We start from the raw sequence: 288,358 nt of genomic DNA, 5'->3' as shown, positions 1-288,358 counted from the left end.
TGCCTGACAAGGAATGCACTTCTCGATTGTTGCTTGTACCATTTTATCAATATTCGGAAACCAAATCTTTTCTCGGATTAATGATTTCGTTTTGGTAATGCCAAGATGAGTTTCGTGCGCAATGTCAATCGCACGTTGCTGTAGCGATTCTGGTATCACTATACGAGAACCACGAAGAACCACGCCCTTTGTTGTCACAGTAAGTTCGTCTTTTACTTGTGTATAAGGCTTGACTACCTCGTAGTGCCACTTGTTGAGCTTTATAGCTGCCCGAACTCCTCGTAAGGTTTTGTCCTTGTTCGTTGCTTCTTCGATTTCTTCTATCGTCAGTGCTTTCGGAACACTGGAGCGAGCAATAAAGTTTATGTGCTCCTCTGTCATTTTCTGCTGTTTGTAGCTTTTTCCTGTTGGGTGGCGCGATAGATAATCAGCCGGATTGTTAGCTCCTGGCTTGTATCTTACTTGAAAAGCATAAGGTTGTAAGCGTAACACCCAACGTTCTATTCTTGCTGATGTTTTGGAGTTTCTGTTGCCATAGATTACTTCAAGTGGTTTATGGTCTGTGATTAGAACGAATTCGTTTCCGTACAGGTATAGATGAAAATGTTCCACTCCCCAAATAATAGCCAGCGCCTCTCTCTCGGTTTGGGAGTATCTTTGTTCGACTTCTGTTAATGCTCTGCTCGCATATGCCACTACTTTCTCGTCGTCTTTTCCTTTGTTTCTCTGCGAAAGGATTGCTGATATGCCGACTGGACTCGCATCAACCGTTACCAGTGTCTCTTTATTTTTGTCAAAATATGCCATGCACGATGCTGACGCTAAAGTGGAAGTTAACGTGTTGTACGCGTTCTGATGAATGTCGGTCCACACGAAAGGTGTATTTTTCTTCGTTAATTGGCGCAATGGAGCTGTAATGGTTGCAAATTTCGGAATATACTTGGCACTGTAGTTTGCCATGCCGAGGAGACTTCTTACTTCAGAAATGGTTTTGGGTACCGGCGCGTTCTTTAAAGCTTTTACACGTTTGGGGTCAGGTTTGCTGCCGTCTTTGGAAAATACTTGTCCGAAAAATTCCAGTTTGTCATTCAAGAAGCTACACTTAGCTTGATTCAAGCGTAGTCCTTTGTCGGAGATTCGTTTTAGACATTTATTCAAGTTTGTGTTATGTTCTTTCTGTGTTTTGCCAAATACTAAAATGTCATCAGCTATATTCTTTACTCCGACTAATCCTTGCAATTGGGTTTGTAAAGTGTACTGGAAAATCTCAGCAGCTGCATTGGTGCCATAGTTCAGCCTTTTGTATCTGAAAAGACCAATGTGTGTACTGAATGTAGTAATGTAACGACTGTCCTCGTGTAGTTCTAGCTGATGATAGGCCTGTGTAAGGTCTAATTTGGAAAAACACGTTGCTCCATTTAACTCAAAGCTGATGTCCTCAACTGGTGGAATAGGGTGTCGTACCCGTTTTATAGCTTCGTTGGCAGCGCGCATATCGACGCATATACGAACGTCCCCGTTCTTTTTCGGTACTGCTACAATTGGCGATACCCAAGGTGTAGGTTGGTTTTCTGGTACCCGTTCAATAATATCGTCTTTCTCTAGTTGTTCTATCGCGTTCTGGACTTTCTGACGTATGTGATAGGGAATTCGGCGTTGTGGCTGTGCTCGGGGTGTTGTTGTTTTATCAACGTTTAATTCAGGCTCGGTGATTACAAGTCTATATTCACTTCGCCTTCTGCCTCTTATGCACTTCTGCCTCAGGCTCGGTGATTACAAGTCTATATTCACTTCGCCTTCGGCTCAGTGAATATAGGCTTGTAATCACCTCGCCTTCGGCGACTAATTGTTAAATAGTCAACGAAGGCGAAGCCTGAGTTGACTATTCGCTCATAGACAACTCGGACTCGTTGCCTAGTTGTTAAATAGAAACACGCTTCTCGACCAATCAGCACGCGCGTATTAAAGATGTTGTATTATAAATGCTAGCGTAAACGTTAATTTGTGGCAGTGAATGATTTGTATTAATATTGATTAATATTCAATCTTCATGCATTGGCCTAAATCTACTCACGCGATTGGTCAAAATCAATCACGTGGGTTCTTATTGGAATCATAATTTATCGCAATAACCCAAGAAAATCATGGTTTATTCAAAAAAATTATTGAAGACTGACTTGCGTATGTGTGGTACTGTCTCTCGTACAATGACTCGTAGAATACAATCAAACTTCGACAGGTAACTCTCGTTTAATTTCCAATTTTTCTAGAGAGTTGCAGTGTTTCGTTTCATAGCGAAATCATACGACTTTTGAACGATTCACGAAAGTTTCCCAGCCTCGTACCCAGGCGCTTTAATAGTAAAAAATAATGTTGTATTCAGTTATTGTAATGTAACGTTATATATTTTACTACTAGAAATACATGCATGCAGCAACCCCTCGCCTCGGTTGAACGAAATCACTTAAGCATAGGGATGGTAACATGATTGTTAGAAAATTTATGTGGTTGGGGGTTTTGGAGGGTACATCGTATAGAGAGAAAAAGAAATTGAGAAAAGTATGGAAATATTTTTCTGCACGTGGAAACACTGTAGTCATAGCAACTCGCGACGGCCGTATATTTTTAAAGAATCAAAGTTTACCCTCATATTTTTGTGAAAAAATGGCAAAAATACGACAAGATTCCTACCTTTTTGCGGAAGTTAAGTCACTCATCTATAGTCAGTGTTATAGTAAATTGTTTTAATTATTAATTACCATGAAATATAACATCAGACGTCTCATACAACTTCCGAAGTTTTATGTTACGCTTCGACCGGTTTTTGCACGGTTTATTTCATTATGAAAACGAAGTTTATAAATGAAATTACAATGTTGTATATCATATAAAACATTCAGATTTATAGTAAAATACATTTGAAAATATTAAAGTTGTGTTTACCACAAAAGAATTACTTTTTAAAGCTGTGCCGGATGAAATATTATCAAGTGCAAAATCTTCCGACTTCATTATACACTGTGAATTCGGTCAAAACTCGAAAATTTGGTCTTGTTATTTGTTAAACCGTGAAAAGTCCTTACCACATTCAAGTTTCCTTTCAATTTAATTAAAAATACGTATATTCCATGTACATGAAAACATAAATTTAAAAATTTCATCAAAATTTTGCGAAATGACAGTTATTCACTGACGTTTGAAAATACAAATTTTTGTCTCGACCAATCAAGAGCTTAGTAGTTCACACTGGTGCATGCGCATAACGTAGAAGACCGTCCATGGCGTGAGGTCCATTGCATAATGGCGGACGACTTTGATTTCGCATTTGCACATCCTGGGTGTAAATATCCGAGCGGAATTAGTACCCTCGCACGGTGCTCCGCACCGGCTCGGGGATTAAAGCGCCTGGGTACGAGGCTGAAAGTTTTCGGTAGTACCTGTGAGTGATGGATTTTTTAGTTTTTGGGGCCATATTTTTTAATATCAGCTATGATAGGCTATGGTTTTATTTAAGTCATTTCATAATATAAGCATAGAGGGTTAGGGTTAGACGTTACTAGCGGCTTAATGAACAATACTTTACAATAGTTTAATGTTGAACATTCAGTTATATTCAGGTTACATGAAGTTTACGGCGCGCTTACGCGGAATGGCCAACTGCATGGTTTGGAATGTGAAACACTGTTCTGTGTTAAAATAAAATATCAGTCTTAAATATGGCGCTGCGACTACGAAGCGAACCTGAATGGACACGTTTTCTCACTGATGCTAGTATACCGGAAGAGATTGCGGCTGATTACGCAGAAATACTGGTACAAAATCGATTAACCGAAGCAACATTGTCCCAGCTATACGGCTGACAATCTAACCGCAATAAACGCTACTGTCCTTGGCGACATTCTATCAATTCTTGGCCATATCAAAACTATACTCTCGTCTCCAGCGACACAGGAACCGCAAGTTGAGAGTACAACATCTACATCTGCACCATTCAAACCACCACCGGCTGCCATCAAGCTTCCCTCCTTCATCCGAATATGACACATCCCCAGTTCCAGAAATTCCGTATGGACTGGACTGTATACAAAAAAATCACTCGCCTTCCTGCATCAGAATTTGCCTCACATTTGTACAGCACTTGTGACAAATCTGTCCAGAATACACTTATCAATTCCTTCCCTCAGTTTCTACAATTACCTGAGGAGGAAATGCTTGAAACCATTGAAAGTGTTGTGACAAAACGTGCAAATCCCGCTGTACATCGCATGAACTTTGGCAATTTGACCCAGCATGAATCCGAGTCAATACAAGATTTCTCAGTTCGCCTGCGAACACTCGCTGTTGACTGTGACTTTTGCTGCCCTTCATGTGCCACCAACATTTCCACAATGCACATTAAGGATCAGTGATTCAGTTTATCCGTGGACTACATAAGTTATAACATTCAGCTTCAGACCGACATTCTAACCAAATCTAGCAACCTCAATACCATTGAGAATATCGCCAAGCATGCTGAGGCATCCGAAACAGCCCTCCGTGACCAATCCTAGTTTCAACAATCTACTGAAGTTCTTGCAGCTAGAATTTCACCGTATCGTAAGCAAAAGAAACCCCACACCTATACCAACAAAACGTGCAACGGTTGTGGCAGCAAAGAACATGGCATACCGGTATGCCTCCCCGTCATTCACATTGCCCTGCACAGGGGAAAATCTGCAACCTCTGCAAGCGTCCAAACCATATGTCCGCAGTATGTAGACAGCCTAGCACTGCCAGTGGACTCATTGCACATGTACACTACCAATCTGATGACTCCGAAATTCTTCTAAGAACTACGCTGCTTTGGTGTGCCGGTAGAATAACACGTGCGCGAATAATGGTTATAAAATGTATCTTTAATGATAAGGTTTATAATACTGTGCGGTTGAAGGTATGGTGACTGATCGATCCGGTAACGGAATATTGAATAGAGTTAACCGCACTATTAAGTCATGCAATCTAGACAAATTAAATACTATAACAGGCATGCACTAAATACGGAATAAATCAACTAACGTAGCTATGTTTACAAACTATAATAACACAAAGAAAGAGTCTTACTTTAGTTGGCGCACACACCAAACTGCTGCTGAATACCGTCGATAAAGTTCAAACATAAACCTAAATAACCAATTGTAGAATAGAGTGACCTTACTCTAGTTGACAGTGATATACAATGAAACACTAAACTGGGTGCAGCTGCGCGTGTAGTCGGAGGAAGTAACGAAACGGAAATTAACGACATGCAATAACAATAACAAAGTTAGGGTTTCAAACCTACAACCTTTACATCTTCAAATGCAATTCAGGAGATCCAAGCACACCTTACCCCTGATATCAAACTGCTGCTGAATACCGTCGATAAAGTTCAAACATAAACCTAAATAACCAATTGTAGAATAGAGTGACCTTACTCTAGTTGACAGTGATATACAATGAAACACTAAACTGGGTGCAGCTGCGCGTGTAGTCGGAGGAACTAACGAAACGGAAATTAACGACATGCAATAACAATAACAAAGTTAGGGTTTCAAACCTACAACCTTTACATCTGCAAATGCAATTCAGGAGATCCAAGCACACCTTACCCCTGATATCAAAGATGCCACAAATGTTCCCCTCCTTATATTCCCAGATAATATCGCTAATATCTGCTTAGCCGGACCTAAGCAGCTTACCCAATTACGCCTAACCTACCACCACCTTCGTCCTTGTAATAAACGTGTCCAAACTGTTGGCAGCTCTATTCATGCATGCACTGGTTGGATCCCTGTGAAGTTTGCAGTTGATGGACATGTTACTACTCCGCCTTTGTTCATCTGCAACAAAGTTGACCGCCTCTATTTTAGTAAGTTGACCTCCTCTTTGTCGAAATGCTCTCCGCCGCACTCACTCAGACCAGCGCTGGCATCAGGATACGATACAGGACAGACGGACGCTTTTTCGACTTGAGGCGTTTGAGGGCCAGTACGGAAGTGCGCGAAGCCCTGGTTCCCGACTTCCTCTTCGCCGACGACTGTGCACTTGCTTCCCACTCTGAAGAAGACCTGCAATGCCTGGCCAACTGCTTCTCCGCTGCTGCAAAAGCCTTCGGGCTCACCATCAGCATCAAGAAGACGGAGGTGTTGTACCAGGCGGCACCTGGTACCCGCAATCCAGAGCCAACAATCACAGTCGACGGCGCCACACTGAAGAACGTTGAGGATTTAACGTACCTCGGCAGCTGCCTGTCCTCATCCGGCACCCTGGACAAGAAAATCTCCTGTCGACTCGCCAAAGCAAGCAGTGCTTTTGGACGCCTGTGGACAAGAGTGTGGCACGAGCGTGGCATCACGCAGGCAACAAGAGTCGCCGTATACAGGGCTGTCGTACTGTCTTCCCTGTTGTATGGCTGTGAGACATGGACCTGCTATCGCCGCCACATCAAGAAGCTGGATCAGTTCCATCTCCGCTGTCTCCGCAGACTCCTGGGCATTCAGTGGGAAGACTGCTGCAACATCCCTGTCACTGGCTGGGAAGGCCTTGCTGCCAATCGCACTGCCTGGCGGCAGTCAACAACCACAGGAGTGAAGGCCTTCGAGGAACGACGCCTGGATCATCTCGACGCCAAACACCAGGCCAGGAAGGACAGAATCGTCAACCCTGCAGCTGCCGTAGCCTGCCCTGTGTGTGGAAGACTCTGTGCATCGGAGCTCGGGCTGCGGTCCCACCAAAGGCGACACTGACGTCATCGTCGCTTCGCGACGGATATCCATGATGAAGCAGGGATGTATTGACACAAAAATCCTACCCCCACAGTACCCCCTACCGATGGCTAATTCTATATCATCAGGCTCCATCTCCTGTACTTTGGAAGGTCCACGCCCTCTACCCCCTAAACCACCCTCCCAACTCCCATACCCAGCTGTAGTATTGAGCTAATTAATAAGTAATACTAATATAATGATTGACACGTAGTTGAATATATAGGAAGACAATAATTGCAATATGGGAGTTAGTTAGTGAGTGATTCGGTAGCAGCACAATAAAGAATATATGTATTAAAATAAGGGCAGAAAGAGAATACTAAATTGGCGACGAGGCTAAAACAAAGATAAACGAGACGCAACCTGTAATGTCCGACGCAGAAGAACATGAGCAACCACAACAGACGGTGCAAGTCATGCAGTCGATTGCAATCACACCAATGCCAGAATTTTGTCCAGATGCTAAACTCGGTACAAGCATTGCGACTAAATGGAATAACTGGCAATCCGATTTTGACATGTATCTAACCGCAAGTGGAATTACAGACTCAACGAGAAAACGTGCGTTGCTACTATATCAGGCTGGCTCGCGAGTGCGCGAAATCTTTAAACAAATTCCAGATACAGGAACCGGCGCAGATTACGAACTCGCCAAGGCAAAACTAAAAGCCCATTTTGACCCGCAGAAAAACAAGCGATATGAAGTATACCGTTTTCGGCAAGCTAAACAAGAAAGCGGCGAGACTTTGGACCAATTTCATACGAGATTGCGCACAATGGCAGAGACGTGTGAGTTTACAGACATCGCGTTTGAAATCGAAGAACAAATCCTTATTGGCGGCAAATCGTCGAAAATACGTAAACGAGCTCTACGTGATCCAACGTTTGATTTAAAAGCTATGCTTATCGAAGGACGTCGAGACGAACAAAGTACCTTTCAGACGAAGGAAATCGAATCAAAAGAAACAAAGGACGGAGAAATGAATCGAATAGAACAACAATGTCGGAACAATACTAATAACACTTCCAAATCCAAATGTAGAAATTGCGTCGTGATTTTCCCCATACAAGCGTGTGTCCAGCGCGCGGAAATCGTGTAACAGTTGGGAAACCAAACCATTTCGCACGATGTGATCATCACACAGAAACCCGAACGACCACGAAGGGAACACAAAAGTAAACAGAAATACGGACAGAGGCATGTTAAAACGCTAGACACTGAACAACAATCTAGCTCTGACGAAGAGTACATATACGCAGTTAGTGATACGAAAGTGACAACCAAGTTAGTGTCACCATAGGTGGTAGTAAACTAAAAACAGCTGTAGACACCGGGGCGACGATAAACGTCATCGATTATAACACGTTCGAGAAGATGAAAGACATTAAACTGAAACGTACGAATGGAAAGCCTTTGCATACAATAGTACAAATCCGGTAGAATTTGTCGGCAAATTTGACGCAGTCATCGAAACAAAGAAGCGTATGACAACTGCTACGATTTATGTTGTTAAAGCACAACAGTGTGGCAATTTGTTATCACTAAACACTGCACAAGAACTTGGACTTGTTAGTCTACATTTAGACAAACTTTCAACAAAAGACAACGCGATAAATCACATCCTTCAAAAGCACTCGACGGTATTTACGGGACTCGGTAAATTCAGGGACGCCCAAATCAAGCTAGACATTGATGAAACGAAAATACCCAAAGCACAACCACAACGACGCATACCCTACCACATCCGAGAAAGGGTAAAAACAGCACTACACGAGCTCGAAGAACAAGATATAATAGAACGGGTACCCGACGATGAAGCGACTCCCTGGGTTTCACCTATAGTTACGGTCCCAAAGAAAGATGGCCAAGTTCGTATTTGTGTCGACATGAGATTACCGAACGAAGCGATTCGAAGAGTACGACACCCAATACCGACTGTGGACGATATAAGCCTCTCATTGAATGGTGCACAGTATTTTTCTAAATTAGACCTAAGTCAAGCGTATCATCAGCTTGAATTAGATGAACAATCGAGGTACATTACAACCTTTAGCACGCACCTAGGCTTATACAGATATAAGCGACTAAATTACGGAACTAATACCGCGGCAGAGATGTTCCAACATACGCTCCAAACAGCACTCCAAGGACTTCCAGGAGTTAAGAATATCGCAGACGATATTGTTATTTTTGGTTCAACAAGACGAGAACATGACGAAAACCTAGACAAATGCCTTCAACGCCTTACCGCGAAAGGATTACGATTGAACCAAAGCAAATGTGTTTTTCTAAAAGACGAACTCTCATTCTTTGGACAGATATTTACGAAAGAGGGGACGAGACCTGATCCCAAGAAAGTCAACGACTTATTGAAAGCACCAAAACCGATGAACACGCACGAAGTTCGTAGCTTCCTCGGAATGGCGAACTATAGCAGCAAATATATACAAAACTTTGCTACTATCACAGCTTCCCTAAGAGAGTTAACGAAGAAAAACATTCGTTTTGAGTGGTCGGAAGTACATCAAGCAGCCTTTGACGAGCTCAAGCAGAAACTTACCTCCGCACCTTGCATGTCGTATTTTGACAAACGAAAAGACACCTACGTCACCGTAGATGCTAGTCCTGTAGGCATCTCCGCCATTCTATCACAGAAACCGCAACACAAAGACGCCGATCATCAACAAGTTATCGCATATGCAAGTCGTGCATTGACAGATACTGAAAAACGCTATTCGCAGACAGAAAAAGAGGCGCTTGCCATTGTCTGGGCAGTTGAACACTTTCATTTGTTTCTTTTTGGAAGTGAGTTTACACTGGTGACTGACCATAAGCCTCTAGAGATAATCTACGGCAAACGAACAGCCAAAACCTCAGCACGTATTGAAAGATGGGTTCTCCGTTTGCAACCCTACGCATTTAAGATTGTGTACAAAGCCGGTAGTAGCAATCCTGCAGACTACATGTCACGACACCCCACAGCGGAAAGTTGTCGAAAACAAGAACGAATGACAGAACAATACATTAATTTCATTGCACATCACAGTGTGCCAAAAACAATGACTTTGACAGAAATCCTCGAAGCCACCAACGCTGATGCCACGTTGACACAAGTTCGGGACGCTATACGCACAAACAAATGGGACGCACCTGCCGTAAAACCTTATAAGCCCGTGAAAGACGAACTGACCACGACCCAACACGGTATGATACTGCGAGGAACGAGGATCGTGATCCCTTTGGGTTTACAACAGCGAGCAATAGACTTAGCACATCAGACACACCTGGGCATAGACAAGACCAAAAGCCTTATACGCGAAAAGGTATGGTTTCCTCAAATTGACAATCTGGTAAAGACCACAATTGAACGTTGTATCCCATGTCAGGCAGTGGGACGACCAAACCCACCTGAACCCATTACGACTACATCTATGCCAACACACCCATGGACAACCTTACATGTTGACTTCTATGGACTTTGCCTACGACAGAATATCTACTCGTAGTCATTGATCGATACTCTCGATTTCCGAAGTAGAAGTGGTACACTCCACGAGAGCATCAGCAGTGATACCAAAACTGGATAAAATCTTTGCGACCCACGGTATTCCAGACGAAATCATCTCAGATAATGGACCACCATTCAACGGTTCTGACTACAAACGATACTTAGAGACCTTAGGAATAACACCCAAGTTCTCCACCCCGTTATGGCCCCAAGGTAATGCACAAGCAGAACGCTTCATGCAATGTCTCAGAAAAGTATTGCAAACAGCAAAACTTCAAAGTCGACCGTGGAGACAAGAATTGAGTCGGTTTTTATTACAATATCGTACAACACCTCACAGTTCGACTGGTGTTCCACCTTCCGAGTTATTGTTCAACCGAAAAGTTCGAGGAACATTACCCGTACTGAACAAGAAAATTGTTGTGAACAGACACAACGAAGCGCGTGAAAGAGAAAGAAAACGCCAAGAATATAATGAAGCGTACATAAACAACCGACGAAACACCAAGAAAAGCAACATCACCGTTGGAGATCATGTATTGGTTAAACAGCCAAAACAAAACAAGTTAACAGCCCAGTTTAATACAACACCATATCAGGTTGTATACAGAAAGAAGACTGTGATAAAAGCACGGAGTAAAGATGGCCATGTAATAGAACGGAACATTTCCCATTTCAAGAAAATTCCGAAACGTAATGGAAGTGAATCGGACAGTGATGATACGAGCGAGAACAACGATGCCGAAACTGAAGAGAACGTGAGAGATACACACTACAATGAAGAAAGAAGAGAGGGTACAGTCAGAAGATCTACCAGAGCGAGGAGAATACCAGAAAGATATGGACAAACATTACCATCAGACATTATTAATAGAGTGGATAATTAAGGACACAAAGGCACATAGTGATTACATTTGATTGAACTGATTTAGAAGTAACGTTTAATTTAAATAAGGGGAATGGTGTAGTATTGAGCTAATTAATAAGTAATACTAATATAATGATTGACACGTAGTTGAATATATAGGAAGACAATAATTGCAATATGGGAGTTAGTTAGTGAGTGATTCGGTAGCAGCACAATAAAGAATATATGTATTAAAATAAGGGCAGAAAGAGAATACTAAACCAGCTACACCCGAAAATGTTCCTAAGCTTGAAGCATACATCAGGAAGCAGTTTGCGGATAGTGCCTTCAACAATTCACCACCGTTCCCGTCGTTATCTAGCCCACCCGCACATATCCACCTGATGCCATCCACTACGCCCGACACACACCAATCCCAATTCCCCACCACTGGAAGGCTATGGTCAAAGAGAGCCTATATCGAGATGTGCAGCGAGGCATCATTGCTACTGTCTCATTGGCACTCCAGTTACGTGGTGCAGTCCAATGGTTGTGGTCTCTAAAGAAGATTCCACGACGCACAATCGACTTCCAACGGTTGAATGGTCAGTGCCAACGAGAGACTCACCACACGTCTACCCCATTTCAACTTGCATCCCAAATACCAGCCAATACCAAGAAGTCTGTCATTGATGCTGTTGATGGCTTTCATTCTGTGGCTTTAGATAGTGAAAGTCAACCGTTGACGACATTTATCACCGAATAGGGTAGGTTTATGTACCTGCGGTTGCCCTAAGGATTTGTGGCTGCTGGCGATGCGTACACCCGTAGCTATGATGAAATCATAGAAGGTGTCAAGCGGAAAGTCAAAATTGTCGATGATACTCTGGTCGATGATACTCTTTTGTATGACGATTCGATGAGCAAGCTTTCTACCATATGTGAGACTACCTGACACTTTGTGCAAACAATGGTGTTGTGGTAGATGCTAAGAAGTTCATGTTCGGCCAAGACACAGTCAAGGGCTAACAATCACATCCACTGGAGTGACCCTATCTGCTAAAACATTATCCTCAATCTGTGATTTTCCCAGACCCACCGACTTCACCAGTGCCAGATCTTGGTTTGGGCTCGTGAATCAAGTCGCTTGGGCTCATGCTCTCAGCCCCTTTCTGCGACCTGATTAAACCCAACCAAAAGTTCTACTGGGATGATACCTTGGACACCCTGTTCGAGTCATCCAAGTCTGTTCTTATTAACCTGGTGAAGAATGGGGTACAATCGTACGACATCTCAAAAACCACGTGTATCCAACCTGATTGGAGCAAAGATGGGGTTGGTTACCTGCTACTACAAAAGCATTGCCAGTGCGCAGTGGTTTCTCCTGTTTGTTGTGCGAAAGGCTGGAAACTTATCTATGCTGGTTCTCGTTTCACGAATAATGCTAAAAGCAACTATACACCTACAGAGGGTGAAGCATTAGCTGTCGCCTGGTCTCTAGAACACCCCAGACTCTTCACTCTGGGGTGTCCTAACCTCATAGTAGCAACTGACCATAAGCCACGTACCCTTAAGGCTAATTTCCACTCCGGAAAACGAGCAGCGGAACGGATCGGAACGAAAGATAATCCGCGTGTGCGCCGTCTGTTGAAATTTTTGGCTTATATTGATCCGAAAGCGTCCGAGACTGGATAAAAAAATGTTCAAATAGTTTTAACTTTTTTTGATCCGATCCGAAATCACTTCATGGATCGGACCAGCTCGAAAAAAAATCCGATCCGATCCGCTGCTCTTTTTCCGGAATGGAAATTAGCCTTTAGGGATCCTGAACGACCGTACTCTGGACCGGATAAGCAATCCTCGAGAACAAAGCCTCAAGGAGAAAACTCTCCCCTGGCGGTTCTCTATCATTCAAGTGGACCAAGGGTCCTTGATGCACTATCCAGGTATCCAACAACAATTGCTGCTGCCCTTCAAGCCATCCGGGAACCAATCACAGATTATGATGTGATGCAGAGCTGCCGAGTTGAAGATGCTCCACACACGGCCAGTACTTGTGCTCTCCAGCCATTAGACCGCTCAATAAGATGATGAATACCAAGCCCTGCTGAAACTCATCTCACATGGATTCCCAGAAAAGCGCAACTTAGTGGAACCAGCATGCTTGCGGAAATATTGGAAAGTTCGCCACCGCCTATCAATCTTCCAAGGTGTTGCCTTGTTAGATCAACGCCTGGTCATTCCGATAGCGCTCAGGAACGTTGTTTTGAGCAATCAACACCCAGCAAACCAAGGTACAACTGGCATGAAGTTCCGTGCATACCAGTGTGTCTATTGGCCAGGTATGGACAGAAGTATCTAAATCCACCGTGAAAACTGCCAGGATTGTATTCGGCACGCCCCTTCCCATCATGAAGAACCCTTGATTTTAACCCCAAGTCCATCATACCCTTTTCAACAAGTGTGTGCGGACTACTTTCAAATTGACCGCCACTCATATCTATCTGTCGTTGATCGATTCAGTGGTTGGCTTTGCATTTATGCCTTCAAAGCACACGAAGTCAATCAGCCTTCAACATGTATTCCGGGACATTTTTATTGCCTATGGTGTGTCTGAAGGACTGAGCACCGATGGCCGTTACCTGCCCAAATCCTGCTACACCGTCAATTACGGGACAGTATCCCGGCCCATCTATCTCACTATCAGCCTCATAAGGAGTGGATCCTCACAGCCGAGGAACGCGAACTTGCTCTCAGTAAGCGTAATCACCTCTTGGTGAAAAACCATGATACAACCGCACGTAAGCTCCCTCCATTCGCTCTTGGCACTAATGTCGTTGTGCAAGGGGAAAACAAGCAATAGGAACGTGCCGGTAGAATTATAGAAGTATTACCCCATCGGCAGTATAGAATTAGAATGTTTCATTCCGGACGAGTGACCCTCCGAAACAGGTGATTCCTTCGCGAATACACCACAACCAACCCGGAAAACTGTATAAGGCCACTATCTATAGAGACACAAGCATCAGCTCCAGCACCCTCTATTCCTGCTCCCGAACCAGTACCTACAACTCTAGCTCCCAAGTCTACACACACAGCTCCCGAGTCTGCACCCCCTTCCTCTGCAGACTCCTCTTCGGCACCGTCTCCAGATATCCCCAATGGCGCTACCCTCCCTATACAATCTCAACAAGTAGTACCAGATGAAAGTCAGCGAACAATCATCAAACAAAAAATCCCGAGAGCTTTAAAGAACTTAGAAAGCTTTAACAAGCCAGGACTAAAGGACTAGGTCCCGTCAGGACTCAGGAGGAAGGAGATGAACAATACTTTACAATAGTTTAATGTTGAACATTTATATTCAGGTTACATGATGTGTAGGGCGCGCTTACGCGGAATGGCCGACTGCATGGTTTGGAATGTGAAACACTGTTCTTTGTTAAAACTAGAAGTTACTATCGCAAGTGAAGTGCTGCCTTGCAGAATGCGGTGACTGCTCTCTCGGGATCTAACATGAGGTCACCAAGTTCTGGTTGTTCAAAGCTGGTTAAGCCACAGTTAAGCCTACACGCCTAAAAACGCTCAGGTTGATGCAAGTTGATACAAACAGGATGGAGCAATGTTGTGCTGCCCACATTGTTCAGAGTTGTTATCAACATTGAACAATATTGTTGAAACTGAATCGGGTGTAACAATATTGTTCAATATTGATAACAGCCCTGAACAATGTGGGCAGCACAACATTGCTGCACCCTGTTTATATCAACTTGCATCAACCTGAGCGTTTTTACGCGTGTAGGATATAACCTAAAATACAAAGCAAACTTCCTGACAGTGTGTCTATAAATTTGGAAATATTTCTTCAGAGATCTTGTCTGGATCGATAGAAATTTACTTCTCTAAATTTTTGAAATAAGCCAACGTGCAGAAATACACAAACTAAAATAGCAGGTTAAATTTTAATCCAGGGTTAGCGCTAACTCACCTTTAAACAACGTTACCAGTCGCAATGTAATAAAAGTAAGTTTATCTTTTGGGACGTTAAAGTCTGCATACATGAAGTAAAAGAAAAACCGGGGGTTCGATTTAACCAGAGTTGGTGTCAGATTACGTTTATTATTATCATTTATAGACCTGGAGCGAGGGGAATTCGGCGAAATATTACCCCCAAGGAAAGATATATCCCGAGGGCTTCGCCCGAGGAATATATCTTCCCGAGGGGGTAATATTTCGTCGAATTCCCCGAGCGGAAGGTCTGTAAATTATATATTATATCGAAACAACGTGTAGGCAGCGCAAAAGCTGGGTGAAATGTGGTGAAATGGCTTCTTTTGCCTCCATTTTGAAATTGTTGACAACCTCAAGTCGTGTGCGAGGCATCCACGCGTGGTACACGCAAACTGGAATACCCCGCTGCAGCGGGGTATTCGACTTTTATAGCATAATGTGAAAAAATTCGATGGAACTCCATGATTAATTTACTGATCACGTACAAATCGAGCTTTCTGATTGGTTGATTTACAGTTGAGATATAATATTATAAGTAATACAATAAGATATAAAATCTAATCGAATCATTCATCAAGGGATACCAGGCCTCCCAATATGAATGGTCAGCGAGAGTGGACGACGTCTTAAAATTAAAAAGATCGAAAGAATACAAAAGGAACTGAAAAAGCTAGATCAATAACGACTGTGGCACTACACAAAATTTTTTAAAATTTATAAGCATGTATATACAATTATACACTGATTAACTTGTTGTAATTTTGATAGTTTCCAGTTGTCAAAATTCTATCTTCTCACATTTTAAAGTTTGCTGATCTATGATTCGAAACCAAAGTTCGAGTTAACCGGATATATTTGACCAAGGGGAAACAAAATTTGTTCGAATTAGCGAGGAGTTCGATTTAGCGAGTTCGAGTTAAGCGGAGTAAATTACTATAAAAACACTGTCAAACTCAAGGGGAATTGGATTTATTTCGAGTTAGCGAGGAGTTCGAGTTAAGTGAGTTCGAGTTAGCGGGGGACTACTGTACTTCAAAATATTGACAAAGAATCAAAGATCGGAATACTTTTATAATAAAATATTAAATAACAAACATGCTTGTACATGTAATGTTTACTACAAGGTAAATAACAATGTTAATATAAATAGGTTGAAGTCCATATTTGCTTCATAAACAGAATTATTGAACATAACAGTATTGAATATATATTAAACCAAGTATTAAAATATATCTATGAATTGAGATGACATGTACTAACAATTTTGTGCATTAATTAAAGACAATTGTATTATTACTGTGGGTTCTTTAATATTGTCCAATACTCCCAGTGACATCCCACTGAAATTCCTGCAGGTGCATAGACCTTTTTAAAAGGAAAATGTGCTTGCTTATGTAATTAATTATTATTATTTTCCCTTGTTTAATTGTAGCACTTGTATTATTTTGTACTAAAACTAGACAACAACTTGACTGTAACTATTTCAAAAAAGATCTACTATGGTGGGATTTCTTAAACAGAATTGCCAAAGTATGGAGCAGGACAAATAATTCATTATGAATATAATCAACATATAAAATATTTATTACACCATTAACAGTGAAATATTTACCTCTTTATCTGAACATTATTTGAATTATGTGAGGTAAAAAGTCATATAAATTAAGATTAATAAATAATATATTAATTACATAATTATATTCAAAGTCATTGTTGCTCCAAGTTTCAGTGTATTCTTGGAAGCAAACCCATTAACTTGTCAAGAATGCATTCACCACATTTCCACCACAACCATAATTCCTGCTTAAACAAAACTGTCCAGAGGTCTTGTTCACATAGCCTGAAATAAAAAACAAACAAGTGACACTGTGTCAGTATCTTTATTTACCTTTTAATCACACACATTGAGCTTTATAAGGCATATTAAGAACTAAAAAGATTTCTGCAAAAAATACTATTACAGTATTATACTAATTGCCTTCAGATTTTGGAGGATTTACATTGAACCACCTACCCAAATTCTATCTATATAATGTACATCAATGTACATCACAATGACAATGCAAACATCGCATTTATACTATGAGCTTGTAATCGCTTTGTCTTTTACCTCAAGGAATTCAAACTGTGAGTAGCTGTCTCATGATTCGTGACATGGAAGCGTTTACAGGTTTTAATCACGCCAAATGGGCCAAACAAACTCGCACTGACGCACAAGCTGCACATTCCCCGAAGCCATTCCATCCATTCCCCGGCTCATTCCCCGAAGCCATTCCATTCCCCGGCTCATTCCCCGAAGCCATTCCATTCCCCGGCTCATTCCCCGAAGCCATTCCATTCCCCGGCTCATTCCCCGAAGCCATTCCATTCCCTTCCATTCCCCGTTCCATTCCCCCATTCCCCGTTCCCTGTTTTAAAGATAGCCTTCCCTGAAGCCATTCCATTCCCCGGCTCATTCCCCGAAGCCATTCCATTCCCTTCCATTCCCCGTTCCATTCCCCCATTCCCCGTTCCCTGTTTTAAAGATAGCCTTCCCCGAAGCCATTCCATTCCCCGGCTCATTCCCCAAAGCCATTCCATTCCCTTCCATTCCCCGTTCCCTGTTTTAAAGATAGCCAAGTGGAAGGACTAATTAATAAAAGGACGCAGAGTCATTAGACTGGCATGTTAATTTATAGTTTTATTAATTACGCACGATTAGAATACATTTTAATTTTTGTTTTACATCATTTGTTTTACACCTTATTTCTGTAGTTTCATCCGGCCCACATTTCAAAATTCGGCGTGAAATATTAATATATTTCTTACAGAATGATTGAAAATTCTTACAGTGTCAAAACATTTCCGGCTGGTTTAAAACAATTCAAACAGTCTTGTCTAGAGGTTTGAACCGTTGTCTAGATGTTGTGTCCACATGCCCGCAGCCGGAAAGTGTTTTCTACGGTGGCTCAGAAGGGACATGGTGTTTACACTCAATTACATTGCACATTTTTATTTACATTGCGACAAAGGTTGCGAGTTTCCACTTACGTCGCGCGTTACATTGCGACTTATACGTTGCGAGTTTCTATTTACGTTGCGAGTTGCCTGGCGAGATTCTATTTACGTTGCGCGAGTTACGTTGTCACCTACGTTGCGAGCTACGTTGCGACTTACGTTGCGAGTTACGTTGCGACTTACGTTGCGAGTTACGTTGCCACTTACGTTGCCACTTACGTTGTCACCTACGTTGCGAGTTACGGTGCGAGTTACGTTGTCACTAACTACTTCCGGACTACTTTTGGACTACTTCCGGCACTAAAGTGTTAATCTTATATTGCTATTATAAAAATATTCTCTCTTTCTAATTTCATTTTATTCTTTGGTTTACCATGTTAACATACAATAGAGGTATTTTCGCCATGAACCTTTATTTATGGTTATGCCCAACCCTGGCCGTTCTACCGCAGTACACTCCAGCAATTCAAGCAGATGGTTTGACCCGAGATGAAATCGTCGAAAAGTATTTTAACCTTGGACTTAATTATCTAGAAATCGTGGAATTTCTTCTTCATGTGCATGGAATTCGTCTTAGTTTAAGGCAAACAAAAAGGATCCTTCGCAAAAGAGGTTGTGCAAGACGGAACGCGGGAAGCGATTTCAATGATGTAGTGAAAGTAATTGAAAACGAACTGAAAGGAAGTGGATCGATTATTTGATATAGGGCAATTCATCATTGAACACAGACTTAATGTGACAAGAAATGTCGTACGCCAAGTTTTAAAAATTTTGGATCCGGAAGGTGTACGTGCACGGTCTAGACATAGACAAAGGAGAAGGATCTATACTGCCAAAGGCCCGAACTATTTATGGCATATAGACGGTTATGATAAACTCTAGCCATTTGGTTTCTGTGTCCATGGTGCCATAGCCTGCGGGCAGTCCCAAGCCACGTAAACAAGGAACCCTAACCCTAACCCTAACCCCTAACCCTTTCCTCGTTTTGGGACTGCCCGCAGGCTATGGTGCCATTGACGGCTACAGCCGTCGAATCTTGTGGTTGGAGGTTGCATTTTCCAATAACGACCCTGAAATTGCAGGTTCTTATTTTATGGACTACGTGAATGAGATACGAGGGACAGCATGCATCATTCGGGCTGATATGGGAACAGAGAACGTGAACGTGGAATGCATGCAAAGATTCTTCCGTAGATCATCACAGGATGACTTTGCAGGCGATAGGAGCTTTATTTATGGAAGATCGACATCAAACCAACGAATTGAAGCTTGGTGGGGACTTTTGCGTAAGGGATGTACGGATTGGTGGATGAGATATTTTAAAGATTTAAGAGACCAAGGTTTATATAATGACGATGACATTACTCAACGTGAACGCCCTAAATTTTGCTTTATGGACATCATTCAGAGCGAACTTCATAGAGTAGTGAGAAATTGGAACTTACATAGGATACGGCCAACGAGAAATGCGGAATATCCGTCTGGTCGACCAGATGTTCTCTATTTTAATCCGCATGTAATGACGACACAAGATTACCTAGTTCCTGTCGAAATGGAAGAGAGAAATATTGCCACAGAAACGTGCTGTCGAAGACCTTTGGAGCAAGGCTGTTCCGTGCATTTTAATGAACTTGCAGCGATGATAATGGAAGATGAGGTATTATCAATGCCGATTAATGCGACCGAAGCTAAGGAACTATATGTAGCTCTTCTTGGCCTAATCGAGGAACTTAATGTAGACGATTGAATTTAGGAGTCAAGGCTAGAGAATGACTTTTAAAAGCCAAATTCCTGCACATAATGCTTCAACGTGTCATTATACAGAAGGCTAGTATTTAGAAGCATTGATATCATACATATAACAAAGTAAAAACAGTTATTTTAGTCCAAGGTAAATATATTAATGATAGATACAACTCAACATATGTCATGCACGTATCTAACTTAAGACTAGTTTCTAGTGATACCGCGATGAAACGTTTGGGTATGAATCAACATATTCAAATTTATTTGCCTCATCCGCATGAAATTTGTGTACTTGCCAAACGAGTACAAACAAGTAGTTTAGTCTTAGGTGTTTCATGTCAGAAATGCTTCCGGATAAATTACTGAGTGCATTTTGGAATTCATTGTGATTATGGGTTGTCGGAAAAAACGTTTGATCGCGATATTTTTAAAGGTAACGAAAACCTAATCGTAATTGTAACCATAACAGTTGTATGTCCCGAAACGAACGTTCCACTAACATTTGTGCACACAGGTGCATATATTCGTAATGTTTATCTTATATGTTGTCCAATATGAAAAGTAATGTGAACAGAAACTAAGTAATGTGAACAGAAACTTAACAAAGTGATTACCCATATTTGAGTGTTAAATCTAAAAAGTTGGTTACTAAAAGTTGCGAACTGTTGTTGTGAACAATAGTTACTATACGCAGAACTGCTCTCGACTTAGCAAATGTCTATGTCCCAAAATTCACTAGACAGGATATTGTTTAATTCCTCTCGTAATTGTGGAAACGAATTATAGGTTGTTGGCAACTCTAGAAAAGCACCGCAAATGTGAGCAACAGGACGCCTTTCTAACCCATTGAGGTTGGTAAAATCAACTGTAATCTTCTCAATGCAGATGATGGTTGCACCCGTACAGAAGCGTAAAAATTTGACCAGCTTTTCATCGTCCAGCCCCTTTGAGCGTTGCTCGATGGTGTTGCCTCTATTAATCCTAATACCTTTTTCACGGTCGGTTTTGACTTCTCGTATAATTGCTTTAAATCTTCTACCGTGGATAACATTCCTGACGCTTGAATTTTCTTAAAAGGCTCTTTCCAACTATCTATGATGTATTGGGCTACCTGGATCATTTCTTTGTGAGATAGCTCCAGAAGTACCTCCATTCTTTCCTCTACTTTGGGTATTTTTCGACATTTAAATCTTTCGAGGAAATCTTCCCATTCTTCATTTTGTTCATCACTTAGTTTCTTATTTGCTAGAACTTCGCTAACAAGGTCCCTCTCATCACTCGAGATGTAACACAAGAACGATTCAATCAAGAAATCTTTCGTTATTTCTTTCTCGTTGAACAAGATCGCAGATATGAAAATTTTGCTTAGTTTAATCGGGAAAAATTTCACCTCCTTGTAGCCCTTGACTAATATTCTAGCTATCGCAGTCCACTCTGGAACTTGGTAGTCGTGTCGTACGACGGGTACACGTTCTTGCTCTCCGACAGTGCACGAGTCATAAAACTGTGACCAAAATGCTGAAAGTGCATCGCGGAAGACACCTTGATTATCCTCTCCTAATTCCCTTTCCCCAGAACCATTAATCATCGCAACTTTAATTTCACTTCCCATTAATGTCTCGTCCTAGAAGATTTCCACCATATCTCGAACTATGTTCACTCGCCTCAGTTTAATGACTCTGAAAAATACCAACATTGCATTGCTGTGACTCCATGCACATAGGAAAAGCCGAATTATAAAGAATATGTTATACGTTTTGTATTAAGAGAAAATCTTTTAACAAAAATATAAAATAGCAATGAGTTCAGACTGGCGACAACACAAATTGACATTATATGATATATATGTATTTGATATATATGATTCAAGACCTATATGATAGCCGTACATCGTCGCATATTGATGTCGTACACGTACATGCTCATGCTCATTATCTTTAATAAATGAGCTTGCTCCATCATAATGTAGGTTCGATATAAAGACCCTGGGGCCGGTTGTTCGAAAGGCGTTTAGCTTAAACGGTGGATAAGTTCAAAATGGAAAACCAAATTATCTATTTATTGAACAACTGAGCTGAAATTTTTCGATGTAAATTGTTTAATTGTCGATGGAAGTATATGGTGGCCGATAGCTATCATAGAAAATTTTGATTAAATCAATATGAAATTTTCAAAAATATATAAATAAAACGAAATAAAATAAAAAACAAATGATAAAGCAAATTAAATTTCAAATAAAATGAAAATAAAGTGCTTTTAAAATCAAAGGCAAAGCCAAATTAAATTGAAATTAAAAATACTACCGGCCGAGCGCTATCAAAGCAAAATCAAATTGAAATAAAATGAAATTTCTTACCGGCCGAGCGCTATCATAGTACACCGTGAAGCTTTGCGCCGCTAGTACAAGTACCCAGACCCTTGCAGCTAATTTACACTTTTTCCGATCGAAGTCGAAGCTAATATAAGCATGGGTGACCGGGCGGCTTGGAAAAACTTTCAAAAACAAATGACAGCAAAGAGAGGGAACAAAAGGCCCAATGCGAAGATTTTGGAAGAAGAGTCTATGACAGTTCAACGATTGAGTGCCGACGTTGCCGGGAAAGCGCAAAAATATCAACGAGTCGGTGCGAGGGAATTTGTGCCATTCGAGTACGAGGAGTTGACTATTGAAAACATAAAAAGTGCGTGTTTACATCATTTTGATGTGAGTGAAAGTGCTGTTTGTGATGTCCTAGCAGGCGAACAGGGCCCCTCATGTTCGTCTGTTAAACAAATCCCGAATCTCAGCGTCATTCACGTGCGTTTTATTGAGGGCGAAAGCAAAGTCGCCGATGTTACAGTGATCAATGTCCCCAAAAAGAAACGAAAGACTGCCGTCTCGTCGCCAGTAAAGTCGACCAAAGTAAAAGAAATTCAACCAACTACAAGTAAATTCATACCGCGCAGCATATCGGCTGTGGAAATGTTAAAGCTGGGAAGAGAGATAAGGTCAAGCCAGACTAACGAAGTAATTATTCATAGTTTTGATATGGCAGAATTAGCATGGAACCCGACACCTGTGAAAGCAGCATTCGTTATTGAAGCGGATCCGTTCGACAAAGGGGGATTCCGGCAAGCCTTTAAAGCGACAAGTGTCACCAAAGGGTTTGATGGTATCACATGGGTCGTGAAAAAATATCTCGACCAGACCAAGTCAGATATTGAAGTTCTGGGTCAAACAGTCGAGCAACATACTAAAAAGGTTGTGCAAATGCACAATCTAGCCAGAAATTTCACCGTGAGACTGGAAAAAGAAATCACTACAAAAGGCATAGTGGATAAATTTGGTCCGACCTTCAAGTATAATAAGATATACTATGGTATCTCTGCAGGCGAATGTGTAACGGTTGAAGAATTTGTGCCTGGTACATTCGACAAATATGTAAACAATAATGGAGATATCTGCAGCCAAGAGTTGAATGGGGAAATTAGTCAGAAAGCACAGTGTTTTGTACACTACACTTTTGCAAGGTCCGAGCAACAATTGATGGTCTTGGACATTCAGGGATGTGGTTACACTCTCTTTGATCCAGAAGTTGCCACCAAAGAATCTTCATCAGAAGGAGAATTTCTATTTTGCACTGGAAATCTATCGGCAAATGCCATACATAGCTTTTGTCTCTCCCATGTTTGCAATCAGTTCTGCAAACTACTTGGATTAAACAAGCTTGCAGAGCTGGATTAACTGTGCAACATATCGATGTATCTTATATCGAAGTGTCGAAGTCTCCTATCGAGCGTCGGAATACTCCAAGCATACTCAGGAAAATCACGCTTCAAAAAATCCAGCATTTCCTTTCGTGTGATGCCCTGTCTTACATAGTTTTCCATATTTTCTTTAAGCGCACAGTCGTCTTCCCAAGCAGTGTTTCTAACCCTTTCGTTTGATGAAGAAGCCATCTTGAAAATGGCTTCTCTCGCAAGGGCCTGGGTACTTGTAGTAGTTGTAGTAGCGAAGCGGCGCAAAGCTTCACGGTGTACTATGATAGCGCTCGGCCGGTAAGAAATTTCATTTTATTTCAATTTGATTTTGCTTTGATAGCGCTCGGCCGGTAGTATCTTTAATTTCAATTTAATTTGGCTTTGCCTTTGATTTTAAAAGCACTTTATTTTCATTTTATTTGAAATTTAATTTGCTTTATCATTTGTTTTTTATTTTATTTCGTTTTATTTATATATTTTTGAAAATTTCATATTGATTTAATCAAAATTTTCTATGATAGCTATCGGCCACCATACAAGTATATATTAAATGCATTAGATGTAGGTTCAGTCATTCACAAGATGTATGAGAGTATTTTTAAACTTTGGCTTGTCCACCGTTTAAGCTAAACGCCTTTCGAACAACCGGCCCCTGATGAAGATGAGAATCGTTCTTTAAATGGAGGTCCCTGGGCGATTATATTTACTCTATGAATTCCCTTAAGAGATTGAAGGGAAAACATTTTGCCATTTTTTTAAGGCAAATTCCTTCGCCTTGATTTTAAAATAACTTGATAAATAGAAAACGTCATTATATGGAAAGCATATAAAGATAATTGAACAATTATGTATCCTATCATGTATTTTTACCTGAATCGACGCGACACATCGTGTAAGTCGTCTTCATTGTTGTGAACCAGAAATTCGTTACTGAAAAACAATATTGAAAGTATTCCAAGTATATATATATATATATATATATATATATATATATATATATATATATATACCGGGTGTCCCAAAAAAAGTACTCCGGTTTGATTCATAATAGCTTCTAAACTAGCTAAGCTATTAAACTGAAATAACTTTCACTAGATAGAGGGAAGACTAACTTAGATTTTAATATTTTACAGTTGTATTTTACTTAAAAACGTACGGAGATATCAATGTTCAAAATTGGTAGCATATTTCTGGATGTGTCTAAATTATGCAAAAAACGCTGTATCAGATATTAATCAAGCTTTTCTCAACTGAAACATGCACTATTAGCAGTAAATAAATGACACTTGACAAATTGTTTATTATGAAACGAAGTATTATTAGTTACAGAAAACAAGGAAGATTTATTCGTTCGGAATCGCGTGTCCCCCAACACGAATGCACTGCCTAGCCCGTGAGACCATTGCGTCGAAGGAGTCATGGATCCATCGTTGTTCTAGATTACGGCATGCTGTTACGATTGAGTTGCGAAGCTCTTCTAAATTCTGCGGTTGCTGATCGTGTGGTACATTCCAAATTTGCTGCTTAAGGTATCCCCAAAGAAAAAAGTCGCATATTGCCAGGTCTGGAGAGCGAGGGGGCCATGGCCAATCCCCACGTTTGCTCATCAGTCGAAGAGGAAACTGTCCGCGAAGGTATTGCATTGTTGCATTACTGGTATGGGCTGGAGCCCCATCTTGTTGCCACCACATGTTATTCTTATCAATGTTATGAACGTGTAAGTCCCTCTGTATAACATGGTAACGCATAATACGTAAATATTCTCTTGTATCGAGGTTTCTCTCTGCAAAATGTGGACCAAGAACAACGCCTGCTCGAGTAAGACCAACCCATACCATCACTTGATCGGTACCTTGAGCAAATTCAACGTAATGGTCTTCAGGATGTCCGTTTCCATAGGGTGCATACTTTATAACATTTCTCGTATTTACTTCTGACTTTAAACTAAAGACTGCTTCGTCAGATACAATCAACTGATCAAGAAATTGCGGGTTCTGTTCAAATGTATCGACGAGTCGGTTACAAAATGCCATTCGTTGTACAGGATCACCTTCCCTTAACTTCTGCCGTTTAATCATAACGTATGGGTGGAATTTAATGTCTAATTTAACAATTCGGTGAAATGAACTTCGACTTAACCCAAGCCCGTTTCGTCGGGAAGATCTTTTGCCATGTTGCGATAAAGACTCGCGTACAAGTTCGATATTCTCTGGCGTCCTTGCGGTTCTTTGTCGACCACTTCGACCTTTATTTAAATCGTGGCATGTCGCTTCTCGCAGAAACTTCCGATATGTTGTGCTGATTGTTCGTTTCGTTGCAGCAGGAATATTACCCCAACGACTCGGCCATCGTCTTCTAACTTCTGCCGCGTTCTGAAATCTTGCATGCTCTAAACACACCCATACTCTTTGATCTTTACTTAATCTTCGCATGTTCAGGATAAACTCAAAATAAAACACATTCAAACCATAATTCCATAAGGCACAACATGCAACTCCCCAGGTACATCCAACATTTTTCGAACAAAACGTAATGAAAACAATAGCGCTGATACTGTTATATGTGTAATTGCAAAAAGGCTGTATTATTTTCTCCATTAAATAATAATACTTCGTTCCATAATAAACAATTTGTCAAGTATCATTTATTTGCTGCTAATAGCGCATGTTAAGAAAAGCTTGATTAATATTTGATTCGGCGTTTTTTGCATAATTTAGACACATCCAGAAATATGCTACCAATTTTGAACATTGATATCTCCGTAAGTTTTTAAGTAAAATACAACTGTAATATATCAAAATCTAAGTTAGTCTTCCCTCTATCTAGTGAAAGTTATTTCAGTTTAATAGCTTAGCTAGTTTAGAAGCTATTATGAATAAAACCGGAGTACTTTTTTTTGGGACACCCGGTATATATATATATATATATATATATATATATATATATATATATATATATTAATATATATATATATACACCCATTTGCAAAAACGTTGGCCGCAGATAGATAGATAGATAGATATTCGAAGTCTAATTATAATTGCATATGATTACATTTGCATGAGATTTCAATCATTTTACACAGCATATGCATTTCTAATTAGATTTTGAGTATCTATCTATATATCTATCTGCGGCCAACGTTTTTGCAAATGGGTGTATATATATATATTAATATATATATATATATATATATATATATATATATATATATATATATATGTCATGGTTGACTGCATTTCGTTCATATATTGATGATCATTCCACAGCGACCATGCCTCACAACGAAATGCAGTCAACCATGACAACGCACCCTCAACTACCGCTCATATCAGATCAACATCAAAACAACCAATTAGACGCTCTCAGACTCTCTTAGACGTATACAAAGTCTTAAAAAAAAGCGTGAAACTTAAATATATAAAAGCTAGGCACATGTAAATAATTTCGATATTCTGAAGAAGACTCGAAGCACCGAGTAGAAAGCTCAATAAATCCGGAGAACATTCATTGACAAACAAATATATATGCTTTGTGTGTTGTACGGCAGTGGCTTCATGAATTTCGCTGTTGCTAACTTGATTTTGGGTAAAATCAGTCTGGACTTCGCCCCTAAAAAGAAACAAACTAAGTTAATCTGGCCCAGAACAGCACTTAGGGAAATTACAAATAGCTTAAGAAGGAACTAACGATTCATCATCTTCTAATAACACGTCCGGAATGTTTTCCGTTATACAGGGGATGGTAATTTTACTTGAACATTTGTGTGGAGGCAGATTTTCATCAAAATCCATAACAGGAAGCGTTGTTTCTTCATCACATGCTGCCATGCTAACAAGTGCTCGGTCAACTGATAAAATAGGTGAAGCAGGATCCAGCTTAGGTATTCCACATGAGGACAAAGTAAAATGAGCAGGGTAGTAACTAAGTGATCCAACCCAGTCATACAGAGAGGAAACTTTACACGAAGGTGGAAATCTACAGGAACTCTTTCACATCGAGATTTGTACAGACTTTCTTCCTTATCCATTTCTTCTCTCATTCGCTCCATGTCACGTAGTTTTTCAAATTCCAATTGCTGATCATTGAATAAGGATTTTCGGAATTCTTCATCTTGCTTTTCTCTTAGATTACTTCTTTCTACTGATGTTCCAATTAGGATACTACTGGAGTGGGGTGCACCAGAAACAGGTGTCCCAATTAAAATATTACTGGGCTGGGACTCATCAGGAAGAGGTGTTTCAATTAGAATGCTACTGGATTGAGATTCACCAAAAGCAGATGGTAATTCATCTTCACTGTCGCTTAATTGCACGCTTTCCACGGTGTCTTTAGATCTGGACAATAAATACAGCCGTATTCTGGACAACTTGTGATGTGAAATTTACTTTGCAAGAGTAAAATCACCATCGTCAATTTCATCGCATTTGAAATTGCCCAACACGAATTTCATAGTGGAAGCATTGCCAAAAACACTTTTTCCATTTGGGAAAAATATATCCAACATTTCTTTCAGTATTTCCTCTTTTGTACTACAAAGTGGTAAAACTAAATCCCGGGTTCCTCCACCTCTTCCCATACGAACCGGAACATATCGGTTTTGCTTGTCATCAAAATGCTGCCATCCCATCGATATCTTGCGTTGTGACATTTTAACAGGTAATGATTCAGGTTTGTTTTCCGCTTTTCTTTTGGAATTCTTACTCCTTGGAAGCTTAGACTTCAAGGTTTCAAGAAGTTTTCTCTTTTTCTCGTTTCTCTCATCCTTCCTTGGTTCACTATTTTCTCTACAGAAGGCTCTTAATGCTAATATGTCTCCCCTTTGTGTTAACCCTAAACCGTGAATTTCTTCATCTTTGGCCATTGTTATAGCTGCAACATCCATCTAAAATCCACACAAAATGATAGAAAAGCAGTAGGAACTTGAATATAGCTAGGGACAGTAGGATTGATCAGTAGCGTAGCCAGCCTGTTGATTTGTCCCGGTATGCTAATATTTTGGTGTTCACTGACTGTGAAAACAATAGATTTCTAAAGACATGAGTAATTATACTAACTCGAAATTTACATAGCGGGACAAAATCGCCAGGCTGGCTACGCCACTGGGAATGATGTAATTATCAAATTTTATAATCCCTCAGTTTGGGTTCCATTTAGCGTACAGGCATGCAGGCACATATAATAGGCCATTCATTACAAAAAATTGCTTGTGTTAACTGCCCTTATAGTTATAGATGGGTTAAGAATAGCCTGCTAGCAGGCTCTTTCGTTGGAAGCGAATTAAAGTACTTGCGCCAGAAAGGGTCTGCAGTAATGACCCTTCTATCATCCTAAACGCCCCTAATAAGAACTATTTTAACCGACCAATCAGAATTAGGCGCATGTGTTGGGGAAAGTCCAAAAAATCGTTTCTTTGTAAACATTGTAAACATATATGTCAATCAAACTTAAATTAAGCGATATTTAAAACAGATTTCGTTTCGCTGGCTAACCACGTCCTTGCCTTAATTCAAATAAATTTCTAAAAGCTAGCTTGTGTTCACTTTTTATTGGAAAACAAAACGCTTGACGGCCCCAAATCATTCCCCCACTCAAATTCTATGGGGGTTTTTTATCCAAGAACCTTAGATTTCATTCAAGATGAAATAAATTTCTAGTGTATATATATGTATATATATATATATATAATATATATATAATATATATATATATTATAATATATAATATATATATGGACACTAACGGCGTGCTGGCTCACGTTTACTTAAGGAGGCCATTATTTAAAGATGTGGAGCCCATATATCCTACATCTAGTTCTTCTCCCTCCCTCCCTGCCCCCCTTGACAAAAGTTCAAGGTTCATGTATATTTCGGGGCACTGAACTACTTACGTTTACTAACTCTGTGCCTTTTATCACGCCGGCACTCCCCAAAAAATCTCCAGCAGAGGAGGGTAACCTCCCCCCTCCCTCCACCCAGCACGCCAGCTACCCGAATTTGCTCCCTGCATGGCAATGAAAATTATACCCAACAAACAATAGATACATATTGCCCGTCTCACTTCGTTTCACACCGAAATTGTGTACAAGACAGAGAATGTATATAGTTCGGACAAGAGAGAATTATTTTTTATAGCAGATGCACCTCATCTCCTCAAAACTGTGAGAAACAATTGGGAGAATAGTGGATGGAATAAAAAGACACGTCTACTATGGGTAAGTACAATGATGCGGAGTATACTATCAGGAGAACCTGATATGTTCCTGGATTTCCCAAGAATAACACATAATAAATATCACGAAATGGTTTTATATTCCCATCATATTTAGAACAGTGGATATGACATCTCTTGGATACACATTTGAATCTTTACAAGGATGATTTAAATCGTGATGGATTGAAAATAGTACCAAAGCTTAAGTACGAACACATCTATCTGACACCTTATTCACGGATAAAAGTGTATCTTGCTAGTCAGGTTTGTGTACGCCATTGTTTCAAGTGTGCGTGCGTGTGTCAAAACCAATAAAAATGTTCCTTTTCTTTTCTTAGGTATTGAGCTCCTCTGTTGCGAACGCACTGGACTTGTTTTATGGTGAAAATGTTAAGGGAACAGTTACATTTGTACGAATGTTCGACAAATTCTTCGACTGCTTAACACAAGATCGTTGACAGAGGCAAGGAGAAGAAAAAAGTCTGATCTCGCTCCATATAGATCACCAGAAGATCCTCGTTTGAAGGTACATGCAATCTGTATAATATGCGGATATTATAAGAACATGCGGAATAAAAAATGAATATATAATTATCTTATTAGTGGTTGAAGGAAGACTTTCTTAATTATATTGATGGCTGGTCAAAATCAGTAGATGCGTTGTCGGAAATCCCTGAAAAGCAAAAGATGAAAATGAAATTAAGTCACCAAACAACGGAGGGATTAAAGATGACAGGTAAAAAATTTCGTAAATTTAATCATACAGTCTTACACCATACATAAATAATGCTTAACTAAAACTTGATACAAAAATTGTGTTTGTAGTTAATTCATTCGTGGAAATAACGAAGTACCTACTTAGCTATCCTGGATTGAGGTTTAATCTAAGCGAGTGATTTAACCAAGACCCGATTGAATCACATTTTGGAAAACACAGGCAGATGAAGGGAGGCAATGACAACCCGACAGTGCTACAGTTCAATTAACCAGAACGAAAGTACACTACGACTTCTCGGATCACAGGCACTTGCTCCTGTTACAGGTAACACAAAGCATGGTGTGTGCATCCCAGAAACCATTGAGGACGAACCACTGCCCAAAAGGAAAAGGAAATGATAATTTCCTATAGCGCAGGTAAATGTCAGGGAAACTCCATTGCTTATAAATATGTAATGTTTACAATACAAGCGGCCGTGTTGTATTGACCGGCCGCTCGTGTTGTAAACAACTTGTGAAATAAATTTGTAATCAATAAGATTTGAATAGATATGCAAATCAGTTACAAATACTAGTGGTTGTATTTTTCCGATTATTCAAACGAATTTGTATGGGGTAGACAGGGTGTGCATGTGACCTAATTCACGAAATTTGGTTGGGTTCAAACGTTAACATTAATTATTAATGAATTTCACAATATTTTGTATGTAACCTTTCCTGGTAATGCTGCAGTCTGGTGCTTATTAACATGGACTTATATTTTCATGTTCTTCAGATCTTTGCGAAGGGCCTTCTTTCCTGCTGCTCGTTTGGATTGCAGGTGTTTGAACTCCTCTATCCAGTTTGCCGCAAACGCATGTCCTCTTATATTCACCCATAGTTTTATGCACATCTGCATAACTAGAGGTGACACTGCTGAGTTCTGCTTTGCAGTTGCATGCTCCCAATGCTCCATTGCGACCTAGTCATTAACCACCGCGTTTATTACTGGCGATTTGATATCTGATGAATCAGATATGCTTTTAATGCATTGTTTCCGGAAATATTTTCTGCAGTGACGTTCTACTGCTCGAAAAAATAAATACCCGTCATTATTAAGCAGAAACAAACCTCCTCTGTTTTGCTTTTCTACCCACGATTTCGTGTATTCCAGGAATGTCTGCGGGTTACTTATTTCATTGCTGACTGAAATAGCATTTAAACATTCGATTTTCTCATCGAATTGTGCGTCGCTGGACTGCCTCCTCATATACTGTCTCTTCAACGAGAATGGCACAAAACCGGCAGCGTATCTTAAAATATTTTCTTCTACAGGTGTTATCCTTTTTTCCTCAGATAGATCTTCATTATCCGAGTGTGATGTCGAGGTCGCCCTTAAATGTACAATTTTTTCAAACAACTTTTCCAATAAAGTTTGTATGAAAAGTGTAGAACACGGTTGTTTAGGTAAAGCTGTATTCAGAAAGCAATGTAATTCGCGGATAAATTCGTTCCTACAACGAAGGGTATGAAATTCATGCCAGATTTTCTCGCGCTGGTTTGCAGGATGTTTCCGCGTATCACCGGATGAGGCAGCATTCCAGATTTTACCAAGAATTGGCCGAAACATTTTCGCATCAAGCAAAACTCGATTTTTTAAAAGTGCCTCAGAGATGGAAATTAATTGCGGTCCATGTTGGGATCCTTTAATCTTGTTAAATGGATCGGTTTGGATTTTGGTTAGTGTTTCCTCCATTATCTTTTCACCATCTTTATATAAGTCGGCAAGAGAGTAGCTACTAGGCGAACCTTTTTTTTTAGAAATTCCCAAATCTATATATAAACACAAACCATCAGGAGAAAGACAGACAATAGCATAATACATGCCATAAATATTGTATGTTCAGATAATGTATCTCTTATATAATTGATCTACTTTTTTACAAGATTTTCAAAATAATTAGTGATGTGTACAGGGTCAATTACTTTATTTACAGACAAAACTAATAATTTGTACAGGGTATTATATTATTGTTTAATAGACCTCAGAGGTGCTTACATCACAGGATTGTCAAACAATAAATGCAATGCAGTGTGGGAAAAATGTAGGAAATATTAATCTCTTTTTACATATATTGAAAACAGTGCGACAAGCGCCTGTCAGGTCTATCGTATATCACAATACTTATTCTTCATATATACTGTGTATGTTTCAAAACTGACACTCCCATTGCCAAAACAATGTTGGTCTGGATTGTCTATGGTTTTAAACCACATATCAGTTTGATATGCTATGGTATTCATGATTAGACTTTTAGAAGGGTGGTGACTGGTAAGAGCAATGGACCATAATATTACATAACAGACAATCCACAAAGACATTATTTTTCACTTGGCTATATGGTTTTATCCAGTGATTCACAGTAAACTAATTAAATCTCAATGAGTGTTAACTCACGAGGATTTGTTTCCTTCACACTTCTTATCCCTGTTGAAGTTGATGTTTCACCTGCAAATAAAGGTGACATATATTTTAATAAATTTTATATATATTGAAAGCATTATAATTTCGTCTAAACTATTTGTATAAGCGATATAAATTACTCATTTGTTGATGCGCTTCTGATATATGTGAACATTTACTAAGCTACATGTTCCAAGGAATACAAACATTACAGATATAATATAAACATAAAATTATATATCAAGCTCGTAAGGTGTAAAAACCACAGATCAGTGGTAAAAACACATATTTACAAAGTGTACAATCACAAGGTGACATGAGCATAAAAAAATCTTGCCTTGAACATTCATCGGTTCGCCATCTTCACTACTAAACTCGTATTCGCTTTCGTTTTCTTGTTCAACATCAAATATTGCATCCCAATTTATGTTTGTTTCTTCGTCTTCGTTCTTTAAGAACGAATAAATAAGAATAGCCTCCGCCATTTTGATCTTGGACTACATGAGCCCGCAAAATATGCCGGCCATATCACGGAGAGCGCACGCGAAAACAATAGCGTTCCCAGTCCCTGTCTTCTGGATTGTCTATGGTTTTAGGCAGTTAAATAACATATTGTGCTCCATATAATTTTAACCTTTATTTTATTATTTAGGCCTGAGAATTTTGAATAAAGGGTTCATAAAGACCATATCAAGCCAAATTGGCGACTCCACATGTAAAAATGACATGAATATTTAATAACTTAATGCCACTGTAACTTATCAAGCTATTGAAGCGAATGAAGAGGCTTGATTGGTGCAAGTTACTTCCTGTTATTAAATATTCATGCAATGTTTACCTGTGAGTCCCCGGCGATTGAAATTTGACACATGAATGCTCAAATCAGACTTGACATGTGAGGTTTAATCTTAACCAAAATATGCGGGCTTTGTACCAACATTATTACTCCTCACTAAGCAATGTTTTAATAATTAATACGACCTTTTTTATAGTTTCAATTAATATACCTTCTCAGCTTTAAACTTTTGGCATGTAGCCTCACTAACGTTCCTTTTCTTCAAAAAATTATAGACCTGTAAAATTTAGTAATTTACCGTCAGTAAAATTTAGCGTAAGTGATAACTCTCAAACTGATATATACATGCCTGATCTATCTTTGACATTGTGCTCGAAACAGCCTTTGCAGCTGCAGCCATCTTTAATTAAGCGAATAAATATTAAATATATCAAAATTTAAAATTCAACCCGGAAATCTTAAGCGAACAAACCGGAAATAGAAAGTCGCAACCTAACTCGTAACTTGCAACGTAGGTGACAACGTAAATGGCAACGTAAGTGGCAACGTAACTCGCAACGTAAGTCGCAACGTAACTCGCAACGTAGGTGACAACGTAACTCGCGCAACGTAAATAGAATCTCGCCAGGCAACTCGCAACGTAAATAGAAACTCGCAACGTATAAGTCGCAATGTAACGCGCGACGTAAGTGGAAACTCGCAACCTTAGTCGCAATGTAAATAAAAATGTGCAACGTAATTGAGTGTAAACACCATGTCCCTTCTGAACCACCGTAGTTTTCAAAATGCTAGATGCCAGGCTGTCTGGCATTTATAGTTAAAAAAACACATATGCATTAAAACAATAAACAGATTCCATTCATAACCTCACCTCTAACCTCTAAGGCCCGTTTCATACGCCGTATTTCACTAATTTACTTGTGCAGAATAAATTTGAAACAATAGTTGTGAGGCATTTTACCTCATTATCTATTGTCATTAATCAGTGTATTGGGCACATGTGAAGTACGGCGTATGAAACGGAACGAGGTTCGTTTAACCCTTTCCTGCACAGTGTTGCTCCTGAGCAACAATCTTTCATAATTTAATTAAAATTCGGCAATTAGCTGTTATCATCGTGGGTCCCCTGTAGGTTCAAGAGAAGCATCTAACAATTTATTATGCATGCAGGGATAGCTATATTTTGCTTATACAAAGTATTCTGAATAAATTTTCTTCGACCACGCTGTAAAATGGCGGACTGTCACGACGCTCAAACTTCAATGTAATTAAACACTAAGGTAAGCTGTGTTTTACTTGAGTTTTATATTGAAATATTATATTTAATAGTATATTGATGTATCTTGAATACTCTTTGGACAGATTTTGCGATTTATTTTGACGAAAATAATGCATTATTAATCGTTGCTGTGAAGCAACATCATGCAGTACGGCTGTACGGGATACAAATATGTATACAAATTAGTAAAGAACCACATGGTTTTCGACGGCTTTTACTACAAAATATGACCTTATATACACTTAAAAAAGCGTGTAAAGCGTTTATGTATTGAATTCAATGAAATATAGGCAAAAATATGGTGCTATTCAAACGAAATGATTATATTTTTCATATTTTGAATGCTAGAATACAGATACAGTGGGGTATCAACAATACTTGCTGGCTTCACATGATATAATTTGAATTTTTGTGTTTTTTAGGCAAATGGCAAATAGTATTTCAACAGCAAGTTTTTATGGGAAGAGTCGTAATCAAAGAATTCGGTTGACAGATAGCGGCATACACACTGAAACAAGGATCACAAATGTAATTGTCCCTGGTGATGATAGCAGTTCAGAGGAGGACAATTCAGAACAGGCCTTAGAAAATCTGGGTTTGTCAAATGATGAAACTTTTATTCCGACAATGATGTTGATGAATCAAGTGATTATGATTCAGAGGATGAAGAGCAAAATAATGATGCACCACAACCATCAGGTGAAAAGAGCTCAAAGAATAAAAGTAAAGAAACATCTTACCGATGGCAGAGAAAATTGCCAGCTGATGTTGATACTATGTTTACTGGAGCCCCCTTTCCTGATCCACCTGAAAATGAACTGACACCCATTGAATATTTCAAACAATTTTTTGGCAATGAACTTCTTGATCATATTGTTGATCAAAGTAACCTGTATTCGGTGCAAAAAAGTGGAAAATCAGTTCAGATGACCAAACATGAACTAGAGCAGTATTTTGGAATACTGTTGATGATGGGTGTAATCAAGCAACCTCAGTATAGAATGTATTGGAGCAATGGCACTCGTATTCCATCGATTGCTGACACAATGAGTGTGGGCCGGTTCGACAAGCTGAAGCAGTACCTGCATTGCAATGACAATACAGAAATGCTCCCAAGAGATAATCCCAACCACGACAAATTATTCAAAGTGAGACCAGTGATTGATTCCGTCTTGGAGAAATGCAAGCTACTCCCCCAGGAAGAAAAGCACTCGATTGATGAACAAATCATTCCTACAAAGTGTAGAACTGGTCTACGACAATATCTCCCAAAGAAGCCACACAAATGGGGTATAAAGGTGTGGGCAAGATGTGGAGTTAGTGGCATGGTGTATGATTTTCAAATATACACTGGAAGTGGCTCTGGATCAGAGGACGATGATCCCCTCCTAGGAGTAGGTGGCAATGTTGTCAGGCATTTGTGTAGTTCCCTTCCAAAGAATGTTGGGCACAAAGTGTATTTTGACAATTATTTTTCCTCAGTCCATCTACTACGGCATCTAGAACAAGCAAGAATCTGGGCTGTTGGTACGATTAGAGCTGATCGATTGAAAGGGGCGGAAAAATTGCTAAACAACAAAAAAGAGTTGAGCAAGAAAGGACGGGGTTCTTCTGACTGGTGTGTTGATGCTGATACAAATATTACTATAGTGAGATGGATGGATAATGGCTTGGTTCAGTTGATCTCCAACCATGTAGGAAATTCCATGGGAACACCAGCTAAGCGATGGTCAACGAAAGAGAAAAAGCATGTTGAAATACCAAGACCCCAGATAGTTGAGGAATATAATGAGCACATGGGTGGTGTCGACTTATGTGATATGCTGATGGCCTTGTATCGAATCAAGTTACGCTCCACAAAATTCTACATGCACATCCTATACTATTGCCTCAACCTTTCAATTGTCAATGGTTGGCTGCTCTATCGAAGACATGCATCCCAGAAAAATGTACCAGGAAAAGCCCAAATGGATCTCCTAAAATTTCAGACACAAGTTGCAACTGCCCTACTTATGGTGGACAAGGTCAGAAAACCACAGCGCGGCCGACCGTCCTTGACACCCCCTCCAAAGAAGAAAACCAAGTGTCATGTAATCCCTACTCCCATAGCTGATGTGAGATATGATGGGGTTGGACATATGCCTGATTTTAGTGAGAAAAAACAGCGCTGTCGCCATTGTCCAAAAGGATATTCATTTATTCAATGTACAAAGTGCCAAGTCCACCTATGTTTGGTGAGAGGGAAGAACTGTTTTAAAGACTTTCATTGTAAGTAATTGTAAATAGTATTGTAAATAATTGTAAATCATAGTCCATAGCATAATTACTCCAGGAAAATAAGAGACTTCAGAACAATATAGCACTATCTCAAAGTGCTAAGTCCACCTATGCTTGGTGATAGGGAAGAACTGTTTTAGAAGTCTTTGAAGACTTCCATTGTAAATAATTGTATATAATTGTCATTAGCATGATTACTCTAGGTAAATAAGATACTTCAGAACATATAGCTCTGTCTCTAGTTTCTTTTACACTACCATATTATTTTACCATTTCTGCACAATGTTGCTCCAGAGCAACAATTCCAAAATACCCTCGAAAACCCCCCAATTTTTTTTTTTATTATTCAGATGACAAAGAGCCTGCCCAAATATGTATAATTTGCCATCAGATATTTTTTTCCTTAAAAAATCAAAATTTATGCAGGAAAGGGTTAATCCCTGAAACTTTAGGAAAGTTACAATTGGTCAGGAAAAAAAACTTTAAAAGATCTAAAGAAAAATTCTAAGAACGACGTCAAAGTTTTAGAACGCTTCAGCGGAATGTCTAGCCCGCTGAGCTAAAAATTCATCGCAAAATAACCTTTTAATATTGGTAAAATTTTTATTATGACACTATGTAGGTTTAAAATTTTAACAGTTGTTTTTCAAGGCAATTTATAGGCCTACGGGCACACCTTTTTTGTTTAGATTTAGTCCCACCCCATATGTCAGCCTAAAACGCTTAATTAAAGTGAAATACATTATCAAAACAACACCGTTATTTTGATAATGTATTTCACTTTAATTAAGTGCTTTTAGGCTGACATATATGGTGGAACCAACTAAATCTAAAGATAAAGGTGTGGCGGTATGACCTAAATTGCCTTGAAAAAGCCGAGACTGAAACGTTTTGCCTTTGCAGATAATTTTCCACGCAAATATTCTTAATATAATCTGCACAAAGTTCGGCTCTGCATAGAAAATCCACGGTATGTCGTAAAAACTTGTGTATTTCGTGACTTTTTCCTTTCCCTGCTGGCAGAGGCAGAGGTCTCAACTTTTCCCCAAAAAATCCACGCATTTTTATCAAGAAAGAATACCTTTCTCGCACAAAATAAATTCTTTTCGGAGTCTGGGACAAAACTAGTATTGTCATTCTAAATTCAACTGGAAAGCGTAGTAACCTTTTCGTTTTTTTAAAGTATGTTCTTGTAAGCTTTCCGTGTCTATCAAACATGTTGTTTGGCAAGTGTTTATCCGCATCAAACAAGTTCGCTATCGTCGTTCGCTATCGCGGTACAGAAAAGCTATTTATGATCAGGCCTCTTCTCAGAGTATTAAAAATCCCAAAAGTAAACGTACCTGCTGAAGCTTGGTTCTGTTGATTTTTCTCATCCATCTAGTAAAATGTAAACTATAATTTAATATTTAATCCAATAAAAATACATAAAACTTGTAAAAGCCTAAAGCAAAGGCAATGACAATAGGGCCATTTATACGAGCGAAAGCCGCGGCTTAAATAAGTCGCGAAGAACTCGTATAAACAGTCAATTTACAACAAGCCGCGGCTTATTTAAGTCTAGGCTTCAACTCTGGGCTTATTTTAGCCGCGGCTTGTGAACAAATTGACCGTCCATACGAGTTCCTCGCGACTTATTTAAGCCGCGGCTTATTTTCGCTGGTATAAATGGCCCTAATCAAATGTGTTTATAAAATACAATTTAACACACGCCAGTGCGGTCGCACTGTGACTCTAGCAAAAGACTAATTCGACTATCCAATATACGTGGAATCGGGCAGTAACATGGTTAAAGTCACAAAAAATTACAATATAAACAATGCAACATACCGTTATTTTTTTCTGCTTGAAACGAATACACACTGAACTGTTCACTGTGATCTGAGAATGAGATACCGAATGATTCGAACCCAGTGAACTGAAATAAAACTGGAACGCTCACTCTGCCGGAAGTTTGAAGCCAAGATGGCGGATCATGAAGCCTTTCTTGTAGGTATGATTCAGGCCTCCACGCGGAAATTTTGTCGGGAATTCTGATTTTTCCTTTGAAGTTTCCGCGCCAGAGGCCTGGATCATACCTACAAGAAAGGCATCATGATCCGCCATCTTGGCTTCACTCATCAATGAGGGAAAGTCATAGAGTGAGCGTTCCAGTTTTATTTGAGTTCACTGTTCGAACCCTGCTGATTTGAACAGCAGACTTGCCCGGATGTCACGTGATATATTTCGACCAATACTGTCACAGTACCGAGCATGACATCATGCACGTCTATTTACTGTTTTTTACTATCGCAAGGGAAGTGCTGCCTTCATTTAATTTTAATTTAATTTAATTTAAAAAGTGTTTATATTGCGCTAAAACTATAAATATTCTAAAGCGCAGTTTACAATTTACAACCATTGTTATCTAACTTATATAAAATATATATGTATAAAAATATATCTTTACAGAAATCCAAAATAGTAAATCATAAAGCTAAAAACTACAAGTCTTTCTATTACCCGAAGGCCTTTGTAAACAAAAAGGTCTTTAAATGTTTCTTAAATGTTAAAACATTAGAGATTTCTCTTATATTAAGAGGCAAGCTATTCCACACAACAGGACCAGCTTTAAAAAAAGCACCGTCTCCAAATGTTTTACAAGTTGTTCTAGGAACAACGAGTAGTTTCTGCCCGCTAGATCTTAGACGATAGGTTCCTACGTCCTTTAATTGAAGCAAGTTCACAAGGTATGCAGGTGCCTCCCCATGTAACACTTTGAAAACAAGGAGAGCAATTTTGAACTCCACGCGATATCGAACAGGTAACCAATGCAGCTCCTTTAGGCTTTAAGATTGGTGAGATATGCCCAAACTTAGGAACAACACAGACAACTCGAGCAGCAGCGTTCAAAACTCGCTGCAGTCGATTAAATTGGTACTGAGGTATACCATATAACAAAGAGTTGCAATAGTCAAGATGTGAAGTGACTAAGGCGTGAATTAGTGTTTTCGTCGAGTCAGGAGTTAAAAACTTTCGAATTTGACGGATGTTATACAAACTATGGAATGCCTTGCTACAAACTTTCCCAACGTGGACACTCATTGACATTTGATTATCGAACCAAGTACCGAGGTTACGCACAGATGATATCGGCATAATCATGGATTCTCCGACCTTGATGGAGTTAGCGGTCACCTTAGACAGCTGCTGTCTCAAACCAATAATCAGAAACTCAGTCTTTGTGTCATGCAAAAACGTCATGCAAAACTGCAAGCTAATCTGAGTTCTCAAAGATTATTACGTTTGGAAATCTAGACTGTGGGTACAGTCGCGGCACAGAAATATTGGATATTTGACATATTAGATTACCTAACATTTGAAAGAGTCATGGCATGACGCCAGCGTATGCCTATATAGATCAGTGGTCTATAAAACACAATAATACGCGTGGTCTTTTTCACCAAAATTTCTTATATTATAAAATTCTTTATAACAATATCATAAACATAAAATCAACAATGAGACATTTTAAAATTAGAAGTTCGCCTTTCGATACCTTCCGTTTTTCAAAGTATCATTGTACATGAATAGATAAAGAAAGTTAACATTACACATACAGTACATTACATCACATCACATTACTCATTAGTAACATTATACACATCACATTACATTACATTAGTTAACATTACACATCACAACACAACAACAGATCACAATGGAGAATTCCGACAAATAACACTGTATCTGTGTATTTTGTCCAAAGTCAAACTACGAATGCTTGAAAAATAGTTCTCTTTAAGTTGAAGTTCATCTCATCACATTTAATATATTACTGCAATACTGGCATGGCAACTGCTTATACCATTAGTTCATTTGGATTACTTGATAAATTGTTCGTTAATGCTTTTGTAGAAAAACACTTCAATAACAAATTAAATTACGTTTTTTTGGAACTACCAGGCCCGTGACCGCCAAATAAATTTGGTTCAGTTGCCCAGGGATGCCGTACGACCGACAAGTAACAGTATACCGTCTAATTTCAAACTCCATGGTTTGTCAATTATAATGCACTGCTATTGGTAGTCAGTGCTAAACGATCTAGGCGGTTTAATTTCCTCCTCAAGCCTGTATTGTAAATTAGCCGATGATTTCAAACTTGTTAATCGTTCATATGTCATGGGTTCAATGACGCAAGATGAAAGCGACTTCACTCTGCTTATGGCAACGTATGAAACTCCAGCAGTTCTTTCTGATTTCCCAATATCTATCCAAGCTTTTGTAAGTCCTTGGCTCTTGTGTATCGTTAGAGCCCAGGCAAGTCTCAGAGGCAGCTGTTGCCGCTCATGAAAACCAGTTTCCGACTGTGAGAAGACTGTGATTGGACATATTGGAACGCAAGATGGTTTGTTCATATTAAAAACAGGACCTCTATAGTTCTCAAACTCAATAATGACCGCGATAGGCAAGTCAGGTGGTTGATGGTTGTTCTGATAGACAATATCAACAACTGTTCCAGTAGCTCCATTACAGAGGCCAACACTTGACCACAAATTCATGGTTAGCATAACTCTATCACCTTTTGCTAGAAACACAACAGGTTCCAACCCAGACATATCATCTGAGGACATCTTTTTGGCCAATGCAGAGGAATGGCGAGCATTAATATAGGCAATTGGATGCTCAAGTTTTGTTAGCTGTTCATTATTGTAATTTGCAACTTGTTCATTACTATAGAAGAGTCTAGTAGCATCTTCAAAGTCCCATAAATTGGTGATATTTGATGGTTGACGTGTCAGAAGTAATTTCCAGTCATCGACTGTCGACTCACCTTTGCGAAGTCGTAACAACAAATCTCTGAACTGTATTTGTTCAGATGTCATACCTTGCACGTTGATTTATTGTGAGCTTAACAACTTTGTCAAACATATGATATGCTTGATAACCTTGTTCGCCAACAGCATTTGATGGTTTAGCATGATAAAGAGGCTTATCTGCCACTGGTGGCAATTGACCTGGATCACCAGTTAAAATTAGTGATTTTCCACCAAATACTTTGTCATTATAACCAGTTGCTTGTTTGCAACGCTTGTCTATCCAACCAAAAGTAACTTGGCCAAGCATGGAGTATTCATCAATAATGATGTACCCAATGTTATTAACACTCTCCTGTAATCTACACAAGCTTTGTCCTGTTAAGTCTTTATGCCTCTTGACCCTATAGGTAACTTTAACAGCGAGTGCACAGTTACACCTTTAATGTTATAAGCTGCTTCACCTGTGGTAGCAGCAATCGCACATTTACTTTGCAAAACATTTCTAAGAGCATTAATAAGGTAACTTTTATCTGTCCCTGCAACACCATTTATAATTAGACATAATGGATCTTTTTCAGGTGATGTATCATCAAAATGAGACTTAACAATGTCAAAGGCAAGTTTTTGCATTTCACTAAAACTGTTTAGGTCAACAACATCATATTGCTCATCAATAGTGTAGTCCTCTTTGTTTGTTTTTATCCACGTTGGCATTTCATGGATTTGTTGTTCGGAATAATTGCCTCTATCAACATGCCAATCATATGTTGACTCTGGTGTTTGTTCAGAGTTCTCAAAAGGAGTGTGAAGGTCTGATAATATCATCCACTCTTCTCGTGTTACCTCCCTTTCTTCAGAAGGTTCATCTTCTGGTTCTTGACTTTGGATGACAGCTTGTAATTTGTCAAACCAGTCTGGGACATTAGATTGTCCATAAGGTGTTTGCATGAATTGTTGCCAAGAATTGATTAGAACGTCGTCAGTTGGTTCTTGGTCACCCCACCCATTGTTTTGGGTTGTTTGCCAAAGTTTATACCTTAAGAGTTGATATTTACAATATAGTCCAAAATTTGGACCTTTGGGATTAGGAGAATAAGTTGGGAATATTCTCGGTATAACATTATCTGGCAATCTTATCAGTTCATTGTTAACAACTTTATATGTTGTGGCAAATTGAACAAAATTCATATTCATGATATTTTGTGAACTGTCATATTGCTCACGATTAGCGTACACATCGAGAAGTGAGTAATCGGTGCATGACTCACCTTCTTCAATACTTGCAGTGTCACGTACTCTACGTGAACCATTTAAACTAACAGGTATCACATTAAATGATGAGCTATGAAGTTTTAAAGACAACAAATTATGCATTGTCTCCTGAGCAGCATAATCTCGTTCACCAAGAGATCTCATAACTACCTTCTTAATAGCTCTGCGAGGATCAGTATTACTGTTAACATTTTGCATAATAGAGTTAAATGCCTGTTTCAATAAAGGTGACCTTGGTTCACCTTTAGCAGCATTTTTTGTGAGATATTCAACACAAGCATAGTGATCGATAACAACTTGAATATCACAATTTGCTCTCCATCCTTAGAGTTGAAGTCGTTGGTGGTTATTTAACCTAGCATCATTTCGTTTAGTCACAATTTTTGCTCTATAATGTTCATTATCACCTGAAGTGTGGATTTTTTTAAATTCTAACTTTGTCTGTGGACAATTATCAAATGGGAAATGAAATCTACATTTTAATTCAGTCTCATTTGACTTTTTTCTTAGACAATAGCTAGTACTACAACGAGTGTGTCGTTGAACCATATTTAACAGATCTACATAAGCTGATTGTTTTTCATGTTCAGGAATCAGGTTTTGACATGGATGAATCTCAGGTCTTATCCACATATCCTTATCTGGTGGATTAAGATTGACGGTTGATAGTAACCAATCAACATACTGACATACTGTGTCAGCTGCTTCCTGACCAGCTTCAATATCCTGATCTAGTTCAGTTGTGTCAGAACAATCATTCTCATCTTTAAATTTTTGAGCTAAGAAACCTTTCAAAGCAGTTTGAGTAAGTTGACACAACCCTGGGTCATTATTTAGTTTAGCAGTACCATGACAATGAATACTACCTCTACCTTGGTATTCATATCTAAACCAGTGCCATTTTGCACCAAGTGTTTCATAAAGCCAGTGTTTTACAAAGCTTTCCAATCTCTGGGTAAAAAACCAGTCTACAAGATGTGGGTTATTAATGACATTTTGTCGTCTGACTTGACTGGTAGTATTACCAGTTCCACAATCAGCACCAGCATTAAACAAAGCATGTAACTCAGGCCAATGCATGTCTGCAGAGGAAAAAGTAAAAAATAATGTTGGTGCTCCAACAGTAGTTATTATAGCTTTGAGTTCGTCTTTTACTTTATTCCAGTAAGCATTAGTGCCAGCAATGTTGCCGACATATCTGGACACTTTAGACATAAATGCATTAGCAGTGTTACTGGCAGCCATTTCTCGCAGTTCATCAATGGTGAGATGTGCTTCACCAGGGTTTTGTTTTAGGAATATCCCACTTTGTTGTAAGATTCGTTTTCTCTGAATCATGTTAAAGCCCCAGTAAGAAAATCTGGGATGGTTGGCAAAACGGTAGACCCATTTAGCATCAATAATTTCAGCAAATTTTAAAAGATGCTTTATCCGTTCCTGAAGAGATACATCTCTCAAAAGTCCTTGATTAGTAGGATCACCTTTCCCATCTGTAAATAATGTTGGGCAAGCCATTGTAGCTAGATGTGATATCTGATACTCGTTTAAAGGTTCATTTTCAACTGACGGCCATTGCATTGGGTCATTTTCAGTAAGCTGACTTCTAACAGCTTGTATCTCCTGTTGCTGTTGTTCACCAACAGGTAGAAAACTACTCATTTCTGTAGAATCATTATACACAATATCCTCTGTTGGGTTATCAGTGGGAGGTCCTGCATCAGGAGAACAGTTACCTGAGAGTATATCGTCATCAGTCTCAACAGTCATAAGATCTGGTGGTACACCATTCTCTGGCAATAAATTTGATGCATCTTCATTAACTTGTAAGTTAGCATAATATGGATTATTTTGCATTAGCCACAATAACGCTTCATGTACTTTCTGTTTCCTCACAGTAACATCTTTAAATGCGTCATTTTTACCTTTAGCCCTGACAATAATCACAGACAATTCTTTTGGATATCTTGGCAATGTTGTTGCACGTTCTTTTACATCTTGTGGCAGGTTGATGCAATGCCCGAGTAGCCTCGTTGTCCACCAGGTTTGATATAAACTCTCATGATTGGAAGAGCTCGTGCAATCAACATTTGAGTCAAACTATGTAACTGTTGTGGTATGGGAGAAGGAATCATTGAATTTTCAACTGAAAACTTTTTGGGAGATTTTTTATCTCTGAAGCATCGTGAGCAAACATAATCATTAGATGACATACAATCATTTTCAAAAGAGTTGGGACAGGTAGCCAAATTACCGATTTATAAGACAAACCCAGATCCCCCGCGCCCCCTTTTCAATGTTGTGTCCCAAATAGACGGACATTTTGTTCCGAAACGTGTTTCGATTTGAAAACCAACATTGATTGGGGGGAGGGGGGAGGAATGTATGGAAATCATCCTATATAGTAGATTTTAGCTAAAAATAGTAGGTGTCCAAACTACTTTTGAAAATGATTGTCTGAAAGCTTAGTTAACTATATTGATTAAATTAAGGTATTTATATACTCAAATTAAACCAACCTAAAAGAGCTATCATCACCCTATGCTTTGTAAATTGTACATAGTTTTCAATAATATTTATGTATTCTCAATTTGCGGTTTATTTCTCGGCAAATCAGAGCTATAATTGTGCTATAAAAGTAAAATTTACTAAATGAAATGTATCACCACAATGTATATATTAGGGAAAGTGTTTGCGTTGAGACATTATTGCTGCATTTGCAAGAGATAAATGCGCATTTATCTGCTAAACTAGCAACTTGTATTCTAAGTGAGTAGGATGCAAAGGTGAGCTGATAAACAGCACCTACAAACTGTGCATATTTGACGCAAATAGTCGACTGTGACGTGCGTATGTGGTTTAATATGTCATGCTATACAATAGTGGGTCAGCCATACATGTCACTATATTATATAGGATAAACCGTTTCCTCGATATCCTTTATATATAATTGCCAAAATGGTCTTCGTAGCTACAAAAGATTTCTGATGAAACGCGGGCGCTTGTTCGATTCTTAAGTATGGAAAATAAGTATTCGATTCGTGAAATTGCTAAAAAAGCTAAAATCTCTAAGTCAACTGTCGCGCGATATTTGAAAACACCGAGGCTAAAGCAGAAGAAAAGGTCATCTGCAAGTACGGGGCGACCTAAAAAACTATCTGTTTGTGATCCCAGGCATTTAGAGCGTAGTATAAGAAAGTTGCGTGATGTTAATCCGAATTTCACATTGAAAGAGCTTATTCGCTTCAGCGGACTTGAATCTTCGGGAGCATCTTATTCAACGTTTTACAGAGAGATTAAGGGCGCAGGATTCAAGTTTTTGAACGCTAGAAAAAAGGGAGTTCTGAATCGTCGTGATTATGCCAAACGGTACAAATTTGCAAAGAAATGTGAAAAATTTTGAAAATGAAACCAAGTTTATTCCACTCTAACATTTCGTTTTACTTGGATGCATGGAGTTTCGTTTGTATTTAAGCGCCAACCAATACATGATGCTACTGCCCCAAAGGGTAAGATATGGAGAAAAAAGTCCGAAGGGCTACGAGTAACAAGCAAGGGCTCGAAAAATTTAGCAGGAGGGAAACGATTACATCTCCTTGTGGCTATTGCCTATAACAGAGGCGTAGTTCTGGCCAAGGAGTATGAGCATATGAGTGGGGAATACTTCAGAGATTTCGTTGAGACGAATTTGTCAAAGCTTTTCACTGGAGAAACAGAAGAAAAGTGGTTCGTTATGGATAACGATCCTTCCCAGAGAAGCAAGGCTGCCAGAAAAGCAATAATGAAAGCACGTGCTACTTTATTTGGGGGCCTATTTGCTATTCCACCACGTTCACCAGATCGTAATCCAATCGAGAACTTATTTCATGTAGTGAAACGAGAGCTCGAGAGGCAAGTCATCGCCAGGAGCATACAGCAAGAAACGTGGCAGGAATTTAAAACAAGAGTTCAGAAAACTATATTCGAAACACCAGTTAGTTATATTAACAATCTATTATTAAGCATGCCTAAGCGCATTGAAGCTGTTATCGAATGTAAAGGATTTAGAACGAAGTATTAAGCAAGTGAAACATGAGATCTCAAAACGATGCACGCGCGTATTGGTGGTTCACACTTTGATTCACACAAACGTTTATTGATTTTCTGCTTGAATTTTACGCGGTATTTACATTTGTCTTTACGTTGAGCAAGCAGTGGCATCAGACCTATTTCTATTGGCATATTTTGCTTTTAATTTAACGCCAAAATGAACCAAATTTTATAAAATGAAATGATTCACACCCAAATCTATATTAATACTTGAAAGGTCTTATCTGATTTATACAAACCAAAGTGTGAATCGTGCTAACTCTCAGTTTAGTCATTTATTATTGTCTGAACTGAGTTAGGGAAAATAATATTGGACACTTATTCCAAGATTCTATTCCAGGCCTCAACTTGATTTTAAACCGTTTTATTTTTTTGTTATTTAAGATTTTGTGTGTGTGAATCAGTGTGTGAACCAAGGTGTGAACCACTCTCATTTAATTTTAATTCGTCTGTCCCGGAAGCTTTAATGCGTTTGACTATATTATGTAATTATATACTGCTAATAATAAGTTTTGCAAAACATGAAATGCAAGTTTTCATCTCTAACACTTGCAGGAACTCACACCAGGGTATAAGCGAAAGCTTCCAGCGAAAATCGTTTAGCCAAACCACCTCAGCATCTTCAATTCCAAGCCAAGCGAAGCTTCCAGACGCTGGGTTCATGAAACATCGGAAAATCTTTGTCAGGGGGCGAAGAATGAACGATTTGCCACAATTTGCCGGCCCATGGATATATATGTTGCGATATTTCCCTTGACCACGTTTCAATGCGTCATAGATAGCAGACGCAAAACACTCTTTGGCGATTCCGTTTGTATCTAAAATTTCATTCGCAGCTGAAATCCACGCACCCTGGCAACCATCGACACATGAACTAGCCGCACTTTCTTCCAGCAGTTGAAGACGTGATTTATTAGCGCGTTCCAGCTTTGCTTGCGCCTCGCTCAGCTCTTTAGCAGTATCGATGGCCGCGTTCACTATCTTAGGCCCCCGGTTCGAAACGAACTCTGCAAGGTCTGTCTTACCCTCTTCTTGCCATTTATCCGCCAATGCTATCAGTTCCAGACGTGTCTTAATTTTTTTGTTTTGTATTATCCGTACAACGTCAAACACGACCAGTCGCTTTCGTTTTTTCCCCTTGCAAATCTTTCCTGCCTTCTTTCGTTGCCGTGACCCATTTGTAGATGGCGGTGGTCCTGAATTTGCGAGGTCTGGATGGCCTTGAGACAGCACAAATTCTGTATCTTCCTTGACAACGTATTCATATGCTGTATAGTAATTTGCGTGGTTGTCGGAAAAGTTCAGTTTTATGCCGTATCTATTATCGATGAAATTTCTTACAGCTCGCCATCTAGCCGTGTTGCTCAATTTTATAGCCATATGGAAGTGACTACCACCGTTTTGATGCGCCTCCAAACTGACTACCCACTGGATTATCCTCGACCGGGAACAGGAATGCCATGAATTAACAATTAGGTTCGCAAATTCTACTCTGGACAGTTGTGAACTGTCGCATTGACTAAACGTGATCAAATAAACGCTCCTTTGCTTTGGAATACTCGAGTTAGCAGTTGTCTCAGCCATTGCCTTCGACTAAATGAGGTGGCTAGAATAACTGGAAGTTACTTAACCTAAGGGAAAATAACTCCTGGTGCGCCCGTATAAGCCAATGTAAGCCAAGTCTTGCTACATAATATTAAACAACCCAGACTAAGATAGATAAACGTTCATAACAGAAGTCAAAACGCGAAGTTGAACTTGATATTCAGAAAAGATTGACTCGGAGAGGCCCAATACTCTGTTAATTATTAACTTTTTCAATTTTCGCTCGAACTTGCTTTTTGAATGTGTGGAAAATTGAACTTAATAAGCCCGACCTAAATGTATCATTACCATCTGAAAATATTCCTAATACATTCACATTAACAAAATTCATTTTAGGCTGTAGGGTTCAGACTGTAGCTTTAGACTTCAATGGCCATGCCTCATAACAAATTTTGCATTGACTTATGTGCAAGTCATTAGATTTATGAAATTTAGCTATGTTAGCTTGAGCCCAATTTTGTTCTTGAATGCCACCATTCTTATAAATGTCAAATTCTTTCAAGTAGTTTTCCTGAGACATAATTGTAACTTTGCTTTTCCTGCTCTGTTTAGAATTTTCAGATTGAGATTGTTTTTCAGCAATGGTTTCTGCTCGTTTTCTTTTTCTATACTCTCGATCTTTCTCGAGTCTAGTTTGCCTTTCAATTTCAGTCTCTACTGCTTGTTTCAAGTTGTGATATTTTCTAGCATTTTCAAGTCTAACCTGTGTCTCACTTTCTGTTTCACAAGCTCGTTTAGCTCTTCTGTAGTTTCCGTCTTTTTTTAGTTACTTAAGCTTATCTATTGCAATTCGCTGTGCACTTGTATCCACACTATTCTGCATTGATGACATAGCAGTCTCTTTCTCGGTTTTACTCACAATAACCCCTTTGACTTCAAATGGAATCATATGCATGCCAGGATTTCGAGATACAGTATTTTGAAAATACACAACAAGACTTTTTATATCTTCAATAGACACTACTACACATTTTCCCAATGGGTGTGGCATACCATATAAATCTCTTGAATGGGAATCAAAAATTTTGAAATTCTCTTCAGAAGTTTTAAAAATTGCAACAGTGTTAGCATTTATAGTCAACAGGCATTCCCTACAATTCAGTTGTAAATTGGAAAATAGACTACCAAGAGCATCTTCTAAAGTGTAGTAAGGAAAATTATAATATAGCATTTATAGTACGCGCGTGCTGATTGGTCGAGAAGCGTGTTTCTATAACTGTATAGAAACACGGGAATTTTCCCGCCGAACTTGACAAGCGAAGCGATGTAATGAGAATTTGTAATTGAATCGAATCATAATATTTGTACAAAATCTTTTTATTGAGTTATATTATAAAAGAAATAGAAAACATTTTTTCCTGTGTTTCTATACAGTTATAGAAACACTTGTGGGAGTTTGGGAGAACTCGAAATAACGTGGAAAAACTCGCCCTACGGGCTCGTTTTCCCACTGATTATTTCTCGTTCTCCCAAACTCCCACGTGTGTTTCTATATATCATTTCTTAATTGGTAGTTCCCATAAATAAATCACCAGCTAATGGGTCACTGTATTCTAAATGATACATGCTATCAAAAATTGAAACTTTTTCAGGCACATCAGTTAAGAGCAAAAAGCTTTTATTAATAGACCTACTTATAAATGCATAAAGATTATCTCCAACACAAAGTATGCTATTCAAAAGTGAAGAATCCCAGCAAGTAACATTTGTTATATAATTATGAATTATAGCAGTTAAAGACATTGCTACACATTGTTTACTAGAATTTTCTCCAAATTTCATTGTATCACCTTGACTAAAACTGGCACATATGGTTTTTGTGGGATCAACCACATTAAATATTGTTGGTCCTGGATTTTCCTCAACATCATTGGCCAATCTCAATAACAGTGGGACATACACATTGTTGCATGACATTTCATTAAATGATATAATCATTTCACTTCCTGTTTCAATGCATCTTGCATTTGCTGCCAAATAACTCATGTACAGAAAAAGTACTTGACAAAATAACAATATCATTAATGTAAAAAGCAAGGAAAAAAGTATGAACACTATGATATCACTAACATATTTACCTCCAAGCAAAGGTAAAGAAGCTTTCATTCTTATGTTGTTGTGCACTCCAATTCGAACACGATATTGCTCAATTGACTCTCCCATTTTCGTTATTTGGTATTTCAGCACCAGATATTAAGTTCTTCTCACAAGCACAATGGCTTTGTCTTGTTAGTTTAATAGCAAACACAATGGCTTGGTTAGTTTGTTTAACGAGGACCACACACTCGTTTAGTTGTTTAACGAGGACCACACACTCGTTTAGTTGTTTAACGAGGATCACACACTCGTTTGGTTTGATTTTGTAACTGATGTATCCAATCACTGGATATAGATGTCTGGTCAAATCAGTAATTGATTTATATTGACCAGCGCCAACACAATGGTTGCTTATCGAATCAGAAATAATTCTGATAAATATTGACCAGTGCAAACACAGTGGTTTCTGACTGACTGTCTCTTCGCTCACTGTCTAAAAGTGAAAGAAAGAAAGAACCTTTACCGTATAACTTTTGCATTTATTAAAAATTTATAATTATGTATTCACACTTTGATATTAAAATACAAATGTATGCAATATAAAATCCAATTCATATTTTCAACATCAATACTTTTGTGCAGGTTTTGTCTTTCGTTTTGGTATTTTTTGTAACTAAAATGGTTATTTATAAACTACAACAAAATGTTTAATAATACAAAATATCGCCTTGAACATGTAAATTTTATATACAGCACTTGTTTACACTAACATTACAGTATACAGTAAATAGCATGCTCAATTTTAATAACAATTTCATATTAAATCTATTGGCATGAGTGACTGTAGAACACCACAAAGTAAGTGAAATTGTTGAAATTTCTGTTGTTAAAAATGGTTTAAAAATAATGAATAAAAGCCGAACGTGTTTTCAAACCTCCGGACGCATTAAATCTACGACTTTCAGACCTTTCATTCCCATGGTGTAATAATTTGACTTTTTCTACAGCGTAAATTATAACCAAACCATAAATAAAAGAAAAATTAATAAACTATAGTCAACATACCTTCTCCAAACCGCTTATTTCTTCAAAAAAACTCCGAAATATAACCATATGAGAAGCGCTCCCTAACTTTATATAAATCGCAAACACCGAAGCACAGCTCAAAGCAACATGCATACCTATTAAAGCTCGAGTAGCCAGACTTCAGCGAGCAAATTTTCTCTTCGCGTGTTCATATTTCGTCACATTCCAAGCGCATTTTCGTTGTCAACAATACACTAATCCGCGTTAAATTTCCTTTACCAGTACAAAATAATCTAATCTCTCAAGCGATGTCAAAAAAAGTTTCGATCAATGTCGAGAATAGAAGCAAAGCGAGAATATCTTTTATAAAATAACATGTATATAACGCGTGTTCTGATTGGTTGAAGCCCGTGTTTGGATCAGGCCATCCAAACACGGAAATTTCGCGGGAATTTAAAAACAAATTTATTATGGTTTGTTATTTTATAAAACAATTACTTAATGGTTTCCGTGTTTGGATGATCTGATCCAAACACTTGGGAATGTTGCTCGCCTTTGGCTCGTGTTTCGCGCGCTTTTCCGCTTCTCTCGCAACATTCCCGCTTCTCTCGCAACATTCCCGCGTGTTTGGATCAGGCCATCCAAACACGGAAACCATTAATAAGTAATTGTATATTCCAAAACAGAACAGTTGCCACACACGGCATCCACTTCGTTCGAAAGCAACTTACAGCCTCCTACCGTCATGCATCACGGGCACTCATGCGTGTGACGTCATAATGCAAGTGGTCTATTGCATCAAACGTCTATGCAGAGGTATTTAAGAAAATCAGAGTTAGAAATGGAAAATAAAAAGAAACTTCAAGCCAAACTAGAAGCTATCGAAAGTAGACTCGCTCGAGTTAGGTCAAATGCGGATGACGGTAATATGTGTCGCACATGTCATCTACGTCTTGGTCACACGTCTCTCAATTGTAAATATGGAAAATGTTTATCTGTGTACAATTGCAGGGAAGAAAAAGTGCATCCAGGCGAGGCAAACACGAAGCACTTCAGATCAACCATACAAAAACTAAAAAATTAAATAGTTAACATGGAACGTAATGTTGCCCAAAAACAAGAGGCATCAGATCGTATAAACCAAATTTTATCTAACCGGATCAAACAGACTCTGGTTTTCGAAAATGAATCTGAATACATTGCGAATGGTCACAAGAATTGGCTGCTTATTCGTAGACATGTGTATTTGATTGAAAATTATTGCAAGAAACATTTTTCAGGCAGAATACCTCCGAAGCATAATATGCAAGATATATTAACTAGGTCTATAGAGGAGAGAGATCTATCCACGCGATGAGCCTCAAACAAGCCAGGTCGAAAGGAAACCCTACAAAAAATGTCCTTGAAGGCTATGGAGTAAATCTCCCGGTTGTAGACGGCCTCGAAAATGAAACCTCCGTGATGGATACCACGAAAAAGAAAATTAATCTTTTATTTATCGGTGTGCACCAAGTGACAAAAAAAGGAAAAAGAACAACTGCAAATGGTTCTCAAACAAAGCCTTTTCGATTCGACAGATGAAGTTATACAACCCCAGGTCCAGCCTACAGTGATATACCAGTGGATTTTTCCCACACATCCTTTTCAATTCCAAAATTATACCCTACCCGCTTCTGATAATCCGGCAATGCAGGTTGTTCTTGGAAATGAAAGTGGTAACTTTAGGTAAAGTCCTGCAAATTTTACGCAAATTTTGGCTTCACTCGCCGCTGACTCGCAAGATCACTGCAGATGCAGAGCGATTTGAAAGAAATTTGATTTTTTGTTTGTTTCATGGCTTTAAATTTTTTTATGGAATTATACCATTATTAATCTTATTAAATTCAACCAGGTGAACTGTTTTACGAATTACGACTAGAGTTGCTGATAGGATTGGAAACAAATTCTCTTAAACGGAACAAGTTAATGATCCATGTGCAATTTTGACAACAATATTTGTACGAAACGGATAGCCTAAAAGCCAAAATTTCATGATAAACATAGTTTAGTATTATAAGTTTATGTTTATTTAATTCCAAGTGACTAGATGGCAAAAAATTGTATTAACGAGACGCCTGTTCTGGCTTTAACTCCGGCGTGCCGCGCGCGTGCCAGTCTTCAATATAAAGCTTCTGAACATAAACAATTCAGTTCATACTCATTGCCTGGGGAAACTAAATGTTTTTCGATCGCGAAATTCAGAAGCACATCGTACTTTAAAAAGTATAGATGTTCAATTGTTGAAAAATGAAAATAAACCTCATGATACGTTCGCTTTGTCTTACACTTTGCCTTTGGAATTCGCGTTTATATAGTTATAATAAATCTTCAATCCTGCGAGTGCGATATTATTTAAATAGGACCAGAATCTACACGTATTAAATATATTCTTACCCCAATGAAATCTAAATTTAATCGAACAGCATCAAAAGAACGGTTTATTTGTTCCTCTTGGAGGAACTGCCGTATCATACGAGCGAAATGGCTATCTTTAAAATAGGGAATGCGGGAATCCGGGAATGGGAGAATAAGGGGATGGGGGAATAAGGGAACGGGGGAATAAGGGAATGGGGAATAAGGGAATGGGGGAATTAGGGAATAAGGGAATGGGGGAATAAGGGAATGGGGGAATAAGGGAATGGGGGAATAAGGGAATAAGGGAATGGGGGAATAAGGGAATTGGGGAATAAGTGAATGCAGGAATTAATGGGGGAATAAGGGAATGGGGGAATAAGGGAATGGGGGAATAAGAGAATGGGGGAATAATGGAATGGGGGGATAAAGGAATGGGGTATAAGGGAATGGGGGAATAAGGGAATGGGGGAATAGGGGAATGGGGGAATAAGGGAATAAGGGAATGGGGGAATAAGGGAATGGGGGAATAAAGGAATGGGGGAATAAGGAAATGGGGGAATAAGGGAATGGGGTAACCGGTGAACGATGAAACCGGTGAACGAGTGAGCGGAAAAGGGGGGTCGGGGGAACCAGGGAACAGGGTAATGGTAGAACTATGGACTCATTGAGCAGCTAAACTAATAGTAACAGTCTTGAGCCTGAAAGGAACAATTGTTAGTATATATTAGGCGTGTATACAGTATCATGGCTCTCTGCATCTAGGATGCTACTTACAAATATATATAAAAAACTTAAAAATATATATATTCCATATTTATGAAGTATAAATAATATGAAAATATATTTATAAGTTTCTTCAAAATTTTGCGAAATGACAGTTATGCAGGTTTAAAAAAATTAATACAAATATTTGTCTCGACCAATCAAGAGCTTAGTAGTTTACACTGGCGCATGCGCATAACGTAGAAGACCGTCCATGGCGTGAGGTCCTTTGCATCATTATGCAACAACTTTGATTTCGCCTTTGCACATCGTGGGTGTAAATATCCGAGCGGAATTAGTACCCTCGCACGGTGCTCCGCACCGGCTCGGGGATAACCAACACCGCGGAAAAACGTCTGCGCACGCGTCAACTCTGCCTGTAAGTGAGATTAAAAATAATTAAAAAGCGGTTCCGAACGTTTCCGAAGGCTAAAAATGGCGGTAAAAAGGAGTGATTTCATTCGTGTCTTCAAATCCATATTTCGATGGCATAAATAAACACTGCATTATAGAAACTAAGAGAAAAAACGTCCAGCGAGTCCTAGAAGTGGCATCCTACAAAAACACCTGTAAAAGGTGACTGTTGACAAATTTTTCGTCTCAAACATTTTGTTTATCAAATAAGCAACGACAGTTTCCGAACTTTTGATTGAGACACGTTTTATTAAAAAAAAATATGTCGCCAGATACGAGACGTTTGCGTGTTCTCAATGATTGAAAATTAAGATGTATTTTACAATTTAAATATATTAGAAAGCTTAACTTTCCGCGGGTTTTCTTAACTTTTAGGTTTAAACTTTTGTTTTCGAAAAATATTCTAAAGCCACCCCGTAAAAAAAGGAAAATTTACCGTGAATTCCAGTTCGTTCGATACTCTAAATGCTAGAAGGCTTTTAATTTATGTTCTGTCTGGCCGTCTTGTATATTTTTGCCTTTTCTTAACTTATATTTTATCAAATAATGGGCATGTTTTGTTCCAAAAGTTGATATTTAGATTTACCATAATATTTTGATATTTCGGCGCGTGCGCAGACATTTTTCCGCGGTGTTGGGATAACCAACGTAAACAAACATTGTTATGCGCAGAATATATGCTCAGAACAGACTTTACATCATCTTTAAGGGTCAGTGGGTTCATTTATAGATTTTGTTGAAAGCAAATGCAAACATGCATGAAAATTATATACACAGAACAGTTTCTTGAAGCGATGTTATTCGTATAACATATGTGTTGCATTTGTCATTATATTTTGAATAGATATCACCATTGAAATGAAATTTTGCATGGCAACTATAAATTAACACACTAGCACACAGCAATACCATTATCTTATTTATAGTTTTAATTTTTACTGAAAGGCAAGTATATTTTGATTTTTCACTTTGGTAAAATCTAATACAAGAGAGCTGAGTCTCACAAATCACAATAACAATTGCCAGGTTGGCATTAATAACAATAAATATATATTTGTAAGTAGCATCCTAGATGCAGAGAGCCATAATACTGTATACACGCCTAATATATACTAACAGTTGTTCCTTTCAGGCTCAAGACTGTTTCTATTAGTTTAGCTGCTCAATGAGTCCATAGTTCTATACCTTTACCCTGTTCCCTGGTTCCCCCCATCCCCCTGTTCCCCCATTCCCCGGTTCCCCCGCTCACTTGTTCACCGGTTTCACCGTTCACTGGTTACTCTATTTCCTTATTCCCCCATTCCTGCGTCCCCTTATTCTCCCATTCCCTTATCCCCCCATTCCTGCATTCCCCCATTCCTGCGTTCCCTTATTCCCGCATTCCCTTATTTCCCCATTCCTGCATTCCCTTATTCCCCCATTCCCTTATTCCCCCATTCCCTTACTCCCCCGTATGCCTTATTCCCCCATTCCCTTACTCCCCATTCCCTTATTCCCCCCTTCCTGCGTTCCCTTATTCCCTTATTTCCCCATTCCTTTATTCCGTTGTTCCCTTATTCCCCCATATCCCTTATTCCCCATTCCCTTATTCCCTTATTCTCTTGTACTGGCCATTCCCTTATCCCCCCATTCCATTATTCTCCCATTCCCTTATTCCCCCATTCCCTTATTCCCCCATTCCCATATTCCCCCATTCCCTTATTCCCCCATTCCCGCATCCCCCTATTCCCCCATTCCCTTATTCCCCCATTCCCTAATTCCTGCATTCCCCCATTTCCGCATTCCCGCATTCTCCATTCCCTATTTTAAAGATAGCCCCTCGGAAAATTATCCGGAGCTGTGTGTTCGGGAGACTTTCGTTAACCGAATGAACTTCGTAGGAACTTCGGAACTTACCGGAAGAACACATGTTTTTGAGTTTTTTTGTGGTTTTTCGTTTAATCTTTTGATAATCTTTTGTCAAAGCTTTTGTACAACATTTTTTATTCAAATATATTATTTATTGTTTTGTACAAATCGTATGGGATAATTTGCGAGAAGGGGTTCGAATTAAGATAGAGGCTGCTGAGATGGTGCATGGGATTGAGGATGGCGGTGACAGAAGCGGAAGAAAGATTGAGGGTGGTCGAGGTAGATGTGGTTTTAGGACGGGGGGCGGAATTAGTAGTCGTTCGTTTTTCAGTGATGGCGTTGTGTATGGGAAACCATGGAGTGTGGGCATGTAAGAAGTTTCAGGGAATGGCGGTTGATTCTCGATGGACGGTTGCGAAAGAAAAACATCTGTGTTTTCGGTGTTGAACGGAGACATTAGGGAGATTTAGCATGAGGACGTGAACGTCAAAGACGACGTGAAAATGGCGAGTAAATGGTGTGGCATGTCCATATATAGACGCCTCACGCCATTTATTCGCCATCTTCACGTCCTCTTTTGACGTCCACGTCCTCGTGTTTGGTTAAAGGCTGATAAGCGGAAGATAAAGATTAACGCGATTTTGGATGATGCTTCAAGTCTTTTTAAATAAGGAAGTTACGGGAGCACTCGGGTTATCTGAACCATTTAAGACTGTGAAGGTACATGTTCTGAACAACGAAGTGGGGACTTTTCAGTCAATGCCTGTAAAACTAACAATTGAGAGTGGCAAAAAGAGGCTTTTGTAGAGGAATATGCAATGCTACAGAAGAAGAAACCTGTCTCACAAAGAAGCATTCTGTCCAAGGTTAACCCCGTACTCGATTTCCTATAATATTACCTAGAGGTCACTGGACGACGAAACTGATTGTCGAATATCATCACGAGATGGCGAATATGACGCAGGCACCAATTTCGTGTTATCCCAGATTAATCAGAAATATTGGATTATCGCTGTTTGAGTGACTATATATCCTTGACCAAATTCCACAAATGATTTAGAATTCCCTGGTAATTCTTCCCTTTTTGAACGACTTATTTCCGACAAATAAAATTACAAAACCAAACACGTTTACGATTTCATTCCGAATGCATTTTCGCGGGAAAACGCGCGAGATTAACACACGCGCGTCAAACATACTTAAAAGTACATAAATGTCCTTTTGAGTTCCTACGTATCCAAATGTCTCTAACACACTCCCCCAGTTGATTGATAATATCAATTAAACTAAATTAGGCTACTATCTTAATTAAGACTGTCAACTGTTCGAAATAACTATTTACACAACTTTCTCCTTCCATGGATAACTTCCACTTGTTCACCCAGCACGATTTTTACATCAATAATCTCAGGATTTCTTTCATGATTCACCTCAAGATCCTCTGGAACTTCTATTGGATATAATCTTTCCACTGGTCGACTTAACTCCAGGCACTTATCGTCCTCGGCCAAACGCACTACTGCAGCTCTTACACGACCATCTCTCCCTTTTGTACGACGGCGACTTTCCAATTTTGGCGTGGCACCGAATTTTCATGCATGAACACATACTACGTCTCCTAGTTTAATCTTCCGCTTGTCTGATTCTTTTCTTCCGCGATGTTGTTCCCGTAGCTCCGTTAAATACTCTCTATGCCATCGATTGCAGAAATGATCTAATACTAAGTTCAGGTGTTTCTGCCTTCTCGTCAGGTCCGAAGAAAGACCACTTGTAACTGGAGACTCATGATTCGCTGCGGGATCGAGCAATCTCCGAACTATACACAACGATGATGGAGTTAATGGTTGCGTGAATTCTTCCGATACGTACGTCAAAGGACGGGAACTTAGAATCCTTTCAATCTTAACATGAATTGTCTGGAATTCTTCATAGGTTATCTTCGAATTTCCATGAGTTTTCTTTCAAATTTCAAGAAATATTGTATCGGGAAAGAAACGCCTTCAAGTTTGAACTCTTGAACGTTTTTGCATTATCAGAAACAACAAGCTTTGGTACTCCTCTTCTACCAATAAATCTTTTAAAACAATTCAGGAATACGGCCGTTGATAACTCAGGAACCAGTTCTAAATGGAGTGCGCGAGTAGAAGCGCACGTATACAGCGCTATATATGCTTTATTCAAACTCTTCGAGTAGATATCTCGAACATATTCTGGGCCTGCGAAATCCACTCCAACTCGACTGTACGCCCTCTCATCCGAGACTCGGAACTCAAGTAAATCCGGTGGCACAGCACTGTTGTAACGTTGACCTTCGATTCGTTTACACGTAACACACTTGGAGATTACTTTATTGACGACTTGACGGCCTTGTGTAATCCAGAACCGTGCACGAATTTCTGTCAGGGTGTCCCTTGCTCCATTGTGAATAACCTTTAATGACTATCCCAAATAACCAATTTGGTGAATGGATCTAACTTCGCGAGAAGAGCTGGGAAGTTCGTTTCGTATGGACAGGGAGCGTTACCCATTCTTCAGTGACACCTCAGTATTCCACTTTCATCTTCGACTAGACCCAACGAGTTTCGTAACTGTCCGTATCTCTTGTCTTCGCGAACGAAATTTTGTGAGTTCTTGATCCACAACGCTTCTGAACGATTTATTTCTTCAATGCTATGCTTCGTATGGGATAATTTGCGAGTTCTAAGGAACACTGTGCACCACAACTCTTGGGAGACAAAACTGTGACGTAGATAAATACGATTACATACACATTTCAAATACTAGTATATTTCGCGTCAAAACACACTTGCGACGACGAAAAGTAAAAAACAAAACAAAACAAACCCAAGGCGAATTTTAACTCCGTCGCTCACGCCGGAGCAGAGACGCCGGGAGTAATAAACTCGTTTTTATCACCACTGTGTTTATACTCACTGGTTTGTATCTAATATCAAGTATTTCGCGGTTACTCTCGAGTGAACCGCTCGTAGATGATCGCGTGCTCATATCGGGTGTCAACAACTAATAATATTTAAAAATATAAACAAAATTAATGGCGTAACCAAGGGAATGTCTTAAACATATTTCTTTTGAGGCGAAGAACATAAAATAATCGTAAAGATTTAATTTTATTTACGTGTAATTTCGGCTATAATGGATGAATCGCGGCGAGGAGGGGATGTTGCGGTGGACGGATATTCAGCTTATATGTCAACTGTTGCCGTTATGGAGGAAATGCTGGACAAATTGAAGTTGATAAATTATGAGACTGATTTTTGCAGGAAAATGGGATTCAGATATCTTTCACGGTATTGAGTACATATTCAGTTAAAAAATTTATATTACTGTAAAGATTGATGATGATATTTAATCAGGGTGCCCATATCTCAGACGTTTTTCAATGAGGCCCTGCATAAAATACACTTACAATACAATAAAATATTTGAATAGATATCTTACAATATAAAATAGCAAAAAATTACCTATAAAATATGCTTAAAAATTATTGTTCTATATTGCCAAAGTAGCTACATAAGGTAGCTACTTAAAATGCGATTTAAAAGTATTTAAAGAGTTTATAGTATCCTTATAACAGCAGATGGTAGAGTGTTAAAGTCATTGAGGGATAAATAATTTAATGTTTGTTTAGCCCAATTAGTTTTTACTCTCTTAAGGCGATAATAATTTTTTCTTCTTGTGTTGTGCTGATGGATGTCACTGTTTAGTACAAAATCAAATTGATAATCGATTTGATCATTCTTTATCTTGTGTACTAATTAATAGACAACGATGGTAGAATCTTCTTTCTCTAAGCGGCTTTAATTCCAAAGTACTTAGGGCCTCGGTCGACAATGCATACGGTGGCAGGTCAAGTAAAGTCTTGGCTGCTTTATTCTTAACTATTTGTAGCATGTTCATTAACGTGATGTTATCTCTATCACCCCAGACAATATCCGAGTAGTCCAAAATAGGTAATATAAGGGCGTTGTATAGGGTGATACTTGCATGGTGTGGTAATAAATGCTTGACATGTCGCAAAAAGCCAATACGCTGGCTTGCCCTTGACACCAGAGATTCGACATGATCACTCCAAGTCATATTTTAGTTGATTGTAATTCCAAGATATCTGAATGTATCTCGATCCCGTTCCAACACTGTTCCATTAATACCGATGGAGACACTAGAGCAGGATTTAAGTCGTTGATGACCACCAATTAGCATGAATTTCGATTTCTTCTCATTCAAAGTTAATAGATTGTCTGTGAACCACTTTTGAACATTTACTAAATCATTTACTAAAAAATATTTTCGACTCGAACCAGCGATTTCCCCACGACTTGAGAATTATTTAAGATCGGACTTTAAACCCAGCATAACCGATAAGGAACTACTATCTTTATAAAGACAATTGAAATCTAGAATAAGGCAAATGGTTAGAAATATAACTAGACCAGATGCACACAAGAAAACATGCCACCTGCCATGTCGGCGCAAGCATAGCTATATAAGTGTAGATTCTATAGATTAAAATCCTGTTTACACTACACTCAATTTATTGATCTGCTGACACGATCTGCTCTAAGATCTGCTGACACGATCCAATTTTGTTGGATCTAATTCACTTCTGATGATCGAATGTTTTTATTTATTAGTTTTAAATATGATCAGCAAATTTTAATGCAGTACTGCAGAAGTGAATTGGATCCAACAAAATCGGATTGTGTGAACAGTCATTAATACAATTTACCTCAATATTGATCTATATAATGGTTGTGCCATAAATTATTGTACCCTTCCTGTTTACTTTTACATCCAGAAACACCAATTAAATAAAGTGTTGATGAACACAAAAAACTCCAGCTATAATACATAGAAACATGTTGTTTGATGCAATTAATGGAAGAGCCTTAAATAGCCAGTTTATGTTTGATGATCTACTTACTTATTCCATTTTTGACCCCTTCACAAAAATCTGCTCAAAAAGTATTACAAAAAATCTGCTCGAGAAAAACTCAAAACGACCGACAACCACTTCCCTCACAGGAAAACTAAAATTGCTGACATTAGCATGCAGTTACTTGTGCCATCTGACATTATTTTTGATATCTACCATGTATTTCCTCAATTTGTATGATCACCTGGTAAAATATCACATCATATTTAAAAATTTAAAAATTTGTGGTATGAAAAATAATTTACCATTCTGAAAATCAATAAACTGTCAGCACTGCTTTTCTATGAATTTCAAACAGAAGAAGACATTAGTTAATTCAAATTTCAGAAACAATGAATGTATTTAATCACATATTAATCAAATTTTAGTCTGAGATTAAGAGTTAATCAAATTTGAAATTGAAATGCATGATCAAAAGCCTTCTCCTGTTTGAAATTCATAGCGGGAGTGTTGATAGTATAGTGATTTTTGTAATAAATAAAAGTGCATTTTTGGATTTTCAAAAAATCACACAAAAAAATTTGAAGTTGCAATACAAGCCAATAGATGATTTTGAGGTGAATTTGGTATGTGTATGTTAACCATATATGGTCAGACTGTTGGTTAATTATTTAAAGTAGAGTTACAAATTAAGTAGAGTAACAAATTAAAAAAAATAGATAGTTTGAACAATTTAAAGTTTTGAGCACCTGAAATTATGAAAATTGTATCACGGCACCTTAATTAACACAAGGTGGAAAAAGTATTGGAACCCAGAAAATTTTCCGGAAAATTATTTCAGGTGATCAAAAGTGATCAATTTACCTAGCTTGATTAATCTTTAATATCTATACTTACATATTTGACAGAAATTAATTTTGTTTCCAATGACTACTTATAAGGTCATGGAATCATAGTATTAATGCCCCCATGATCAAAAATAATTTTTAAATTTTGTATCAAAGAGAATTTGACCCAGCAATTGACCCAGGTCCCCTGAAAGAAAAAAAACTTTTGTTATCCCTTTAGACATTTTTTTGCATTGGCAACAAACTCTGGAGAACAGTTTTTTGCCTTTACTTCATTGTCTGCTTGGCTTTTGAATCTTTGTGGCAGGAGTATGGACTATCCTCAGGAGGTAAGTTTTATTGATCCCAATAAATTCTAACAAATTAATCCAATTTATGTTTGCATCTTAACTAACGCTTGAAGAAACTTGCTGTAACAAAATGTGTCATGAAAGGATATTAAAAAATCAAACCACAACAGTTTAAAAAGTTAGCAAACTTGCATGGACAAGCAAGATTTTTTCTCTTGCTTGTTTTAATTTAGGGGTAATTCTATCTCAAATCATCAGATTTTTTTGGCGAAATGTAACCCTAAACTTCCAATTTTGCTCATATTTACACGATTGGTAGAAATAGGTACAAAATGAATCCATACAAAGTTTTGAGATCAGTATCTTAAAAGATTGTTACGTTATGGCTGTTTTATGTTCAAAAATTCTCATATTTAAATATTTTACAGTTGTTTCATTGTCCCAAAAAGTTGTGGCATTAAAGTTTATGTGTTAGACAATAAATATGTTAAAGCACACGCTTAGACTTCCGACAGTAAGTTTTGACTTCAGGTTAGCAAGAAGGCTGTTGTTACTTAAATAAGTAGCGACCTTGAAAAGATCATTATTTACTGTTGTTACTACATTTTCTAAGTTTCCAATGCAGAATGATAAAAACAGCTTGGTGTAATCTACATAACTTTCCAGTTTACTATTTAGCGGGATACAAGGAAGATCATTAATGAACAGATTGAACAGTAAGGGACCCAATATACTACCTTGCGGAACTCCATTCGTTATGGGAAGTAAGTCCGATATTTCAGCGCCAATTTGAACTGCTTGCATTCGTCCAGTAAGATAGCTCCGAAACCATTCTAGTGTATTTGACAAGACTCCACAGTTCTGCAACTTGTAGAGGAGGCAATTGTGATGGATGCTGTCAAATGCTTTGCTCAGATCAAGCAAAACAAGAACAGTGACTTTCTTTTCGTCGATCGCTTTGAGGATGTAGTCAGTTACCAACAAGTGAACATACGTAGGCACATACTCCACCACCACGTTTGTAACGACGATCTCCTCTAAATAGTTTGTAACCTACTATGTTTACTTCCGTATTACTCACCGTTGAGTTTAGCCAAGTTTCACTCGCTGTGAATATGTCCCAATCATTGTCGGATACTAATTCATTGACCTGAATGAAGTTCGTGCATTTCCTACCATCAGGTCTGGTCGTACATAAATTAGATTCATCGGACATGCTTGTCGTCGGAAATTTGTAGAAATCCTTGTTCTTCGGGTCGAAATTATTGTTGATGTACTGCTTTCCTTAGGAGAGTTATACTTCGGATTGGCTGGTTTCGGGATCACTTTACTAACTGGACCAGGGTTAGGATGAACATCGCCAGAGAGTTGTAATACCTCATTATTGTAAGTCGCTTGTCCATTTGCATAGTAAAGAGATCGTCTTTTACTAAATTTCTTTCTTACACTTGGATAATTCTTGGTACAGGTTATACATTTCCCAAATTCTTTAGTTATTCTACATGTAGAAAAGGCAAGACAATGTCCTTCCATCCTGAGATGTTGTAATCAGATATTTTCACCATTTTAACATTACTTTCATCCGATCCCAGGGTAAAGGTAAAACGCGGGAGCGAAATGGCGGAAGCGGGAAAAGGGGTAAAACGCGAAAAAAGAGTAAACGCGGAGAAAAGGTTAAAAGGCGAAAAGAAATAGTAAAACGCGGAGAACGATGTTAAACGCGGAAAAAGAGAGTGAAAAGCGGAAAAAATGGTAAAACACGGGCAGACACAATATTTTCCGGGCAACATGCCAGGCAACAAGGGATTTGCGCCGCTTGACTTTAGGTAATGGTTAATGGTTACGTCTTACTGATCCGTGCGTCTTGGAACATGAGCTTATTTCATTGTACTCTCATTGCTTTTAATTTCTGATTTTTTGAGTTATTTTTCACAAGTCCTGAAAATTTTTAAGAAACTTCTGAAATGTTCTTGCAAGCAGCGTTGTGATATTAATGAAGACAAAATACATTAGAAAAGATCGTCAAAGTTATATGAACACAAGCGTTATATGAACTTATATAACATCATCTACTTGTAATAAAACACTACATCAACACGTATAAGGTATAACGGCAAAGCAGGCTGTTGCAGTGTTGATGTCAACATGTTGACAACAGTCAACAACTTGGGCAACAAAATATTGTACGCTGTGTTTGTTAGTACAAGGTATTTATTTATATTTTTTAAATGGCTAACGAATTCGAACATCTTAATATATGAATGTATTAATAATAATATGAATAATAATAATATTATACCCTTGTGATCACAGATTCTTTGGACGTCTATGCTGTGATAACCTTTCCTGTTGATATAGTTTGTTCGTTTTCCGGCGGTGAGATAATGCGAATGTGTGAGCCGTCTACACAACCCAGAAAACATGGGAAACCAGCTAGTTCGTAAAATCCTCGCTTGATTTCATCCTTTTCTTCTCTCGTTTTCGGAAACTTTACGAATTGATCCAGCTTTCGAGCCAAAGCTATACAGACCCTACGTATGACTCGACTAATTGTGGACTTATGTAAGGCTACAACGGTGTCGCCGATGACTTGAAGAAAACTTCCAATCACTAAAAATCTAAGTGTAATCAAGACTTGTTTCCTTGCAGAAAAGGCATAGCTATGATTCATCGGAGGATGAATTTTGTTGTGAACAAGATTTACAATATATGTAATGGCATCTTTTCCAAACCGGTATCGTGTTCTACACTCATCATCGTTGTAGTATTCGAAATATCGTTAATTTCCCGTTTTCAACAATTTCCTGTTTTTGTCGTTGTTTGTGCATCAGCCATGAGGCAACAGAATAGATGTGTCTTGTATATATGTCGTCAGAGAATTTGTACATCATATATTATTTATATATTTATAAATACCCAGTATGTAATTGTGTCAGTAATTCTATTGCCCCAGAGAATTTCTTTCTTCGACATGCGCGTTGAAATACGATCCAAAAGTGCAGCGGATGCGTAGGAACTACCGCCTGTGTGAAGTAAGGCACTACACTTAACACCTTCAACTTCGACTGTCACGACCGGGTGCGTCACTCGTGTGTTCGCGTCATTGCCTGCAACTAACAATTGTTTTTCCGATTGTTCATGAGGTATGATGTTTCTTGTTACAATTCTGGCATCCGAGCTTGCTTTTACAATTGGTAAGACGATGTTGACTTCCTGTACAATTGAAGCATAGTCTCTTTTCCGCTAGTATCTTTTTCCTTTATTCTCTCTTCACAACTTTAGAGCAATTCGTGGCTTTATGCGTGGTATCATCGCAATACACACGCCCTCGTTCTCGCGTGTCGCATGGAGAATCTTTTGTATGGAAGAACGTCGATCTTGGGATCGATTTTCACATCCTTTAGTTGTTCTCTTGGCTCCGATTTTTCCTCGATTGGGTTGATATCCTTCCAATTTTTTATCTCGTTTAGAAGATCATGAAAGTCCCACTCTTGCCAGCTGCCGTTTCCGCGAACTAGGTCTGCTTTCATTCCCTTTAATTTGTCCAAAGTTGCTCGCACATTTCCTCTCACATCGTCTAGTTTGCCAAGAGTGTCAAGATTTCGAACGTTATATATTATACGTTATAGCTTATAGAAATCGTGTATTTTAGCTGGTTTTCTCCCCGAAATCACTGGTAGTTTGGTGATATTAACTATATAAGCATTCACAACTTCGGCTGACTCGAGAATGTTTTTGGCTTTCGAATCACCTCCTACGGTAAATCGCAGGCCATCGATATCAGAACGTAGCCTACAGACTCTTCAAATAATTCTTTCAAATAGGAAAACTTTCTCAATGTTGGTATTTTCGTTGAGTCGATCTCCGATATAAATTTTCCCCAAAACGTTAGCCATGATTCGAACTTTCCGTTAAATTTTGTCATAGGCAATTTCGGCAATTTAGCGGCGGACGTTAATTTACACTGTTCCTTGGTTTCTGCTTCGTGTGCTTTTCCCTTCTCGCGTTCTTTCTCAAATTCCGCCTTCTGCTCGAGTAATTCTCGATTAAATTCCAGGTTTATCTTGTGATCTTGCACTGCTTTCTCGTTTTGTTCGCGGCGATCAATTTCATTGATTGGGGAGCCAATTTTCGTACATTTTCGTCCGCTTTAGCAAGCTCGTCTTCGTATTCTTAAGCCCGTTTAGCGACTTCTTCTTCGCTCTCACTAGTAGATAACCCCCCTGTATAGACATGAAAGTGCCGACATAATAGGTTCACGTTAACAAAAATCACGAATCACGTGGACAAAGCCCATAAGGTTGCACATGGGCATGGGTCATTTATGTTAGCATATTAGTCATGACGATGGATAAACTATATAAGTCGGATTGATATCCCAAACATTTATTATAACATCTTTTGCGTTGGAACGAGAACAACAACATGTGGGAGATGATCACATGACACTTACGTGACACCGCGGAAATTGGTATAGGCTTAGCCGCAATTCTCGATACTTAGACTTCAAACTTGGTGAGGAAAAAGATTTATAAATATTCAAGAAAATATGTCTTGCACAAAAGATTTGAAGCTTGCTCACTGTAAAAACGAATCGTCTGAATTAATAACCTTGTGTATACTTTAAGCCTCAAAATGGCCATTTCACAGCGGTCAGATGTGTATGATGAGCTGTCAAAAGATTGCAGAATGCGTATTCAGAAGAAAAATTGAACTTTTTTAAGATATTCAAAAGGTTTCTCTTTGATAGGGCGATACAGAAATGCACAATTGTGAACCAGCGATTAGATATTCGGGTTGAAACGTCTTTTATTAAACACCAATTTCTGCGGTGTCCACTTACGTCATGTTCTATTACGCAATATGTTTATGACTTAACACTCCCACTTAAACATAGAAAGTGATGTTAACTAAATACAACTATTCTTTTGTTTTCTACTATACGGTTATTACAAAACTATAATAACTAAGTACAACTATTTTTTTTGTGTTTTCTACTATACTGTTATTACAAAACTATAATAACTAAGAACAACTTTTTTTTTCTTTTCTACTTTTCAAACACAAGTTGGTCAAATGTTTTCATTCTAGAGCCGTTAACCGGCTTGGTAAATATGTCTGCTACATTTTCATTTGATGTTACATAAAATATATGCAGGAATTTGCTCTGCACTTCAGATCTTACAAAGTAGTACTTGATATCTATATGTTTACACCTTTGGTGCTGTACAGAATTTTTAGCTAGAGCTATTGCTCCTTTGTTATCACAATACAAAGTGACAGAAGTAAACGCATTTCTGGAGGCTTCTAATATGTTTTCAACAACAGAGAAGGAAATTTAGCCTCTTGGACAGCGGTTGCGAGAGACATATACTCTGCTTCGCACGTCGATAAGGCAACAGTAGGTTGTTTCGTACTTTTCCACGAAATTAGAGGACCATCTTTAGAGAGTCTGAAGCCGTACCCGGTAATACTGCGTGTATCGTCGGAAGCACCCCAATCTGCATCGCAGAAACCAGAAAGACTTAAGGGCTCTTAGACTTCCTGAAGACCAAGTTCTTATCGATCGTTCCTTTTAAGTATCTTAATACATGCTTGGCTGCGTTTAGGTGCATAATGGTTGGTTTGGCTAAATGTTGTGAGAGTTTTGTGACACTATAACATAAATCTGATCTGGTGGATGTCATGATGTAGACTAAACTCCCTACAATCTCGCTATACAGTCTAACATCAGCTGGCTCTGATTCATCTTCACTAACCTTGTTGGAACTCAATTCACATGGCGTAGCCCTAGGTTTACAGTTTCCATGTTAAATCTCTTTAACACCCTCTTAATACATTCTGACTGGTTAACCACGATCACACCTTCCTGACAACTGAACTCTAAACCCCAAAACCATGCCAACACTCCCAAATCTTTCATCTTGAATCTCGCAGCGAGATTCATCTTTACACTCAACGGTGTATCCATACAACTTGACGCTATAATCAAGTCATCAACCCAAATAACAATAACTGTCATGGAATTATCTGTGACGCTTGTATACACACAATAGTCTGCCTGCGATTGCTTATATCCTTCACTTACTAGATAGGTGTGAAGTACACAGTTCCAGTTGCGACCGCTCTTTTTTAAGCCATATAATGATTTCTTAAGCTTGTATACTAAATGTTTACCATCTTTATCTGTTATGTTAAAACCTTCAGGTTGCTCTACGAATAATTCGCAATCTATCGGCGCGTTCAAATATGCAGATTTTACATCCATTTGATGAACTGTGAGATTATATTGGGCAGCTAATTGCATTAAGATTCTGATTGATGTTAACTGCGCTGTGGGGGAGATGATAGTCTATATGGGGTACCTGGGAATAGCATTTAGCTACAAAACGAGCTTTATATTTCTCTTCGGCATTTGGTCCCCTTTTAAGGGCATAAACCCATCGTCCTTCCACTGCTTTTCTGCCTTCGGGCAGAGAAGTAAGTTCAAAAGTGTCATTTTCTTTAAGTGCCTGCATTTCTTCTTCCATGGCCTGCTGCCATTTAGATGATTCAGGTGAAGAAATTGCTTGTTGGTATGTATTTGGGACATTTGATAAATTATAACAAAAGTCGGCTGTGAAGCTTACATTATCATTTCCTTGGGCGCGCGCTATTCTTATCTTCATAACCTAGATAATTTGGTTTTTCCCTTGCTCGAGTGGGGTATCTGAATTGAACATCATCGTTTTGTTTTAAGATGGTGCTAGGGTTGGGAACACTAACTGGTACCTCCTGCATTCCCCCATCTGGTTCATTAATTGAGCCACTAGTTATCTCTTGTTTCTCTCCCCCCACTGTTTGGGGTTCAGTTTGGCAGGGAACATCCTGAGATTGAATTGGAATGTGTTCTACTTCAATTTGGTCTTTCTCAAACTTGTGTGTAAAACGTACACAGCGAGACCTCTTAACTATGCCTAAGTTGGGGTAATAGATAAGGTAGGCAGGGCTCCCTTTATCGTATGCTAGAAAGATTCCTTTTTGTGCTCTATAGACCAATTGCGAAACTTAGTAACCGCGCCTTCGTGCAACATGGAAACGAGGCTTATTATGCAAAAAACAATATTTGTATTTTTTGCAGTACAAAGCTATTCGCCGAGTTATATGCCGTTTTTCGCCTTTGTTTTACATATTTTTCGATTCCTTTCAGCTTGGTTTCATCGTTGTTATCATAGTTTACAGGTTAGGAAGTTTTGCCTTTCAATTAAGGCGTTTTTGTGGTGTTTTCATTAATCTTTTCGGCTGCTTTCGTCGGGGAAGTATGGAAAAGGCCGACATAAACTCAGGTAAAAATTTAGTTTTTCCAAACTATTTCGTCTCAAGTTTTGAAAATGTATTTCATTTTTCTCCCTCTTTTTTGTGCAAAATTTGGCGATATATATTTGGTGCAAAATCTATGTTTTTTTTATGTCAAAAATTATTGAAAAGTGACAGTCAGATTATATCATTTTCAAACCTGATGACTGAAATGGCTTCATTTATTCAAATTTATTCACAAATATCACTGTATTTTTTTTTCTTTATACCACAGTAATACTGTTAAAATGGTCAAAAGTAACTCACTGAAATGTTTTTGTTTATTTTCGTTTTAATAAAGTACAGACGATGCATAGCTTGCATGCCGGCCTGAAGGCCGAATTTTATAAAAGTCGAATTCGAATGCATCTGAGTTTGCTTCTGAATTCTGCATTTGTGTTAGTACAAAACACTATTCTTTCTATCTACTACCATGCAATAGATGTTTAATAAGGGTGAACCAGGAATACTTGAAAAGGAAAGGATTCCGTTCACCATTGTAAACGGAAAAACACTTGCGAACTCCAGTTTAAATATTTTTCGCTTTCAGCTTTGCCATCATGTAAAGGTGTATCTTAAAAAACGCTGCAGCTCGCATTGTGGCTACCTTTATAGTATGTTATTGCGGGAAAATGAATATTCAAATGGCAATTCAAAATAGACAATGATATTATGTCTTGGTTATAAGTATTTTACTATCCATGTCATGCATGTGTGTCAAGTTGAAGAGTTGTTTTGCTTTTCAGTCGGCATCACATCACATGTACTGTAGTCTATATACACAGGGAAAATAAACATAAAACTCCGTTGCTTATTTTATCTCTTATAGTTTCTGTCAACAGATTTCTACTATTTTTTTTGCTGAGCTGTAAAATTGCTGTCAAATTACATCTTATCGATCGATAAAATTGGTATAAAAAAATTTTAGATGAGAAATGTGAACATGGTGGTTTGTTCGATCGTGACCTTTCAATAATTTTTGACATAAGAAACATAGATTTTGCACCAAATATATATCGCCAAATTTTGCACAAATAAGAGGGAGAAAAATGAAATACATTTTCAAAACTTGAGACGAAATAGTTTGGAAAAACTAAATTTTTACCTGAGTTTGTGTCGGCCTTTTCCATACTTCCCCGACGAAAGCAGCCGAAAAGATTAATGAAAACACCACAAAACGCCTTAATTGAAAGGCAAAACTTCCTAACCTGTAAACTATGATAACAACGATGAAACCAAGCTGAAAGGAATCGAAAAATATGTAAAACAAAGGCGAAAAACGGCATATAACTCGGCGAATAGCTTTGTACTACAAAAAATACAAATATTGTTTTTTGCATAATAAGCCTCGTTTCCATGTTGCACGAAGGCGCGGTCAGCCGGTCACTAAGTTTCGCAATTGGTCTGATAACTTTTTCTTCTCTTGTACATAAGCAAAACATACGGTGCCAAAAACATGCATATGTTTTAAGTTGGGTTTATGTCCAGTGAATGCTTCATAGGGGGTCTTCCTAAGTCGATAGTTATAGCGCCTATTCCTTATGTATACTGAACACATGCACGCATATGACCAAAGGCTCTTGGGCAAAGCAGCTTGAATAAGTAAACACCTAGCCATTTCAAAGATCGATTTATTTTATGCTTCAAAAGTAGATTTTGAAAAGGTTGTACTTGCCATCACTTGGGTTACTTTACAATTGTATTTCACAACAAAAAATCGAATCTTATACGGGCTTATATAGCCTACACTCTTAATTAACATATTTACATACTGATCAGTTATATTACGTAACTACATACTCCCCCCCCGATGGGGAGTTCTCCAACAACACATCCAAAATTTATAATAAACATTAGATGTTCAAGCATCTAAAACATAGTACGTTAATCTTCACACTGTTCTAGTAAACTAACTTTAACGATTGGTCTTACTAGAACACCGTCTTTTGTCTTAATTTCAACAGTCCTTATTTTAATGTCTCTTCCTGGGAAGACCTTTGTTACCACGGCAATAGGCCATGATCCTCGAGGTATTCTTTTATCATGTAATAATACCATATCACCAACACGAATATCACGTCTAGTTCGTATCCATTTTTGACGGTGATCGTAACCATTTTTGAAGGTGTAGAGTAGTTAAATATTCCTTAATCCATTAATTCCAGAAATGACTAGGAAGAATTTGTGTCTGTTTCCATCGTTTTCTCGTCAGATTTGCAGTTTCATTCAGGTCGCCACTCGGAATTATAATCGCCGGCTTTTGCAATAGAAAGTGAGCAGGTGTAATTGCTATTGGATCGGTTGCATCTTCACTTGATTTTGTTAAGGGTCGAGAGTTGAGAATCGACTCGACTTCACAAAATAGCGTACGCAATACATGTTCGGTGACTAAAGCTCCATTCAAAACCGCTTTCAATGCTCGCTTTGTCTCCCGCACGAGTCTTTCTCAAACACCAGAAAAGTGTGGTGCACTCGGTGGGTGAAAAATCCAGTTCAGTTCGAATCGCGCCAGCTTCCTGTCAAGACTTCCTTTGCTCCAACTCTCCAACGATGCTCGTAGTTCATTGTCTTGCGCCTCGAAAGTTAGTTCCACAATCGGTACGAATTTGCTTAGGTTTTCCACGGCGAGCCATAAATTGACGCAGTACGTTAATAAAATCATCTGCATTCAGCGACGGTACATTAGGGAGCTTTAGCAGTGACTACGAGTATGACTACGAGTACGAGATTTGTCATTCTCGTGCGTTGTTTGCTTACGCCATCAGTCAAAACTTGCAGTCGCTGAGCTTTTGAGTACGAAATTTATCAAAAAACTCGTACTCAAAAGCTCAACGACTACGAGTTTTGCCTGATGGCGTAAACAAACAACGCACGAGAGTGACGAATCTCGTACTCGTAGTCGTACTCGTAGTCACTGCTAAAGCTCCCTACTTTCAGATGTACTGCACGAGTCGTTAAACATGTGAATATGCAGCCCCATCGTTTCGGTGTCTAGACCTTACTTGTCTAATCAGAAGTGGACCAAACATATCAATTCCACAAAAGGTGAAAGGTGGTTCGTAAGGTGTTACTCTACAAGGTGGTAACGGTTTTGGTAATATTTCTGGAAATTTAGCATCATAAGATATTCGACTCGTACGAGACCGTTCTCTCCAATAAACGGGTTGAATTTTGCAATGCTGCTCGATACTTTGACATTTCTGTTTTCCTTCAGATAATTCATTTCTTCTGGATACGCTTGGGATTGGACTATTCTTAGTATGTCCGTTTCAGCAATCTTCAATTCACCAGGGGTGAATACACTTGCAGGTTTAAAGCTTCTGTCCTTTAGATAATTCTTAAATCTTGTCAACCACACGATTTTTGATTTAAGAGCGTTCCAGGTAGAATATCTTTCCAATAATTCGTAGAGTCGTCTTTCGTCAGTCACTAAAACGTTTGATTGAAGATCTTCTAAGACTTCAGGATCTTCTTCTACGTTCTCCTTTAATTCCGTTAAAGGCCATTGTGACTTCGGTTGTCTTAAGAATGGTGGACCAACCAACCATCGACAATTTGAGGTAAGATCGGCTGGATGTAAACCTCGTGATGCATCGTCACTTGGATTATCCTCGCTTGGACAGTAATGCCATTGATCAGGGTTAGATATTTCTCGAAATTCTGCTACTCGATTCCCGACATACACTGTAAATCGTTTGTAGTCATTGTAGATGTACTTTAGAACCACCTCAGAATCAGTCCAATAGTGAACTTCACTAAATTCGATTCCAATTTCACGTTGAATTCTTTCACTTAGACGGATCGATAACACTGCTGCTTGTAACTCTAATCTGGGAATCGTTATCTTGCGAAGAGGTGCAGTACGGGATTTTCCCAAAACAAACGCACACGTAATTGTTCCATCTCTATACGTTGCACGTATGTATGACACAGCTCCATAGCCAATTGCACTTGCATCAGCGAAGCAATGAAGTTGCATTTCCTCGATAAATCTTTTATTTGCAGGCAACATAACAGACTTAATGCGGCATGTATAACAACGAGGTATCGTGACTTGTGCAAGCGCAGATAAGCCTTCTTTCCACTCTTTCTACTTCCGTAACTCATTGGGCGAAAGTTGTTCGTCCCAACCCAGTTTCGCTTGCCATAATCTCTGCAATAGGGCTTTGACTACCAACGTTATTGGTATAGCGAAGCCAAGTGGATCATACAGGCTCGCAATGGTGGCCAATACTCCTCGTTTTGTTTCAGGATTATCTAGCTTAACAACGCTAAATTTGAATGTATCATCTTCCACCGTCCAATGAAGTCCAATGCTCTCTTCACTGGCAGCTGGTCTAGATCAAGATGAATTTGTCCCCCATTAACGCGCTCCCTTTTTCGACTGATGTACTCGATACCAATGCCTCTTCTAGTGTTATTTATCATCCCTATGTGTTAACGGACTGTCAGTACCGATAGCTGATTGTACAAAAGATATAAAATAGGGCTAGCATCTACTGGGAAAAGAGTTTTTCAACTTATAACGTAAATTAAGACTTCCATCATATGCTGAATAGTATTTTGATGTTCTAAATTACGCAAGTCGCTTTTGGGCGGGAAAATTTCACTGTAAAATATTTAAAACAAATATTAATTAAATTAACTACCGAAGCAATTTAATGAAACACTTTCTCACTTTTTGAGAGCAATTTCGGTACGACGAACTAAAAAAAAACATTTTAAAAACTTGCGCCAGACTTCAGCGAAATCAGTTTACCAACCTGTGAAACGAAATTAGCTAGCGAGAATTTCTAGCTCCGTACTGTTCGCTTTTACACGAAGAAACGACGCAATATATCGGAATTTTTAGGGTAACTTTCCCAATGAAAACGTTTTCCTCACGCTTCTTTTTCAATTCAATCTCAAATTCTCTGAATGCAATAGATTTTAGATACGTGTTTCAGTGGCTTGCTTCGAAATGTATTGATTGCATTGAGTCTGATTGAGTTTGATATCTTTTCCGTGATTGGATTCAAATTTATACTGGTCGTGTAACAGTTCCATTCAGGGACTGAGACGTACAAACCTCATGATTTTTATGTTTGGGGGTCTGAAACTGACGTACAAACCGCGTGGGAAGACTGGGGGCTAGGCTTCATTCAGTTCACTAGTAATGGCTACAAGGATACTTGTAGCTGGCCTTTGAACTTTACCAGGTCCCCCTAAAGCATTAATATAAACTCTAAAGAGATTTTTCGTAACGTCTTGCTATCAAACGTAACCGTAAAACTAACTCGATCTAGGTTTACAAATGTTTTTTTTCAAAAGTGCTACAGAATATATTTTTATTAAAGTGAATCAATACGATATTGACTCAAGATTACATTAAAGTCGTGCAATATTTATAATTTCAAAGATGGGTAAGAGCCATGTGCAACCACGGGCTCCAATTGATAACTCTTTCGCAATTAAAAAAAGTATCTCCTCTCCTTAGGCATTACCTGCAAGAGATTTCCGAGTCTCACTGCATGAGCACTCGCGGCTCTCTAGCTGGCAATAATATTACTAGTTTGTTACCTAAAAGAAATTATTGCTGTTTTGATTGAAATTGTTAAATGCATTCAGTTTTCTCTAAATCTCGTTTTTTACAGTATGATGATCCTAATGCCACAGTCTCGAGTATATTGGATGAATGTAAGCAATTGGTATGTCTGCCCCGTCGATTTACCGTTTGTAACTGGCCACCGGCCTAGCTTTCTTTGCCGTATAACTATATATAATTATACCTGCATGGAAGAAGTGCTCCTCAAATTTCATTATACTTTGTCTACTGTATTCTTGTCCCCTGACGCCAGGTCGACGCCATATGGTGCTTCTTGTTCCTTGTATTTGCCACTGTCCAACATTTCTGAGTTGTAAATTGATACAAATTCACCTCAAAATCACATATTGCCTTGTTTCTTAAGGGAATAGCAGCTGATTTTCCACCGTCAAAGTTGAAAACTGGGTCTGGTGAACAGGTATACGTGTACGCTAGCGTGCATATATATTGCTGATATTTCAATTTTTAAAAAAGTGAAAGGCTATAAAAGCGAATCTCAGCGAGTCATCATCATCATCAACCGTATCCGTAAATATTGTTCCTTTCAAAGCACCATTATTGTGTATTTTTGGCATGCTTTCATAATACTCTAAGGAATGCCTATGATTTGGGAAAAGCACCATTAATGTGGGCATGCAATTTCAAGCGAGAAAAGTATTCAAAGAGGCGTAGACAATGCAAACAAACGCTCATTGTAGGATTAAAGTTTCTGCATATGTTTATTTGCCAAGATAGGAACACATGTAAATTTGGGTTAGTATTCCTTTTCCAAAGAGAATCTACTTTGGAAGAGGAATAATTTGTTTTTGACCATTTTTGAGTTTTTCCGTCTGCTTTATGTCCGCAAAGCGGAACACTTTAACAACGACTCGCATAGCTAACACCAAATCTATTCCTCTTTCCCGCTTATTTGCTTTGGGGACCAGAGTGTTCCGTTTGAAGGGATTCTATAGTAGCTATTTTCCTTGGCAGCATTTCGTTCCGGCGGACGATTTAAAATAAGGAACTATTTGTTCCCGTTCCTTAATCCCTTTGATGTTCCTAATATATATATATATATATATATATATATTTATTTATTTATTTATTTAATCTTAAAACAGTATTAGCTGCTACTTAAAGTTTCATGCTTCTTGCAATCATCAGGCATCTGTTCATAGTTCAGTTCAGTGTGGTGACGCTACTCACTAACGGTTTTTTAACGCACGCGCGTGTCCGTTGGTTTCGTACGCGATCGTGAATTTTCCCGCGTGGAATTTTTCTGCATGGCGGCATTTCGCGAAAAGTTCTGATCTTCGATTAAGGCTTTTCTTTGCCTTTAAAAGGCACAACTTTTCCTCCGTACATAGCCTGCAGTGTTTTCCGCCTGCCGAATAAGCTGGGGCACGCTTTAATATAGACCATTTTATTGTATAGTCCTTCCCAGCGTTCTTTAATTTCCAAACATATTTGGAAAGTTCCGTCTCGTTCTCGTATTGTGGGTTGTTAAACGACTTCTTATGGTTCCCATACCTCTCTTTGAATCTGTTTGCCGTCATGCCGATGTACTCTTTCATGTCTTGACTGTCATTTGTTGTTATCACCGCCTTGTAAACAATGCTTTTCGTTTCGCACTTTCCTTGGAGTGGACATTCGGTGGGCACTCTACATTTACACAATTTCTCGGAATTTTCCGCTGAATTTTCGGTTCTCGCAAGAACGCGTTTATTGTGTTTCGAGATAGAACTCTTGACGTTTTCCATGCAGCTGTAGCTGACCTTGATGGAGTTACGGTTGAAAATCTTGTGTAAAGGGTTGGATTTAGGGAAGTGCTTATCAATGAGGCGAAGAAAGTCCCGAGCAATATTTGAGCGTACGGTTTTACTGAAGGGTGGATTGAACCAGATTATGTTTCTATGCCGTTTCCGTTTCTGCGTAGCAGGTGTTGGAAGATTATCTGGGGAATATTTAAGCTTGTCGTTGTAGTTACTTTGATGTAAAGCTGTTTCGTACACGCTGGCAACCGAGTCAAAGGCTTCTTTACTTGATGACAGGGACGATATTCGTCTGTTGATTGCTGCTGGAAGGTGCTTAGTAATGCAGGGTGGGTGGTTGGAGCGTTTGTCCACGTACAATGGATCATTGTCAGGTTTCCTATATGGCAAGTAGCTCTGGTCTTTAAGGTTAAGGGTCAGGTCGAGGAAGTTCACAAGTTGATGATTCACTTCTACCGTTATTCTCAAGCCGAATTGCTGAAACTGGGCAAATAACTCCTTCCTTGCTCTGCCAACCTACCACTGGTGCTTCTTATCAGGGCCAAACCATCATCACGGTACAGTCCGATGTTAAAATTGTGTTGAGCACTCTTCAATCTACAACTGATAAAAAGCATTTGTTATATATATATATATATATATATATATATATATATATATATATATATATATATATATATATATATATATATATATATATATATATACACCCATTCGCAAAAACGTTGGCCGCAGATAGATAGATAGATAGATACTCGAAGTCTAATTAGAATTGCATATGAATACATTTGCATGGGATTTCAATCATATTACACAACATATGCAATTCTAATTAGATTTCGGGTATCTATCTATATATCTATCTGCGGCCAACGTTTTTGCAAACGGGTGTATATATACATATATATATAGATAGATACTTGAAGTCTAATTAGAATTGCATATGATTACATTTGCATGGAATTTCTATAATATTACACAACATATGCAATTCTAATTAGATCTCGAGTATCTATCTATATATCTGTCTGAGCCAACGTTTTTGCAAATGGGTGTATATATATATATATATATATATATATATATATATATATATATATATATATATATATATATATATATATATACAGCTCTAAACTGTATAGACTCTCGTCAGGTCTAAAATGTGCCAGCTAACTTCGGTCTTATATACTCGTTCGCTACACGTTCTTTAATAAAAGCTTTCCTCCGTGACGGCATTTGTTAGCAAGTTCATTTCTACTGTTTAATGTACCCATATGGGGTTTGCAAATGATAAAAAATTTCTCAGTGATGCATAAATTACATCGCTTGCTTACATTTGTATGCGGTTGTGTTCTGGCGATAATTTTCCATGACAACTTATAGCTGACGCCTTTGTCCTTTTGTTCCCAAATGTGTTTGCTCAGTTACGTCGCATTCATTTTGTTTTTGTCCCTAAACGATGCTAAGTGGTTGGTGTATCTGGTTTTAAACTTGTTCTGCGTTAATCCAATGTATGTTTCTTTTCCGTGTCCGTCTCCACTGTTGCTTGGTAAATTACATTTGTTGTTAAGCATTCTCCGTCCGAAATTTTATATATATATATATATATATATATATATATATATATATATAGGCAAAAATGTTCTTCGTGTTTACTATACTCACCCTTGACGGGCATATTCAAACCTAAGGGGCTGTTTACATGAGCCCGGTTACCCGAGATTCAACGAAGCGTGAGAGGACTTTGAGGTATTGAAATAAGTCTTTATGACACCAAACAAGCACATGCTATTGTTATGGTGATTATACGACTGCCAGGGTCATGTCATCTGCTCATTTCAATACCTCAAAATCATCTCACGCTTCATTGAATCTCGGGTAACCGGGCTCATGTAAACAGCCCCTAAGAATGTAAATTTGTCCCTTTCCCTCACCAGCTCACTCGTTAAGAGTGCCTAGGCCTTGGGACACTCTTAACGAGTGAGCTGGTGAGGGAAAGGGACAAATTTACATTCTTAGGTTTGAATATGCCCGTCAAGAGTATAGTAAACACGGAGAACATTTTTGCCTATGTTATTACCTGTGTTGCAACTCCAAATTTATTTTGGAGCAAATCATGTTCAACAATATAGATTTCAAAACATTTCTAACGGCGAGCAACATTACAAACAAGACACGCCAACGAGCATTACTTTTATACCAAGCAGGACCGCGAGTACGGGAAATCTTTCGACACTTTCCAGACCCTGGTAACGACGACGACATCGATAAAGCGACGGAACTTCTCACCGAATACTTCGAGCCTCAAAAAAATCGATTATTCGAAGTCTACAAATTTCGACAAGCAAACCAGAGCGACACGGAAACGATAGATCAATACCACACGCGTCTACGAACACTGTCAAAAAACTGTGAGTTTTCAGATGTAGAGTACGAAATTATGGTACAAATTATTATTGGAGGAAAGTCAAGTCGCGTGCGTAAACAAGCATTGCGAGACCCCAAGTATGTTTTAAAAGATCTTCTGCTCGCAGCCAGGCGCGAAGAAGTAAGCAAGACGCAAGCAGCTGACATTGAAGAACATTTAGACAGCTGCAATATTCAAGCAGTTAAAATGCCGACCGCGAAAGAAACAAAACACAAGACATCCAATAAGACATGTTTTTACTGTGGTGGCAGCTACCCTCACACCAACAAACCGTGCCCTGCCAAAAACAAGACATGTGCCAATTGTGGTAAATTAAACCATTTTGCTAGCCAGTGCCGCAGTAGCAACACGCGAGAAAATAGACAAACTGGTAAACCACGCGAAGACCTACGACCAGTTAACACAGACCTCCAGGACAGCACTAGCAGCGACAATAGTGGTCCAGAATATTGTTACGCGTCAACAACAAACAAAAACACCCGCAAGCGTCAATTTCTCTCAATGGACAAAGAGTAAAAATGACCATTGATACGGGGTCAAGCATAAATGTAATCGATAAACACACGTTCCAACAACTGCGAGATATCCGACTTCAGCCAACATCCGTGAAAGCATATCCAATTCCACAACACCTGTAAAGATGGAAGGAAAATTCCGCGTTTTAGCAGAGTCGAAACACAAATTCACGGTAGCTACCATATATGTTACTTCTGACGACGGCGGTTGTTTACTTAGTTCTGAAACTGCACAAGAACTTGGACTCGTAAGTCTTCATTTAAATCAGATAAACAAGGAAACAGAACGTTCAAAAATCACACCAACAACGAGCGATAAAAACCTCGCACGCATCCTAGATAAACATGGCCCTGTGTTCCGTGACTTGGGAAACTAAAGAACAAACAAATCGAATTAGTTATCGATGAAACCGTTTCACCAGTTGCACAACCGCAGCGCCGAGCACCGTTCCATTTATACGCGGAAAAATTGAAGATGAAATACGCAGATTAGAACAGGATGACATCATTGAGAGAATACCCGAAGGAATTTCAACGGAGTGGGTTTCCCCCGTCGTCGTCGTCCCAAAGCGTGACGATAAGATTCGATTGTGCGTAGATATGCGAGTAGCAAATACAGCTATTCAGAGAACTAGACATCCCATACCCACTCTAGAAGCTGTCTCTATTGAGCTTAACGGAGCTCGGTTTTTCTCAAAACTTGACCTAACTCAAGCCTACCATCAACTGGAGCTGAACCCAGCATCTCGGGGAATAACAACTTTCTCCACTCATCTCGGCTTATACCGCTATAAAAGATTAAACTACGGCACAAATGCTGCAGCGGAACTCTTCCAACACACCCTACAGGAGACATTACAAGGAATTCAAGGAGCTAAAAACATCGCAGATGACATCATCGTGTTTGGAAATACTCGAAAGGAACATGACCAAGCATTAGAAGAAGTACTTACACGTCTGCAAGAGAGTAACCTGACTCTCAATCTACAAAAGTGCAAATTCCTCAAAAAGAATCTTGAATTCTTTGGGCTGCTATTCACAGAACAAGGTGTTAGCCCAGACCCAAAGAAAGTGGACGCTTTCGCCAATACAAAACCACCAACAACAGTCGGTGAAGTGAGAAGTCTATTAGGAATGGCTAACTACAGCGCTAAGTTCATCAAAAACTACGCGACCATTACAGAGCCACTCAGAAAGTTGACCCCAAAAAACGCTCGTTTTACATGGACGACAACACACCAGAAAGCATATGAAGACCTAAAGAGTGCTCTGACTAACAGTCCAGTTATGAGCCATTTCGATACATCCAAAGAAACCTCAGTCCTGGTGGATGCAAGTCCCGTTGGTTTATCTGCCATATTGACGCAAAAAGATCCAAAAACAAACGAAGACAACACCATCGCTTATGCCAGCCGAGGATTATCCCCAGTAGAACAAAGGTACTCACAAACCGAGAGGGAAGCCCTCGCGATCGTGTGGGGCATTAAACATTTTCACCTTTACCTGTTCGGTGCACCTTTCAACCTAATTACTGATCACAAGCTATTACAGTTGATCTACAACAATCCTCGGTCCAAACCTCCAGCTAGAATAGAACGTTGGTTTAAGACTTCAGCAATACCATTTCAATGTTATCTACAAACCAGGCAGTGTTAACCCAGCAGATTTCCTGTCACGACATCCGCAATCGAAGATACCAAAACACAATCTTGCTGAAGAATACATAAACTTCATCTCGACTAATGCCGCGCAAACCACAATTCCAATACAAGTTATCAAGGAACATACGGAAAAGGATCCGAGTCTGAATGCAGTAAGAGAAGCAGTCGAGTCTGGTAACTGGGGCAGTAGTCATGTAAAGCCATTCATAAACGTCAAAGATGAAATAACAGTGGACCATACAAATGGTGTAATCCTCCGAGGAACACGTGTTATAATACCATCAACTCTACAAGCGAAGATAGTAAAACTTGCTCACAGCGATCATCAAGGACTTGTCAAAACAAAAGCTTTGTTACGTCAGTATGCCTGGTTCCCTAACATTGATAAAGCTGTAAAATAAGAGATCGATACCTTTCCGTGCCAAATTAATGGTCCAACCGATCCACCCCAGCCTTTACTAACTCCAGAAACGCCGGACGGTCCTTGGCAAACTGTACATGCAGATTTCTACGGCCCGCTTCCCACCGGACAGTATATCATAGTATTAATTGATAAGTATTCAAGATACCCGGAGGCTGAAATCATCACAAGTACATCTGCTAAAGCACTTATACCAAAAACCGATGCTATCTTCGCACGACATGGAATTCCACTAAAAATAAAGACGGATAACGGTCCTGCTTTCAATAGTAAAGAATTCAAAGATTATTTAACAAAGATTGGCGTAGAACATGAGACATCAACACCTGAATGGCCACAAGGTAACTCAGAAGCAGAAGCTTTTATGAAACCTTTAGCAAAAGCAATCAAGACAGCTCGTTCAGAACATCGTAACTGGGTCCAAGAACTTTCGAGATTCCTATTAAGCTATCGCACCACACCCCATTATTCTACCAACATACCGCCCGCTCAGCTTCTTTTTAATCGGCCTGTCAGAGGAGTCTTACCCATGTTGAACCCAAAAGCTAAAGTACTAAACAGACATAAAGAAGCCAAATCGAATGACTCCAATGCCAAAGACAAAGGGAGAGAATACGCAAACAAACGAAGGAGAGTGGCGCCGTCAGAGATACAAGTGGGAGACACAGTCATTCTTAGACAGAGGAAAAAAAACAAATTTACAACCAAGTTTGAACCAACTCCTTACACGGTGCTTGAACGTAAAGGAGTTACAATAGTAGCTGAAAACCAAAGACATAAGGTGACAAGAAATGTATCGTTCTTTAAGAAGATACCAGACGCCGCAAAGGAATCCGAAGGTGAAGGTGATTGGAACGCACCGAGAGGAGATGCACTCATCGAACGAGCAGCGGACGAACCAACGCCAGAACCAGTGGTGAGAAGGTCAACAAGGCAGCGTAGACAGAGAGAACTTTTTGGAAATGCAATAAACCCAAACTTGATAATTCATTAAACAAAGGGAGGGATGTAATGTATATATATATATATAGACACGGACAGTAATAGCTAAATATAGACTTGATATTGATTAGGGGATTGATTGACATTAATTGGGGGAGATCTAGTTATGTAAGGGATATAGAAAGAGACATAGAAAACGGTCGTTTTAATTGGGATTTGTATTGGTAGCCCGTAGCCGGTCATATCTTGGTCAAACTAAATGTACTGGACAATTCGAAAAAAAATTGAGCGATTTTAAATTTATATAAATTTTTTTCCTATGTAGCAGCTATATATAGGTGAAATATTTACATATATATTTCATGCCTTCGGCTTCATAGGACTCACAGGGAACATACAACATAGTTTAGTTTTGAAATAGCACCCTAGTTAGCCCACAGTTTTAGTTCACACACAATTTCTAATTTACCAATTAGTAATGTCTTTACCAGGTCACCCAACTTCTTACCGTGGTCCAGTAACTTTGCGAAGGAACTTCTATTTCTTCCTGTTGCCTCGCCTCAGTTTCGTTCTTCCTTCTCTGCTTTTTTGTTTCCCGTGCGATTGGACAGCGACTTGACAATACCAGCACGTTTGCCTTGTTACGAAGAGCCTCCAGATCGGGCAGAATGTCAGGACACTCCTTTACGAAACCGGCTATATCAAAAGCATCTCGATTTTTTCCTGTTGTAATCATCCAAGCGTCGATCCATGGATCGGCTGTTGCCAGAAACTTTTTTCAACGTTTGTTCTTCTTAGCTCCGCCTTTCGTAGTCGTTCCAAAAATGAGAGAACGTGAGCTTTTGTAATGGTATTGATAAGTCCCGATTTTATTAGATATTTCACTCTCGCTAGGTACAGTTTGTCGTTTAGAGTCCATCCACTTGGCGGTGTTTGAACATTTTGTGACTGTTGTTCCGAGGTTGTAGCTGCCACCTCTGTGTCGTTGGCTAAAAAACATGCTTCTTCTTCATTGTGCTGTATAAATTCACTGGGCTCGTCTACTGTGGATTTGTCGTATATGGTAGATGCAGTTGCTGGTGTACGAGAATTTCTTGGCAAGGTTGCGGCTTGTCTTGGCGAGGTATGGAACTGCCCAGCGCAGGTATGTGATTGTTCGTCTGAAGTGACTGGGCTCGTCTACTGTGCATTGGTCGTTGATGGTAGATGCAGTTGCTGGTGTACGAAAATTGCTTGGCAAGGTTTGTGTTGGTTTTCGCGAGATTTTGGAATGCGCATTGCACATTTGTGATTTTTCGTCCGAGTTGTCTGATATTTCTTGTTCTTCGTTGTCACCGTTGTTAGGTAAAGAGGCGAGTGCGTTGTTGGGTTCGTTCGCTTCATCGTGTGACTGAATAGGACTCGTGGATGATTATTCCGTCGGTTTTTCAGGATCGTTGTTGGAATCACTGCGCCCGTCATCATCCGTAGAATCGTCTCCAATGTATGTTTGACTTCGCCCAACTCGTTTCTTTCGTTTCAACCGTCTTAACCTAGCCTCCGTTGTGAATCGCTTCGTTCATACCACAGGTCGTGTTCGGGGATGAGGTGTCAATTTGCGTTGATTTCCTCAGCGATCCATGCCACACAATCCATCGCATGATCGTATATCCAACGGTCTACTCCTGGTTGTGTGCGAGGAAGAGATTCTATATTGAAAATTTCGATTCTTTCAACGTTTGGTACTGTCTGGTACGTGATTAGTAGTTATGTAATATGAACTGTTGTTTAGCACTGTTCGAGGGGCAGCGTGTTTCACAGCAGTTACTATCCAACCACCTTGAAAAATGCACTTAGCAAGGTCTGATTCCATGGTGCTGGTGGACCATTCGTCGACGAGGACAAGTTGGGTTTCATTGGTTATCATAGACGCTGAAAACTGCTTTTCCTTTGTGAGGGAGGCGATGTAGGGAGCTGGAATAATGCGATGGAACATGTTGGACCAGCACGTCTTGCCAGAATCCTTGGGACCAGCGAGCACCAACTTCTTCACTTTGTGCGGCATGTTAAATGCAAGCAAGCACTGATAAAATTTGTTGAGAAACTTTATACGCACGTCGTTGTTGGGGAAAGAGTTCAGGATTCCTTCTTCAAAGTACTGTGGTTGCGGTGGAGTGGTATGGTCATAGGGCACGAAGGATCTCGGTGAAGTTTTGCGAAGCATTGAACTGGGGATCGGGCATAGAATAAAGGTGCGCGAATTGATTGAGAAGCAATAGCCATTTGATACCTCGATGAGATTGTGATCAAACTTGGTTTGCGGGATTATTTCACACGCGGGATGGCAGAGAAACTTGAGGATAGGCGCGAGATTTTCAACAATTTTGTCACGGAGTATTTCGTTTGCCAAAAGTCGATGCACATAGCTTGTAACGTCCATCATTTTTACGAACGTCATGGCAGCTCCGTTGGGCTTTGCGTAAACATCAGATCGATACAAAGCGTGATCACACATCTCAATAACCTTCTCGATTTGACGAATGGTTTTGGTGATGTCTTTGGTTGCGGTAAAACAGGAGCGATCGAGCTGAACAGCTGCGGTGTTTGCCATTTCAACCACGAGCCCATCCGATTGTAGCCTGCTCCCTGCTTTAGTTATTCTGTCGCCAAAATCTTTGTCGTTCACCACCGCAAAGCAGCAGGGAAGGCTGGGGAAGTGCGTCGACAAGACTTCGAGGTCGCTGTCGTCTTCTTCATCGGACGATGTGCCGTGCGCATTTCTGCAGCAATATAAACGTTGGAAACATCAAGCATTTCTTGCCTTGTTGTGATCTTTAACACCAAAAAAATTGTCGAGCAGCCGATTCCATATGATATAGCACACAGAAAATGGATAGTTGCATGCCAACGTCCTCAACTGCTGTGAATCTATTTACAGGAATGTGTGTGTTTTATACATGAAACTCTTTTCGATTCTATTTCTTCGCGGTTTTGGTAGACCACAGGAATTAAAAACACTATATACCTTGCACTGGACATTTGGCTTGTAATACAAGAGAAATAAAATTGAACGCCAGTAATGCGTGCGAGAATTTCGTCGAGGCGCAATCGCTTGGACGCAATTTGATGCCTTGCCAGGTCGACATCTGCTGCACGAACTCTCCACACCGCCCGACATGATACAGCTTTAAAATTTTCGCTGATCTACAGAGTTCAAGCAAGACCAATGTAAATTGCGGTCGATTAAGACTAACATTTCTAATATTAGTTTTAACAAACTTACCATTGGCAATATGTTCGCCCGAAGTGAATTTTGTATTCTTTTGGAATCGAGCTCTTTACGAGGTTTTGGTGGCATTTTGCATGCGTGGTTATGTATCTCGTTCGAAGCGAAAAGCGTGTGAAAATCCTATTTCAGTATTCGCACATTAAATTATTTCACATTACCATTTTATATAAAAAGGAACAAAACATTTTACTTTGGTCATCATCATCATCATCATCATCATCATCATCGTCATCATCATCATCATCGTCATCATCATCATCATCATCATCATCATCATCATCATCATCATCATCATCATCATCATCATCATCATCATCATCATCATCATCATCATCATCGTTCAAGTTATTCCAAATTCCAACAGCTCCATACCGAATGCTGTTTTGTGTAAGGGAATATGTAGTAGCTCTTTATTTCTGGTATCACAATCATGGGGATCACCACGTCAGTTACTGGACAACTTGCACAAATATGGTGGCGCAAGACCGTTCGTACACTTATAAATCATATTGGTGTCTCTATTTAACAAGTGTTCGCGTAGGGCAGAAGTGATGTGATCAAATTTTCTTGTTTTTGTAATAATTCGGGCAGCGAAATTTTTAAGCTGCTTGCACTTTTGTGATATTAGCAGTGGAAGTATTAGCCCAAACAAACGAGCAATAATGTAATTTATTCAATACTATTGCGATGATGGTATTAGTTAGCGTGTAAGGATCAAATTAGTTAGCGTGTAAAGATTACATTATTTTGTAATCAAGTTTACGAAGGTTCCTTCAGTACAACTCTACTTTGCTAAAGCGTTGAACTCGACCATATGCAGATGTGTGAAAATTGCTGCGTGATTTTACAATACTAAAGTCGAACATCGAGTTATAATACTTCGAATTACTTATTGGGTATACTGGAATTAATCCGAAAGGCTTAGGAACTTGCCCAATGTATGGCGACACCTTTGGGTAAAAATCTGAGCCTTGCTTGGAAGGGAGATTTCGATTTGCTAAAATAATTTGTTAGCGAAAACCTAGACCTTCAAGGGTCTTGGTCTCAGCCGGGTTGCGACAAGAAGGTGTTCACTTCTACAAATCTAAAGATCACATGACGAAAGAACAGGAGCTTGCTGTTTTTAGACGGAGAGAAAGCGGCTGATATTACGACCTCACTTTGCAAATTTATTTGTTGTAATACTGGCGGAGTCCCCGATGCAAATCAGTTTACCAATATGCTCGTCATATGTCAAGTGCCCATAGCAAATTGGACTGGTATGATTGTCTTATTCAAAAATGATAGAGTCAACTGTTCCGGAAGGGTTTCCAATAACTGACGTGTTCCCACCAAAAGGAATATGGTTTTCTCATGCAGGATTAATTAATAGTAATTAATAGTTTAAGAATAATTTGGAGTCATCAACAAATGAATATAGATCGCATGTTTGGGTTGTCGATGGAAAATCATTGCGCTGTATGTAATAGGGAGGGCTTCAGATAGAGATGAGCCTATATATGCGTACCCTTTGTGTTCGTCCGGATAAATAGCTTTGAAACCATTTCACTGTTTCGGAGGATGCGCCGATATTGCTCAACTTACGCAGTAAAATAGAATGGTTTATGCTGCCAAACGCTTCCATTGCAGCTAATATAGGGTCGCTCACCTTAAAATGTTCAATGTTTCCGTAGAATGTCGCTTTTTGTTTCCACTTTGATAGGGACTAAGGCGGTTGTTTTCACAAAGGTATGAACTGATTGATTGAGGACAACTCTCTCACAAGTCTTCGAGGCGACCATAAGGAGAGGAAGAGAACGATTATTTGAAGGTTTTTCATGATCTCCATCTTTAAATAGTGGAAGAACTTTAGTCTGTTTCCAATATTTAGGAAATTTAGAGGTCGCGAGAGAAGAATTTATTATGTTAGTAAGTGGATCTAAGATAACTGGAAGACTTTGTTTGATGACCTTTATGTTAACTTTATCTAAATTAAAGAACTTGTTAAAATCATTGGCAATCTGATCCACTGGTCTGCTGTAGGCATAAGTTGACCTGTCTTTAGTGGGAATGCTGCGATTGATTATTTTCCACAACGATCCAACGTTGTTTTTGTGCGTATCCACTTCGTTTCGTACATAATCTTTCTCAGCGTTTTTTAGCATATTTTTTGTAAGTTTATAAGAATTCTTATAAGCATGCCAATCATTGATGTCCCGGAGATAGTCCCTATATGTGCCATTACATCTTGGATCTCAGGTGTAATATGAGGACAAGGACGATTTCGAACTTTCATTGTCTTGATTGGAGCATGATTTTCCAAGGTGGACATATAAAAACGTTATTGAACTAGCTTAGTTTTTGATTGACATCGTTCTCTGAGAAAATCGGTATGATGTTTGTCGGATTTCGACGCAAGATCGGCTGTGAACATCTCAGGATTATATTTTTTGTAAGATCTTAATGTGATGCATGAAGGTGCAGTTTTGGAGCCTTTATAGCTTTAGGACAACGTAGAAAGGAAAATGATCACTAATGGCAGTATTTATGATATCGTTCTTATAAACAAGGTCAAGATTCGAAACCATTATTACGTCGATCAATGACCTGCTGTTTGGCGTGATTCTGGTGGGTGATTTGATCAGTTGTTTGAAATTTAACTCCGATGCAAAGCTCTCCGATGATTTAAAGTGCGATGTGCTTCCGAATTTCGCGATCGAACAACATTTAGGTTCGCAAGGCATCTAAATGAGTATGAACTGTATTGTTTATGTTCAGAAGCTTTATATTGGACTGGCACGTTCGCAGCACGCCGGAGTTAACGCCGGAACAGGCGTCTTGTTATATGAGAAACAGCCATGCAGTGTAATAAACACAAAAGTTACTGAAAGTCTACTGTGTATATTTACCCGATATAGTTTTCAAGATTGCACTTGAAGAGCGTAAACTTACATCTAAATTGTGTGCAAAATTCAATGCCGCGACAGAAAATGCTTGTTTTGTTGCAAAATAAAAGAGTATTTATAGTTGTATAGATACAAATGAATGGGAATTGACTACATCCTAAGAGTCCATTAGGCCCTGGGTCACAAACAATTTGTATACCAGGTACGAAAACGTGTTTTCATCAAATGTTTCTAAGCAGGCACAGTTTTTTCGTTAAATGTTTCCAGGCAGGCACAGTATCATCGGTCAGACAATTCATTTATTTGTTTGGCATAAAAAAACATTATGTATAAAAAGAAACACAGGAAAAATAAATTGCTGATAGACTATGATCATGTTTTTTTATACTTGTAACCATTGACTTTCACCCAATTCAACCTAGAATGTTAATATAGTTTTCAGTCCAGTTTTGAATAATGTTTACCATAAATAAGGACAAACTTACAGTGTCACAGTTGAATTCTGATCCAAATTGTTGCCCAGCTGGCACAGTGAGGTGCATTCTTTCTCTTCCAGATCTTTCACATAAAAAAACTTTACCTAGGCAGAATATTAATAAATACATGAAGAGAAAATAAAAGATACTTATAAAAACATTTAGCGTCCTTAAAACCAATACAAAATTCCAGCTAATATCCAGTATGCACTTTTGTTGTTCACTAACCTGGTCCAACCTCAGTATCACTCCTTAAATAGCCATCACAATCACTAAGCCAGTAACACTGAAGCCGTTGGTGCCTGGTAGCTAATGTCTTTGCTATATTCTTGAAGCAACCTACAGTCTGCGCGAAAAGCTTAAAATAATGATGCTTATAGCCTCAAAGCGCATGCACCAGTTGCGCACAAGGGGTCCATATCTGAAATAATATAAAATAAATAATTAAAATTATCAAATGTACTGGGGTATTAAGCATTGAAGCCACCACCTGTCAGAACAACATCAATAAGAATCAACATCACCTTAGAATTTGGTTTGGGTAATGAACCATGAAATGCGTTATAAGTGTTATAATGCGGAATAAGTTTCAATTCAGGATAGAGCCTTTTAAACTGTTGATCCAAGCCTATAGTTGATAATAGCACACCAAAATGCACCGAAAGGGCGACAAAGTTTGTGTATATAATAAAACAGCTATTCTGCTCACTTTCGTCGTATATGACCGATAGCCAACTCGGCGCTACGCGCCTCGTCGGCTATCAGCTCATATACGACTCGAGTTCGCAGAATAACTGTTAAATATAATCTGTTCAGGGACACACTTATATGTCGACGACGCTAGTCGTAAGAAAGACTGGGAAATTTTCAAACAAATTGGGAAAACTAGGAGATTCTCGCAATTAAAAGACCATCCAAGCCAAAAAAGAAGAACAGCTACGTTACTAACATGTTTTTCGTCGTCAGCGTTACAAGTATACAACAGTCTAAATTTTGCGAACGAAAATGAACGATGTGACATTGATATCGTCTTAACTAAAATGACCGAATTTTGTAAAGGAGTTTTCAACGAAACCTACGAACGTTACTTATTTAACACTCGCTCTCAAGGTGAAAACGAAAGCATTGACGAGTTTTACATTGTGCATTGTTAGCATTGTCGAAAAATTGTTCGTTTGGCGATCTTACATCATCATTAATCAAAGACAGAGTTATCGTTAGAATGCGAGATAAATCAACAAGACAGAAATTGTTGAGTGAAAAAGGATTGACCCTCGAGAAGTGTCTGGAAATAGCCCGTTCATACGAAGCGACAAGAATTTGCATGAAAACTATGCAAGAGAATAGTGATAAAGATGCAATAAATCGAGTACAAAAATACAAGAAAAGCGGTAACAAAACCAGGAAAATTCAGGGTCAGTCATCTTTTGAAAAAAAAATCAGAAAAAAAGGTTTTCTAGAAAGTGTTATTTCTGTGCTAGAGATTATCATAAGCGTCAATTGTGCCCTGCCAAAAACAGTACATGTAATAACTGTGCCAAGAAGGGACATTTTCAAGCAGTATGTAAGTCCTCGAAAGCGGTACGAGGAGTACATTATGGGGAACAATCTAGTAGTTCGTCAGATCAAGAAACTGCTTTTCTTGGGGCAGTTAACAGTCTGAAAGATAAACAATGGTCTGTCGATGTTTCCATAGACAATATTAATGTTAACTTCAAAATAGATACTGGAGCTGATGTAGACATAATATCGGATAAAATCTATAGAAAGTACTTCAAACACAAGCCATTATTTCCATCAACCAAACATCTCAAGGGTCCAGATCGTAAGCCCCTCCCCATATTAGGATACATTAAAAGTTTGATAAGAAAGGGAGACAAAACTACTCATTCGGATGTATATGTTATGAAGGGTTGAACGCCTCTCCTTGGAAGAGAAACTAGCGTTGCTCTTGGTGTAGTAGCGTTAATTAATCATGTTCAGAGTCATCCCCAGTTTTCAAGGGTCTTGGAGAAATGGAAACCCCATACAAGATTGAGTTAGAACCTAAGGCTGAATCATATGCAGTTCAGTATCCTCGACGGGTAGCGGTGCCATTATTACCTAAGGTAAAGAAAGAACTTGACCGATTAGAAGCACTTAAAGTTATTGAAAGGGTTACTAATGCTACTGAGTGGTGTGCCCCTATAGTAGTAGTGCCCAAATCAAATGATAAAGTTAGAACTTGTATGGACTACACACATCTAAATCAAGCAGTGAAACGGGAAAGACACATCCTTCCTACTGTTGAACATGTACTTGCTCAAATGCCATAATCTTCTCTAAACTCGATGCTAACTGTGGTTTCCTTCAAATAAAGTTAACAGAAGATTCAAAGGCATTTACAACCTTTATAACCCCATTTGGTCGGTATTGTTATAATCGCCTACCATTTGGAATTAATTCTGGTCCTGAGCATTTTCAGATGCAAATTCACAGAGTTTTGGAGAAACAGTCCGGCGTTGCTTGCATAATGGATGACATGGTTGTCTAAGGTAAAGACCTTCAAGAACATGAAGAAAGGCTGAATGAAGTTCTCGAAAGGCTGTCAAAGGCAAACATAACGTTGAACGAAGAAAAGTGCGAATTCAGAAAGTCTGAAATCTCTTGTCTTGGACAATTGGTTGGAAAGAATGGGGTTAAGCCAGATCCAGCCAAACGCAGTTTTCTTGGAATGGTAAATCAACTTGGGAAGTTCTTACCCAAACTAGCAACCGTGACAGAACCTCTACGTGGTCTTCTGTCGACAAGGAGTAGCTGGTATTGGGGTCAACCACAAATACGTGCATTTAGTGAGATAAAGAAACTGCTAAGCTCAAGTCCCGTGTTATCACTCTATAACCCAAGCTTGCCAACTAAGGTCACAGCTGATAGTTCATCCTATGGTCTTGGTGCAGTCCTTACACAGCAACAGCCAGATGGAAGATGGAGTCCAGTGGCATACGCCTCTCGTTCCTTGACGCCGACAGAGCGCCGTTATGCACAGATAGAAAAGGAAGCATTAGCAGTCACTTGGCCCAGCAACAGATTTCAAGACTACCTTATTGGAATAACCTTCAAACTGGAAACAGACCAAAAGCCTTTAATTCTTTTGCTAGGAACAGCGAAGTCCCTGGATCAATTACCACCCCGCATACAAAGAATGAAGATGAGGTTGATGCGATTCTCATATACAATCGGTTATGTCCCTGGTAAAGAATTATACACAGCGGACACTCTTTCGCGCGCCCCGGGAATTGACACGAATGATGCTAAAGATTTTACGGATGAAATTGATGCATTTGTCAACTCGGTTGTCGAAAGTCTACCCGCAACTGATTCCCGACTAGAAGAGATTAAACGATATCAACAAGAAGACGACACCTTCCAAGAAATATCTAGATATGTCATTAAGAAGGATGGCCAGAGAAGGCGAAACTTAAAGGAATGGTACGTCATTATTGGCCACATAGAACTCAACTCTCTATAGTGAGTGGTCTACTCTTGTATAAATCCAGAATAGTAATTCCTTGTGCTCTAGATAAGCTCCATGAGGGACACCAAGGAATTTTAAAGTGCAGGCGACGAGCAATTCAATCAGTGTGGTGGCCCGGAGTCAGTAAAAACACTAAAGAGTTGATTGACAACTGCAGAATCTGATGCCAGACTACAAGGAATCACCCCGAACCACTCGTTCCTACACCAATGCCGTCCCGTCCATGGCAAAGATTGCAGTCGATCTTATGGAATTCAAGAAAACTCAATATTTGGTTGTAGTTGATTATTACTCGAGATACATCGAACTGTCTAAATTGGAAAGTACCTCAAGTGCCTCCATTATTAATTACCTCAAATCCATCATGGCAAGACATGGAATTCCTGAGACCTTGGTGTCTGATAATGGTCCGCAATTTTCATCGAAAGATTTCCTTGCTTTTGCCAAAGATTATGGGTTTGCTCACATTACCAGCAGTCCTGGTCATGCGTCTGGAAATGGAAAAGTCGAGCGCGCTGTGCGAACGATTAAAGATCTTTTGTACGCTGCTCAAGATCCATATGCTGCTCTTCTCAATTATCGTAGTACACCGTTAGCTAATGGATACAGTCCAGCCGAATTATTGATGTCTAGGATTATTGATGTCCAGCCGAATTATTGATGTCTAGGATTAGAACGAAGGTGCCAGAACACCCGAGAAATTTGAAACCTGTTCTGCCCAATCATATACAGCTTCAAAAAAAGGAGGGAAAATCTCGTGTGAATATGAAGTTTAACTTTGACAGACACAAAGCAGCAAAGTTACTTCCGGTGTTTTGCAAAGGGAACGAAGTATGGTTACGAGATAGAGAAGAAAGCGGGACAGTCGAAGGACAAGCGGACAGTAATTCTAACAGATCTTATGTTGTTACAACACCATCAACAACACTAAGAAGAGTTCAGCTTAATAAGCTACCCAGCAAAGATTCAAGTTTGTCTAATCCTAATTCAAAGTATCCAAAAACCATCAACAAGCAGTTACCCAACAAGCAGTTACCCAACAAACAGTTACCCCAACCGGTAGTTAAGCAACCAGAGCGTCCATTGTTCAAACGAGATCAGGAAGAGTCGTAAAGAAGCCTGTACGATTTACTCCATAAACATTTATATATATAGACATTAAGCTTATTGGAATAGTTACGAACAGTTTGATAATTATTACTTATTAGTGAATATGAACTTAATTAATTTTGGTATGAACAATTAGATATTATTAGTGACAATAATTATATATAATATTATATATATTATTAATATATATATATATATATATATATAATATTATATATATTAGTGATAGGATATTACAGAAACAATATTATATTTTCAATGTTATATTTATTATTATGAACATTTATGTTATAGTAGAACTTAAAAGGGAGATGTAGTGTTATTGGTATAACATATAGTATTTAGTTAGTTAACTGAGCGCGGGCGCATTTCTTGTACAGTATATATAGTCTGATATAGTCTGTTCAGGGACACACTTATATTAATAAAGTTCTAATCCTTTGCAATCCTGGATCTGTGCCTTCAGTCGTAACACAACAGAGTGTAGTACCTTTCTCAATCACTGGGGAAACAATATATCAACAATATGCATTAAATCAGTGAACAATTCCCAGTCATCATTTCCTTCTGGTATCCATTTGTGAACCAAAAATGGCAGGATTCTAGAAAGACACCACATTTGTGATGCTGAAATACAATTCAATTAGTGCCAGCATAATGTTAAAGCTCAGACTAAACACTGACTTTATAAAAACTTTTAGAAGAACTATGGGAACTATGGAAGTTGGTGTCCATATTGCTGCAAGCGTTTTTACGCGAAATAGGTGTAGGAAAACCTAGAGGTGTTAGTTTACACTAATGGTGTATATTTACACCGCGATAGTGTACACATAGCTGCATAAATTTTACCCATAAATAATGTAACTTAACCTAAAATATAGCTACAAGATTATACACCGGTTTCGATGTTGTGCCAACACTCCGAGATTTACAGTGTTGCCACTTCAAACCTCCTCTGACTGCGATTCTGATGCTATTTTCATACGGCAGACGATCACTTTCTTCGACAGCATTCGACTAGGTCTTCGATCGCATTCTCATCATTGTCGCATTCAGCAAGCTGTTGGTTATCATCACGAATTCCGTCTCGAATTTCATCTGTTTTTGAATCACTTGGATTAAGTGTTGTTGATTTCGACATATTACCGTTATATTACCGCAATGTTAAGTTATTCGGTCTCCCCGGGGTTCGACCTCGGTCTGACCGATGTTTTACCTAGGTTAACCGCGGTTTTTGTTATATACCTTGTAGTTTTTCAGTACTGCTGGGAGTCTGAGTATAGTAACTATTGCCCGTGCCGTAGTTACTTGTTAGGAAGCCAATCAGAATACTGGAATAATTTCTATTTGCTCCGAATTGAGTAACATTGCCACCTCGAATTAGTCGTCATTCCTGTTCCAGAATAAAAGTTCCGTACAACTGTTTTGTGGTTATATCATCAAAACAGCAATTGTTACCGCAATTATTGGTAGGCAAGAAGTGTGCAATTTAGCAAATTAATATCCTGTATTGTAATTTTATCATGTAGGTATGTTATCTCCTTGATTGTCTCGTGGACGAAACGCTGAAGATGAAAAGGTTTACTTGGAACAGGTATTTGTTATTGATAATTGTCTACAAACTTTTCACTGAAAAATTATTCAAAAAATTCGCTTATAAGCCTCCTTGCAGTGCTGCATGTGGACGTTTGCACAGAAATGTATCTGGCTGCACAGGCTGTTTTATGGAAAGTTTTAAATGCGGTTGTGCTAACTTTTCCCGCGCGAAGCTATGTTATATCAGCGCGTCTATAAGATAGGGCGGCGAAACGCACGGATGGCGTGTTGAAACATGTGTGATGCGATTTTAGGACTGGGACGGGGCGGTCGGCGAAAAATTCTCGAACGAAACAATATTTACTTGGTTTTTAACAAGCTCGATTAAAACCACTCAATCTCTGAAACTATTAACGCGATATCTAAAATAAGATTTCTCCTGTGTAATTTATAACTCTTTCTATAAATATTGTGTCTAAAAATGGTTTCTTCAAAAGTTAACTGACCGAATTTGTCAAATTAAAACTACGGATACGCACGGCTACTTGGTCTGTTTTTAGATGTATCATGCATATTTTGATTTTTCTCAGTGAGGAAAATCCCCAAAAGCATTATACTTCAAGATTTGGTGTACAGAATATTCACAAACATTTGTAGCAAATTTCACTACACAACGTTTTGAACCTTTTTTGCAATCATTTGTAGAAGTGAACGTATTCAAACTTTCTACAACAAAATTGTTTTCACGGCTGCGAGGTCGGAAAATATCAACACAAAATCCCGTTAAATTATATTATATACTTAGATAACGTTCCGAATTGAAAATATGATATGTTTTTCTTTCGTCATGGCAATGTCGACCTGGCCAAGCTAGAAACAAAACAAGAAAATGCTAACTTACTTGCAAGAGCATTTGACCGCGTCGCAACAACGTTTTCGAATTTTCAATATACAAAATTTCCATTAAAAAATTGAAAACCTTGCCATTGCTCCTAAAGCTGGAAAATTTAGAAAATAACTCCCTTGTTCATTAACATCGATTCCACGTGCAAATGGTTGCATAATGTTTTGAACCTTTTTCACAATTTTCTCTGGAAAACGACAACCATAAAACGGAACCATGTTTACAAACTTGTCTAGGTAACCAGCGGACTGGGACGGGTATAAAAAACACGAAGAAACCCTTTCAAGAACAGCAATTAACTCCTTTACGTTAAAATTAACAGTATTTCCAACTGGAAATGACGAATTTGTGTCATCTGTTGCCAGATCAGTGTCATCCAAACTAATAAACATCTCAAGTTCTTCGTCATCTAAGTAACCCGCGCGCCGCCATTTTGAAAACAGTTTTTTCAATCTTCATGGGGGGTCCGCACATCGCACATGTTTCAACACGCCATCCGTGCGTTTCGCCGCCCTATCTTATAGGCGCCCTGGTTATATATAGGAAGCATATTCGATTTACATATTTTAAACAAGTCTTTAACAAAATATCTTTTTACGAGAAATAATCCTACGCCATAAATATAGCCGGATTTCTTGTACATATCATTTATGGTAATCTTGACGCGTTTAGAGAACTTATCCAATGGATAAATCCTATCCATCGGATAAATCTGCTACCCATTGGATAAAAACGCGTTGCACGAAGCATGGATAGTGCAGTAGATATCTATCCATTACATAAGTTAAAATTTACCCGGAGAAAACAGGATTTTCCTGAAAATTCGTTATAACATTGTCATTAAATTCATAATCATTATGAATTCTCGATTAGTTAGCTACTGGAGTGAAAAAGACTTGAACAAGTGATTTGCTTGAACTTTGCACGTCATATAATAGCGATTTTATTCAGTATCTAAATGTTTCCTGTTTCGATTTTGAACACATTGCAATTTATTCCTTGACCTTGCAACTCTTCGCCTCCCGGTTCCATAGGAACACTATTTTAAAGTTTTGAATGGCTAATCAAGGGCAGGGCGTGTATAAGATAGGGCGTTGAAACGGCGATACATTGGTATGAAACATGTGTGATGCACTTTAGGACTGGGCCTAGCGAGGAAGGGCGCCAAATGTTTTCAAATCAAAATTTTAATTCGAAACTCAAAGAGACAAACTAAATGTGTTAATTTGTCAAACCTATGAAGTCAATCGTTTGCATATATTTTTATATTATTGTTTACTCTTTTCGTCGTTTTTGTGGGTAGCCGCTGCGCATGCGCGGCTAACCACTATGTTGTTGAAAAAGCGTCTGTGGGTATACGTACGTCGGTCGTTACTTCGGCGATCGTCGGATAAACAAAAGGTGACGAACATACTGTTCGTTTGTTCGTCAATACTTCCGGAAAATTTCGTCTATTCTTTCGGGCTATCTTTAAAAGGGGGAACAGGGAATCGGGGAATGGGGGAAACTGAAAATGAGATAAAGGAAAAATGCGATTCATTGAGATAAAAAACGCGATAAAGGATAAGAATAGCCTAAAAAGCGGCTCTCAGAGGGGATAAAAAGCCGTTTGAATAAAACTCAATCTGCTTGTAAACTAGAACTGAACTAGCGAACTTTGATTTGAGTAGACATTGATGGCGTTTACACACTGCAAGATAGTTCTTTGCACAGTTAAATTGTACCATGTGGCCTTTTGCAACACCATCAATAGGGTGGTTCCAAGCCTAGGCTACATAGCCTTTAATACGACTTGTTTGCTTTCCCGTACCATGGCTTATTCCTAATTAATGCATGCTAGAACTGAAGGTCTTCCAAATATTTAGAACAAATTTGAAAGCTTCCGATTGGCGAGGTGTTTGCATGCATGATTGACATAAAATAGAGCACATGTTTTCCTAGCGAAAATGGCAGGTTAGGGCGATTTCCCGATTCCCCGATTCCCCCATTCCCCGATTCCCCGTTCCCCCTTTTAAAGATAGCCATTCTTTTGTGAATGTTTAGTCGGAATTTCATTCGAAGGGCTGCTTTGAGTTTTTTTTCCTAAACAAATAATATGAGATCCAATAATTGTTCCTATAACAAGAATGTTCAACAAAGCCTAAAATTACTAAATTCAGATAAATGTGTTTTTCTTTCCTAAGAATTAAACGTTATCGTACATAATCTTTAAGTTTTACTGGCGATTTACGAATTCTTGTCGAACGCCTCAGAGGTCCTGGCTGTGTTTCTTCCGGTGGAGGTGGCTGTGCCGTTATTTGTTCCTCGGTTGTTTCTGTTGTTAATGGAGTCAGTGAAGTCAGTGATGGTAAGGTTTCGTCTGGGAGGGATACTATTTCTACATCTTCCTGGTTCTTTTTATTGAAAGACTGGGGTGTAACTTCAGCTTTCCGGATTTGTTTATGGTTTCGTTGAATTAGTCCAAGAGACGTATCCACTACACACGATCGGTGGCCACGATCTTTTACGACTTCTCCATATATCCATGGCTTGTGCTTATTCTTCGGGTTTGGTTTCACGAAGACACGATCGTTTCGCGAGAACGTGTTCAAAGGGTGCGGTGATGCTCTTTTATCATACTGTTGTTTGGACCGGACTCCACGTGACATTATATCATTTACGACTTCAGTGCTGGGAACAGGATGTGGGATAAGTTGTTGAGGTACTGACACAGCGATATCTCGTAATTTCCGATTCATAAGTCTTTGAGCAGGTGAGAACTTGTGACCCTGTTGTGGAGTGTTCCTCTACGCCAACAATGCCAAATAGGGGTCTTCATGCCGTGCTTTCTTTAGAATGTTTTTCGCTACTTTTACTGCAGATTCTGCCTTTCCATTGCCTTTACTATGATAAGGCGAGGACTTAACTGGGTTGAATCCATATTCACTGGCAAATTGGCTGTACTCGTGGCTACTGAATTGTGGACCATTGTCACTGATGCATACGCGAGGAATCCCTGCTCTGGCGAAGTTCTTCTTCATGGCGTTGATGACTGCCGTTGCTGACGTATTCTTTAGCCAATCAATTTCTATGAAATCACTGTAATGATCAACAGTTACTAAGTACGTTTTACCATCCAATTGAAATAAATCAACACTTACTCGTTCCCAGTAGCGTAGCCAGCCTGTCGATTTGTCCCGCTATGCTAATATCTTCGTGTTCACTGACTGTGAAAACAATAGATTTCTAAAGAAATGAATAATTATAATAACTCGAAATTTACATAGCGGGACAAAATCGTCAGGCTGGCTACGCCACTGCTCGTTCCCATGGAAGTGTGGGAATTTCTTGAGATTTCATCGGTTCGGTTGGTCGTTCTGATTTATACTGTGCACATAGTCCACATGACGAGCAGGTTTGGCGTATTGCCGCTGACATTCCTGGCCAGAATAATGTTTCTCGGGCTCTTCTTATACTGCTGTCTGCACCTTGATGAGCTTTGTGTATCTTGTTCAACATCTCTTGTCTCATTGATGACGGGATAATTACTTGATGAGACTTCAATAGTATCCCCTTATCAACCGTAATCTCGTCTCTAAAAGACCAGTATGGCCGAAGATCGACAGGTAGCAAAGCTCTATCTAACGGCCATCCTTTTAGTACTGTTTCATAAAGTGATTTCATTGTTAAGTCACTCGATACTTCTTCTTTTAGTCGCTCGAATGTGACATTAGACAAGTTGGGTGGTCTAAGGTCCATTGATGATAATTCCATGCGAAACACTTCTTCATCACTTGTTCCCATTTTCGTGGGATTGGTTAAAGCTGCTCGAGACAAATTATCAGCAATGTACATCTCTTTCCCTTTTTTGTAGTTCACCGAAAAATGGTACTGTTGCAACTTGAGCATCATGCGCTAAAGCCGTCTAGGTGCTTTGCTTAACGGTTTTCTAAAAATTGTCTCCAGTGGCTGATGATCTGTGTGAACGAGGATGTTTTTCTTCCCATACAGGTATTGGTGCCATTTGTTCATACAAGTAACGATAGCCAGGCACTCCTTCTCAATCTGTGCGTAGTTTCTTTTCCTTCTCAATCTGTGCGTAGTTTCTTTCAGTTGAATCAAGAGTATGCGACGTAAAACACACTGGTTTCCCATTCTGAAGTAAAGCCCCACCAATTGCTTCATCTGATGCATCCACTTGCAGAGTTACAGGTAACGTGACATCGTAGTACTGCAGCATTGTGCTGGATGCAATGAGATATTTAGCCGAGTTAAAAGCGCTTTCATGAACATCTGTCCATATGAACTCTACGTTGATTCTAGTTAGATCTCGCAATGGTAAGACCATGTTACTTAGCTTTGGGCAAAACTTTGACAGGTATTGACACATTCCCAAGAAACGTTGAACTCCATTTCTGTCGACAGGCTTTGGCATCTCTTGTATGGCAATCACTTTGGATGGATCAGGGGCAACGCCTTTGTCAGTGAGGGTGTGTCCCATGAAGAAACTGAAGTTGCTTTGAATTGAATTTTCTTGGCTGATAATCGTAGGTCATGCTCGCTACATCGGTCCAATAACGCAATTAAGTTCTTATCGTGATCTTTACTTGCTTGTTCCTCTGTATCTCCACACCCAAAAACGCAAATGTCATCAGCGATGTTTATGACACCCTCCAGACCTTCAAGAAACTCACGTTGTCTTCGCTGATATTCTTCTGGACCAGATGAGATTCCAAACGGCATACGCAGATATTTGTAACGTCCACTTGGGCCTTGGAATGTTGTAAGTAAGGAGGACGGTTCGTCTAACACTACGTTATGAAACGCCTCAGAAACGTCATCAGTTGTAAACACTTTTGCTTTAGTAAGAAAAGGAAGTTTTCTTCGATTGTTGGGATCGTGTAGATTGGACGTTTTATTGCTTTATTTATTGTTTGACTTGGATCAATGCATATTCGGAGTTTGCCTTTAGGCTTTTCTTTTATCAACATATTCGATAACCAGTCCGTTGGTTGTGTAACTGGAGCTATGACCCGTTCTTCGCAGAGCTTCTCCAATGCTTCGTTAACTCTCTGCACCTTTGCTACAGGAATACGTCGGCGAGGAGCATGCACTGGCCGAATGTCAGGATCCATCTCGATATGCATGGGTGCACCCAGCGGATTTCCTCTTCCAGGTTGGAATACTTTATTATAATGGTCTAGAACGAATTGTTTTGTTAACTTCCCCAATTGTGGAATTTTACTAGACGTGCTAAAAGGTTGGGTTCTTTGACACACTCTTTCTTGACTCAGGATGTTGCCTGCTGACTTTTTAGCAGTGCACTCTGAATTCTGATGATTGAACTGTTCACTCTGGATTTGCTGGTTATGCACATTTGAATTCTTGTCCGTTTTTACTTCATTCACGGAATGAATTTCATCAGCATGGATATTCAAATATCCCAGGATCTCTGCGTCTCAACCACTCAACAATGGCGGCTTTCCACGAGGTACGTCGACTACCAAGAAGTCCAATAGATGCAATTTTCCTTTCCTTTCACAACAAAAAGTCACTTTGCCTTTTGGTTTTATTCTTTGATCCCCATACGTCTGTATCGCAGCTTTAGTTTTTTCAATTTTAATGTTTGGGAAACGCTGATGTAAGATATCCTCAGGAATAGTGTTGCACGTTGACGCTGACTCGATTTGTGCTTTGATAACCTTTGATCGATTGGTTTCGACGACGGTCAGATGTGCAAAGAATTTCCGTCCATTTGAATTTTGTTGTTTGTTCAAATCGTGATCTGTCATAAACAATTCTTCATTTGCATAATTATCTTTGAACTCAACTTGATTTGCATACTGTTGTTGTTGTTGTTGTTGCTGCGGTTGTGCATGTGATTTGCGACTCTCCACGCTTCTACAAACTCTGGCAAAATGTCCCAGTATGCCACATTTATTACATCTTTTCGAATACGCTGGACAGAATCTCTGTCGGGGTTGCTTATGTTGGCCACTACACCAAAAACACGGGTCACGGTTCGATTGCTTTTGTTTCATATTGTTGTTATAATTGACTTGTTCTAATACTTGTGTTTCTCTGGCCGTTTTCATGAGTTGATTTGTCGCTGTCGTTGCTTCAAATGTTTTGGCAACCTCAACAACTTCCCGGAAGGTAACCTTTGCTCGTTCGCCGGTCTTATGTCTATGGCCTTTCCCGATGAGTTTAACGCGGAGCTGTTCTGATGTTAAGCCTGATATGAACTGGTCTCGCATAAGTTCGTCTTCAAAACTTTCGTATTCGCACTGAGCACTCTGATTTCGTACACGAGACTCCCACGAACTTATCGATTCTGCATCTTGTTGTAGTAAGCGAAGAAACTTTTGCCGTTCCCCTGAGACTCCAATACTTGCGCCATAGTATTCTCGTAACGCTTGAAGTACTAAATGAGGCTTCTTTTGTTCTTCTACGCTAAGACCTAAACTGTATTTGTAGACAGTTCTTACTGATGGTGTAAGACACGCTCGAAGGCAAGCTATTGCTTTGTCAGTCTTAATCCATCTTTCTTCTTCGGTTGACTTTGACGGGTTATACCAATTATTGAGCGTGCAGTAGTCTTTTAAGTCTTCTTCAAAGACCTCCATGTCGCGCTTGTCGTCTCCTGTACTTTTAAATATTGGAAATGGCAAGTTCATAGCCATTATTTAATATTAAATTGCTCACTGTACCGAGATGTAAAACGTGTATATTTGACTAATATCCCACCGCTGCCACCATGTTAATGTTACTTTATTCTCATATACAGGGTGAGTCAGAAAAAAGTCCCCTCTATTGAAATCAAGCCTTTGTTAGAATCTGATTGCCTTAATATTATGATAAACCCAATTGAAAGCAAGACGCTTTATTTGAATGCCTCAACCTAATAACTATGCTATTTACACACTACTGCGTTGATCATGCATTCAAATCAACAAAGGCTTCATTTCAATAGGGGGGACTTTTTTTTGACTCACCCTGTAGAACTTACTGCTACTACAGAATATAACCCTATTTATACTGTTTCCCTGGATTAGCATAAATGTTAATTTAACCTATCAACAGCATTATTTGTGACAATATTTGTCATTTCAATCATTCATTTGTCCACTTTGGTCGAGCAATTTTGATGACAATCGGATTATAAGAGCGTACAAATCTTTAATACTGTGTGGCTTGTTTGCAAGTTTCATTGACAATATGAATATATTATCACTGTGGTATATATAAACAGTCCGACAATCAGTCAACATTGAATGCCATCATTCATCATTGATATAAACGTGTATTGGTGAGTTGTAGTTACCAGGAAGGCATGTCTTAGGACCTAGATTTTCCTCCACATCATTTGAAAGTAATAAAGGCACATAAACATTGTGATAGTATATAATGTGAACATACCATCAGCACAATTCACTGTTCTTTTGACCCTTAATCAATTGGTTCTTGAGATATGGCAAACAAAAACCTTGCCATTGCACAGGTATTGAAATCAGACTTTGCCATTGTGCAGGTATTGAAGTCAGACCTTGCCATTGTGCAGGTATTGAAATTGAAACCAGCCATTGTGCAGATATAAATAAAACAACAGCCATTTGTGCTGCTTTATTTAAACAAAATATTAAGTTTAAGGCTACAAATATGGGCGTCATTATTGAAGTTCATCACCCCAGGATTGGATCAAACCACAATTTTCTAGACCATCGAAACAGTCTCTGCTGTCTGAAAGGCAAGCTTTGGAATCAAATACTGTTAATGTTTTATATTAATGTATTTTGCTTGCCATATCTCAAGAACCAATTTATAAAAGTCAAAAGAACAGTGAATTGTGCGTATGGTATGTTCAAATTATATACTATCACAATGTTTATGTGCCATTATTACTGAGACTTTCAAATGATGTGGAGGACAATCCAGGTCCTAGGACATACCTTCCTGGTAACTACTACTCAGCAATACATGTTTATATCAATGATGAATGATGGCATTCAATGTTGACTGATTGTCGGACTGATTACTACAGTGATAAGATATTGTCAATGAAACTTGCAAACAAGCCACACAGTCTTATTGGACCTACGAACTGGTGCCATTATCTCCATGCTGATAAGTTATCTGTAATCAACATCGCAAACCACCTGTGCTTTTCTACTGGATCTATGAAATCACACTATCATCTTCAGTTATAATGGTGATAACCTATTGCCAATAAACTTTGGCAAACAAGCCGTATAATCTTACTGGAACAATAGCCATTCTAACATCTATTAACTATATAACATTAATGGACCAATTGCATAATAGACCAACTTTTGATTTAGGTGACAAAAAAGGAATTTCCGAAAAGTGCATACAAAACTTAGTAAGATTGCCAAGTTTGGGCCATGCAAAGTTGGTGAATTTTGTATACTTTTGTATTACGACCGAACGTGTGTAACTAAATTAGTTACACGTTTCCAGCCGTAGTAGAAAAGTATACAAAATTGGCAACTTCGGATGGCTATATATTTGAGATTTTGCAACCAAACTTGGCAATTTAACTAATTTTGGTATGCTCTTTTTAGCTGTGGTTATTTATTTCCTGCTTGTCACCTAGATCTGAAGTTGGTCTATTTTGCAATCGGATCAACAAAATTACCAATGTTGTATATAACAAAGACATGCTAATAATCAAGGGACATCAAAACAAAATAATTTGAAAACGTGTGAGATGATCTCCTTCTAAACTCAGCTTTATGTTATCAGAGGACGTGTGCCACCATTCTGGAACCTTACTCTCTTTTTTGTTCTCCAACTATTTTGCTTAAAAAATATGCATTTCCTATCTCTTGTAAATATGCTTTAATATATGTTTTGATCTGTCGTAAAATGTATTAAATATTATAATATATAGATTGTGTAATAAAATCGACTTCGTTATAACTGTATTCAACTAGCTAGCTAATTATAGGGCATTTTTGCTGTTGTATATGGAACGTAAGACGAAGTATGTGTTGATATTTACTCGCCACTATAGCACTCACAACATAGCTTTATCGCAGTTAATGTTTTACAGGCTACCCACATGTACGTATTGCGTACCTATTTTTATAACATAATTTAACGCATTATTTGTAAATAACAACGAAAATTTCCACATTGTTTGGCCACGATGCATGATAAAATTACATATTTTATAACTTAGATGCAGTGGCGGATCAAGGGTTAGGCAGAATAAATTAAAAGGCTTAATTTTAAATTCAAAATACCTCAATACCAACGCTATTGGTCACGGACACTGAGCTATAATATAATTCCTGGAGGACCGGCTCGTCATCATCAAGTGAAGCCAAAAAGATGGCGGATTTTAGGCTATGCTGACGCCACATGGTCCTAAATAGCCTGGGTAGTTACCGCTGACAAACCGCGATCCAAAGACAAAAAATGAGTCATCTCCCTCCTGGTTTTTGATAAAAAATACTTTTGGTTTTCGGTGAATAATTTTTTCCTAACTTTTTGTTTTTAAAATAATAAATTAAAATTGTTTCTTCGTTTCCGGGCTTTCCCAGTTTACAAATTATCGAAGCTGTGGTTTCTTGATCTACTTGTGATGTAGTAAATGTTTTATCGGAAGAGAATCAGGTAATCTTTTTGAAATATTTTCGTTTCTTCCGTCTGGACTTTAGTATATAACTAATATACGACTCAAAATTAAAGCTCAAAGCCAGTAAGTCTATCAAAACTTCTGTTATGAAAAGCAAAAATGTTTGCCAACAGCATATTTTGATTTCATTATAATTATTAATTCAATAAAAGTTTTATTGCTATGTTACAGTGTACTAGTTTTTTATGTCAGCCTTTTTGGTAAATTTTCATAATGCAATTCTTTCAAATAGCCAAACTTTTAGTAGAATGTATACAAGTTATAAGTTTGGGTATGTGGCAGACTGTATATTTTTAGCTGAACAAGACATACTAGTCATTTTATATTGATTTATTTGCCTGACTTGGCATGGGTTCAGGCAAGTTTATATTTAACAACCACTGGAGTCAGTGGAGTGGCAGTTAAAGCCTAATATTTTCTTTGACAGGATTTATCATGGTTTAATAGTTATAATTTCTGTACCTTGTACTCACTTTGTAACTATTAATAAAGGGTGGACTAAATTGAGTACAGTGAGACTTATCAGATTTCTCTTATTTTGCAGGAATATGATGCCAATTAGAAAAAAGCAAGAGATGGCTTGCATCCTTTAGCTTTCATTTCTTTGTTCTGATATATTGAATTAGAGCAAAATGCAATGTATCATACACATGAGCTGCTCATTGATTACAATTTAATAGTCATTCAAATAAATGAATACAAACATTGACTCACTGTGTGGATTGTGTCTCAAATCAATAACAAGTAACCTTTCTTAATTAATTTCCTAAATCATTCCCCCCAAGAGGGATAATTATGAGGATAATTCAGCATAATTGAGAGTGAATAAGCCCCATTTCATTATGAAAGTTCCTTTGAAACATGAAATCACTGTAACTGCAGTAAAACAAAACCTACACCAGTTGGTAACATATCAGCTATAATTTCTGCAATGCAATTCTCAATATGTACTAAACATTGTCATAATGGACAATATCACAGGTATTACACTGAATCAAGGTGCACCATGGTCAGGAATGCTAAATGAGCAATGCTATAAATCAAATATGACTTAACTGAAATTGTATTTTCTGCACATAAAATGTTGATAAATGCATTAGAGTTTAGAAAACTTCAATTTATCTCCATAAAAGATCCAAACAATTTCTGGCATACAAAAAGTTAAGCAATTGTTAGACGTTTCCTCTAGAAGTTCAAAAATCAATTGGATTTCATGCGGATTGTAAAATATTAAACATGAATGAATCAATGAAACTCGGAAAAATGAAAATTACCGGTGAGGTAGTTGACTTTTTTTCCATATTTTTTGAAGTTATAATATTTATTTGACCTGGTATTGGTAAAAACAACGTGTGCGACTAGTATACATCTTGAGATAATGTTTTTTCGTATTATAGTTAATAAAATATATCGAAAACAACGAGGTTTCGCACAAAATAAAAAATTTTTAAAAAATCCAGGAGGGGAATACTTTCGAAGAGGGCTCAGATTTGAGCCTGGTCAGTGGTAACTACCATGGCCATTTAGGACCATGTGGCGTCAGCAGAGCTTCTACGCATGCGCAGAAGGGCGAAGTCCGCCATGTTTTCGGCTTCAAAAAGATGGCGGCAAAGTTACCGAAAAATGACGAGCCGGTCCCACTGAGCTATATAATAATTCCTGGAGGACCGGCTCCCGGCCAGAACGTGAAGCAAAAAACATGGCGGATTTTGAGTTTTGCTGACGCCACATGGTCCCCTTTGCCCATGGTAATTACCACTGACATACCGCGATACAAAGTCAAAAACGTGTCCGTCACCCTCCCGATTTTTATGAAAATATTTCGGTTTTCGGTATTGTTTTCGGCATATATTTTCTCCGCATTTCATCTAAAGTCTCTTTTTCACTGTTCAACAAGTTATATGGAGAAGTGGTTTCTTGCTCTACTTATGATGCTGTGAATGGCCTAATTCATCTATCGGGATATTAATTTTTACCTCAGGTAAGCCGGTTTTCACAACATTTTCGTTTTTCGCCTTTGGTATAGACAACTACCAAAGCGTCTGTTGCAGTAATTCCTTTGAAATTAATGTTAAAAACGGCAAATATGCTTCAGCCTTTTTGATCAATCAATGGTACATGACTTAGTTACGCTATGAAAAACTATATTTTATGAAAAAGGATCAATAACTGATCTTTAAAGTTTTGGCTATGTTGTTTTTTTGATTAGAACTCTTATGGGATTTGAAAATGTCAGGCAGTGGAGCTTTCACTCATATTTAATGCCAATTCATGAGTATTTTCATTCAAACAATTAAGATAAATCAATATTCAATCCTCCCAGTAAATCTACTAGTCTCTCTATTGATCCTTAGTCTATTTTAGATGAATTTAAAACATTAAACATGATGACTGTGTGAGTGCTGATACAAAATATTTCACTGTTAGATTTCAACAGTGTTTGTTAAAAGTCTAGTATGTTATCTTGTTTGCCAAGTCATGGCTTAATAGACTTTCTTGGCATCTTGCACCTTGTTAATCAAGCTACAAGCTTGATTCAAGCTTGTTAATTTGCAATGATTTCTACTCCTCTTTGGTTCTGTCCTCTGGGTGTACTCTATTGAGTACAGTTAAACTTGGTCTGATCTCTCTTTTTTAGGATAAAGATATTATGGAATTTGGGGATGGCTTTTTGCAAATTATTGGAACATTAAACTGTTAATTTTACCATGTTGACTTTGTTAGTTATAGTTACAATAGTTATTTAAATGGAAAATAAATTTATACAGACATGCATTGACTGAGCAGTTTGTTTTCAATTTGCTGCAACTTTTATAATTTTCTGGAAGGTTTTACCCTCCCTACCATTACAAGGAATATTATCATAGGGCTAATCAGGAATTGAAGGTTAATAGATTATAGACTAATGGAGGAATGAATAGGCTCAGTTGCATTTTCATTAATTCATAAGACATTTGTTGATAGCACAACTAGTACCATAATCTTCTTGGTACCATATATAATCAAATTTTTGTTATTTACCATAGCCTTTCTTTGCATTATCTGGAATATGATTCCACTCAAATTCTTGAGTCAAGCAGGGAACCATTTGAAAGTGCATTACTTGGGATACAGTAAGATATGGGTAACTTATAGCTATAATGACCTAAATGAAAATATCCTATGCGAATATATCTTGAAGTACTATAACTAATCAGCCCCCAAGCATCTTGCATGAGGTTTGGCCTTTGTTGCCTTGAGTTATGCATGTGCTGATATGCATAAGCATGATGTTCTAAGGAAAACATCACAAAACCACATATTTTCTGCCGGTAACCTTTAGTCGGCGATTGATATCCGAAAGATAATCGAAATTTCCGACAAGACTCGAAAAATATTCAAGTATTTTAAAACTTTTACACAGAAAATATGTATGAATAATGAAAATAAATAAATAAAATAACCTGTCAGCTAATCGTATAAAAATCCTTCGTCCACAATTTTTTTGGCGTTTTAATATTTATTATTTCTGGCATTGGCAAAACAGCGTCAACGACTTGTATATAACTGAAATAAACGCCTTATTGCAAGCCTTTGTAGCAGAAAAATAAATCGAAAAATACAAAACAACAAGGTTTCACGGCAAAAACAAAAATATTCATACAAAACCAGGGGGGAGCATTCTCTTGTAGCGGGCTCATATTTGAGCCTGGTCAGTGGTAATTACCATGGGCAAAGGGGACCATGTGGCGTCAGCAAAGCTTCTGCGCAAGCGCAGAAGGGCGAAGTCCGCCATGTTTTTTGCTTCACTTTTTGAGAAAAAAACACTGAGCTATATAATAATTCCTGGAGGACCGGCTCCTAATGTTTTTGGCTAAAAAAGTGAAGCAAGAAACATGGCGAATTTTTCGTGCTGACGCCAGATATGGGCCCAACTGGCCATGGCAATTACCACTGACACGGCTCAATATTGAGCCCGCTCCAACATTCACTCCCCCCTGTTTATGAAATGTTTTTTTAAAACTTTGTCGATATAAAATTGTTTTAGTTACGAATTCAGTTTTCTACCATTTATTGATTTCATTTCAAGTCGTGCACGGCTGAAACGTAATTCTCGTGCTTTAGATATGGTAAACGATCCCTAAAACCTCAAAAATTTCGGGTATTTAAGGATGATATTTGAAATCATTGGCAAAACCAAAATCGCAAAAAGCCGAAGGAACTGAACACGAAGTTTAATATCATATATAAAGCTAAAAACGGACAATAATTTAGGATCGGGTATGCTTTGTTGGTTTGAATAGTATTTTACATGTTTACTCTTTGATATGAGTATAATCTACAGTTGGATTTTGGTCACACTCATTGACAATGAACTCATTCTTTATTCTTACACATCATTGAAACTGATCAGTGTCAGACTGATCAGCTCATTGTCAATGAGCTCTGTCCATTTTTTAATGGTTAAAATCCATGCTTTGTCAGGAGCATGTGCAAAAATATCAGCATGAATGTCATTCAGTCAAAAGGCAGCTGATCCTGAATAATCTATTCTCATTTGACTGATTTAGGCCTACCCACAATTTGAGCAGACCCAAGATTGCCTGATTGAAAAACTGGAATATGTAGCCCATTTTTTTTTTTGCCTTTTCCAAGTTCTTAAATGCCAGTCTGTCACTCATATTTTGTTTCTGGTCTATTAAATTGTCTGGTTTTAGTCTTTTAGAGGATTCTTGGGACCAACACTTGTTTTCTTTTGCAAACCTGATTGGTATATTAGGAACTTCATCTGTTATTAAAATGATAGAAGTAAGGCAAAGAAATGGATATAAGATAATTTATATGGCTTTGTATTCTTGTGGTTTAGCATTTTCATTTTAAGCTTTGCATCAAATTTAAATATCAATACAATTAAAACTACAGTCAAAATTGTCTGTGTTCAGACAGTAAATACATTATTATTTTCACTGTGTATATAGCTATGATACCATGCAGATCAAAGTTGTGTATAGTTTTGACAGCAAATGGGAAAAGTGGGCAAACTCAGATATTTCTTGTTTCTATTTTTCCACAATTGACATTATATAAACCAGCCATTCTTCCACTGAGGAGTGAAAATAAAATACCTGACCAAAGCCAAAGCTGAACTATTAACAGAGTAAAAACAATCTTACATGTAAAATACTAGTTCATATAACTTTGTTATGGCCTTGGCCAAAATTATCAAACTTCAGCTTAAAATTTCAGCTTGATACACATGCATACTGAGGGACACAGGGAATGGTACAAATGCCTAGGCAAGTGCAAGGATTTGGCAACAAAATTTTGAAATATATCATTTTGGCACAAAAAATTGAAATGATTGCTAAACAACTGCACTTAGAAATTACGTAATAATTAAAATACACAAATAAACTCCAATCCATTATTATAAGCGTGAACTAGCTCGGAAAAAATATATGTTTATGTACATTGCATTTCAGTGCAAGATGTAGTTGAAAATGCCACCGACGAAGATTTAAAAACAAATGTAAGTCTTACAAGTGCGAGTCAATATCCCCCCTTTTAGCGACTAACAGCATCCACAAATTGAAAAAAACAGGCAGTTGTTCCTTCACGTAAAAAAATAGAAGAAAAATGTCAAGATTCGGTTAAAAAATACCGAAAAATTAAAAAAATATATAAACATTTTTTTGAAAACAGCCGGAGGGCGAAAGAGTGCGCCTGAAGCACTGTATCGCGGTTGTCAGTGGTCATTGCCATGGCCAGTTGGGCCCATATCTGGCGTCAGCACGAAAAAATCCGCCATGTTTCTTGCTTCACTTTTTTGACAGGAGCCGGTCCTCCAGGAATTATTATATAGCTCAGTGGAAAAAAACATTAGGAGCCGGTCCTCCAGGAATTATTATATAGCTCAGTGGCCGGTCCTCCAGGAATTATTATATAGCTCAGTGGTCACGGATTTCTAAAGAATATCTTTAAATAAAAATCTACCAATGCTATTACGATGTTAAGCTGTAGTAATTTATTCTGCCTAACCCTGAATCCGCCACTGCTTAGATGAACATATTTTCTAACTTAGCTTTTTTAATACATGCTGGATAAACACAAACCTTCAATCCCATGGTCAGTAGCCAAGATATGATGATTAAATGCGAATTGTTCTCAAATCAATATTGCGTTCGTGGTCACCAAAGCCTTGCTTCTTTCGGCTGGTCGAATAATATATGTTTGGTATTAATATATACTGTCCTAGCTCCCAGCTTAGTAAATGCACGGACAAATACTTCATTAATATATCTCTCCGTTTAAAAATATTGTTTCGTAAATTTTTGAACCTTTTTTGCTATACGTGAACAACACGACGTCACGGAAAAAAGGAAGTTGCGAAATCTTTGTATATGTAATTGCGAAATAGCGAATTAAAAAGGAAAATAAATTCTTTGTATAATCCTATTTTAGATGACATAAGATTGATAAATAACAAAACTCCGTCAAATGTGGTTCTAACAACCGCATAAAAAAGACAAAAACACTTCCCGCCTTCGTCAGAGATATTGTAGTTAACATGATACTAACTCTCCTGACAAAGGCCCTTAGGTCGAAGCGTCGACAGAACTGCTTCTGCTGACATGCTGTCAACTTGGGTTATTACAGATAATATGGGTTAAAAGCAAAGTGCCGAAACGGTATGCTTATGACAATAATGTTAAACTACAAACTTATGACTTTTCCCACAAAGCAATGCCCTTCCTTGCTTATGCCTGTGCCAAACAAAACTTTAAAAAGTCGTTCTATATACTATATTCTAAATTTTGTATCCAACACATGCATCCAATTCAGTCTCAAGACTGCGAGATGTTTTTTTTTAAAAAACTACTACTACTACTACTAAAAGGAGCAACAGCTGTCCAGATCAATCGTATGTTCTGGCTTGGTGTTAGTCTACTACACAGCTATGGATTTGAAATCATTTTAGTATGCTGTGATGGTGCATCAACTAATACCACTTTTTCCACAATGAACACCAATAATCAATTTCACTCTGAATGCTTTAATCCATTTACACGGCAACTTTTTTTATGTCGGACCCACCGCACCTTATGAAAAAAATTGAGAAACAACCGGTTTAATAGTGTGTCCAAAGAAAAATATAAAACGTTCACAAGGAAGATGATAAATAGTGGCAAAGATATCCTGTGGGAGCACATAAGTGATGTTTACAATCGAAAAAAGACCAGGAGCCTATATTTCACGGACCTTCGTTCTTCACACATCAACTTCGATAATTTAAGCAAAATAAGAGTGAAATTAGCGGTGCAAACCCTGTCGTCCAAAGTAGCTGATGAAATACATGCCGATGACAATGAAAGAGCTTCTGGTGTTTATTTCAAAAAATAAAGCTGAACAAGCAAAGACGCAATCAGCATCAGATGGATATGGTATACAACAGCTATTATAATCCTTGAATAATCTCTTGGAAGACGTCTTGGTTTTAGGCACAAGGAAAGTCATATTTAAAGAATATGCTCGGGTAAAAAAACGTCATGGCAAACCATGTTTGACTTCATGGTAGGTGCAAGTATATAATTTTATAAAACTGCAAAACACGAATGTCTATGTATATGCTTACTGCTTACAACATCAATGGGTACAGTAGTTTTCAAACTGCAAAAGCACCTGGAAAGCAGCAGACCAATGTGTATGAATTAGAAGAAACAATGTCATACTTTGAAGGGGATTGTGAATTGCTACGAAGAAGAAATGAAAATAGCGCATTTGATCTAGTGGAGTGCTATATTGATATATAGCGCATATACTAGCTGGAACACACACGACAATGTCAAATAATACTTTCAAGCTATTTATGGCTTGTTCAAACCATGGTGTAAACTGGTCTTAGCTGCACAAGCTTCAGAGTTCTATAACCAGGCGACCAACTTAATGAGCCACTACAAGACGGGTTCACAAGATACAAGGGAAATCAGCATAAGTTAACTAAAGTTTTAACAAGTTTTCAGAAGCAAATACTAAATATATAAGGAGTGTAAATATGCTTTTAAATTATTGTATGTGTTATGAAATGCATATTAGTAAGTACTTACCACATTGAAACATTGAATGTTAGTTTGATCCCGATATGGCATATATTCTTTGATGTATTCTAATCATGTGTTATAGAAATAGTTCCATAAAGTCATATAATAAGAAGCAATTGTTTATATAACATGAGATCTAGTCAATCCATAGTGTATCGATCTTTTTTCCCTGAAATAAGCTCGTCCTCTAAACTTTTACTTCGTTTTTGAATTTTGAAAGGCTGTTGCTCCGGGATGATTTGTTTTTGACTTTACCAGATAGAAGGCCTATGGCTTTTCCCACTCTGTCCGAATATGCTCACTGCAAGACAGATATTGCAACTAATGGACAACAACATCCTTACTAATGCCAGTCTGGGCAACAAATTCTTCAACCATGCATGCACTCGATGCAAAACAATGAAAAATTTCAATATAACGTCATTAACAATGAATAAATATTTTCCAGTATTTCGCAGCTGATCCACTCCAAACTTTTCAAAAGACAAAAGCGAGCAACTCCTTTCCTAATCGCCTTTCGAACAACCGGCCCCTGGGATTATATTGCCTTTTCACCGCCCTATCTTGTATATACATCTGTTTAAATCCACTATCCAGTCGATAAATTCGAAGATACAAGATACTGTGAACATTTACGAAAAAAAAGCTCCTATATCAGGAAAAAATGTAATATTCCTGTTACTGTCTTCAACAAACTAATGTGCACGATTGTACTCACTATTAAAAATTTTTTCGAAGTGCAATGCAGCCATTGTTATATTTGTCGCAGCAGCGTTTCACCATGCCTACACATTCCGTTGCGAGCGGCGTTTTTCTGGACATCCTCACAATGATAACAGGCGGTAATGTGTTGAAAATCGATAAAGGAAACATTTAGACCCCGTTTACACTAGAGCGAAAGTTTCCGGATTCATCACGAAAGCGGAATGTTTTAGTACCGGATTCATGTTGCTGTTTACACACGCAGCAACGAATCCGATAGAAAATGTACTCGGTTTTAAGCCGTATCCGGAAACTTTGAATCCATAAAAGTTTGTGGAAACTTCGTATCCAGAAACATTTGAATCCGGAAAATTTTCTTGTGTAAACGCTTTGCACGACGAATCCGAAGTAATGTGAGTGTAAAAGGACAAATCCGCATACAGAGACAACTAAAGTGTAGTGTTAACACCTGACGAATCCGATACATGTGTGTAACAATGAATCCGGATAAATTTACAAATCCGGAAACTTTCGTTCTAGTGTAAACGGGGTCTTAGATATCAAGCAAATTCTACAAGTCTTTCCAGTATCACATAATGATTATGAATTCAATGTCAAATGCTTAGCAACAGCTGACGTTGTGGTACGAAATTTCAGGAAAATCCTTTTTCTTCGGGTAAATTTTAACTTATCTATTGGATCTATTCCACTATCCATGCTTCGTGCGACGCGTTTTTATCTAATGGGTAGCTTTCCACTGGATAGCAGATTTATCCGATCGCTAGGACTTATCTGTTGAATAAGTTATCCATCTTTCGAACAACCGGCCCCAGAACTTTTTGACATATCTTTATAATTATTCAGTTGTGCTTCATTGTGTGTTGTTGTATGCGTAAGCTAGTCTCTTGATGTCAAAAGACCTCGACAGGGTAGTATACACTGAAAGTCGTAACCGTACAAAGATGTATATCAAACATCTATCCGTGATCTTTAATGGAAATATCTTGCTACCCTAGGCCAGTAATTCCTGAGGAAGAGATGGACGAGGAAGCGATTGGAGATGACGATGCCGAAGTGACGGTCAATAAAGTTGAAGAGGAGATGGTAGTATGTACTATAATAGTAATATGCATTGCATATTGCAGCTTTTTTTGTGCAAGCGGGCTTCTACATATATTTCAGTTTTTGTTTACTATTCAAAACGAGGTCGACTATTACAAATACTCTTCGCGCTAAAAAAGACTAATGAAATACAGCAGTGGTAGTTATGTAATTTTGTTGACAGGTCAATTATTATTTATTGGTAGGTGCATGCATGTTTTGGGATTTTTTCATTGTTGCCCGTTATTTATACAGGAAGAGGAAGAAGAGACAGAAGAAGATGAGGTATATATGGACTTAGAAGCACTCAAAAACCAATCAAGTGTAAGTTGCATAAAATTATATATTTCTAGCATTTCAAGCATTTTATATTTTTGGGATCTTGAGAAAAATACCGTATTATACAGTCGTATTATGTAGTACAGAGTTACGCCACCCGATAATTTCGCATTTGGCATGGGCCAAATGAAATGAGGTAGATATTTCCTCTAGCCACGCAGCCATTTCGCGTCATAACACAATCAATTGTTACCGAGTGTAGTAGCCGAATTACAAAGTTTCAAACCAATATTGCAAATTATTCATTACATAGATCAATTCGAAAAAGAGTAAGAGGCCTGTGGCGAGGTACACGAAAGCGAAGCTAGTCAGATTATCATTTTCGGAATTTCAAAATCATGTTTACTTTCATTTTTTGCCGGACCTGTCAGCCCGACAAAAACGATGTTTCTTTTAATCAAAATCCAGAAATAAGTAAATAAATTGGACTTATTTTAGCCGAAGAAAACCTGGCAAACCCGTTTTTGGGTAACTCGCTACAGGTCTCTTGCCACGGGTGGACCCAGCACTAGTGCACTAAATTACATGGCACAAGAAAACTGCTAAAAATAACTACTTTGTTTTGTCATGCAAATTTATGCACTAGTGCTGGATCCACCCGTGTCTCTTACTCTTTTTCGAATAGGTCTATATTCCATTATGATGCCGATTACCTAAATGTTGTCAAACTTTGTACATTTATTTATCATAGCGAGGAGGGGGGATGAATATGTCTTAAAAACAGTCTGCGAGATCTTAATCGGACCGTAAATTCTTCAATATATGTAGATCTCCCGCACTATTGGTATAATCCAAAGTCGATTAGCAAAGTGTATTCCAGCACTCCCACTTTTGTGGCTTCTTTGCCTTCGTGTGTCTTTTCCGTCGAGCTTTCAAACATGTTTTCACCGATTCAACTATTTAATTTAACCATTTAAATTAAATTAAATTTCCAACAATACTTCATTTCAATAGTTTTGTGAGACCCATTGTATTTGTTGGATATTGTAGTGCTATGCATATAATATTTGCTACGAATACCGTTAAAATTGCTGCTTACCTGCTTTAAAAGTCAAAAATACCTGCTTTAAAAGTCAAAAATTAGAAATCCAACACCGTCAATCGATGCAGAATATTGCTAAGAATAGTTGTGTCTAGTTTCATCCTAATCGGTCAAGTAATGCCAGAGCCTTAGGGTTTTTTCAAAGAGCGTCACCCCCTAACAACGGCACTTGCAGCAACACCAACAACAACAACAACAAGATTAGGGACCCTTGCAATTAGTGCAATTATTTTTTTCACTCAACCTCGGCATAGCTAAAAAAGTTTTACCCAACCCCAGTCTTATGTTTCGTAAAAAAAAACACTAAAAAGTCCTAGTCAGTGACAAAATATGCCTTTTCATACGGTTTTTTTAACTGCCCCAAAGAGAGCGAGAAAGAGTTGGAGTCTTTGAGTTAATATTAATATGCTGTAAGTTATCAATTGTATCTATTAGTCTATAGTAGCGTGAAATTCTAGTAGAAGTCTTGGACCTGTAAAGGAAATTGTATGCATTTCATTTAGGACAGATTATATCTACTGTTTTAGGGTAAAATGACCATGTGCCAAAATCTGAATCCTGGACGAAAGTCCTGAAAATGACCACACCTAGAAACAGCATAGTCGAGAGCTATAAATCCTGAATTATCAAAGCCACAGGGGCCCACAGTCTTTCGAATTGTTTATATGGTTCAGAATCGTTGCTTTTAGGTGTGCTTGAATCTTTTCCACTTGAATTTCACTCAAGTTAATCGAGGGGAGGTTTTTTACTTATAAAATACGCATTAAAAGTAAAACACTGATATCTCGGGGAATATTGTATCAAAATACGCATGGTATATACCAAATTTTAAGTTAGACATTCACGAATCTAAAGAAAGTTATTTCAGTGTAACAGACGTTTAGTTTTGAAGTTATACTCAATCAAACAGGTTAACCTTTTTTTTGCGCCACCCGGTAAATATAATATTAACTAATTTTTTAATCTCAAAATAAAGCCGTTGCTACACGGTGTTTCACGCTAAGCGAAAAAAGCAAAGCGATCATCGGGCGACTAAAGAAAAATTCAATACTCGAGGCATAACCACATCGTGAAGCTCCAGGAGATCTTGGGGTGGGTCGTTTCAAGATTGACCATTTCACACACACTTTTCTTCCGCTTCTTCTCAGTTTCCAGACATACTTAGAAAGTTCCGTTTCAGTTGCGTACAGTTCGTTTTTAATTGACTTCTTATGGTTTCTGTAGCGTTCTTTAAAAGAAGTAGTCGTCATTCCGATGTACTCTTTAGCGTCATTGTCATCGTCTGTAGTAACTGTAGCTTTGTACACGATGTTTTTTCCGTTGCAGTTTCCTTTTAATGGACATTCGGACTTGATTTGGCAACAGGCAACTTGCATGTTAGCGAAGCATCATGGGAAAAGTGGTAACCTTCACTTGCGCGCGAAATGGCCGTCGAGGAGCGAGCATTTGGCGTGTGAGAAATATCGCTTATTTTTAACACTTTTTTCATAGCGTTTGAAAATTTTAAAACTAGGGATATCTTTACGATGCTATAAAGTTTGTTTTGGCATAAGTACAGCGAAATCAAACTAAAATTGGGTAAGAAAACTACAGTAGAAGTACCGTGGAAGGGACGATGTGGTCATAAATACATTCCGAGAGGAAGATTCTTCCGAACATTTCAAGGTGAGTACGCTTAGTGAACATCGGATCACTCGTCATTTTGACCTACAAATATGTGCGTTTTGTTTCTCGATGTGTATTTTGTATTTTGACAACGATCGAGTGTTTTCTCGGTATTTTTTCGCTTGTTGAAATCCACTAAACTCGTTGAAAAATGTCTGCCGATCGTTCGATCAGCATGGCGCTCAAACACGATGTTTTTAAAGGACCTTGAAACGTTTTGGCGCGAACTAAAAGCAGTTCAAACCGGTTTTTTCTGCCCTGACTCCGTTAAATCGTAAAAACGCCAAAGATAAAACATTTTGGCTCTGTTGTCGTCGATTTTTTTGCTTCCTTTGTTGTGGTCGGTTTATTTTCTGTTAAAATAAACAAGTAGGTTTTTATTTAAACAATAGGCTGTAAATAGTTAATATAAAGCACTTTTATAGCATCGTAAAGATATCCCTAGTTTTAAAATTTTCCAACGCTATGAAAAAAGTGTTAAAAATAAGCGATATTTCTCACACGCCAAATGCTCGCTCCTCGACGGCCATTTCGCGCGCAAGTGAAGGTTACCACTTTTCCCATGATGCTTCGCTAACATGCAAGTTGCCTGTTGCCAAATCAAGTCCGAATGTCCATTAAAAGGAAACTGCAACGGAAAAAACATCGTGTACAAAGCTACAGTTACTACAGACGATGACAATGACGCTAAAGAGTACATCGGAATGACGACTACTTCTTTTAAGGAACGCTACAGAAACCATAAGAAGTCAGTTAAAAACGAACTGTACGCAACTGAAACGGAACTTTCTAAGTATGTCTGGAAACTGAGAAGAAGCGGAAGAAAAGTGTGTGTGAAATGGTCAATCTTGAAACGACCCACCCCAAGATCTCCTGGAGCTTCACGATGTGGTTATGCCTCGAGTATTGAATTTTTCTTTAGTCGCCCGATGATCGCTTTGCTTTTTTCGCTTAGCGTGAAACACCGTGTAGCAACGGCTTTATTTTGAGATTAAAAAATTAGTTAATATTATATTTACCGGGTGGCGCAAAAAAAGGTTAACCTGTTTGATTGAGTATAACTTCAAAACTAAAACGTCTGTTACACTGAAATAACTTTCTTTAGATTCGTGAATGTCTAACTTAAAATTTGGTATATACCATGCGTATTTTGATACAATATTCCCCGAGATATCAGTGTTTTACTTTTAATACGGTAAGTAAAAAACAAGTAAAATAAGTAAAAAACCTCTCCTCGATTAACTTGAGTGAAATTCAAGTGGAAAAGATTCAAGCACACCTAAAAGCAACGATTCTGAACCATATAAACAATTCGAAAGACTGTGGGCCCCTGTGGCTTTGATAATTCAGGATTTATAGCTATCTCGACTATGCTGTTTCTAGGTGTGGTCATTTTCAGGACTTTCGTCCAGGATTCAGATTTTGGCACATGGTCATTTTACCCTAAAACAGTAGATATAATCTGTCCTAAATGAAATGCATACAATTTCCTTTACAGGTCCAAGACTTCTACTAGAATTTCACGCTACTATAGACTAATAGATACAATTGATAATATACAGCATATTTTGAATTAAAGAATTAAAGAATTTCTGCTCTGCTCTTTTTTGGTATTGAGCACCCTTCTTGTCTATTACAAACAAACTAAATTTTGAATATGTATACATATATATATATATATATATATATATATATATATATATATATATATATATATATATATATATATATATATATATATATATATATACATGTATATATATATATTTATATATTCATACTGTGACTTAGCTTCAACTTCCTGTCAGAAGGCTGCGTTCCAGTTATATTCATTTCACTGATTCAGCCTAATAAAATCTGACGCCAACTAGTACACGCAACCATACGCAACGTACTTTGCATCTCCATGACAATCGGTTTTAGCTGTATATGTTCGATTTAGAAGAACGTGTTTTTATCTACCAGCCTATCTTTAAGGCCAAAATTCTATTGAATTATCAACTTTGATTCGTGTTGTTTTGACAAATTATCGATCACAAAAACTCATTACAACATAAAACAACGGAATTAAGGTTAAGAAATTATCCAGCACAAAAAACGCCCCACGTATTTACAATTCGCCGTATTCAACAAGCATGAGGTGAATAGTCAAAGTGATCAAACAACTTCATCCAATTCATTGGCATGGCACTTGGATTTTGGGTATACTTTAAGGCAAATACAAGGAATAATGTGATGCCATACTTTCGTCACTTTGCATTTTTGATCAACAAAAAAATAAACAATATCCTAACGAAAAGCTGAGCTTAAAAAGGTCATATTCAGGCATCATTTACCAGTAAATTACCAACTTCGATTTTTTTTTAAATTTTCATGATATAAACATAATATAAAAAGCTTTTTACTTACCGTAAAATTATGGTTAAGACTTTAGGAATTTAGCTAAGCTCCCAATTTCAAAATTTCATTCCATTAAAGCCATCACAACACCATGCTGTTTCCGCTAATATCTCCATAATTAACCGCATTTCAAACACAAAATAACATCCAGAAAGTTCGTTGGCATCATTTTATAGTTTACGAAATAATTACAAACTATAACAAGGAATTTTTCAATAAAATATCGGCGATATAAAACATCAGGGAAAATTATCAAAAAATTTCGAATTCTTCAAAAACCCTGCTAGTGCCAGTCTATTTCCGCATCACACGTCGATCAGCGCGACATCAGCGCGTTGCGCCGCCCTATATATAAGCGCCCTGCTTGATAGTATTTCATCCGGCACAGCTTTAAAAAGTAATTCTTTTCTGGTAAACACAACTTTAATATTCTCGAATGTATTTCACTATAAATCTGAATGTATTATGTGATATACGACTTTATAATTTCATTTATAAACTCCGTTTTCATAATGACAGAAAGAAAAGAAAATCAAAACATTCCCGTGCAAAAACCAGTCGAGGCGTAACATAAAACTTCGGAAGTTGTATGAGACGTATGATGGTTTATTATATGTGTATAGAGATTTATGCACAGCAGAATGATGAAATAAAAATCGTATCTCACTGTGTAAATTAATTTCATGCAATTTCATTGGACGTAAGATGTTTTTCACGTGTGAAAAAATGCCATATACGGCTTTTGATTGGACGTACGATATTCTTCACACGTGAAAAATTGTCGTATGTCATTTTGGCGGCAATTTGTTTACATTTTCTTTCAAGATGGCGTCGAAATATAGGAGTGAAATTCAAAACATAATTCTCATATTCAAGATATTTTTACATTCAGCACATTCTCAAATCTTTCGGAAAGAATATCTAACTTCTATTGAACAAAATTACAAAGAAACTGAACGGTAATAAATATGTTTTGATGGATAAAGCTTCGATTTTGTTGCTCGCTGTGTTTTTGTATATTAAAAGCGTGTCGTTGTCGAAATGATCTCTATACATAAATAGAGATTACTTCATAGTTGGCTCGTTTGTACGATTTTTATTATGCACTCGTTGCGAAGGATCGCAAATCACTCGTTCGCTGCGCTCACTCGTTCGTATTGCGATCCTTCACAACTCGTGCATAAAAATCGTACGCACTCGCCAACCATGAAGTAATCTCTATTTATGCACAGCAGAATGATGAAATAAAAATCGTATTTCACTGTGTAAATTAATTTCATGCAATTTGATTGGACGTACGATGTTTTTCACGGCTTTTGATTGGACGTACGATATTCTTCACACTGAAAAATTGTCGTATGTCATTTTGGCGGCAATTTATTTACATTTTCTTTCAAGATGGCGTCGAAGTATAGGAGTGAGATTCAAAACATAATTCTCATATTCAAGATATTTTTACATTCAGCACATCTCAAATCTTTCGGAAAGAATGTCTAACTTCTATTAGTATAAACTTACTAATAGGCTATCACTTTTCCTGCGTTCTGATTGGCTACGCTACTAGTAGGCTATTAGTGATAGCCTACTAGTAGCAAAATTCAAAACAATGGCGGAAAATTCGCGTTTCGCCGAAGTATCTGAAGATTTTTTGGACGACTTGTTGGACAATTCCGTACCAGAAAAAACAAAAAAAGCAACAAAATACGGAATTGCAATTTTTAAGGGTAAGAAAATACATAAAAATAACGTATACTCAATTGAATTTTTATATTTAAACTGAATTTTAATACATTTTACGCGAACAACAATTAAAATATTTTCTTCCCTTTAATATACGAAATAAATTTCAGAATGGTTTGCAAGCCAACAAGAATTTTGTACACAAATTGAAGAAATGGAAAAAGTCGAGCTTTCTCTCTGTCTGAAAAAATTTTATGCCGCTGCAAGAAAACAAGACGGGAGTGAGTTTAAAGTTTCAACCCTTCGTGCAATAAGATCTGCCATCGACCGCTATCTAAAACAACCGCCTCAAAACAAACCCTGGTCCATTATCGGCGACCCTGTGTTTGAACAAGCTAATAAAACACTAAATGCTATCTGCAAGAAACTCACTCGAGAGGGCAAAGTCGGTCCAGTTATCCACAAGCATCCGATAACAAGCGAGCAACTACAAAAGCTGTACGAAAGCGGCGAACTTACCGACTATGACTCCAAGAACCCTCGGAAGCTTTTACAAACGGCTTGGTTCTACGTTACGTTTTACGTTGGTAAACAAGGGAGAGAAAACCAGAGAAAGCTCACGAAAGATATGCTTGTTCTCCACACTACAGCACAAGGCCGACGATATTTTGAATCTCGACGCGACCGCTTGTTAGGAACAAAAAATCACCAAGGAGGCCTCAACGACAACACGGATGAATCAGACGGGAAGATGTTTGAAGTGGTCAATTCCCGACGGTGCCCAGTGAAAACCATTGAAAACTTCTTGAGCCATTTACATCCAACGCAACAGGTCCTATTTCAACGTCCACGAGAAATGTCCACCAAGTTTCAGCCAGACAAGGACGAGATCTGGTATTCCAATAGTCCCCTTGGCGAATGCAGTCTGCCAACATGATGAAAACCATATCTAAAGCAGCTGGAATAATCCCACATCTAACAAACCACTGTGTTCGAGCAACATCAGTCACGGTACTTTCAGACAGCAACGTAGAGGCTAGACACATCAAGGCAGTCACTGGACATAAATCGGATACTTCAATCCAGGCGTACAACGCAAGAGCATCCAACAAAAAGAAAATATGTCAAATATTTTAAGTCGTTTTATATCTGGAGACGCCGATCAATCCACTCATAATATCGTCGCAGCATTAGAAACCACTTCCAGCAAAGTGTCACTTCCAACAACATCCACTCTGACAGTGATTCCTTTGAGTTTGAATAACGAAAATATTCAAAAGGAAACCAATATCGAGATGAGAGGACCGCAGTCGTACAGCTTCCATGGCTGCACTGTTTCGATCGTAAACAACAATTATTCTTCTTAACTGCTGGTTCATCGGAGACTTTGTTGTGAAATAACGGTGTGATTTATATAAATACTGTAATATTTCTTCTCTAATATTTTCTTTGATAAATAATATGATGATATTCAAGACGACGTGTTGAAAACAGTTGAAAGTTGAAACTTGACAGTTCTAAAATGTCGCCTCGTTGACTATTCGCTCATAGACAACTCCGCCTCGTTGTCTAATTGTTAATTGAACAAAATTACAAAGAAACTGAACGGTAATAAATATGTTTTCATGCATAAAACTTCGATTTTGTTGTTCGCTGTGTTTTTGTATATTAAAAGCGTGTCGTTGTCAAATTGATCTCTATACACATTTAATAAACAAATTACTTCATGGTTGGCTCGTTTGTACGATTTTTATTATGCACTCGTTGCGAAGGATCGCAAACTCACTCGTTCGCTGCGCTCACTCGTTCGTATTGCGATCCTTCACAACTCGTGCAAAAATATCGTACGCACTCGCCAACCATGAAGTAATCTCTATATATTTCATGGTAATTAATGATTAAAATAATTTACTATAACATTGACTATTGATGAGTAACTTAACTTCCAGAAAAAGGTAAGAATCTTGTCGTATTTTGGCCATTTTTTCACAAAAATATGAGGGTAAACCATTCGGGTAAACTTTGATTCTTTAAAAATATACGGCCGTTGCGAGTTGCTACGAGTACAGTCGTACAGTGCTTCCACGTGCACAAAAATATTTCCATACTTTTCTCAATTTCTTTTTCTCACATACCAAGTACCCTCCAAAACTCCCAACTCACATAAATTTTCTAACAATCATGTTACCATCCCTATGCTTAACTAATTTCGTTTAACCGAGGCGAGGGGTTGCTGCATGCATGCATTTCTAGTTATATAAGTATATTGCTTTGTATCGATTTACGCGTGGAAGTATCCACATAATAGGCATAATAATAGACCTTTTCGGTAATTACGTCACATCATCGTTTTAAATCTAGAATCACCTTAAATAAGATATTGATTTCAAGTTTCATACTCGCACAATCTATGTACAAAGGTGCAAACATCCTTCTATAACCCGTGCATGAAAAATAATTTTTCATTTTGACTAATGAATATGGAAATAAGCCATAACGCGGGAACGAGGCTCGCGATCTTGGCCCCTTAGCCTCGTTCTCGTGTTATGGCTTATTTCCACATTTATTGGCCAAAATAAAAAATCTTTTTCATGCATGTGTTGAAAGAGAATGTTTTGCATCTTCCCACGTACCCTTGATTTCATTTAAGGTAGTTCTAAATTTAAAGCGTTGTGATGTTTAAATGTTGTGACGTAATTACCGAAAAGGTCTATTGCCAAACCCTGTAATACTAAACTAAGAAAATTGAGCCAAATTAGGAATGTTTTTTCTTATTTTGAGGTAGCATCAAGAAGAGAGCAGTAAACCAGACTCAGTTTTGGAGTCGACTGTGGACGCTGCGGAATGGAAACTAGAAGTTGAAAGAGTGTTGCCAATGTTGAAAGTACATATTCGTAGTGATAATAAGGTACGTAAGCCGAGAATATTACTGATAATTAAGAGGCGGACCATTAGACCATTTTTTTTGGCTGCTTTGGCATTGCAGGAATTTTTTTTAACGATGTTTTGACAAAGCTTGGATTGATAGGCATCAATGCGTTTTAATATACTGTATATATGGTATAATATTGTACATGTAAACGTGTGATACAATAAGGATATTTTAGGCCAGAAACAAGAAATTTGGGATGGAAGTTGTGATGTAAGACAATTAGGGATATTTTGGGCTCAATCAGGAATGGTTTATAGTATATTGCAGATGGTATACAGGATTGGGATATTTGTGTACTTTTAGGGTACTTTTTGAATAATTTAGTTCATATAAATGGCTGCTGCAAAGCTGTTCCATAATATTCTTTATCTATTGTGTATTAAAAATGCTGTTTTTAACTCTGCAATGTACGATTTTTTCCGCTTCTTGGCCCATGCGCGAATTTTTTTCCCACTCCCCAAATCACTTTTCTAATGGTCCGCCCCTAAGCCAGAATGTTATGAAAATATGTAGAGAATAATATAATGCAAACTTCGGCTTGATAATTCTCGATATCACACTCAACCTCATCCAATAATTGTTAAGTATAAAACGCGCAATGGTATTATATATTACTTAAATATATTATGTATTATGCGTAAAGTTGAAGTCTGTAGAAAAATGATGCTGCAAATTTGGTGGAGCCATCATACTGCTTCCATGGTAGACTTTCATTGTGATTGTTAGCAAGATACCCACCATTTTGAGGTGTAGAAGGACAACCAGCTATGAATTCAATACTTTTGCCAAGTACTGTACTAACCTGAAGCATTGACTGACTAATTCCTTGCAAAGCCTAAGTCATTGACACAGTTGATTCTTTGATTGCATCTGTTAGTTCCTTTCTGAAATTTTTCTCATTTTTTGACTCCTCCAAGAAAAGGGCATCACGTTTCGCAGCTAAGAGATTTCGTTCCAGGTGTTTTCTCTTGTTATCGATTAATTTAAGGACTGTTGATGGTGTCTTAGGCAGAGGGTCTTGATCATTTGATAGATCCTGGTTAACATTTGGTTCATTAACTGTAAAAATGAAATCAGTACCTGCTCGTAAAGTAGTTATAGTTATTATAATTGTACTTTTCCCTTTACTAATAAAATAAAATAAGATTCTTTATACAATAATAATGTATAGTTTATAATAATGTACCTGGCAAGTCTTCATCACATTCTGATAAGCTTAAGTCATGTTGATATGAAAACACCTCACAGTTTCCATCATTTATCAAAGAACTATCAATTCCAGTCAAAAGAGGCGTTGTATTCGCTGAACCACCCCAAATATCTCGTGGATCGTCGTAGTTGTCGTAGACAATCTTTCCACTACCACTTCTGCTACCAGAAATCACTGCCTTCGAAAAGCCTTGACGCATAATTTTCACTTTCTCAATAATACGGTTGTAGCCTTGGGAAAGAAGTTGCTGTTCCATCTTCAAAGTTTCATTGCAGAGTTTCTTTTCGTAATGATATTTTATAATCATATAAATCAGACTGCACACGCTTCGCTGTAGAAAAGGAACATGTTTTATCGTAGAACGAAGCACCACACATGCGTTAATAATGTTATAACAGTTTGCAAGCATTTTGATGTGGAACATAATTATAATCTTTTAGTCTATCGAACATGTTTACCTGTAGAACGAAGCATCATTATTACAGTAGTATTATTAGATGAAGTGGGCTTTATTGTTCATCCAACAAAATCCTGCTTGATACCTAGCCAGGAAATTGTGGTTCTTGGGTTTATTTTAAACCCTGTCACTATGATTGCGAGATTAACACCTCAGAAAGCTTCCCAGCTGCAGAAAGATTGCACAAAACTGCTCAAACAACAATGCTTAAGTATTAAGGATGCTGCCAAAATCATAGGGAAAATTGTGTCCAGTTTCCCTGGAGTCCTTTATGGACCCCTTTACTATAGACACCTTGAGCATGATAAAACTCTAGCTTTGAAGCAAAATCAGGGTAATTTTGATGCTATTATGACATTCTCTACTGAAGCGAGAAAAGACTTATATTGGTGGGTCCGGAATGTATACTCACTTCCTTTAAGCCTTTGAGCCACGGTTTACCTGACCTAACAATTACCACTGATGCTTAAAAACTAGGGTGGGGGGCAACCTGTAATGGAGTGTCCTCCGGGGTAAATTGGACTCATATTGAGGCGGAACATCACATAAATTATTTGGAAATGTTTGCCATTCTTTTGGGTCTTAAGACGTTTGCAAAAGACAGATCCCAAGTCCATATCAGGATAAGGACAGACAATACTACCGCGATAAGTGTCCTCAACGATATGGGCACAAGCCATTCGGATGTTTGTAATAATTTAGGACATAGAATTTGGGAATGGTGCATTGCAAGAGGAATATGGATCAGTGTTGTACACATTCCAGGAAAACAAAACCTGGTTGCAGATTTTGAGTCAAGACGTAACCAGACTGCCTCGGAATGGAAACTAAACACTAGTAGTCTAAACAAAGCATTGAATGAACTTAGATTTCACCCAGATATTGATCTGTTTGCTTCGCGCATCAATCACCAGTTCCCAAAATATGTGTCCTACAGACCAGATCCGAATGCTGTCGCGATTGATGCATTTAACATGGACTGATCAACATTAAATTTTTACGCATTTCCACCATTTAGTGTTATTAAGCAAAATAAGAATAGGCAAGGCGCGAGGAGTTTGTGATTCCAGATTGGCCCACTCAGGGTTGGTATCCTATGGCTATGCAAATGCGAGAGCGAGAACCTGTACGTCTAAAGGCAACGGACAGATTGCTGACCTTACCCAGCCACCTCACGGAACAACATCCACTACATCAGAAGCGAAACCTACTGGTAGTTCTATTATCAGGGAAAGGATAAAACGACATGGACTTACTTCCAGTACGACGGATATAGTTATGGCCTGTTGGCACACAGGAACGGCCAAACAATACTCTATCTATTTAACCAAGTGGGAAACGTATTGTGATCATGAACGGGTGGATATGTTTTGTCCGGGTGTAATGCATGCTGTTGAGTTCTTGGGATCGCTTTATGCATCGGGATTAAGTTACAGTGCGATTAATACAGCTCGCTCTGCCTTATCAACCATGTTGCCAATGGAAAATGGAGTGACATTTGGGGATCACCCTCTCGTTAGCCGGACAATGAAAGGAATATTTTAATTGATGCCGCCACTACCTAGATACTCTGAGATTTGGGATGTTAGTGTTGTCTTGAATTATCTAAAGGACGAAGGGATCCCCGCGGCGTTATCACTGAAACAGCTTAGCTTGAAGTTAACAATGTTGTTGTGTTTATTGACTGGCCAGAGGTGCCAAACTGTGCATAGCATGGATATAAAATACATGCAAAAAATGACTGACCGATACCGGATCACGATACAGCAGAAGTTGAAACAAACCAAGAGTGGTAAGCATATCGATCTTATCGAACTGATCGCCTTCGATGAAGACCCCGGATTATGTGTCGTACAACATTTGGACGAATATATCGAAAGGACTGCAAAATTGAGGGATAAGCATGCGCAGTTATTAATCAGCTATGTTAAACCACACCGTTCTAACTCGAAGGATACAGTGGCCAGGTGGGCCCGGGAAGTTCTTAAATCGTCTGGTATTAATACGGATGTATATGGGGCACATAGCAGCCGAGCTGCCTCGACATCGTTTTGTCATCGGAAGGGATTAGATCACTGAGCTATATTATAATTCCTGGAAGACCGGCTCGTCATCATCAAATGAAGCCAAAAAGATGGCGGATTTTAGGCTTTGCTGACGCCACATGGTCCTACATGGCCTGGGTAGTTACCGCTGACAAACCGCGATCCAAAGATAAAAAATGAGTCATCTCCCTCCTGGTTTTTGATAAAAAATACTTTTGGTTTTCGGTGAATAATTTTTTCCTAACTTTTTGTACATACAAAATTCATGCGGATTGTAAGATATTAAACATGAATAAATCAATGACTCGGAAAAATGAAAATTACCGGTGAGCTAGTTGACTTTTTTTCCATATTTTTTGAAGTTATAATACTTATTTGGCCTGGTATTGGTAAAAACAACGTGTACGACTTGTATACATCTTGAAATAATTTTTTTTCGTATTATAGTTAATAAAATATATCGAAAACAACGAGGTTTCGCACAAAATAAATTTTTTTTAAAAAATCCAGGAGGGAAATGTTTTCGAAGCGGGCTCAGATTTGAGTCTGGTCAGTGGTAACTACCATGGCCATTTAGAACCATGTGGCGTCAGCAGAGCTTCTACCACTGAGCTATATAATAATTCCTGGAGGACCGGCTCCTGATCAGAAAGTGAAGCAACAAACATGGCGGATTTTGAGCTTTGTGACGTCACCTGGTCCCCTTTGCCCATGGTAATTACCACTGACATACCGCGATACAAAGTGAAAAACTATGTGGTCCCCTCCTGGTTTTTACGAAAATATTTTTGATTTTCGGTATATATTTTTTTCGTATTTCCTCTAAAAAAGATAAAATTGTTTATCTTTTTCCCTGTTCGACAAAGTAAATGGAGAAGCGGCTTCTTGCTCTACATATGACGTTGTGAATGGCTTAATTCACTTATCGGGAAAGCTATTTTTGCCTCAGGTGAGCCGGTTTTCAAATTATTTTCCTTTTTGAACTTTTTTGCCTTCAGACTATAGTATAAACAACTGCAAAAGCGTCTGGATAAATAGTTATATGCTTTTATTAGCCTTTTTGACCTTTGGTACGTGACTTAATTACGATAGGATTCATAGGAAAACTTTTTTGTGTCAGAAAGTTATCAATAGTCAATCTTTTGAATTTTGGGGTGCTGACTGCTAATACAAAATATATCACTCTCAGATTTCAACCTCTGGTAGACTTGTAGTGGCTGTTAAAGGTCTATATGTTATCTTGTTTGCCTTGTCAAAAGTCAATTTATCATGGTTTAATGGACTTCTTGCACCTTGTTTGTAATTAATCTACATTTAATTTGCTCTTAATGTTGATTAGTATTATTGTTATTCTCAATGGGTGCAGAGTACTGTATATATTGAGTACAGTTAATCTTAATAAGATCTCCATTTTTCAGGATGAAGATGCTATAGAATTTAACAAGAGATAGCTTGTTATGCAAGTTACTGGAACATTGTACTGATAATTTTACTATATAGACTGGTTGGTTGTTGTTGGTTGTTGTTGGCTGACATTTTTTTACAATGGTTTTTCAGATTAAAAATAATAAATGAATGCATAAAAAAATGCATTAATTGAGCAGTGTTTCTTCAATCTGCAACAACTTTTATAATTTCCTGGACAATGCATTTCCCCCACACACCATTAAAGGGCTAAAATTATTGGGCTAATCAGGGTTTTTGGATAATAGACTGACTAATAGAGGGGTGAACAAGCACAGTTGCATTTTTGTGAATTCATTAGGCTATTATATTTGTACTACCCCTGCTATTGAGTATAATTTCATATCAAATGCAAATCATCAATGACTTTTCTTAAGTCACACAGGGACACCTTTACAGGTTTAAACTAAGGTGCATTACAAAAAGCATATACATTGTCTGTAGCTCATTGAGGCACAAGGTATGACCTAAATAAATATATGCCATGTAAATAGCACTTCTGGTTATAACTATTGTATCCCCCACTCAGTACAATTGCTAATCTGCTGCCCAATATCTTGCATGAGCTTAGGCCTTGTTTCTTTGGATTTAATATGCACAGGCATGGACACATGACAACATAACAGTCATAACTGGATACTTTCTGTAATCTTTAGTTCAGGGTTTAAGAAAAGTCAGATTGGTATCCATAAAAGACACTAAAAAATTACGACAATGCCAAAAAAAAAATATTTATACAGGAATGTATATTGAAATTGAAGTGGTAATTACCATGGCGTGACGTCAAAATGACGTCACAGAGGCCAAAATCCGCCATGTTTTTTGCTTCACTTTTTGAACAAAAAACATTAGGAGCCGGTCCTCCAGGAATTATTATATAGCTCAGTGGCTTCTACGCATGCGCAGAAGGGCGAAGTCCGCCATGTTTTCGGCTTAAAAAACATGGCGGCGAAGTTACCGAAAAATGACGAGCCGGTCCTCCAGGAATTATAATATAGCTCAGTGGATTAGATATGGTGACAATCATGAAGTCTGCTGGTTGGTTGAATAGTGGCACGTTTGCACGGTTTTATGGTAAACCATTAGAACAATCTAATTTTGGACAAACTGTCGTAGAAAATTTATCACTTTAAGTTGTTAACATAAATCTTTGATGTTCATGTTATGTTAATATTATTAAGTAAATACTCGGTTACGGGTATAGTTCGTGTGCGTAGAACTTTGAAATCTCATGTGACTTTGTAGTGACGTAGACTGATGACAAAATAGAATTTTGCAATTAAACGAAACTTACCTGGAAGTTGAAGTTTGATTGGAATTCTAAGTTGTCATCAGTCAGGAAAGAAGGAGTCACTTGCCCGTAAAGTATACCCACGCCGCCCAAATTCCTTCGCTCCTGAGTTTTCTACACCACTCACGATGAAGACTGATTGACAAGACGCATGCGCATCTCATGTGACTCCTTCGTTCCTGACTGATGACAACTTAGAATTCCAATCAAACTTCAACTTCCAGGTAAGTTTCGTTTAATTGCAAAATTTACCGCTGCGATCAAAACGAGAAAGCGTTTAATGGAGTGTATATAGCTGCATGTTTTAAAGTAGAACGAAGCATTATATATAAGTTATAAATATTCTAAAATATGACAATGAGTACGCGTTTGATAGAACCGATAATAGATAGCCGTGAATATCATATCTTGTAGCAGGTTTTTTTATGAACGAGAGAACAGGATGTGATGTTTAGTATTCCGTATTTTTAAGACAGGTGAATAATCGTGAAAATAGTCACGTAACCACGACGTCACGGGTCGACGAATAGTCGTTTCGAGGGTCAATAATGGTGTAGTAAATCCACAGTAGGTCGTACTCAAGATGATTGAATCCTGTTACACAACTGACATGCATGACAAGTTTGGTTTACAACTCGTGCCAGTTTGACGTATATAGCGAGTCGATAAGACTATAGCTAACGCGTCGTGTCGATTGGACATGTATGCTGAATCGGAAGCTCAAGGGAAGGCTAAGGAGAATGCAGCCTATGTTACAAAAATTCTAAACCGCTGCTTCAGATCTATAGGCCAATTTAAATTTAATAAATCAATCAATCAATCAAAACTTTATTTAAACACGGTGAAATCTACAGTATAAAAAGTGGGCTATAATTATATACATTCATTAGACATTTAGGGACAAAATTACTAAATACAACACAATACAATACAATTTAAAATACAGATATATAAACTGATTTACAAGATTGCCGTGCGAGAGTCTGTTTTATACGGAAAAAATGTTGTCAATCTCCCTTTTAAATTGGTTAATAGAGCATAATGCTCGTACATTTTGAGGTAACTCATTCCACAACACCGCGCCACTATAACTAAAACTTCGTTTAGCATAATTTGTTCGCGGTTTTGGTACAAATAAAGCATTTTCAGAGTTTCTCAAATTGTATCCTGTGCTGTGGAATTCAAATAAATTACGGAGATAATCCGGTGTTAAATCGTTAAGAATTTTGAACATTATTACAGCCTTGTGTTTTTTCCGGCGTGTCGAAAGATTGTCCCAACCTAGTTTAGTGAAAAGGTCGCTGGAATTTGCATCGTATCCAGATTTGGTAATTACCCTCGCTGCTCTATTTTGCAGTTTTTGCAATTTATCATTTAACGTGATATTTAAACCATCCCAAACTGAGCTACAATAATCAAAATACGGTTGAATCAAAGCTCCGTAAATTTTGAGGGCAGTGCTTGTATCTATGAACTGGCGTATCCTTTTAAGAGCACCAATTGCCGACGCAACCTTTTTGGAAATGCCTTCAACGTGTCGCGCCCATACTAGGTGCTCATCAATTTGTAATCCTAATGATTTCGTATCTTTAACTCTCTTGATTATCTTCCCGTCAATTTCAATGTTTATTTGTTCATTATTGTGTATCATTAACCGTTGACGAGATCCAATTATCATAAATTCCGTTATCACAATTAGGCAAATCGTTAATGTAAATTAAAAACAATAGTGGCCCCAAGTTGCTACCTTGAGGCACACCACAACTTATTTTAACAGCCTCAGATAGTTCACCATTTACGCAACATCTTTTGCCACGGTTGCTTAGATATTATTCAAAGAGTTTGATGCCGCTTTGGTCAACACCATATATTCTTAGCTTCCGTAAGAGAATGGTGTGATCAATGGTATCAAATGCTTTTTTGAGGTCGATAAAGACCACTCCATTGAGTAAGCCATTATCTATGTTGATTGACCATTTGTCCGTTGCTTCTAATAAGGCAGTTAATGTACTGTGCAATGATCGAAAACCGGATTGAATTTTGGATATCAAATTATTAGCATTTAAATACTCATATAGCTGTTCAAAAATCAGTTTTTCAAAAATCTTAGCAACACATGAAATTACGGATATTGGTCGATAGTTGTCCATATCATCTTTTCTACCTTTCTTAAAAATCGGCGTAACTCTTGCTAACTTCCATTCCGTTGGGAATATGCCAGTAGTTATAATCTTATCAAATATTAGAGTTAATGATGGGGCAACGATTTCAGCTGCAAGTTTTAAAAGTTTGCAGGGTATTTTATCCAGACCTGATGCTTTCTTTTCGTTAATCGTTCTTAATTTACTACAAACTGTATTTATTGTGGGGGGTACGTGTCAATGAGAATGTGGTTTCAGTTGGCTCAATATAAACCTCCGGTTCCACAGCAGATGGTGGTATATCGGATGCTAAATTCTCATCTACTTTTGCAAAGTGAGAATTAAACATTTCGGCTATGTCCTTAGGCGCATTTATTGTTTCTTCGCCAATTGTAATATTAGATATGGTCTTATGACTAGAATTATTACGAAAGCTTAATTCATTAATAAGTTTCCAAGTTGACTTTGGATTGTTCTGGTTGGTCTCAAGGTTATCAGTAAAATATTGACTTTTCACTTTTTTAATTTCATTATTCGTAGAGTTCCTTAATGATTTATATTGTTGCCAAATCAATGTGTCCCCAGTCATTTTTGCTTTCTTTTTCAAAAAATCTCTCTGGCGCATTTTTTGTTTTAATTGATTAGTTATCCAAGGGGATTTCTTTTTCCCAATTCTTTTTAATCTGAGTGGAGCATGTTTATCAATGCAATTAAGTAACATCCCTTTCCATCTTACCCACATTTCATTAGGTTCATTGCACAAATTTACTTCTAACCATTGCTGTTGTTTTAAATCTCCTATAAAGTTTTCTCTATGAAAATTTTTCATACTCCTTATTTCAACTAATCGCGCTTCCGCTTTCTTATAATGAACCTTATGTGTCATATAAACTAAAACATGATCACTTATGGAAAGATCAATTATACCTGAATTTATGATCTTTGTTAGGGCATTTGTAACGCAAAGATCAATTAGCGTTGAGGAATATGGTGTAGTTCTAGTGGGTTCTTTAATTAGTTGTGTGAGGCCAAAAATTTCAAATATATCATTTAATTTATTAGCATTGGCTGATGTTGCTCCCGGCATAAGGTCCACATTTATGTCACCTAATAGAAAGTAGTCATGATTCGTCAAATCTACCTTCTGTATTATTTTCTCAAAATAATCAAAGTAATACGTTGGCAGATCTGGAGGTCGATACCAAGTGCTAATTAAAAGAGATTTAGACCGAGGCTTAGTTATTTCAACTGTTAAATATTCTAAATCGTCAGAGCTTAAATCATCGAAAATTTTGTAATTAAGGTTGCATCTTACATAGAAACAAACACCACCCCCATGTCTCCCATTTGTTCTCCTATCTTTCCTTACTATTTCATAGCCGAGTATATGGACTTCGTTATCTCCAATTAAAGAATCAAGCTTTGTTTCGTTAATTGAGATAACATCAATATTAGATTCATTCATAAATATTCGAAATTCATCAATATGCGCAAAAAGGCTATTAATATTTAGTGAGGCCATAACTAGACCTTTGCCAAATGGTTTATAATTAATATTAGTACACTTACGATTTACACTCGGTAGCACAGATTCAGACTCCCGCACAGCAGATTGGTCGTCCACACTACCTATTATTGACGTGTTCGCCAGATCATTGTTATTTGTGGCATAAGTACTCTTTTCCGCGTCATATAACGATTTGTCTAACGATGAATTCTTTTCCTTGGCGTCTGTGGTATGATCATCCTCAGAAGCTCCCCCAGATGATGAAGTTCCTTCGAAAAATCCTCAACAGTTGGATGTGAAAGTCGCCGAAGAAATTTGATAAAATGGACAGCCAGGAGCGCTGATCCCTTTGTATTAAGGTGTAACTTAGAGCCATTGAGGCAGGATTCGTCTATGTTCTTATTTGCGATGAATGTATATCCTTTTTTCTTGCATAGATTGTGTAGTAATTTATTGGTTTCATGAATCTTTGTTGCTACGTCAATATCTCCTCTCGATACGCTTTCAGATGTATCTTTACTACAGCTCTTTACTTTGGTATAATCCCGTTTCTGTGTTTTGTTTCCATCTTTGAGGTCTTCTTGTAGGGATCTTGCAGCTGCTCTTAAACTATCGTTCTCAGTTTCCAGTTCTTTAATTCTCTCCCTCTCCGCCGGTAGAACTTTTTCACGTTGGACCAGCTTCAGTGAGGTCATCAGACTCGATATCTCTTCCTGGAGGTCCAGAACTTTAGCTCTAGCTTCGGACAGAGATTGGAACAAGTTCCTATTTTTCTCTTTTAGCTCGTTATTTTCCCGGTTAAGTTGCAGTTTTTCCTTCCTTAACTCGTTAACAACGTCCTCTAAGACCAGGATTGCATATGCTTTGTTCTCTTTAGTTTCTTTAATTGTTAAAATTTCATCAGCAAGAGCCTCTAGCTTTTGAGTAACACTCTGGGTATATTTCTCTAGCTTAGATTCAATTTCGTAAACTTCATTTGGGTTTTTGTTGAAGTTTGTACTATTTAAATTACTTGTGTAGTTTTGATCATTTAGCTGTATCTTATCAGTGTTCAGGTTACAGTCTCATGAGTTTGTATGCAAATTACTGTCTGTTGACTCCGAGATGAAATGCAAATTCCCGATCTTTGAGCTTTGATGTTTTACAATGGCTTCGCCGCCTGTTTGTGATTCGAGTAATTCGCAATCGCTTTCCACAGTCTCTCTCGTTTCGGTCAAGGGTTCACCGTCCGCTATGTGTTCAGATGCTGTCTTATTAGTTAGATATATGTCTTTGACTAGGTCTTTGATTTTCAGAGAGGCTTCGCCTTCGAATGACAATACTGACGATTTCTTCGAGTATTTTATTGTTATTTCATCGCTGTTAAAGAGCTTAGTTGATCCACCAGGTGATGTCCAGTTGCCTCTTAAGCCCAAGCGTAGCTCGGTAAAAGCTTTCAGATCTTCGAAGGAGCCATTCCATTTGATTTTTGATCCCTCGACTACGAGTTGATTGTTGATAGTAGGTTGAGTCGAAGATTCGCTTTGATTTATACACGCCATGGTGTAGGCAAATTAAAACCGTAATATGTACTAAGCCAATTGTAGTTAGAAATTTTTAACAGCAGCAATTACTTGGCGAATGAACGGCAACGGCGTAATCATGAATGTATTAGTAGTTCTAGACGAGATAGGCGCGTATCAATATGAAAACATTTGTTAGCACTTAATTTGAAAAACCACGCGTCAGGTTTATATTTGTATGGAACGAATCATAGAAGGGAAACCGGGACATTGCACCTGATTGAACTCTATAGCACGAACATGCAAGTGAACTGATCCAGCGTTCAGACTAAGTTCGGATTATTTAAAACAATACTTTAGCAAGCCTAATAACAGTGGATCTCACGAGAATGACGGATGGATTTTTGTTAAAAGTTAATGTCTTCAATCTGAAAAACTAAGAAATTGACATTAGTTAAAGGCTATACTTTTAAGGCCTCCTTGGCTATAAACATTTTAATTTGCATTTTGCTTTTCTACTGCTGTTATTCAGGAGTCTGGGAGAAAGTTTCTGATTTTGTAAACATTTTGATAAATTTTCCCTTATTCTCATGGAATCAATGTAAGCGTTTCTATTTAGAATATGTCAAGATCGTCAGATAAACGTTTGCGCTTTTCGCCTGCTCGAAATAGGAGTGTATCCTTTTTTTTTCAAGAATACATCGTGAAAAATTTGATCGGATACATCATGAAAAATTTGATATTGTTTACACGGACTCACCCCTCTTTAATTTTTGGTACTCTCTTTTTTGGGACTGAGTGTATAATTTTAAGAATTAAAAAGTACTATAATGCCCGATAGGCGAATGTGGGGAGAATACGAGAGAAGCTTGTAAAACACAAGGCGTAGCCGAGTGTTTTACAAGCTTCTCGAGAATTCTTTCAACATTCCCCCGAGTGCATTATTACACAATAAAGGCAGGAGACCAGTCGGGTCGAATGTCTGGTGTTTTTCTTTTCAAGTTAGACAATTTATCGATGTATTTTGATCATTTAGGACTGGCGAAACCATCATGAGCAAATGCAGCAACACAGTGAAGGGATTAAAGGAACATTGACTGAGACGAAGGTGATGTTGTCGTGTTAACATTTTTATAATAATGACAAACATTTTTTTAACCAGTTGACCCTTTCAGCTGAAACAGCCGTTTTAAAAAGTGCTACTAGCTTTATATCTAACCTGCATTTGCAGGAGTAAAACCTATGTGTCCCATGTATTAACTGGCACAGGATAATTTTTTCTACCATTCCTTTTACGTGCAGCATAGTCAGACACCGGGCGAAGTGAGTAAGACGCTTTGCCTATTTTACATAATTAAAACTAATTTTTCACATACAAGTTATGACGTTCCATTTCCCATCGTATGTATCAGTAGTGTTTCATCATGATTCCTCCTTCACTTTTTCTCAAAAAACGAGAGTGTCTTCTTAGAGGTTCTTTGCACGTTGCCCAACCACGGTAGGTCCTAGTCAGTCAACTCAACTCTTAGCCCCCCCCCCTGGATTTTTTTTTAAAAAAATACGCAAATAACGCGATAATTAAAAAAATATTTTAGGGTTTTACCCTCAGCAAAAAAATGATAGATTGGCTTATTTTATTGTTTCATTGTTCTATTGTATTGACTATTGTCCTCCAAAATTTATGAATATATATATGCAAAACCTTTATTATTATTGTTTTTATTCCCCTCGCTTTCTGACAAAATTTCCAGGACTGACTCTAAACACACAGTCTAGGCTCTACCGGAACTTTTAGAATTGTATTTCGTTTAGCCTAGGTAAAATACCGAGAGTTTTTGTGAGACAACTCGTATAGAAGTTTTTTTATTAATAGTTTAACAACCAAACTGATATTATTGCACCAATTTTAATTAACCTAGTTCAGCACCTAGGCAAACATATTTAAAATTTCAAAGCTACATTAAAGCAATTCCATCATGTTACTACGTTAAAATTTAGTTAGATCCTAATGTTATCCAAATTAGGAGAGTTTGTTTTGTAGTGTACCTTCTTAACTATAGGCTGAAAAAAAATCGATGAAGATTGTTGAAACGGCTATAAAATATTGCTATATAACATTATTTGTACTAATACTGTGCGATGTTACTAATTCCGCTCGGATATTTACACCCACGATGGGCACGATGTGCAAATGCGAAATCAAAGTCGTCCGCCATTATGCAATGGACCTCACGCCATGGACGGTCTTCTACCTTAAGGCGATTCTCCATTACGTCCGCTCCGCCCGCGCGGACGAAGCGTGCTTTGTTTTTCAGGCCGGTCACGGTCGCATGGACAGAATTTCAAAAGCCGCTTCGCCCGCGCGGGTGAAGCGGACGTTAATGGAGAATCGCCTTTATGCACATCCGCCAGAGTGAACTTCTAAGCTCTTGATTGGTCGAGACAAAATTTTGTATTTTCAAACATCAATGCATAACTGTCATTTTGCAAAATTTTAATGAAATTTATAAATTTATATTTTCATAAATAGACCAAATTTTTGACCGAATTCACCGTGTATAATGAAGTCGGAAGATTTTACACTTGATAATATTTCACCCGGCACAGCTTTAAAAAGTAATTCTTTTGCGATAAACACAACTTTACTATTCTCCAACGTATTTCACTATAAATCTGAATGGGCTATGTGATATACGACATCATACTTTGATTTATAAACTCCGGTTTCATAAATGACAAAAAGAAAAAGAAAATCAAAATATTCACGTGCAAAAACCGGTCGAAGCGTATAAACATAAAACTTTGGAATTTGTATGAGACGTCTGATGTTATATTTTATGGTCCTATTTTTGCCATTTTTTTACAAAATTATGAGGGTAAATTTTGATCACTGAGAAAGGAGTGCTCGCCATCATCAAGTGAAGCCAAAAACATGGCGGATTTTGAGCTTAGCTTACACCACATGGTCCTAAATGGCCTGGATAGTTACCGCTGACATAACGCGATCCAAAGACAAAAATTGAGTCATCTCCTTCCTGGTTTCTGATAAAAAATACTTTTGGTTTTCGGTGAATAATTTTTTCCTAATTTTTCGTTAAATAATAAATTAAAATTGTTTTTTCGTTTCCCGGCTTTCGCTGTTTTACAAATTAAGCGAAGATGTGGTCTCTTGATCTACTTGTGATGTTTTAAATGTTTTATCGGAAGAGAATCAGGTAATGTTTTTGAAATATTTTCTGGACTTTCTAGACTTTAGTATGTAACTAGTAGCTAAGTCTATCAAAACTTATGTTTTGAAATGCAAAAATGTTTACCAACAAAATATTTAGATTTCATTATAATTATTAATTCTAATTATTAATATTAATTATAATTATTAATAATATAAAAGTTTTATTACTATGTTACAGTGAAGTAGTTTTATATGTCAGCCTTTTTGGTAATATCTCATAATGCGATTCTTTCAAATAGCCGAACTTTTAGTAGAATACAATTTATAACTTTGTGGGTATGTGGCAGACTGTATATTTTTAGCTGAACAAGATATTCTAGTCACTTTATATTGGTTTATTCTGCCTGACCGGACATTGTTCAGGTTCTGATATAAAAAAAAACATTTAACAATCACTGGGGTGGCTGTTAAAGCCTAATATTTTCTTTGACAAGTTTTATCATAGTTTAATAGTTTTAATTTCTGTACCTTGTACTCACTTTGTAACTATATTAATAAAGGGTGAACTAAATTGAGTACAGTGAGACTTATCAGATTCCTGTTATTTTGCAGGAATAAGATGCCAATTGGAAAAAAGCAAGAGATGGCTTGCATCCTTTCATTCCTTTGTTTTGAAATATTGAATTAGAGCAAAATGCAATGTAATCGTACACACGAGCTGCTCATTGATTATCGATTATGCCATATTGACTTGATTTTAACCTTTTTTCTTACAGTTTAATAGTGATTCGAATAAATTAATACAAACATTGACTGAGCTTCATGCTTCTAAATAACAACCTTTCTTAATTTCCTAAACCATTCCGCCAAGAGGGCTAGTTAATGGGGATAATTCAGGATTTATAGAGAGTGAATAAGTCCCGTTAAATTGTGAAAGTTTTTTTGAAACATGAAATCATTGTAACTGCAGTATTAAAAAGAAAACCTACACCAGTTGGTAACATAGCAGCTATAATTTTTGAAATACAATTCTCAATATCTACTATATAAACATTGTCATAATGGACAATGGTTGAGATCTAAGGGCCTCCACAGACTAGGGATTTAGTTGTCGACAACTATTTGTGATCTACAACTATGTAAAATTATCGACAACTAAATAAGTCCGATAAAGGATTCAACACACTAGCGCTCAAATACTGATTTAGCAAACGAAATAGCGCGGAGATTAAAAGTATAGTCGACAACTGAAACAAAAGTTTTTACACACTAGAAAAACGCCAAAAAATAAGGCCGTTAACAACTATTAGTTATCGATAACTACGCAGTTTCCCTTTTCGAAAAGGGAAACTGCTGAGTTGTCGACAACTAATAATTTAGAGTTTAGTTGCCGACATTTTGCGCGACAGACTACGTTTCTTAGTTGTCGATAACTTTTAGTTGTCGATCACAAATAGTTGTCGACAACTAAAACCCTAGTCTGCATGTGGAGGCCCTCACTGAAAAGCTTAGCTCCGTTCGAATTCAAATCGCCAGTGATTACTTTTATGGTTTGATGGCTTGATTTGCCTGACGCATATCTACACAAACTCGGAATTGTCCAGGAGCCTTTGGCTCTGGTGCGACGATAGGCGACACCCATGGTGTGGGACCAATTCATTCGATGACTCCAAGTTCCCCGTCATGCTTTAGCTGCTCCTCTAACTGTTGACGTACGTGGAAGGGGACCCTTCGGTGAGATTGGGCTACGGGTTGAACCCTTTCGTCAATATGGAGTTTGATCTGGTTATCCTTTCATCTTCGCCGGGGTTTCAGTATTTAGCTGTGTTTCGAATATTTCATTCACGCTTTCCCCAGCATAAAGCAGCAAAAGAGCTCTTTGTCTTTTGGCATAGTCCACAGCTAGTGCCAGCATTTTTGAAGCGAGTAAGCCATTTTTTCCAGCGAGTAGCGACTGCCCCGTCTGAGTGAACATCAAATTCAACGAAATGGGGTAAAGCTACTGCTATAGCATTCGGTTTTTCGATTTATTGTTTACCTTGTTGCTTTTATGTACTGATCATGTTAGTGTAGGTACTTCCGTTCTCGTCGCCAGTGTGGTATTTTATATCGGCTTATTTTGCACGTCTATTACTTGTTACGCTTTTTACCAAAAGACGCTAAAACCCCCGTGGTCATCCGGGTTTCTCGTCCGATAAACCACGTGATTACAATACTACAGTTATCATCCATTTTAGTATTCCTTACACAGTATTATGTATTTTTAGGCCTATTTGGACAAGTTGCAATTAGAAATCAGCAAGACCCTTGAGAAAATTAGCAGCAGAGAGAAATATATTAACAACCAGGTTTGTGTGACGTTTTTGAAGTATTTGTTCTATTTAGTTCTGGTGTTAAACTGTTGAGCTTTATTAAATAAAGTAGGTCGATTGTTTTTATTCATGCGGAAAACAAATAGTTATAAGAGTGATTAAGTGCGCATCACCCATTTTTTAAATTTAAGAAATTAAGAACTCATCCCTTCAAAAGAATATAAAAGTCACTAAACGTCGAATGTATTATGAAAATTCAAATATACACTTTATAAAACCCTCTTGAAGTTAAAGTGAATGATTCAACATGGAGGTTGTCACGTTTTCTCTGTTGATATTTATATGACTTCACGTATAATTCGTACAGATTACATTTTAATGTAGATATAAAAGAAGATACAAAAATAATATTAAAGTTGTGTCCATTGCACCAACAACCATGAGAAGTATTGCTTACTTCATCTAACTATAATTATGTGTCCATTATCTCTAACACTCCCACTTAATATGTACTATAATTATACAGTTTTCTTATGAAACGTTAGCAACCGGGGTAATGAACTGCCAGAGTCAATATTGGCCGCTGTCATGTACCTAGATACCAACCGTACTGGGCAATACTGCGTTGATGATCGTGCAATATAAACAATATTACCTTCTCTATAAACATCAGATTTTCTCGCAAAATTGAATTTGGCTTGGTTGAATAGCACTTAGCTCATCAAAACGAAAGAAACCGGAGAAACCCAATGCACACAGAGTAGCAGTACGCAACTTTTACCACTGGCCTGCACCGCAACTGACATAGGAATAACAACACAAGGACTTTCTGCGGTGTGCACGCCCGGATTGATGCAGTTCTGACATGGCTTCATCGAAAAACGACTTATGACTATGCGCAGACTTATTATTATGAAAAAACTTTTGTTGAGGCTAATGCATGAAGGGTAAATCTGTAACCTTCCTCAATCACGCTCAGAATGAACCACGAGGCTCCAATTTCACGCCAGAAACTTACGTGCTTGCGAAGGTTTCCTTTGGGATTCATTGCAATCTGGCACTCATTAATACATTCACTCTCAAACTCGTACTTCAGCACACAAGCGTTATTTAGCTACCTCGATTGTAGCTACCTCGATTTAGCTACCATTCCTACACCCGTCCGCACTCCTGTGCCCGCCACCACCGTCGATGATGTTTCCAACAGCACCTCCAACACACTAAGACAAAACAATCAGGATTCCTTAATTCATCCGCTTAGTTTACCGTCGAATAATCAATGTGAATATAAACCTAGAGTACCAAAAATATGTGTATCAAACGTGAGATCCTTAGCACCTAAAATAGATGAAGTATCCGAGTTTATACCATACCACCATTGACTTAGCATTTATCACTGAGACTTGGCTGAAGGAATCAATTGATGACAGTGTCATTAGTATTCCAGGATACACTGTTTTTCGTAAAGACAGAAAGACAGATGACCATGGGGGCGTATGCATTTACGTAAATAATGAATTAAATAATTATAAACTTCTTGAGAATCTCAATTGCTGTGATTTTCACGAACTTTTGTGGCTCAGTATCAGACCGCATAGACTCCCTCAAGTTGTTTCAAGTATAGTTGTCGGCGTTTTGTATCACCCACCAGGAGGAGATAGTAAAACAATTTGTGACCATTTGTTCGAAACACTTACCTTAATCGAATCAAAATATCCTAATAGTGGCATATTATTGGCTGGTGACTTCAATCGTTTAAAAATTAACAGATTATTAAACCATTTCCACCTGAAACAATTAGTCAAAGCACCGACGAGAAATAATGCTTTTTTAGACCTGGTGTTAACCAACTTGCACGAACATTACCTTTCACCAGATATCCTATCCCCTTTTGGCCTTTCTGACCACAACACTATAATTGTCCGTTCATGTGTCAAAAGTCCCAAACTAAATAAGAAGATTGTTATGACCAAACGAGACTATCGTCAATCCCGCAGAGCTGAATTTGGTAGATATTTAAGTTCTATAAATTGGCAATCAATCATTTCCAATCAGATCAACTGTGAAGAAATGTGGAATACATTTTACAACCTGGTTTTTACCGGCCTTGAATTTTCGATGCAAGTGAAGAAATCCAAGTCTCCACCACAGATGCACCATGGATGAACAATAAATTGAAATCGCTCATTAAGAAAAGACAACAGGCCTTTGCTACTCATGGAATTAAATCGGCAACATTTAAAAAGTACAGGAATTTAGTTAACAGGGAGCGAAAGTTATGTAGAGCGAAGTATTATCAGCTAAATATTCATAGGTTGAAAGATAAAAACCCGAAGAAATGGTGGTCTGAAATTAAACGTATCTCCAATCTTGCAACCAAACGGAAACCGATAAGTTTAGCCAATGTTGAAACGTTTTCTAACCTTACACCAAGAGATCAAGCAAATTAAATTAACAAAACATTTCTAGAACCTCTCGAGGAATACAGAGTAGAATGTCCGTTACCAAAATTTCCGTTGGAAGAAATGGCAACCTTTCTAAACGTATCAGAAATGAGAGTGCAAAAAGCTTTATCGAAACTCCCAACAAATAGAGCATGTGGACCCGATAAGTTACCAAATTGGGTATTAAAGGACTATTCATATATCCTAGCCCTCCCAATCTCAATTATCCTCAACACCTCATACCGAGAGCAACGTGTACCTACCACTTGGAAAATGGCCAATATTACACCTTTGCCAAAGGCAAAAATTGTAAAAGATCCAAAGAAAGATTTAAGACCTATCTCACTTACCGCCAGTATCTCTAAAGTCGCTGAGGAATTTATTGTCGTTGATTATGTGAAACCAGCAATCTTGAAAGTCATCGACCCAAATCAGTAAGGTGCAGTTTCTAAAAGTTCCACTACTCTTGCATTAATCAGCATGATCCATCGTTGGACCACCATGACTGACGGTAATGGCGCCGTTGTAAGAACAATCCTCTTCGATTACCGGAAAGCATTTGATCTTATTGATCATTTAATTTTCATCCAAAAACTATCAGAGTTAGAATTACCATATAGCGTCATCAATTGGATATCAGACTTTCTGACAAACAGATATCAGCGAGTAAAGTTAGCAGATAACTGTTATTCAGAATGGGGCCCAGTTCCGTCTGGCGTGCCCCAAGGAACTAAATTAGGTCCTTGGTTATTCATTTTGCTCATAAATGACCAAACAGCAACTCAAGCAGATCTTTGGAAATACATTGAAAATACATATGGAAATACATATGGAAATACATACGAAGGATTCCATCAGTAACGCCCAAAATATTACAGATAATGTGGTTACGTGGTCCAATGCAAATAGAATGCAACTTAATCCGGAAAAATGTAAGGAACTACGAATGTCGTTTAATGCTGTGCCGAGACCTTTCGATTCAATTGTAATCAATGGAAAAGAGTTAGAAGTTGTTAACAAAATTAAACTCTTGGGTCTTACCATTAATAATACTTTAACATGGAAACCTCACATAGACGAAGTCGTCAAAAAGGTTAATAAAAGACTCTATTTTCTCAAGCAACTTAAACGCGCAAGTATTCCGTGTAAAGAACTGGCCGCCTTCTATACAGGGTGTATCAAAAAAAAGTTTACAGTTAGAAAAACGTCGCTAAATTAATCAGCGCGCAATGCTTGGTAAAACCTTTGGTGGAAATAAGTTGTTTGACGCCCATTGGTTTATCTGACAGCAGAAATGTCTCAAAAAAGAACCATTTGTAGAGTGAGAATTTTGTTAGCAAAAAGCACTTTTGAATGAGCTTGCGCCGAAAAATGACACGTTTAAAATGCAATCTGATTACATGGGGGGGGAAATATGGAACATGTTGTTTTAACTAACAAAGTTTCAAAGCATTTGATCAATACCAACGCGAACGCACAGCCGCCAAATCTTGGATTATTTACTCTTTTTCGTTTTAAAATGTCATTTTTAAAGCCTCATTAATTATGCATTGTCATGTCTTTGCACGCTAAGATTTTTGCATAAATTAGAACACGGATTTCCCCAAGGGACTTTACGCTTTCAAGCGTTGTTTAAGCTTTTTAACGTATAAAGCGTTTATTTGAACATTGTTTCGAACATTTGATGTTAGATATTATTAACAATATTTATTTACAATGGTGTTTATTTACAAAAATTACATTGTTCTGTTTAACTCTTCAACGTGACCGCCATTTCGTTCCAAACATAAACCAGCCCTACCAGTCATGCTATTAACAGCACGACGAACCATGGTTCTGTCCTGCCTTAGAATATCCATTTCGTTACGGATTCTCATCTCGAGGTCGTCCAGATTAGCCGGCGGTGTAACATAAACTTTAGACTTGAGGTAACCCCAGAGAAAAAAATCTAACGGAGTTAAATCTGGGGATCTCGGTGGCCATTCAACTGCATGGTTTAATGCAACAATTCGTTCTCCAAATAATTGTTGCAAGCGCTCTGAAACAATAATTCTCCTATGAGGTGGTGCGCCGTCTTGAATCCACCAAAGACGCCCAAATCGGCCGTTTCTGTTGGGCCCAAAACGCCGCATTCTGCGTAATGCTGGAATCACTTCTTCGTTCAGCATCTCCAGATAACCCTCACCGTCCAAATTCTGTCGAAAAAAGAATGGACCAATAATGCTGCCGTTACCCATTAAGCCAACCCATACTGTCAGTTTATGGCGATCATTGCTTCGCTGGTAGTCGAAGTCTAAAGGCTTTTGACCGCGTGGTTGGTATTCTCTCACATTGTGGGTATTCACAGTGGCATTCATCATGAACATTTGTGTAACAAGCTATTTAATTCCGCTGTGTTGGATCCAAACAATAAAATTCACAACTTGTTGCCAGAAAGGAACAAATCTAATTATAATCTAAGACATAAAAGAACCTTCGATATTCCAATGAGCCACACAAATAGGGTATCAAACTCTTTTATATATGCTATGAGTAATAAGGTCAACAAAAGTTAACCTATCTGTTCGATTTTAATTTTAAAGAAATTATTTTATTATCTTATATATTAAAAATTTTAATGGTTCTTAGTAATAATTATAGCCTTAATTTTAATGATAGAATAATTTTAACTGTAAAAATTACGTAATTCAGCCTTTAGGCTGCAAAGTAATTTTATTAAATACAAATACAAATACAAATACAAATAAGAATAAAACGAATATCACATTTGTACAGGTATTTATTTATAAGGTTCCATGTTGAGGCTATCTTTAAAACAGGAAAGGGTCGGAATGGGCGAGGAATGACCCATCGTTTTTCAAACCGGTCATTCGCCGCCCATTTTCCAACCATTCTCCGGTCATTCTCCGTCCATTCCCCGACCATTCCGTTCCCTTCCTCTATTCTCCGTTCCCTGTTTTATAAGTACCTGTTTCACAACGTTCTGAAGCGAAATTCATCCATTAAGGAAGTTAATTTCCAATGGTTTCAGTCCAAACTGAAAATATGCGATTCTTACTAACATTTTGTATCAGCCTCCTATTTGTCGTTTTTATCGATTCGGTTATGAAAACAAGTCATTTGATAGCTAAAAGCCTGATCTTTTTGAATGTGCGAAAATAGTCTGAATACTTTACGTACAATAGCGTCTTGAAGTTTTATTACCTTTTTACTCCCCCTGTAGTAAGTTGATAGTTATCTGTTTTTTATTACATACATTATCTTTTTACATGTTTATCTGCAACATCAACCTCGTCGTAGTTAAATTTCCTATGAGTAAATTAATTTATGTATAATTGGGTTTGGGTAACGCAAACTATGGGTTGCAGCACTATGTTTTTCGGTACTGTTTGGGTATTCAAACGTTCAGCTATTAGTATTAGCTAACGATTTTGTTTCTTTCAGTTGGAACAACTTCTTTCCGAGCACCGTGGATTACAAGATAACTTATCTGAGGTATTTTAAACTATTAGACAATGATATTGTGCTCAAACTCATAGACGGTCGAGAGAATGGAAATATCGTTTCAATTTTCTGGATGTTTTTCTACTTCCAGGCAAAAGAACGGTATCGTCAAGGAAGTGGAGGTGTTACAGGCCTTACCAGATCATTAGCCCAGGTTAGTAGAAATTCTTCCATATAAATTGTTGAAAGTCATAGTAGTCGATACTCAGTAACGTAGCCAGCCTGCCGATTTGTCCCGTTATGCTAATATTTTGGTGTTCACTGACTGTGAAAACAATAGATTTCTAAAGACATGAATAATTATAATAACTCGAAATTTACATACCGGGACAAAATCGTCAGGCTGGCTACGCCACTGTTAATCGCTGTATTCTATAGTATTTGATTGTAAAGGCGTCATAAATCGTAATAATTAATTATCTGGTATTCAAAACCGCACTGAAAACTTTGGATTACAAAGATTTATTAAAACTTATATAGATCTTTGTGTCTGCACATTGCGGAGCACTTATATCATCTTAAGGTGATCTTGCCTGCCTTAGGGAGCAAGATCAAGAGAGTTGTATGTTTCGTATGGGGTCAAAACACACGATAAAACTACTAGAGCAATAGGAAACGAAAAATCAAGAAAAATTGTAATCCTGGTTGCGGGCTGAAATAAAGGAAGCTTGATCTGACAAAGAAATATCAATGAGTCAAATTTATTTATGGTCATTACCTCTTGAGACCTTTTTTCATTTTCAAGTATAATTGTGCAGAAATATTATTTTTTGGAAAAGATAGGTGAAACAAAATGACCCATGCAAATTTTTTTCCAAAATTCACTAATTAGGCTAATTATCCAATATGGCGGCCGCTAATTAACACATAATTTCTCGGCAACTTATACATGATATCTGAAGAAACAGTAATCAGAATAAGATAAATGATATATTTTTGAAAAGCTTACAACACATCTATCATTTCAAACTGTTCAATTTTTTTATCATTTGAAACTGTTCAATAATGATTGCCACTTTCTCCGAGTACTTTTTAGAAAAATTGGCCTATAATTCATTAAGGGTGAACAGTTTTAATTGGACAGTTTCATGTGAAAGAGGATAATACAATTAGTAAAAATGCTAAATATCAAGCCTCTGCAGTGAATATTTACAAAATAGGAAAAGTTGAAAAGGTAAACTTTTTGCATAATGAGCAGTTGACATCTCGGATGGTGCACATTATTTTTTTGTAAATTATGAAACTTAGGCTAATTTCTCTATCCAGTGAATAATTAAAATTGTTTATTTGGTTTAGCTGGGTTGGCCTTTTTGTTGACTATTTTTGTATCTCTGGTTAATGATTAATTGTTATCCTGATTTACCTTTTCCAAATATTTGAATTTGCTCAGTGTGATAGGTGTGAGCATTTTTCAACTTACATTAAATGGCAAAATTGTGACTAGCCATAATGAAATAATTTGGCAATTATTGCAGATCTCTGAAGAGTTAGAATCTGTGAAAGCTCAAATGGATGAAAGAGGAACAAACATGACTGATTCAGGTAGATTGCAGTATTTTATACGCACATTTGATTTTTTTGAACACTCGACAACCTGCATTATCGTATACCGACCAAACTATATTGGGTGTTTAAAGAAGTTTAGGTAAAAATCTTTTAGCTGTACCCAAACGCATCGTTGAGAAAACCTGTTGGCATGTGGGAGTAGTTTGTGTTACACGACCCCTTTTTATGTTGTTATATTATATGTACGTATCTCTTCAACCGGGTCGTCGGGGGCGTATGGGGGACGGCTCGATATTTACAACATTACTATACAATGACGAGTTAGTTGTAGTTCCTTGTATCTTTATTTCTTTTGTAATTTGTGCGCCCCAGACCAAGTCAACAACTCAACTGAATAACCCTGTCGTCCGTGCAATCATATGGTTTACAACCATAGTGCCTTATTGTGTATTGTTCATTGTGCGTTGTGCATTATGCGAAGTGTCACTGTTTGCGTTTGTTAATCCCATGTGCACACCTGGTTTCGACTAGTGCATATCTCAAATATCCCATGTATTACATATCTCCGTCTTCCAGTTAAAAACCGAAGGTTTTCATAGTAATTAAAGCTGGCATAATAACCTTGTTTTGGTTCCTTTTCATATAAATATTTTTCATGGTGTAGACATAATTATAAAATAACATGTATGTAATGCGTGTTCTGATTGGTCGAAGCCCGTGTTTGGATCAAGCCATCCAAACACGGAAATTTAAAGTTTTAAAAAATTTAAATTTAAATTCAGGCCTTGTCGTTGTTATTTTATAAAACAATTACTTAATGGTTTCCGTGTTTGAATGCATGGCCGCGCCTAATTCAAACACGCGGGATGTTGCGAGAGTTAAGACAAAATCCAAAGGCAAGCTTATTTTAAATGCACAATTATTTCATATTTCCTTTCAACTCCTTCGTTTCTGAATCTTCTAAGGCGTCCGATGTTTGTTGCTAGTCGTTCTCTTCTCATTTGGAGTGACAGATGCCCCAGTGTCACATAAAAGAGATGACGGTATATGCTATTTAAGCTTACTTGGACACAAATCTTTTGGGGAACTATCCCTTGCCGTTTAAAGAAAAACTGGATTTCTTTGGTATTTTTGAAGATTAACGAATTGAAGTTAATATTTGCGTGCGTGAGGATGGCATAAAACGTAAATGGCATTTAATAAAGTTAGTGTCTTTGAATCTTTTTCCCCCCGCATAGTGCTCAAGCATTGAAGTTATAAGAAGTAGACGATAGAGTATACAATACCGAGTTTATTTACTCATTGCTCTCCCCAAACAGACGTGGATCATCCGGAACATTGTCACCATGAACGCGCGATTCTGTTTTGTTTAACAAATTCGTCTACATAGTTCGTTTAGTTGCTGAATGGACAGTTATAACGTGTCGAAACTATGGGTGGTCCAGACTAGATAAATCCTATTATAGGGAAACCCTATTATAAGTAACTTCAACCTGAGAAATTCTCACACTAATTTGGCTCTTCCAAGTCCTAAAGGAGAGTTTCTTAGAAAAAGTTTCAAGTATATAGTGCTGTTTGTCTCTGGAATAATTCTTAATTTATGCTTCCTCTGGCTCACTCCATTGCAAATTTCTGTGCCATTCACATTGTATTGTTTATATTGTACAGACTATATTTAAAATATTCTTTTTTTTTCTTATATAACTTTTGTATTTTTAATACTGACGCCTCCCGTGGAAATCAACCCTTGGCGTCATTAAATAAATGTTAATAACACTTATAATGCTATATGATTATTTCTATCGTACACTCTCACAAAAAATGCTCTGTGGCATGATGCTCTTGTGGCATGATGATGCGGTAGTTTTTGGGGGTAGCAACTTTTGAATCTAAAAGCTATAGCATTTGAATAAATTTCAATGCTAACTGTCCCATAGACTTGAGTTTGCTAAAGGTTTTTGCTACTCTCGCGCGCATCTCACTTTAAGGAACTAATTTTTCAGAGAGTATCCTGTTATCCGCCCTGATATTAGCCCAGAAACACACGCCATCCGGAATAAGATTTATTAATAAGGAATGTGTTCAGGGTTTATGGTATTCACTTTCATTTTTCAAGGACCACTAGTTCGCATTAAACAAGCACTGATCCGTCTAAAATCCGATGTGTCTCAAATGGAACTACGAATTGGTGTGGTAAGTGGTGCCTTTTTTAAAAGGACACTATATAGGCGTTTTTATATATAGCGTATAATCTTCATGTGTCTAGTGGTACTAATTTATAAGGCTATGAAATATTTTATAGTGTGAAGTAATATTTTGAAATGCTGTCACCTTTCCTCAAATTTTTTCATCATAGTAATTTTAAAAATCTCTAAAATTATCAACGATGAAATTTAGATGTCGGATAATTAGTGCAACTCTTGTTTTATTGTTTTTAAAGGTAGAGCAATCCTTAACAAACGCTCGCCTCCGCGATAAGAATGCTCTCCATGAAAACATGCAAGGCACATCCACAGAATCCAATTTTGAGGATTATAAAGTATTTTAATTATTAGCGTTGTTTCCATTTAAGACTATAATTAGACTTGCGATCAAGACTACAATTATCTGCTATATAAACTATAATCCAGTTGTTAAATATGTATTTCTAACTATTTAATGTGGTAACATTTGTTTATCGATTACACTTTTACTTACGTGGCGTGTAAGTGTCTTTTTTGTTATAAGTGGAATGCTAGAGAACTTATTCGGGACGTGCAGTTAATTCTTATCCCGAACTGCATGTTATACGTTTTTTTATATATTTATACACGTATAGTCTAATACGTATCATTGCAAAGAAAGCTTTTCGATGTTTTGGGGTATCACTATAATACTGCTTTTTAGTATAATTACAAAGGTGATTATTGAAAATTCTGGCCTCCGATTAGTCGAGCGACCTCTTTTCAAAATGGCGGCGGAAATGACAGATAATGTGAGTCTAATGTGCCAGAATAATTTTCTTCAGGTATAATAATGGCCATAGCTCTTTTCTCCAGCCGTTCCAAATCGTTTTTCAAGTATTGAGGTAGCGCATTGTAAAAAACCGGGATGGTATAGTACATGACTGATCTAATGTGTGATATGTAGAAGGAGGCCAAGTCTTTACATGGAACACTTGCGCGTTTAAGGTGCTTAAAAAAATAGAGTCTTTTATTCACTTTTTTGACGACTTCCTCTATGTGAGGTTTCCATGTTAAAGTATTATTAATCGTAAGACCCAAGAGTTTGATTTTATTAACAACTTCTAACTCTTTTTCATTGATTACAATTGGATCGAAAGGTCTCGGCACAGCGTTGAACGAGATTCGTAGAGATCCTTACATTTTTCCGGATTAAGTTGCATTCTATTTGCATTGGAATGCCACGTAATCACATTATCTGTAATGTTTTGGGCGTTACCGATGGAATCCTTCGTAGCAATTTCTGATACTGTCAAATCATCAATGTTTCCCTAAAGATCTGTTTGGGTTACTGTTTGGTCGTTTATGAGTAAAATGAATAACGAAGGACCTAATTTAGTTCCTTGGGGCACACCCGACGGAACTGGGCCCCATTCTGAATAACAGGTATCTGCTAACTTTACTCGTTGATATCTGTTTGTCAGAAAATCTGATATCCAATTGATGACGCTATATGGTAATTCTAACTTTGATAGTTTTTGGATCAAAATTGAATGATCGATAAGATCAAATGCATTTCGGTAATCGAAGAGGATTGTTCTTACAACGGGGCCATTACCGTCAGTGGTGGTGGACCAGCGATGGATCATCCTGATTAATGCAATAGTAGTGAAACTTCTAGGAACCGCACCATACTGATTTGGGTCGATGACTTTCAAGATTGCTGGTTTCACATAATCAACGACAATAAATTCCTCAGCGACTTTACAGATACTGGCGATACCTGGAAGTGAAATAGGTCTTAAATCTTTCTTTGGATCTTTTACAATTTTTGTCTTCGGCAAAGGTGTAATATTGGCCATTTTGCAAGCGGTAGGTAGACGTTGCTCTCGTTATGAGGTGTTGAGAATAATTTAAATTTGAAGGGCTAGGATATATATATATGAATAGTCCTTTAATACCTAATTAGGTAACTTATCGGGTCCACATGCTCTATTTGTTGGGAGTTTCGATAAAGCTTTTTGCACTCTTATTTCTAATACGTTTAGAAAGGTTGCCATTTCTTCCAACGGCAACGGAAATTTTGGTAACGGTTTTCTAGTCTGTATTCCTCGAGAGGCTCTAGAAATGTTTTATTAATTTCATTTGCTTGATCTCTTGGTGTAAGGTTAGAAAACGTTTCAACATTGGCTAAACTTATTGGTTTCCGTTTGGTAACAAGGTTAGAGATAATTTCAGAGAGGTTAGAGATAATTTTAACGTTTAATTTCAGACTATATTGGTACCTGACACGCCTAATCTATAGAACATATAGATTTTCTAACTTATCGTGTCGTACATGTCAAGTTGTTCATAATCGTGCAGAGTTTAAAAATATGGAACGTTTTTAGGCAAAGCCACAAGAGTCACAAGGGAATAACAGTTATTTTGCGCGGCCCAGACAACGTAATAAAAGGCAATAAAATTTTGTTGCGATCCCTTTCTATCCAGTTATAAAAAACTCGTTTTAGACCTTAACCCCTGTGAAATATCGATTTGTTATCGCTACATGTACAGTGTAGTAATATCATTTGATTCACGATCAGATTTGAGAATTCCAAAATATTCAGTACTTTCGGGAGTAGAAATATTTTCGTAACATATTCAAGCAAGTACTATGATTTAAAACTAGGATACATTCCCACAGAGCTACGTGCACGACGATCTTAGAAAGTTAGTGAAGCTATATACCGTTTCCCCGAGTTGTGAAGTATAAAATTTGTGACATGCCACAGGTCCAGTGTTATAACATCTCATGCAAGCAAATTCCATGTTCGCGTTCCGTATGTAAGCAAGCAAGCGTTCAGTTCTCCAAGCTGGCAACTTTTGTGCGAATAAATTAATCCGAACGTTATTAAACGTTTGTCAAATAAGTGCTTGCTATTCTACGGATTCAGCGCCTTTAACCAATGGAAAACTGTACTTTAGCGTTTGTTTCGTTCAGTAATCAGACTGCGTTTGTTTAACTCCTTCGGTGAATGTTTAACTATTACCACATAATTAGACCATCAGCAAATAGTTGTTAAAGGCCGTTCTCTTTCAAGCGAGAGGGGCGAACAGGGCTTGCACGGGAATCCAACCTGTAACCTCTCGCACCCTAAGGCCCGTTTTAGACGTCGAACTTTTCATGTGCCGAATCGAATGCAAATGAACTTAAACAAAGACTTTAGCTCATTAACATTAGGTTCGGCACATGAAAAGTTCGACGTCTAAAACAGGCCAGCGAGAGTCATACCACTAGACCACAGCAAGCCAAGAGCAGAACACGGGAAGAGTTCTTTTTCGCATATCATCGCTAACAATAAATACGATGTATAGCATGGAAAAATATAAAAATTCATGTCATATTACAAGGCAAGTTGCTCTGAGTAAAAAAAGACTTGTAGGAATCTTGAATCACTATATAGTTACCAAGAACAGACCAATCCATGGGTTTGAATGGTAGAAAATAGACGATTTTTGTAAACACGATAATAAACTGGGTTTTACATCTAGAGTCTAGAACGACGGAATTGGTTTTATTCAGTTTTAAACATTTTTACTTCGGAGCTGAACTATGGGGCTACACAAGAAGTTTCATTATTTACCATGCCCAAGTTTAAGGGGTCGGTACGTTACCTATAATTATGAACAAGCTTTGCTATTGGTTGATGATAACAATAGAACACAATAAAACACAATGAATTATTATAGAAATTGACAAGATGGCGCTCGGCCGTGTAGTTATGAGCTCTGTGATTTTATACTTTATTCTCAATTCTCTATCGCTATTTATCAAAGAATCGAGATGCTTACAATCTGAAAATGAGTTCAGCTTGACGGGAACAGAAAGAGCGAGGCTGTGCTCGATTTATTTACGAAGAAACGTTAACTTTAACATCTTGCAGGGGAAGACTAAGCCGAAGAGAAAGGGCATCGGTAATAGACTAAATTATTATCCTAACTCTATAAAGACGTTCAGATTAATATGTGTGTGCGGAGACGTTAAACTTAATCCCGGCCCAAGCTAAACGACCTAAGCAAGGGGACGGTCATGAACCTGGAGGCAGATGGAAATACCCGTGTGTTGAGTGTGCGAAGCCGGTCAAGAAAAACCAAGACGGGATTTTATGTGCCGCTTGTTCTCGGTGGTTTCATGCTAAGTGTGCAGGAATATCAAAAGAAATGTTTGACTCATACTATTTAAAACATCCGGATGATGATTGGGAATGTTGTAACTGTTCTATAACAAACCCATCGGATTCTTTCTTCGAAGATGAATCTGAAACTCAACAAGAAATAAATAATGTTATAAGTAATCGGCACCAAATTGAAAGAAACCCCATCTCCCTTGAGGAAGGTACGACGTCTTATGGCTCAATGGATAATAACAATGACCAATCAATTGAGTCTCAACTTATTCAAATTAGAAAGCAAAATTTGAATAATTTCTTAGTCACACACCTAAACATAAACAGTCTGCAGAATAAATTTGACGACGAAAATCCTGAACAGTAAGATTCGATCAAGTGTTATATTTATTTCAGAGACAAAGATTGATAAGTCGTACCCTGACAGTCAATTCAACTTATCGGGATACGACATGTATCGTCGAGATCGTGTCAAAGGAGGCGGCGGGCTAATAGTATATGTTTCATCGACACTTCCAAACAGGAAACTAAAAATTCCGATTGTATATAAGACCTGTGAAGTCATTGCAATTGAGACTAAACTAGAACACACAAATATAACACTTGTCGGGATATACAGACCTCCTAACGGCAGAGTCGAAATGCATCTCTGGGCGCCAAGTATTTAGAAAAAGTCGAGGATGAACTTAACGACATATGTATGTGGCTGTCAATGCAAAAACAAACGTTTGTCATACTTGGAGATCTTAACTTAGATCGTTTAAAACCAGAGACTAGAGAAGGAAAAATTCTAAAAGACCTCGAAGAAATCCATAGCTTGGAGTGCATGATTATTACACCCACCAGAATAACTGAAACATCTGCAACACTGTTAGATGTTATATTAACCAATAAACCGAACATATTTACAGAATGTGGAACAAATGAACCAGCCATAAGCGATCATCAATTAATATACGGTTTCATGAGTGCTGTTGTCCATAAACATAAACCAAAAGTTATATCATTTAGAAGTACTAAGAATCTGAACACAAGAAAGTTTAATGAAGATCTAAGCAATGCTCCCTGGCATGTAGGTGAAGCATTTGACACAGCCAACGATCATTATACATACTGGAAAATGTTGCTAGAAAGTGTTATGAATGAACATTTACCTGTTAAAAAGATGAGAGTTAGAGATAGGGATATTCCGTATATGAATCCAACGTGGAAAAAGGCGATTAGATTAAAGCGTAAATATGCCAAGCAATTTGCTAGAAACCGAACACCTGAGAATTGGGAACTAAAAAGAAGCTGGAGGAACATTGCAACAAACGAACGACGAAAGGCCATCAAAGCATATTGGCAGGATAAGGCCGACAAATTAAAATCGAAGCCAAGAGAATTTTATAAAACATTCCAGCCTTTTATTAGCAACAAGAAGACAAAAGATTTTCAAAATCACCTCAGCATCAAGGTAAATGGGAAAATTGAACACGAACAATCCAAAGTAGCTGACGAATTTGCGACGTACTTCTCGACGATGGCGAACAGTATTGGAGGAGATAATGTTGCAAATTTAGGTGAGGATAGCTTTCATGAACACACGAGTGTGCAGAAAATTAGAGAGAGCTGCAGCAATACTCCTACTTTCAGCTTCAGAAAATTACAATTGCATGAAGTCCTAAATGAATTGAAAATTTAGACAAAAACAAAGCTGCGGGATGGGACTCTATATCACCGACCATTCTGCGGATAGGAGCTGAAGGGATTGCTACGTCTCTGACAAACCTTTATAATAAGTGTATTGAGTTGGAACAGTGGCCAGACGAATGGAAAATGGGCGAATGGACACCAGTGTTCAAAAGCGAGGATAAATATGACCGAAATAACTATCGACCAATTACTGTTTTGATAACAATTGACAAAGTCTTTGAATCTCTACTAGCTCGACAGATAACAGAACACTATGACCCAGCCCTTTATTATAAATCAACAGCTTACAGGAAATTGCACAGCTGCGAATATTCACTTCTAAGCTTGACAGAGGACTGGAAAGCAGCTCTTGATGGTAAGTCACATGTGGGGATACTGTCGACAGACATGAGTAAGGCGTTTGACTCTCTTCAACGAAGTCTCTTGATTCAAAAGCTTAAAGCATATGGTTTCATTGAATCACCAATAAATATAATGAGGGCATTCTTCGACAAAAGAAGAAATAGAGTGAAATTAGTTAGTAGCTGCACAGTAAGTGAATGGAAAGACGTAGTGAGGGGGTGCCCACAAGGATCGTCTTTTGGACCGTTACTTTGGAACATATTCCAAAATGACATGGCCATGATGGTAAGAAAGTCAAACCTACATATGTATGCCGACGATCACCAGTTATATAAAGTTGGAAACCAAATTAAGTGCATTGAAAACGACTTGTCCGTGGAGACCGAAATTGCGTCTGACTGGTATAAGAAAACCTTCTTAAACCCAACTATAAAAAATACCAGACAATGAAATTAAGCCCAAATCAATCGAAATCCAACGCTAACAGTCATGACAACTTCACTTTAAGAATTGATGATCATTCTATTGCATGCTCGGACGACCTGAAAATATTGGGAGTCAACTTTGATAACACTATTGACTTCAGCAAACACATTAGTGACATCTGTACTAAATGTATCAGAAAGTGGAGTGGTAATGAGATTACGCAAGCTCATTCCGACAACTGCCAAATTACAACTGTACAAATCAGCGATCCTCCCTCACTTAACTTATGCCATCTTGTTTGGAACTTCTGTAAAGTGTCGGACAGAAAAAAACTAGAAAGAGTACAGGAAAAAGCCCTGAAAGCAGTATTAACACAAATAATTTTACCTATAAAGAGTTAATTAGTCGAGCTAAACTTCCGACATATATAACAGAAGACTCCAGGACATCGCAGTTTAATGTATAAGATAAAGAACAACTAGCTCCGCCGCATATAACAGAATTATTTAAACAAAAAGAACAGCCTTACAAATTGCGTAACGCGGACTTTGAACTACATAGGTTTAAAAGTGTAAGATATGGAAAACATTCTATCAGATACTTCGGACCTTATTTGTGGTCCAGGTTAGAAACGCATGAGCGGGAAAATACCAGTTTGAAATCATTTATTGTTAATATAAGGAAAAAAGATTTGGAGAGCATGTTGGAGGATGGATGCAAATACTGCGGACTATGCTCTAAAAACAGAGCAAATACTCACTATCTTAGTGACATTTCTACTTAATATTTATTTTATTTTAAACCTTGTAATATACATAGACTAATATTTTATATTTATAGCTAGTGATAGGTAAATAGTGTCCCCAATTAGTTATTTATAACTAAACACATTGACACTTAAATAAAGTTTTCATTCATTCATTCATTGATCTCTAAAAGAACGAACCCTAAACATTGTTCACTATCGTTACAAAAATCCAATAAAAAAACTCGTTCATGTTTGGTAGATACGTATTGAATTTAAGTGGAAAGTGTGAAGAGCCTCGTCAGAGTCTCAGAGATTCGAACTCTGGACCCATCGTTTAAGCCGGTTTTTCACTAACGATATTTTTCGCGCGAAGCGACTTTATTTCTTTGTATTTGAGCAATTTGTTCCAGATGGTTGCAGTTGAGAGCTCTGAAACAAAAGTAAAATGTAGCTTCGCGCGAAAAATTCAAAACTAACACGCCCCTCGCTTGAAAGAGAACGGCCTTTGACAACAATTCGCTGATGGTTTAATTATGTCCACGTATATTTTAAGTGTCCACGTAATTTCTACGGGTGCCTCTTTAGCTCAGCGGTTAGAGCACTGGTCTAGTAAACCAGGGGTCCAGACTTCGAATCTCGATCTGACAGGGTTTTTCACATTTTCCACTTATACTCAATCTCTATCTATTAACATTGAAGAGTTTTTTGATTGGCTTTTTGCAACGATAGTGAAAAATGTTCATGTTTCGTTCTTTTTGAGATCAATTTCTATAATAGTTCATTGAGTTTAATTGTGTTTTTTCTTGTTATCGTCAACCAATAGAACAGTTGGTTCATATAGGTAACGTACTGACCCCTTAAACTTGGGCATCGTAAATAATGAAACTTGCAATACGTATGACATGAAGAGATTTTTATATTTTTCTCTGCTATACATCGTGTTTATTGGTAGCGATGAAATATTGGAAAAGGAACTCTTCCCGTGTTCTGCGCTTGGCTTGCTGGTCTGGTGGTATGATTCTCCCTTAGGATGCGAGAGGTCACGGTTTCGATTCCCGTACAAACCCTGTTCGTCCCTCCCCGGCTTAAGAGAGAACGGCCTTTAACAACAGTTTGTTGATGGTCTAATTATGGTCTTCTGAAAAAAATGTGGTACGTGTTCCCGTTTAAACAATAGGGAGTTTGAGCAAGGCAAAACTTCATAATTTTTAACGTCTGCGCATCATTTGCGCATACTCCGCTTAAGGTCAGTGGTGAGGGTTTAACGTCTTCGTCCTGTTGTCCTGGTTTAGGACGAATATTTTGACAAAGTTCGTTGTGGTCAGAACGAAGTTTTCAAAGTAAGATATATTCAAGTCAAATCTTGAATAGTTCTTGTATGGAATATAAATGTTGTTTGAGATGTTTAAACCGTAAAGAAGCATAACATCTTCCATTTCCAAAGCATCTTCTGAAAACATTGTTAAAATAGCCATCTCGTATTCAGCTCTGTTCATGTTTACAAAATTAGAATCGTAGTCGTATAACTTTGACAGAACTGCTCAATTCAAATATCCCGCTGCACGAAGACTTAAGACGAAGACTACTATCCCCAGTCTACCTCGGCCGAAACACGTCTTCGTCTTCGTACTTCGTTTCCTTGCTCAAACTCGCTATTAGATGCATTCTCTCAACTTAATCTAAGGATCAGCTTCATAAAAATATTGTGAGTTATGATTTTGCATCAATGTAATATATCAGTGTCCACGAATGTTTTTTACGGGTGCCTCCTTAGCTCAGTGGTTAGAGCACTGGTCTCACCAGGGGACCAGAGTTCGAATCTCTGACGAGTTCTTCACATTTTCCGCTTAAACTCAATAAGTATTTACCTAATATGAACGGGTTTTTCTTACTGGTTTTTTGTAACGATAGTTAACAATGTTTATGATTCGTTCCTTATAAATCAATTTCTATAATAATCATTGTGTTTTATTGTGTTCTATTGTTACCATCAACCAATAGCAAAGATTGTTCATATAGGTAACGTACCTACTCCTTAAACTTGGGCATAGTAAATAACGAAACTTCTTGTGTATGCTCATCTTATATCAATTCTAATTTGAAACAAGACGCCTACTAGGCGTTATATGATCGCGTCGTTCACAGCGGCGTAGCCAGCCCAGCTATGCAAATTTTGTGTCGTAAATGTTGTTAATAATAAAAATGAACAATAAACCGAACTATAGTCGCATGTTGAAAGCAGGAGAAACACACAACAGCCCATTTCGAAACTGCTTGAAATCCTTTAGTGCAGGCTTACTCTGCTCGGCGTGTGCAGTTAGTTGTATGTGTAATGAGTGTAAAGATAAAGATAGCACTTGCTAGCATTTTGATCGCTTTATTGATTCTACTTTACTGCTTCGAAGTTCGAAGGTGAAACGAAATATGCCCAAAGTGAATACAACACGTGATATAACTAGCAACTTACCTGTGCGCAGGTTCCCGATTAGGGTGATATGGCCCGCAGCTAGTGACGCTGGGGGTCGACCCGAGAGAAAAAAAAATAAAAAAAAACCAAGCCGAAACTATAGATCGCTGTCGCTACGCGACGCGATCAATAAAAGAGCGTGTAGTATATGATACCTTAGACAATAACTCAAAGAACAACTTAACGTCCATGACAAAACCGCTCAGGCTCGAAATGGGAATTAGCAGCCATTGACTGCAGTTGAATCGCTTTCTCGGACATGCTGCTAAATGCTTACACGCCATGTGAACTGCTTGATTTCAATCAATAATCAACTCCTACTAAAATATGATAAAAGCTTGGGCTATCTGTAAAACAAGGAACGGGGAATCGGGGAAAGGAATGGGGAAAGGAACGGGGAACGGTAAAACCAGTAATGGGAAAAGCCGGAATCTGTAAAACCAGGAACGAGAAAAGCCGGAATATGTAAAACCAGAAATGGGAAAAGCCGGAATCTGTAAAACCAGGAATGGGAAAAGCCGGAATCTGTAAAACCAGGAATGGACCTAGCCCCTTCTATATTATTATCATAGTCTCTTATCATTATTAAAATTATTCGTTTATACTTTACTTTTTACGCGCAATATCTTATATATAAAGATAAAACGAACAATTCTATACGTAAATAAAGCAATCTTGAGAGTCAAAATTTCGACTTCATTTTAAAGAAATCTTCAGACAGAATGAAATACGATACTTTACAGCGTATACAACACAGAGAATTAAGACGCACGTCTGTCAAACGTCTGTTGCGAATAAAATTATAAAACTGAATATGTATATAATAACAAACATAATAATGTTGATATGATAATAATTTTAGACAGTCTATGATAAATATGTATGATAACAACAATGCTACAGTCTGTTCCCGTTTGTTATAATTAACAAACGGGAACAGACTGTAGCATTAGCACAGCTTTTGAGATCATTCCGCGGGGTTCGCCTAGTTTTGTTACACCAGTCGCCCCGTAGGACAAACACGCTCTACTGTTGTGAATATGATCAAAATCAAAAGAACATAAACATAACATTTATTCCTGGTTTTACAGATTCCGGCTTTTCCGGCTTTTCTCATTCCGGGTTTTACAGATTCCGGCTTTTCCCATTCCTGGTTTTACAGATTCCAGCTTTTCCCATTCCTGGTTTACAGATTCCGGCTTTTCCTATTCCTGGTTTTACAGATTCCGGCTTTTCCCATTCCTGGTTTTACAGATTCCGGCTTTTCTCATTCCTGGTTTTACAGATTCCGGCTTTTCCCATTCCTGGTTTTAAAGATTCCGGCTTTTCTCGTTCCTGGTTTTGCAGATTCCGGCTTTTCCCACTCCTGGTTTTATAGATTCCGGCTTTTCTCATTCCGGGTTTTACAGATTCCGGCTTTTCTCATCCGGGTTTAACAGATTCCGGCTTTTCCCATTCCTGGTTTTACAGATTCCGGCTTTTCTCGTTCCTGGTTTTACAGATTCCGGTTTTTCCCATTCCTGGTTTTACCGTTCCCCGTTCCTTTCCCCATTCCTTTCCCCGATTCCCCGTTCCTTGTTTTACAGATAGCCAATGAAAAGCAGTTGGGAAGGCATGCCAACTCCAGAGAACCTATACTGTGCCCACGACGTAAAATAAACTGGTAAGGCAAAATAAGCGATTCATGTAGTTCGCGCCTGTTCATATGAGCCGGGCCAGCCCGCTTTAGCCGGGCTAGCTCGGCAGTGGCGGGATCTCGCCTCGCGTATTATTTTACTTTATTTGTAAAATTGCATTCATATGGAACCGGGCCAGCCCGGCTTTGGCGAGATCCCGCCTGAACGAAGCGAGATCTCGCCTTTAACGGGCTCATATGAAAACATCAAGCGGGCCAGCTCGGCTCATCCGGGCTGGAAGTGCTAAGACTGCGCATGCTCATTGTTCTCGAGTTAATTCCAAAATGGCGGCTAAACATGAAGGAAAGAAATATTTTCGCTGGTCGCCAGAAATGATTGAAAACTTAATCAATTGTTTGTCATCATACAAAACCGTTATGGAATATAAATCTTTAGATTTTGATGCTGATAAACCGGCACAATATAAACATTTAAGGAAAGAAATGGCAAAGTTATACGCAGATGAAGATGAATCTTTCTTCGGACCTGTAAGCCAAAAGGTGCCTCTCTCAGATGATGAGCTTGAGGAGATTAGCGACGAAGAAAGGGCACGAATGAAGAAAGAGGAGGCTCGTGTGAAATCGTGCATCGCCAAGGGATATAATCGTATTGTTGAGAAAGTCAAAGAAATACGACAGAGTTTCTCGAAAGCTGTAGTGTCGGGCACTCGCAGTGGATGTGGTAAAATAGTCTTCGAGTTCTACGAAAAGCTGATTACTATATGGGGTGGATCCGCCAACACTGAGCCACTGTCATTTGGAACAAGCTCAGAAATGCTGAATAATCAAAACAACAGGCAGCAAGATGAATTGAGTGAGGATGAGGATTTTGATGATGTAGGGTGTAGTGGTAGTCAAGCGCAAAAACGAAAGTCTACAGAAAATTCCGTCCCGATACTTGTGGATAACAAACGCGAACATTTAGAGAAGAACTTATCAGCCGCAGAGCGGGATAAAATTTTGATCAATGAAGCGAAAGAAGATAGAGAGGCTCGTAATAATTTCACAGCTGCAATGAAGGAATCTAATGAGTGCTTTTTGAAAGCCATGGAGTGCATGTGCAAATCAGTGAGTGAGGCTGGAGCTGGACTTAGTCGATCATTAGAAATGCTTGCACATGCTACTTCAGCAAACCGTTTACCGCAGCAACAACTTCCTGTCAACCAAAACATTTTTCACCAAGGCATTTCACCTAATTATGTAACAAATGCTGCATACGCAGGAGGTCAACCTTTTGGTTTGTCAGGATCTGCAGCCACAAGTTCACCAGGGCAAAGGTATTATAATATGGATGAAAACAATTTTGTTTCTTTGAATGACTAAAAGGCTGGATATATTTAAGCATATAAGCATTGAAGCAAGACGTGTACTTTTGAGCTCCTGCATTCTACAGTTTTTATACCGATTTTACAAGTTTATAACTCATCTATAATATATACCTTGGTCTGAGTTGTAATATGTCGTTGTCAGACAATGTGTGTCTTGCCTGGACGGGAGAATACGATCTATTAAAGAAGTTTGTATCTGAAGACTTAAAGTTAATTGGAGTATGGGACCAACCAGGCGGCGACAAGAAAGTATTTAAATCATCTAATACTTCGATTTCTTGGCGAAGATCTAAATGTTTGCTCTACATAGATGGCCCCGAAGCGAGCGATATCACACAGCTTATATGTTCCAAAATTGTGGGAAGTTTAAAGGCTGTAAGTAGACCTAATGACACTAATAAAGACACAAATATCTCAGACTTTTCATGTCAGACGGCGGCCGATCTGCAACCTTGTTTATGCAAATGCGTAGATGTTTGTCGCGATATCAAAGATCTTAAGTCGAGTCAAAGTGCTAGTAATGAGGCTATTCAGGCGTTGTCAGAAACTGTTGATCTCATTGCTGAGACTTGTGCTGATTTTCACGGGAAATCCTACATTGAACCAAAACGAAAAAAACAAGTCTCACGCTGTTAAGAGCCTACATGAATCGCTTCACGAATTTGAATTGCATATATCTGATAATGAACAAACACATTTGAGACAATAGAAATTATTGAAGCAACTAATTCTATTGAACCCAAGATCAAAAACACTGCGGTACAAATTCAGACTAACCCAGATCCTCTTTTGGAAAACGTAATCGAGAGTCCAAACTCGACTGAAGAAAGTGTGTTTATGGCTACTGAGTCTATACCGAGTCGCAACGCAACTAGAAAAAACAACTTAAATGTACCTACTCAGTTGGCTACCACTACTGCTCCCCTATCGAAACATTTGACACCATGTCCCTTCCTTCGCAGAAAAGGCCATTGTCTAAAAGGTTCAAAGTGTGATTTTTTCCATCAATTAGACCCACACCGGCGCAATAAATTCTCTCAACCACATAGTACAGCACCTCTGTCTATTAATCCAATGTCATCTTTCCCCACCTGGTCTCCATCAAGAATGAGTCCCCCTTTTTTTCGGGCCCACATGAACTACCCATATATTCCACCGCAAATAGGATTTCCTTCATTCAACGGTACGAGGCCACCTATCTTCCACCCTTGTATGGACTACCCCTACCATCCCTTTCCATTAATGGGAATCCCTGCAAGGCCTCCTCATTACTAAAACCCTCCACGGTCGGTAATGGTAAGATGCCTAGCTCTACACCACCCCATGATACTATGCGTCTTCCTAACATGTCTACTTCCACCACCCAAGACAGGATGTTGAATCGTCTAAATTATATTTGCCTAAGCTATTGTTATCAAATGCTCGTTCCTTAGCCCCTAAAATTGATGAACTCGAACAGGTTGCGAAATTGAATGAGGCTAACATTATTTGTATCACCGAAACGTGGTTGTCGCCGAATATACCTGATTCCGCCTTATTATTACCTAATTTCTTTTTATTTCGTAATGACCGTGAATTTTCGAGTGGTGGCGGTGTCTGTATTTATGTCAGCTGTGAAATCTCCTGTACGAGACTTAAAAAGTTTGAGAACCCCAATATTGAATCCTTGTGGTTGCCGTTAAGACCTAAACGACTACCCAGATCCATCTCAATTATTCTTGTGGCTGCTATATACCACACGACATCATCTGGTGCATCTGAGAACTGGGATTTATACAATCATATCCAAAGCAACGTCGACATATTTCTTAGAGACCACCCCGAAGCCATTGCTTTGATTACAGGTGATTTCAATCCAACCAGCACTGGCTTCGACGTTAATCGTGTTAAGAGGCTAACAGGTCTCTCTCAAATAATACGCGTGGGTACCAGAGAAAACGCTATATTGGCTCCTGTTCTGGCTGATATATACAATTCATCAATACAACAAGGAATTTTTCCACATCAGCTAAAGCGTGCTGTCGTTATTCCAGTTCCGAAAGTGTCACCCCCAGCAACCCTCGAGAACGATCTGCGTCCAATTTCTCTAACATCCCAAGTGGCAAAGGTTCTAGAAGGTTTTACCCTTAAATCCTTGTTGTCGCAAGTTGCAAACAAAATGGACCCTAAACAATTTTCCCTTCCGAGAAAATCCACAACCCATGCCTTGGTCTACCTATTACACTCAGTCTTAGCAGCTCTCGAGTCAGGCCAGTGCTCTATTAGAATATTCTTTGCAGATTTTAGAAAAGGTTTTGACCTGGTTGACCATAATATTATAATTGAAGAATTAAAACGTCTTGATGTCCATCCTTCTATTGTTCGGTGGATCAAGGATTTTCTTACTGGCCGCGAACAACGTGTAAAAATTGACAATTGCTATTCCTCATGGAAGAAAACTAATGGTGGTTTAACGCAAAGTACCAAACTTGGACCCATTTTGTTTGCAATTCTCGTCAACCAGCTTCTAAATAACTGGCAGGGCCGTATCAAATTTGTAGACGATTCGACAGCTTTTGAGATCATTCCGCGGGGTTCGCCTAGTTTTCTACCCATAATTGTAAATGAGATTTCCCTGTTCGCCATGAAAAGAGGAATGGAACTCAATCCAAAAAAATGTAAGGAGATGATTATAAGCTTCTTGAAATATAACCATACCTCCTTCAGTCCTATCTACGTTGCAGGCGTTCCTATAGAGCTTGTGTCAACATTCAAGTTACTCGGCGTTCATTTGTCTAATGATCTTACATGGAATACCCACGTTGATTATATAATTAAAAAGGCTAATTCACGATTATATTCTCTTCGCAAATTACGGAAAGCTGGTTTAAAACAATCCGACCTGACCATGGTATATTGTTCCTTCGTCCGTTCGCTACTGGAGTATGCATCGCCATCGTGGGCTACCTTGTAGCCCAAATTACTACTTTGTAACAAAAAGCATTAACAGACACCATTAACACTGTCTCAGTTTTCATACTGTACATATCCATTTTCTCAAGTGATCAACCACACTATGTTAAGTGATCTGGAAGGCAGGTATAGATATAGGATGTCAACACTTTGCGAATAGTGTCACCTTCATCAGTGTTGGTAGAAAAAATTGGGTCAGGTAAGTTCCTATGTTCTTCCTCATTTGCTTGCATTAAATCATATTGTGTTTGTACCTGATCTGGGTCAACATATGTGTTGTGCTTCTCACAAAAATTATGCAGTGTAAAACATGCATAAACGACAGTAGGTATTATGTTCAGTGATAAGTCCATTGTCCTTGTTAGGATTGACCAACGTGCCTTCAGACGCCCAAAGGCGCACTCAACTAGGTTTCTTGCTGATCTTAGCATTTGGTTGAAAACAACCTGTTCATTGCTTTTGCAGCTTTCATACTCTTTCATGCAAAAAGGTGTTAAAGGATATGCAGGGTCCCCTATGAGGTAGTTTGGTACAAGGTTGCAGCCAGGAACTACTGATTGAAAGTTTCTTGGGAGTTTGTTACCTTGCAGCCTATGATTAACAGAGGAATTAGCAAACACCTTGGCGTCGTGCACACTTCCGGGCCATACACATTCTATGTCCATGAATTGCCCTCTGTAATCGCAAATGGCTTGTACATTTAATGAATAAAATTGCTTATAACAAAAATAATCTTGCGAGTTTTTGTGTGGCTTTTTAATGGGTATATGTGTCCCATCTATGCAGCCCATGGCTTGAATCATTCCAAATTTGGCTTCGAATTCGGATACTTCTTTTCTCATTTCGTCACAATTGCGAGGCATGTAAATGTATTTCGGTCCAAGGTTTTCAGAAATTGCCTTGCATACTTCTCCGATGACAACAGAAGCTGTATTTATTGCAATGCCGAAAGTATTGGCCGTCATTGCAAGGGAACCAGTATCTTTGAGATAATATAAAGTCACTGCCAGTTTTTTCTCAGTGGACAATGCACGATAATTTGGCGATAAAGGATTTGGTGAAATAAACGGACGAAGCTCTTCTGCCAATTCCATGAACCCTTCTCTAGGAAGTCGAAAATTTTTTTTCCACGCTTCCTCCGGAGCGGTTCCACCTATCATATTCTGCCACCATTCTTCCGTCCTTCCAGCCTGAACCCAGAATCTTCTCTTCTTTCTGAACAATCTTCTTTGCCTTACATATTTTAACTTACGATAAATAAGAGAACGCCTTCTCGTAAAAAAAAGCCATAATTGCATCGTTCCGATACTTGACATGTATTTTCCAAGTCAAAAGAACCATTTGCATTTGAAAAATTAGTGAAAAAATTCCACCTAATGCAGCTGCGATAGCCGGTAAAAACATGATTGTGTTTTTGAAACATCAACAACACATTTTAAATATTCCCGCGAAATAGAACACAATTACGCGCGGAAATTAATTACACTATTTCCGCCGGGCCAGCTAGCCCGCCTCATATGAATGCGAAAACAGTTTGGCCCGGCAAAAGCGGGCTACCCGGCTAAAGCGGGCTGGCCCGGCTCATATGAACAGGCCCTTAGAGGCAATAACAATTATGTAGTCGTAGCCGAGGGGTTAAGACGACAGACTTGAAATTTGTTGCGATATTCTCGCGCAGGTTTAAATCCTGCCGACTAAGATTCTTGTCATCCCAAAAGATGTTCATAACACGGAGAAATTGTTTGCCCCCGAGTGAAATTTCGTTTTAAACTATACAACATATTTTTTTTGCATTATTTACGCAAAGAAAATCGTAGTCAAAATTTTTAATACTTGATGTGTGTAGTGTATTGATATTATACGTAGTTAAGTCACGTGGTTAATCTAGTATTAATAACCCGGATGACCACGAGGGATTTAGGTATTTGGGAACGAACTGACTAGGCGTGTAGTATGTAAAATATGTACTAAATAAAGACTTAGGAAAACGTCTACATTGGCGACGAGGATATGGGATCTAGGTCCCCACAATAACACACACTGATACATACAATAACAAGTTAAACAAAATCGAAAGAAAAACGGAGAATATGGCAGTGACTTTACCTCATTTCGCTGAATTCGATGTTCACTCAGACGCGGAGCAGTCGATACTCAGTAGCGTAGCCAGCCTGACGATTTGTCCCGCTAGCTAATATTTTGGTGTTCATTGACTGTAAAAACAATAAATTTCTAAAGAAATGAATAATTATAATAACTCGAAATTTACATAGCGGGACAAAATCGTCAGTGAACAATCTTGTGCTGCAACTTGTGAACAGTATTGTTAACCACGTTGTTGAAGCTTGTTGAATCATCAATGTTGTTGCAACTTGTTACAACAACATTGCATCAACATTGATGATTCAACAAGCTTCAACAACATTGTTAACAATACTGTTCCCAGGGTGCAGCAAAACATTGTTCACTCCTGATGTGACAACCTGATCAATTTTTGGCCGTGTAGAAGTGATTTCCAAGGTTTACAAAACAAAAATATAATGTGAAATCCAACAAGGCAAAGCACTTATTTACACAACAGCAAAAGACTTTACATGTAAACTTACTGTACACAATATTACTAAGTAGAATTCAAGTCCGTAATAATGTAAACAAAGGTTTTGTTTAACATTTTGAACTGCTGTATTTTTAAAACATTATACCTTTTTGAATACGTATAATGGTACCATTTAGGTTTGCTATTGAGTATTGTTCTAAATGAGTAATGTATGAACTAAAGTTTATGTTCAGAGAATTTCGATACTGATGCGACTAAACTTGGTCAATTTTTACTTTCAGGAGTAATCATATAATTATGAACAGGAACAAATGTACTTTCACTTTAGTCACAGAGCTTTAGTACTAACTTAGAACTCAAATGAGGTTCAAACAAGTCACATTAGCATCATTTTAACTTACTCTTCAATAACATTGATACTTCAACAAAAGTGATGAAGTATTCAAGCTCATGGTGCTAAAATAACTCCAGACTTTAAACAAAACAAATGAAGTTGAAACAAATTAACTTTAACCTGAATTTATGTACTGTTTCATAATGTTAATACAAAATAATCAGGTATTCAAGTTCTGTTACAAACATAACTCTAGACTTTCAACGAGTTTTGACTTACTATGATAAGTAATCTTAATTGTTTCCAGTAGACGCAGCTTTCAGACAATAGTCCTTTGTGAGATTGGGAGGTAATGCTTTTGACAGAAACAGTGCTCTAATGCTGTTCTCATGCTCTCAACGCTATCATGCTAGATTTACACTATACGACTCTACATTGTATGTATGTACATAGCATTAACGTTTTAACGTCGTTTAGGCAGTGGAATTTCGTCCAAATTCGTAAACTGATATTTTAATCCCCCCTGGACTCCTTCAGTTTGGTCGCATCACTCGCATGCCAATTTTACGCACAATAATGCCAATATACATAAACTAAAACTTAGACTCAGTACCAGACCATGTTAGCCTTGTAGGTTCAATCAAGTGTTTGTATTGGTTGAAGAAATGACCGCACGTCACGGCACGTGGCTTTGCAATATCTGTTATTTAAATGTTGTTTTAATTGTGCAGATTGCCACTGGTGTTCAGCTTTTCAGCATAACAAAAGCTCACATTTGTAATACCCTTGAACTCTTGAAGTAGCGAAGGTCACATACTGAGATGGGCAGAAACAAGAATGGATTTTTTGCTAAGCTTTCGTCCGAGCCAGGATCGGAAAGGTGAGTCTAATCATAAATTGTAGCGTTTCCCCACTCTAAGCATCCGAACGCCTAATTCGCCTTACAGGAGTTGTTTCCAATGAAATCTTATATAAATTTACATAGTCATAGGCATCGTTTATAGGAATTTAAGATGATAAGCTCTTTGACAAGTTCATACGATTTTACTAAGACGCTATATACAATATGGTCAAGGCGCTATATACAATATGTACATTTTTGATGGAGAAATGAGAATTTACTTGCTTTTATAACGTAACGCGTTGTACGCTGCCTAATGAAACGTTGTTAATTTTTTGTACTAGCTGAGATTTAAGAAACTTATTTCGAAATTCAAAATATGCCTACCATGCGAACTTAAGAAGTTTAAAAACTTCGAAGTATAGTGTTTATTCAACTGAATTCTGCATAAATATTAAATGACTTGTTTTAGGTGTTTATATTCAATAATTGGCCTTATTCATTTATATTCAATACAAGGCAATATTCTCAAGCCTAATTACCATAGAAACAATATGAGCACTTGTCTTTGACTGTGAGGCTCTTTGTATAGAAACCCAAATAGAGCCAAAATAACCATACAGAGTGTGAGAAAAATATTTTTATAACAAATCAATAATCCATGCATAAGTCTACTGCTCTGCGTATATTTGCTTTTACAGATGTATAAGCAGATTCGGGTATATGAATTGCACCAAATAAGCATGACTTAGGGGCTAGTGTATTCAAAGGTGTTGTCGTTTTCGAAAGTTTCGAAAATTTAAAAAACGGAAATTTGTTTTTAGTTTTTCCGAGTTTTCCGGCATCTCAATTACAGGAGTTAGTGGACCATAGACTAGCGTCGTAGCGTAGGCGGGATTTTACTGCAGGAGAGAATACATATAGACAATTTAACAAAATTAATGCTACTTACTGTATATGAGGTATTCTGCAATCTGATTGGTCGAGATACTCACCGTATATAAGGTAATAATGTAAATTTTTATGCCATATTTATTTTGCTCATGAAATGGTATTTATATAGTAGCTATATTATAAAACAATTACATACCACTCTCTCATCGTGTACGGATGATGCCACGCACCTCGTCGGCTATCAGTTCATATAAAACTCGAGATCGTGGTATGATTGTTAATCATTGCCGTTAATATTTGGTGTTTATCAGTTTTATATGGTTTTAACAGCCCACTTGCAGATTTTGCTACGATAGATGAAGAGCCTGTTCCCAATTTCCTAGGCTTCGTCCCGGTTTTTATTAGGCTATATTGACCTCGCCTTGGGTGATAAGTGTTAATTTATTGGTATTAGTATAATTATAAAGATGATTTATAAAAATTGTGATCTCTAAAATGGCAATTTGCGAGGTGACGTCGAATTAGCATCCTCGCTAAACAAAACCACCCTAGTAATTCGTAAAGGGAAAATTCCCGTTGACTGGAAGTGTGCCAAGGTAGCAGCAATTATTTTATAAACACGATTCTAAACTAGACCTCAATAATTATAGGCCTATTTCAGTCCTCTCAGTGTTGCTAAAATATTTGAAAAGGTTGTTTTTGACCGAGCATATTCTTTTCTAAACAAAAATAAGATATTTGCTAGCGAATAGGAATTTTATGTATTCCGTCCTGGTTTGAAGTAATTTTGGATCAAGATAGTGTGAGGATTATAGAATAGTGTTAGGCAGGTGTAAAGATGGCGAGGAATGGCGTTCCGGCAGATATCCGAATAAGGAAGAGCCTATATAGGTATCACCAGAACAGTGAAATAAGGTGACTCACAAGCTGGAAGAATCGGTCGCCGAAGTCAACTGACTAAAATGAACTGTCAAACAAAAAGGTTTTTTTATCTAAGCCCACCTCCTCCCCATATCTGCATCCTATAGTTATCATAGCTAGATGGCGCAATTTGTGCCCTCACCTTACTGCCGGCAAAACAATTTTGACGCATATGAACAATTAATATATATAAAGAATTTTAAATATATTTAATTTTATATATTTTTAAATATATTTAATATATTATTAAAGTTAATATTTTGAATAATAAACTGGCCAGGGGAAATTTTACCCCTGGCTTAAAATGTCCCAAGCTCGTGTCTTATTCGTAATTACCAATTCCATACCCAGTAACAAGCTGCGGAAATGCAACATCATGGTATGAAAGCTCATCAGGACAGAATTTGGAATCATCTGGATAAATATATTATTCTGCCTAAATTCACATACATTTATAATCTGGTTCCGAGCCTATATATACATGCATTTATTGATACAGACTTCAGTACTAGAGTATTTTGTGTTATCATATCAAATGTAAAGACAGTACAATTACCTTTTATCTATTTAAAATAGGTTAAACTATTTACACACACTCTGAATATACAATATAATAATCGTACATTTGCATTCATGTTTACAGGCAAAATGACAATTTTAACGCGTACAATTCTGACTATTTTGCTTACCGGCCTTCAACATTAGGTTACCGTATTTTTTCCTTTAGAAAATTATATCATCAAACCGACAGAATGCCGCCATTTGGAAAAGTGCAAGAGTTCGAAGATGACAAACCTTATATAGAGTTATGCTGGGAGGCAGAACAAGACGCCCGATTTCTGCTCGGCATATCCAACGACCGAACAAGTTTCTCGATGCGAGCAGAACCGGTAACACCAGCGAGTCAAAGGGTCCGCCCTCCTACGGGAAGTCCGTTGAGAAAATCGTACACTCAGAACCGAGAAATTAAGACGGAATCAATATACTCGCAGTTCAAAAACAACCAGGTTACGTCCGCCTTGGATAACCGAGCATCGTTTCTTCCGTATCGTCCAACAAAGAAGGAACTCTCAAATAAACCATCCCGTACTGAGAAGCGATTGTCCACGGCAATTTTAAGCAAAAACCCGACAGGCAGAAACAAAACACCAGCGTCGAGAAGTAAGTCGGACAGCGAAACTTACAGGTACTCGCAAGATTACAACACCGGAACATTAACACGCGACGACGATATCGATCATCTTGAGGATCTGAGATTATCATTGCTGAGCTGGACGACAACAACACACGAGTCCTTTGTAGGGAGTGCTGGTATGCAAAACGAGAATGTCGGTAGCCCTTCGAAGGCAGTTCAGAGATCAGTAAGCGACTTAAACGTAAAGCGAGACTGGCGCGAGAACTCAAAGAGAACACCAGAGCGACGTGGGGAACGCAAGTCCCCCTCTGTTGCCTATAGCGGCAGAAGCTCGCGATTTGAAGATACAGACGCAATGGATGAGGAAGTTGCTCGTATCACGGTATGTGCACAACTTTGCAATAGACTCTTGAGTTCCAATAGTGAGTTTGGGAAATACAACGTACTGCAACGGCAACGTGCTCATCAACAATGCTGTAACGGCATCGTGATTTCCACCAATTTCACGGTGCATGACCACGAGGCAACAGAATGTGTTCGATGTTGTTTGAAGTGTTTAAAGTAATTTTGTTGATCGACCATATTTGTAATATTCAAAAACTGTTTGAGAGAAAGAGGAAACTTGAAGAGGCAAATCAATTCAATACTAACTCGTATTTTCCTTGTATACCACAATATTAGGTGAATTTATTTTGCCGTTGCACTTCCCGAACTCACATATAACAATGTGTTCATTGTGTTGAAGAATTTAGTTGTTGGAGAGTTTAGTTGTGTTGAGAGTCGAGTTTTTCATTATTTTATTCTCATTTTTATTACTTGATTTTTCCTGTACGTGCGCTAAACGCTATTTTATTGGCTGCATGATCGGTAGGCCTTTCAATAGGTGTTTCGCCTTCGCATTTAACGTCGGGTCTATAGTAAAGTCGATCATCAAAACCGATTGTCGACGGAGTAATTGTTCACGTTTCATGGTCAAAATGAACCATGAACAAAGGAAGGTAGTATATGTAGTCTAAAGGAAGTCTTTGGAAGTTCACTTTTTCTACAGCTTCGTTTTTGATAGGTATATTTGATAGGTATGTTTCTACAGCTTCGTTTTTGATAGGTATATATTTAATCACAAAGTTTGTGAGCGATCTCTAGCCTATACATTACCTGAATGCAACTTTCATGTGTTCAATGATGCGCCCGGGACGCGAACTAGGCTGATCCTGGACGCTAACAGCGCCGATGTAAACCAGGTATTTTAGGTATCCTTTACCAAAAATTTAGCTTAAGTTTCCTATTTTTTATGTAGGCTGGTGCATCGCATGCATCTTCCATCAGCTTCAATGGTAGCCAGCGATCCAGATCGGCTCAAGATCTTCGGGACACTCTATTTGCGGACAGTCCTACCGATCCGTTTTACGAAGCCCAGAGCCTTGCTTATAAACGCAGAATGGAATACGACGGGAAAACTTTTTTTGCGGGGGCGCGGAGAATGCCGATGAGAAAATATAATTTTATGACCTAAAAACGGGTTTGCAAAGATCGATCATCATAGACACGGAAACACCTAAAAAAATGCCGAAAGTGCTTTTCATCAGTTAGTCTTCGGCTGTCTTTTACGTTGAATAGTTATCTATGAACTACCAAACTTTGCGAATTTACTGTATTTGGGACGTTCTCCCAAGCGATAGAACAACGTTTTTAGGACATTTTGTTTAAATTCTTTGTGACTTTTATCTCGATGTTTACAACTTTTAGCCAGCTAAAATCCACTAACATTAAGTAACTATTTTACTACAAATTATCACTTTGGAAGACGCAAAAATGCAACTGCAAATAAGCAAATTTGTCACATTGGTTCAGCAAAAGCATTCTATACATATAGGCTATAAAGCTGTATACACGGTAACGGACTAAGGGGCTATTCATATGAGCCCGGTTACCGAGATTTTACGAAGCGTAAAATGGACTTTGGGGTATTGAAATGAGTAAATAACACGATTCTGGTATTCGTGTCATCATCCTAACAATAGCATGTGATTGTTTTGTGTCAAAAATACTTTTTTCAACACCTCAAAGTCCATTTTAAGCTTCGTTAAACCACGGTACCGGGCTCATGTGAACAGACCCTAATTCACGACCGCAATATATGCAATGGTCCATTGAGCAATTAATTGCCTGATGAAACATACTGACCCACGTTTTCTTTGCATTTTGGTCTCATTATCCCATTATCTATATTGTTTTAATTGCATATACAATATATTGACGGTATCGTCTCATTTACCCATACAAAAATTATATCAATTTCCGCGGTGCATAATACAAAAAGGTACAAAATAATTTGCAAAGGCTATTGTAGTCTATTGCATTTAGAGAAATCGAAATTCGATGCATTATACAGGCCTGAATGAACGGCTTTCCATAGCTAAAATGTCGTGTGTAAGTGAGAGAACTGCATGACGAAGGAAGGGAGCTAGAGTAGCTATAAAATTATTTTAAAAAGTGATCAAGGTTCCTGTTATACGACAGGAAGGAAACCAAAAATTTAGTTAACCAAAACCAAACCAAAAAAAAGTTTAAAAAACACTTAGAACTGTATGGTAAATCTTGTTAAGATTATACTGTTTCAATTTTCAGTTGAGTTATTTTATTTTATCGTCGCCGCAATGTATATTGTGACGCAATTTACTTGAAATTTTGTTTATATTTATTAGAATACTTCCACAAATGTAGTGGATTTGTCTGTTTAATTTACTTCAGCATGCATTTGGACACTGCTTTATTAAAATTGAAAAAATCCCGATGAAAACTAATCAAATCACAAAACCCACATACTAAATACAATTATAATTTCTTGGTAAATTTGGTAATTTTGTACCACTTAAAAAGAGGCGTGTCAAGGTAACTGTTTCAAAATTCCAAGATCTTATATAGATATAGATGGCGCATGTGAGCACAATACCATGACGTTTTTAAATTGTATGCGCAGTATAGAGTTCTAATGTTCTAATGGTTATAGCTTTAATTCAATAATATAACCCACATGCAATGTCTGTGTGCGTGTACGTTGAAATTGAGGTCTCTAATATCCACCAAAATTGTTTTTGCGATCTGCACCTATAAAAAAATATTTGTGATTAATTTTGTATACAGAAGGTCTCAAACAACTGCAAACCGTAGATGCCAGCTAAGTACTCTAGAATGCGTATAATTCAACACTAACATATTGATTTCCAAGGCCTATTTTCCATGTACTTCAACCGTATCGTGGCGAACTCTAGTGTATGAATATTCCTTTGAAAGTCATTAGTTCTATCCAAGTGGCTAAGAAAGAATGATTTACGCTACGTGTCCCTACGATACGGTTGAACTGGGAAACAGCCCTAAGAGTAAGCAAGGGCGCCTCGATATACTGTAATCATTCCAATGACGAGAAAAATTAAGAAACTTTCTTAAGAATTAAAAGATTTATTAGTTAATAATAATGATTAATTAATACAGAGTTTTTATTAAAAAAAGTTGTCGAACGACCTGCGGTTCAATTTTTTTTCTTTTGTTTTCACCTAGCAATAATTAACGCGGTTCTTTTTAGGACCAGAAACTAAAGTAATTGTAGTTCATGTTTTAGTATTATTTAGTACTATTTAAGTTTAATTTTAAAATTACTTCATGAAACAATGAATTTCGAGGCAGTTTCGCAAACTCTATGGTTCCGTAAATAACATACCAGCCGGGCTGCTTTGAAACAGTGACATAACATTGTTAAATGGCATTCTTTGTTCAGTGTACTGCAAACTGGGATCTAAAGAGATGAAAGAGAATGCGATATCTGATTTCAGATAAGTGAACATCCTAAAGTTTCGTTGAAATATCCATCTACAAGCTTCATAATGTAACAAGCGCAAGGGCCTGAAAGTATTGTAATTTGCATCGAACGGAGAGTGGAAAAATAACCTGATATCCACGGAAGTCCATTGTTGATTGACAATTTTTCAAATGTAAACTTGAAGGAAGGCATATAGAATTTCCCTTTTTTTTCTTTACCTTGGCGTTGAGAAATAGACGTTTCTGGAGAGACGCCACCTTCAGGTCCACTGCTTTCACTCTCACTCTCGCTCTCACTATCACCGGAGCTGCTACTCTCGCTACCGTTATCGACACCACCGATGCTTTTACTCATTTTCAGACCATAAGCTGAGGAGGGGTTTTCCTGCACTAATAAAAAGAACGTAAGATCATATCGCTACAAAACCTGCTTCTGTAGATTTGTTTAAATACATGATACCGTCTAGCCCAGACAGGACAGTCGCGGAGATCCCGCAAATTTTGCCGATTTGTAATACAAAGTCTATTGGGTGTTTGTGTGATCCATCAATGGCACATGTTGCTGGAATCTCGCCCTAGGCGCTGTTTATATGATCTCGAGTCCAGGTATACCCTATTCATACCCGAGAAAACTTTACCAGGTATCCGAGATGATTTAAACAGGGAAGGAGGGTATTTAAAGTCATGGAAAGGAAACGAAATATCTTGATAAATGGATCTCACCACTGATCTGAAGTGAAGAAACAGTGTGACCAGATCTTGTAATTTTTATTCTACTATCATAGGTAAATTTGCTGGGACAAGCATGGAAAAAAGAAATTATTTACAAATATTTACATATCCTTCATAAAACCGATCCCCCCTGAAACAGCGTTGATGAACTTGAATTGTTATGGCGACTATACTGCGATACTTTTCCCAATAACATTGTAACAGGGGAGCGGGGAATACGACAGCACATGCGAAAAATAATTGGTAGACCTAAAGTTCAGCCATTATAAATAGCGTCCGCGCGTTTTTTGTCAAGGATTGTAGACTCAGTCGGATGCCGGCACATAAAACAGCCTCACCTGATATTAATAATTACCAGATTTATTCCAGGAGGGAGCAATCTAACTAGATTTGAGTAGCTTTGCTTATAAAATATTCATATATGGTCACACTTTGAAGGAATCGGTACCCCCGTAAATTTATTAATTTTCGAGTGCCTCAAACGTGCACAGTATACTCAACGGCTTTTAGTCGAGGCCGAAATTGTATACAGCAGGTTTTAAAATCTTAAATCTTGAACTGTAATTGCTAAAGAGACCTATACTACACTCTTTATATCATTGTATGTTAGACCTTTGAAATCTACCAATCCCTTCAATGCAAAAATTTTATTTGAAAACTGAATGCTTTCTGTTGCTGGTCTCCTCCTACTGAGTGTCTCGGGTATCTTATATATAGCTAAATATCCAAGTTAACGTGTCTAATCAACCAATAACGCATCATCATTTGCGCGTTCAAATTTTAAAGACAACAGTGGAAGCTAGTATGATATTTCGTCCAAGTATCATGCATTTAATGATCACATAATACGTCTCAGACCCCGTTTACACTAGAGCGAAAGTTTCCGCGGATTAATCACGAAAGCGGAATGTTTTAGTACCGGATTCATGTTGCTGTTTACACACGCAGCAACGAATCCGATAGAAAATGTACTCGGTTTTAAGCCGTATCCGGAAACTTTGAATCCGTAAAAGTTTGTGGAAACTTCGTATCCAGAAACATTTGAATCCGGAAAATGTTCTTGTGTAAACGCTTTGCACGACGAATCCGAAGAAATTCAATATGACGAGCAAACAATTCTCCAAGAACAAGTAATGTGAGTGTAAACGGACAAATCCGCATACAGAGACAACTAAAGTGCAGTGTAAACACCTGACAAATCCGATACATGTGTGTAACAATGAATCCGGAAAATTTTACAAATCCGGAAAATTTCGTTCTAGTGTAAACGGAGTCTCAGGGGCTGTTTACATGAGCCCGGTTACCCGAGATTCAACGAGGCGTGAGAGGACTTTGAGGTATTGAAATAAGTCTTTAAGACACCAAACAAGCACAGGCTATTGTTGTGGTGATCATACGACTGCCATGCAGGATCATGTTATCTGCTTATTTCAATACCGCAAAATCATCTCACGCTTCGTTTAATCTCGAGTAACCGGCCTCATGTAAACAGCCCCTCAAAGTTATATGAAGTTAATATATTCTCAGCACATTTTGGAACGAGGTTTAGAACACTGGAATACGTCTGGCAAGATATAATTTTGACACCACTAACTCATATAAGAAGTGAAGTTGGTGCATTGCCCTCGTTTATGGTATTAGCGATCACCAGCTTTATATACAGCTTACCTGGTTGTTCGACAGGTATGTAAGATGAATTTAACCTTGATGTTCTTTGAAAACTACCGACAGGGTTTATATTATGCAGTAGACTTCTATCCTGAGTATCGATATGACTTATGGAAATTGGTTGCGGAGCTGCGACCAAGCGAACAGGTTGACTGGGGGAAAATACGTCTACCTTGGGCATAGGAGGAATCACAGGTGGTTGAACAACAGCACTACAATCAACACTAGACAGTTCCACCCTATATATAGCGATAGAGAAAAGACACCAAATGTTTAACGCCATAAAAACATAAAAATTGCGTCAATTGAAGTGGAAGGAGAAGTGGTTTTCAAATAGTTTTCATCTCTAAAGATTGAACAAAACCCGCAGCAGACCCAGAATAGCAAAATTTAGCAAACACAACGTCACGCCAAAGACGCTGTGAGAATGGCTTGGATATAGCGTTAGCACAATCATAGATCTGGACATATCACGCCAAATCCACGTTTTAGGCGTGGTGCCGTGTTTGCTAAATTTCTCTAATGTTCCACTAACCAGGTGGTCCTAGATAGAACACAACATCCTGGTTGCCATATCCATGAAAAACAACTATTTTTACCTTGCATTTACAGTATACACAACCTTGGTTTTCTTCTTTTTTATTACTACATTTCACATGAAAAATGTATACCTTTCACTTTGTGCGGTGGCACTCTTCATCTTATCCTGCCTCTTCGGATTTCCCGTAGGCGGACGTTTCGGTCGAGGTTTCTTTGCCTTCGGGGTTTCCGGTAGTACAACACCAGGTACTGGCAACTTAGCGTTCGGTCCTTCAGTCTCCTCAAAGACAGTCGTCGGAAGCGAAACATCACCAATCCCTGATTCCTTCGTTTTTTGCTGCAACGAGCGGCATAACAAGGTTGAGCATTTTTAAGGTATACCAAGTGTAGGATTTAGCCAGGCCCGCGTATCGTAAGGTTAAGTTGCCTGCAAACAGGCACTGAACACGTTTTAGTTTTGAAGACGAATGACATTATCATAGAGTTTGTTTTATATTAGTTCGTATTTGGGAGGTTAAACAGTCAGGTACATTAATATCATATTTCCTTTAACTTTGTAACAGTATATTGACGGATATTTGTATGTCATTATTTAGAAACCACATACACACACTTTATTTGTACGATCCGGAAATCGTGATTTATACGCTTGTTTATTCGCCTGGTGTACCCGTTGCGACGTCGTACACAATTCGGTCGTTGTGTTGGGCGTTTTGGTCGTAGGGCTGGGCGTGGGGCCCCTGTTTAGAACTCATCTGATTACACTTCTGAATGGGTTAGTTGTGTTCGATTACTCAAGGAAACCCGTTCTATTAGCTCGCCAAGAAATACTGAGCCCAGTTTGGGACAAATACGAAGACGAGTCGCTCGTTCCGCACCTGCTCTCAGTGTTAGATCAGGTGTGTCAAACAGGTCTGGTACCGCGTTGAGAAGTAAACTTGAATTAGAATTGCGACATATGAAAGGAAGACAAAGGCTCGACCAAGAACAGAGAGAGTTAGAGTTACAAAAGAAAATGGAGGAGATTGAAAGACAACGGAAACTTGAAAAACTAGAAGAGAGGCGCAGACTACATGAGCTAGAGGTAAGGTTGGAGGAAGCACAACTGCAAGAACATCTCCAAGAAGAAGACGAAGAGCCCGATATAGAGTCAAATCACGGAGACGAGTTACAAGCTGAACTGGGTGTTAGGAAAACCGAAGCTGGAGCAGTGGTTGTGGGTGTTGTCCCAAGCACCGACGCGCAGGAGCCCCTTCAACAGAATGAAACAAGCAACAAAGCATCAGGAGAAATTGATTATCCTTCATCAACCTGTTAGTTCAAGACTCCACACCTTACCATCAACTCAAGCCTACCAGCCGTACCATCATAATGCACTTCCACCACATTTGAGGCCTGCAAGGCCGTCCCAGCAACCTCAATCGTCTCCGCACCCGGTTCAGGAAGATTATGGATACGGAAGATGGAATCAGACAGCTGAGAAATTGCAACAAACATACCCGGGACATGTTCGCGTCCAGGCAGAGCAGCCACATAACTTCCATTATGAACACCCATCTGGTCCTCTAGGACACCAACCTCTTAATTTGGGAACCATACAACATTCCCGTGTGAGAGAACAGAACCCGTCAAGAGAGTATATGGGAACGTGTTTGCCTGACAATGTTCCCGTTCAAGAACCAACCGCCACTGCCCAACAAATCCTTGATCATCAACAGCAAGCTCTTAACCTAATGGCTACCACCATCGGGACTACCATAAGTAAAGGATTCGAAATGCCAAGAAGGGAGTACATGACATTCGATGGCAACCCTTTAACTTATCCTAGTTTTATGGAGAACTTTAGAACCAACGTGGAAGATATCGAGCCCAACCCGAACGCTCGAGGAAATTTCCTAATTCAGCTGTGCAGTGGCAGAGCAAAGGATGCTATTAGTGGTACAGTTATGTTGCCCCCCGAGGAAGGATATAAGAAGGCTAAGTCAATTTTGCTTGAAATGTTTGGGCAGACCCATATTGTTGCTGCATCCCATATCGACAGAATTACGGGAGGTGGTGTGATCAAGGATAACGAAAACGAGAAGTTGATGCAACTCGCCCAAGATACGGAAAATTGCGAGATGAACCTTAATAAACTTGGGTTTCAAGCTGACATAAATTCGAGAAGCAACATGAGTGCAGTAATTTTGCGACTTCCCAGGTATCTCCGCTCAGAATGGGCAGAGGAAGCCCAAATCTCGAGAGAAAAGGGTAAAGAGCCAGACTTTTCGCAATTGACTAAGTTTGTCGTCAAGAAAGCTAAACTAGCGAACACAGAATATGGTCGATTGATATGTGCAAGACCCTACAACGAGAAGGAGAACTTTAAGAAGCCTCGAACGGGGAACAGAAACGTCTCGACGTAATTAGCTCAGCATTCAGCAGCCGAGACGAGAGAAGTTCAAACAGGAAATCGTTTGCAATACCGAAGCTCAACGAAGCCCAAATGTTTGTTCTGTGATAGGGAGGGTCACTTCATTGAAGGATGCTTTAAGTTCCAAGAAAAACCCTATGAAGAACGTAAGAGTTTCGTAAGCAAGAAGGGACTATGTAATCTTTGCCTTCTGAAAGGACATTTCGCCAATAAATGCAGGAGGAGCCGAGGTTGCTTTATTCCAAATTGTGGAAACGCCATCATCCCATACTCCATCCAGTAGAACCCCACCAAGAAAGGAAACAAGACTGCTCGAAAGAACAAAATCGAGAGAAGAAACCTGATGCTCCCTCAACTCCGAATGAAAACGCTCAAACCGGTCACTGTGGCACCACTGGAACTGCTAAAAAGCGAATTTGTCTACGGGTGATACCCGTCAAGGTGTTTGGGAAGAACAACGATCGTGAAACAAATAACCTATGCAATTAGGGACGAAGGACCTAATACCACTCTCGTGAAAGAAAGTTTGGTGAACGAACTAAAACTAGATGGACAGCCGATAGATTTTACACTTACTACAACGAATAAGGTCTCGTAAGAATCAGGAAAATCTTATTTTCTACATGTCCAGGGATTGAATCAAAGAGATTGTTGAGAAATTCCAAACGCCTTGTGGGTAAAGAATTTGTCTGCGAGAAGCTGCATTTCGAGCGAGGACGATATCGCTAAGTGGAGCCATTTGGATGGGATCTCTATTCCCGAATTGGGCAATGCGGAAGTGACTATCCTAATCGGTACGGACGTCCCCGAGGCGCATTGGAAATTGGAGGAACGTCGCGGACGTAAGAAGGAACCATATGCCATAAGAACTCCTCTCGGTTGGTCGATTGCCGGAGCGATGGGAACAACATCAGCAAACGACGTCAATTCCTTCTGTACTGGAAGTCAAGACGTGATTCTAAGTGAAAGAGTCGAAAAGATGTTCGAGATGGATTTTAGCGAATCGTCCTATTGCCAAGGCCCTGAGATGTCATTGGAAGACAAGAGGGTTCTGTCTATTATGGAAAGATCACTCAAAGTCGTCGACGATCATTATCATCTCGACTTACCTTTACGATGAAAGCCGAATTTCCCCAACAACCGAAGCCTTGCTGAGAAGAGGTTGAAGTCACTCAAGACGAGATTGAAAAAGGATCCAGCTCTATACAGCAAATATAAAAGGAGAATCGATGACTACGACAACAAAGGTTACACACGCAAGATCACCGACGAAACAAAGGTGGAAAGCAACGATGTTTGGTATCTCCCACACCATCCGGTTATGCACCCCCAGAAACCCGAAAAACTGCGGGTCGTATTCGACTGTGCCGCCAAGTACGAGAATGTGTCCCTTAATAAGCATAAACTCCAGGGTCCCGACATGACGAACAGACTCGTGGGTGTTTAGATGCGATTTCGTGAGAATTCCCGTCGCCTTTTTGGCCGACATCGAGGCGATATTTTGTCAGGTTAGAGTCTCGCCAGGACATCGTGACCTTCTAAGATTTCTTTGGTTCGAGGATGGCGATTATGACAAGCCGGTAGCGGAGTACCAAATGTTAGTCCGCCTATTCGGCGCGACATCCTCACCGAGCTGTGCAGGGTTCTGCTTAAGAAAAGTCGCGGAGGAATTCGAAGATCATTCCAGTCCAGAGGCAATCGAGACAATACGAAAGAACTTCTACGTAGATGACTGTCTGAAGTCTGTCGCGGCTATTAAGTTGATCCAGAAGCTATGTGAGATCTTATCCAAGCGTTCATTTCGGCTAACAAAGTTCGTGAGCAACGACAAAGAAGTATTGCCCTCCATCCCAGAAAGCGAACGTGCGCAATCGATTGTTAGCTTAGACCTCGAGGAACTCCCGATCGAACGACCCTTGAGTGTGCAATGGAACGTGCAAGAAGATGCGTTCGCGTTCCGTATAATTGTTGGAAAGAAAACACGGACACGCCGGGAAATTCTTTCAAATGTTAGCTCTTTGTATGATCCCCTTGGGTTCGCGTCGCCATTCGTTCTGCCTGCCAAACGTCTTCTGTAACAATTATGCAAAGATAAAGTCGGATGGCATGAAGAGATCTCTTCCGACGTGCTGGAAACGTGGGAACGTTGGCTGCGCGATCTACATAAGTTGGTAAAAATCAGTGTGCCAAGATGTTTCAAGCCCAGTTATTTTGCTCAGCTAAGTAGTATTGAGTTACACCACTTCGCGGATGCCTCGTTCGATGGCTACGGCGCGGTTTCGTATCTTTGTTTCGCAGATGTTGAGGATCGAATTCATTGCAGCTTTGTGCTTGGAAAATCCAGAGTCGCGCCAATCAAACCCACTACCATCCCAAGGTTAGAGCTGACCGCAGCAACTATGGCTGTGAAACAAGATCGTCAGATCCGAGGAGCTAGATTTGAAAATCGACCGTGTGGTGTTCTGGACTGATTCCACCTGCGTCCTCCAGTATATCAACAACGAACGAGGGGGGCCGTTTCAGAACATTCGTGGCAAACCGAATCGCTATAATCGCTACAACAGCTCGAGTCTATCGCAATGGAGGTATGTTAATTCCAAATCCAATCCAGCAGATTACGCATCCAGAGGCTTGCGACCCGATGACGACGAAGAGATCGAACAGTGGATAAACGGGCCAGAATTTCTACGTAAAGACGAATCCAGTTGGCCAGCGCGTCCCGATGGTATCAACGTTCTACCAGACGAAAGCCTCGAGTGGAAACGCGACGTAGGAATCTACGAGACACAAGTTCGCCAAGAAGAACCCTTGGATTCCTTTATCCAACATTACTCCGACTGGTACCGTCTTTTAAAGGAAGCCGCTTGGCTTATCCGTTTTCTCCAACACCTCCGAGACACCGCCGACGCTAAGAAACTGCCTGGTCGAATCCATTCATCCACAGAAACGTTGGAACGTAAGGTTACAGGGGCCGGAGTAAACCCTTTGTCGATGGAAGAATTAGACATCGCGAAGATATACGTTTAATCAAGTACATTCAAAGCGAAGCACCTCCTGAAGAAGTTGTGTGTCTCCTGTCAAGACCACTAAACGCTCCGAAAGCCAACGCGACCATAAAGAAAGCGAGCAAGTTGTCGGCGCTTTCGCCATTTATGGGCGAAGACGGTTTAGTGAGAGTCGGTAGTCGGTTAGACAGAGCAAAGATAAGTTTCGCTGCCAAACACCCAATCGTCATCCCGAGCAAGCATCACGTTGTTGACCTCCTGATCCAGCACTACACGAGAAGGAGGGTCATTCGGGCGTCCAAACGATCATTACCGCAATACAACGAGAATTTTGGGTCCTGAACGGGCGGTCGAGAATAAGATGGATCATCTACAAGCGTCTCCTTTGTCGTAGAAAGTTTGCGTTGCCGTGCGAGCAGATCATGGCACCATTACCGACAGCCCCTTGTAACTGCCTGTGAGTTCCAGTTTGCATCAACTGGAGTCGATTACTTCGGGCCCTTTATGGTCAAGAGAGGCCGTAGCTTAGTCAAGAGATACGGTTGTGTCTTTACATGTATGGCCGTGAGAGCCGTCCACATAGAGGTCGCGCATTCGCTCGAATCTTTCCTATGTGCCTTTAGTCGCTTCACAGCACGTCAAGGCCTTCCAACGGATATGTATAGTAACAATGGGACGAACTTTGTCAGAGTCTCCGGAATTTTGAAAGAAGAGTTTGAAAACATTCGATCGAATGAAGCTCAGTCCAAGATATACGACCGATTGAGAATGAAAGGGGTGACATGGCACTTTAATCCGCCGACAGCGAGTCACACCGGTGGCGTATGGGAGAGCGTAATTCGTTCTATACGGCGAATTCTGGCTTCATTGATGACGGAACAAACAGTCGACGATGAGACGCTTCTAACCCTGTTTGGGGAAGTGGAAAAGATACTCAACGATCGTCCACTGGTTCGAGGCGAAGGTCAAATTAATGATTTAGATCCACTGACGCCGAGGAAGCTGTTGCTCTTGAGATCAAACTCATCTTTACCGCCCGGCGTATTCGTAGGTACCGACCGTTTCAGCAAGCGGTGGAAGCAAGCCCAGGTGTTAGCGAACGCGTTTTGGAAACGTTGGGTTGGCGAATACCTGCCAACGCTTCAGCAACGACAGAAGTGGCGTAAACGGAACGTTCAGGTTAAAGACGTCGTCCTGATGGTAGAGAGCGGGTGTCCACGAGGACAATGGTCTTTAGCTATGGTGGAGGAGGTCTCTCCCGATAGCGAAGGAACGGTTCGTCACGTCGTGCTTAGAACGAGAAACGGAAAGTTCCGAAGAGACGTAAGGAAGTTGTGCATGCTGGAAGAAGCCAAGTAAGGCAAAGGACGGCGATTGATAAACTCTACATAGCTATAACCGTTGTTGTTAACGTTTTTACAATTTTACTGTATGCTAGATCCGCTTTATAGAACCGCATGGCGCGATAGGGGCCAGTGTAGGATCTAACCAGGCCCGCGTATCGTAAGGATAAGTTGCCTGCGAACAGGCACTGAACACATGTTTTAGTTTTGAAGACGAATGACATTATCATAGAGTTTGTTTTATATTAGTTCGTATTTGGGAATTTCAACAGTCAGGTACATTAATATCATATTTCCTTTAACTTTGTAACAGTATATTGACGGATATTTTGTACGTCATTATTTAGAAACCACATACACACACTTCATTTATACGATCCGGAATTCGTGATTTATGCGCTTGTTTATTCGCCTGGTGTACCCGTTACGACGTCGTACACAATTTGGTCGTTGTGTGAGTGCGTTTCGCTGTAAATCCCCACATTTGAACTACACCAAGTGAGAGGAAAATGAATGTATGACCTGACGAGTGTTAACATATGAAACCACGTAAATTATTTGCGGGAAATATAGCAAAAGAACATGCATATCATGTTGCCAACGTTATTTCAATGTTCTTGGGAAATCATTCTGATTCATAACTCACAAGTAACAGATGCAAAGCAAATAGCAATGTGAACAAAGCATGCAATTTGCAACTAGAAAGTTTCAAATCATGCATTAAAGAAGTTCTAAATAACCTTGGTTTTCTACTTTTTATACGTATAGATCATAAAGAATTTGATCTTTGCTCTGCTTTTCTCCGAAAAATGTCTTATTTAACACCCAAAAGCCTGATATACATTTTAAATAAAAAATACGCTCCTACATAAAAACAGATATACTTGATTAACCTGCTGTTTCAATTGTTTCTGTTTTTGGTTCTGTTGTTTCTTTGCACGGGCTGCAGCTGCACTTGCCTCATGAAGCTTCTCTAAATGTCAAACAAAGTAAAAAAGGATGTGATTCAAATTTCATTTCATGGTACGCGGAAAGAAGCTTTCCGATTGGTTCAGAGCAGGTAAGGGAGGGTTTTTAAGCCTAAGCTAGCCTAAAGGCGGTGTTACACTATGCAATTTTTAGTGCAACTTGCAATGCAATTATAATTTCGAGAGATGTTAATTAGTAAAGAGTGTTCGAAATGCTAAGAAAACGTTAGCAGATCGTGAGAAATGTTCGTATTTGTCAACTTTAGATGCCTCAGAAGTAGAATTGCATTGCAAGTTGCAAGGAAAGTTGCATAGTGTAACACCGCCTTAAGCATTATCAGAAATTCAGGGCATTACTTATCATAATGCCAGGATTTCGCAATCAAAGTTACATCCGGACCTCGCAGCCTGCTACAAATTCTATTAAGTATGCACTGAAGTCTTACCGAACGTCTAAAAAATTAAGCAAACGCTGCAGTCTTACCGAACTCTTCGACAGTTCTTGTTTTGTGAAGGTATATCCAAACTTTGCGTGCATTGTCGTATTTCACACACGGATCCTTTTCGTAGTGAAGTCGATCGAGAGCTCCACTTACAACAGTATGAATCTAGGGAAAAGAGGTTATCAATACATTAACCTGTAAACAGCAGTCGTTAACAAAAACATGTTAACACGATCATTACAACATATTAACACCATCATAGGCAATGAAGGTTACTAGGTCATATATCTAACAATAGCTCTAATTTACACGAATTTCGTTAAAATTAAATATAAACAAACCTGTCCATCGGTTGCAGTTGGATTAATATATTGAGAATCTTTCAACAGAAGACAAACCTGAAAAAAAAATTCATGCTGTTGTACAAAGTATTGCGCTTTAACGATCCGGTATACTTTTGCTTAAAGGGAATTAAAATGGCAATAAAAATTATTTCTGATTCATTGAAAAAAAAATTTAGGCTTCTTATAGAGCCTTTTTACAAATTTTTTTTATCTTCCTTACGATCAAAAACATCGGATATCGCGATATATCCGCCATCTTGTTTTATAATGACATCTAATTACATGACGTCAAAAGCAGGGTTGACGTTTAAAAAATAACAATTACATGTTCACGGTTTATTTGGAACTTTTACAATTCAAACGTTATAATTTGAGATACGTGCGATTGTAATACCATGGAACTATCACTTCGCCGTATCGTTAATTTGAAGTTACAAAACGAATTTTCACCCAGCTTATGACGTAACGCATATCAGAGCAAGAATATGCATATCCAAAATGGCGGATGGAAGATTATTTCATTCGAAAATTTCTTGTAAGTAATAAAGTTGACAAAAATCCGTAAACGAATTTTGTAAATAATCATGACGTTCTTTTAAAATAGACAAAGATAATTTTTATTATTATTTATTTAACAGAATTCACAGTCTGTGATTGGCTAATAGCCATGTGTGAAATCGTCATATCCAACGTGTGACGTCATAACGTGTGATACGACTTTTTTAGTGTGATAAATAGTCGTATCCCACGTTTGACGTCACACGAATGGCGAAGACATCAACACAATGGCTTCCTCAAGTGAAAGGTTCGGCAACTTTGAGGCATACATGTTCGTTCTTTTAAATAAATAATAAAACATTTATTGAATTCGGTTTTCACATGATATGAAGAATTATCAAGTCTCAGTTTGTCATATATAATGACAAACTTCGGCTTGATAATTCTTCATATCATGTTCAACCTCATTCAATAATTGCTAATTGCCGTATCCCTTTATCAATTATACTTTGACACCTTTTCGTGTCAAGCATCATTCTGCTTTAAAACGAAAACCTAATCGGGTGATCCGGACAGTAAAGTAAGGATATGAATTGGCAACGCAGTTGAATAGAGATTATCCATTCATACATAAATTCATATGCGAAGCTTTTAATTTATCACATTTAAAATAACAGTGAAAATTCAATTTAACATGTGAAATATGCACACGGGCGGAGTTACTGAATAAAAGGACATGTATACCCGTTAGAATATCTCTTCATTCTTTAATTCACAATGGCATGCAGGCGTAAATAATATGAATTTCACACAGCGAGAAAGACACGTTGTTAAGATAGGGATGATCTTCATGCAGCTGCCAGCAGGACATTGACCCGACGTGTCCCTTCCTCGTCTTTATATTTGGCCTCCAACAAAAAAAACCATCTCAATATACCTCTGCTCTAGTGCCTTCACCATTTGGCAATCGCGCGGCAGCATCACGTACTAATGTCAAAATTGTCACGTAGGGAGGCCGCTTGGATACCAATAAGGAGTGTTCTCGCGCCTTATTTAGATTGGATTCTTTCGTAAACACGCCCTGAAAGAGAAACAACAATTTGAAAGCATGTCAATGAGATGGCAATACAGGGTGTATCAGAAAAAACTAGAAGATTTTAAAATGTCCAGAAAACTATCATTTTATCAAAATATCTCAAAAATATATTTAAGTCTAAGTATTTTAGCATCTCCTGGCTTATCTAACAGTAAAAACTATCAGAAAAATTAACCTAAAAAAGCGGGAGAACGGTTTGTAAAAGCCTCATTTTTAACCGCTTGCGCAAAGAAAATGAGATGTTCAAAATCCAAGTTCATTTAAAGAGATGAAAGTTTGGACTGTTTTGTGCAATGTATTAAAATTTCAGAAAATTTGATAAACATTAAGTCCGCCGTAAAACGTTTCAAAATTGGACTTTTTCCCGCTCGCGCGTAACTTTTTTCATGCAAGAATGATTACATGCATGAGTGATGGTTCGAATGACGTACTTACAATGCTATTGTTATACCTTACATTGATGTTGTATCTAATAATGCTATTATTAAAAATAAACTACACAAAAACGTCAAACAGTACACAATTGCAAACAAGAGCAGAGTTTACAAAATTTGTTGTTAGTTCTCAACATGTCCTCCATTTCTTTGCACGCAAATTTCTGCCCTACTTATCATACTGAAAACAGCACGCCGAACCATTTGCCTGTCCTGCCTTAGGATATCCATCTCATTTTGAATTCTTGCTTCAAGGTCTTCCAAGTTTGCCGGTGGTGTGACATAAACCTTCGACTTTAGGTAACCCCAAAGGAAAAAATCCAAAGGAGTCAAATCGGGAGATCGCGGTGGCCATTCTACCGCACGATTTAAAGCAATAAATCGGTTTCCAAATAATTGTTCCAAGCGCTCGGAAACAATGCGTCTCCGATGAGGTGGTGCTCCGTCTTGTATCCACCAAAGGCGCTGGAACCTGCCATCATCGTTGGGAGCGAAACGGCGTATTTCGCTTACAGCTGGAACGACTCGCTCATTAATCATTTGTAGGTATTCTTCGCCGTCTAAGTTGTGGCGAAAGAAAAAAGGACCAATGACAGATCCATTACCAATCAATCCGACCCAAACAGTAAACTTGTGACGGTCATCATTTCGCTCATACTGAAAGTGCAACGGTCGTTCACCACGAGCGCAGTACTCTCTGATATTATGGGTGTTAACAGAGGCATTTAAGGCAAATCCAGCTTCGTCACCAATGAGTACGTCCTCAAGAAATCGTGCTGGTCTGTTTATAAGCCACTGGCAAAACCTTTCTCGCCGCTGGTAATCTCCTGCAAGCAGTTGATGTCGTCGTATCATCTGGTATGGGTGAAATCGTAAGTCCAGCCGTGTTATACGATTAAAGGTGGCCGAAGATAAGCCAAGACCATTTCGCCGAGCGCTAATTCTCGCTCCATTTGGCTGCTGATTTTCAATCGCATTTTGTACAGCTTCAATGTTTTCTTGAGACCTCGCAGTTCTTCGACGTCCTGATCTTCCCCGGTTGAGATTACAGCTTGTCCCGTTTGTACGATATTTAGCAACATTGTTGTAAACTGTACCATGTGATGGACAGCGTACGTCAGGATACTCCTCCCGAAACCTTTCAAGCACTCTTGTGACGCTCCCATGACTACGGTGGTATTCAGTTACCAAAAAAGCTCTTTGCTGTGGTGTAAACTGCGGCCTTGGCATTGTTTTTAATGTTTGATATGAAAAATAAGCTAGCAATTCATAAACAGGACATCTTTTGCATTATCCATGCAGGTGTAATTAACAGAACTCTTTGTTAAATAAAACAATGAAACAAGAGTATTCATTGTTAGTTATGTTTTAATTACGTCATTCGAACCATCACTCATGCATGTAATCATTCTTGCATAAAAAAAGGTTACGCGAGAGCGGAGTAAACGGAAAAAGTCCAATTTTGAAACGTTTCACGGCGGACTTAATGTTAATCAAATTTTCTGAAATTTTGATACATTGCACAAAAGGGTCCAAACTTTCATCTCTTTAAATGAACTTGGATTTTGAACATCTCATTTTCTTTGCACAAGCGGTTAAAAATGAGGCTTTTACAAACCGTTCTCCCGCTTTTCGAGGTTAATTTTTCTGCTAGTTTTTACTGTTAGATAAGCCAGGAGATGCTAAAATACTTAGACATAAATATATTTTTGAGATATTTTGATAAAATGATAGTTTTCTGGACATTTTAAAATCTTCTAGTTTTTTCTGATACACCCTGTATAATTCAGCTAGAATGACTGAAACCTGATTCAGTTTCGGCCTGAAACTGTTGATGTGATATATCCAAAAATTTCATCAATTGAATAAATAATACATGCAAGCTGAGATCTCTTCAGAACGTGTTCGAAGTATATACTGGCATTTGAGTTAAAAAAGAGACACTAGATAGGTTTACCTTGACCGGGGCGACGATCGAGTCAAATCCATGCATCTTATAAATAAATGGTTTATGAGGATTTTCATATCTTTGTCGTTCCTGCGTGAACAAAATATAAAGCTTCAGAAGTTATATAACAAATGGCTACAATATTGTTTTTAAATTCTAGCTACACTAAACGAAATCTATTTAATTTAGGGAGGCTCTAAAATGAAAACAATGAGGTTGTGACCTGTTACATAATAATTGAAATGGTCTTCCCGTCATGCACTTATCCAGATGTCATTGCATGAGTACCAATGACATATCTTTACACCAACGTTATAAACAAATATGTATACACATCAGCTCATATCAAAAGCGAATAATCAAGTATACTGTTTACCATTCTACACATTCGTACACAAACCTGAACTTGGTAAGCAGATTTTTCAACCTCTGTACTTGGTGCCACAACATATACCGCACGTCTATATAAAAAAATTATATCTATAGCTTATACGATAACTATCGACTACAATGTTTCTAATAACTTAAAATCTCGGATTAGAGATGCATGGCAATCACATGCAGATGTTGCCGCGCAAGGAGCGTTTGTGTACCGCTTAAATATCTACAATACACACTCTTTAAGTCTTGGGACATAAAGCGTTAATGGTCAAGGAGAAAAAACACAGATTCGCAGCATTTTACTCAATTGTTAAATCACAAGTAAAACAATGAATCGTGTACTTACGGTAATGTCGGCGCAGTTGAAGCTGGAACATTTATATTCTAGAAGAACAAGATGTAAAATGTGTTCAGGGATACCTTAGCTATCTCTGCATGCTATTAAATTTTCCAAACTTCGATGTAAATGGAGATAAGACAAGATGAAATATTTTCGAATCTTGAGCAATGCGGTTAAATTCCACGTACAGCAACGTTGTCTTTAGTCTCCAGCCAGTGATCAAATAAGGGTTCGAGGTCTGTATCCTTGTCTCGGAAGGTACCTGTAAGAAAATATCCCAGCAAATAAGCCGCGTAATCCAAACGCAGGATGATTGCGAGACTTGGAGTGTACGAAAGGGAGGGAGTGTACGAAAATATGAGCCGCGTGGGCGTGTAACCATCCCAAGTCAATTAAACAACCGAAGCTACAAAAGTATGGTTGCATGTGTGATTTGACTACAAGTTTGCGTCTACGCTTTTAAAAGCAATAAAGTTTGCCAAATTTACCTGTCTCAATTTTCGAGATATTTCACTTAAATTATAGGTAAAAGAAACTTGACAAAGTGTGCTGTCTTCGTATAACATTTTGTTAATTATAGTTGGTCATTTGCCGTTTGGGTTTCTATAAGTTTGACCTAGTTGCAACGTTAACCTGCTACGCGTGACTGATTACAAATTGAAAAGATTTATTTTTTTATCGACTTGCCGCCATCTTTGTTGGTATGTGATGGCGAACGTAACTATAATTTTACTTAGAAATTTTACTCAAAAACAAAGAGAGAATGAAAACACTGTGAAAGATCTAAGTAGTTTCACTTAGTAATATATTTCAGTTTGGACAAAACTGCTTACATTTTTCTGCAGATTTACGGAGTTCGTCAAATTTTTGTGAGAATCCTTGAAAAACCCCTTACCTACTTGCTGTAACCGTATTTTCACTAGCCAATATTTGCCATTCTTATTAGGCCATTCAACTGACCAATCAAATTTTGAATTTATTTCTTGAGCCATCCTAATTGGTCAATGAACAGGAAGTACGTTTTTCAAGGAGTTTATAAAAATATTTTACGAACTCCGTAACAGAAAAATGTAAGCAAATGAATTGTTCAATATTTTTCAGGACGATTCTATTGCTGCGACTGTCAATCAACATGCAGCACGTACCTATCCATTTCCATTGATGAACTTTTTGCTTAAAAATCACCATTGGTATATATGACGGGCAATTCAAAACATCTACGTGGAAAAAAGTTTAAAATACTTTTACGATGAAGAATAATAATACCGTGCCCCCAGGAAAAATTCTGTTCATCAATATAACGTCGAACAAGCCCATGCAAATATATTTTCAGGGCGTGCTGAAACATACTTTATGTCTATAATTATATAGGCCCTGTCCTGCATCTGGACAACCTTAAACAACAAATATTCAATTTCTTATACCCTGGGTTAAAAAACAAAGATACGTATAATGCACGAAATGTAATTCTACTTTCGAGACATGTTAATTAGTGAAGAATGTTCGATATGTTAAGACGACATCAGCCGAGAGTAACGAAGGCCCGTGTTATATAGCCAATTCTACATCCACCAAGAGTAGAACTGCATTGCAAGTTGCAAGAAAAATTGCATCGTATAACAGGACCTTAGAAAACGCTTCACACATCGCTGCCAACGTCACCTTTTCCACTCCCAGCAAGAAATTTTAGAGCAGATGGTATCTGATCTATCCAATTACGCTCTTTAACACTCCAAGCACTTGCAACGCAAGAACATGATTGCTAAAGCAAAATGAACAAATTATTTTAAAAGCAAGTTAATATCATGCAACCTTACAATAAAGAGTTTAAAGTTATCTTACTTGCCACTCTCCAACCATACGCTCCAGCTGTATGAAATAAAAAGACAAGAAATGTTTATAATATTCTTGTAAGTTTGTATAGTGGCATCAATAAGTAAATTACTTGTAGGTACACCACGTAAGTACTTAATACTGCAAAGCTTTCGGTCCGTTAACCCGGGCCTTCATGAGAGCAAATTGCACTGATGAATGAATGTCCGGTTCTCCACCATTTAGTTGTAAAGCCCCGTACAGACGGGCAGGTTTTCCTTGCCAAGATTTATTTGCTCATGTGTGCGCGAAAAAATTGACAAGTTTTCCTTGACTCCTAGCCTTGTTCAAAAACTAGTCATGTCATGGCAGCTTCTTAACAAGGAAAAATACTCGTGTGTACGGGCAGTACAGCCGTCATAAATTTGACAAGTGCGCAGTAGGGAACTGCGCAACACTACCTTCGAGGCAATGGAGCGGGTTTTTTGACGGATTTTTTAATGTTTAAAAAATGAACATTTAAAAAGGAACAGTCCTAATGGTATTGAATGAAACATGCATTGTAATATCATGTGTAACCTGAGTCATTATAAGACAGGTCTATTCTATGTGCGTAAATCATCCCACGTGGAGGACACGTTCGACAAAATTCGACAGTTCCCGACGTCCCACGTCGGGCCTACGCGTTGCGTGGTTCTGCCGCTTAATGGGAGAGGGGGGGGAGGGGGCAGGTAACCTACTCGTATGTTATCTTTGTGGCCATTTGGAGATCTTAAAAATGCAATTTGATAGCAAAAATTGCAATTTTGTGAACAAGTCACTTTTAGAGCAATTCACAATAATTCAAATTGAAGTGAATTAGAAGAGGCAAATAAATCTTAGCACAACAAAATCCCATCAATGATAATTTTAAACCTCTCATTTTAATGGAAACTGTTAAATTGGTATATTTATAATCTCAGTATTACAAGAAAATTGTCTATCTAAACACCATGGATTAAAAAAGGTACAGAAAAACCGAGCATTACAACAAACCTGGTCCAACTCGGCAGTTGCATCTGGCAGACCCAAAAATATATCCCGAAGCAATGAGAAGAAGCATGGACAGCTGCTTTCCATTAGCTTGAAGCTATATAAATATAACAGATACGATAAATAATAACTGATTATTGACCAAGCGTGAGGTTTTTATTATATAGCTGAACAATAGGTGTTGGTTCTGCGAAAAACGTCATCTTCTTATTAATAAACTTAGCAAAAAATGAGGGTTGCATTGTAGCTTACGAAATATTTTATTCTGACAGAACGAAGATTTAACTATTTTTTGCAAATCTTTCTCGTCTTTCTCTGTTCTTTACAGTTTCAATGACATGATGAAAAGTTGGCTACTCTCAGTCTCATGCACAATTATATCGTGATATGTATTGTATTGATTGAAATACAGTTGTATTGATTGAAAAGCTCGCATATGAAGATCTCATGCAAAAATTATTAAAACTTAGACTTAAATATATTACAAATTGGTGGCATTATTATTCATTAGATAGTGTAATCGTCCGCTGATTGGCTAAAAATGTACGGATAATTTCAGATCTGTCGGTGCCCGCGCTTTTTTTGCCAGCGGACCATAGAGATTATAAATAACACTAGAGGGGTTATCGAGGAGAGATTGGGGAGCGCGTTAATGGAGGGCAAATCCAAGTCCCGGATGTTCACTCATTCACGATGTCCGAGGCCAAAATATGTCGTTTTTAACGAGTTTTTTTTATTTCTAAATGTTTTTTTTGCCTAAAATATCATTTCAGGATGTCTAAGGTAGTAAAACCAGTTCAAAAAAAGCACTGTTTTTCCTTAAAAAACCGGCAAAGCGACCTAAAAAACGAATTTAATTTTTTAATACAAATTCTAGTTGTTGCTAACGTGGTTGCTAAGAAGGCATTGTCAAGCCAATCAGCGCTTGGCTTAGCATCCGGAACTTGAATTTGCCCCCCATTATCGCGCTCACTTTTTCGACTGATGTTTTTGATATATATGATTTTGATTTATAATCTCTATGCAGCGGACAGTGTTATCTGTCGGTGCCCGCCGTATTTTTCAGCAGTTATGTTGTTATCTGGGGCCGGTTGTATAAAACTCTTAACTACGTTTTAACTACTTTTTAATCCCCCAACTGTAGTTAAAACGTAGTTAACTTTACGTAGTAAGGCCAGTTGTATAAAAACGTAGTTAGCGTTAAGTGTAGTTAAAATCTAGTTAAAATTAAATATCCTCATGGGCATCGTTAACTTTTCAAAACATAGTTAAAAATGGCGTCTTGAGCTTTTGAGGAGCGAGAAAACATTAAAATCAACACATACCAAGGTTGCCAACCGTTATCCACTCAGAAAAGGTCCCGTCGAAGCTTGTAAACTTTTAATATGCGCCATAGCCTATTGCTATGACTACCACCTCTGCGCTACGCCCGCGCGCCTCGCGCAGTTAAGTACGTCATGTTATCCTAGCGTAACGTATCAGTAGTTATTGTTTTTTGTAAGGGGGATTCAGTTCGCTCCAATAAAGTCTGTTGTTTTGCACTCGCTCACTGTGATACTCGTGTGTTCTCGTCTCAACATTGGCGTGGTGGCAGCGTCCTGGGACAACGAAGAAACCCCGAAAAGTACAAATTAATCTGTACACTAAATATATTGACGAGTTCTCAACTTGTGAACTCGCAGTCGAGCACGCTCTAAAACAACATGGCCGGCGTTCGAACCCCGAAGCAATGGGCGCTCACAACATCCGAAACTATCACTTCCATCGAAGCTTGGGAAAATAACCTGAAATATGTCCTCTCGTTGGATCCCAATTTCGCCTCTTTCCTGACCAGCGACGCTACTTGGCTAAAGAAAACCAATACAGCCCTCCTTAGAGGTTTCACTGACGACGGTGAAGACATTGCAGCTATTCGACGTAAGACCAGTGCACAAAAAGTTAATCACCTGGAAATGATGCTCGGTCAGATTGCAAACTACGCTCCCGTGATCTCCCGTAACACTATCGTTCGCAACTCAACATCCATTAACGGTGTATGGCAATCCATCCGACAACATTACGGTCTACAATCTACAGGTTCTCGCTTACTGGACTTAGCTAATATCAAGCTTAAGCCAGACCAACGACCAGAGGACCTATACCAATGCCTAATGGCATTCGTCGAAGAAAATTTGCTGACAACGACCAGCGGAATAACCCATCATGGTGAAAACCCCACTGCCGATGAAGAGCTTTCCCCAACTCTCGAGAACTATGTAGTGTTAACATGGCTTCAACTCATACACCCTGCTCTCCCTCGGCTCGTCAAACAAAGGTATGGAACCGAACTACGTAATCGTACGCTCGCCTCTATTAAACCAGAAGTCTCTTAAGCCCTTGATTCCCTGTTAGACGAGCTACACACCAGTGACGAAGCCAAAGTCATGCGTGCCGCTCCCTCGAGCTTCGGGCGAACATCCCGTCCTACCAATCACCCACCCATCGACATACCCTATAGATCCAAACACAAGCGTAGCCCCTATGCTTTCAGGCGGGACGCTCCGATTATCACTCCCACTTTTTAAGTACTTGTAAGTTTCTCCCCGAAAGCGATCGCACCTTCATGTCTAAAGTACGCCAAATTGCCGGCACTGAAGATGCTCCAGACTACGAAGACCAAACCTCTTTTGAGGACCTCTCCCCCTCCCCTCCCTACCAGCATGAATGTAACTTCCTTACAAATCCGCATCCATGTACCCGCCGTGTCAATGTTACCCAGTCTCCATATCTTCACGCTTTCTTCAACCATCACCCCCTGCGACTCACTATCGACACTGGCGCAGAGACCAACATGATCAAATCTTCTCTTGCCCCGTACATTGGAGCAAAGATCACCAAGAGCTCCCAGCTTGCATTACAAGCCGACGGCCGTACCCCCTCTCCATCTCTGGTGAAACTATCCTTGTTCTAAGTCGCAATGGGAAAAAGCTCACTCTTGAAGCCCTCGTGGTCAACGATCTTGATGTCGACATCCTAGCCGGTACCCCCTTTATGACCCGCAACGACATTGCGGTCCGCCCGGCCAAACGCGAAATCATCATCGCTGGCTCTGATGTTGTGTCCTACGGACCTACTGTCCGTACACCCACTCACCATCCTGTCAGATGCTCTTACCTCTTACGTGCCCCTCCAACCACTAGCACCATATGGCCCGGGTCATACTTGGAGATTGACCTCCCCCCAGACATTCCTCTAGACCTACCACTTGCGATCGAAGCCCGTGTCGATTCTACTTCCTGTCGATCGGTCAAGTCTGTACATGCTTGGCCCTCACCTCACATCCTTGAATCCGTCGGCGGCAAGCTTAGGCTTGTCAATGCATCTGATAAGCCCATCCTTATAAAAAAGAATGACCACCTTTGTCAAGCGCGCCTGGTCTCAGATTGCTTACCAACTACACCAGCCCCTAACTCAAATCCCTCAAGTTCCTTTTCAAAAACACCCACAACGCCCCTCTGCCACTCCGAACAAGTCTGCGTCGATCCCGACGGCACCCTGACCCCCGATCAGGTTGCCAGTTTTGTGGTCCTATCAAAGGCCTTTGACAATGTCTTCGATCCGAACATACCCGGATATAATGGCTCCGTTGGACCCCTCGAAGGCGTTGTGAATATGGGTCCTGTCCAACCCCCCCCCCCCCCAACGCAAGGGCCGTATGCCGCAGTATGGCCGAGACCAACTACAAGAGCTTCAGAACAAGTTTGACGAACTCGAGGCAATAGGCGTGTTCCAACGCCCTGAAGACGCCAATATCGTAGCCGAATACCTGAACCCTTTTTTTCTCATCAAAAAAAAGAAGCGGCGGCTTTCGACTCGTCACCGCATTCACGGACGTTGGTCGATATAGCAAACCTCAACCTTCGTTGATGTCCGACGTCGATTCCACTCTTCGTAAGATTGCTTGTTGGCGGTATATTATCGTAACAGATTTGTCCCAATCCTTTTACCAAATCCCTTTTTCAAAGAAGTCCCAAACTGAATATTGTGGCGTCGCTACTCCCTTTAAAGGTGTCCGCATTTACACTAGATGCGCTATGGGCATGCCTGGTTCCGAGACCGCCCTCGAGGAGCTGATGTGTCGTGTTCTCGGTGACCTCTTACAGGATGGATTCGTTGCCAAAATAGCTGATGACCTGTTCTGCGGTGGTAATTCTCCTGAGGAACTCCTCGCCAATTGGAAAATGGTCCTGAGCGCCCTTGATAGGTGCGATCTCCGCCTTTCTGCCAAGAAAACCATTATTTCCCCCGTCTCAACCACCATTCTTGGGTGGATTTGGTCCCAGGGATCCATCCGTGCGTCACCTCATCGCATAGCAACTCTATCCTCCTGCCCTTCCCCGAAAACCATCCGCGACCTTCGTGCATTTATCGGCTCTTACAAGATGTTGAGACGTGTCATCAAAGATTCAGCTACCCTTGTCGCCCCGTTAGAGCATTTCACAGCCGCTAGCCAATCTAACAATACTGTCCTGTGGACCGAGAGTTTATTAACTGCCTTCAATCTGACCCAGAAGGCTCTGTCATCCAGCCGCTCTATCGTGATCCCGAAACCCGATGATCAACTTTGGATCGTCACTGACGGCTCTGTGAAAATGAACGGCCTTGGCGCCACACTTTACGCTCTACGCGACAAGAAACTGTTACTCGCCGGCTTCTTCAGCGCGAAAATGAGACAACACCAAATTACATGGCTGCCCTGCGAAGAGGAAGCCCTGTCCATCGCGTCGGCTATTTAACACTTCTCTCCCTATATTATCTAATCCAAGTCCCAGACTTGTGTTCTTACTGACAGCAAACCCTGCGTGCAATCCTTTGACAATCTATGCCGTGGTCAGTTCTCAGCCAGTCCTCGCGTTACCATTTTCCTCTCTACGGTCAGCCGATATCAGATTTCCCTGCGTCACCTCGCCTGGTCCGCTAACCTGCCCTCTGACTTCGCCAGTCGCAATGCTCCACCTTGCGATGATCCTCGGTGCCAGATATGCTCGTTCATCTCGATAGCAGAAGAGTCCGTCGTTCGCCCGATTTCTGTCCAAGATATACTCTCCGGCTCGTTAGTCCTTCCGTTTACCACACGATCAGCATGGCTGCAAACCCAGCAGGAGTGAGCTGTGAGCACAGTTTAATTTAATTTCCTTTGTCGGAAAATTAAGAGGTGAGAGAAGATTAACACACCTATCAAATTCCTGTTACTCTTTTGCATTAGTTAGTGAACACGAGTACCTCGTGTATCTTCCACCTTAGCATTGGGATTAACTTTAGATTTTGCTACAGCTGCCAAATATAACTCGACTGTTAGATCTATTAGATATCTGCTTATATGAAGTTTTTACTCTCATTTCGTGCATTTCCCTCGCGCTAAATCTTCATAAAAACGGTTGCATCATGTAAATTATACTGCTTATTATGAGACTTCAGGGGCGAAGTTGACAGTATATAGTGGGTTGAAATTAATAGATTAATATAAAAACATAAGTGTTGTTAGTAAACATTAAACAATCATATATAGGTTGAACAAGACGAAGTAATATAAAGTAATTATATACTAGGTGAATTTAGAAAATCACCCTCAAAACCCCCGTTTGAGAAGTGAAATATAATAAATTTGATTCTGAATTGTAATCTCGTAGTCGTATTAAAATAGATAAAAAATAACTTCCCGACGTTTCGACATAAGGGCATCCGTCAGAAAAACTATGCCCGTTTCAGACGTCGAACTTTTCACGTGCCGAATCGAATGCAAATGAACTTAAACAAGACTTTAGCTCATTAACATTAGGCTTGTTATATATACATGAAAATTAAACGTTCAAGTTTGAAATACTATAAACTGTAAGTTTTTGTCTATTTCAAGCAGTTGTTTTACCACATTTGATGGAAAGTTATTAGAAGACACTGCTTTGCTGCCCTTAATTGGTTATATCAAAAAAGATCAAGCCTCCTAACTTTTAACATGCGTCGCATGAATCTTGTGATATTAAACGAAAACACAATACCTCTTAGCGTCAACCGCAGTGCCCTGTTCGATAACCGGTTCAACCACTTTTGGTTTCTGCATAATGGGTGACACGGCAGGAGGCGGAGCAGTTGGCAAAGGCTTGGGAACCACATTAGGAACAGTTCGTTTCTTCTTAAACTTTTTCTTCTGTTCCCTTTTCTCCTTCACTTTGTATTTTCTCTTCACCACCGCTGTGAATTATAAACACGTTAAAAAAATCTCAAGAAAAAGATGCGTCACTGCGCTCAGAACTATGAGTAATCACACAGCACTGAAGAAATAATTTTTTTGAAATGCCTCATACATGACATAGGCATACCTAAAACCTAAAACATACCAACGAACCTGTCTTCGATGCTCTTCTTGTGGTGACATTCGTTCTGGCAATAATGTCTTCCAGAGTAATAGCTTCCGTGTCAAGTTCAGGAAAAGCCTTGAAACGATGATTGAACAATATTTTTGACAAAAGGAATGCATTTCCTTTATAAATCGAATATTAATGCAGCGACAGTGAAACTCTACAATGAGGGTATCGTTGTCGTAATGACACTCAACCGAAACAACAATTCAAGGGGATAATAGGCTATATAGTGACTGTCCGTTTTTTTAGACTTTAGTGGAAATAGCTACTTGGATATGCGAAAAGACAATGTCTAACCCGTCTTAACCTAGCAGCTCAGTTGGAAGAGCATTGAACTATAACAAACCTAAAGGCCCATTTGCACTATGCAATTTGTCGTATACGATTCCTACCCTGGCGTATGTGAACGTGTAAAAACACGTACAAACGTGACATTTCAAATTCCGCCCTGAACAAAATGAGAAGGATTGCGACTTGGGCTTTTTTTGCATTCGTCAAAATGATAATTGCATACAACTAATCGTATAGTCTAAATAGGCCGCAGGTTCGATTCCCATCGTTGCCAAGCTAATTTTTCAGCCTTCCCGATTGGTAATTCAAGGTAGCACCATCGCGATGATTTGGGAGTTTACGATTCACGACGCGGTCAGCTCAACAACGCGCTTGCAAAGCAAGGAAACACAACATTAGAGACAACTTGTGGTCCCATGACAGCGTTGTCATTCTAACGACACCTTGAAATGAGGCATTTTCACGGCTTCTCGATGACATGAAAGCAGCGGCAACGCGATAGCTGTTTTACAGCTTATTTTAAAACTGCAGTATCAACATCAGGGGTTCTAAGCACAATTGAAACGTTTGTATGATTATTTCAGAGTCCTGGCAGCAAAATTAATTTTCCGTAGCTTATTTCTAGCCAAATATTCGACGAGCGTCGTCGAACTGACCGCGACGTAGATCATAAACTCCCTATTAGTTCGTACACCTGAGTCATATACATTATCACTAGTCAAAAACATTTTAGATGACTCGCGTCATGAGAGGGCCTATACTAACTATCGACACTTTACCTCTCTATTCACTCTTTTTCGTTTATGACTTTGCAACATTCTGTGATAGTCCTCCTCAGTAACTATGAGCCGTGCCCCTGGAGTGGAGACCGGGGTCGAGACAATTGCACCTCGATTACCAGCTAGATACCCTGCCTGGTGAACACCGCCGTTGAACACGAACTGCTGCTGGACAGACATATCTAGGAATGCGAATGAAAAGATATTAGGAATTGTATGGGTAGTGGGTTTATTGCAGGTATAACCAGCTTTGGAGATCAATAACTGTTGTTTTCACCTGCTGCTTCATCGTCGGATGAAATTCCGTGGTCCTGTTGTGAAAAAGTAAAATATGTATTATATATATATATATATATATATATATATATATATATATATATATGTATATATATATATATATATATATATATATATATATATATATATATATATGCCCGATGTCCGGTTTTCAAAATTGATATAGAGGAACGATACAATGTACTCTTTTTCTGTGGCATTGGAACATGGCAACGGCCAACTGTAGAATTGCATCTGATGATTGATAATAAAATCCCCAGTACTACATTAGCACCGTGTTTCGGCACGTATTCAATCATCGCGGGGCAGCCCTTATACTAGATCACATCGGTCGAAATTGAAATTGGTTTTCTGTTAAGATTCGTGAGATTACAAGTTTAGATTATACAAAGGACAGAGGTAAGAATACAAAATAGGTCATAATCTGCGTTTGAAAGTGGAGTGTGGAGCGTTATGTTCGCAATGCTGTCATCTCGAATTAAGGTTGAAATTGCTCTAAAGTCTGCCCTATACATGTACAAACTACATTGGTTGGGTAGTAAGCAATCTTTAAACAACGCTCACCTCGCATTCTTCTTTCACTTCACTAATAATCCTTTATAATGAACAAAAATGTTACTACAGTATGAACAATATACAATGCAGTGCAGATAATAAGGTTAGCCTGGAGTCAAGCAAATACACAAATCACCATTCCATAAGATAAATGATTATCAGATCTTTCAGAAATATTCACAAATTCCTTCTAAAATTTATTCCGGGCCATGCAACAACGTGAAATTTGGTGGAGCGCAATACATTGCGATGAGAAGGCGTCACTGCGTGTTCTATAGAACGTCAATATCTCTCCCCAGCGTTTCATACAAAGGAAACGTTGATCAGGTTATATGCATGATAATCGATAGTTATACACATACTTTTTGTATCTTGCATCCAGGTTTGCAGATAAAGAGGAGCCACGATGCATTCGACGTTCATTCCAGCTAAATGGAACAGTAAAGAAAGAAAAAATACTCAATTCAGAACTTTCCGTAGAGGGAGCGGTAAGGGCGATATCGGTTCATAATGCATATATAAGAGGCCTATAATACATTATAATATAACATTTATAGTACGCGCGTGCTAATTGGTCGAGAAGCGTGTTTCTATAGCTGTGTAGAAACACGGGACTTTTCCCGCCGAAATTGACAAGCGAAGTAATGCAATGCGAATTTGTAATTGAATCGAATTATAATATTTGTACAAAATCTTGTACACAATTTTAGTAAATCCTTTAGGAAAGGGCCTCAGGGTCCCGGGGAAAATTGCCCCCTTTTCGGTGTTCACTTTGCAGTTGATATCAGGGAACATACAACATCCTGATAGTTTCTCTGTCCTGTTGATTTTAAAAAACTGCGAGCCAAGCATCGCCCAAAAATTGTTGTAAAACGCTTCATGTCACCCTATAAGAACCTGTAACCTTCTGTGTGCCCGAAGAGAATATCTTGGGCCTGAAACTTTTTGATATCTTCGTAGATCATCTCCCGGAAGCAATATTCTACTTTTCCTAATTTTTTTTTCGCTATTATGATTGAACAAATACCTTAAAGTTATAGGCGTGTCTTGGCGAGCATTAGAAAGGACTTGGTCGATAATTTCCTAAATAAGGATGTAAATACATGTATGAGGTAACATCAAATAACGGCAAAATAGAATAGCTTTTTCTACATTCAAACGACACAACACTACATTTGTATACATGATTGTATATAAGCTTGGGTATGAATGAGCGAACTTGTCTTGAAAAAATACATCGAACCTGTCTTGACAAGAGGACATCGGTTACCAACTTGCGATAAAATTTCTTTAGCCTGAGCTAAAAACAGTTATATTTGACCATGAGACATACTTTAGAGCTAAAAGCACAAGTTGTTCTCCCTGGTTGATAAACAGGGCTGAACAATGTCATGCTGGACGCCACAATCATGGATGTTCAATATTTTTGTGTTTGATAGCAAATATCGCATTTTTTGCTCCAGTTTGTTTGCTATGCGTTATTATGCATTGTTTCCTATGCGTTATTATGCATTGTTTCCTATGCGTCAAAACATTATCAAACAGTTAAGACGACCACTTATATCACCGAATAAATACTTGGTGAAACTCAAAACTATAAAAAAATGTTTTGACCCTGAGCACTGAGATATATCAGCAGGAAATTATTAGATAAACGAAGTCAAGGTTAGGAGAAAGTCTTTATAAGCCCTGTTTATGGAGCTGAATGACATTATATATTTAGAGAGCTAAATAGGTCCATAACGACGTTTTTGTTAGACGTTAGGAAGAAGTTAGTTCTTCACTTACCTTGTATTCTTTAACCTTTGCTGCTTTACATCGCCTACGATAGTTCACGATATCAGATGTGTAGAGTCCAGCTAAAAATAACATTAAAAGTTAGTAAAACTACTTCCTATAACGTTCCAAATTACGGCTATTCATTATTTCATTATAAGTGAGGATAGGAGATTTTGGTAATGGTTGGAAGAGTACAGGGAAAACGTTCTTGACAGGGCATTGCACGGTTATTTGTGTGCAGATTAACAGACAGGGGCCGGTTGTACGAGCTGGAAAGTGCATCCACCGGAGAGTGCAGGGTTTTTCAACCGCTCCTAAATTAGCCGTTATTTGGTAAAACCTGGGTTAAAACTTTGTACTATTCTTAAATTGGGGGATTCCGTTTAATAAGTGTTGTCTTCAAACCTTTAGTTGTATTGCATTGTTACAACGCTTAAAAAGATCACTATCTGGTTGACAGCGCTATCCAGCAATCGTACACACAAAAAACAGGTGTGTAACAGGTGTGTAGAATTACACACCAAAGTGTGTTTGACTGCACACCAAGGTGTGCTCAATTGCACGCCATGGTGTGTAATTTGTGCACACCTTTCTACGCGCTTTTAGAAAACACACTTTTGCTCATTAAGGTGTGTAAAGTAACACACATTTTCACTGAAAACACACCTTGGTGTGTTTGAATGCACACCTCGACCCATCCAAGAAACACATCTTTTGGTGTGTTATAAAACACACCAAAAGATGTGTTTCTTAACTTAATTATTAATTGCATAATTTTTTGCATAGTAGATGGATCTTTTACACCAAACAATTCTGCTCGTTTTTTAATTCGAAAATATATGGGAGGTTCTATAACTAAGCTGGTACCGGAACACTGCAGAAATAATCTCACCTATATTGACGTGGTTTGTTGTAATTGCCGCTATCTTGGTCGATCTTTTAAGACATGTGGACAAATTATGTTTGTATCGCTTCCATATTTTAATAGACTCCCAAACGAAAGAGAGATTTAGAAATACGGCATGCACAGATATTTTTCTGCATGGTGAATAAAAAATCTGCGAACACTGCTTGGTTCGAGGTGAAAATCTGGTATCTTCCTTCGCACAGGGCGGTATGAAACAGCTGTACTTCAACCATATTGTTCATAATCAAGGCATGTCTTTTTTGCACACAGGATACTTCTTTTTCTTACACAAAAATGACGGTTCTATTATAATACCTTGAAGTTTCTTTTGAAAAGTTTCCAACGGGTTTCCAAATTTGAAGTTTTCTCCACCAAAAAGGGACCTGTAATAGAATCATAATAAAATTCAATACAATATAGGCACTCCGAAACTTACTGTAGTTCATTGTAGATGGCGTGGTAATCACAACAAAAAATGTAGCTATCAATACTCCTTTTGTTTCTTAAATCACTAAAGGATTCATTATATTACACTTCGCTCGCTTTATATGAAAATAAGTTAAACAAGAACGCATCTTGTCCGTGAATGAGGTGTACGTTCTATTCCTGCCACAGAATTAAAGTTCCATTTTTCGCAACGTTAAAAAAACATTAAAAACAACATGGAGAGGCTTAGTGAGATAACGAGTGATTTAAACAAATTGTTTTCCACGAATGAGGATAATTTATGTTATAGACTTATAGTTACATATACTAAAGCAGAGAAGTAGCAATCAAGTAGATATTTTTAAAGGTATATAAAGAGTTCGTTTTATTGGTTACGAGTTTCGGCAAACGATTCCAGATCCTTGTTGATCTGATTGAATATGACTGTTGATATGTCGCTGTACAGCATTTCGTGATATGGAATTGGATGGAGTTCGGTTGAACGGATCTTGTTGTTCTCAAGTTCAGAGGTTGAGTAGGAAGGACTGCGCTCGGAAGATTTATTAGACACAATTTACTTTGAATATTAACATCATATCCAAATACTCGTGCCAATAGCTGATAGGAAGAAGTTTCAATTGCTTCAGTCGTTCGTGGCTGGCTTCGCAAAGAAATGGCAGACCAAGGATATATATTTGATGAACGTCTCTGTACTCCTTCCAATCGGGATATGAGCTCCTGGTCACAACACTGAGACCAAATTTGCGTTGCATAACCGACTCAGTTGCGATCTAACGAGAGTTAGGTAGAGAGTACGACGCGCTGATTGACTGATAATATTTCGTGTGGATCGTTTAAAAAATCCCAGCAATTACACGTAAAGGGAAGAAAATGTGAATGGCTAACAAGTGAATTGAGACGCTCGTTGAGTGAGTGCGACAAACTATTACGAAAAGCCCGTGGAACAAAAGATTAAGCCCACTGGAGAGCTTATAAAACGGCACGCAACAAGTGCACAAACGAAGTCCGCTATGCCAAGGCGAAATATCATTGTAATCTGTTGAACGAGAAGAGTGGTGACCCTAAAAAGTTCTGGGACTGTAATAAGAATATTTTTCTAAACAAATCATCCAAGTCAATATCCAAGTCAATGCTAAAATCTTTGTCACGGGAAGATGCTAAAGTTCGTGCAAATAACGTTAGCCACTATTTTAAAAAGGCTATCTATTCGCTGAAGACGAAAGCGCAATCCCACTCTCTGATTTTGCGTGGAGATCCATTACGCCACCGTCTGTCAAGACAGATAAGAGACTTCTCTTCAAATGCGTATGGAAGATAAAGATTGAGCAAGACCTACGATAATTGCAGAATACTAAAGCTACTGGTTTGATAAACTACCACCTGGAATGCTGAAAGACTGTGCTAAGTACATTCCCGGATCTTTATGCTACATCATCAACTTTTCAATCAAATAGCCACGGTACCTAGTCTTTGGGAGATTGCGAAAATTGTGCCAATCTAAAATCTGGAAACGCAAACCTGTTAGAAAACCATCGACCTATATCAGTGCTGCCAGCATTGTCCAAGCTCATTGAAAAAGCTGTGCACAAGCAACTCCTAGACTATCTTGAAGAAAATAATTTACAGAATAATTGTCAATATGGTCTCCGAAAACATCGTTCAACTAAATTAACTGCTACACTGCTGTGCGATAAGATACGTCGCGAGTTGGATACTGGAAAATTTGTTTATATAAATCCTTTGACACTATTGGTCATGGAATATTGCTGGGCAAGATGGTGTTATACGGGCAATGAATTAACCTGGTTCACCGATTATCTGTTCAACAGAAATCAAATGGTTGAGATCAATAATGTGCACTCAGATATGGAGCCTTTATCTATGGTGTTCCCAGGGCTCAATTCTGAGGCCTCTACTGTTTATACAGGGTAAGAAAAACCCCCCCCTGAAACCTTTAAAATTCAGACGTTGCCTAAAATATCGCATGCATGGGTATATATACGAAGCATATCAAATAAGTGAACCCATTAACCCTAAACATAAAGTTTGTTCCCTTTGGGAGTTAAAATGCATATTCTAATCGTGCGACAATTAATAAAACTGTAGAAATTTGCTCTACGATCTTTTAATATAATCAGTCGTGTCACTTCATGAAATACAAAACGGTGCAACTGTTAACAGAACAACGAGTATTTTGTTGTAACAAATTTTATCCGTACACAAAATGTAAGAGAAGTGCAAAACACATTCAGAATAAGATTTGCCGAACGGAATCCTCCTGCACGAAAAACAATTTTCGAACATTAGCGCGTCTACTTAAGTTGTTTTTGTAAATAGTCTGTAGAACTGTTACACTTAGTTTTAATGCATTAACGACTATTGTAAATTTCCCTAGTATTTTGGATAACGTGAGAAAATATCAAAACACGGGAACACAAACAAGGGCAATTCAGGCAGGAGAAGAACAGAGAGAAGTGAGGAAAACATAGCCGCAGTAACAGAGCTGCTAAAGCAAAACACACATGTGAGTTCTCGCCGGAATCCCATCGCAGTTTCGCAAACAACATTCAACAGGATAACAAGACTAGACTTGCGCTGGCATCCTCACCGCATGCATGTACGGCACGAGCTGTTGAAAAACTATACTGGCCACGTCGCCTGCGCTTTTCGGAGTGGTTTAACCAACGCTGCCAAAACGAAAACTTTTTGCAGCGATTTTTTATCGAACACGAAGCGGGATTTGAAATGAACGGGCAAGAAGTAAACACGCACGATGTACGTGAGTATATGCACCGAAAGAAAATCCTCCGGCGTTTAATTTTGACAGAGTGAACTTACCAAACTAACTGTCTGGGCAGGAGTTTGGGGTGACGGTTTAATTTTGGGACCCAATTTTTAATGGACACAAACAATTACAATTGATCAAAAACAATCCTCGGTCCAAGCCTCCAGCTAGAATAGAACGCTGGTTTCTAAGATTTCAGCAATACCATTTCAATGTTATCTACAAAACAAGGCAGTGCTAACCCATGGAGCAGATTTCCTGTGCCGACATCCGCAATCAAAGATACCAAAACACAACGTTGCTGAGGAATACGTAAACTTCATCTCGACAATTCCAGTACAAGTTATCAAGGAACATAGGGCAAAGGATCCGAGTCTTACTGCAGTACGAGAAGCAGTTGAGTTAGGTAACTGGGGCAACAGTCATATAAAACCATTCATCAACATCAAAAATGAAAAATCAGGAGACAATACAAATAAGTAATCCTCCGAGGAACAAGTATTATAATACCATCAACCCTACAGTCAAAGATAGTACAACTTGCCGACAGCGGCCTTGTTACGTCAGTATGCCTGGTTCCCTAACATTGATAAAGCGATAAAAAAGCTAGGAGATTGACACCTGAAACTAAAGACGGTAAGTAAAAAAGAAAGGAATTTAAGACTTATTTAGCAAAGATTGGCGTACAACATGAGACATTAACACCTGAATGGCCACAAAATAATTCGGAAGAAGAGCCTTTTATGAAACCTTTAGCAAAAGCAATCAAAACAGCTCGTTCAGAATATCGTAACTGGGCCAAGAACTTTCGAAGTTCCTGTCAAGTTATCGCACCAAACCCCATTGCTCTACCGACATACTGCCCGCTCAACTTCTCTTTAATCAGCCTGTGAGAGGAGTCCTACCCATGTTGAACTGAAATGCTAAAGTACTAAACAGACATAAAGAAGCCAAATCGAATGACTCCAATGCCAAAGACAAAGAGAGAGAATACGCAAACAAACGAAGAAAAGTAGCGCGTCGAGAGATACAAGTGGGAGACGCAGTCATTCTTAAACAGAAAAAGAGAAACAAATTTACAACCAAGTTTGAACGAACCCCTTACACGGTGCTTGAACGTGGAGGAGTTACAATAGTAGCTGAGAACCAAAGACATTAGGTGACAAGAAATGTAACGTTCTTTAAGAAGATACCAGACGTCGCGAGAGATTCGGAAGATGAAGATCAATGGTCAGAATGGAACGCACCGAGAGTAGATAGATACACCCATCGAACGAGCGGCAGACGAACCAACGCCAGAACCGGTGTTGAGAAGGTCAACAAAGCAGTGTATAGACAGAGAGAACTGTTTGGAGACGCAATAAACCCAAACTTGATAATCCATTAAACAAAGAGAGAGATGTGTCGATGTATATATAGACTCGGTCTGGTAACAAATGACAGACAATAGCTAAATATAGGGATAAATAGAACTCGATATTAATTAGGGGATGTTCACACTAATTAGGGATATATATACAGTAGATATGTAAGGGAGATATAAAGATATAACAATATAAAATATAAGAAACGAGCAATATTACATATACTAAGCCAAATATTATATAAAAAATATGTTTTCTCGCAAATACTAACTTTTGTTTTGGACTTTCACGTGGGGGACACTGTCCGCGGGGACACTATATCCGCTTAATTAAAGGGGACACTATATCCGCTAGCGGATTGGGGGGACACTTTCCGCGGGGAGACATTATCCGCTGTAACACCGGTGACCGGTTGTATCAACCCCGTTTAACTTAACCAGTGGTTAAGTTCAAAATAGAAAACAAGTTTATCGTTTTATTCAACAACCGAACTAAAAGTTTTTCACCTTAAACCAAAGATACTGTTTACAACTACATATTCAGTGCATAACTGATATTCAAGTTGACTCATTGAAGAGAGATGGAAGAGTATTATTTAATATTGACTTATCCACCTTTGTCCTTTTAAGCTAAACAGGCTTGATACAACAAGCCCCTGACCTTATAACTATTAAATTATACAGCAACCACACAAAATGAATTACCTGAGATTCTCTTCTTGAGCATGTGGATAATCAGTTGGTAAAACGGGGAGAAATTTCTATGAATACATATTTACAATTAAAACTTGTTACAATTACTGTATATATTATTACTCAATGTAATATTACTCAATATATATATATATATATATATATATATATATATATATATATATATATATATATATATTGTTGAACATGATTTGCTCCAAAATAAATTTGGAGTTGCAACACAGGTAATAATATAGGCAAAAATGTTCTCCGTGTTTACTATACTCACCCTTTACATTCTTAGGTTTGAATATGCCCGTCAAGGGTGAGTATAGTAAACACGGAGAACATTTTTGCTTATATATATATATATATATATATATATATATATATATATATATATATATTCAATAACTATATCTTAAATTCTGTTACAGAGGAAGTTGCCCTCAATTTACACTGTTGACATAAATTTACATTTCATATAATTATTATTTAACAGTAGTTCAAGGATCTTATATATTCCAAATTGCACTTTCCCCATTTCCTTCTACAGTAGAGGTGACCTGATTGATCAGCTAATAAATTGGTTTCTTTGTACAAATGTACCTTCAAAAGTGCATTATAATTTGCAATATGTTAACTTATACCCTATATTTTAGTTTTCCACCATGCACCAGCATTTATATTTTATGAGAGATTAGCTGTAGCTATTTGTGCAAAGTATGGGTCAAACAAAAAAGTAGAGCAAAAGCAATGAAGAAATAAAGTCCTGACCTTCAAATGCTTCCGGTCATCAGGCATAAGAGTAGAGTTCCAAGTACCCAAGCTTATCACTTGTGAGAATATTTCAGGCTAAAAGTAATGAACATGGCTGGAAGTGCTTAGCTAATCATTTGAACTTGAGGTGAAATTTTTTTATTGAAAGTACTAGCTAGCTTCCTTACATGCATGTACATACATGTTTCAGCATTCAACGCACCTTGGTACATCTATACACAAGATGACTATCGTATTTATGCACATATGTTAGCTCTCAACAACCGCATGTGGTTCAACACAGAGCCATCTATGTGTATAGACATGCGCAAAGCATAGTGGCTGGCCAGAGCTAGTGCTCAAATGACCACAAGGGAAATGAGCTTTGATGCTAACAAACGTGGGTGGGTAGGTTCCAGTGCTAAATTCAATTCGACACTATACTGGCAGTTATATGAATAATGGACGCTGGGTCACGCTGCCCCTTACAAAATAGGATTTTGTAAACTGACCATAAGAAAGGCTTTGTTTCGATTTGCCTGAAATTTTAAAGTTCACAAGCCTCCAAAAAAACACATTAAGGTTTTAATTATACAGAAAAAAATTAAGCGTACATTTTCGATCAGATCAATTGGTATATCAATTTCTTCTCCCTGGATATTGCATTTCTCCATTTCTTCCAATTCCAATTTTTTCTGGAGACAGGCAGTTTAGTACATTCATTGACAATTTTCTACCGAAACCCAGCAGCTTTTCTCCGGATACTTCGGTTTCATGAAATTTGATTAACAAACATCACATTTTCTTACAATAGTGTAGAATATATGGATCATTGGAATGAAAATCTATTTTAATACACTTATAAAATAAATATATTTTTATGATTCGACAACTGTTTTGTAACTTGATTGTAGTTTCCAGTCCCAGACCGAAAGAAGGGTTTGCACCAACATTTTTGATTGGTTAGCACAATCGATTTTTTTACAACAAGGTACTTGATTGGACTGTTTGATAGAAATGTGAAGTTCCACGAGACCACGACCCGTGGAAGAACATGGCGGCCAGAGTAGAGTGCGATATGCATTGCTTGCTAATATTTTTTATAATTAAAGTGTGATAGTTGTTCATTGCAAAAGAATTAACGATTATCGCCACAAGAATCAAATTGAGGAATGATTTAGGCAAAGATATTTCGTTATTACGTTATTTTGTTCAGTTTGTACCAGTGAAGTTGACTGGTTTGTACTCACTCGGTGTTATACTGTGTAAAAGCAGTAAAACTGTGCCGTCACTGCTGTGTATCAATAATCATGCCAAGGAATCGCGTCTGCAACATTTGTGAAAAGTCAATAACTTTACATGGAAAGAGGATTTGAAAAATACAATGACTTGCTCATCCTGTAATGACATTTGTAAGTGTCTGGGTTTTGTTTCATATAAATTTGCATACCTCATTATAACACATCATCTATATACAGGGTGTCCCAAAAAAACCGAAAACTATTGAAATCACCCATAACAATGCCATTGTTAGAGTTTGAAAGCCTAAGCACTCTGTTGGGCCCACAAGTGTATAAATCGGGGTTGCCATAAGCATTTTTATGCATACATTTGATGCAGTCAAATTTGCTTGTTCGCAAAAATGATATTTATTAACAATATTTACAAATATGGATAACATTATTTAAATGTGCATCTCAAGGACCATGACCTTCGATATTTCCCCTTTCTCTAGCAATACAAAGCATTTAGCATTTTATAACTTGCATTAAATCCCCACGGGGCGAAATTTGTGAACACGGCATTCAAATCTTAACATTGAGTGATTTCAATAGTTTTCGTTTTTTTTGGGACACCCTGTATGTGCCCAGTGGCCAGTGTGGTGTGTACTACCTCACCAACATATCACAGTGTGCTGTCCAAGTTTATAACAAATACTGTTAAACATAGCATTAGATATAATGGTACCAACTGAAGATCTGCTGAAGATATATATATATATATATATATATATATATATATATATATATATATATATATATAAATACACCCGTTTGCAAAAACGTTGGCCGCAGATAGATATATAGATAGATACCCGAAATCTAATTAGAATTGCATATGTTGTGTAATATGATTGAAATCCCATGCAAATGTAATCATATGCAATTCTAATTAGATTTCGAGTATCTATCTATCTATCTATCTATCTGTGGCCAACGTTTTTGCAAATGGGTGTATATATACAGGGTGTATCAAAAAAAATGTCCCAAATGTAAAATTTTCGTTTTTTAGGATATTTTGTAGAATTTGGCAAATTTTTGTGTCCTAGAGATAGTTAAGACTTATCTGGTATACCTAGGCCAAGTTTGGTTTTTCATTAACAAAATTATGTTACCGGGGGGGTGTTCCTTTCCACTGATATTGAGAGGTTTTGCGTGCGAAAATGTGAAGCTGAAATTGAGATATTATTTAGCTGTCTAAAAGTAGGAAAATTTTTTAATAAACTGTCAAAGTTTCAGGAAAAATAATGCATACTGAAAGCAACGCGCGACCCCTAAAAGTGACAAATATTTCATTGCGCGCAGTGGATTAAATGCATCGTTGATTTTAGCGTGACTGATCTCATGCAAGGCTGGGATATTGAATAAATTAAAGCGAGAAACTGAACACAAAAACAAAGCGATTTATTCGTGATGTTAATCCTCAGCATGTCCACCATTTCATTCTAAGCAAACTGCGGCTCGTCAGAGCATAGTAAACACTGAACAGCGAACCATTTGTCTGTCCATTCGCCTAGATTTGCTTGTGGTAGCGTAGGCGATTTGCAAGAAAGAATTTCGAACGAAATGGAGAATTTGAGGCAGGACAGACAAATGGTTCGTCGTTCAGTGTTTACCATGCTCAGTCGAGCTGCAGTTTGCTTAGAAAGAAATGGTGGAAATGTTGAGGATTAACATCACGAATAAAAATCTTGTTATTAAATCGCTTTGTTTTTGTGTTCAGTTTCTCGCTTTAATTTATTCATTTGCCCAGCCTTGCATGAAATCGGTCACGCTAAAATCAACGATGGATTTAATCCACTGCGCGCAATGAAATATTTGTCACTTTTAGGGGTCGCGCGTTGCTCCCAGTATGCATTATTTTTCCTGAAACTTTGACAATTTATTAAAAAGCTTTCCTACTTTTAGACAGCTAAATAATATCTCAATTTCGGCTTCACTTTTTCGCGCGCAAGACCTCTCAATATCAGTGGAAAGGAACCACCCCCCGGTAACATAATTTTGTTAATGAAAAACCAAACTTGGCCTAGGTATACCAGATAAGTCTTAACTATCTCTAGGAACACAAAAATTTGCCAAATTCTACAAACTATCCTAAAAAACGAAGAATTTACATTTGGGACATTTTTTTTGATACACCCTGTATATATATATATATATATATATATATATATATATATATATATATATATATATATATATATATATATATATATATATATATAAATATATATATATACACCCGTTTGCAAAAACGTTGGCCGCAGATAGATATATAGATAGATACCCGAAATCTAATTACTTTTCTATAACCTTGACATTTTACAAACTTTACTCGTGATTACTTCTTATGTAGCGCTTTAGCACCTTTATCTTTTCTATCTTTATCTCTTATCTATATGAGAGTTCTCACATTTTTTGTGAGTTTTTTGTTGGCCATAGGGTGAATGGTGCGGCGATCTTCGGATCTGCCATGTTCATCCTGCTGACGTTTGATTTTGTCTATATCTCTTATCTATATGAGAGTTTTCACACTTTTTGTGAGTTTTTTACTATTGAATGTTCGCCTTACGGAGGATAGTTTTATTTCTCGCACAACGTCAAAATTTGGGTGCGGTTGCTTTACTATCTTTAACTCATCACGCCATAAGTATCTATTTCTGCTTTTAAAGTTTTATTTTTTAGAATGCCACCCGTGCGTCGTTCTAAGCGTGTCGCCGCTCCATCAGCCGTTTTGCGAGAGTCTGTTCAGAACCAACCAACAACATTTCGCCGAACTCGAAGTTCGCCCAATGCTGTATCTGTTGGTGCCGCCCCGTCAACGTCAACTGTGCCCGTGAGTGATGTGGCTTTGCCCTCTCTTTCTAGTGAGCTTATCTTAACGCTGGTGTCTTCGGTTACCGAGGCAGTCACGCAAAAGCTAGCTGGCTTCTTACCAACCTCTGCGTCTTCCACATCCACAGTGGCGTCTGCCCCAACAGATTCTACCTCCGGAATCAAAATCTCAAACCAGGGTCCCAATGCAGATTCTCTGGTCAACGAAGCGCTCGCGTCCACACAAGAAAACCTTACAGGTCAGACCACTCCTTTTTCTCTTCCATGTTCAAGTGCTCCGGGTCCACGGGAATCGTTCCACTCTGCCGCTTTGCCTCTTGATTCGCGGATTCCTGATAAAATAAAGTTTAAAATATGGAATGAGGAGTTTGTCGATATAAGTACTTTGTCAGGTGGCCCAGACGCGGCCGCTAAATACGAGATTAGTGTACGTACCTCTGACAACGGTCAACCTGCTTCTCTTCTTCTTAAGCCAACTGTGAAATCCTAAAGGGTCAAAACTATTAGCGATTGGCTTCGTTCGTTTCATATTTTTGTTTCCATTTATACACAACGATACCCCCATGAGTCTCCCGCGCTCATGAAATATTGTCAAATCATCCAGGATTTTGCCAATATAGGGGTCATAATTGGTTTTACTACGATGAGAATTTTCGATTTTTGCGCCAAACACAGGTCACGCGCGTTCCCTGGGCGACCGTTCACTGGGGGTTATGGTTGAAATCTCAATATCCCACTACTTCTAAGCCAAACACGCCAATGACTGTTAATTCACATTCACATGAAACAAACTTTCAGATCAGGCACATATATTCAAGGTAATTCCCATGTAACAAAAGATATTAGACTCTGCATGAATTAAGCGTAATCAATTAGTGCATACTGCAGCTCTGACTGATATAATTCCAGTGTGGACCACACATTGGGTTTAAGAAAGCATATGTATTACGCTTGATTTTAGAAAAAGCTTCTGTGCTGTGATGGATGTGACCAAAGTTATCATACATTTTGTTTAAAGCCAGAATTGGATAAACCTCCAAAAGGTATGTACGTACATAATTGACTTTGTATAGCATAATTTCAGACCATTGGTCCTCCAGTTTGAGTGCTAAAAATTTTAGACATAGCTACGTTCTTCCAGCTGTCATTCAAATGTGCTTTTTTTCCGGAACTTTCATTCACAGAGGAATAGAAATGTCCAAAATGCACTTTGGCTGAGAAGAAAGAATCGATCAAGAATTCGCCTAAGGCGAATAAGTCGCCGTATCGAACTTCACAATCTACTCCTACTAGACCAATAAGTTTAAAAGGACCATTCACGAAATTGCCACTAAAACACGGTAGTAATTCACACAGTTCACCGAATCAAATAAATGTTACACGCCTTGGAAAGCGACAGATATTTGGAAGTCCTCGCAAATCTGGTAGAGATGGCGGTGATTTGGTTGACATTTGGGACTTCAGAGACGATGCATCCGAAGGAGAGAAGAAGCTTAAAAGAAAACACTCCGAAGACTATCCCATGCACTTCGCCCAAAAAGAAATCAACAAAAAGCGAGAGTAACATTCGCCAAGAGAAAACAAAAACCACACCAAAAACAGGTAGTTATAACTAGTCTTTTACAAATAACATAATTATTATAAACTGCATGTATAGGATGAAAATGGGTTGCACTATACAATTGACTTACAAGAACAACATCAAAAGAATGTTGTTTCACAAATATGCTTTTCTTCCCAGGAGACCGGTAGAATTAATTTTATTTTACCATATATAGGCGAAAAGGGGAGAAAACATTATAATTTTCATAGTTCTTGCCCGACGCCGGGATGCGATGGATCGGGTCATGCCAATGGTTTACTTTTGTCGCATCACACGCCATCGGGATGTCCTATACTTCGTTCGAAGAAGAAAAAAAGACAGGTTTGTTGCTGATAATCAGGGCCATGGCGAGGGAGGGTGTTGGGTGTGTCGGACTCTTCCCAAGTTCGTTGTCAAGCATAATATTCGAAAAAGTCGAACTTCTTCGGATAAAATTTTTGGCTACTTTGATGAGCAATTCGGTCTGGAATACTTAAAACTTCCATGTTAATGTGTTCACCATTGAACGACTGAAAATAACTTTTTATGTTTTTTCAGTGGAAAGTTCTTTTAATTTAATAGTGTACCCGTATAGACATCAGTAAACTATTTTTTAAAAAAATGTTTTGAAAACAAAATATGAAATGTGGAATCAAATAACAGATAAAACACTGGGAAGAGTTTAAAATATTATCAGAACTGGAGGAATTAGCGGTGAAAAGGAACAACTCGATTATAATCCTTGAAATAGTAGGAGTCTATTTTGTTTATTTCGAGGTTTATTTCGTGTTTGCTGTACGAATACATTTTATGACCTTGGTACAGTATGTCGTTTTGCTCGGTTTTGCGAAGACGTGACTGACTATTTAAGGCTTTACATCATCGTTTTAACTTCCAAAAGAGTCCTTAAAAGTGTAATTCGGAGTTTTAATATAACAAATATCACTTTAAAGGTTTATATATAGTCGACTGTAATCACTGCATGAATTTAATAATCGAAAAACAACATTCGACGTTCACTGCTTGGTTATTTATATTATTTGGGCTGTTTTGATGTTTTGAAGGTTTAGCTATAATGAAGTATTAACTCCTATTAAACTGTGAAAGTCTATAACTTAATGCAACGGAAAGCAGCAGGAAAACGGGTGATTTCACTTCACTTTACGACTGTGCTTGTTTCCGAAATATTTGAAACATCAGCTATCGGCTTTACTTTTAGAACATTTCATAATATTGAAGGTTAGGTGTGGCTAGCTCAGGAAATATTTTGCTTCGTTTGAAATGGCGAGGGGTTGCTGCATGCATGTATTTCTAGTAGAATTCCAGTATTAAATCCTGGCAGCGTATTCGAGTTTAAACATGCGTGCTAGTGTTTCAATACTGTAAACCATATTAATTGCACACTGTTTTGGTCCTATTGATCTAAATTATAACAAAATAAAGTTCTCATTCGTTTACACAAGCCAAGATGGGTGGGAAAAAGGGCAAAGTGATGGTGCACAAGGACAAATAGCTGCATTAAGTATTGAAGGATTCTTTCCTCGTAAGATCGCAGAAAAAGTGAGAATTTCAAAAGGTGGTATGCAACTAACCTTGGAGAAATTCGAGGAAACTAAATTCTACTCAAGCAAACTTTTAGCTGCTTCAGTCATGCTGGGTTTGGCAATATTGAAAGATATAATAGGATCCTAATAATGACCTAATTAAAGAAAAGTATCATCCAATTCTTCAAGGACATGGAATTTCATCTGGCACAAAGATGATCGCGCGTCTAACTACATGATAATCACCCTAAACACATTGGTGACAATCATTTTTTCCTTCGTGGATAATAGTACCAAACCAAGTCTCCTGGTGAAAATTGTGTTGGAACGGGATCTATATCATAACGACTAAAGACTTTTTCGAGATTCTCAATCTTCTTTTCAAAGGTCGGGCCAAGCACGATGATGTCATCTAAATATACTGCACATACATCCCAAGGTAAGCCAGCCAATACGTGGTCCATCAAGCGTTCAAAGGTCGCCGGAGCGTTGCACAGGCCAAAGGGCATTGCTCGAAATTGCCATAATCCTCGCCCTGTCGTAAAAGCAGTTTTCTCTTTGTGCCTTGGGTCCATCTTTATCTGCCAATACCCACTTCGAAGATCCAGGGTAGAGAACCATTTTGAACCTGCAAGATTATCTATGGATTATCAAGATTATCTATTCTCGGCAACGGATATGAGTCTTCGGGTAACGTCGTTTAGCCTGCGGTAGTCCACGCAGAATCGTGTGCTTCCATCTTTCTTTCTTACGAGGACCACAGGTGAAGACCAAGGACTCTGAGAGGGTTCAATGATTCTTTGTCCTTCCATTTTGTTAATGATTTTCTCAGCTTCCTTCTGCTTCACTCGGGGTAATCTCCTAGCAGCTTGCTTGACCGGAACGGCTTCTCCAGTTTCAATACGGTGCTGTACTTTGTTTGTCTGTCCCAAGTCTGACGCAGTTGAGAAGACATCAACCTTTCGTTGCAGAAGATTATACAATTCAGTCTTTTGCTCTGAGTTCAAACTGTTTCCACTTCTTTCGTAAAGATTTTGTACATGCTTCAGGCAAATTTTGTTCATTACTTGAAAGCAGATGGAACTCCGAAATATCTGATTTCAAAACATTTGCCGTGTCCTCAATTATTTCACAATTGGCTATTGGGGTGCCCCTTTTAACTTATAGGGCTTGTCACTCAAATTCATAATTCGCACAGGTACCAAACAGTTCTGCTTGAGACCCGTTAACACCTTCCCAACCATAACTTCTCGTCCAACCCTCTCGGAAGGTTCTATAATACCAAAGCTGCCATCGCCACTAAAACCCACAGCCTTTCCAGGTATTAAAGCTTCTGAGCGAGGTGGAATCTTGCAATCGTCTTCAGCTGTAACTCTATAGCATCGATAAGTGTTAGTGTCTCTCTCGTTAGTTGTATTCACTAAAGGAACACGATTCCCGTTCATTATTAGAACCTGAGCTGAGACGTCGATATTACATCCATGAGCCTTTAGAAAATCCAAACCTAGCACAATCTTCTCAGCAATCTCTGCTATCCGGAATTCCTGAAACATTTGTTTATCTCCAACACTCAACTTCAATCTAATAGCACCAGAAATGGGAATCTTTATGTCCAGTGACTGTTTTCAAATACTGCACGGCCGAACTACAAACGCTCTCGTTTATTCCAAGTTCTTGTATAACTCTTGGATGCACGACCGTCATACTGCTACCAGTGTCCACGACCATTTGTACAGCAGTATCTTCTAACTTTCCATTTAAAATCAATCCATCACAAAGTATCAAATTTGTTTTTTCCTCATGGGCCCGTCGTTGTTTAGCCGAGTTTTGCCCACCAAACCCGGCTACTGTCCGTTTCCCGACTGTTGTAGTTTCTCCTTAGTACAATTTTGTTGCCGATGTTCTTCGTTTCCACAATTCCAAGACTTTCCTTTGAACGGTCTTCTAATTCTTGGTGTTCTTTCATTCTGCGCCATTGCGAAATATTCTTGCATCTTATCGGTAAGTTGCTTCAATTCCAAGCAAATCTTTGCTTAGACCCGAATTATCTTCTTTACACGAAGATCTATTTTTGTTTGGAGAGATTCCACCCGAAGCTTGTTTACCGCGAACAGACCGAACACGACGTCGACTTGCTAACAGAAAAGATTCAAGTTCGAGCGCGATCTCCAACGCTCAATGTAACGATTATGGACGACTCTGCGCTACTTTAAGCCGGATGTCATCGTCATCAAGGGCATCAATAAATTGATCTTTACAAATTACTTCCAACACCGTTGTCGAACCATCGGGATAGGCTAATCTTGCTAATCGCTCGATATCCTCAGCCATCTCAGGTAAGCTTTCGTCTCGTTTCCGGGCACGACTTTTCAGTTTAGCACGATTTAACTCAACTTGTTTCTTGTTACCGATACGACTATCTGACGCGACAATAAGCGCACGAAAATTACAGCGACTCTCTTGACAGTGGAAGGTTGGACAACACGGTAGGGGCTTTTCCACCCAACTTGCTGCTAGAAACGCGGCTTTATCGTCATTATCCCACTGATTTAAATTGGCCACAATTTCAAACTGGGTAAAGTACGCCTCCCAAGAAGTCGTTGCTCCATCAAAGGTCGGTGCTTTCTGTCGCACTGACCCATAATCACATTGCGACATACCACGGGACGTTTGGTAAGTAGACTGGACTTCATGATGTCCAGGCGTTGGTGGCAAAATAGCCATTGAGAATTCATTTTTTTCCTGTTTTCCCGGCATGTCCGATTTTTGACAATACGCTCATGCGAACATGCTCTTCCATTTCTTTCACGGCAACTGTAAACGTTGTCCCCAATTCCTCTAAGATTTTCTCTTTTAGGGAATCTATCAGGCCAAAATGAACTTTTTCGACACGCTCATCCGGCATCTGCACTACATCAATTAGACTTTTCATGGTTGATTGCATTTCCTTAAGATGCAAATCCAGGCGTGAGACAATCGACCCTAAGGCCTAAAATATCTTTCTCTCTTGTTAAGCGATCGATTCTTTCGTTCTGTTCTAAGAGTTTTCGGTCTTGAGCTTTGCAAATTGCTCTTAATAAAGTTCCCTGCCGTTTAACTTCCTCAACCAACTGTACCAAATCATTCCGAGGTTCATCCGTATCAAAATCACGAATTTCGCCTTCGACCGCTTCGCTTTGTAATACCTCTTGTGCAGCAACCGCTCTAGCACGGATTTCAGGCATTTTACAATCAGTGCATGAGCAGCTAAAACTTAGCTGCCCATCAAAAATAACCTGGCGGGGTCGCCAAATGTTACAACCAAACCGTGTATCTGCGTATTATATCACACAATCACACTTATATACACAGTAATTTATATACACAGTAATACATATTTGCATAAATATTAGCATACACGTAACAGTATTAAAAAACTCCACGTTTTAGGACTTCCATGAATCAAAAGATTTTATGGAAGAAAATAGGCGTAGGAAACTATGAACCTTGTTTTGTAATAAAACGTAAAATGGTACCGCTATAACCATTCATGTAATAATGTCATTCTCGTGATACTCTTTTATCATCTAACAGGAAACCTAGCTCTGTTGAAAAACTTTTATCTAGTATATCATGCATCATTTTGACGTGTATCCAAAGATGTACGGATCCAAAGAAATTATCGTAAGTGGAAAACTGATTTTAGTCTTATTCATCTTTTACATATAGGACATTCTTAAGGAATATCAAGACAAAATAGGATCTTTCCAATGGGCAGAACCACGCTCAACACCGTAGAGATTTTCGTAATATTTATATATTCTAAAATGATTGCGTTTGATTAGATTACATAGCCTCCTCCGCAGGCATCTCTTATGTATTTATATTAGGCATTTTTATTTGACTTGGGTTAGCTGTGTCGGGGAAGGCGAGGAAATCAAATTTTTCGCTCCCTAGCACAGCTAACCCAAGCCAAATTAAATGCCTAATATAAATACATAAGAGATGCCTGGGAGGAGGCTATAGATTACATGGATTATATTGATAGGTGAATAAAGAACTTAACACATTACAAATAAAGATTATAATAATTAAAGAGTGGGTCTCTACGGCTTAAAACAGCACTTCATTTCATTTCATACACAAGCAATGCTCAATATCAAAACTTAATCTCTTTGTTCGTATGTATTATATATATATATATATATATATATATATATATATATATATATATATATAAATATATATTTATAATATTTATATATATACATATATATATATATATATATATATATATATATAATATATATATAATATATATATAATATTATATATATATATTGATCTTGTCGCACGCGCGCACGATGAAATTTTCCAGCTTTGTACCGGTCATTGTGGGGACATTTCTTGAACAGCTCTGATCGCTTATTTGACAAGTTTTTATGGTTTGATTTCATAATACAAAGTCTCTCTTCAATACAAAGATTACAACGTGAGTTACCGGGAGCATAGGGTGTTGAGTGATTCAGAATCCTTAAATTTAAGTTGCTATATATATTTAGACAGTTCAGTTTCCTATACTGTATATAATATATTATATATATATAATATATATATATATATATATATATATACACCCGTTTGCAAAAACGTTGGCCGCAGATAGATATATAGATAGATACCCGAAATCTAATTAGAATTGCATATGTTGTGTAATATGATTGAAATCCCATGCAAATGTATTCATATGCAATTCTAATTAGACTTCGAGTATCTATCTATCTATCTATCTGCGGCCAACGTTTTTGCAAATGGGTGTATATATATATATATATATATATATATATATATATATATATATATATATATATATATATATATAGCTATTATAAGCTATTTTAAATAAATATATAAAAAATTCTTCGGGATGGCACAATTTTCATTTGGAATTCAAATTTACACTTAATGCGAGTTATTCCAGACGGATGATATCGAAATTTTCACACTCCGCTATGATTATGTACGCCGGTTTTGAGAGCTAGGAGAGCTGGCGATAAAAACGATGAAGCAAGAAGAAGGAGTAAGCAGGATAAGGTAGAGTGAGCAGGTGCACTGGGAAGGCAGGGAAAAGGGGAGCTTGAAAAAAGTGCAGCAGGTGCAAAAAGTTAGCAGGTGGCAAGAGATTCAAGCGATGGAGGGCAGGAGAAAGGCGAGGAACAAAAGCAAATAGGAGTTTGCTTCCAATTTTATGTTTCTCATAACCTATCCTCCCCCAATCCGGCGCAAAAATTGGGGAATTCGTGCTGAAGTTTCTCGTCCCTGTCCGTGGCATCAAAAATCATAGTACCGCACTATAGTTTAACTTAAAGAAATATAACATTAACACTAGTTTAGGAGACAAAATGTAATCAAGCGAATTTTATTTAACAGTTCCCACTAATGAAACTAGAACCACTACGATTACATTCATATCAAATTTTAATATCAAAAGAGTATAAAGAAGAGTATTTAAGGTGGTTTATCTGCGAGACAACTTTGGTTCTGTCCATTAAACGACACTTTTGCAACCACTCGTTTTATTACACTGGAAGAAATTCATAGTATGATTGATTATCCTAACGGCTAGACTTGTTACGAACGAAAGAGGCTACAAACAAATACTAACCCCCTTAAAGACAGCGTTACAAGCACATTTCTCGTCAACACAAGATGTTTTCAAACACATTTCACAATGGTAATTAGAGAAACAGATGTGGACACATTCGTTACAATCGGCTTTGAATTCTAAAGTGAAGAGATATAAAAATGGTATACTGAACAATAATTAGAGAAATGCACATGCAGGGAATACCAGCGTAGGGAGGGCTATAGTATTTGCAGAAACAATTCGAGCACTCTTTCCGCACAGCAATGATCAATTAATGACACCGAAAAGACTTAAGTATAACAATAAATAAAACATTACATTGGTATTGGTTGCTACAATCAGCGTTATAGTACGCTAAATTAAAGCTAAGGGATACGGTATATTTTTGAATAAAGGTAGTAAAAAAGGAACATACTCATCGCCGCTATACTCGCGAAATATGGATGAATTGATGCGCTTTTCATTACTCCTAAAATTGAAATAATATCGAGTATAAGCTGTTTTGTTTTGTAAAGATTAAGAATTCCCGAGATTTAATATTTTAGCACACCTTTTGCATGAGCGACGGAAAAGAGAACCACAAGAAACAAAAGCCAATTCATTTTTGATAACCACCAGCTAAGATCAAGATGCGGATACGATGTCAATGCTATATGTCTTTGCTTATCGAAACGATTTGTCGTGGAATAAATAGTTGTATCATTGTCCATATTTGAAAATTCTCCTGAATATCGTTCTAGTCCAACGTGATTGGATATAATTTTTTATAGAAAACACACACTTAGGGTTACCAAGTGAAAAGAAAACAATTGCTTCCAATCTTCTAGTTCGTTACAAAAAAAATTGAAGCCATGCAATAAAACAGAAACCTTAACCTCCCCTTAATCGATTTTTTTACATTTAAAACTAGTAAATACCTTCTGCTGCGAATATTTTCTCTATTGAAAAAGTTAAAATAATATTTGAATTCCTAGTGCAAATATAACGCGTATTCAGCTCTTCAATCCCATGTTTTGAACATGTTTTGTGTAGTTGCCAGGCATTAAAAATGTGTTGAGAGTTTTCAAAACATCGAAAAGGGAATGAAGCATTCTCATCATAACCGGATAATATTGAAAAATCAAAACTATTATAATGATGTAAAGACAATGTTAGTGTCTATATATATCGAGTTCCATGGTCAATATTGAGTGTCTATATTGAGTTCCATGGTTTTGTTCTCAATTAATTGTGACCTGTGTACTGCCTCGACGTTCTAGTGTGTACTGTTTGAGCGTTACAAGTATGTCCTCATTTGAAATACAAAATTGACATGATGTAATATTTAACACATGCACTTTTGAGTGCGTGAAAAAAGTGACATGCGCCCTGTCATTCGCCTATTTTGAGAACTGATTCTCCTCCCCATTGTTAGTTCTCCTCACCAAAGTACTCTCCTCGCCATTGTGAATTCTCCTGACTAAAACGTAGAATATAACTTTCCTTAGTAAGCTCTTGCACAGATGGGCTAGAATTTGCGGAAACCGTCGGGTCAGAGCAGCATTTCTATACGTTGAAAGTGAAACGCTGAATAAAGCGCTGCAACGCAGTAAGTAATAACAGTACGATAATAAGTGACCGATACCAAGAAAAAACTTTTTTATTCAGACGGGTAACCCTATGTGAAGAAATTTAGAGATAGCTACAATACAATACAACGACAAACGATTTCTAAATGCATTTTGGTTTTGCATGCATATGAATAAATTAAAACTTTTAGGTGCGATTATTTTGTCTCTTGACTTGATTTGTCTCTTGAAGTTCTATTATAAAGTATGCACTTATTTACTGACTCAATGTATAATTATACACTTATTCACCTTTAATGCGAAGAAATTGGGGTTGTCTTACATACCACTTATTAACCGAATTTGAGGTCCGTACTAAAAAAATATCAGACCGAGGTCTTGACAGTACGGACTGAGCGATAGCGATAGCGTACATAAAAGACCAAGGTCTGATATTTTTTGAGTACGGACCGAACGTATTCGGTTAATAATGGATTTATTATATGGCATACAGTATTTACTTTATTTATTTATACAATGCGTTTAGCCGGCTCTTTCGCTAGCCAGTCGCCAAGCAAGCACTGAAGTGGCTTCCAAAACTTTGTTTTTTTACTCGTGAAATAAGAATGATACAGTAATATAAACAAAAATCAGAGATGAATAAATATAATATTCACATGTACCAAATAGTCACAAGACCGCGTGCCATATAATAAAATGCCATATTATAGGCAATAAAAATTATAAGCCTTATTTGTGTACACATAGTTACCATGCTGCAAAAATTGTATTTTGATTCTTCAAAACAATGAAAAGACAATAATAATAGCATTCTGATCATTACTCGGCGATATTGGCAGAGGCCAAATTCTCTGTCATATGAATTCTCAATCCCTGTAAAATATGATTGTGTTTCTAGTCTGGCTTACGCGATCAGTGTTGAGAGATACTGCAAATGTCATTCGAACGTCGGTATAAACATAGGCGGCCCAGAACTGATCTCGCTCGCTGACCTAGCGCGACGCTCATATAAGACTGTTCAGACAACATGAGCGTCGCGCGAGGTCAGCGACAGCGAGATTAGCGAGCGAGATCAGTTCTGGGCCGCCTATGGTATAAAGAGAGCAAAAATAATTAGCGAACACACAATCCCTTCACACCCCAAAATGCCAATCCAAAATTGTTGTACTGATCGAATATATAAAGTAGATAGATAGATAGATAGATAGATAGATAGATAGATAGATAGATAGATAGATAGATAGATAGATAGATAGAGATATAGATAGATAGATATAGATAGATAGATAGATAGATAGATAGATAGATAGATAGATAGATAGATAGATAGATAGATAGATAGATAGATAGATAGTGATAGTAGATGAGTAGATTAGAGATAGTAGATAGATAGATGATAGATAGTAGATAGATAGATAGATAGATAGATAGATAGTAGTAGATAGATAGATAGATAGATAGTAGATAGATAGATAGATAGATAGATAGATAGATAGATAGATAGATAGATAGATAGATAGATAGTTAGATTGTTGGTTGGCATTTGGCATAATTTCATGGCATTTGGCATTATCATTGTGCTAAATGCCATGGCATTTGGCATAATGACTATGGCATTCGGCATAATCTCCATGGTATTTGGCACAATCCTAACATTGTGCCAAATACCATGGCATTTGCACAAATTTTATGGCATTAAGCACAATTGCTATGGTATTTAGCACAATTTGATGGTATTTGGCACTATGTTGTGCGAAATGCCATGTCATTTAGGGGAATCTGAAATTGGTTCCATTTTTTCCTGTTTCTTACTGCTTTTCGATGTTTTTATTACTTACTGGTTTGTATTTTTTTACCCCAGTATTCACTCTCTTTTTACTAATTGAGGCTTTTCTTTTATATAACTGTTTTTTTACAGTTGTTAATCCCTGTATTTTATTTTTCATCCTTTTTTGCATTTTTTTATTTCTTCGGCCATTTTTGTTTTTACCTTAACCTTGTTTTTTACTGCATTGTGAAGGTATTCACTTTTTTTTAGTCCTAGTTTTTACCCTGTTTGAACTTTCTCACTCTATTCATGGTGTTTACATTTTTAACTGATTTTTTCAAAACTTTTAACTGTTCCCTCCCCCTTCTATGCTGTGGATTACCATTCTTTACTTTTTAGCTTCCATAATTCGTGTGCGGTTTATTCACATATTCAGTTCGGCCAGATGTACAGGATGTCCCAAAAAAAGTCCCCGCTATTGAAATGAAGCTTTTGTTGGAATTTGAATGCATGATCAACGCAGTAGTGTGTAAATAGCAATTTATTAGGTTGAGGCATTCAAATAAAGCGTCTTGCTTTCAATTGGGTTTATCATAATATTAAGGCAATCAGATTCGACAAAGGCTTGATTTCAATAGAGGGGACATTTTTTTGGGACACCCTGTATTTCGTTTTAAGCGCAATAACTTAGAATCGAAATCCGTCAGGCAGAACTGAATATATGAATAATTCACCCTTTCAATTATCGTTCTAGTTACGGCCCTGGCTGCCAGGGCCGTAACTAGAACGATATTGAAGGGTGTTTATTCGTATATTCAGTTCTGCCCGACGGATTTCTTTTGTAAGTGCAATAGCTCACAATGGAAATCCGTCGGGCAGAACTAAATATATGAATAAACACCCCCCCCCCCCAATTATCGTTCTAGTTACGGCCCTGCTGGCTGCGATGCTGTTCGCTACCTCATGCATGTATATGTATCTAATTACCTAAGTTTGTGGATAAAGTTTACTTTCAATATACACGGTTAAACCAATTCACTACATTTAAAAATGCGTTTTTTTAATTTTGCTGCTTCAATATCGAATGCCTGTGGTATTGAAAATTATTGTTTCAGAACAGGTACAAGCGAGTTTGGCAAGAAGGAACGAGTACGAGACGAAGACGTATTTTGGCGAGGTAGACTGGGAATAGTAGTCTTCGTCTTAAGTCTTCGTGCAGCAGGATATTTGAATTTAGCAGTTCTGTCAAGTTATACGACTACGAACACGGTACTAATTTTGTAAACATGAACAGAGCTGAATACCAGATGGCTATTTTTAGCAATGTTTTTAGAAGATGCTTTGGAGTGGAAGATGTTATGCTTCTTTACGGTTTAAAATCTCAAACAACATTTTATTCCATACAAGACTATTCAAGATATTCTAACTTTAAGTGCTTTTTTTATTTTTTACTAAAAAACAACGATGCTCTTATTGTTACAATTGCATAGGTAATTACAACCTGGTAAAGTAAATTCAACTTCTTTTAAACTAAAAGCAAGTTGTACATAGGCCTATTTGTAAATTAGGAAATCTTGCAAATGATAGTCCCCTGTCTACCTTCAAGCACGTTGTCGTAAAGTTTTATGTAATTTTAAGATACAATTGAATTTGGCATGACAGTAATGGTTACAGATAATCACGTCTCCATGAGATATATGAATCCCGAGAATTAGGTAAAAGATCACGGGGCCTATGGATCCCGTGATCTTATATCTTAATCAAGCCACTCTTAATTAATTAATGGAATTTAATGTTTCCCTACACTATGAGGTATATAAAGTACGCAAATACTGGAGGCTGAATAGCGGAGTGAGGTAGCTATTCTCTAACACATAACAATATTATTATCTTACCCTATTATTGTATTCATGATGTTCAAGTTCAAGAAATGTACAGACTAATGTTATGTATACTTATAAATGTGACAGCACATTGTCATATTATATGGAAGGCATGTCACTTGACTTAGCATATTTCCCGTCCCTATCGCAGCGTTTTACTTTATTTATAAGCTGTATTTGGCTGTACTTTTCTGTAAGTCCTGATTCTTTGCACCTTGTCATTGATAATGCATTTCCAATCACCCATATGCGTTATCGCTATATAGCGAGATTGCCTTTACGTTCGAGGTCTATTGTCGCCTGTAAAGTGCTACTGTCTCTCTTTTGTCAAAAACATATTTCCTTTTTTAGCCTTTTTTTTGGACTAAACCGCCTTGCCACAGTACGAATAATTGAGTATTAGGTTAAGCATTCATTGGTTGCGTAAATACGAGGAATTGAGCTTTTGGAATTCAGAGAAGCAATTTTTCCTATCATACAAATCACACACTCGATACTTACATGCGTTGCCTTCGCACACTTCGGAAAGGTTTCTTCCAAGGCCGTTATAGAACGATAAATGGGGGGGGTGTTTACTCATATATTCAGTTCCGCCCCGATCCAGTGTGAGCTTTTGCACTTACCAAAAGAATCGTTGGTCAGAACTGAATATATGAATAACACCCCCAATTATCGTTCTAGTTACGGCCCTGGTTTCTTCGGCGATATTTTCGCACGTTTAAGAGGCCTCCATTGTTGTTGCATCAAACGTTTTTCTCGAGAGATTGAAGTATTAATAAAAAAGGGATAACCAATACCACATATTGGCCAACGTCATTCAATCAGATTCGAGTTAAAGAATTAAACCTACTATACATTTAAATATTTGATTCGTCATTCTCCCTATATATGGTTGCTGCAAAACATGTCATACTGTCCTTCCATAGGAATAATAAAGCAAATTCAGTTTTATCAACTCCGTTTCATCCAGGTAAGTGTAAGTTGGTGCTACCCTTGGATAGGGTGATGCGTCGTTATCTAGAAAAAACAATCCATGACTACGTTAAATTTTCACTGGACTAGAATAGATGCTCTTCAATAATAAAACTAAACCAATCCTTGCAAGGTCTACTAAGGCAGTGGAGAATAAATTTTGCTCATTTCTGAAATATAAATGTTCATTTCTGAAACATAAAATGTTTTAACATGGTTTCTGAAATGGTTTAGAACCATATCTTCATCAATCATCAATGTTTTTGAAAACTTTTTGCTGCAATTTCACTTGTCTCTTTCGATCTTTTCGGAAAACGCATGCACGTGCGGCATGGCTCAGCCCGGTTATTCTGGACAAATACTTGTATAGCTATCTTTCTCATTTTTTCTCTTGAGAAGCCTATTTGAATATATTTAACTATACTATTATTATCACTATACCATCCTCTATTATTGCTGCAGACCAATGGAATGAATAACTAAAGTCCGGTGCGTTTATACCCGAGAAAAAATAAGCGGACACAAATTTTGCCGTTATATTTCATTAACCAGAATAACTGACATAAAAATAAATTTAAAATCAGTAAAATGCTTGAATAACTTATTGCTTACCTTTTCCACAATATCATGCATCTTAGCAATACGGCTTTTAACAAATCCAACTTGCTCGGCGGAAAATATATCTGTAATGTGTTCGACACAACATTTCGCATATATATAAGTACAGTCACCAATGAAATTTCATTCTCATATCTTAACTTGTTTTAGTCCTTTTTACATGCAGTATTATTTAGCTACCGGACACAACACCATGCAGCAATTGCCTTGCAAATCTACTGTGTGTCTCGTGCCACTTTCAAACTATATATCATTCAGTCTAGTTTTTATCTTTGTACTCTTTTTAGTTTTGGGGTTTCAATAAATCCAGTTTATAATTGTTTAAATAAATCCAGAATAATTGTTTTGGTGTTTTCTTAAGGAAGTTTGTTGTTGTTCCTTAAAATAATTGAATATAAAATCACGCAAAATAATTGAATATAAAATTACGCAAAATAACTGCTTCTAAATTGCATGCTGGAAATTATTTTGGTTTAATGATTTGCTAAGAAAAGATCCATCTTTAGTTCTGATTTCAATATGCTAATGAAAAAAAGCTGACTTTGTAAGCTTTTTTGCATTATATATTTTGTTTGAAATTTGAAAATGCGTGCTAAATAGCATGTAATTTTGTGTTGCGTTATGTGTGTTTTTATTGCGCGTTAATTAATTTAAATGGTTTGACTCAACAGATTGTTTCATAATATGCGTTAATAGGGTCATGACTTTTAAGTGGTTTTAATTACAATTTAAATACTATAGTATGTTCAGTACTGGCCGTGGAACATCGTTAGATGGGGGGCTACTGTACTGTTAATATTTTCAAGTTCAGGTTTATTTGTTTCTTTTCAAATTGTTCTTTTTTACGGTCTGCTAACATGAATTTTAGCACACACACGCACATTTAACGATCACCCTCGGCCATTGATGTTTGTATGTTGATTGACAATCAATCTTTTACTGATATGCCTTAAAACAATGGCTATATAGCGCATTCTATAGTAGCCTAGTGCTACCGTGATTCAGGAATGCCGCTTTTACTGAAATGGTAACTAAATAGAAACTCTAATATATATATTTCACTGTAAAGTAACTTGTTAAATTTGTAAACACCAAATAGTCCTCTCTCTCAACTGTCATCACTCTCAAATTTAAAGGGCGTAATGCAAATGCGATTGATCTTAATCCCTATAATGTAAGCATGCAAATACTTCATTCAGAAATTCCGTAGTTACTTGTGTATGTCTAAACTATAAGACGAAATAGACAATCTTAGCGCTTCACATAAACTTATTGCAAAGTTGTCTCTATTCGACCCTTAGGGCAGAGTCTAAAAAGATATAGACATGGTTTGTCTTAATATTAAATATAGGATAATGTTAAATCCGGATACTATAAAAATCAGCAGTGGTAAAAAATCTGCAGGGGCCGGTTGTATCAAGCCCGTTTAGCTTAAACGGTGCATGGTTAAGCTCAAAATAGAAAGCAAGTCTATTGCTAACCTTAATACAAAGATATTGTTTTCAACTACATATTCAGTGCATAATATTCAAGTTGATTCATTCAAGAGAGTTATTTTGACTTATCCGCCGTTTAACGGCCTTGATACAACCGGCCGCAGATCGGCAAAACGTAGAGCGGTTCTGTAACATAGGGAAGCAGCTAGTTTCATCTGAACCGAAAATGCAACAGCTAATCGACTTCTAAACACGTCTATGGGGAGAGAATTTTAAATAATCCGCAAACAGATAAATGCATCCGTATAGAGCACCGGGGCCGATTGTATGAAGCCCGTTTAACTTAAAGTTAAACGGTGGATAGCTAAGTCAAAATTAAATAACACTCTTACAACTCTCTTGAATGAGTCAACTTGAATATTATGCACTGAATATGTAGTTTTAAACAGTATCTTTGTATTAACGTCAAAAACATTTAGTTCGCTTTTTGAATAAAACGGCAGACTTGCTTTGTATTTTCAACTTAACCACCGTTTAAGCTAAACGGGCTTGATACAACCGACCCTGTTAATTATAGTATAAGCAGTAATTATACTATAGATCAGTAAAAAAGAATATTGTCAGATGCTATATATAAGTACATATTATACAGTAGCTATTTGGAATTGTATAATGCGTCAGAGAAAAATAAACAAGAATACAACATTTAAGACATCAGGAAATACGAACTTCTAACAACATCGGAAAAAACAGAGGGAACTTTCCAGTGAACGGAAATTTAATTACGGCTTACAGTATGGGGGCTGATTGCGGTTACCCAGAAGGAAAGGAATCTTTTGTGCAAATATACGTCATGAACAAAACTATAGGGTTGTATTGATAGCAAGTATAATTGGAAGGGCAATAAACATTCTAAAAATTGTATGAAATTATTTCAATTGATAAACCTGAACTAGGATAATCTATGTTCCTAATACAATGGCATTTGGCACAATGTGGTGGTATTTGGCACAATGTGGTGGCATTTGGAACAATAATATGGCATTGGGCACAATCAGCCATATAAGTTCTAGCTATACATTTAATGTAAAACATGGTTTTATCAGGTCTAATTAACAATAGCAGAGAAAAGGCCAGAGTCTCACTTAACTCTTAAGGAAGTTTGTTGTTGTTCCTTAAAATAATTGAATATAACATTGCGCAAAATAACTGCTTCTAAATTACATGCTGGAAATTATTGTAGTTTAATGACATGCATTTGCTCAGAAAAGATCCATCTTCAGTTTTGATTTCAATATGTTAATGAAATAAAGCTGACTTTGTAAGCTTTTTGTGCATTATATATTGTGTTTGAAATTTGAAAATGCGTGCGAAATAGCATATATTTTTGTGTTGCGGTATGTATGTTTTTATTGCGCGTTAATGAATTTAAATGGTTTGACTCAACAGATTGTTTCATAATATGCGTTAATAGGGTCATAACTTTTCAGTGGTTTTTAATTACAATCTAAATACTATAGTATGATCAGTACTTGCCGTGGAACATCGTTAAATGGGGGGGCTACTGTACTATTAACATTTTCACGTTCAGGTTTATTTGTTTCTTTTCAAATTGTTCTTTTTTACGGTCTGCTAACATGAATTTTAGCACACACACGCACATTTAACATCACCCTCACCCATTGATGTTTGTATGTTGATTGACAATCAATCTTTTACTGATATGCCTTAAAACAATGGCTAGCGCATTCTATAGTAGCCTAGTGCTACCGTGATTCAGGAATGCCGCTTTTACTGAAATGGTAAACTAAATAGAAACTCTAATGTATATTTCACTGTAATTAAAGAAGCTTGTTAAATTTGTAAACACAAAGCCCTTTCTCTCAACTGTCATCACTCTCAAATTTAAAGGGCGTAATGGAAATGCAATTGATCTTAATCCCTATAATGTAAGCATGCAAATACTTCATTCACAAATTCCATAGTTACTTGTGTATGTCTAAACTATAAGACGCAAATCGCTGCGAAAATAGACGATCTTATTTTAATTAGCGCTTTGCATAAACTTATTGTGAAGTTGTCTCTATTCGAACCTTAGGGCAGAGTCGAAATAGATATAGACATGGCTTGTCTTAATATTAAATATAGGATAATGTTAAATCCGGATACTATAAAAATCAGCAGTTGTAAAAAATCTGCAGGGGCCGGTTGTATCAAGCCCGTTTAGCTTAAACGGTGCATGGTTAAGTTCAAAATAGAAAGCCAGTCTATCGCTTTATTCAACAAGCAAACTAAATGTTTTTAACCTTAATACAAAGATATTGTTTTCAACTACATATTCAGTGCATAATATTCAAGTTGATTCATTCAAGAGAGTTATTTTGACTTATCCGCCGTTTAACGGCCTTGATACAACCGGCCGCAGATCGGCAAAATGTAGAGCGGTTCTGTAACATAGGGCAGCAGCTAGTTTCATCTGAACCGAAACGTCTATGGGGAGAGAATTTTAAATAATCCGCAAACAGATAAATGCATACGTATAGAGTACTGTTAATTATAGTATAAGCAGTAAGTATACTATAGATCAGGGGCCGGTTGTATGAAAGCCGGATAGCGCCATCCAACAGATAGTGATTTTTTCAACCGTTCTAAAAATGCTTGAAAAGTGATAAAATTTCATTTTTGGAACCAGCAATTATTGAAAAGGATACTCGATTTAGGAATACTAAGGTTTAATCAAAGTTATAGCAAACAACGGGCGATTTTAAAGCGATTGAAGAAACCACTATCCGGTAAATAGCGCCATCCGGCTTTCATACAACCGGCCCCACTAAGATCAGTAAATAAGAATATTGTCAGATGCTATATCAGTACATATTATACAGTAGCTATTTGGAATTGTATAATGCGTCAGAGAAAAATAAACAAGAATACAACATTTAAGACATCAGCAAATACAAACTTCTAACAACATCGGAAAAAAACAGAGGGAACTTTCCAGTGAACGAAATTTAACTATGGCTTACAGTATGGGGGCTGATTGCGGTTACCCAGAAGGAAAGGAATCTTTTGTGCAAATATACGTCATGAACAAAACTATAGGGTTTATTGATAGCAATTAGAATTGGAAGGGCTATAAACATTCTAAAAATTATATGAAATTATTTCAATTGATAAATCTAAACTAGGATAATCTATGTTCCTAATACAATGGCATTTGGCACAATGTGGTGGCATTTGGCACAATAATATGGCCTTGGGCACAACAGTACGGCATTTAGCACAAAAATTTTGCATATATGCCACGTCATTTCGCACAGAATGAACGAGAAATATCAAATAAGTGAGCTTTTTGCAAAACACGAAACCTCAAAACTTTGGTTAAAACAATGTTAGAAATATTATAAGGCAAATATGGAGAATTCCGTCAATGGTCGAAATGGGTTATCCCTTAAAATTACAAGACATGAATCATGTTCATTAAAAAGCACACATAATTCCCTTGAATCAGTCATATAAGTTCTAGCTATACATTTAATGTCAAAACATGGTTTTACATCAGGTCTGATTAACAATTGCAGAGAAAAGGCCAGTGACTTAGCCACTAAATTTTGGCCATAATAAATATGTTTAGGAGAAATTAAATAGGGCAGCAGTAGTTGCATCTAGTTTACCGGAATACAACAGGTAATCGACTTCCAAGCACTCTAAGAGAAGAGAGTTTTATAGATAAGTATATAATAAGAATTGTATAGGAACAGGAATACAAGTCATTCAGACTATTAGGAAATACTCTGAACTATCACATGCAAAGAAACCATGCCAGGAAGTTATCAGGCTGGATTGTGGTTAACCAAGAGAGGATGTTGTTTGCGCAGAATATACATCGTCAGAGTTGTCCCTACAACAAAACTATAGGTTAGTTGCAGACAAAAACATTTGTCGCCCAACATAAAAGAAACTGACTGATCCACATGCAGGGGGCATAATAGAACCCTTAAACAGTGAACAAGCCACTACCTAAACATGTTAAAGATTCGTATAAATACGTAGAGCTTATTTGCGACTAGAATTAGAGCTTGTTAGAGCAAACAGACCATGTATTATTAAGGCTTTTAAACAGCAAATATACTCCTTTAAACTAATAAGTTGCAAAGATCATAAATATTATTTGCGATTTTTATAGGCCGCGGCTCATAGTTTAGAATCGAGGTTCGTCTTTATTATAGGCCGTACGTATAATAATTTTATATTTAGGAAAATTGGTACATTCCTTGAAGGTCTACGTCCTATTTTCGCTTGTATAAATACCCATAATAAGTATGGAAAGGAAAAGGCTGCATGGTTAACAAAAAGTGAAAAATATAAAAGGCAAAAGCGGAGAATTTATTCAATGGTCGAAACGAGTTATCCAGAAATTTACAAGACAAGATCATTGCATCACATCATATTTATAACCAACATGACTGTTGCTATATAACAGTTATCATTGCAAATACATTATGAAAACAATAATAACACATCTATGATTAGTAATGATAATAATACATGTGCAATGTTGGTATCTGATCGACCAATCAAGAAGCAGGTATAGGTGGGGAGAGTTTTTTAAAAAAAAATTAAAAAGCCCAGTTTTTTGAGGCTGAAAGTTAATATACTTTGCAGATGGCTGCCAAACAGGGTTTGATTGTGTTTATATCTTAAACGAGTTCGGTGACCCCCATTTTTTTGACATGAAATATTTACGCTTTACATGCTTTATCTATAAAAACGTTTAAAAAAATTTTTACGAAAATTTTGGGGAAATTTTTAATAAGCCAAAATAACGTTTTTAATAAACAGACTTGACGGAATTTTAAAAATCTCTTTAGAGATAAAGCATCTATAGTGTAAATGTTTATTGCAAAAAAAAATTGGGGTCACTGAACTCGTTTGCGATATAAACACCATTAAACCCTGTTTTGCGGCCATTGCAAAACGTCTCTGTTGCCATAATAACGGGTGTTAGAGAAAAGTTCTGAATAGATTTTCGATTTAGATATATTTCCTGCAAAGTATATTATTAACTTTTAGCCTTCTAGCAAAGCATTTAGATGCCTTATAGCTCTGTTTAAAATATGAATAAAAAAATTTGACGAACTGTATCAAGCCAAACTAAATTAATTACATATAATTACAATAGAATATAATTAAATCACATATAATTATGGAGGATCAATACATAAGCAATCTAAAGAACAATTCTTGTGAATATTATTATTTGGGATATATACATACATGCTTTGGTTATAAATAGTGAAGGCTTAAATAAATCTTTGAATCGAGAAGTTTATCCAGTAATTATATGCAATTTAAGCTTGTGCCAGGTCAATGGCATCGCCAGCATCGATAAGTGGGGTGGACATATTCATATATTCATGTTGACAGACCGATAAAACAATCAATTTGAAAAGAAATGAATAATGTAAAACACGAGTATATAAATAAGTCCCCCACACTTATCAAGCTGGCGACGCCACTGGGCCAGGTGGCAGAGACAATCCAACCCCGTTCCCAGGGCCTTTTACCTTGATTCTGGTGGTGATTTCCTCTTCTTTCTCATAAAGTCCCAAAAGAACCTGGGAACGAGGTTGAGAGAAGACCCTGGAAGAGGTCATACTTGTGCTCTCAATTAAAAGTGTGTAAGGGGTTATATGCATTACCTTGTTTCGTGAGTAAGAAAACAATTTTAGAGCTACAAATACGACTGAAAATGCGCACTTTTGTAATTTTTTCATTGGAGGTCTTTTATTGGTTATCAAAAAATGGCTAAAAGAGCGTCACATATTTTCCGGACAGTCCCAGTCTCGTTGTAACCGCAGTTTCATTAAACGCTGCCTTCTAATGATGCAAATAACGCAAAGATAACAATTTTGTTCATGCTAATATAGAAAAAGTATAATTATGATGCAGAAAGGTAATAATCTAGAAATTCATATTTGAATATAAGAATTTAAACGACTGTGCGTAGAGCGTATGAATTCAGAAGGCGGGGGTCGAACTCCGAGCAGATTTGTTGTGACTCATGACAAACAGATTTATTATTGTAAATTACCAACATGTTACCATATGATTGTTACGACTACGTAAAAAAAATATTTGTTGCTTTTATTTTCGCTCTCTAAGCTAGTACCTTTTGCAAAGCACATTTATATTCACGATCTTTTGTTTCTGTGCGTGACTTTAGAGGGAAAAAGATTATTTAATTTAACATAGCCTCATAGAGTAATAAGTTTCAAAGTCCGTATTTCAGACAAAAATATGAAGATTGCGCCAAATGCCAAAAGGAATAACATGCAGTTGCGCCGAATACCACAGTTATGCAAAATACCATGGACATCTATTTTCAGCTTGGCATTTGGGACAATAAAATTGATGCAGTAGTTTTAAAAGCAAAAACGGATATTTCACAACGAATAAACACAAAGTAGATATTGGTTACACACAGTTTTACATTTTAAGACGGTATCAGACACTACAGAACTAAAATTTAAGAAAAAAATCAAATTTCACATGATTGTGCTAAATGCCAACAATCTATAGATAGATAGATAGATAGATAGATAGATAGATAGATAGATAGATAGATAGATAGATAGATAGATAGATAGATAGATAGATAGATAGATAGATAGATAGATAGATAGATAGAGAGATAGATAGATAGATAGATAGATAGATAGATAGATAGATAGATAGATAGATAGATAGATAGATAGATAGATAGATAGATAGATAGATAGATAGATAGATAGATAGATAGATAGATAGATAGATAACTTTATTAAAGGTGTCAATTAAAATATAGCAGTACTGAAACCACTAAATAAGGACACAACAGAAAAATAAATAAATACTATACTACACTAATTAACGATAAATATGTTTAAAAGTTATATACAAAATTTAGTTAATTTAAAATATATACAGTATTTCGAATTAAAAACAGTTATGACTGATATGTACATGTACAGCAGCCCTCACAGCCGTTGCCATCTAATAGCTCAGTTAGATTTAAGCGTCTAAAAAAATAATGGTTTTCGGGAGATTTTCTGTGGGTTGGCACTTTTATATATCTATAAAAAAATAACTGTATACCCACGCGGGCTTCAAAATACGGTCGGGCGAGGATGCCGAGAATCAAGGAATTTTTTTATTCAAAATCGGGAGGGAGAAAAATAAAGTAAATGAGAGCAGGAGTAGCTCCGTTCAGCAGTAGGTTTTTCCAGCAATCCGGCTATATATACTGAATGTGCATTATAGGATAAGAGTATAAAGTGGGAAAAGATAAATTCTAATAAAACGCTGAGTTATGAAAGTGTGTATTACAATAAAGTGTACTAAAAACTTGTGAAATATACTAGAGAATATATAAAGCGGTAGCTGATACTTCTAATGTCATTGTGGCAATGTACATATATTCGCTTATATGTCAAAGCTATATCAACTTTTGAGTGTTTTGACAAGTGAACAATTCGAACTTCGCCTAGGAGTGCGACTAGAGTACCTGCTTCAATTTAAAGATTATAATATTCCCAATAACACCTATATAAGCAACTTAATTAGCAAAACAAAACTACTACATGTTGTTATATGTGTTAAATTATTTCCACAATTAGAAATATCTCTATATATTATTTGTACGCTACTGTTCCTATGATATGTAAACATTAATATATTGATATATTCCTCCCCATTTAAGCGTTGTAGCTATGGCCCTGTCTGCTTGAGGTTGCAGTTTTGCAAGAACCATATTAGACCTAAATGCATGCCAGCATGGGCACCGCCACTTTAAAAACCTCTCCAAGTACTCTTTGCATTGGTCTTTTGCCCTCAATTCTAAAATATTCGATGTTACGTAATAATTTATCTGGCCAAATAATAAGCCGCCAAAGGGTATATAGACACAAGGGTATTTACTGAGCTGCAAAATCAGTCCAGCTGAGTGTATAGGAAATGGTCATCTGTGCTTGCGGAACACGAGGAAGACACACTTCACATTTCTAGTAAGTGAACTGGGGATAATAATTATTTATTTTAAAATTAGCTTGATTTTATTTTTTTAGCAGTTTTGAAGTTTTATATTTGCATATCGTGTTTTGGGGGCAGTTGTTACACTTGGCTTTTTATTTGTCTAAGTTCTACGTTTATATCGATCTATTGAATCTCACGCATGTAATTTTAGCGTTGTTTTGTACAATGCAGCGAGTCTCTGATACTTTGCTGGCCAAAACATATGTAGAATTACCACTGAGAACTGCTTTGTCCCCGAGCCGGAGATTCGGAATTACACCCGAGTATTGAGGCAGAACATAGCGGAATCCAAAGTACTCCAAATTCTATGTCATTGACCGTGGACGTTCAATGGTCATGGCAATTGTGCGCACGCGCAAAATTTGAACTACTAAGTACTGGTGATTAGCAGCTTGCTGATTGGCTAAGACAAAATGTTTGTATTTCAATGAAAAATGTCAGCAATTTAATTTTCATTTTGCAAACTATAAAATTTTTCAGTTTAAAAAATGTGTCAAATAAAACTTGCGGCTAAAGACAGGAATCTAGTCAGGCTTATTATTGTATAGCTTTGTAACCACGTCTGTTTGATCTACTTTTTCGTTCGTGAGCAATACATTACCAGAAATTTGCGACATGATAATTTGCATTTATACTAATTTGCATTTAACTTTCAGCATAATGGCCTTCAACGTTTACTATTAAATACATATGGCAAATATACAAAACTCAAAAATGCCGTTTTCCTAGACCTCGCCTACTGTTTGCCGACCTCTGGGTCAATAGAACAGCCGTTTCCCAACGTTTTAATGATCGAATTACTTACCTTAGGTATTTCTACGTTCGGCCAACTGATTGTGAACAAATGTGTGTATAGCCTTCGTATTGTTCAAGTTCCTGATAAGACTTATAATATTTTTTAAAGTGATTGCAGTGAAAATCCGAGCCGTACAGAAAAGTTTATACACAAATACGAAAGACAATATCTTTAACAATTTTTTTGGTATATTACACGTCAATTCATCAACTACCTGAATCGAAATATTCGAATCAATGTGAGCGATTTTATAAGTTCGTTGACAGAACACGGATAAAACTTTGAGCAATATATTTTTAAATTTGGCAGAGTGTAGAAATGCCCAAGCTAAAAAATTTGGTCACCAAAACGTTTCTAAACAGCTGCTCTACCGATCTAGAGGTCGGCAAACAGTAGGCAAGGTCCAAGGCAACGGCATTTTTAAGTTTTGTATATTTACTATATGTATTTTATAGTAAAAGTTGAAGGCCATTATGCTGAAAGTTAAATGCAAATTAGTATACATGCAAATTATCATGTCGCAAATTTCTGGTAATGACGGCCCTCGACCAAAATCGTAGCTGATTGGTCAATTGTAGTTTTCCTTAGAAATGGGGTAGCAACAGAGCCGGCAATGAAAAATCAGTATAATTTATACATGTTTATTAGTCACATTTGGGTCATTTTGGGCGGTTTTGAACATTCTTTGCGACTTTAATTTTGGTGAACAATAAATTGTTTTATTTACGCGTACATTCAACTCAGTCAAAGACAAAAAAGGATACCGCTTATATAATTTGAATAATTTTAGTTTCACGATTTTTTCTGAAAAAAACATCGGAAATATAACACTTTGTTCTGGCTTCAATAAAAACTTCCGCTAACAAGTAGAAAACATCGAAGAAAATGCTCAAAAGCGACTTTTTAAAAAACATGACAACGATAAATAATCCCTCAATTTTCATTGCTGGTTCCGTTGCTACCCTGTTGCTAAGGAAAACTACAATTGACCAATCAGCTGCGATTTTGGTTGAAAGCCGTATATAAATACAGCTAAAATACGGAAAATTTCAGCAGCGTTTAAGTGGTCAAAAGCACTGAGCTATACTAATATTCCTGGAGGGAGTGCACGCCATCATCAAGTGAAGCCAAAAGATGGTAAATTTTAGGCTTTGCTGACGCCACAAACGCCACATGGTCCTAAATGACCTGGGTAGTTACCGCTGACAAACCGTGATATCGAAAAAAATACTTTTGGTTTTCGGTGAATAATTTTCTCCTAATTCTTTGTTTTTAAAATAATAAATTAAAATTGTTTCTTCGTTTCCGGCTTTCCCTGTTTTATAAATTAAGCGAAGCTTTCTTGATCTACTTAAGATGTTTTAAATGTTCTATCGGAAGAGAATCAGGTAATCTTTTTTTGAATATTTTCGTTTTTTCCGCCTGGACTTTAGTCTTTAGTATATAACTAATATAAGACTCAAAATTAATGCTCAAAGCCAGCAAGTCTATCAAAACTTATATTATGAAACGCAAAAATGATTGCCAACAAAATATTTTGATTTCATAAAATAATTTTTTATTATGATTATTAATTCAGGAAAAGTTTTATTGCCATGTTACAGTAAACCAGTTTTATATGTCAGCCTTTTAGTTTTAGGTAAATTTTCATAATGCAATTTTTTCAAATCGCCAAACTTTTAGTAGAATGTATACAATTTATAAGTTTGTGGGTATGTGGCAGACTGTATATTTTTAGCTGAACAAGATATACTAGTCATTTTATATTGATTTATTTGCCTGACCTGGCAGGGGTTAAGGCAGGTTATTTAACAACCACTGCAGTCAGTGGAGTGGCTGTTATTAAAGCGTAACATTTTCTTTGTCAAGATTTATTATGGTTTAATAGCTGCAATTTCTGTACCTTGTACTCACTTTGTAACTATTAACAAAGGGTGGACTTATTTGAGTACAGTGAGACTTGTCAGGATAATTCAGCATAATTGAGAGTGCATGAATAAGCCCTGTTGCATTGAAACATGAAATCACTGTAACTGCAGTAAAAGAAAACCTACATGTACCAGTTGGTAGCTATAATTTCTGAAATACAATTCTCAATATGTACTATAACCATTGTCATAATGGACAATATCACAGGTCCATCGTAATTATCGCTACTCTTGTTTTAATAAATAAAAGTAATCACCACACAAAGATTAACTTTCACGACCCAACGTTTCGACACTCTGGTCTAGTGTCTTCATCAGGGGTGATCTGATGTTGAAACTCGGTTCCTTATATACTCTCAAAATGACGTCATCTATCAATCAGATGTAAATATTCTTTTGGCAAACAGCTTCCGTCATCCCTATTTAGGGCACAAAGACTCGCATTAATATGCCTGGCTCCCAAACAACGCCTTTGTCCGTAACGATCATTAGTGGTAATGACTTTTGAATCGTTCCACCCAATGTTATGGTTAGTTTGACACACGTGTTCCGCCAAGGCTGATTTTGAACTATCTAAAGCCCCGTTTACACTACACTGAATTTATCGGCACGGCACGGCTAAAATGTACACCCGTACCCAATTTTATTAGTGTTCAGGCTACCAAAACAAAGGCTGAGTACAGATGAAATGGGTACGGGTGCCCATTTTAGCCGTGCTGAGCCAATAAATTGAGTGTAGTGTAAACGGGGCTTAAGTTCGAAACGGCCTTTTGATGTTCTTTTAAACGTGTGCCGAACTGGCGTTCTGTTTGACCTAGATATTCTTTCTCGCAATCACCACATGGTATAGAGTATACGGCATGAGTTTTCTGTTTATCGCTACGCGATCCTTGGGTTTCGCGAAATCGCGATCCTTGGGTTTCGCAAGATTAACAGGGTTTTTGGTAAACAAGGAAACGACATCAAACGATACGAGCACTTGGTCTGCGTTTAAAGTTTCACTTCTAATAAATTCCGCGAAATGAGTGGAGTTTTTTACTGTGTAGACAGTATTCCCAACAGTAGGAGACAATATTCCAGCTAAATACCTCGAAAGATTATAAGTGGGGGAATTGACAAAAGACACGATAGGTCTCTAAGGTATTCCCGACTTATGAATCTTCGGCAAGCCATAGAATCGAGGAGATAACCGATCGCTACTACGCAACAATGTATAAGTGACCTCGCTAATTTTGTCAGGTTTCTTGAAAAATAATAGGCGTTTGTTCAATTCTCTTTCAGTCTTACCAGTTGGGTCAGACTTTAGGACCCTATAGGTGTTTTTATCATTGAGCAATGCACTCGCTTTCTCGCGATGGTTTTCTCTGTCCATTACAACAAGACAATTGCCTTTATCTGCTAAGAGCACAACCCTGTCCGGATCTTTCTTTAAAGAAAGCAAAGCTTTGAATACGTTATTGTCTATATTTCTCGGGGGAGCCTTAGCACGTCTGAGGATGCTACTGACTTCAGCTCTTACCGGTCAGCTTAGTTTCGTCGTTAAGGTGAAAAATTCCTTCTTCAACCGAACCGCCAATTTCAGCTATTGGAATTTGCCTCGGTGCAATAGCAAACTTAAGACCATGGTCTAGTCCTTTCCTTTCAATCTCCGTTAGCTCCTTAGTAGAGAGGTTTTTAACCCATCTCTTCTTAAGAGCCGAATCTGAGTGATCCGGTGGTTTGTGTCCCAACAAACGTAACAATTTTTTGTCATGTTTCTCTTTCTGTTTGAGGGAAAGTATGCGTTCCTTAGAACGACAAAAATCTTCAACCCAAAGGGCAACCATTCAGAGCCCAAACACTGTATAGAATGGTGACAATCATCTATACATAATCTCAGGAAGGGAAAACCATGCCGTATACTCTATACCATGTGGTGATTGCGAGAAAGAATATCTAGGTCAAACGAAACGCCAGTTCGGCACACGTTTAAAAGAACATCAAAAGGCCGTTTCGAACTTAGACAGTTCAAAATCAGCCTTTGCGGAACACGTGTGTCAAACTAACCATAACATTGGGTGGAACGATTCAAAAGTCATTACCATGCACTAATGATCGTGGACAAAGCCGTTGTTTGGAAGCCTGGCATATTAATGCGAGTCTTTGTGCCCTAAATAGGGATGACGAAAGCTATTTGCCAAAATAATATTTAAATATATAGATGACGTCATTTTGAGAGTATATAAGGAACCGAGTTTCAACATCAGATCACCCCTGATGAAGACACTAGACCGGAGTGTCGAAACGTTGGGTCGTGATCCTATTGCATGGTCATGCAGCTTTGACCGTTTTGTCATGACCAATAGGGTCGCGTATACGAGTTTTGAAATTGATGTTTTTGCACAGCAACAGGCATCCCGCAGCGGGACAAGGCAAATTTCAACAAACTTTTCGCATATTTTCATTTTTTAACCGCGTTTCGATCATTGCAAAAAAACGACGTTCAAATTTAGTAAAACTACCCTACACTCAGGGGCTGTTATTTTTATGGCGTGTTTTATTGAATAGATGTTAATATTTTGATCATCTTTAAACGATGTATACTGAAAATAAAATATTCTTGCCAACCTTAGGTAATTATATACTATATACGTTGCTCGAGTGACGTACGTAATGCAGCGCGCGGTCAAAATATATTGAGACTGGCAAGAGTGTCTTCTTGCATCAAAAACCTGATTATTGGGCTACCTATGGTATTTCTAGTACAAAGATTTAACGCATGGGATCTATAAAAGCTGGGTTGTACCATGGGCAAACAAATCTGTCCAATAGCTCTACTGTATTGTTCCCATATTTTATGAATAATGCTTTTGCATTATTTTTTTGTTGTCTCTCTTCTCTTCTAAAATATATTTAAAAAAGATATTAAATCCTTGAACTATCTAACAAAAACTGTCGGAACTTAAATGAGAGAAATACAATCCTTTCAGGTTCTACTCCGAGACAAATGTCTTTGAGGGTAGCCATTTATTTGCTTCAGCCCCTCAAAAATATTCGGACTTGGACTTAGGCTTTGAACACAATGCAGTTGAGCAGAAATTTTGTGATTGTTTGAGAAAATTAGCTTTTCCAATTGTGTAATGATAAAAATGTGCGCACAACTCGAGTCACTCGATAGCATAGTCACTCGATCGCGAATGTCGCTGTTAACTCGTCGATGGCGAATAACAAAATCGTGCACAATGCTGAGTAAAACCGAGTTGAGACTGGCCATGGCGGGAAATTGTGGACACAATTTTGTGGCCCTCAGTCATCGGAAGTACGATTTACTACCCAGAAATATTGATATACGACATCTTAAAAGTCATGAGCAAATAAATAACGACGAAAGTGTTATTTAATTGACTATAAAAAAATGTGTTCGTAAGTAGTTGCACAGATGAAGGCCCATACAGGTTAAACGGACCGAAAGCTTTGCAGTAATAGATACTTAAATGATGTACCTACAAGCTACTAATTTACTTATATTGTGAAATCACCATGGAAAATTACAATCGACTACTACTAACAACACTAAGAGAAGATACATTGTTCAGCCGGTTATTTTACAAATTGTTTGGCAACATGGGACAACATATTCGATCACACACATCTTCGATTTACCACAGCCGAAGTAACATTTACGCTTTACAAAAATGGATGTACGTTAATCTAACTGCTAAAGACGCTTACATATTTACTTCAAAATATAAATATACGGTTAGTCACAGAGCTCTTCTTTGTACTAGAAAGAAGCAAAATGGAGGCATATTCGAAAAAGAAAGACCGATATTTGGTTTGATCTATTTGAGATTTTGCACGGTGTGTCAACTTTTGCAGCAGTATGAGTCGATTTTTTCCCAAAAGTGAAATATTGAAACCCAATCTACTGTCCAACCTCGTCTCCAGGGTCTTTTGCATAGCGTGCGGTACGGCAAAAGAAGGCGATCGAAGATTGGTTCACATGAAACACTAAGGCATTGTGAAACAATGCACAGCTTTTGCGGACGGCAACTAGATCATTTGTTCATGCTAGTAAATGTTATATGAATTTTCTCATTAAAGTCATTGAACGTCTATTTTCTCCAGGTATGTGTCGATAATCCTTCAATTTTGTTGCATTTTATCGAACTTTTAGATGATATACATATGGTTAATTAACTAATATGCTGTTTACTTTTATAATTTTTCGTTCAACGAATCTATGAACATAGTCTGTAGCCTTTATAGCTTTCAAAACATCCATATGATGAAATGCAATGCCAGCACAAGTCTGTAATCTGTACTTCTTATAAGTATTGGAAGATTTCATCCCTGGTTGAGTAGGCCACTGGGCAACGCCAGTGTTCTTGTAGGCTCCCACTTCTCTGATGTATATGAACCTTTGAAATTGGGATTATAATATGAGTATTAGGGAATGGCTGATTAAGGAAATAGTGAGAAATATAGAAATTAGAGTGATATTATTAAAAATGATTTACTTGCGCGCAAATTTAATGGCATCAAGCGCAAACTCGACAATTATGATGCGACGATGGTGTGAGCTCAATTTTTTTCGGATTTGTCATGACCCTTGACTTGTTTGTGGGCAGAATATGAAACAAACAGTGTTTTTAATGGGATAACAATTATTCTGTTTATTTCATTTCTTTTTGGGTTGCAATGCTCTATTTATATCAGTATGAGAAAGTATGAAAACTGTCTTCTACCATATCAATTTGATGAATATATTAATGAAGAAAGATATCTCAGGGAAATATAACAAAAAAAGAAATAGAAAACACTTTTTCCTATGTTTTCATATAGTTATAAAAACACTTATGGGAGTTTTGGAGATTATTTCTCGTTCTCCCAAACTTCTCCCAAAATTCAAATACAAAGGAATAAATTCGCTTCGCGCGAAAAATATCGTTAGTGGAAAACTGGCTTTATTTACACATTAACGCACTCATTCATGAGACGACCTTTTACATATAATTAGTGCCAACAATATATAACAAGTGAATTTTATTAGTAACGTTTTTAGAATATACCACCAAATAAGGTAATCCATACCAATACCATCAGGAGTGGATCCAGCGCTAGTGCACTAGTTTGCATTACAAAACAAAGTGGTTATTTTTAGCAGTTTTCTTGCCGGTGTGATGCAAATTAGTTCACTAGTGCTGAATCCACCACCTGACTATCCTTGCTGATAGGATTATCCTTCATAATCCACATTATATGACAGGTAAAAAGTATAAATGAAATGAGAAAGTGCGCTAAAAAAATGTAAAAAATTATAGCCTTATAGGTCACAATTGGAATCCGTAAAAACTGTAGACAATGTTGAAACACGGCAGGAAATGTCCCAGTTTTAGAATTGTGTTGTATAAATAAACAGAAATTAGGGTATTAAAATATAGATAAATAACTATAAAAATTGGTTATAGTTATAGGACTAGCATAACTTATACATGTTGCTATTTTGTTTTATTGGTGACTTTGTGCATGATAATATTTGGATGCTTATTGGACTAAAATCGTAACAAATGTTGCTATTTTGTTTCATTGGTGGTCTATGGAAATATTGGGATAAATAACTGAAAATGTTATGGTTATATGACTAAAGCAGTGTTTACACTACAACACTATAGGTGTACCTTTGAACTAAGTTTTTGTAATTAAAGCACATTTAAGCCTATCCTGGACCAGGAAATCTAGATCACCTCTTCTTTTGGTTCTAGATTTCCTAAGTTAGACCTCACGAAAATGCATTTTGACTGCAAAAATCAAGCTCAAAGCTAGAAGTAAAGCTGGCCTATTTTTGTGGTGTAAACACTGCTGGAAGTTACAGCTCATGCTGGTATTTTGTTGGTGACTTGGTGTATAAATAGAATTCATAGGAATATTATGCTAAATGATGACTGTTGACATTTTCATTTGCAAGATTCATGTTTGTTAAACATATTTTGTTTCTGTGGAATGCCTACAGTTACAACCTTTCAAACTGTTAAATTTCTTTTCAAATTGAAACATCAATTAAAGTGCAAATGTTAGGGTAGTACTAGACAAGTTTAGCATGCATCGCTAGAATTAGATGTAAATTGAATAGCCATAAGACATGTTTGCCATATTATGTACTGATAGAAGTTGCCTGCTTGCAAATAAGGGCCATTTTGTATCCACAAATACTGATTGTTGGCTTTTGTTCACTTTTGTCGCATAAAAACGAAAATACGGATGTAAAACGTTGGTTGATTAGTACGTCGCCTCTCATCGGCTGCGAACAACAAAACTAACCTTACAAACTTTCAAACCCGATACCAATTTATCTGCGCTTCTCCAAAAATAGGTACACTAAGCGTACATGTAACTGCTCACAATAGTCTCGTTTGGACAATTCGTTTGGACAGCAAATGGTCCAAATGGATTTGGCCATATTTGATGGTCCATATTTGATTTTTAATTTCTCGTCTACTTGTGAATGGCGCTTGATGATAATTATTTTTACCGCTGTTCAAGCAATAGGAAATTTGCTTAGTAATATGTAGTAATGTCAGTCATGACAGCCCCCTCCTCTAGCCCCCAGCCCAACCTCCAAATAAATCCCCTGGCAACGAGGTTGCCCAATGATCATTCTAGTTACTCCACTGCTCCCATACACATCAAATCCAAGCCCCGTATAAAATCCTTTGATGTTCTCGAAATTTAAATTCTATTCTAGAATATGCCTGAATAACATTATTTTACCTTTGCAAAAATATAACATGGCCACTCATATATTTCTTCAGGGACAAGGTTTGGCAATCTCGTGCCAATTAAAGGCAAGGATGACTGCCAGAACGATCGTTGCTCATACTACAAGTAGAAGGTAAAAAATTGATTGTTCTATTCCTAAAAAACTCTTTCGAGTGACAAATTTGCACCCAATATTAACAATGCTTATGCGCGTTCAAATTCTAAAAAATGCGACACTTTCTCTTTTTGCGTCATAACCGGAGGAACCGAGATGCAGAAGCAACCCAATTAAATGCTGGTAATCCCCGAGTTCGTGCGAAGGGCGAGGGTGGTAATACCGCCCCAAGATTTTTATTTACGCCCGGGAATGGAAATGCGAAGTTGAAGTTGTTCGCCATTATATCATGCACGTTTGGCGTTTGTTAGATATGCGCATGCGTGAGTTTAAGACGAGTTGAAACTGGTAACTAGCAAACGTTTGCAAACGTGCGGATAAAGCAAAAATTTCAGGCGGCGCAGAAATAAAGAGGCCAGTTGTTCGAAAAGTGAATAAATGTACTATCAACTGGGTGAATCTGCTAAACAAATGGATACAGTTATAGATAAAAACGCGTTGCACGAAACATGAATAGTCGAATGGTAGCTATTCAACAAATCCAAAATTTACTCGAAGAAACCGGATTTTTCTAAAAAACTTCGTAACGCAATGTCAGGTGTTGCTAACCATTTATAATACTCAATTCATAATCAAATACTCGGTTAGACATGATGCACGCATTACTAAAATAATTTATTCATTTCATGACCTCGGTGCGGTTATTCCTCATCTCAGCGTCGCAATCGCTAAATAAAGGCCCGTTTACACTACCGCTCGATTTACTGGCACGGCACTGTTAAATAGACACCGCGGAAATTGGTAGACTTAGCCGTAATTCTCAATACTTAGACTTTAAATTCGGCAAGCTAAAAGATTTATAAATACTCAACAAAATATCTCTTGCACAAAAGATTTGAAGCTTGCACACGGCAAAAACAAATCATCTGAAAATGTCTGAAAATGTCTCAAAATGGCCATTTTACGGTGGCAGATGCATACGAAGGGCCTTCAAAAGTTTCCAAAACCGATATTGGAAGAAAAATTGAACTTGTTTTCAACTTATTTGATAGTATTTTCTTTGACAGCAGTTTCTGAATACTAGGATTCAAATGTGAGCAACTGATGAGATATTTGACTTCCAACACCAATTTCTGCGGTGTCTGTTAAATAGGTACTCCTACCCATTTATCTGTGCTCGACCTTTGTATTGGTAGCATTAGCACGGACAAAATTGGGTTCGCAATCGGGTACCCATTTTAGCCGTTCCGTGTTAATAAATTGAGTGTAGCTAATTGTTTATACCTTCTTGACAGCATCAATTCAGAGACAAAGAGCAATGCTGATAATATTGACATTACGAACGAGGAATATCGTGTCTCGAAGTCACGTTATTGCTACAGAGAGAAATGGGCATGGGTTCAGATGATTTTGATCATATTTCTTGAGAAACTGTTTGAAATATCTGCTATCTTCATTTCACGTCGGCCTTTACGAGTAATTTTTTGTTGTCTGCTTGTCACTATTGGCCTAACGTGTGGCTTTGTAATGTTAAAAGTTGACAAAAATGTGAAATATTTGTACCTACCTGAAAACAGTGAAGCATCCCAGGATATAAAAAAGGCGAGAAGTTTAGGGTTTGAACTCGAAGTACGACAAGAAGAAGTGGTTGTTTTGCCTAAACATGGCAAATCCGTTCTGTCGCAAGAATGTTTGGCAGAGATGATCGATTTACACAACATTATTATAGATATAGATCACTACGACGAACACTGCTATAGGAAAAACTCAAATAGAAGTTGTGCCTCAACAAACCTGTTAGAAGTTTTCGATTATCAAAAGGAAAACTTGATTGCCAATATTACACAACGTATCCAGACTGTTCTACAAAACGATGCTTTTCTTATGGCCAATGGCAGAAGACTCGTCGATAATTTTAATAAGATTTTTGGAAATAATGCCTCCGACGATTCACTTGATTCCACAAATGCGCTGAGAATGGTTTACTATATGAAAGAATATGATAGAGATGGAGAGGAGAAGGAGAGCATTTTGGATTGGGAAAGTATTTTCCTGAAAAAAGTATCATCATTTTCAGAAAACACTACCTGTGCGAATATTTTTTATGCTGCAGAAAGAAGCTTGGACGACTCTGTATCAGAAAGTACTGGTTCTGATATTAAGTTTTTCGCAGTAACATTTACAATCATGGGCATTCTTAGTGGCATTGTGAATGGAAGATGCGCTGATACTCGTTTTGGTCATCAATTGTTAGGATATGGTGCCTTGTTGTCCATTTACTTGGGTGTCACGAGTGCACTTGGCTTCTTAATGATTGTTGGTGTTCCCTTTATCAGCATGGTTGGTGTTCTACCGTTCTTGGTTGTAAGTATCGGCATAGACGATGTTTTTATTATTCTACACGAACTTAATGAAATGATCCGTCAAGATTTGCCTGCGATGCATATGTTAAGTGGGACAATGGCTAGAAGTGGTCCAACTATTACCATGACAACCCTTACTGATCTTGTAGCATTTGCCGTTAGCAGTAGTTCCATCTTCCCTTCGATTCGGCTTTTCTGCACTTACACAGCTGTTGCAATTTCATCTGTTTTCATTCTGTTGCTGACATTTTTTGTTGGTTGCATGTGGTTCGATATTAAAAGAATCAACGCTCGACGCAGAGATTTCTTGCCTTGCCTAATGAGTCCTCCTCCAACTGATTGTTGCTTTGGAATTCGGAGAAGTGGCTTTGACAACGTTATGAAAGCATGGGGAAAACTAATTACTTCTCCTGTTGGAAAATTCTTTGTGTTCTCAGGTTCACTACTTCTCCTAGCTCTTGGAATTTATGGCGCTCTTGGCCTCGAAGAAAGTTTTAACAGGAAGTGGTTAACAACGAAAGACTCACATTTCCGAAAATTCCTAAATGTTTATGAAGAAAACTTCAACCTTAATATTGAAGTTAGCATAATTTTCCCAGAAAAAACTGATCACTCGAGTATTGAGATTCAGAAAATATACTCCCAAGTTGAAACTCTTGTTGAAAGTAACCAATATTTTTCTCCAAGAAGGATATCGTGGTTATCCCAATATATATCGTGGGCACGGAATAGAAACATCAAAATCAATAATACCAGAATATTCCATCACTACTTGAAAGAGTTTATTTCACTCCCGGAGTATCAAAGGTTTGCCCAGGATCTAAAATTTTCGAAAGATAAAACTCATTTGACGGCTTCAAGGATACTAGTATATTGTAAAAGTGATCCTGACTCCAATTTTCAAAGAAATATGATGGCGAGCATTCGAAATGATCTCCACTCCACGGATGCTCGTCCATTTGCTATTGCCTTGCCTTTTATATACTTTGAACAGTATGCTCATGTACTTAATGAAACCATCAGGAACTTGGTTGTTGCTGGAATTTCAATTATTCTGTTATCGTGGCTGTTTATTAATCACTTTGTAGTAATATTTTGTCTTATATGGGGATTCGGTGCTCTTATATTTGAACTATTTGGTCTGATGTACATCTGGGACGTCTCTTTGAACTCAATCTCTATGATCAACCTTGTTATGGCTTTGGGATTTTCTGTAGATTACAACGCCCATGTCGCTTTCCACTTTGTTTCCTCCAAGGCAACAACTCCCGAGCTCCGTGTCATCGATGCTCTAAGCAAGGTAGGCGGCAGTGTTTTCTTAGGTGGGCTTAGCACATTCCTTGGAATGATGCCAACGGGATTTACCTCCTCCATGGTATTTCAGACATTTTTCAAAATGTTTGTTGGTATCGTCTCACTTGGTTTACTTCATGGTTTGGTTATACTACCTGTGTACTTGTCTCTACTCGGAAGGCTCTTTAACCTTCGTGAAAGTAACCTTGACTTGTCAATCACGAAGTGGTTCAACATTACGAAAAGATACAAATCTAGTGGAAATACAAGCCGGAGTTTATCTGAATTAGATGCAAAAACTAAACGGCCTAATCCGATTGCCATCGTCGGAATGAGTTGTCGTTTTCCAGGTGGTGCAAACTCGAAAGATGCATTTTGGGATATGTTGCAAGAAGGTCGATGTAGTATTGGCTCTTATCCAATGAACAGGCCAGACGCAAAGGAGTTCACAGATTCGTTTAACCCAGGGAAGCACACGCCAGGGAAGCATTACGTCCTTACTGGCGCATTTCTTGAAAATATTACAGGATTTGACGCTCAGTTTTTTGGAATATCTCCAAGCGAAAGCCGTTCAATGGATCCCCAACAGCGAATACTTCTTCAAGTAGTTTTTGAAGCGATTGAAGACGCTGGCATACCGCTTGAGGACTTACAACAATGTCGAACTGGCGTTTATGTCGGATCTATGTGCACGGAATATAGTGCACTTGTTTTTGATCATTCAAATATTGGAAAGATTGATCAGTTCTCGTCAACTGGCTGTTCTATGTCAGTTATAGCCAATCGCATTTCTTTTTCGCTGAACCTAACTGGCCCTAGCATAGCTTTGGATACTGCTTGTTCATCATCTTTGGTTGCTTTGGACATTGCATTTCAACACTTACAAGCTGGCGAGTGTGACGCTGCCATAGTTTGTGCTCCTAATATAATTCTTATTGGAAACCAATTTCACACGGCATGCTGCAGAACTGGGCTCTTAGCCCAAGATGGTCGTTGCAAATGTTTTGATATCAAAGGTGACGGCTATGGGCGAGGAGAAGGTGTAGCTGCGATCTTAATAAAACCTACCCAAACAGCCTTAGATGATAGAGATAACATTTATGCAGAGGTCGTGGCTTGCGGAACAAATAATGATGGCCAAACAGCGATTCCAATGACAGCCCCTAGCGAGGTAACACAAGCCGCTCTTTTTAAGAGAGTTCTTGAAGAATCAGGTCTGACCAAGGACGATATAACATACGTGGAAGCACATGGTACCGGTACAGCCGTGGGAGATGTCGTCGAAATGGGATCACTGTCAACAGTCTATGGTAATAGTGATGAAAGATTACTTCGTGTAGGATCAGTGAAATCAAACGTAAACCATACGGAGTCAACAGCAGGTTTAGCTGGACTAATCAAGACATGTCTGATGATAAAACATGCTCAATTTGCTCCTACTATTAATGTTCAACAAGTTAAACCGCAGCTCATGATGCCTGAAAGAAAAATGGTGGTTCAAGTTTCCAATGAGACTTGGAAAACCGAGGATGATAAGCCGAGAACAGCCGCGGTATCTTCGTATGGATTCGGTGGCGCAAATGCCCATGCAATCATTAGAGAGGTAACTACGAGGCCAAAAACTATAATCCCAAGCAGAAATTCATCCAACAGAGTTCTAACATTGTCGGCAGCGTCGAAAGAAGCATTGAGAGCAATGGCTAGAAAGGTGTCTTTATCGCTAAAGATAAAGCCTGATGACGACGAACTTCTTAAAGATAATATTTGTTATTCTCTAAACGAAAGGTACACAGTGCAACTCCATCGCTTGGCGATTAGCTTCTATTCATTTCAAGATGCAGCAAAGGCATTAGATATGTTCTCTGATCAGGAGAACGGTTGGGAAAAATTTGTGGCTACAGGGGCCGTCGCTAAGCCGCGTCGTGAAATCGTATTCCTCTATGGTGGTCAAGGTGCACAGTGGTATGGTATGGCAAGAGAAATGCTAGTTCATGAGTCAAAGTTCAAGGAAAGCATTGAAAAAATTGACGCACTCCTTAAACAATACCAAGCCCCCTGGTCCTTGATTTCTGAGCTCAAGAAACCCGCAGAAACGTCGCGAATTCATGAAAATCCAATCGGACAGACGGCTCTGTTTGCCATACATTTTGCTTTAACCGAGCTACTAAAATCATGGGGTGTTTTACCGTCCGCGGTTATTGGTCATAGTCTTGGAGAAATATCTGCAGCCTGGGCATCTGGAGCATTAAATTTGAATAAAGCTTTGCAGTTGGTTTTGTTTCGCTCTCAACTTCACGAGAAATGTTCACCAACAGGATGTATGGCTGCCATTGGGATGACAGAAAAGGAAGCTCGACATATGCTGCAAGATCTTCAACTGACAAATGAGGTCGACGTTGCCGCCGTGAATAGCCCAGGTAATGTTGTGTTATCTGGTAGCAAAAGGTCAATGGAGCTGGTGGAAAACCATGTGTCCAGTGAAAGAAGCAATCTTTTTTGGAAGAAACTTACTACGACTCGAGCATACCATAGTAGAGAAATGGATGAAATAAAGCAAGCATTCCTTAATCTCACAAAGGATTTCAAAGTTTGTGAAACTTCAAGCAATGTGCCATTTTATTCAACTGTTACCGGCACTAAGTTGCCCGGTAATCTCTTATCACTTGACCATTGGTGGCGTAACATCCGACAAGCGGTTTTACTGGAGCCCGTATTAAAAAAGTTGTTTTCGGATGGTCACCGGTTCTTTATTGAAATAAACGCAGTACCTCAGCTTTCATACCATGTTCGTCAGACTTGGTCTCACAATCATCCGTCAGATTCTCTACGTTCAAACGACGTCGTTGTGGTTCAAACTCTACCAAAACAATCAGTGAAAAGCCAGCACTTATCATTTCTTCAAAACTGCGTGGCTCGCCTCTTCGCAAATGGTGTTCCCTTATCTTGGAACAAAGTGCAAGGCTCGGGATCGAAAACATTTTTCCCCCGTCCAACATATCCTTGGCAAGAAACAAAGTATTGGTACCGCGAATCGCATCCACCAGAATGTGTTACATTTTACGATGAGCACAAGACTAATGAAGAAAATAAGAAAACCACCAAATTCCATCCCCTTCTCGGTAAAGCAGTCCCGACGGAAACGTTCAGTGGTTTGCTGGCTTGGGAATCTGAAATCAATTTGCACGATGTTTCATATCTCCAGGATCACAAATTTTCTCAATCTTCAAACCCCTTGATACCTGCGGCTGTTTATATAGAGATGGTATTTGCTATGTCCTTGCACTTGTCTCCACGGGCAGCGCCTGATGTTCGTAACATCAGTTTCGATAGTCTACTGTCCATATCCGAGAATGATTCGCACAAGATGAGAACACGTCTTCTACCTGAAAAATCCCTTGGTGAAAATAAATTATTTCAGATCACTGCAGTGGAAAGCGACGAGCGAGAACTAACTGTCTCTCAAGGTTCCATTAACATTTGTGTTGATGATGGATATAGATCGAAAGGTAAACCGAATACATTTGTAGCAAATATTTTTTTAAAATAAAATGTATATGTATATATGTAACGTTTGTTTATAGCTACATAACCCTACCTTGTTATTTTTATAAAACAATTACTGATGGTTTCGATGGCCTGATCCAAGCACTTGGGAATGTTGTTTGAGCTAAGAAAAGCTCGCAAAATTGCTCGCTTTAGGCCACGGTTTCGCGCGGTTTTCTCAACCCTCGTACGCTCCCGTCTTTTTCAGTTTTGCTTGTATATAATATATTTGTAATGAAAAGAAATTGTTTTTCATTCTAATGTGTCGACCAGTTTCAAACATACAACGTTTGCTAATGATAGTGATATAGACTAGCTAAATTGGATATTTATATATAGTACCTATACAATGATTGCGGATTTTGATTATATCAAAAATTTAAGGTACAGTATTTCAAAAAAAAACTTTGCAATGCATTTTATTGTTGAAAAATTTTGGATTTCTTAGCCTTTACCGGATATGACGTCAAATCAAGAATTTCGTGCAACTTAATTAAACAAAAGAAAATTGATTTGCGATTCCCAATTTGACATAATGTCCGGTACATTTAAAGCTAATAAATCCATCGAAATTTTTCACTAACAAAATGAATTGCAAAGTGTTTTTAAAATTCCTTAAACTTTTGATCTATTTAAAACCCGCAACCATGGTATAGGCACTTATGCATGCAGTGATATTAATCTTGCGTGGTGGCAATGTATAACGTGAAAGCGTGACAGTGGTGTACAACGATTTTTAATGCAATTGACCTGTTCGAGTCGTATACAAGCTGATATGGCTATCAGCCATATACGGCGAGAGCGAGTGGTTTAATTTTTTGGTAGTATAGCTACCATACATACCATTTTATGAGCGAAATAGACATTGCATAAAAATATAAATATAGATCGGCAATTGATTTAATTTAAGTCAATCTTTAGCTGAATGATTTCGCTGACGCTTTTCGTTAGTTCTACTTACCATATCATATTTCGTTGATTTGTTTTAAATATTATCTTGGAAATGAACATTCAAAAATTGTTTTAATTTCCTCTTTGTCTTTCTCAAGCAAAACTGTCGGCCATTTTGTTTTTGCTACTCACCCTATAATTATGAGCTTCACCGTATACGGCGTATTTGAAATAGTTTAAAACATTCGCCTTTTATCATATCTAAAACGCTCGTAAAACGTTCCCTCACGTGTTTTAATTACTAAATAATGGCAGCTATTATTATTATTATAACTTCTGGGTTGCACCGAAACGACGACACTAAAATCTTAATTCATTAAACGCTTATTCATTTAAGCTTATTCAAGTCTGTTTCATTTTAGAAGCCTCCCCGAAGGGAAATCTCTACGATATTGAAATTCTTAAATCTTCAATGGAAGAATGGTCAAGGGCAGATTTTCTTAAAGCTCGTGAAACTGCGGGTTTCGCATTCGGTCCTCAGTTTGATTTGATAGTCAGAGCGTGGTCCAGTGGCAATGAAGCCCTTTCTCTCATATGCCCGACTGAAGAAATTGTTAATACAGAAGAGTATGTCTTGCATCCTTCGGTAATTGATGCATGTTTACAGACAACCATTCTGTTGGACATCAAGTCTGTTGTTAAAGCTGTACCAAAGGAGATTAAGCGCATCAACATTTTGAAAAAGACAACGTGCACGCAGCAGTTTTATGCTCACGCAAAGATCGTAGAATCAGAAAAAGGAGAGGCGTTTAACATTTTCCTTTTGGATCAGTGTGGCCGTGCTTTAATGATTATTGATCAGTTTACTATAGAAGAAATACTGTCAGATCGAAAGGAAGTGAAATTTGATAACGCAGTGTTCACATTTGGTTGGCAGCAGTTGGCGTCTGGTTCTTCAAAAGTTCGTGAGCATTACGTTTGGCTGATTCTGAGAGACCAAAGTAAGTTTGCTGAACGATTTGCACAGCATGTCCCGCAAAGCGGTAGTGTTGATTTTGTTGACAAACAAGATACCTCAGATGAATCTCGTGATGCATTTTCCCGATCGCTAGATAAAGTGTTGGGGAAAATAGAAGCCAATCAAAAGCTAATCGTGATCAATTTCTGGCCTGTGGATGCAAACAAATTCAATATTGATACGCGCAACTTTGATGCTGCTCATTGCTCCGCGTTTGAAAGCTGCCTTTTGATTTCTCAAGAAATTTTAAACAGAGAGGCGTTTCTCAAACAGATTCAGCTTGTGTTCGTCACTTCAGGAGTGATTTCAATTCCTCAACTACAACGAGGTCCTGAAGATACTTTTCCATGGTCTGGATCTGTATTTGGATTTAGAAGAACCTTCTCAGAAGAAATCACTGTCCCCACTGCCTCTGTGATTGATTTGCCGGCCAATCCTAGCGATGAAGATTTTCATGCAATGGCACAAGACATTGAAAAAACATTGCTCGAAGAAGAGATTGTATATAGGAATGGTGAACGGTATGTCAATCGTATTCAAAAGTTTGATCCTGACGAGTCTAAATGTACGAAAACGGAATCACCTTTGGAGGAAGATGGAGCACTAAAGCCTGTCAAAATGGCGAGTTGGTCAGGTCAGTGGTTTCTACAGAAAGGGCCGAAAGAACAGATTGGAGAAATTGAAGTGTACTATGCCTGCCCTATCCTTCATAAGCACTGGAAAGATCTTAAAGCGAATGATCTTATTTCAATTGCTGGGAAAATGTGTAATGGACTGGAGGCAAACAATGGTCCCTTTGTGCTTGGCATCTGTAAAATTGATAATCTTGGAAGTTACGTTGCTGCAGAGGAAACCTGCTTCACGGAGATAAAAGCCATTTTCACCCCTCAACAAGCTGTGTCCATTGGATTTCCCATGGCAATGTCTTACTACATTCTCACAAATTTTCTTTGTGACATAGAAGGTGATAAGAAAGTTCTTGTCTATCATCAAAGTGAAGAAGTATGCTTCATTTTTGCTTGCGTTGCCGCGTCTATAGGTATAAATGCTGTGTGTCTTGTTCACAATCAGTCAAGTAAAGATCGATTTGGAGAGTTATTGGTTGTAAGTGAAAACGAAGTAGCGAAAGCTGAACCTAAGGATAATAGCTGTAAGGATTTTGATGCTGTTTGCCTTCTGAGTAGAAGCAGTACTTATGTTATAGGTGAAATACTGAAACATCTAAAACCAGAAGCTACTGTTATCACATGTTCCCTCGATGGGGCCGAAGTTATGATGCTTAACCCATGGGTTTACGTGAAAGATGTTCGCTTTATTTTGACTAGTTTACAAGACATCACTAAGAGTTCTGCAGATTTTTCTAAGCTATTGGATTCGTGTTATTCAGTCTTGAAAGCGAAAGGGCTTTGGAACAAGCTTCTAGATATAGTTCAAAAAGAATCGAGCATATACGATGTTATGCAACGTGGCGATGAATCCAATAACCGATGCCTACCTGAAGTTGAACGAAAAGGGAACTTTGGTTTGAACATAATTTCTGTGAAGCCAGAGACTGTTCCTGGGATTGTTGATTTCTATAATCTACCTCTTGACATCAATGGTTTGAAAAATGATCGAACTTATCTTGTCATTGGCGGCGTTCGAGGTTTTGGATTCCAAATCGCAAGATGGATGGCTGAAAATGGGGCAAAAACAGTCATGTGCACAGCGCGTTCACCACCAAGTAATGAAAAGATTGCTGAGGTCCAACAATTGGAAAAGAAAACTGGATCTCGTATCCTTCTGCGTCAAGCAGACGTAACATCTTGGGAGGAAATGAATGCAATTAAAAGCGAACTAGAAAGTCTACCTGATGTAGCTGGAATCGTTTTTACCGCTATGGTATTGGCCGACCAGTTTCTAAAGAAAGCCGATTTGGAGACATGCAGAAATGTTGTAGGGACAAAGGTGAAAGGTAAGTCTTTTCACTGTGGCAATTCACGCTATTGAATTGTACACTAGATCGACTATTTTACTTTAATACCACGATCTTTGCTATCCAAGCTTAAAGAAAGCGTTTACCCATCAATATTGAACTATGGCTTTGTTAATTATCAATAACGTATTTGCAATATATTTGTTAATTTTGTACAACTTGCTAGCTGAAAAATCAATAATGTTGCTATCTAGGCTCTTGATATATATGGCGCAGATAGCTACATTATTGTTTTTTCTAGCCAGTAAGTTTTTAGTCCATCTTTTTTTTACAATTTGTCAGACAAAAAAAGTCTTCGTGGTCATTGAACAGCCCACGATATGCATGTGTACCCTTCCCTTGGCATGTCTCTTTAAATATATATTATGTCTATGTTCCACACTATTTCGCATCCTCATTTTGTCGAAACATTTTAATTATTAAGGCGAATGGTAGTTTTTCCTTTTCATTTTTTCGGAACACTCTCTCAAGCGTATACCAACGAAATACCATTTGCAACTATAAAGAAAGGCGATTAAATAAGAGAAACTCTGGACTAGAATTCTGCTAAACGTTTATGAATTGTACTTCAGCGGAGATCATACTTCATGCGTCCTATGATTTTTCCTGAATAAATACAACATAATTAAATATTGAGTTTTTTATATCATATATCTGACAAACTCGAAATACTGAAAGTTTAAAAGTGGGATAAGTCTATTGCTATTTCCATTTATACCGTAATAATATCATGATAATAGGTATAATAATTGTGAAAAAAATATACTATTACCATTTTTAATTCAAAAAATATTTTAATAGCTATCTCTCATTTTTCTAATAGGAAGTATTATCCTTCACCAACTCAGTCTTTCGATGGATCTAGATTTCTTCATTATGTTTTCATCAATATCTGGAGTTCTTGGTAATGTTGGCCAAGCATCTTACGCTGCAGCTAACACATTTTTAGACCAACTATGTGAATATCGTCGAAACAAGCTTGGCCTGCCTGCTTTGTCTATTAACTGGGGACCGATCAGTGGCGCTGGAGTACTGGAAAGAAATGCAGATATCACATCAGTCCTGGAAACATACGGATTTTTTGCTCTTCACTATACGCAAGGTATATTCAGGATAACAAATTGAAATACATTCCTGCTGAACTCCTCGCCACTTCAAACCAAGAAATTAATCTTTTAGGCTAAGCACATTATGAAATTACTCAATAAGAAATAATTGAGTCGGTAGGCAATCCTTTGATATAAAAATATCGTCATAAGGTTGAAGTAACATTCTATTGTTAATAAGTATACATAATTATTCGCCTATTTCAGGTGTAGACTTTACAAAACTATATTTTTTCAGCAACCGAGTTTATGGAACGCATCATTCTTAAAAATTTTAACGAAGCTCAAGTTTGCATATCACCTATGAATTGGCAAGTTTATCTTAGAAGTCATACTTCTCTGAGGTTCCAATGGAAACGAGAAGAAACGCTGGTAGTCGTGGACAACTTAATGACATTGGAGAGCCTAGCAGTACTACCCTTGGATGTGAGAATTCAAAATGTTCAAGATTTCATTAGGCGTTTGCTGAGTTCGTGGTCAGGTAGTGAAGCCTCTGAAGTGGACTTAAACATCGGTCTGTACAAGTTTGGAATCGATTCAATTGCTGCAACAAATATGAAACATCGAATTGAAAACAACATTGGGGCTAAATTTGAGGTAAGCCTTCTCTGTGATTTTTGATCAAAAAGAGATAAATCATCGGAGCCAGTAAAAAAACTAATAACACCCATCCTTCTTTTTCTGCTAATTTCTCAAATAAACTAACAGAGTTTCTCTCAAAAATTTGTTCTCTACTTTGCCTAAACGATTTTATCTCGATCCAATTTGCATTGTTGTTACAGAAATTTGCACTGTTACTGAAAATTTCAATGACATAAAAATCTTGGACAAAGTCGAAATGTCGAATTGAGCAGCTTTCAAAAAAAATATAAAGGAAAGATTGTATTTTTAAGAAAGAATCTTGGAGATATTAAATTTAAAAGTTGGAAAATTATTTCGGAATGTCTCTAAAATAAGTATAGAAATATTTTTTATGAAGCTTCTCTCAAACTGAAGCAGGCGTGGACTATGAAGAGTAGACACTTAACAATTATTAAACGATAGCGTTTTACGAGCATTTAGCGAAATATTAGTTAGGATAATGTAAGCGAGCAGAGCTTCTCTCGTTGTTTCCTTCTTTTTAGCGATTTTGCACAAATTAAACACATCTATTAAATTAACACGCTATCTCTAATATATATCTAATATCATTCTTCACTCTATGTAAGTTATCGTAAAAATTGTACGCCATTATAATTATGCATGAATGAAATGCAAATTCAGGTGTTTTTCCTCAACATATAGGCATATTATTTCATCCAACCAAATGTGAATGGTTTAAAAATCGTCAATGACATTCTGGAACAAATAGAAAACGTAGAATCGACGAGTGCGGACAATGAATCCTCTGAAGAAGTAAAGCAAAGAAAATCCAGTTTGGCAATTAACCATGAGGAAGATAAAAAAAATATTTCACCTGAAATTAACAACAATGACGCCGTTAAGATTGGAAGAGTTAACAATGGGCTTGAGCTGCAGAATATAAATATTCCTTCATCCCCAGAGAAAGTTATTCCAATTTATACTCCAGATAACGTATTTGTTAAAGTATTTATGACACACTCCAGCGAAAAGTCGGCACTTGGACTAGCGTCATTCGCGCAAGGTTTCCAAAAACAGGTAATGATTTTAAATAACTTGGTCTGGTTGGAGGGTTTTTTAAATCAGATTCATAAATTATATATGGATCAAAAAACAAATTATCAGCAAATTATTGGATGAGGCTGAGTATGATATCAAGAATTATTCAGACCGAGGTCAAAGATATTTACCGAAGCGAAGTTAACAATTGTTTAACGTCGTTGTAGGTGAAAAGACAGTGAAAATTGTCTGTAGGCTCTTACCCAATAAGAATCTTGCTAAAACCAAACTTGTATCAATTAAGATGCATATAATATCAATCAATAATAACATCAATTTAAAGCTTACGCTGGGTTTGACGAAAAACAGTATAGAAAACTGCAAATCTCGAATCATTTTTATGCCCAGATTGATAGAAATAAAAAATTATACGTGGTTTAAAAATACTTTACCGCAGTAAGTTACGCAATATTACATGAAGGCAGAAAAATGCAAGTTCAGAGGAGATATGCAATTATTATATGTATATGTATTGATTCTCCATCATTTCACAAGTTTAATTATTTAATGCTTGCACCTTGCGTAGAGTGACGGCATTCGTTCATCAGTTATTATTTTTTTCAGGCACATGTTGCATTATATGGTATTGGAGTGGACGATACGTCATTTGAGAGGAGTGAATATGGAACAGTGCTGACACTCGCTCGAAGATATGTAGATTTATTAAAAAAAATCCAGCCTGAAGGTCCATTTTATCTTGGTAAGAATTCGTTTTATGACCACTATTATATTGTCACCAACTGGAAATTTAAAAAACATTTTGCAGTATTGTGTCATTCAAGAGGAGTCTTTTAGTGAAAAATACCGGCCATGTACATCAGTTACATCAGTTATTGTTACATAGGTACTGCGTATTTTAAATGTGATTGGTTCATTCGTAGTCACATGAATTTAAATAAACGCAATGTTTCCCGCCAGGGAAACAAGTGAAAAATTGTTGCCCGCTTCTTGTCATTACAAAGTAAAGTGGGTTTTTTTAAAAGAACTTATTTTGTAACATGTATTTTTTTCCTATATAACAAAACATTATATAAAAAAAAAAATGTACACTACCTCGGGAAATAGTGAGTTTTGTTTTCCCTCGAGTCTCACTTTTGGGAAAAACATTCAGACTCTTGGGAAAACAAAACTCACTATTTCCCTCGGGAGTATACATTAAGTGTATATTGTATGTGGATGTTTGCTCATGCCCATGATTTTTGAAACGCATTTTCAGCTGGCTACTCGTTCGGCGGTCTGTTGGCTTACGAAATGGCAAGTGAACTGAAAAGAAATGGTGAAACTGTTGCGATGGTGTTCATGGTGGATACGTACGCATGGCACCCTAAAGCCCTAACAAAGGGCAAAGAATTGATGAGAAAGGCCACTGAGTTAACCTTGAAGTCATCGGAAAAACATGTGGTAAAATATTAATTTTCCTTTATTACTCAACCGGTAGCGTAGACCGTACGGGGAAAATTGTTATTTTTATTCTTGTTTTTCAATTTGTTTCTATGTTTGGCAAAGCGGACTTTGTGTTTGAGAAACTTCCGTTAAACTTTGAAATAATTTTGAAACTAGGAAAATTTTAAGTAAAATATTTAGCAGAACATCTTAAAATTGTTAACATGGGAAAACTTTGGTAATTGATATTGCTAATAAATTATAATTTTTGAAAAATTTGACAACTGTGCCGACGATAGTCGATATACAATTTTTTAATATTTTGCAAACAAAAATTTCTCCAATTTTTCTAATTTTGGATGTTCAACCCGGTGACGGATGGGTTTTTCTGTTTAAAAATTGAGTTTGATAGTGGTTTTCTGTATACTTCGAGAAACCAAGTCCTAAATATATTTTTCAATTGGTTTCGTTATTTCAATTAATGAGTGCTGCTTATTATGAGTGAGTGTTGTTTAATGAGAATTCAAGGATGAGTGAATTTTGAACACTAAAAGAAATCTTGATAAGCCAATGCTTTACCTTGGTCCCCAAAACATGAAGAGATCACTGCTTTGGTTTTGTTTTTTTTGTCGTAAATATTTATGCACGGTTGGGCGAACAGAAAATGTCCATACATGTTACATTGTATAAATTCCTTCTCAGACAAGACAGCTGCTGGAAAAAATTGCTTTCGTCGAAATGGGAAAGAGTAAACATGACGTCAATGATTATTTCGAGGAATTACAAGATCAGGAAAAGGTTATTGCTGTTTTGGAGAGTGAAGCTGCTGAAAAGAATATTGATGTTCGTTTGAAAGACAGAATTGAAACAACTAAGTACGAAGTCAGATCTGCTGCTGAAGCTCATTTAGATTGGCAGCCTTCTAAGGTATATAACATTCAGTTTATTATAGTATTTTATCCACAAGGAGGAATTGCTTGACATTTACATTGCAACGACCGATCTTCTTGTCTTTTGGCAATAATTATTAAATACTGGATAGTGTGTAGCTAAGGGACCGATGAATTATAATTTCTCTATTTAAAGGTATCCTATGACGGGGTATTAACATTCGTTTGCTGTGACGAGACTAAGTCATTCTCTCTTAGCAAGCCAGAGACATGGAAAACGTTAGTTGAGAGAATGGATTTCCTTTACGCCCCTGGAAGTCATCTAACAGTACGAGATGGAACTAGTGGAGAAACTTGTGGATCCATGATAATGACAACAGCAGCAATGGGCTACCTTTCCAAATCTCTACACTATAATTTCCAGGCTGTAAGAACAAGGCGTCAAGAGAAATTGGTGGAATTTCTAAAGCAAGGAATAGTAATCTGGATGCTTTCAAGTAAGCAAAATATTGCCATTGGGTAACGTGCTTCAGAAGAAATATAGTTGCAAAAGCATCGGCAATCGAGTGGGGAATCCTATTATTAATTATAGAGATCAACCATGCACCACTATTTTAAAGCCCCATTTTGAAACCATTTTTAAACAGCCTTTTGTTCGGTCACTTTTATAGCGTGACTTCGAGCCTTGAGCTAAAAAATGGTAACTTGACGATAACTTGACTTGAATTTTTACACAACTTCTTCATCCTTAAAATTTGAGAAACTTATGCTAGGGAAAATTTTTAAATGCCGTACATCGTGAATCGCTAAATTTTTTTGCTGTGCATCTAGGTTTCTCAAAGTGGGTGAAAGGCACTCTGCAGTTAGATTCTGAGGAAACAGTGTTTAATTTTGAATATAAATCGTTAGGATTTTATACAGTACGAAAATTTTTTATCAAAGGTAAGTCCCAGATTACAATTACCAACCTTAAATAAATGAGCTCTTTTTGGGCCAATATAAACTTTTGATCTGAATGAGAAAAATTTTTAGTCTATCTTAAAAATTGTCGATTAAAGTAAAGGTCGGGTTTCGGTTCATTGAAATACAGCTTCAGTGTCAAAAAGAAGGACATAGTCGAGGGCCGGGTGCCATTGCATTCATAGGATTGTGCTCCAACCCCCCACCACACACTGTATAGCTTGAAAATCCCAAGATGTTCCTCTATCTTCAACAAAGACACCCTCCTTTGAGGCTTCAATTATGCCCTGTTTGTGGCGTTCATTATTATGTGTAGTAATAATTGGTCAAAGATTTTTTTCTTTTGAATGTCGTCCTGTTACCTCATCAGAACATAAACAAAAAATGATTTTCAGGCTAATAGAGTATTGCATGCACATTTATATGATTACTTTATTTTTTAAGATTTGACAAACATCATGCCTGGTAGGCATGTTGATGAAATCCGTAAGCGCCATGGCAAAAATCCTTTTGTTGATTTCCTCACTTGTATGTTGACCAAAAACGGCGGGATTTGGACGTTTCGTTCGTTAGATTTTCAGCGGCTCAAAATGCTGGTAGATGCTTTGGAAGCTCTTTTTGGAATACCATTCGTGCAGTGAGGGAAACTATAACGGACTACGGTCCATCATTATTATTTCATACATAAGTTTAATAAGAAGCGTATTCTTTACCATTAGCATTTTTATTGAAATAACTCATGCTCATGGATTTGTTGCAGTGCACTAAGTTTAGGAACTTAAGAAGCTTAATTAGTCTAGGCCAAGTAAGATAAACCTTAGTGAAGCGTAGGACATAAATATTACAATATTACTTTTTTATATATTACAAACAATATTATTTTCTCTGTGTAAAAATATTTTCTATTTTGTTTGTGTGATCTTCCACGGGAAAGCACACGTTGACGCTTTCGGTTAACTTCGTTAGTTCGTTGCTAACCGTTGTCGTTGGTTAGCTAGCGTAACCGCTTCATTTTGAATTATTCTTGTCAACTCTTTGTATTTTTTTTAAACTTATTTTTTTACTTGCGAGGGATTGCCGGATAAGCGACAAGCCATCAGTCGTAGCTTTTCCCTGAGTGGGTGTTCTTTTGTCTGATTGAATGGTAGACTCACATTGCTCTTCTTCCTGGGCTAGAGGATGGGCTAGTGAGTCAGTAACCTTGTCAGTGTTGGATACCATGATTGAGTTGGCCAATCTGACACAATTAAGATTGCTTGTGCCTGGGCCATTTCCAATTTTTGAAGAACTTGTGATATAACACTAAAAGGTGGAAAGGCATAAAAGAAAAGGTTACGCCAGTCTATGGTAAAAGCATCAATTGCCCAAGTATAGAGGTCTAGATGCCATGAAACATATGGCATAATTTGGTAGTTTAATCTAGAAGCAAACATGTCAACCTCTGGAGTACCGAGCTGAGATGTAATTTCAAGAAATAATCCAGCATTCAGTTTCCATTCTTTGGAATCGTCAAACTATCTGGATGCTTTGTCTGCCACTACATTAAATTCTCCTGGAATGTGACTAGCAGTGAGCCAGATATTTTTGGCCCTACACCAGTCCCATACACAATTAATAAAATTTTAGAAAAGATAGACAAAGAAAATAAACTCTCTTACTTAATGGGAGATTTCAACATTGACCTTTTGAAATCAGAATCTTGTGATTATACCAATACTTTTATTGAACAACTGTTCACATCATCTTTTTTCCCGCTAATCACTAAACCAACGAGAATTAATCAACATACTGCCACGCTAATTGACAATATTTTCACCAATAACCTGGAAGATCTTGAGGATAGTACCAACGGTATTATTTTTAGTGACATTTCAGACCACTTGCCAATAGTGCATATATTTAACACAAATATTTTAAGTAAAACAACCACAAAAAAAATTACAAGTGTACCATTTCAAAGATTGTTTAATAAAACTAACATAGAAGCCTTTAAAAAGGAAATTAAAAATATTTCCTGGGATAATATATTAAGTGAAACAAAGGACCCGGTAAATGCCTATAATGAATTTTTAGAAACGTTTGGGGATGTATATAAAGCGAATTTTCCACTAAAAAAAAAAAAAACAATGTAAAAAACATAAATAAAAGCAAAAGTCCATGGATGACTAATTGCATATTAAGGTCAGTTAGAAAAAAGAACAAATTGTACAAAACCTTCCTTAAGAATCCTAATGGAAAAAATGAACAATTATACAAAAAATACAAAAATAAATTAAACCATATTATAAAAATAGCAAAGAAAACATACTATGAGGAACAATTTAAAATATAAGCAAAATTCAAAAATGATGTGGAACACATTAAACGAATTACTAAATAAGCCAAAAAAAATACCACTCTATCAAAAACGTTTTTCGAAAGAAACTCGTCAAATATAATAAATGATCCGAAAACAATAGCAAACAATTTCAATGAATACTTTATTAATGTTGGACCTAATTTAGCCAATAAGATTAAGCACAATGCCAATAATAGTTTTAAAAAATATCTCAAAGGTAGTTATCAATCCAGTTTCTTTCTTAATCCTATCACAGAAAATGAACTTGAAGCAGAACTGAAAAATATGAAGTCGAACAAAAGTTGCGGATATGATGGCATTAGTTCAAAGATTGTAAAATTAATAGCTAAAGAAATATCTAAACCATTAACACATGTATTCAACCTAACCTTCTCAACTGGAATTATCCCAGATAATCTCAAAGTTGCATTGATTACACCAATTTTTAAGGCTAATGACACAATGAAATTTGAAAATTACCGACCTATATCAGTTCTTGTTTGTTTTTCTAAATTACTGGAAAGACTTATGACTAATCGACTATCAAAATTTATTGATAAAAACAAAATATTATCAAAACATCAATATGGGTTTAGGAAAAATAGATCGACAGAACATGCATTAATTGACTTTATTGATAAAATTACCAAAGCAATTGACGAAGGAAAATACTCAATTGGTATTTTCCTTGATTTGTCAAAGGCATTTGATACAATTGATCACAAGATTCTGATAAAGAAATTGGAACATTATGGTATAAGGGGAGTGGCCAAAGAATGGTTTGAAAACTATTTACGAAATAGAAAACAAATAGTCAAATATAATGGAGTACAATCGGAGGAAATGACTATTTTAAGCGGTGTCCCACAGGGATCAGTGTTGGGTCCTTTACTATTTATTTTATACATAAATGATATTCAAAACTGTAGTGAACTGATTTCCATTGTTTTATTTGCTGATGATACAAACATTCTTTATAGTCATACGTGTCTTAAAAAGTTGAATGAAATTATTCAAAATGAAATGAATAAAATTACAGATTGGCTGAATGCCAATAAGCTATCTATAAACACTGAAAAAACGAAATTTATTCTTTTTAGATCAAAAAATAAGAAACTTAATGGTTCGATAAACATTTCAATTAATAATAACAATATAAGACAAGTAAAAAATATCACATTTCTAGGAATTGTTCTTGACCAATTTCTGACATGGTGTAATCACTTGGATTTGATTACGAAAAAAATTATCAAATGTGCGGCAATTATTTCCAGGATTCGACATTTTACAAACCTAAATTCCTTAAAGCTAATATATTATGCTTTGGTCTATCCATATCTAACTTATGGTAATTTAATCTGGGGTAACACCTATAAATCACGTCTTCAAAAGTTAGTGAATGTTCAAAAAAAGATTGTCAGATTAATGACTTTCAAATCTTATTTCGATCATGCGGAACCAATTTTTAATGACTTACAAATACTCAATTTATATAAAATAAATGATTATTTAACAAGTTTATTCATGTTCCGGTATTTTCATCTACAGAATCTACCAGAAGTATTCATAAACTTTTTTTGACAAATAAGCAAATTCATAATCATAACACAAGAAATTCTTCATTGATACACAAAAAGAATAATAGAACAAACTATACCAAACATACCCTTGCCAATAAAGGCATAGAAGTATGGAATAATCTTCCCACAAAATATAAAGAACCTAGGTCTTATGCTTCCTTCAAATCAATAATAAAAAAGTACTTTTTACAACTAGATTTAACAATATAACATGTTTTTGTAAATATAATTATGTATATGTATGTATGTGTATGTATGTATGTGTATGTATGTGTATGTATGAATGTATGTATGTATTTATATGTATCATAAAATACTTCTTTTCTTTTCCTTATTATCTGAAAAACACTTGAACTGACACGAGCTTAAATTTATTGATATAGCTTAATAAACCTAGGGGCCTAAAGCAAAAGCCATGTGGTTTCTAGTAGGCTCCTAGCCCATTTCTTGTATATATCTATTCTTTGTAAATGTCATATTTTTTGTTGTTGGGCGAATTAAATAAATAAAAATAAAAATAAATATGCAACAGCAGTTGTATTATCAGTCATAACTTTGATGTGTGTGGATGACAAATCCCTACACAGGGATTGCAGTCCAAATAATACAGCTTGTAGTTCAAGATAATTTATGTGTTGGTCTCTTTCTGGGGTTGCCCATTCACCTCCAGTTGTGTGATCATTTACGCTTGCACCCCAACCCTTATTGGAGGCATCAGTGTATAAAATATGTTGAATTTGACCATGGTCGAGGTGTTTTTTGGACTCATAGGAACTGTTTATCCACCAGGATATATCTGCTCTAGCCAAAGCAGATAACTCCATGGGTGAATCAAAATCCCCACAGCTTGCCTTGAGGGCTGCTGTTTTGTCTCGATCCAGTGCCCGATAAAATAAGGGCCCATATTTCACCCCGGGAAAACTGGCCACAATCATCCCAATGAGTTTAGCTACCTCACGTATGATAGGAGACTTATCCTTTACTACCCCCCTAGCAACTGCACAGATTTTGTTGTGTTTCTCCTTAGAGATAGAAATAGTCATATCCATTGAATTCAACACAAAGCCTAAGTGATGTAGGACCTGTGTAGGCTGGGTCACAGATTTCTCCTTGTGGGGCAGAAACCCCAGACTTCGAAAGCAGTGCAATGTGTCATGCACATTCATATCACACTCGGCAAGAGAATAGCCCATTAGAAATGAGTCATCAATGTATCGACTCAAAATGTGTCCTAAAGTCCTGAGCTTAGAGTTAACAGGCTTTAATATCTTGGTGAATAAGCGTGGGGCTGATGAAAGTCCTTGGGCTAGGCACGTAAACTGGTATATATTGCCCTTCCATAAAAACTTAAGATATTTTTATGTACCTTGTGTACAGGTATAAGATAGTAAGCATCTCTAAGATCAATGGATGCCATGTAGCACCCAGGCCGCATAAGCTGGGTACAAGTATGAATGGACTCCATTTTAAAATGATGATATGCAACAAAATTATTTAGCTCTTTCAGGTTCAGTATCATCCTAAAAGATCCATCTTTCTTAGGTCTAAGAAAGATATTAGAAATAAATTCCCCCTCTTCATGTTGACTAGCAACAATGATACCTTTCATTAGAAATTTCTCTAATTGTAAATCAACATTTTGAGTTTCTGCAGGGGACATTTTTATTGGGTTGGGTTTCCTGAGCTGGACTGGATTGATAATAAACTCTATCTTATATCCAGTCACAGCTGATAGAATGGCCGAGTCACTTGTGAGCTTTCGCTATTCTGCAAGAAAGAGTCGAGTACGACCTGCGACCATCAGGCATTCACCTTCCTGAACTGAGGCAGGTAAGGTATTACATTTAATTTTATTTGCACTTACATGATCATTTTTAGGAATTACTGCTTTTTTAGAGGTTTTCCTCCTGTCACAGTTTTTCTCTTGGATTGTTGCAGGTAGGGATTCCGTCGTTGGGGTCGGTTTTGCAAATGACCACCCCGACGTTGGAATAAAAAAGAGTCATTGGAGTTATGTTAGCCTGTTGGTCGTTGATCATTTCGTTTCCGTTTTTGGCTTGTCAGTTGTTGAGCAGCCTTCTTGCTTTCTTTCACTGTCTTCAAACGTTCCTGTAGGTCATCGCCAAACAGTTAGAGTTTTTTTGTTAATGTTAGTCGACGTTTTACCGTTCTCCGAAGCCGGATGGCAATTGTATATCTAGGATTTATTTGTCTATGAACAAGCACGCCAATTGTAATGGCGGTGTGCAAGGTAGAATGACGGCTGTGCGCATGCGTAGTATCTCGTGGGATCTCTGCGGTAGATGCTAATAGAATATATAATCAAGCTACAAGATTATACGTATAGAATTTATAATCAAGCTACGAGAGAATAAAACGCGATCATTAGTCAACACTGAAGCAGAACGAAGCAGAACTTATGTTGAAGTAGGACCGATTAAGGAGTAATCTACACGCTGAAATATACTCGATAAAGTAAAACGTACGAATTACGTTAAAGGTCGCACTTTACATTATATGGATCTTCAATGGTCAAATGGTAGATCTTCAATGGTCAAATGGTAGATCTTCAATGATCAAATGCTCTGTTATAGTCTTCAGTGGCTCGAGCAAGACACTACGTTGTAAACGTGCAAGCGAAGTTATTCGGGAGAGCTCTGACATCGAGATTATCACAACTAGTCGCAGAAACCACCGGAGAGGAACAACTCGCCGAAGGAAGCAAGTAGCTTCAGAGACTTTCATAATACTAAGAAAATATAAATATTGAAGTTTGTACATGAAGTTATATTTGCCGACACCCACACAGACGGATTAAAATTCGTCACAGGGTGTCTGAAATGAAATAATTTCAAGAGCTGTTGCAACGAGAAACGCGAAGGGTCGAAACAAAGCGAACAACAGTCAAAATTTGCGAAGCGAAGCGAACAGTCGAAGCAAGGCGGACATTTTAGAAACCCCATGGGACGCTGTCGTCGGGTAAACAACTTAAAAGGGAACAAATTCGAATCCAGCTCAGAGAACGAGAGTAGTTGTAGATAACCCCCCCCCCCATATAGCTAGCAAAGGGTGCCGACACAATAAGTTCACGTGAAGAAAAATCACGATTCACGTGGACAAAGACGATGAGGTTAAACGTGGGCATCGGTCATTGATCATGTGAACGAAGAAGTCATGATTCACGTGGACAATGACCATGAGGTACATGTGAAAAGGGATCATAGGTCATGTGGGATGAGATTTTCCATCACCTGAATAGGGATCATTGAACATGCGTACAGTAGGATGCATTTAGAGTGTAAATGAGATCATTTACAAGTATTTTAATATGTTATAAAATTTAAAAGATACGACAATTTTTTATTCTTACATTGAATATTTTAATTCACAAAATTTCTTCTGCTTTTGCCTCGTTCAAGGAGATCTACCAACCAACAAGTATTTTGTAATTTTAATATGTTATAATATGTTTTTTTTTAAAAACGACTGCTCTTACATGGAACATTTCCGTTTTACAAATACAAAAAATATAGTCCAAGAAATACTCTTCTAAATATTTTGCTAAATTAGCTCATTAAGTATGGCATCGCCGGCCATCAATTGCAAGTATGGCATCGCCGGCAAATATTTGTTCAAATTCTGTTTTGTGGGTTTACGGTACTTTAGCACATCATAGCTTCGTCAACTGCTTGCCAAACCTTTGTTGAACGAAATAACAAAGACAATCATTGGAATAACGATTTTAACATTTATTTGTCTGTTATTTTAACTTCTTCCAAATCGTTTTTTATCGCTTTTTGTTCGTTTTTCATGATTTCTTTAAAGAATGGTTTGGTAAATCATTATTTCGAATCATCATCATCGCTATCTGTATTTTCTTTTTCATCCTGAACCTGGTGATTGTTTAAAAGCCTTATAATAAGAAACTTTCTCTTATCAACAGCAGCTTCTATTGCCTCTTCTGGATCAAAATCGTCATTTTCAACAAACACATCTTTTGTGTGCATTATTTTCTTATGCACGGATCTTTCTTTAGTTGTTTCATCCACAGAAGACGTTCCAAATAAATATTTTCCAATTCTTTCTATAGGCATAATATTCGAGTAAGCTTTCTCCTTAGCAGATTGCTCATCCAGGCCAGTGTTTATAAGGCTTTCTTTCATTTCTTCAAAATCTGTATTACTTCCTTGCTTTGCTTCTTCTATTAGGTGTATCCGTGGATCCATTTTTTCTTCAGTTTCCGAGTCAGTCGTCATCGAACTTTCAGACTTGACAAATGAAGTGGTTGAGACATTGTCCTGGAAATCCCTTTCTTGACTGTCAGAATCTTTTCGAGACATGTTTCTTTCTTGTTCTCTTAGTGGACAATATTCCTGTTCGTGTCTGCGCAGATTGTAACCGCGTCTAAAGTGTTTCCCGCAAAACTGGCAGCTCGTTCCCTTAGAACTGATTGTGTAAAAATGCTTTGTTATTGAGCAGTAACTCAATTTTATGAGCACAGAAGCCGACTAACTCATGACCAGCTATGAGCAGCTATGAGCTGCTATGAGCAGCTATGAGCAACTATGAGCAGCTATGAGCAGCTATGAGCATTTATGAGCAACTATGAGCCGCTATGAGCAGCTATGAGCGGTTATGAGCAGCTATGAGCAGCTATGAGCAACTATTAACATGCAGCTATGAGCCGCTATGAGCTATGAGCAACTATTAACATGCAGCTATGAGCCGCTATGAGCGGTTATGAGCAGCTATGAGCGGTTATGAGCAGCTATGAACAGCTACGAGCGGCTATGAGCAACTATGAGCAACTATGAGCAGCTATGATCGGCTATGAGCGGCTATGAGCATGTGTCCACGAGCGGTCATGAGCGGTTATGACCAGTTATGAGCACATGCTCATACGCTCATTGCGCCAATTTGCAACCCATTTAGCCTTCAAAATCTACCCAAATCTAATATTGATACTACTTAATAGTTTGGTATTAAAAATGTCTACGAGCGGTTGACTATGTTCTCATGAGCAGTTATGAGCAGTTACGAGCAATTATGAGCAGTTATGCGCTTGTGCTCATCGGCTCATTCCACAAACTTGTAACCCATATTACTTTCAAGGATTATTCATTCGTGTTAATCACATAACTTGCGTATTCTTTTCATGTGGTCTCACATTCCTCTTTAGCATACCCACGTGTGTCTAATTTCGCACGGCCCTCATTTACATCCACAACGAGCTCTCTCCATGCATATCATTTTGATAGCCCTCATTTACATCCCCAAAGTAGCCTCATACTCCCGATTCGCATGGTCACGACATCAAAATTAATCATGTCAAGGGGAGTTTCACCTGCAAACGTTTGGTAGCATGATTACTTTAGCATGATCTGACAAGTGAAAAAGTTCTGGGCGACAGATATTCGGTAAAACAACTTAAACTGATGTCATGACCATGCAAATCGGGTACAGTGTAAACAGATCTGACTTGATGCGCTCAACCGTGCGAAAACGTTTCTTAAGCACCAATTTACTCATGCTAAAATGACTCATTCATTTAAACAAATATACGGTGCTGATTTAACAACAGTGAAAACTTTAGCCAGAGATGAGATTATGGCAAACATTATATTTAAGTTCATACAGAGAAAATTAAATCAGCGAAAAGTAAATGAGGCAAAAGCAGAGAAAAAACAAAACAAAGGTTTGGCAAGCAGTTGGCGAAGCATACGATGTGCTAAAGTACCGCAAACCCACAACACAGAATTTGAACAAATATTCGCCGGCGATGCCGTACTTGCAATTGATGGCCGTACACTCAAGAACTAGGCAGAAAGGAACTAATTTAGCAAAATGTTTAGAGTATTTCTTGGACTATATTCTTTGTCTTTGTGAACGGGAATATTCCATGTAAGAACAACCTCATCGTATTTGTCCACGTGAATCGTGATCTTTGTTCACCTGAATTTCTATGTATTTTTTGTATTTTTTGTATATTATGTATTTTTTTATCTATGTATTTTCAACGTTGGTAGTCATACATACATACATACATCGCCTTTATTTAAAACACGGTAAACCATTCAGTAAAATACATGTAAAGATGATAAATTACTCTAAACTATAGTATATAAATGATGTGACCGATTATAAAAACCACTGTTCTACCAGGTTGCCGTGTGGGGGTCGGATTAAGCTAAATAGAATTACAATTAATTCTTAGAGATCTTTTAAATGAAGAAAGAGATTCAGAGAGACGCAAGGGCTCAGGCAAGCTATTCCATATTGAAGCTCCACTAAAACTGAAGGAGCGTTTAAGATAGTCAGTTTTAGGTTTAGGAACGAATAGTTTGCCATTTGTATTTCTGAGACTATAGTGATTAACTCTAGTGACAAACAAATCTTGTAAATACATAGGTGTTAAATTGTTCCTGACTTTATACATGAGAATCGCTTTTTGCATTTTACGGTTGACATGCAAGTTATTCCAACCAAGTTTTTCAAAAAACAGAGCTAGAGGAGGCATCATAGGGAGAGCAAGTTATAACACGTGCAGCTCTATTTTGGAGTTTTTGAAGTTTGTCGCTCAATTTACTACCAATGCCGTCCCAAACAGGAGCACAATATGAAAAATATGGCTCGATTAACCCCTGATACACTCTAGCTGCTGTATCGTGGTTGACAAAACTTCTTATTCGTTTTAAAGCACTTATTCCTGATGATACTTTTTTAGAAATATCGTCAATATGTTTTTTCCAGGTCAAGTTTTCGTCAATAGAAAGTCCTAGTGATTTAGTACTCTCTACCTTTTCGAGTTGTTTCTTATCGACAATAACATTAATATCATGGTCATCGAAAGTTGATAGTCTTTGACGAGAACCGATAACCATGAATTCGGTTTTGGCAATGTTCAAACTTAATTTATTAACATTAAGCCACTCTTTAAGTTTTTCAAGTTCAGTATTCATAACTCTTTCGAGGTCGTCAAAGTTATTACTTTGAAAACTTATATTCGTATCATCGGCAAACATTCTTGGTAACCCCTCATTCAAACATTCCGGTAAGTCGTTGATGTAGACCAAAAACAAAAGAGGACCAATAATAGAGCCCTGTGGGACGCCATAAGTTATTGGACAAGTTTCAGAAAGATTCCCATTAACAAAGCACCTCTGTTTTCGATTTGATAAATAAGAGTGAAACCATGTCAAAGCAATTTCATCTACTCCATAGTGTTTTAATTTAAGTAGAAGTATGTTATGGTCTATGGTGTCGAAAGCTTTCTTCAAGTCAATGAAAACAACTCCATTTAGGAGACCGTTGTCAATATTGACACTCCAACTATTGAGACTATTAGTAGTCTCCAATAGGGCAGTAAGAGTGCTGTGATTTGGTCGAAACCCCGATTGATATTTGGACAATAAATCATTGCTCGTCAGGTAATGATAAATTTGTTCGTGCACTAATTTACGAATATTTTGGCAACAGCCGAAATAATTGATATAGGTCGGTAATTGTTTAAATCATTTCTTGCTCCGTTTTTGAAAACAGGAACAACTTTAGCAATTTTCCAATCATCTGGATAAATTCCCCGGATGAGAGAAAGGTTGAATATTTTTGTCAACGAAGGGGCCAAAATATCAGCTGCTAACTTCAAGATTTTTCCAGGAATGGCGACATAATCTCATCAGTAATCAACAACGACAAAGCTTGCACAGCAACATCAGAAAGAGTATCGGCCGATAGACCAGACGGTATAGCAAACATGTTTAATAAATACTTTGCGTCAGTATATTCTAGAAAAGAACTTGACGAAGATGCAACCAGCGGAGTTGACGAACCAATCCTGACAGATTAAACAATTAGTGAAGTCGAGGTTTCCAACATGTTGAAATCTCTTGATACATCAAAAGCCACAGGATCTGATGGTATCCCCGCTAAATTATTAAAAGAAACAGCAGACATTATTGCACCTTGTTTGTGTACACTTTTCAATAAGTCAATTTCCTCGGGATCATTACCAGACGAGTGGAAAACAGCCAACATAGTACCGATACACAAAAAGGGTGACAACGAACACGTGGAGAACTATCGTCCTATTTCCCTACTGTGCATTATCTCGAAAGTCTTTGAACGCTGTGTGCTAAATAATGTCAAATACCTTTTACAAGAAGCAGTCAATATCTGTCAACATGGGGTTATATCTAGACGATCTTGTGTGACTAACTTAATTGATGCCCTCAACTACGTTGGGTCATGCCTGGATCGTGGTGGACAAATTGATGTAATCTACATGGACATGTCGAAAGCTTTCGATAAGGTCAACCACGATACACTGATCCAAAAGCTGCGAAACAACTATGGTGATCTTGGTGTCTGGATATCCACCGACTTAAGATGGAGCAAACAAGTGAACCAACAGTGTGCTCGCGCAAACAAAGAGCTAAGTTACATTAGGAGAAACACACGGACAATCCACAACACAACAACGAGGAAAACTATATACTTGGCACTTGTACGTTCACATCGTGGTTACGCGACGCAAGTGTGGGCTCCTCAGTCGGTTGAATTACTGATGAAACTAGAAAGAACTCAAAGGTGGGCGACTAAATTCATCCTTAACCTGCCATTCACTTGTTGTGTTGACTATACAGCCAGACTGCAGGCTATCCAACTACTTCCAATCTGCTACTGGCACGAGTATCTTGATATTGTGTTCTTTTTCAAAGTGATCCACGGCCTAATAAACACGTCCTTTGCCCTGCGTAAGAAAACAACGAGCATCTAACAACACCAATTCAGTAAAATACGAAGTACCACAATGTAGAACAACGACTTTCCAAAGATCATTTTGGATTAGAACAATAAGAACTTGGAATACCTTAACGGACACGTTAGACTTAAGCACAGAAAACCTTTGCCGCACTGGAGAAAACGTATGAATGTGATGATCCAAGGACATTTAAAACCATCTGCCCGAAATGCAACAGTGCAAGAGCCTTAATTGTTTCAAGACGTTTTGATAGTGTATTGTATTTATGTTTGTTCTTAATCTTTTGGGCCCACAGTAATTGGCTTCTCAGGCTGTTGTGGTTACCCAGCCATCACTTTAGTGTGTGTGTATGTATGCGTTTGTGTATGTTTGTGTATGTTCTTATGTCTATTATCACACAATGATGGAAAAGTAATTAAAATAAATTAAATGCAAGCATCTCCGACGGTAAGGAAGAAGAAATAAGAAGATATTTTGAAGAAGAAAAGGAAAAAGAAGACGAAAAAGAACAAGAAGAAGAGGAGGAGGAAGAGGAAGAAGAACATGAGGAGAACAATAACTCGGTTTTCAGCGATTTTCTTGAAGCCGTTGCAGGTGTGGATCAAAACAATAAGCAGGACTTTTTTCCATTTCCGGATGAGAAGTTCTTCTTGCTTTATTGTTACACGCACAGCATAATGAGACCGAAGGTAGGAGCCGAGTTCAGGAACGTTTAGTGTTCAAATTGGCTACTTAACATTTATTAATCAATTTGGAGGTATTATTATTTATCCATTTGGGTATACGATTTTCGGCATTACTTCTTTGCTGCACCGTTTGGAGGTTCTTTCTTGTCTTGCTCCCCCCCCCCCTCCACTTTAAAATCCTTAAGAAGAGCCGTGGAGAAAACGACCGTACTTAACCTTGAAATTGCGCTTTTTTCGAATATATACACATACATTATTGCCAATGCTAATTGCTAATACTCTTTTTCTGCAACAAATTTAGTCAAGATCAGACCTAGAATTTCTTTGGATGACGTTGGCTCGTTTCGGGGTGCAGCTTCCATCGCTATCATCAGTTTTAGCGTTTAAAGTACCAGGGCTAGAAAACTCTGTTCCTTTAAGGAAGGTTTGTTTCGCTCTGAACCGATTTTAATCGTTTTCAAAACCTTGAATAAGATATGCTCATGTATATAATTATAATATTTTACTGGTTATCACCTTCCGATATTATAAAACTACAGATAGCGACACCATCAGTTGCAAGGATGAGATATCCAGAGCAAACAGATCGCTTCATCAAGCAATTGTACCAAGTGAGTGAACAATTAAGAAATAGAAAACATTTTCCGTGTTTCTATACAGTTATAGAAACACGCGTGGGAGTTTGGGAGAACGAGAAATAATCAGTGAATCAGTCACAGGCGAGCACTTCAGGAGATGATAAACTTGAGATATCGACTTCTAGTTTAACAGTATGTTCGTACCTAGTTAACTGAGTATCTCCAAATAAGGTTGCTATATTGTTCAAAAAAATATTCAAAACAGACTGAGCTATTCCAGTTGTTGGATGCAATACAATCCGACCAAAATCGCGGCTGGTGGAAATCCAACGCTGACTGTTCCACTCGTGATCTTCTCCGACGAGACCAGTGGAAACAGGAGCAAAAAGTGGAACCAGTTGGAGTCATATTCCATGTTCCTTGCAGGCCTACCAAGAAAAGAAGTCACCAAGTTTAGTAGCATCCACTTTAACTTGGTATAGACTCAATATCCTAGGAAAGGAAATTGCAACAGATTTAAAGGGTATGTATCCATTGAGAAACAAATATAGGTCAGTAAAACTAATTTGCTATTGCAAAATTACCACTTATTGACATTGGTAGTTCTTTTTTCAGCTTTAGAACATGGAATGTTAATGTATGACGCAACTCAGTAATGATTGCCAAGTATTCGTTCAATGCCCAGTACTGATCGTAGCCTGCGACAACCCTAGGGCGTCTGAATTTGTACACCACATGGGCAGCTCTGCTAAACATTTCTGTCGGATATGCCATGTAGGTTTAATTTGCTTTATGCTTATATTTATAAAATATATTTATCAAATAATCATTATCATTAATGTTTTGATAATTTCACGACAGGCAACGACGGAAATAGCAGCGGACGTTGGCACTCTGAGAACCAAAGACAACGTACAAAGAACAATTGAAAGAATAAGTAAGGCAAAGTAAGTTGCCTGACAACGTTGATATACAGCTAACTCAATTTAGGTTGTTTTTCCAAAAACGTAAACCTTTCATTCTGAGCGTGTAAAGCAAAATAGGTTATTGCCAATTTCCCACCCTTGCAATAAAGACCTAACATCCTATGCACGTTCAGAGTTTTCAATATATTCGTGTACTAGAAATACATGCATGCAGCAACCCCCCGCCTCGGTTAAAAAAAATTAGTTAATGATTGTTAGAAATTTTATGTGGTTTGGGGGTTTTGGAGGGTACATGGTATTTGAGAAATAGAAATTGAGAAAAGTATGGAAATATTTTTCTGCACGTGGAAACACTGTAGTCATAGCAACTCCGACTCGCAACGGTCGTATATTTTTAAAGAATCAAAGTTTACCCATAGGTAGCCCAATGCGCTGCATTACGTACGTCACTTGGGTCACGTGGAGTATATAATAATATAAGGTTGGCAAGAATATTTTATTTTCAATATACATCGTTTAAATATGATCAAAATATTAACATCTATTCTATAAAATACGCCAAAAAAATAACAGCCCCTAAGTGTAGGGTAGTTTTACTAAATTTGTACGTCGTTTTTTTGCAATGAAACGCGATTAAAAAATGAAAATATGCCAGAAGTTTGTTGAAATTTGCCGTGTCCCGATGCGGGATGCCTGTTGCCGTGCAAAAACATCAATTTGAAAACTCGTATACGCGATCCTATTGGTCATCACAAAACGGTCAAAGCTGCATGACTAATAGGATCGCGTATTTTATAGAATAGATGTTAATATTTTGATCATATTTAAACGATGTATATTGAAAATAAAATATTCTTGCCAACCTTATATTATTATATACTATATACGTGACCCAAGTGACGTACGTAATGCAGCGCATTGGGCTACCTATGGTTTACCCTGATATTTTTGTGAAAAAATGACAAAAATACGACAAGATTCTTACCTTTTTCTGGAAGTTAAGTTAC

At 37.9% G+C, this 288,358-nt stretch overlaps 7 protein-coding genes, 1 long non-coding RNA gene and 3 pseudogenes across 13 annotated transcripts; 6 read left to right on the top strand and 5 right to left on the bottom strand.

Annotated features, from left to right (window-relative positions):
- The first annotated feature begins 18,550 nt into the window (after positions 1-18,550).
- On the top strand, positions 18,551-19,893 carry LOC114536154 (annotated as a pseudogene).
- A 419-nt stretch (positions 19,894-20,312) lies between these two features.
- On the bottom strand, positions 20,313-24,589 carry LOC114536156. Its single transcript, XM_028557505.1, has 2 exons — positions 24,504-24,589; positions 20,313-21,571 (listed from the first exon to the last, which is right to left on the bottom strand). The coding sequence occupies exon 2, from the start codon at positions 21,502-21,504 to the stop codon at positions 20,731-20,733; it is 774 nt and encodes a 257-aa protein (XP_028413306.1). The 5' UTR covers positions 21,505-21,571; positions 24,504-24,589; the 3' UTR covers positions 20,313-20,730.
- A 2,270-nt stretch (positions 24,590-26,859) lies between these two features.
- Positions 26,860-34,199, bottom strand: LOC114536164 (annotated as a pseudogene).
- A 1,883-nt stretch (positions 34,200-36,082) lies between these two features.
- On the top strand, positions 36,083-37,357 carry LOC114536153 (piggyBac transposable element-derived protein 3-like). The gene has a single exon (XM_028557504.1). The coding sequence runs from the start codon at positions 36,083-36,085 to the stop codon at positions 37,355-37,357; it is 1,275 nt and encodes a 424-aa protein (XP_028413305.1).
- A 4,059-nt stretch (positions 37,358-41,416) lies between these two features.
- LOC114536152 (ATP-dependent DNA helicase PIF1-like) lies at positions 41,417-41,971 on the bottom strand. Its single transcript, XM_028557503.1, has one exon. It carries the CDS (start codon positions 41,969-41,971, stop codon positions 41,417-41,419), a length of 555 nt encoding a protein of 184 aa, XP_028413304.1.
- An 8,897-nt stretch (positions 41,972-50,868) lies between these two features.
- On the bottom strand, positions 50,869-52,502 carry LOC114536145. The gene is made up of 2 exons (XM_028557495.1): positions 52,223-52,502; positions 50,869-51,650 (listed from the first exon to the last, which is right to left on the bottom strand). Exons 1-2 carry the CDS (start codon positions 52,334-52,336, stop codon positions 51,267-51,269), a joined length of 498 nt encoding a protein of 165 aa, XP_028413296.1. The 5' UTR covers positions 52,337-52,502; the 3' UTR covers positions 50,869-51,266.
- Positions 52,503-60,643: 8,141 nt separating this feature from the next.
- LOC114536158 (intraflagellar transport protein 57 homolog) lies at positions 60,644-154,800 on the top strand. The gene is made up of 15 exons (XM_028557510.1): positions 60,644-60,912; positions 63,567-63,675; positions 76,605-76,658; positions 76,920-76,973; positions 97,062-97,126; positions 117,409-117,499; positions 117,749-117,817; positions 127,405-127,527; positions 140,205-140,276; positions 144,608-144,688; positions 150,541-150,591; positions 150,692-150,754; positions 152,076-152,142; positions 154,223-154,299; positions 154,547-154,800. Exons 1-15 carry the CDS (start codon positions 60,758-60,760, stop codon positions 154,652-154,654), a joined length of 1,239 nt encoding a protein of 412 aa, XP_028413311.1. The 5' UTR covers positions 60,644-60,757; the 3' UTR covers positions 154,655-154,800.
- Positions 124,748-126,040, top strand: LOC114536159 (annotated as a pseudogene).
- Positions 154,801-173,705: 18,905 nt separating the features above from the next.
- On the top strand, positions 173,706-179,401 carry LOC114536142. Of its 2 annotated transcripts, none has more exons than XM_028557493.1 (3): positions 173,706-173,841; positions 176,345-177,134; positions 178,050-179,401. In XM_028557493.1, the coding sequence occupies exons 1-3, from the start codon at positions 173,783-173,785 to the stop codon at positions 178,263-178,265; spliced, it is 1,065 nt and encodes a 354-aa protein (XP_028413294.1). In that variant the 5' UTR covers positions 173,706-173,782; the 3' UTR covers positions 178,266-179,401. The 2 variants fall into 2 exon arrangements, with proteins under 2 accessions (XP_028413294.1, XP_028413293.1); XM_028557492.1 differs by having other exon boundaries at positions 176,323-177,134; positions 178,050-179,399.
- A 146-nt stretch (positions 179,402-179,547) lies between these two features.
- On the bottom strand, positions 179,548-217,507 carry LOC114536141 (nuclear factor related to kappa-B-binding protein-like). The gene is made up of 30 exons (XM_028557491.1): positions 217,233-217,507; positions 216,637-216,714; positions 215,872-215,927; positions 210,887-210,954; positions 209,674-209,744; positions 209,129-209,185; positions 208,913-208,968; positions 208,248-208,313; positions 207,895-207,925; positions 207,311-207,344; positions 207,034-207,215; positions 205,948-206,035; positions 205,601-205,793; positions 199,569-199,662; positions 198,564-198,590; positions 198,384-198,483; positions 197,867-197,938; positions 196,910-196,983; positions 196,728-196,765; positions 196,401-196,461; positions 196,010-196,090; positions 193,460-193,603; positions 192,022-192,078; positions 191,722-191,845; positions 191,163-191,242; positions 183,640-183,845; positions 182,969-183,207; positions 180,788-180,958; positions 180,471-180,545; positions 179,548-179,860 (listed from the first exon to the last, which is right to left on the bottom strand). Exons 1-30 carry the CDS (start codon positions 217,290-217,292, stop codon positions 179,826-179,828), a joined length of 2,718 nt encoding a protein of 905 aa, XP_028413292.1. The 5' UTR covers positions 217,293-217,507; the 3' UTR covers positions 179,548-179,825.
- A 163-nt stretch (positions 217,508-217,670) lies between these two features.
- On the top strand, positions 217,671-222,984 carry LOC114536166. Of its 5 annotated transcripts, none has more exons than XR_003688409.1 (4): positions 217,671-218,030; positions 220,767-221,776; positions 221,918-222,335; positions 222,512-222,984. It is a non-coding gene; the product is annotated as an uncharacterized LOC114536166 (long non-coding RNA). The 5 variants fall into 5 exon arrangements; XR_003688408.1 differs by having other exon boundaries at positions 220,584-221,776; XR_003688407.1 differs by having other exon boundaries at positions 220,571-221,776.
- Positions 222,985-288,358: the final 65,374 nt, after the last annotated feature.

The sequence above is a fragment of the Dendronephthya gigantea genome, unplaced genomic scaffold (genome assembly GCF_004324835.1).
Source record: "Dendronephthya gigantea isolate DGI-Jeju-01 unplaced genomic scaffold, DenGig_1.0 000131F, whole genome shotgun sequence".
In the NCBI taxonomy this organism is placed as follows: Eukaryota; Metazoa; Cnidaria; class Anthozoa; order Malacalcyonacea; family Nephtheidae; genus Dendronephthya; species Dendronephthya gigantea.
Note: the sequence above shows the minus strand (reverse complement) of the source record. Positions and strands in the feature narration are given on the sequence as shown.

Bases quoted from the DNA above. Each gene is read 5' to 3' on its own strand.
- LOC114536153 (XM_028557504.1), top strand. From the start codon at position 36,083: ATGTATTGGAGCAATGGCACTCGTATTCCATCGATTGCTGACACAATG.
- LOC114536152 (XM_028557503.1), bottom strand. From the start codon at position 41,971: ATGTCCTCAGATGATATGTCTGGGTTGGAACCTGTTGTGTTTCTAGCA.
- LOC114536142 (XM_028557492.1), top strand. From the start codon at position 173,799: ATGGATTTTTTGCTAAGCTTTCGTCCGAGCCAGGATCGGAAAG. The intron at 173,842-176,322 runs GTGAGTCTAATC...CTTCAACATTAG, and splicing joins TCCGAGCCAGGATCGGAAAG to GTTACCGTATTTTTTCCTTT. The intron at 177,135-178,049 runs GTATGTGCACAA...TTTTTTATGTAG, and splicing joins AGGAAGTTGCTCGTATCACG to GCTGGTGCATCGCATGCATC.
- LOC114536158 (XM_028557510.1), top strand. From the start codon at position 60,758: ATGGATGAATCGCGGCGAGGAGGGGATGTTGCGGTGGACGGATATTCA. The intron at 117,818-127,404 runs GTAAGTTGCATA...ATTTTGAGGTAG, and splicing joins CACTCAAAAACCAATCAAGT to CATCAAGAAGAGAGCAGTAA. The intron at 127,528-140,204 runs GTACGTAAGCCG...TTGATCATTTAG, and splicing joins ATATTCGTAGTGATAATAAG to GACTGGCGAAACCATCATGA.
- LOC114536156 (XM_028557505.1), bottom strand. From the start codon at position 21,504: ATGGGAAGTGAAATTAAAGTTGCGATGATTAATGGTTCTGGGGAAAGG.
- LOC114536145 (XM_028557495.1), bottom strand. From the start codon at position 52,336: ATGCATGTTGCTTTGAGCTGTGCTTCGGTGTTTGCGATTTATATAAAG. The intron at 51,651-52,222 runs GTATGTTGACTA...TTTCACTTTTAG, and splicing joins AAATAAGCGGTTTGGAGAAG to ACAGTGAGCGAAGAGACAGT.
- LOC114536141 (XM_028557491.1), bottom strand. From the start codon at position 217,292: ATGGAGAAATGCAATATCCAGGGAGAAGAAATTGATATACCAATTGAT. The intron at 206,036-207,033 runs GTAAAGTGTCGA...CATCGTTTCAAG, and splicing joins GAAAAAGAGTGAATAGAGAG to GCTTTTCCTGAACTTGACAC. The intron at 197,939-198,383 runs GTGACGTTGGCA...TTTTCCACGTAG, and splicing joins TCTTGCTGGGAGTGGAAAAG to ATGTTTTGAATTGCCCGTCA.